The sequence below is a fragment of the Perognathus longimembris genome, unplaced genomic scaffold (assembly GCF_023159225.1).
Source record: "Perognathus longimembris pacificus isolate PPM17 unplaced genomic scaffold, ASM2315922v1 HiC_scaffold_5536, whole genome shotgun sequence".
Taxonomy (NCBI): Eukaryota; Metazoa; Chordata; class Mammalia; order Rodentia; family Heteromyidae; genus Perognathus; species Perognathus longimembris.
Genome location: NW_025960974.1, coordinates 57,456 through 316,803, shown reverse-complemented (window position 1 = coordinate 316,803; position 259,348 = coordinate 57,456). Strand labels below are relative to the sequence as shown.

Genomic DNA, 259,348 nt, shown 5'->3' with positions numbered 1-259,348 from the left:
AGCAAGCAGGAATAGGTACACATGTATTAGGCCTCAAGTCCAAACTGCAATAGTAGATATACATATTTGTGGTAGAGATCAGTTCAGCTAGAGCCTATAATGTAACAAATGTAAATCCAGCCACTCTTTTTTTTTTTGGCCAGTCCTGGGCCTTGGACTCAGGGCCTGAGCACTGTCCCTGGCTTCTTCCCGCTCAAGGCTAGCACTCTGCCACCTGAGCCACAGCGCCCCTTCTGGCCGTTTTCCATATATGTGGTGCTGGGGAATTGAACCGAGAGCTTCATGTGTAGGAGGCAAGCACTCTTGCCACTAGGCCATACTCCCAGCCCCCGACCACTCTTAAATGTAAAGCAGATATTATTGTATCTGTAACGAGATACAGAGTGAATGTAATAATCATGCAAAAATTTGAAGTATATTTTTTATGATGTTTATGTGTCCAAAGGAGTTGCCATTTAACAAAGTAATTTATAAGTACAATTTCTCATGGTGTCACCCTATCAACATTCTCCCTCACCCCTCCAAGTGGTGAGTTGGCCAGAACAAGTCTGTCAAGCCTTTGATTTAGGTTTAGGAAGATGCCTGTGTCCTGTTTGTTACCACTGCTGGAAACAGATGGAGTCTGTCCTGTAGGCTGGTGTTGCTACAGGAAAGCTGTGAGGGGCAAGCTGTGAGGCATGGCAGTGGCTAGGACCCCATGTCACAAGGTCGAGTGACAGCTTGTGGCTTTGGTGCCAGGAAGGTGCAAACCCACAGTCACGTGGAGGCCTAACTTTGTCTGCCACGTGTGCAGCACATAGATTTCTGTAGTGGTAAAGAATCAACTGACATTGACGTGATGAAAAGGGGAACTCATGTGGGAAGGCAGCAACCTGTGCTCTGTGGAAGTGGTGAAGTCGGAGGAAACTTCACAGAGGGCCGGGGTGCTGGGCCTCAGATGTGTTGGAAAATACGACGGCTGTGTGTGACAAGTGGGGTCACTGTGTCCTGGGTGAGGCTCATGAGTGTCACAATGTAGTTTTTAAAAATATGTTTCCTAACCTGAAGAAAAGCTCAAATACTGCCCCTCCAGTCCCAACCATGGAGCCTCTGTCCTCAGGCCAAACCATGTCTTACGTTCCCTCCCACTGCATGGAAATCTGTGGATGGGGCTCTGAACCCAGGGAAAAGTCAGGAACTAGCCACCCAGGGACAGCCAAAGGGCAGCTGTGATCACTCAGGAGGACTTCTCCCCATGAGCTGTCCCAGACCTACCTTAGGACAAGGGCTAACCTATCCCTCCTCTAGTCTACAGGATCCAGGACTATTTTCCTGTCTTCCCGGTCAATTTTCCCTCCACCATTCATTTATTCACCCACTTATCCATGAGTTCTTCATTCACTCATGTGCTCACCCTGCTGGCTGGGGTGTGGGGTGTGTGTTTTGCTCTCTCCTGGCCTTTGATCCAGTGAAGGAAGCAGATGGACAATGACATAAGACGTAGGATTAGGATGATTGGTGGTCAGAAGATGGGCCTTGCAAAGGGTGTTTGTGAACAGGAGTTTCTGACTCTGAGAGCTGTGTGTGGAGGCACGGGGTGTGGGCAAAGTCCTACATTGCTAGAGTAGCCTGGGTTTCAGCGGGTCCAGGCCACAGGATGTCTAATTTCTTAACAGGCTTAGTGGACAGACTACAGATGAAGGTTTCAGAAGGACCATCCTGGCCTTGCGTGGGGCAGGGGCCTTGCCTGTGATGGACCCACAAAGGAAGGATGTGCAATTTGGGGACAGGGCAGATTTTGAGGATGGAGTCAGCAGGACCTGCTGATATGGGTGATTGGGACTGTGGCCATGACTCAGGAGTCCTTGGGGATTTGGCTGGAAACACGAGAAGTGTGAGCAGGGCAGCGTGGCCAGGCATGCAGAAAGTGTGAGGGGGGGCGGCCTGGCCCAAGGCAGCGGAAGTGTGAGCGGCGTGGCCTGGCTGGGGACATGGAAGTGTGAGCGGCGTGGCCTGGCTGGAGACATGGGAAGTGTGAGCGGCGTGGCCTGGCTGGGGACATGGGAAGTGTGAGCGGTGTGGCCTGGTTGGGGACATGGGAAGTGTGAGCGGTGTGGCCTGGTTGGGGACATGGGAAGTGTGAGCGGCGTGGCCTGGCTGGGGACATGGGAAGTGTGAGCGGCGTGGCCTGGCTGGGGACATGGGAAGTGTGAGCGGTGTGGCCTGGCTGGGGACATGGGAAGTGTGAGCGGCGTGGCCTGGTTGGGGCTGCTGGAAGTGTGAGCGGCGTGGCCTGGCTGGGGACATGGGAAGTGTGAGCGGTGTGTGGCCTGGCTGGGGACATGGGAAGTGTGAGCGGTGTGGCCTGGCTGGGGACATGGGAAGTGTGAGCGGTGCGTGGCCTGGCTGGGGACATGGGAAGGGTGAGCGGTGCGTGGCCTGGCTGGGGACATGGGAAGTGTGAGCGGCGTGGCCTGGTTGGGGACATGGAAGTGTGAGCGGCGTGGCCTGGCTGGGGACATGGGAAGTGTGAGCGGTGTGGCCTGGCTGGGGACATGGGAAGTGTGAGCGGTGCGTGGCCTGGCTGGGGACATGGGAAGGGTGAGCGGTGCGTGGCCTGGCTGGGGACATGGGAAGTGTGAGCGGCGTGGCCTGGTTGGGGACATGGAAGTGTGAGCGGCGTGGCCTGGTTGGGGCTGCTGGAAGTGTGAGCGGGTGGCCTGGCTGGGGACATGGAAGTGTGAGCGGCGTGGCCTGGTTGGGGACATGGGAAGTGTGAGTGGCGTGGCCTGGTTGGGGACATGGAAGTGTGAGCGGTGTGGCCTGGTTGGGGCTGCTGGAAGTGTGAGCGGCGTGGCCTGGTTGGGGACATGGAAGTGTGAGCGGCGTGGCCTGGTTGGGGACATGGAAGTGTGAGCGGCGTGGCCTGGTTGGGGCTGCTGGAAGTGTGAGTGGCGTGGCCTGGCTGGGGACATGGAAGTGTGAGCGGCGTGGCCTGGTTGGGGACATGGGAAGTGTGAGCGGCGTGGCCTGGTTGGGGCTGCTGGAAGTGTGAGCGTTGCGTGGCCTGGTTGGGGACATGGAAGTGTGAGCGGCGTGGCCTGGTTGGGGACATGGAAGTGTGAGCGGCGTGGCCTGGCTGGGGACATGGAAGTGTGAGCGGCGTGGCCTGGTTGGGGACATGGAAGTGTGAGCGGCGTGGCTTGGTTGGGGCTGCTGGAAGTGTGAGCGGCGTGGCCTGGTTGGGGCTGCTGGAAGTGTGAGTGGCGTGGCCTGGTTGGGGACATGGGAAGTGTGAGCGGCGTGGCCTGGTTGGGGCTGCTGGAAGTGTGAGCGGCGTGGCCTGGTTGGGGCTGCTGGAAGTGTGAGCGGCGTGGCCTGGTTGGGGCTGCTGGAAGAGTGAGTGGTGTGGTCTGGCCTGAGGCAGCAGAAATGCCAGTGGTCGGCCAGAAGCAGCCTGCCGCAGAGGGAAGGTCAGTGCACCCATTATCTCGGCTGCGTATGAGAACCACAGACTCGCAGCAGACCTCTGCCCTCTTTTGGTGCTGGAGGTGAAGTCTGAGGCTGCCTCAGGGGATCAGAGTGAAGATCTGGCACCCCACAGCTCATTCTAGCCTGTGTGGGATCCATCCCTGCCCTTCCTGCAGTCCATCTCTGTAGCTACTGCCTCTGGCTTCAGTGTCACATCACCTGTGTGTCATGAGTACTTCCATCTTCCTCTCGAAAGGACACATGTAGGACCCCCTGCGCATCTATCTCAGAGTCCTTCATTATATCTGCTCCTGGTGTGATGTCTGCTCACGGGTGCATGTGTGTGAATAGATGCACATCCTTGCATGCCTGTTTGTGTCTGTATGCACTACTATGTGTTGGAGGGTGAGTAGTAAGTTGCATGTGAAAGTGCATAAGCTGTACATGAGTGCACATATATGTTTGTGTACCTTATGTGTGTGTGTAAATGCTAGTACATGCTGGAAGTAGGAGGAAGATCTCACCCCACTAACTCCACAGCAGTTTTCCTCAGTGTATCAGTTGACATTTTTGCCCTCTAGAGAGTGCTCAGCCTCTGTGAGCTTTGATTTGATATAGTTGAGACTTCAGAGACAGAGACGCAGGGGACAAGTGAAATGAACCAAAGTATGTTTATGGGGAGGGAGGGAGGAAGGGGAACAACAGCTAGAATGGCTCTCAAGGGAGCAGGGGACAGTGCAAGTCAAAGCCAGGCCAGCAGGACACCCTGCTTGCCTGCAGCTGAGAAAGCCCACCGGATTTGCCTGTGAGGCTAGGTGGACAGAAGGTAGCTGGGAGGTAGGGCTGGGGTATCTCCATGTGTGGAGGGCATCCAGGACAGGCTGTCTCTGTGGACCTCTTCTCAAATCCAATTGCAGGAAATTCTTCTGTTTGGGGGTTACTTCACCTGCATAGAAGGCTGGGGTCAAATGGGCCACACCCAGAGGAGTAGGAGGAAGGGAGCAGGACCCTGCAGATAGGCAGTGTCCACTGTCTAGTGATGTCCTGGAGCATTTCCCCAGGCTCCCCTCAGCCCTGCCCTTGCCCATCCAGAATTTCTGACATGGATCCAGACCTCTACCAGGATTAGCATCTCATGCAAGCAGCATGCACACATGGAGGGTTACCAAACCCAGGGTCCCTCACCTTGATGAAGGTGACAAAGCCACTGTAGAGCAATGTGAGGAGGAACAGAGCCACAAAGGTGCACAGAGTGGTCCACAGGCCGCCCTCCTCCTCCAGGTCTGTGTAGTCATCACTGTTCTCATCTCGGGTCTGTGGGGCCAGTGGTGTGGTGGTGACCAGGTCTGGAAAGGAGCCAGCACTTGGTGAGAAGGTCCCTATGTGGTGGGAGGCTGCCCCTCGCCCAGCCACACCCAGGTGGTGCTGACTGACGGCATAGCTCCCTTCCCGGGCTATCTTCTTGCCATGATCACCTGCAGCAGACACCCACTAGCCATCGTTCTCACCTATCTGCACTGGGCCCAGGGGGCTCAAGGGCAAACAGACCTGAGCCTGACTTGATGGACATAAGTCTACACTGTGCTGCAGAGAAGAGCAAGGTTGTGGGGGTGCTCACACAGACCGAGGCACAGGGCGGTCCCAGGCAGGCCTGCCTAGGAGGTGACTGTGGAGCGGCAGCATGAAAAACAAGAGCCTGTTAACCAGGTAGAGGGGAGGAACAGCAATCTGAGAGAAGGACAGCATGCTGTGTGGCCTTACTTGAAGGGAGAATGGCAACGAGAGGACAGAGGGGAGGCCACCAGCTTATGGTAGGTCCCGGGGAGACATGACAGTGTCCAGGGCATGGTAGCTTTACCATAACATCAATGGGGATGCACAGTGAGATTTTAAGGAAGTGTGAGTCATAAACAAAAGTGTACATTAAAAATCTAGCTGGAGATAAGACTTGAAGGTAGCTGTTGTCCAGGCCCATTCCAACACACTTCCACAGAAAGCACATGCCAGCCTGTGGTGGGAGAGCCTACGGGCCTTCGGGGAGCGTGGAGACACGGCACTGCCCGCTGCCCGTGCCACAAGTGCTTTGCAAGGTTGCCCCACCTGCCCCGTTGGTGGCACTGCAGGTGGCACAGGTGGGGGGGGCTGGTCCAGGACCCTTTCACAGGGGATGGGCAGTAGGTGCAGAAACTGGGGGAGTGTCAGAAACATTTATAGCGTCTAGTGGATCGAATAACAACATAAAAAAAAAAACCACCAATCAGTAGGCTGCTGGGCACCAATGGCTCATGCCTATATTCCTAGGTACTCAGGAGGCGGAGATCTGAGGACTGCAGTTTGAAGCCAGCATGGTCAGGAAAGTTTATGAGACTTGAGACTCTGATTAACCACTTGGAAGTTCAAGGTGCCCTCTGGCAAGGGTGACCTTCCTGTTCACTCTGTGGAGGAAATACAGTCATGGTCGGGAGGCCCTATTTGTGGTGGGGAGACTGGGCGCAAAGGACGGGTTCCTGGTTGGATGGGTGGTCAGGAGTGGACTGAAGCATCAGGGTATACCCTGAGATAGAGGGGCCTGAATTGTGGCTGCTCTTTAAAGGCACCTTTGCAGGGCAAGGAGGAGTAGCTGCCCACTAGGATAACTTCTGAGCCACCTAGGCAAGCCACCTGGAGCCAGGCACAGCCTATGTCCTGCCCCTTGTTGTTGAGGTGTCTTCCTGATTCCTCTGTGTCCAGACCCCAGGTCTGTCTCACACCCGGGTGCTCTTCTGGCAGTTTTCTTGTCCAGGACTCTGGGTACAGAGGGCACACACTCGGTGTTTCCTCAGTCACCCTGCGGCTCTGCCGGTAGCAGTAAAGGCCATGTCTGGGTATCATCCTGACCAGACACCGAAATTTCCTGTGAGGTCCGCTCCCATTGTCAGAGAGGAGGGCATGCCTACACCCTGGCTGCGTGACCCAAAGGCTGGGTGCCTCGACCTCTCTCTGGCCCCTCTGAGCAGTGTACCATGGCACACACAGATGCGAAGTCACTCCCATCACTGAGCCCGGTGCCTCACTCCTGGCTGCCTCTGCAGACTCTCCTGATCTGGGGTCCTGGAAGGCGAGACGCCATCTCTGGGGGCTGGAGGGGCAGTTTTCAGTAGAGACCACACCCACATTTACCCGGACACCAAGCAACAGGGTCATCTGACTAGGCTTGTTGGGAATTGTCCAGGGACAAGGCCCACTTGGTGCTGGCCACTCCAGGCAAGCATACAGCATGCTGGCATGGAGGGGAGCTAGGTCAGGACAGGTTCCAGGACACTGAAGTTCAGGAATTTTGGAAAGGCTGTTTTCAGAGGAGTGTGGAAAATAGCACTGGGAACAGCTGTGCTCCATGGGGAGTGGGGCCGTCACCTGTAGCAGCCCAGGGCCCTGCACCACAGACAGAGCTAAGGGCCCCTGTGGCCTGGCCTCCCAGACCTGTGCCTGCCCAGCCCTCCCTGCCCCAGGATTACTCACCACCGGTGTTCAGGCTCCTGCTGGCGTTGAGTATGGTCCGGGAGGCCTCGTGCCCCACCACGCACGTGTAAGTGGCCGGAGAAGGGCTGGAGGTGGCCGGGATGTGCAGGACGCTCCAGGTTTGGAATGTCATGTTGCCAGATTGAGGCATAGGACTTGCAGAGGTAAGCCAGGCAGAGTCCACCTCCTTCTGGTCCTCCAGCCACATCAGGAGGATGTGTGTGGGGGAGAAGCCAGACACCATGCACAGGAGCCATGAAGCTGTCTCCATAGAGACTGGAATGGTGAGCAGGATGACAGAGAGGCTGCTGGGAGCCTGGGCTCCTGCGGAGAAATGTGAGGTGAAGCTTGTCATACTGGGCAGGTGGTATCAAGAGAGAAGCCAGGGAGCTTGACTGACAGTAGATACTCTGGCTTTGGAGCTGACTGGGCCCTGCTGGGGGCCAGTTTCCCTTGGGTGGGACAGGGGTGAGGAGGCCTCAGGGTAGGAGTGGGGGTGGGTGGGACCCTGGGCATTCCTTCCTGGGTGCTGCCTTACCGTGCTCCTTCATTGATGTCAACACTTTTGGGGACTGTAGGCTGGCATGGCTCAGGGTGCAGGTGACGGGGGTCCCCTTGTCCCACGTGGACCTAGGCAGGGCCAGGTGACTGCTCTGACTCTGGGATCCATTGGCCAGCCGATCCAGAAGCCCCTCCTTCACACCACTGGTGGGGGGCTTTCCATCTACCTCCCAGGAGAGGTGGGCCTCCTGTAGGTCATTCCCCACCATGAGGCAGGTGAAGGTGGCATTCTCTCGGAACCACAGGTCCTGAAGCGGAGGGGGCAGCAGGTAGACTTGGGGAGGTTGGTGGTGGCTTGGACATTCTGAAAGGAGAGGGCAGTCGGGAAAGTGTTATGGCCACATACTTAGGAGCTGTGCAGAGCTGCTGTCTCCTGGGGTTTGGAGAGTGAAGATGTGGTCAGTGCTGCCCTTGTCATTGCCTGCCCTCCAGGACTGCCTAGTGTCTCCGGACACACCCAGATCCCAGCTTTCCTGTCAGTTGGGTTAGGGACTCATTGCATTCCAGGTTTTCTCTGGAGCCCTCTTCTAGTCTCACTGTTTCTCCATCTGTCCTGAGGCATTGAACAGTTTCCTGAGAGTTCTATCTTCCTGGTTTCCTGAGAGTTCTATCCTCTGGCTTCCTGAGAGTTCCATCCTCCTAGTTTCCTGAGAATTCTATCCTCCTAGTTTCCTGAGAGTTCCATCCTCCTGGTTTCTTGAGAGTTCCCTCTTCTGAGTTTCCTGAGAATTCTATCTTCCTGGTTTCCTGAGAGTTCCATCCTCTGGTTTCCTGAGAATTCCACCCTCCTGGTTTCCTGAGAGTTCCATCCTCCTGGTTTCTGGCTAGGAGTGGCCAGGAGATACTGCAGGGGGAAGTGGAGTGGTGAGACAGGGTGTGGTCTTTGGTGTGGTCATGGTGGGGCACCTGTTGTCAGGCTGTGTCCTGCCTGGAGGTGTGGAGGCTGCTCTGGCCTCTTCGTGGAGCCCTGGATCTGCCCTCAATCTCGGAAAGTAAGGGTACCCATGTTCTCGGCTGAATGTGCTCCCGCCCCCCCTCTCAGAGCCCCTCATTGCCTTTAACATGCTCTTTTTGAAATCCTGGTTCTAACAGGACCCTGATTGGCCCCTTGGAAGCTCTTAGAGGTCAAAGGTTCTCAATATTCAAGGGAATTCATATCCTATTCACTTCTATACTTTAGGAAACAGACAGCTCACATGTTACTGTGCCATAGATCTCTATAGATCTCTATGGCACAGTAGTCTATGGTCTTTGCTTTCTGAACCTCCTCTTCCTTCTTCTCTTCCCTTTTAAAACATTTAAGTGACAAAAAATTTGTATGTCTTTACCATATGTAACAGGTTGGGTTTTCTTTGTTTCCATTTTCATTTGTCTTGAAGTTTTGAATTTCAGTTTCTTGACTAGCTTATGTATTATTCAGGATTAGGCTAATTTCACCTTGTAAAATTCCTGAAGAGCCTTTTGATATAGTCTTATATTGCCATTCTAGTCTAGTCTTATATTGCCATTTCAGTCTTCTTAAGTTTGCTAAAACCATCAATGGTCAAACATATAGATAAATACTGGAAAAAATTACAGGTGTTGTGAGGAGAAAGTACTTTCTACAGATGTTGGATGAAAGGTTCAATAATGTCTGTCTGTCCACTTAGTCTAGATTGCAGTTTAAGTCCAGTGAATCTTTGCTGATTTTCAGACTGAATGACCAGTCCATTGCTATAAGTGAGTGTTGAAATCTCCTGTTACTATTGCATTGCAGTTTATCTTTACTTATAGATTGAATAGTACCTGGTTTATATATTTACATTAGTATCTTTGCATTTGCAATCATTGCATTCTTTTCTAAATTGATAGTTTTTTGGAGGAAATAACCATTTTAATCTTCTTTTGCAGTTTGAACTTGAGGCCTATTTCATGTAATACAAGTGTATCTATTTCTGCTTGCTTTTGGTTGTTGGCATGAAGTATCTCTTCCGTTCCCTCGTTCTCAGTCTCTGCGTCCTTACAGGAGAGGGGAGTATTCTGTAGGCAGCCTGCATTGGGGCCACTTTCCCTCACCCCATCAGTGACTCTACATCTTGTAACTGGACAGTTCAAACCAGTTTCTTTCAGGCTTACTGGTGGGGAGGAAGGCCATTCTTCCTTCATGGTGTTTGTTGTTCTCTGGTTGTCCTGTACACGGTGGCTGCCTTTTTCCCCTCCTTACTTACATGGTGGACTGGTGGCTTACTGTCCCGATGAACTTTGAGTCCCTTCTCTTTCTGGTTTGAATAATTGCTGCATGTCTTGCTGGTTACCACAGACTGACATGAAGATTCTTGGACATGTACAAATACTTTGAAATTTATCTCCCCCTCACAACTTACGTTTTTGGCACCTTAATTTACATGTTTGTGTATCCTGTGTTCTTAACAAGTAATTCTACCTGCAGTTACTTAGACCACTTTGAATTTTAACCTTCATCCTAGTGATTTGAGAGAACTATATGGCATGGTATGGTACTAGCAAATAATGAGCTTGACTATAAATCGGTATATAAATAGTAAATTTCCCCACAAGAGTGAGTTTTACAGCTTCATATGCTTTTCTGATACAATGATTGTCCTTTTGCCTACAGAGGTGACGCGTGCTTAAGCATCTAGTAAGGATAGTGTCATGGGGATAAATTTCCTCAGCTTCTGCTTGTTAGGGAAAGACTTTACCTTTCCTTCGTTTTGGTAGCATAACTGGGCTCAGAATAGTCTTCATGATTGGCAGAGATTGTTTTCCTTTCAGCACTTTGAATGTATCATCATCCTTTCCCTTCCTGTTCTAGGAGATTTGACCTGAGAAATCTCATGGCAGGACTTCTCTTTGTCTACTGCCCACACTTTGATTGTGCATGCCGTGGGGAGACCCCTTGTGTTGAGTCTATCTGGGAAGTTTCTATATCTGGATGTCCTTATTTCTCCCAACACTTGGAAACTTTCCATTCTAATTGCATCAAGCCAGCTTTCTGTCACTTCCTCCAGCTGTTCTCCCTCTGGAATTCCCACAGTGTGGCTATCTGTTTGCTTAATGGTGTCCTATAGGTCCTGTGAGCTTCCTAGTTCTTCCTGATGCCCATTTCTTTTTTCTCTTGTGGCATTTCAAAGGGTCTGCTTTTAAGTTCAAAATTATTTATTCTGCTTGATCCTGTCTCTCATTGAAGCTCTCCATTGTTATTATGTTCCATTCACTGATTGCTTCAGCTTCAATATTTTTGTGTTCTTGTATGTACGCCTACCCTGGAGATTGCTGTCCCTTAGCTTTTCTGCTCAATGCTAGCACTGTATCACTTGAGCCAGAGCTCCACTTCCAGAGTTTTAATTGAAGATAAGAGTCTCATGAACTTTCCTGCCTGGGCTGGCTTCAAGCCAGGATCCACAAATCTCAGATATCTGAGTAGCTACAGGCACGAACCCTTGACACCACACAATATTCTGTTACATTTCACTATTCCTTAAGATAATTATTTTGAATTTCTTTTAGAGTATTTTATAATTGGAATTGTTTGCATTCTTTTGGAGGTTCCGAAGAATCTTGTTTCTTAATGTTTCTACTGTGACTATACGCGTATGGCAAAACCATTACATCTGTAGTAAGCAAATACATTCTCTTGTGGATGGAATTTGAGAATTAGGTTGGTCAAGAGTGTGGGCTTGGGTTTGGCCAGGTTGCATAGAGGAGCCCCTGTAAGGTGACCTTCACTGTCGGTCCAGTCAGCCATGTCAGAGCGTTCTCCGGTGGCCCAGGCTGTGAGATTAGTGGCAGCAGTGGACAGAGGGTACTGAGCTGCTTTTCTGATGGAAGAACTGTCAGTGCTCTAGGCTGGCTGACCACAGAGGCAGCTCGGGTTGAACAGAGTCATAACTGTGAACTCTACATACAGAGCTCCTGCTCAGAACCCTGTTCTGGAGGCAACACACAGGGAACAGGTGGCTCCAGGGCCAGCCCAACCAGGGGGCTTGCAGACAATGGAGGGAGCAGGAGGGAGCAGGCAGCACCAAGGCTCCTCTGCTGTCCTGCAGAGTGGGGGCCATGGCGCTAGTCTCTCAAATGAGGTCTTCCACTTCTTAATGGTCTCAGAGCCACATTTTGCTCTCTCATCAGCCATATGCTTCCCTGGGCAGTCTTGAAGAGCTCCTGACACAGCTCAGAAATGCAAAGCTGGGCCTGGTGGGCCAGGAGAGTCCCAGTGCTGCTTCCTGCTCTGTGTTCTGTGATGTGAGGGCACCCTTCACTCAGGAAGGGCTGAGCATGGCCTCTTCTGTGGCCCACACAGGGCCTGGCTTGCACCAGGTGGAGCATAGGCATCAGTTCAGTGCCTGTTCCTCATCTTGACTCTGGGTTAGACACTGAGCTGAGCAGTCAGGGGAGCAGCCTAGAGGATTCAGCCTGGGGGGTGAGACATGAGTACAAGAGAGGCTTGCTGAGAGGGCAAATGCTCACCTGTATTCCTGGTGGTGGCTCTCATGGTCTCAGTGGAGCCCTTCTCTCCTGGAGGAGGAACAGTGGATTTGGGGAGGATCTGAGCCTTCCCAGAGGCTGAAATCAAAGAAGGAGTGGGCAGATGAGGGTGAGAACACAGAGAGGACTGAGGATCCCAGGGCTTGGTGTGGACCACTGGCAACTAGTGGAAGGAGGATAAGCAGGCTGGGTCACGGCACATAGCAGTATGGAGAAGGGATGTGTGTGGAGAGGGTCCGCTCTCAGCTGTTGCCTTGGCTGGGCCAGCTACTTCCTTGCTCATTTGGGAAAGCATCTCTGAGACAAGCATGGAAGCAATGGACAGATTGGCAGCTGAAAGGGGGTGAGGAAAGTCCAGAAGGAACAGTGAGGGGGAGGGCAGGGGAGCACCACAGAGATAGCCTGAATGGGAGGGCCAGGCAGAGGGGGCAGACGCAAAGACTAGAAGAGAGGGGCTGGGAAGGGGGGCGCGTCATTAGAAGAAGATGATAGGAGAGCCCTGGCAGAGGGAAAGGAGAGAAGGAAGGGCTGCAGTGGACAGACAGAGCAGAGAAGGAGGGGTTCCGGGACTAGAGCTAGAGGGAAGGACCAAAGTGCTCACCACAGAGGGTGGTTAGATGGGGAAGGTCAAAGGACCTGAGAGCAGTGGCAGTGGGGTAGAGCCAGAGGGCACCCAGCAAGAAAGGCCCTCCTGGGTGGTCCAGGACTACCCACCTGGCTTCTGGAAAGTCTTTTCTATGTTGCTCTTGGTCCACTCGTGGTAGACACTGCATTTGTGTGGGCCCAGTTTCCACTGTGAGGCAGGAAAGGAGAATTGGCTGGTCACGGTGTAGAATGTGCCATTCCACGTGGAGGGGAAGGTCTTCTCACCCTTTCTCTCTGCCTTTGAGTCCCAGGTGACCCTCACTGGCTCGGGATTGTACCCAGTCACCAAGCACGCCAGGTTCACGTTTTCACTTGGAACTTTGCACCCTGAGGCCATGGGGAACACACTCGGAGCCATGGTGGTTTCTGCAAGACAGACAGTGGGGTGAGATGGCAGAGAGCTGTGGCAGGGGAGGAGCTCTGAATGAATGGGAAGAGGTGAATGAATGGGTGGAAATGAGCTTGGAGAGAATGGGACTGGATATGTGTCCTGGGCCTTCTGACTTCCAGCCCCACAGGTGTGAGTGACTCAGGTCCCATGCCTCCTCAGTTGGTAGAGACATCTTTGTTTGCTGATGATGTGATGCCAGAATGGGGCCTTTCATCCCTTTGCTACCCGCAGGCCTTTTGTGATGTATTGTCTTTGCCTGAGAGTAGGAGGGATACCCTAGTTTAACGTGAGGCTGGGCACTTCAGCCCTGGCCAGTGCAGACAGTGTCCTGTCCATTCTCAAGGTGCTTTCTCCTTCTGCATTCTCCCCTAACTCCCCACTATCTCTGTGCATGTGCAGTACTCTTCTTCCAGGAACTGCTCCACTAGTCTCACATTCCACATTTCTTTCTGACTCCCTCTGGCCTAGCTCACAAGCACCTGAATAGATCAGTCTCCACATCACATCTTAAGTGTCTCTGGATTATTCTTTCTAAAAGTGTCTTTTAGCAGTTGCACAAAGAGTTTTTTCCTCGCTGGGTAGGTTCATGAGTACAATGCACCTTAACCAATATTCCCCATTTGGTTGTCCCACCCCCCCCCCCCATCTCTCTCAACCCTACCCATCCCCATCAAGTTACCAGCTTCCAAGTTCACACATGTGCATGGACTATTATGACCACATTCACCACCCTCCTTCCTCTCTTCATTCATCTACCTCCTTGCCTCTTGGTCTCCCACACTGCTACAACAACACATTCTTCTGCTTATGGGTGTGTGTGTGTGTGTGTGTGTGTGTGTGTGTGTGTGTGTGTGTGTGTTAGTCCTGGGCCTTGAATTCGGGCATGAGAGCTGTCAGAGAGCTCTTTTTGCTGAAGGCTAGCACTCTACCACTTTAATCCACAGCATCACCTCTGGTTTTCTGGTAGTTAATTGGAGATAACAGTCTCCTGGACTTTTGTACCATGGCTGGCTTTGAACTGGGATCCTCAGATCTCAGCCTCCTGAGTAGCTAGTATTATAGGCACTAGCCTATGGTGCTTGGCATTTCCTGGAACTGTTATTGTTAAACGCAAAGTTCACAGAAGACACTCTATTGAAATCTTCCTCTGCAGATACCACATTTATTATGTTTCTGCATATATGCATAAGACCCTGCATGTTTTCATATATCTTTGTAATTTAAATCTAACTTCCAGATATGAGAGGAAACATGTACCCTTTTTTCCCACTGAGCCTGATTTACTTTACTTCACATAATTTTATTACAGGTCCATCCATTTCTCTGCAAATGACATAATATTTTTCCTGATGCATGAGTAAAATTCAATTGTATGAACATATATACAAATATATCTCACACATTCATATTACATCTAGCACACACATACTCACAGATTGATAGGTGATCGACAGGCAAACAACATTTACTGACCCATTCATCTGTTGTGGCACATCTGGGCTATAACTTGGCCATCCGTAGTGCAGCAATGAACATGGGTGTGCAAGTTTGATTACTATTTTCTGACTTGTCATGTTTGGGTACATGATTCTTGGCCATTCTTGACTATACTGGGATTTTGGATGTTTTCCTTGCCTGATTACCAACCCTACATCACCGGGAAGGAGATGTTGGGCCATGGCTGTGATTACAGAGTGTGGTTATATTGCTGAAATGGCCCCGGAATGGGAACCAAGCTGGGGTAGACTCATATTGGCTCTGTCCTGGCACCTAATCCAATAGGACTGGGGTCCCTGTAAAGGGCCAGTTGGGGATTTGGACACACGCCTGAGCAGGCCAGGAAGAGGAGGCTGCCTGTAGGCACTGCTTCAGCTGGCCAAGGGACAGCATCCTGAGTGTCACAGAATGAGGAAGGAGGCCTGGGACAGCGTCTCCCCATGACAAAGGCCCTGCCCTGTGACCCCAGCTCTGGCCTCAGAGCTGGAAAGAACCAAGCCCTGAGGCTCCAGCCAACTGTCTGTGGTGCTTTCAACCTGCACAGGTTTGGGTCCCAGGTATAGTGTGCAGGTGTAACAGACACCTGAATGTGTGTAAGAGGATTTGGAATTGCTTACTGGGGCCTGCACATCCCCAGTTCTGTAGGCCCAAGATGTGCTTAGCTGCTCTCTGCATGCTCAAGGGGCCCCTTCTGAGTCCTGGCTCTTGACCTTGACCCTTCTAATGGCACCGTCCTAGATACTTCTGTTCTGATCCCTCTTCACACTCTGCATCCCCAGGGTAGGCTGCTCTTTCCCATGGCTTGGTGTTTACTCTAGCTGTCAACACCATGAACAAGGAGTGTCCCACCGCCTTCCATCCTGTTTTTTCAGGGCTCCCATCTCTGGGTGGTGGGTGGGGGTCCCACCATGAGCAGCCCTCTGAGGAATCCCCTTCCCTCTTGTGTGCTGTGGCCCGGCCACCACTTCCTTTCTATTCCCAGTGCTGCCGGACCCTTTCTCCTCTTCCTATGCCTCCTGGTCCCACAAGATTTCAGCAATTACTTTAAGTCTAAGTGTTCCTGACCACTCCCAGGGTGATGCTCTGAATTCCAGCCTGGGGAGGGGGGAGGGAGGTGATGAGGACACCATGGGATTTGCGCTTGGAAGAGAGAGACTCCACAGGGACCCCCACCCCTTCTGAGGCCTAAATGAGAAGGTGCCACCGCGGCACCAGGAAGTTGACTTCCCCACACAGGAATCTGCTGAAGCCTTCATCTCAGACCTCCAGCCTCAAAACCTTGAGAAATACATGCCTCTATCTTAGGTCATCACTGTGGGACATTTTGTTATGGCAGCCCAAATGCCCTGAAACACTGGTTCACCCAGAACTCCCACACTCCTGGCTGCAGTTCACCAACAGGCACACATGGAAGGTAATTCTTGCACACTATGGGAGGGACATGCCCAGAGTGCTTAGCCTGCTAGTCTTGTATCCTGATGGCACAGGCCTCACAAGCCACAAAGGTTTGGAACAAGACCCAAAGTGTCGCAGCTTGCTAGAAATCCCGCACAAGAGAGATGGTGGCGGTGCTGGACTTCCACTGTGTCTGAGAGACCAGTTCTGGAATTCTCCCAACTGAACAAGCCTGGCCTGGCTGGCCACATGTGTTGTGGTCTCCAATGCTGAGCGCTCCGGATGGCTCTCTTCCCTTCCTCACAGCTCCCTTTGGACTTAGGTCATCCCTCCAGATGCCTACGTGGAAAGTTTGTAAAAGAAACAATCCTTCACGAGAAAGTGGTTTCACAGGAGAAAGTATCTGTTTATTTTGGTCCACATATGCGCACAGCACAGAAGTAAGCAGGCAGACCCACAGACGGGCTCCACTGGCCTTGGTGGCCAGTCTATTTCAAAGCTCAAAGCTGAAGGGTGACATGCGGGAGAGTTGGGTACAAGTCTGTCTGCCACACAGATTGAGCCTGCCAAGCTCAGAGGTGGTCCCTTGTGGCTCAGCCCTTAGATCTCCAGTGTGCTTCCCTAGGCAAGTCACTTCACCTGCAGGCATCAAAGAAAGCGAGTGTGAGCCACGGTCCCCTATTATGAGTGGATGTCAGGGAAAGTGAGCCCAGGGTGGACCCCAGAAACTTCTGTCCAGCCCAGGCTGCTGCTCCGAGTCAGCTCCCAGCACCCTCTCAGCCCCAGCCAGTCTACCTTGAACAGGGTGACTGTGGTGCTGTAGAAGAGGCTCAGGAGGAAGAGGACGATGAAGGTGGAGGCCGTGGTCCAGAGGTTCTCGAAGCCCTCCTCCTCGGCATTCACCTCCCCCTCTGTGAGGGAAGACACAGAAGGAGAGGGGGTCAGTGTGCGGTGGGTGCTGGAGGTACAATAATGTCTAATGCTGCCTGGGCACCTGCCTGATACCTGCTGTTGGGCTGGGAGCATCCAGGCTGGGTCTGGAGGAGACCTTGCCAGCACAGGATGGGTTCCTTGACAGTGCTGGCTAGACAGAGGACCAGCATAGCCAAGCAGAAGCAGGCAGTGACCCAGCACCCTGCCCTGAGCCCTGGGGCGGCAGACAGAGCAAGTCAGATACAGTATGTGGACATGGGTGCAGGGAAAGAGGAAAGACAGTGTCTGGTGTGTCCTGGACTCTCTGTGCAGGTGCCAGATCCTAGGCTACCTGGCCACTTGTCTTCTGAAAAGCTGAAGAGGAGCTCCCTGTCCCTGTGCTTCACGACAGAGCAGTGGGAGATGGAGTCTGAGGTGGCCCTGTCCTTTTTTTTTTTTTTTAAACAGTCCTTGGGCTTGAACTCAGGGCCTGAGCACTGTCCCTGGCTTCTTTTTGCTCAAGGAGAGCATTCTATGATGTGAGCCACAGCACCACTTCTGGCTTTCTCTATGTATGTGGTGCTGAGGAATGGAACCCAGGGCTTCATGCATGCTAGGCAAGCACTCTACCACTAGGCAACATCCCCAGCCCTGCTCTGTTCTTATTTCTGGGCAGGACTCTGACAGCTGGTCCCACCCCGGAGCAGAGTCCCTATGGGTAATTGTCCTTCCTCTCCCAGCACTGATGGCTCTTGGGTCCTGAGGACAGACACAGAGGGAGACAGGGGGATGAGAGCACTCAGCAAGGCCTCTGCCTGGGAACACAGGCTACTGGCAGCAGCTGCAGCTCAGGTCATAAGGGGCTGAGAGCCCTGGGAGTGTCTAGGGTCTGCCCCAGCCAGGCAGTGTCTGGTGGGCATGTAGTTCTCACCAGGGCTTTGTCTTCCCGGCCTGCCTCTCCTGGGTAGCTGGCTTCTGCAGGCCAGCCTGGCAAGCAGGGTGGGTATATGGGGGACAGGTTCACTAGACTGATCTCCTGTGGCTTCCTACTAAAAGGGAGCATCCAAGAGCAGGCCTAGATGCCACTCTCTCTGTCAGGATGTTTCTCCAAACCCCGGGGCTGGAGTTACCTACTGCCTTCACCTCAAACCTAGACAGGCAGGCACACTCTGTCCTTGGGCACAGAGTTGGTTCTCCTGGAAGCTGTGGTGGCTCAGCCCAGGGCTTTGAGCCCTGGGCTTGGACCGAGGGATGGTGAGCCTGGTCAGAATCCAGGCTGGGCTGGGCTTGGAAGTATGTCCATAAAGACAGAGACAAACAGAGCTGTGGGAGAGAAGCCCTGGAGACAATACCTGCAGCATAGTGCCCCTACTGGCATCTGTGAACCTTGTCTGTGCCTATGTGTCCCTGTGTTGATGTGTGCAGGTGTGTGCTATGTCCGTATCTTTGTACACAGGCATGTTTGTGCTCTCATGTCTTTGGTCTGTGTGTGTTTACCTTTGCCCCTTCTGTGTTTGTGTGCATACATGTGTATAGGTGTGCATGTGTCCATGTGTATCAGAGCCTGCAATGTTTCTCTGTGTGGCCACACGTGTTGATGCCTGATTGTGCTTCTCTTCCTGCTTGTGTGCATCATGTTTGTTGCATGCACGAGTCCATGTGTGTCCACGTGTGTGCCTATGTACCAGTGCAGCTCTCCGCTTATGAATGCGTGTTTGCATGTATGCACACATTCACATCCATGTTCATGTCGCTGGCTCTATTTCCTTGTGCGGCAGGTATTTCCATGTGTGCTCATGTGTGCGTGTGTATTTCCACATGTGTCTGTGTCATTTAGTGCTCTGTGTGTGCATTCTGTGGGTTGCGCAGATCCTTCCTGGGGTCACACAGAGGCAGGCAGTGCAGAGGTAGAGCATAGGCCAAGAGGGAGGGACTCTGCAGGGTGTGGGCGGGGTGGACACAGCCCAGCCATGCTTGCAGCAGGCAAGAGCATCGCACACTCAAGACCAGCATCTTTTGAAAGGATCTTTTTATTTCTACTTTTATAAAATGCACTATTTCATCCCCCTGACATGCTTAGTTTGCACACACCACATACACACACTCACACATACAGAGCCCCTGGGTCTCAGAGCCTGGCTGGTGGGGGCCATGGTCAGTAGCAGGTATTGGCTGTGTCGGACATGATCAGGGACACGTTGTACAGAGTGGGTTTACCAGTGGACTTGTCCACGTTCCTCTCTGTCACCATGAATGGCAGGGCCTGGTGAGCCACGACGCATGTGAAGATCTCCCCGGAGTTCCAGTCCTCCTCGGGCACCGTCAGGAGGCTGTGGGTGAAGTAGAGGCCTGGGGCCTGGGGCTCAGGAACCGGGGGGCTGGTCACATACTTGTCCGAGGACAAGGGCTTCCCCCCCTGGAGCCACCGCACAAAGACATCGGGGGGAGAGAAGGCCTTCACCAGGCAGCTGATTGTGGCTGACTCCCGCAGGACCAGCTGTTCCCGGGCTGGGGGCAGCAGGTACACGGCGGGTGGGTGCTTGGCCACATCTGTGAGCAAAGAGACAGTGGTGAGTGCAGGGCGAGCAGCGGGCAGTTACCTCCCGGGGGCCATGGAGAGGCGGGAGTGGGAGCCTGGCCTACCTCTGGGCTTGGAGATGGTCTGCTTCACCGGTGAGGGAAGGTCTGTGTGGGTCACGGTGCACGTGAACCTCTCCCCAGACTCCCAGTCCTCCACACAGACGCTCGCCTCCCCACGTCTGCTGAAGGTGCCATTCGGGTGGCTGTTGACGTTAGTTAGGTTGGTTGGCAGTGCCTCACCATTCTGGCGTGTCCAAGAGATGTTTAGGGTTTCACTGGTGGCCATGTCTGTGACCAGGCAGGACAGCTTGGCTGACTTGGTGAGGAAGATATCGGCAAAGGAGGGGGGTGTGGCGAAGACTTGGATGTCTGTGGATGGACCTGTGGTCAAGAGAACACTGCTCTCAGCACTGGATCTGAAGTCCAGGAAGGGTTTCATTTCCTCCACAAGAGTAGCAGCTGACTTCTGAGTCCTCCCTGTCCTGTTGCAGGGGGACACTTGTCCCTCGCTGGACCTCCCACCCTGCTGCCCCTGCCCCTGCCCTTGCACTTGGCAACTGTGGGAAGCCAAGGCTCAGGGAGCAGAGGGACATATGTGATAGAGTCTGCCACGCTTGGGTGGACGTGTGTGTGTGTGTGTGTGTGTGTGTGTGCGCGCACATGTGTGTACTCTGACCTGGGACGTTGGGCAGTGTTCTCAGGGAAAGCCACTCACCAACATTGCATGTGGATGACACGTTCTTCATGAAAGTGAGTCCTTTGTGATCCACGCGACAGGTGAACACGCTCTGCCCCAGCCACTCAAACTGGGTGATGGTCAGTTGGCTAACGATGCTGAAGGTTCGGGGCCCGGATTCTTGGATCTCTGCCCTCACCTCTTCAGTGGTAAAGCCAGACATCACAGGCTTTCCATCTCGTAGCCAAGACACTGTGATCTGCTTGGGGCTGAAGCCTGTGGCCTGGCAGATAAGACTGGACTTGCTTGTGCCAAAGAAGGCATCTCGAGGGGGCATGAACACGGTCACAGTGGGAGGCTGCTCTCGGACCTCTGCAGTGGAGGCAAGAGGCATTAGTGGGGTCTGATCTAAGCCCTGCCCACTGGTCCCCCCATCCCAATCTTTCCGCCTACAGTGGGGAGTAGTTGGCTCTCACCTGGAAGATGCACATGTAGGTCTTTGTTGTGGTCACCATGCTTGACTTTGCACACCAGGTAGTCATCTGTGCCTTCCACGATATCCCTTGAGGGCAGGAGCACCTGCGAGGTGGCTACATACTTGCCCCCCTTCTGCTGGGTGGGGAAGGTGGTGATGCCCTGGCTGACCTCAGATCTGTTCTTGTAATTCCAGGAGAAGGAGATGGAGCTGGGCAGGAAGTCCTGTGCCAGGCAGCCCACGGCCACCTGGTTCTCATCGGACAGGGGGCTCTCGCAGGAGACGAGGGGGAAGACACTTGGGGGAGATGGGCTTGCTGGGGACCCAAAAGGGACAGAAGAGAAAGGAGGGGTGAGAAGTGTCTTCCCATGCCTGTAGGCCAGGGACTCGCTGTCTACTCCCTATCCCACTGCAGCTGCCGGCTCAGGACCAAGTCTGTCTACAGCCCTCCCAGAGCAGGCAGGGCTCCCGCTGGCAGAAGGCATGGTGCTTCCTGGTGTACTGACACCAGGCTGGTGGGGGAGTGAGAGGACCTCCATGGCCCCCTGCTCCTACCCAGTTTGGAGCCTGGCCTGAGGGAGATGCGTGTGTGTTAGAACTGGGGATCTGGCTGTCACCAGCCAGCACCATGCAACACCAACACTGTGCTCAGGCTCAGGCTGCATTTTGTACCTCTGCTTCCTCTGCGCATCAGTCCAAGGTGCCAGGTCCCACACCCAGAACCGGAGGAGCCACAGGGGCCTCAGCCTCAGGCAGCACCTGGCCCAGTCACGCTGGAAGTCACTATAAAGCCTCTGTAGGCTTGTGGTGAGGGTCCTGTGTGGTAGGGGTGAGGTGAGATCTGATGGGAGAGCAGGTGTAGAACCAACTTGATCTTCTACCTAGATACAAAATCATAAACACCTGCCCAGACCCCAGGACCAGTAGCTCAGCACAGCTACATCTGGCTTTGGACAAAGTCAGCTCAGTCAGCTCAGACCAGCTCAGGCCAGCGTAGCCTAGCACAGCCCAGCTCAGGCTAGCTCAGGCCAGCTGAGCCTACCTAGCACAGTCCAACTCAGACCAGCTCAGGCCAGCTCAAGCCAACTCAGACCAGCTCAGGCCAGCTCAAGCCGACTCAGACCAGCTCAGGCCAGCTCAGGCCAACTCAGACCAGCTCAGGCCAGCTCAGGCAAGCTTAGCCAACTCAGACTAGCTCAGGCCAGCTCAAGCCAACTTAGGCCAGCTCAGCCTAGCACAGCTCAGCTCAGTCCAGCTCAGTCCAACTCAAGCCAGCTCAGTCCAGCACAGGCCAACTCAGGCCACCACTGCTCATTCACCACGGCTCTCCTAGCTAATCAACTTGGAACAGCTAAGTTGATACCCTGACTCAAACCAGCTTCAGAGGTGCTCCTCAGAGCCCAATTCAGGGGAAGCCACCCCAGCTGCTTCTAGAAAGGTTTACTCCAGCCCAGTTCACCCTAGCCTATCTCACCTTATCCCAGTTCAACTCACCTTAGCCCAGCTAGCCACAGCCCTGCTCACTCCAGCCCCGCTCACCCCAGCCCAGTATACCCTAGGTCAGCTAATCCCAACTCAGCTCACCCCAGCAAGGATCACCATAGCTCAGCTAACTCAGCTAACCCAGGCTCAGTTCAGCTCAGCTCAGCTCAGCTCAGCTGAACTCACCCCAGCTCAGTTCACCCCAGATCAGCCCAGCTCCCCCCAGCTCAGCCCAGCCAAGCCCAGCTCAGCTCAACTCAGCTCACCCCAGCTCAGCTCACCCCAGCTCAGCTCAGCTCACCAAAACTCAGCACACCGCAGCTCACCCAGGCCCAGCTCACCCCAGCTCAGCCCAGCTCAGCTCAGCCCAGCTCAGCTCAGCCCAGCTCATCTCAGCTCAGCTCACCCAAGCTCAGCACAGCCCAGCCCAGCTCAGCTCAACTCAGCTCACCCCAGCTCAGCTCAGCTCAGCTCACCCCAGCTCAGCTCAGCTCACCCCAGCTCAGCTCAGCTCACCCCAGCTCACCCCAGCACAGCTCAGCCCAGCTCAGCTCAGCTCACCCCAGCTCAGCTCACCCCAGCTCAGCTTAGCTCACCCCAGCACAGCTCAGCTCACCCCAGCTCAGCTCAGCTCACCCCAGCTCAGCCCAGCTCAGCTCACCCCAGCCCAGCTCAGCTCACCCCAGCACAGCTCAGCTCACCCCAGCTCAGCTCACCCCAGCCCAGCTCAGCTCACCCCAGCACAGCTCAGCTTACCCCAGCTCAGCTCAGCTCACCCCAGCCCAGCTCAGCTCACCCCAGCACAGCTCAGCTCACCCCAGCTCAGCTCAGCTCACCCCAGCTCAGCCCAGCTCAGCTCACCCCAGCCCAGCTCAGCTCACCCCAGCCCAGCTCAGCTCACCCCAGCACAGCCCAGCTCACCCCAGCTCAGCTCAGCTCACCCCAGCACAGCTCAGCTCACCCCAGCTCAGCTCAGCTCACCCCAGCTCAGCTCAGCTCACCCCAGCCCAGCTCAGCTCACCCCAGCCCAGCTCAGCTCACCCCAGCCCAGCTCAGCTCACCCCAGCTCAGCTCAGCTCACCCCAGCTCAGCTCAGCTCACCCCAGCTCAGCTCAGCTCACCCCAGCTCAGCTCAGCTCACCCCAGCTCAGCTCAGCTCACCCCAGCACAGCTCAGCTCACCCAAACTCAGCTCACCCCAGCTCAGCCCAGCTCACCCCAGCTCAGCTCACCCCAGCTCAGCTCAGCCCAGCTCAGCTCACCCCAGCTCAGCTCAGCCCAGCTCAGCTCAGCTCAGCTCACCCCAGCACAGCTCAGCTCACCCCAGCTCAGCTCAGCTCACCCCAGCACAGCTCAGCTCACCCAAACTCAGCTCACCGCAGCTCACCCAGGCCCAGCTCACCCCAGCTCAGCCCAGCTCACCCCAGCTCAGCTCAGCTCAGCTCAGCTCAGCCCAGCTCAGCTCAGCCCAGCTCACCCCAGCTCAGCTCAGCTCACCCCAGCACAGCTCAGCTCACCCCAGCTCAGCTCAGCTCACCCCAGCTCAGCTCAGCTCAGCTCAGCCCAGCTCAGCTCAGCTCACCCCAGCTCAGCTCAGCTCAGCTCACCCCAGCTCAGCCCAGCTCAGCTCAGCTCAGTTCACCCCAACTCAGCTCACCGCAGCTCATCCAGTCCCAGCTCAGCTCAGTTCACCCCAGCTCAGCTCAGCTCACCCCAACTCAGCTCACCCCAGCTCATCCAGTCCCAGCTCACCCCAGCTCAGCCCAGACCAGCCCAGCTCAGCTCAGCTTACCCCAGCCCAGCTAAGCTCAGCTCACCCCATCTCAGCTCAGCTCACTCCAGCTCAGCTCACCCCAACTCAGCTCACTGCAGCTCACCCAGGCCAGCTCACCCCAGCTCACCTCAGCTCAGCCCAGCCCAGCTCAGCCCAGCTCACCGCAGCTCAGCTCACCCCAGCTCACTCCAGCTCAGCTCACCCCAACTCAGCTCACTGCAGCTCACCCAGGCCAGCTCACCCCAGCTCACCTCAGCTCAGCCCAGCCCAGCTCAGCCCAGCTCACCGCAGCTCAGCTCACCCCAGCTCACTGCAGCTCAGCTCACCCAATCTCACCTCAGCTCAGCCCAGCTCAGCTCACCCCAGTTCAGCTCAGCTCACCCCAGCTCAGTTCAGCTCACCCCAGCCCAGCTCACCCCAGCTCAGCTCAGCCCATCCCAACTCAGCTCAGCTCAGCACAGCACAGCCCAGCTCAGCTCACCCCAGCTCAGTTCAGCTTACCCCAGCTAAGCTCGGCTCACCCCAGCTCAGCTCACTCCAACTCAGCTCACCACAGCTCATCCAGGCCCAGCTCACCCCAGCCCGCGCCAGCCCAGCCCAGCTCAGCTCACCCCAGCTCAGCTCAGCTCATCCAGTCCCAGCTCACCCCAGCTCAGCTCAGCTCATCCCAGCTCAGCTCAGCCTAGCCCAGCTCAGCTCACCCCAGTTCACCCCAGCCTAGTTCAGCTCAGCTCAGCTCACCCCAGTTCACCCCAGCCTAGTTCAGCCCAGCTCACCCCAGCTCAGCCCAGCTCAGCTCACCGCAGCTCATCCAGGCCCAGCTCACCCCAGCCCGCGCCAGCCCAGCCCAGCTCAGCTCACGCCAGCTCACCCCAGCCTAGTTCAGCCCAGCTCACCCCAGCTCAGCCCAGCTCAGCTCAGCTCAGCTCAGCTCACCCCAGCTCAGCCCAGCTCAGCCCAGCTCAGCTCAGCTCACCCCAGCTCACCCCAGCCTAGTTCAGCCCAGTTCAGCTCACCCCAGCTCACCCTAGCCTAGTTCAGCCCAGCTCAACTCACCCCAGCTCACCCCAGCTCACCCCAGCTCAGCCCAGCTCACCTCAGCTCAGCTCAGCTCACCCCAACTGAACCTACCGCAGCTCACCCAGGCCCAGCTCACCCCAGCTCAGCCCAGCTCAGCCCAGCTCACCCCAGCTCAGCTCAGTTCAGCTCAGCCCAGCTCAGCCCAGCTCACCCCAGCTCAGCTCAGTTCAGCTCAGCCCAGCTCAGCCCAGCTCAGCCCAGCTCACCCCAGCTCAGCCCAGCTCAGCCCAGCTCAGCTCAGCTCACCCCAGCTTACCCCAGCTCAGCCCAGCTCAGCCCAGCTCAGCTCAGTTCAGCTCACCCCAGCTCAGCTCACCCCAGCTCAGCTCAGCTCACCCCAACTCAGCTCACCGCAGCTCATCCAGGCCCAGCGCACCCCAGCCCAGCCCAGCCCAGCTCAGCTTACCCCAGCTCAGCCCAGCCCAGCTCAGCTCACCCCAGCTCAGTTCAGCTCACCCCAGCTCAGCTGAGCTCACCCCAGCTCAGCTCAGCTCACGCCAGCCCAGCTCACCCCAGCTCAGCTGAGCTCATCCCAGCTCAGCTCAGCTCAGCCCAGCTCAGCCCAGCTCAGCTCAGTTCAACTCACCCCAGCTCAGCCCAGCTCACCCCAGCTCAGCCCAGCTCAGCCCAGCTCAGATCAGTTCAGCTCAGCCCAGCTCAGCCCAGCTCAGTGCAGCTCACCCCAGCTCACCCCAGCTCAGCCCAGCTCAGCCCAGCTCAGCCCAGCTCACCCCAGCTCAGCTCAGTTCAGCTCACCCCAGCTCAGCTCACTCCAGCTCAGCCCAGCTCAGCCCAGCTCACCCCAGCTCAGCTCAGTTCAGCTCACCCCAGCTCAGCTCACTCCAGCTCAGCTCAGCTCACCCCAGCTCAGCTCAGCTCAGCCCAGCTCACCCCAGCTCAGCTCAGTTCAGCTCACCCCAGCTCAGCTCACTCCAGCTCAGCTCAGCTCACCCCAGCTCAGCTCACTCCAGCTCAGCTCAGCTCACCCCAGCTCAGCCCAGCTCACCCCAGCTCAGCTCAGTTCAGCTCACCCCAGCTCAGCTCACTCCAGCTCAGCTTACCCCAGCTCACCCCAGCTCAGCTCAGCTCACCCCAGCTCAGCTCAGCTCACCCCAACCCAGCTCACCCCAGCTCAGCTGAGCTCACCCCAGCTCAGCTCAGCTGAGCTCAGCTTGCCCCAGCTCAACCCTCTCCAGCCCAGTTCACCCTAGCTCAGTTCAGTTCAGCTCACCCCAGTTCAGCCCAACTCAGGCCAGCCCTGTCCATATCATTAGCTCAGGCAGGTCGGCCAGCCTGGGTCTTCTCTACCCCTCTGAATAACGATAGAAGTTGCTCCTGAAGAGCAAGGCCAATGCACCTTCTCAGCAAAAGCTTTATTCTTCCCACCTCTGCCTATGGCTCTCCACCCATCACTGCTTCTGTGTTTAAGGCTTCCAAGCAGTCTTGTTCACCTCATCCTTTAATAACTGGGAGGAGTGTTTCCTGGAAACTTTAAAACTTACTAAAAAGTCTTGGGATTTAGATTAAAAATATATAAGGTCTTTTCCAAAGAAAAGTTGCTTCTCCTCCATTGTGAACAACTTTGTCTGTGCCTAGGGGCTGGGGAGTACCCAGAGGATCCTCCATCAGAGCCTTTGCCTCCCTGAGCACCCCTTTATCCAGAATCTCTCCTTTCTGAGTGTAACGCTAGCTTCCTACCCTAATGTCACTCTAGATTAAAACCATCATCAGCAACAACCAAGATATTTATTTTGTCAAAATTTGCCACTTAAAAATTCTTCTGTTGGCCATAAAAGCTCCTTAGAAGTCATAAGAAAGATATAAAACTCAAAGCTGCAGCTAGAACATAAAGTGGAGACCGTACTAGTGGTCTTTTGTATTTTTTAAAGCATTATAAGCATCATAATCAATAGTTGATATGCAACAGAGCATTCCACTTCTCCTTGACAAGTCAATTATGGAAAGTTAAACGACTCAGGCAATAGTCACTCAAAGAAGTCATGAATCAATCTTCCCTACCTGAGACAATGATTGAAGACCGATTCCCCTTCAATTAGAAAGACACTTGCAGAGCAGCGTCTGCAGCATGAGCTGCCTTCTGCTTACCGTGCAGGGCGCCTGGTCACTGGGAGGTCTGGGGTCTTGGCATGGAATGGCTCCTCCAGGCCCATTAGAAATGGCTGATTCATGAATAGCCAGATGGGCTGATAGCAGAAGCCACAACTGCACGTTTGTCTGTCTGAGTTGTCCCCAGTAGGCCTGGCCTGGTCCAGCAGCAACCCACTTCCAGCTCCTGCACACGTACCCCTTCAACAAGAGGCCAGTCCGGTGGCCACTCAAAACAGAACTTGTTTTTCCACAGAGGTACAATTTCCTTTCTTTTTCTCTCTGGCTGGGTTCCTTCTTAATTCACCAACTAATATATGTAACTGAAATAATCCAAATTCTAACCATTTAAACTAAAATTTATCATCTCAAAAAGTGGTCTTGGAAGGTACTTATGAAGGTATCTTTATCAAAGTATTTCTTCTTAATCATAAAGAGAAAATTGACAAGACTATAGTCATGTAAAAATATGGCTTAAGATATTGGGGAAAAGGTTGAGATTAATTATCAGAGAGCAACAGCAAAGTAATTTAAAAAACTTTCCTAAAAACATTAATGATAAAAGATAAACTTCCCCAGGCAATTCAATTTCATATGCTGTTGACCCTTACTTGAAAGTGAATATAATTTAGAAGTTGATAAGCTAGGTTTCAGCAAATTAGACATTAGTAAACTTAGATTGAAAAATTGAATGCACAAGGTTAAAAGAGGATCTTTCCAGTTTCGGTCAGTATCCTCACTCTATTTTAGAAATGCAAATTATCCAGGTGTTGTTTTGCTCAGAGGGAACTTTCAGATCTGTGGTGCTGGGCAAAACACTTCAAAACCACATTTCCACAACTAATGCTATAAATTCACCTGTGGTGTTTTTCTTGGTTCCTAAAATAGACTCTTGACATGACTTGCTTCCAGCCACCTGCAGCAGGTGTCCTGGTCCCAGGAGGCCATCTTGACTCTAACTCAGCAACTACTCCTGGCATCACTCAATCAATTAAAAAAATAAGCTTGCTTTATTATGATCACATCTCAGTTCTGAACCAAGGGAAACCTTGGCTAGACTGTCAGAATGCCAATTCCAAATGACACACAATTGCTGAGAAGTAAAGGTTTTAAATACTTAGACATTAAAAAATTGAATGTAGTTGAAAACCTCTCGTGTTTCTAAGTCAAACTTTGCTTTCATAGGAGCCACTTATCTTCTAACACTTAGCAGGCACTCTTGCCAGCATTTTAACCCAGACGCACTCCCCTGGCCTTCCCCAGTCTCTGGGCAGTGGCTGCCCTTTCTCTCAAGACAAAGGCACATCTATCAAAAGACAATTGTCAGATTTACTTATCCAGACTATTTGCTTTCCAACCAATATAGAATTCAAGACACAATGCCGCTCAGAGCATTACTTGCAGTGTTAAAGAAAACATTCCACTTTGGACTTTACGCCTGGTTATCTTGCTGCTCTACAAATGCAGTTGCCAGCACAGTGACTCCCAAGCGGAGCTCCCCCAGCATGGTCACAGTGATCCTCCAGTCACCGGGACAGTTTTAGCATCATGTCTGTCCCCAGACCCCTCTTTGAGAGCCCCAGCCACACCGTCAGAGGTGTCTGTCCTTATTCCAGCTTTCCAAAAGCAGCAGAAAACCCAAGGAGGCTCTCAGAGCCCCCAGACACTCCAGTCCCTGGCCTTCCCTGGCCAGCCTGCCCTGTCACCTCAGGGACATGCCCCAAGGACCACTCTGCGATGCTCAGCAAACCCCACAGGCAAGAGCAGAAAATGAAGGCCCCAGAGAGGCAGTTCTTACCTGAGGAGACGGTGACATGGGTCCCTGGACCCCAGGTATCTAAGGCGTAGTATTCACAATGGTGGAGTCCCCATCTGTATCCCACATAAACCGTGGTGCCTTTCTGCCATGGCCCCTGCCACCCGAACTCCACGCTGGTCCCAGACACCCATCAGAACTGACAATTCAAGTTTCTATCCTAGATTGTCCTTGCTGCATTCCCACTGGGCCAGACACTGGGGAGCCCTCTGTATCTGCCAGGCACTCAAAATTCTAAGTCTAGACTCTCAGAAGCCAAACTGCCAGTGGCCTGGAGAGTTTCTCAGATCACATAGGAATCTAATCTACCCTGGTCGGGAAAGTGGGGTCACAGAACAGGTAGAGCCAGGTCACAACAGTCCCAGTATCTCTGATGTTGCTCCACAGAGGAGGGAGCCATCACCCATATCAGCCAGTGAAGAAGCCTGTCCTGAGCTCCCATGGCCCAACTTGGGGACCAGGGTGCCTGGATGTGCAGCTCCCATTTGTGGGGACCCTCTCATTGGCTCCCTTTCTGATTCCTCAAATGATCTGAGCCTCAAGTGCAGTTAAAGTAAGTAAAGGTCAGAATTCATTAGAGGAAAAGGTGACCAGGGCCTCTGTCCCTGGGCAATCAACCATAGTAGGACACTCAACAAGAACAGGTACCTTACCGGGTCCTCTGGACAAGAGCCCTGCAAGGACCAGGACAGCAGGACCAAGGGACCTGGTGGCCAAGGGTGGCCTGGATCCTTGATGGTCTCCTGGCTGCAGAGTCTACAAGTTGAAGGTGTCTGTCTGTGAGAGTCAAGGCCCTCAAAGACCCCCCTTCCTGGCCCCCAGGCGGCCTTGGTCCTTCCTGGCCTGAGATCCAGAGATACTCGCTTTTGTCCCCCAAGTATTGCAAAATTCTCCAAAGTAAGTAGAGGAGAGAGGCTGTAAGGACTCACCTGAGGAGACGGTGACCAGTGTTCCGGAGCCCCAGTACTCAAAGTAGTCACACTGCCTCAGACGCCCTTAGGGCATCTACAAAAACCTGATTCCCCACCTGCGCCTGCTTCCCATGGTCATCACAGTCCTAGTGAGGCCCATAGCTCTTCCCAGCCTTCACCCTGAGCCAAGGGTCCCTATCTCCTCAGAAAAGCCATCTGCAGGGCACAGAACCCATAGTCCAAGAGACCCCTGTGAGCCCGAGAAAGCTCCACACAAAACAACAGACTTGTGAAAATCTCTTTCCCAGTTCCAGACAGAGGATACTGGCTCTGATTAGGAGGCAGAGAGGAAATCAGCTTACCTGAGGAGACGGTGACCTGGGTGCCCTGGCCCCAGACATCAAAGTACCAGTATCACAGTATTAGCTTTCCTGCTGTCCCTGCTCATAAACTTATCACCCGCCCGTTTCATAACACTGTTGGTCTCAGATGCAGGACTCACCTGAGGAGACGGTGACCAGTGTTCCGGAGCCCCAGTACGCAAAGTAGTCACACTGCTTCAGACACCCTTAGGGCATCTACAAAAACCTAATTCCCCACCTGAGTCTGACCGGCCTGCTTCCCATGGTCATCACAGTCCTAATGAGGCCCATAGCTCTTCCCATCCTTCACCCTGAGCCAAGGGTCCCTATCTCCTCAGAAAAACCATCTGCAGGGCACAGAGCCCATGGTTCAAGAGACCCCTGTGAGCCCGAGAAAGCTCTACACAAAACAACAGACTTGTGAAAATCTCTTTCCCAGTTCCAGACAGAGGATACTGGCTCTGATCAGGAGGCAGAGAGGAAATCAGCTTACCTGAGGAGACGGTGACCTGGGTGCCCTGGCCCCAGACATCAAAAGCATTGACACAGTGAGCTAGCCCTGTACTTAAGGCCACAGAATACCAAGGCCATGATCTCCAAGACCCCAGAGAACCTGTTTTCTGCTTGAAAACATGGCCACACCCACCCACAGCCCTAGCAAACTTCATCTGCCTCAGATCCTGATGTCTGTTGTGGGCTACAGGGCCCCTGCCCAGTCCTTCTGATACTGGTGTCCACTCACCCACTCCTAATTTCAGTGCTCCAGGCCCTTCCCATTCCACTCTCTTCTGGCCTGACTCCTGTCCCCAGGAAAGGTCCTCTCACCCTCAGAGATGGCCAAAATCTCTTCTGCTCTAGCTTCCTTCAGATCTCTACTGCTGTGGGGCTCTGCAGGCTGCCCTAGGAAAGCTTCAGAGCTGGGTTTTTGTAGAATTGTCAATCACCGTGGTCCCAGTTAGCACAGTGGTTCCTTGCTCAGCCAAAACCTCTCAGCCACACAGCCCATGGCTCCTCCTGTCCCAGTTGTCACTGAGTCAGGAGCCAACCACATCCCTAGTGATGATCATGCATGCAGGAAGTTGCCTTGGATCTCTTGCTTTTAGAGCAGATTGGAGGTAGGCTCCACCTCCTGTCTTTCACTTACCTGGAATGTCAGCTGGAGAGAAAGTCATTCCCTGGTGGGCAGTGCCTTTACCTAGGTGGCAGTGGACCCCTGGGCACCCAGAGCTGGGCATCTCTGGAGTGTGCCCTGGGTGTTCCAAGTACTCTTCCTGTTTAGTATCCCCCATTTATGCAGATGGGCAGCTTCCTTGGTGCTGGGGCACCTGCTTCCATGGTTGGCTGTGTCTTTATCTGTCTCTGTTGGAGTTTCTAGGCCTTAGTGAAAGGTCTCAGCTCTGCTTTGGATGGGTGAAAGTGGAGGGTAAGGTGGTCAGACCTGTACAGTCTGTCCTCACCTGACTTTGTGTGGTCCTAAGGGAGAGAGAAGTCTCCATTCACTACCTATAAGACTTTGGGTCACAAAGAAACATGGACTCTATGGTCTCCCTTATTGGGAATAATTAGTAACAGGTTTAGGCAAGTCACAGCAGAGGATCACAAGAGCCCAATAGCTATACCCTTATGAACACATAAGATGATGCTAAGTGAAATGAACTCCATGTTATGGAGACAATTGTTATATCACAGTTGTAACTACTTTCAACGTCCCATGTGTATCTGTAGCTTCTATTATTGATGATGTTCTTGTATCACCTTCCTGTGGTTGTATCTACACTATGTCTGTAATCTTATCTGAGTATATTGGAAACCATGTATACTGGTATTAGAACTAGGAAATTGAAAGGGAATACCAAAATTGAGAGACACAGGGTAAAAAAAGAAAAACAACTACAAAAGCAATACTTGTAAAACTGTTTGGTGTAAGTGAACTGAACATCTCATGGGGGGGAAAGGGAAAGGGGGAGGGGGAGGGGGAGGGGGATATGAGGGACGAGGTAACAAACAGTACAAGTAATGTATCCAATGCCTAACATAAGAAACTGTAACCTCTCTGTACATCAGTTTGATAATAAAAATTGGAAAAAAAAAGACTTTGGGTCAGGCTAGGCCCCTTAGGTGAAGCAGGAGTAGACCTTTAGGGAGTTAGGGAGGCATATGGGTCAGGTGTAAGCATTGCAGGTGAACTCATGCATATAGGTCACTGTGGGAGGAGGCAGGGCAGCTGCAGATGGGAGGGTGCTCCCGGAAGGCCTGCTCAGGGAGGTGATGGGGGGTGACATTTTGAAATGTCTATGGGTGAGGGGAAGTAAATTCTAGGCAATGGAACAGCCAAAGCAAAACCCAGAAGCTGGAACCTGTATCTGGTGATATGGTTGGTTTACAGGTGGCTAAGAGCCCATCCAGTGGGCAGAAAGGTGTGGGGGCTTGTTTGGCATTCCAAGAGTGGGGAATATCCAGGCAACAGGCCATAAAAGCCTGCAGCATCATTTGGTCCATGTCAGGACATAGATGCTTTTTCTTGGCTGCTCCTGAATGTCTGCCTGTACTGAAAATTTTGCATGGCCTGTGGATGATGTAAATATTCATTGAACCCTGGAAGAAGGTTTCTCACTGCTGCACAGCTCTCTTGCATCCATTTGGCTTAGGGCGGGGCTCCTGGGGAGGGAAGGCTGGATGCAGAGTTGGGGCTCCCACTGTGGTGTGGGCAGGGTGGGAGTAGATTGTGGGATCCTTAAAAGGAGTCTGGACATGAGAGGTGATGTTGAGTAGTGGCTATTATCCAGATGTGGCTGGATGTCTTTGCTCCTGTGATATCAAGGATAAGGACAATGGGAGAGCCTTAGCCAAGCCACAAGGGGCTGGGAACCCTTTTGTTTAAGGATGGGTGGGACCAATAGCCCAAGAAGGGGCTGTGGAGATTGATTGAGACCAGAGCGGACTGTGTTCTGGGAACCTGGGGGTACTGGGGGTCTGAGTGAGCAGAGAAATGATTCTGGCTGGGGGTCCACAAGGCAATGACGGGGTGGAGGTGGAAGGTGTGTAAGAGTAGACTGTGGGCTTGAGGCTTCAGGTCCTCAGTCCTGAACATCTGAGACACTGGGGTAGGTGACAGAGTAGGAACTGGTCATCTTTCTCCTCTTGGCTGAGGCTCAGTTTTGGAGGAGCACTGGAGCCCTATCCTGAGGCTCTGGAGGACCACTGGAGCCTGCGGCTCTGGAGCAGCGCTGGAGACCTATCCTGAGCATTGTAGGAGCACTGGAGTGCTATCCCGAGGCTCTGGAGGAGCACTGGAGGCCTATCCTGAGCATTGTAGGAACATTGGAGTGCTATCCCAAGGCTCTGGAGGAGCACTGGAGGTCTATCCTGAGCATTGTAGGAGCACTGGAGTGCTATCTTGAGGCTCTGGAGCAGCGCTGGAGCCCTATCCTGAGGCTCTGTAGGAACACTGGAGTGCTATCCCGAGGCTCTGGAGGAGCACTGGAGCCCTATCCTGAGGCTCTGTAGGAACACTGGAGCCTGAGGCTCTGGAGGAGCACTGGAGCCCTATCCTGAGGCTTTGTAGGAACACTGGAGCCTGAGGCTCTGGAGGAGCACTGGAGCCCTAACCTGAGGCTCTGTAGTAACACTGGAGCCTGAGTCTCTGGAGTAGCACTGGAGCCCTATCCTGAGGCTCTGGAGGAACATTGGAGTGCTATCCTGAGGCTCTGGAGGAGCACTGGAGCCCTATCCTGAGGCTCTGTAGGAACACTGGAGCCTGAGGCTCTGGAGGAGCACTGGAGCCCTATCCTGAGGCTCTGTAGGAATACTGGAGCCTGAGTCTCTGGAGTAGCACTGGAGCCCTATCCTGAGGCTCTGGAGGAACATTGGAGTGCTATCCTGAGGCTCTGGAGGAACACTGGAGCCTGAGGCTCTGGAGGAGCACTGGAGCCCTATCCTGAGGCTCTGGAGGAGCACTGGCGCCTGAGGCTCTGGAGGAGCACTGGAGCCCTATCCTGAGGCTCTGTAGGAACACTGGAGCCTGAGGCTCTGGAGGAGCACTGGAGGCCTATCCTGAGGCTCTGGAGGAACATTGGAGTGCTATCCTGAGGCTCTGTAGGAACACTGGAGCCTGAGGCTCTGGAGGAACATTGGAGCCTGAGGCTCTGGAGGAGCACTGGAGCCTGAGGCTCTGGAGGAGCACTGGTGCCCTATCCTGAGGCTCTGGAGGAACACTGGAGCCTGAGGCTCTGGAGGAGCACTGGAGGCCTATCCTGAGGCTCTGGAGGAACATTGGAGTGCTATCCCAAGGCTCTGGAGGAACACTGGAGGCCTATCCTGAGCCTTGTAGGAGCACTGGAGTGCTATCCCAAGGCTCTGGAGCAGTGCTGGAGACCTATCCTGAGGCTCTGGAGGAACACTGGAGTGCTATCCCGAGGCTCTGGAGGAGCACTGGAGGCCTATCCTGAGCATTGTAGGAGCACTGGAGTGCTATCCCGAGGCTCTGGAGCAGCGCTGGAGACCTATCCTGAGGCTCTGGAGGAACATTGGAGTGCTATCTTTCCCTTTAAAACTCATTTTTATTGGGTGGGGGCCAAAAGAGCCCTTTCAGTCTCTTTTTCCTGTCTTGTTTTTGTTCTCAGTCCTTTTTATAAATGTAGGAAATGAGGGGGTAGCGCTGCCTTGGCCCTTCAGGAAGCACCTGCTTCTGCAGTTTAGTGCCTCAGTTCCTGATGGGACAGTGTAAGCCTTGCCCAGTCCCCAACCTTGACTCATTGGTCCTGCCTCTTCACAAGCTTCCTAGGGACCACCAAGCTGCAGACACCATCTGCCGTCTGAGGTCCTGGTCCTCTCTTGAAGTGACGCATGCCCTATTTTTCAATTTTGAGGGGGCTCTGATTTTCCAGAGGGTCTTCTGATGGGTACCTTCTCTCCCCATTTCCTTCTGCAATGCTGTGAAGAATTGCCAAAGATGAGAGGTCAGGGTCCCCACCATGTCATAGCAACTCCCCACCATGCCCCACCATGTCTTCTGAAGCAGGTATGACCCTGTTGGAAGCACATTCTTATCCTACTCACTACTGTCACATGCCAGAAAGCATATGCACATTACAGGCATCTGGCTTAAAAGGCCTGGCACTGCAGCAGACCAGATGGAACAGCAAGCTGTGGGAACACCAGAGGCGCTCCTCAGGGGAGAATGCATTGTCTGATATCTGACTTATGATGTTCTTGACTCTGGGGGAGGTAAGTCTCCATGCTCCCATACCACCTTGCTCCATAAATAGGTCCTGCTGCATTTCTTGGGTCAGAAGCAACACGAAGTGATATGGCCACTGAATTTTGGAATCCAACAGGTGTAACAAGCTGAAAGAAAAAAGAGAATCAAACAAGAAGAAGCAGATTGCCTGTACTTTGACACCCAGAAGCAGAGGGAAACAAGAGTAAAAATGAGAAGCAAAGTAGTGGGAAGAGGGCAAAGCTCATGCTGTCAGTTCCACAAGGTGACTGTTACAGAACATGATATCTAAGAGACCTTGCTCATACATATTAAGAAAATGGAGGAGAACAGAAAAGGAATAGACTGGACTAGATCCTCAACAGGTGAGGACTATTTATTGAGGACTAGCAAGGGGCACAGACCTTCTCCTGGGTTTGGAGGTTGTGCTGCTGACTGGATTTTGGGCTTAACAAGGAAATAGAAAACGGGTTATGGTCCCAGGGTGATGTCCTCGACCAGCCCCACAGTGGAATGTTCCACCTGGGGTGAGGAGCTATTGTCCCTTGGGGACCAAGGGTGGTGTCCTTGGCCCAGCCCAGATTGGAACTGCCTGAGGACCAGCATGGGGTCAAGCTTGTTATCTTGCTTGATCTTGGGGAATAAGGTAGGAATCAATCCTTCAATACCCATACCCTACACAGCTCAGAGCAAGCCACCAAAGATAAATGTAGACTGCCTGACTCCATTAGGGCAATGTACTTAACCCTGGCTGTAAACATTCCATCTTGGGCCCAGCTGAAAAGCCCCCCACCTCCCTTGACCTAATGGCTTTTTCATTAACCTCTGCATCCTTTCTCAGACCTCATAAAAACCCAGCTCCTTTTCCAGGTCTACACAGTCTGGGCCTGTGGGAAGACTGTGTCACTTGCTACTCTATCTCAATAAACAGTCCTCCCTTGTGGAAGATTGAGTCCAACCTATTTCCTTCCTTTCTCTTCCATTTTCCTAAAGCATACTACCATGTTCAACAGGCAAATTCATACCACCATGTTTGTTGCTGCAATGCAAACACTGTAAATTTGTAGAATGCCCTCCAGTTCAGGCATAAGATCTGCCCTTGGCAATGTGATTCTGCCTTTGATGTTGGTACCTGAGGGACAGGTGGGGCAGCTCTCACTCTAGTCCCTTGAGAGTCCCCCTGAGAGACAGTTGGGCACCATTTTCCTTACTCCTTTATGGGAATTTGGCCCTGTCAGCTCTTCTGGCAATAAACTCTTGTTTTACGTGGTCTTCTGGGATAATTTCCTTTCAGACACATTGTTCCTTCTTGGTCCTGTTTTACCAAAGATGAGCATCATGTAATTATGTCTCCTCCAAAGAGTGACCAACACTGAAATATGGATACTGGATCTAAGTAATGTCATCTTGTCCTCACCACCATCTTGATGTCTTAACAGATGATGGGGACTTTTCACCCAGTTCTAAGAACTCTAGATGTGATATAGGTTATTCTGTGAGCTGTAGCGGTGTGAAGGGCTGTTAAGTACTATAGAGGTAATATAGGGCATTCTGTGAATTGCAGAGGTGTCATGTGTTGTTTAGCTCTAGGAATGTCTTGCTTCAAGGGATTCTTGCCCTAAGTCCCTGATAAGCCCCTAATTATTCCCCCTAGTTTGATTTGCTTTTTTCTGTAAATACACTTTTGCTAGATTTAGTTCCCCATACCAATCATGTGATTTTTGCCTTTACAAGCTTTGTATTAACTGCATTCCAGGCTTTGAGTTCTTAATAAGACTCCCAATTCCACCTCTCAAAGTGTGGCTGGTCTGTATCCTACTGATCAAATGCCTGTATAACACCACTAAACAGCAGTCCCACAGGATTTATTGTTTAGTGTTGCTGCTGCCATCTTAATTTGCATAAGCATACTTGTACAATAACAAAATCACCTCAAGGGAAAGACCTCCCTAAGAGAACCCCTGCAAACCAGGAGGGGAGGAGGGAAAGCTAACAGGCAGTAGCTCTCAGCCCAGTAGGGCTGCATCTTCTCTATTTCTTCTCTGCCCTGGAGCAGAGGGGAGTCCTCCACGCCTGCTCTTGCTGTCTGAGCCCTTGCAATTAGGGCTGGGCTTGGGGCCTAGGTGTAAGGTCCTTTCTCCCTGGAGAGGAGGTAGATGAGTGACACCTGAGGAGAGCTGCAGAGTCTCTTGGGGCTGGCTGGGGGTAAGATGTCAGGTGGGTGGGCAGATTGATGACCAAGCGTGGGGTGGAGTGTTGCCAAGAGGCTAGATCCTGCCTGCTGTGTGACTGAAGCCCCAGGAGAACACATGGGGTGGGCTGTGTCAAATGGGGTGACCTGTGTCAGTCATATGAGGTGACCTCTGTCAGTCAGATGGGGTGACCTGTGTTAGATGAGGTTGGCTGTGTCAGGTGGGGTGAACTGTGTTGAATGAGATGACCTGTGTCAATCAAGTTAGGTGGGCTGTGTCAGATAAGGTGACCTGTGTCAGTCAGATGAGGTGACCTGTGCCAGATGAAGTGACCTGGGTCAGATTGGGCATTTTTTTTTTTTGCCAGTCCTGGGCCTTGGACTCAGGGCCTGAGCACTGTCCCTGGCTTCTTTTTGTTTGAGGGTAGCACTCTGCCACTTGAGCCACACTGCCACTTCTGGCTGTTTTCTATATATGTGTTACTGAGGAATCAAACCCAGGACTTCATGTATGGGAGGCAAGCACTCTTGCCACCAGGCCATATTCCCAGCCCCAACCTGGGTCAGATTGGGTGACCTGTGTCAGATGAGATGACCTGTGTCAGTCAAGTGAGGTGGGCTGTGTCAGATGAGGTGACCTGTGACAGTCAGATGGTCTGATCTGTGTCAGATGGAGTGACCTGGGTCAGATTGGGTGACCTGGATCAGATGAGATGACCTGTGTCAGTCAAGTGAGGTGGGCTGTGTCAGATGAGGTGACCTGTGAGAGTCAGATGGTCTGATCTGTGTCAGATGGAGTGACCTGGGTCAGATTGGGTGACCTGGATCAGATGAGATGACCTGTGTCAGTCAAGTGAGGTGGGCTGTGTCAGATGAGGTGACCTGTGAGAGTCAGATGGTCTGATCTGTGTCAGATGGAGTGACCTGGGTCAGATTGGGTGACCTGGATCAGATGAGATGACCTGTGTCAGTCAAGTGAGGTGGGCTGTGTCAGATGAGGTGACCTGTGACAGTCAGATGGTCTGATCTGTGTCAGATGGAGTGACCTGGGTCAGATGGAGTGACCTGGGTCAGATTGGGTGACCTGGATCAGATGAGATGACCTGTGTCAGTCAAGTGAGGTGGGCTACGTCATGGGCCTGTGGGAGACCTTGCCATGGACTGCCTCCCTCATCTTGGGGAGGGAAGTAGGCTGAGCTGTAAATCATAAGAGGAGTGGTCTCTAGAGGTCTTTGCAGTGACTAGGCCTGGGTTCTGTGCCAGGTTTGTGATCTGGTTGGGCTTGGGCCCCTATGGAACCCTCACATCTGTGAGCTTCTCTATCTTCCATGAATGGGGGACAGAGATGCAGTTCGTGTGTGTGTGTGTGTGTGTGTGTGTGTGTGTGTGTGCATATGTGCATATTTGTGTGCATGCATGTGTATGTCTTTGGTTTTGGAGTACAGCAGACAAAGATAAGTGTGTAGTGGGGTTGGAGTCCTCCAGGGGTTTTGGGTTTCTGTGCTCCTGGTATTCTTTCTGGATATCATGGGAGTCATGCTTGGGGTCTGGCCTGTAGTGATGGTGGTAGGAACCAGCTACTCCTGTCTGTCTGACACCACTCCTCTGAAGGGTCAGCTCCGCCCAGGAGTGCCAGGTTAAGATAGAACAAGGATGGCCCACCCTGTGGTCCCCACTAAGGAATGGGGGTTCTAAGAAGCATCCTGGTGGTTGGGGCTATGCATGTCTCTGGGCAGGGGCCTGGCCTGGAGGGTTGCTGTAGCTAGAGTTTTGGGCACTGTGTTTGCTAGCACTGTAACACACTGTGATCCGGTGCTGCTCAGAATCTGTTCCAGCCTTGAGGCCTTCTTGGTGAACAGTTGGCGGGACTGCTTGCCTCAGGGCAGGGCTGGTGTCTTAGCCAGGGCTCTGGGTGGCCTTGGGGAAAGTTTTATGTGTGGGGTGAAGCACTGTGCGTCCCAGCTGCTATAGTAAACACTGTGATAGAGGCCCATACAAATTCCCCTTCACTGGGTCCTAGTCCAGACTCCTTCACTGCAGACTGCAGTTAGACCCTTCCCTGAGGGCCTCCTAGGATGAAGTCGAGATTCCTCAGCCCTCGGCTCCTGGGAGGGTTTCCTGGGCGAGGGAGTCTGCTGTGCCTTCCTCCTGGCTGTGACATGGTGAGGACAGAGGGTGGATCAGGACACCCCCTCAGGTTGCACCTGTCCTCCCAGAACACAGAGCAGGGTGAGGAGCCCTTACCGCAAGTGAGGTACGTGCAACAGGGATGGTGGAAACTGCATTCAAATCCCCAAGGGCTTTTCCAGGGGTGGGGCTGCCCTCTGGGGTTTTAGGCTGATGGAGAGTCACTGTGGTACCAGGTACTCCCAGCACAATGATACAGACTGCAGCAGAAACCTCCAGGCCCCAGAAACCAACTCCCCTCCCCCCGCTGCCTGTCCCCAGTGTGTAGGGAAAGGAGGATTTCCTGAGCCTTGGGGCTTTCTCTCTGGAGCTTTGATGGTTTCCTTTCTAGTGCAGGTGGCTCCTTCAGGGCTTTTGGCTCTCAGTCTGTTTGTGCCTGTGTGGGTGGGGGTTCGTCAGAGGCCAGCTCTCCTCTAGCTCCCCCTGCTTTCCGTACGGCTCCGGCCATCCAGGTCAGAGTTGAGATGCCAGCCAAGACCTGGGTGCCCTCTGTCCTGCCCAGCTGGCTCTCAGAACTTCTGGCTCATGGTACCCTGGGGCATTGGTCTATCCCGTCTGAGAGGGTTTGGTGTCTGGCTGTTTACTGCAATCAAGGACCAGGCTCATCATGGGCTTTTTGGAGGGGCCGAAACCACTGTGGGGGTATACCACTGTGAGAGAGGTCTTTGCAGAATCTCTGCACTGCTGCGTGGGGTGGAGTCTGTGGGTCCCAGAGTGAGGATAGGGAGGGGTGAGAGGGGGGGCCTCTTCATCTGAGCGTGACTGCTCCTTGCATGTGTTTTCTGCCGACCCCTGCCCTACGGATGTGTGCTCTAGAGGAGATTGAAAGGGTGAGATGGATGTGGCCAGCTGAGCCTGACTAGCCAAGGGCAGGGGGAGAGGTGGTCTGGTTCATGGGTTTTAGGGTCTCGGTTCAGTGAGGACTCTGGATGCAATAGTATTTTGTCTGCTGATGGTAAAAAAATTGGGGGGGGGGGAAATACAGCTGTTAAATGAATAGCTAACACTTGTTCATAGTCTCCTGTGATATAGCTTGGACCAAATCCCAAAGCGGTCCTATGTTTGCACTTGCTGTTTCTGTAGTTTTTCAGAGGAAGAGGGGAGAACAGAATGGGAGGAGGAGGAGTTAGCCCTGGGCTGCAGGAAGGGGCTGCTCAGGGGACTGGTCCCTGGAGAGAAGCCTGGGGCTCATGCAGACCCTCCAGGTGACCACTCTTCACGTCTTTGCCCTGAGGGCACCAGGGGAAGCCATTGTATGGAGAAGCTGTATGGGCCTCCCACCATCTTCTGTGGGCTCAGGGCCGGCAGTGAGGACTGGGGGCCTCCGCAGGGCGTGGGGCAGGTCAGGGCAGGCCCTCTGGGTGTGGGACATCAGGCTGGGCATCTCCGAATTCACAGCCTTTCCTGCCCAGGTTACTCGACTTGCCACTGGCCGGGCACAGCCCAGTCTGCAGCACCTTGGGATCTGCCCTGGTGGTGGCACCGGTGTAGGGCTGTACCGGAGCCAGCAGCCTCTGGGGGCAGGGCAGAGGGCAGCAGGGCTCAGTAGCGGTTGTCGAGTTTTGAACACAGTCCATACCACTGTGGTAGTTACTCCATACACAGTGATAGAGACCTCGACAATATGTCCACCCATCCCCCCTGGGGGCTCCTCAGGGGGCCGAGCTGAGCTGTTGGTGGAACTGAGAGGAGCCGGAGGAGAGGTGCAGCGACGGCTTGATGGAAGTGGTCTGCAGGTGGGGTGCGGGATCTGCAGGTGGGGCGCGGGGCCCGCAGGTGGGGTGCGGAATCTGCAGGTGGGGCGCGGGGCCCTCGGTGGGGTGCGGGATCCACAAGTGGGGCACGGGATACACAGGTGGGGCTCGGGGTCCACGGGTGAGGCTCGGGGTCCACGGGTGGGGTGCGGGATCTGCAGGTGGGGCGCGGGGCCCTCGGTGGGGTGCGGGATCCACAAGTGGGGCTCGGGGTCCACGGGTGAGGCTCGGGGTCCACGGGTGGGGTGCGGGATCCGCAAGTGGGAGGCGGGATCTGCAGGTGGGGTGCGGGATCTGCAGGTGGGAGGCGGGATCTGCAGGTGGGGCGCGGGGCCCGCAGGTGGGGTGCGGGATCTGCAGGTGGGGTGCGGGATCCGCGGGTGGGCGCGTGGCCCGCAGGGGGGGCACGGGCGCGGGGAGGCTTGACGGACGTGGTCCGGAGCACCCCTTGGCTCCTGACCCCAGAGAGTGGGGGCTTCCTCTGCAGGCTGATGATTCAGTGTCCTGGGGCTCCAGGATGGACTCAAGGCCTCGTAAAAGGAGGTCCCAGACTCCTCCATGAGTGGCCAAGCCTCAGTTTCCCCACTGTGGAAGGGTACAGATGAAGCTTGTAGGAGAGCTGATAGGAGGAGCTTATGAGGCCCTCAGAGCCTAAAGTGGGACTCGGAGCCCCGGCGTCCGGGAGACTGGGCCCTGGGACTCGGTTCCTTCCCCTTGGGCACTGCGCTCTCTGTGGCTGCACCGGATTCACAACTAAGCTCTCCACCTCGGCCCTTCCTCAGGCTGGTGGTTCAGACTGCTAGAGGGGTTTTTGCTGTTGAGTCCATCACTGTGGTAGCTACCGTAGTTACACAGTAGAAAAGACCCTTACAAAAAGCTGGGCTCACCAAGTCTAAGCATCCAGCCAGACCCCGGAACCTTCCACTGGCCATCACAGATGTGGCCCAACCCATCCTCCCAGGAAGGACCTTCGTGGTGGGCAGGTGCAGGGCCCAGGGCTTCCCCAGAGGGCGTCCAGGCCCCATCCACTCTCCCTGACAGGCCTGTGAGGATCCTGAGGATTTCCTTGAGTGTAGAGCAGGGTCCTGGACTGCCGTCTGCTGGTGAGGGCCTGGTGAGGTCAGGTCCTGGACTGCCGTCTGCTGGTGAGGGCCTGGTGAGGTCAGGTCCTGGACTGCCGTCTGCTGGTGAGGGCCTGGTGAGGTCAGGTCCTGGACTGCCGTCTGCTGGTGCGGGCCTGGTGAGGTCAGGTCCTGGACTGGCGTCTGCTGGTGAGTTCCTGGTGAGGTCAGGTCCTGGACTGCCGTCTGCTGGTGAGGACCAGGAGCTGGTAAGCCTCAGAACTGTTGGGCACATGGATGGAATGCTTAGCTCCAGTCTGCCCTAGGAAAGTATTTTTTTCCTGGAATGGCCCCGGAACATTCATATGGTGTCAGGGCCCACCTGGCTGGGGGCCTTGGGTCTAGGGCCACCAGTTTTTCCTCATCTGTCATTCTCAGTTCCATGTCCTGGCCACAGCCAGAGCTCAGAGCACAGCAGCCAGTAAGTCTCTGCCAAGAAGCCTCCCCAAAAGACTGTTGGTGTGCCCCGTGGAAGAATTATTTCTATACCCAAGTTCACCAGCTGGTCCTAAGGGGATGAGACCCTGACTCACTGATGGGGACTGGAGTGCCACCCCCTCTCGGAGGTGGAGGATGCACGTGGCTTGCGTTGTGTAGAGTGCAGTGTGCAGGAAAGGTGCTGCATTGCATGTTGCAGGCTGTGGTGTGATATGGGTTTGTGCTGGGGATGGTATATTGATGGTGCTTGGTGTGGATGGGGAAAATACGGTGTTTGGGAGAAAACATATTTGTCCTTCTAATTCTGGCTTTTCCACTTATGTTCTCCGGTTCCATCTACTTTCTTGCAAGTGATATAATTTTATTTTATTTTTTCTGTGACAGCAAAAATTTAGTTTAAAAATTTTGAAGTCTACATCCGTTCATTAATAAATGGGTCAGACAATTTACCAAAAGCAATGACATATTAATGCCAGATTTTGCAGAATTAAAGATCACTGAAAATCAGGCTTATGTTAAATAGCTGCACATTATTCCTCTACCCAGATCCCTCTTTGAATCTTTTAATATGTGCAGATGCTTTTAGAATAGGATCTGAATGAACTTTTCCAATACTCAAAGAATGAAGTCTTATAACACTTCTAAGTAGTTGCTGGTTTGTTGCCAACCACATTATCAAAAGCACTGATTACTAAGTAAAAAATGTTTTTAAGACTAAATTACAGTAAATATGAAAGCTCCACAGTTTAAACCCAATACAAATCAACCATATCCAATTATCAAATTAAAACAAGATATATTAACTCCTGAAAGCTGAACACAAGATTTTTTTTTCAAAAAAAAATCACTGAGTACTTCAGACTTTTGCCATTTTTAAAATGTAGTTTTGTTTTTTGCATTTGTGTTTATTTTTTATTTGTTGTCAGGGACTCTTGCTTTCAACTTAAACAGAAGTTCAAGTCTGTAACAGGTTGCAGCTCAGGTAAAATACCATGCACAGCATTTGATTACTTCAAAACAGCAGGAACACACAGGCTGAAGTGAGTGGTGAAATAGGGCTTGCTGTTCTCAAAAATTAGGTATAATGGCAAAAGCATTACCATCGATATCTAAAGTTCTCCAACCCTGGCTTCTGAGGCAGATAATAAACACATCAATTACTGGCAGATGAAGTACAGTTTTTTTTTTAAACTTATCTGTTTAATCAATAACCAAGTTTCTTGTTTTTAAGTTACTTTTTTGTGTGTCAGTTCCAGCAATGAAAAGCATTTGGCTTGTAATTTAAAATCTATTCTTCCACATAAAGAATATGAAAATATGTTTGTGGAGGACAATGATGGAGGCTCAGATCACACTGCACCTCTTTAGTCTTCCAGCGTGAATATGCATCATACCAAAGTGTCTTGATCCACAGTGCACCATTTTCCAAAGGAATATCAGTGGGCAGCTGACATGCCACCACTATGGAATATTCTAAACTGGAGCCTGCAGTTGTCAGCAGGTGGCACCAGGGAAGGGGGAAAATAGGATAGTAGAGATTGTTAAGGAGAATTCTAAAACAGTTCAGGAAATCATGCATATGCATTTACAGTCCATGTGAGAGTGACTTTTGGCAACTGCAAAGTGACTGAGACATGGCTTGCTTTAGAAGCATTGAAACGAAGAGGCATGTGTGTTGGGAGCCTTTTGTTGCTGTTGGTCGTGGAGTTAGATGGAATCTCATTTTTCCCCCACTGGTACTGGGGCTTGAACTCAGGCCCTAGGTGCTGTCCTTGATCTTTTTGTGCTCAAGGCTGGCACTCTACCACTTGAGTTACAGCTCCACTTATGGATTTTTTGTGGTAAATTGAGATAACAGTTTCACAGACTTTGCTGCCTGGGCTGGCTTTAGACTGTCATCCTCAAATCTCAGCCTCCCGAGAAGTTAGGATTACAGTGTATTCACCAGTGCCTAGTGTTAATGCATTTTTGGCTTGCATTTTACTGATGTATAAGGATGTTGAGCTATTTATGCTTCTTCCTTTGGAATATATTTGTTAAGACCCATTGCTCATTTATTGTTAGCTTTTTCAATGCAGAGGCTTTTTAATTTGGTGCAACCTAATTTGTCACTTCCTGCTCTTCTTTCTTGAGCTGTTGGTGTCTGGTTCAGAAAGGCATTGCCAAAGCAAGGAGTTTATTTTTTTTTAGGTTGGTATTATAACATTTTAAAAATAATGCTATGGATTAATAGAAACAGCAAAGAACCAAAGAATTAAAATGCAAGCTATGTAAAATCCTAACTAAAACCCAGAAGTGTCTAATGTATTTATTCATTAGCTAACTAAAAGCCCAAGAAAGACAAGACAGCCAATATAATAAAGTATAGCAAAACAATTGGCAATTTTCATTTATCAAAATTGTGGATTTTGCATTTGTATCCTTTTCTCAATCAAGAAAAAAAATCTTTTTGAATGTTATATAACATACATATAAAACAAGATAGAAAAATACATTATAAACTTGTAACAATGGCTGTAAATACATTATCTTACATGTTTCTCATAGGCAATAGGTTGGTTATGGTACATACATAGCATGAAACTACTAAGACAATAAAGAACAGACAAAAAATACATGTCAGCTGTACGATAACATACAAGTGACACGCCCATCTATCCATACTAAAAAATTATATAATACTGTCAGAAAAGTCTTAAAACTACATACTTCAATAAGAAATAAATTCAATAAAGAATTATAATATCGAGATTTCAAAAGTCATGCTTTTTTTCAGTTGATCCAAAATCTTGTCAACTAAGTTTTCAAAAGTTTGTTCAGAGCCAACATTACTCATAAATGCCATACATTTATTGTTTCATACATTTACTTTCTTCCCCATAAAAGATCTTAGATAAACATCTAAAATGTCCAAGTATAACACAGTTGAGATGAAACTGAATCAAATACTGGTATTTTTTTTTTTACTATCACCTCAAGTATTTGAGTGTTGCAAATTTATTTAACCAACCAACCAAAATAAAAATCAAAATGGCACAGCATATATTGCAAATAAATCAAAACAACTGTATGTGTAACAGAAAGGCAAAGCAGTGGCACATTAAACCAAAGCTAGCTGAGTAGGAAGCAATGTCTATTGCATAGTAAATAAATGGAAAAGGGTTCCAAGTGAGACAAGATGATAGAGGTCACCTTGAAGGTGCCCCCTGAGCTTCCTGCTGACCTTGACTGTGGAGCTGAGAAGGTATGGAAGAGGGCCTGAGTTGATGAGCTGGGGATCCACCATCACTTGAGATTTGCCACATCTGGTACTGAGCAGTTAATGGTATTCACTCAAGTGTTTAGATGCAGGCTTCGCACACAAGTCACTTAAACTACAAAATGGTTTGAACTTCGCGAGAAACTGCAAGCTCAAACTGAAATGCAGTTCCATATTTATATGCACAATGATGCTAGTTTTTCACATTCTTTTAAAGTTTAAAAAATAGGGGTGAGGGATAAAAAATGTGTGCCTATAGGGGCGACTACTAAAGCCAGCAGAGATGGACTGCACAAGTTATCTGGTATGAGGTAAAGAAGTCTGATTAAATGTGGGTCACTTAAAAACACTTTTTCAGAATGAAAATCACAAAGGATCATTTCTACGAAAAAGTTTAAAAGCGAGGAGTTTTGATGGATGCCGTGACACTGTAGAAGTAGCAACTGGACCCAGAGCAGTAGTAAATGCCACAGTGATGCAGCCCTATCCGCAACTCCACTGCTGGATCAGGGGGCTGAGCAGTGAGGCTGAGCAGTGAGGCTGGCATGCGGAGAGCTGTGCAGGGAGTGAGGCAAAGCCCCAAGGGCAGTGCCTAGTGAGTGTCCCGTGAGGAGCCTCTGAGGTTGGCCTTTCCCCAAGTGCCCAGGGATCTCCTCAGTGTGGCCTGGGCTCCAGTTCAGGGATATGTCTGTCCCTGTTGTGGTACCATTCCAGTTGATAAATGGCCCCCAACAAGGGTCTGGGTCACTCCAGGACCTAACTGCCTCCATCCAGGAAAGCCGAGGTGGGAAGAGGTCCTGAGTTATTTCTGCAGAAGCTGATCAGGACTCTAGACACACATGGTGCTCCTTGTTCCCTGAGGGGGCTCTCTTGGAGCATGGACATGATATAATTTATCCTACTGTGGAGGGACATTTTGTCTGTGTCTGTTTGAGGGCTGTGTGTATTTGTGCATAGAGAAGTGTACAAGGGGTTGGGAGTATGCACGAGTTCTGCTTTGCTACGTGATGTGTTTTCCCATGTGTGCCCAGCAACACGTGGAAGTTCCCATTGAATCATGTCCTTGACGTCATAGCAGGAAACTGCTTGCTTCTCTATTCCATGTTCTGGACAATTTCTGCAAATCTGCCAAGCTTAGGGTGGGTTGGAGACAGACTCCTGCTGAGTCCTCAGCATCTTCTCAGGACGGCTTGGGGCTTTTCTTGGCAAACTTTCTATTATTTTGTAACAAAAGCATGTGCTATAGTAACTGAAAAAAATGAAACCAAACTAGAAATCAATGCCAATGAGTTCAGAACTACCAATCTTGTTTTGTCTCTGTCTAGGTTGCGGTCATCTCCTGGTGCCCGGTCATCTTCTGACCTGCATCTTCATCATCTCATGATGCATTGCTTTTGTGGCCACCAAAGCCACCCGGGCTGCTGTGTTCTCTGAGTACTTCCCTGCAGAGTTGCACCGAACGTCCACACACTGCTGTGAGACCTGGAGCAGGTCCTATGGGGGCGTCCAGTTTCTTGTCAGTTCAAAACTTGACTTGTGAAGCCATTGGGGCCTATTACTACTTGTTGAGGGTTATTGCTTCAACTGTGATTTCTATTCTCAAGGCAGGTTATTTTATTTCATTTTGTGCTAGAAAAGGGAAATCCTAATTGCTTTTATCCCTGTCACTGCTTTGTGCCTAACAGCGGCATTCTGTGTCTGCTCTGTTCTTCCCAGTACAGGAGCCCACAGTGGTCAGACCTGGCAGGGACCACAGAACAGAGAGCTCCGTGCTGACGTGTGGCAGCAGGTGGCTGGGGGGATGCAGTGCACAGGACCTCCAGTGCCACGAAGGGATACTTCCCCTGGAGGTGGACCGGTGGGCCTTCAGCAGTCCCTCATGGAGCCTTTTCCCCAGCAGCTCTCAGGGTTTGCAGTGAGCAGTGGGAGGGATATAGCATCTCTGGTTTACAGAGGAGGAACTGCTCCTTGGTGCAGGGATTGGGGAAGAATACTGGCTTCAACTTCTTGGCTCTTGGTTCAATGGAGTGAGTGGGGGGTCTTTGCACAGCAGTGAAGCTGTTGGCCTCAGGCACGTAGCAAGTGCAGCAGACTGGATGGCCTGGAGGGGACCAGGGTGGCTGGTGTTCATTTAAGCAGAACAGTACAGGAGACGGACAACTCAGCCAGTGCTGGCACCACACCCAGCCCCGATGTGTGCCATTCAGCGCTTACTGCTAATCCAAGGGAGCCATCACTATCATCATCACGATTGTCGTCAACTTTTCCCTCTGGGCAGCTAGAGGGGCTGAGCACAGAGCGGTGACTGCTGAGAGTGCCCAGTGAGTAGACAGGCCAGGCCTCCGAGGCAGGAATGTTGGTATGCTCGGGTATGGTGGGGAGATGGTGGGAGAAGGTGAAAAGGACGATGGCCTTGGCTAGTCCTGGAACAGGGCTGTGTCCAGGCTGCTTCTCAGGGACTGGTGGCTGACAACCGGCAAGACTCCCTGTTGAGCCCACCTCAGGGCCTTTGCAAAGCTGACTTCTCTCTTCTCCTTTCCTCTAGGTCACTTCCAGACTCACAAGAAAGTACTGGCAGCTCCTGGCAGAGAGTGGCGCCAACTCCAGGAATTTCACCGGGCCTGGCTGGTGCCCCAGGAAAGCCAGCCCCTGTGTAAGCAGAGTCCCACTCACCTTCAGAGGGCCCCATGCTCCAAGGGTCCAATAGAAGGAGAAGTCCACCCTGAGAAGGCTCTGGAGGCTGCCGGCCCCCCTGTGGGTTCTGTGTGGCATCAGGCACTGGAGGGGACCACCCAGTCCTGTGGAGTGGATGTTGGAAGGCTTGCAGGCTCTGTGGAGTGGTGGATTGAATTCCTGCAGGATCAACCCTGCCTTCATCGGCCTCCACTGCTGTGGTCCTGCCCCGTGGTCCTACGCCATGACCTGCCCCGTCCTCTCTTCGACCTGTGCTCTCTGCTTCCATCTTCTCCTATGCCAGGCCTTGTTTTGCCCTCCTCCTATACAGCCACTGCTCGCTTTGATAGGACAGCCTATTTAATCCAGCATCACCTCCCCACCTTATGCTCTGTAACAAATTACTTCTTCAAAGACCCACCTTTCACAGGAAAGCACTCAGTTCCAGTCCCCAGGGATAAGAATCTGAGTGACCTTACAGGTCCTCTCTGTCCTGCAGAGCTAAATGAGACCACTGTGAGATAGGCCTGGCTCTGTGTCCCGAGGTGGCTACTGGGTTCTGGCACTTTCTGCTGCTTAGGTTTCAGAACTTGTGCACTGGGGCCATCTAGTATGTGTCACAGAGGCAGAGAGGTGAGGGTATTGCAACCTGTGCTTGATGGCCAGTGTTAGGAAACTGAGTCACTAGTGTTAGGAAAGATCAAGAGGACAAAGGCGAGAAAGAAGGTAGAGCAGACCAAAACAGGCTTTAGTCATGGCTGCAGAGGGATTCCATGTAACACCGAGCAGGGTTGGTGAAGCAAGGAGAGAGTAGTGGGGGGGGGGCGGTTTAGTGTTTTTATACATTCAAGTATGGGCGTTTCTTTTGTCTTCATAGTTGTAGGAGGCTATGTAATGTTCTTGCAGCTGTGTCAGATGGCACACTTTCAATAAGGTCAGGGGTGAAGTTTTGCTGAGAAGAACTCAAAGACAGGGCTAGGATTCCTGGGAGGAGATTTTCAGGTGGGGTCCCCAGGGCGAGCCATCAGTGGGCCATGGGAGCAACATGGAGTTACAAGAACAAAGCATATTCCCATCACTTGAGACCCTGAAGGGGTATAAAAAGTTGAGGGGTGTAATGGTCTTTCCTGGCCACTTCCTGCGGACACAGGGGCACCAAGGGGCCACTGGGGTTGGGGTCTTCAGGGCCAGGGTCTGTGTTGGGCAGGCCAGTGTGGGGCATGCCGGATGCCTTGCATCAGAAAGAGGAAGTCCCAGCTCTGGGGCCACGTGTGGCTGTTACGCCACAACCCGGAAAGGCGGTCCTAGTTGGTTCCGCCTGTCTTCCTGCCCCGGGGTCACATGTGGCTATTACGCGGAACCCGGAAAGGTGGTTCTAGCTGGCCCCGCCTCCCAGCCTTGGGACCACGTGTGGCCAAGATGGCGCCTGGTGGTGAAACCGTAGGCGGTCCTGTGGGCTGTGATGTAGAGTTAGGCCGCCTCTTAGGATTGGTCCCTTGGCCCTCCACCCTTGACGGACAGCTCAGGCCTCCCTTCACAGTCCCTAGATAGGTACGAATACACCCCTCCCCTTCCTGCTGCTCTCTGACCTATTTAAGAGCAGAGCTTATTTCAATAAAGCAAGATGTGCGTGAGACATTCTCCTGGGACGTCTGATTGTCCTCCGGTGAGGGGGGGCTGGGTGCGGGCGGTCTGTCGACCCTTCTCCTTTCTTGGCCCACCCTGGTCCATCTCTCCCGCAGGTCAGGAGAGTGCTGGGGGCCAAAGACCCCAACAGGCCAGTGTAAGCAACCTCAGGTTTCCTGCAGTTGTAGGATGGCTTTGACTTGCTCCCAGATGATGGCTGGTGTGATTGCTGTTATGTGACTAATGAAGAATTTCTGAAAAAAAGATCTTTTTAAAATAAAAAATAAGGTACAAAGGCTAAGATAAGAATGCTCACTAGAGATGGAGTTATCAGTGGTAGAATCCTAGAGGTCCAACTCTAGATGCTACGCCTCTGACTCCCGGAGTTTATTTAGTAGAAGACAGGTGAGGAAAACAGATTGACAAGTGCAGTTACAGTCAGGCCACAGTCCAGGTGGAGGTTTGTGCAGCTTCCTTAAAAAGTAGGGGCTCTTTGCTTTGAGTTCTTGACTTCATTAAGAAAATGTGCCAGACAGCTAAAGACATAGCCACCATATGGAAAAGGATCTTCACCAGCACAGCAACAGACAAAGGCCTACTATCTGTCATCTACAGAGAACTCACCCCCTTCAAACCCAGAAAACCAATTATTAAATGGGCAAAGGAGCTAAAGAGAGACTTCACAGGAGAAAAGATAAAAATGGCAAAGAAACATATGAGGAAATGTTCAACATCCCTGGCAGTAAAGGAAATGCAAATAAAAACAACCCTGAGATACCACCTCACTCCAGTTAGAATGGCCTATACTCTGAACTCAGCCAACAACAAATGCTGGAGGGGGTGTGGGGGAAAGAGGAACCCTTCTCCACTGTTGGTGGGAGTGCAAATTAGTACAACCACTTTGGAGAACAGTATGGAGGTTCCTCAAAAAGCTCAGCATAGACATACCCCATGACCCAGCCATACCACTCCTAGGCATCTATCCTGAACAACAGGTCTCAGGATACCAAAAAGACATCTGCACATCCATGTTTATCACTGCACAATTCACGATAGCCAAAATATGGAAACAACCCAGATGCCCCACTACAAATGAATGATCCAAAAAATGTGGTGCCTATACACAGTGGAATACTACATAGCGATTAGAAATGATAAAATATTGGTATTCTCAGGGAAATGGTCAGAATTTGACAAATAATGTTGAGCGAGACAAACCTAGAACACAGAGAACAAAGGGGCATGGTCTCCTTGATATATGACTGTTAGGGTGGCGGGGGGTACAGTAGAGACCAGGTCTGCGAAACAAAAAACTTCTTTTCAAATGGTATTTCCACAGGTTTGGGTCAGTGACCTTACATTATGTATTTAAAACCAAACAACTACTAAACATACCCTGGCTTCTTTTTGCTCAAGGCTAGCGCTCCGCCACTTGAGCCACAGCGGCGCCACTTCTGGCCATTTTTTTTTTTTCTCAAATTTTTATTATCAAACTGACGTACAGAGAGGTTACAGTATCATACGTTGGGCATTGGATACATTTCTTGTACTGTTTGTTGCCTTGTCCCTCATGCCCCCCTCCCTCCCCCCCCTTTCCCTCCCCCCCCGAGTTGTTCAGTTCACTTACACCAAAGAGTTTTGCAAGTATTGCTTTTGTAGTTATTTATCTTTTTTTACCCTGTGTCTCTCGAATTTGGTATTCCCTTTGAATTTCTTACTTCCAATACCAGTAAACACGGTTTCCAATATACTCAGATAAGATTACAGAGATAGTGTAGGTACAAACATAGGAAGGTGATACAAAACATTATCAATAATAGAAACTACACATACACATAGGACGTTGAAAGTAGTTACAACTGTGATATATCACTTGTTTCCATAACATGGAGTTCATTTCAATTAGCATCATCTTATGTGTTTCTAAGGGTATAGCTATTGGGCCTTGTGATGCTCTGCTATGGCTTGCCTAAACCTGTACTAATTATTCCCAATAAGGGAGCTGGCCATTTTCTATATATGTGGTGCTGGGGAATTGAACCCAGGGCTTCATGTATACAAGGCAAGCTCTCTTGCCACTAGGCCATATTCCCAGCCTAGAATAGACCTATCAGTGGATCACAATAGCTCAACAGCTATGTACATATGATATATAAGATGAGGATAAGCAAAAACAACTCCAAGAGAAGGACACAGGAGGAGTCTATTGTTGACATTACATTTAAAGTTCTAGGTGAATTTCCTTTGGTGTATGCTACATGGTTACTGTATATGATTTTGGTACACTGGGTGTTGTATATATGCCTACCTGATCTAGGGAAGGTGTTGGGGATTATTATGGCCTTGGGGGAAGGCTGCCTTTCCACCAGCCTTGGGACAATGGAAGTCCCTCCCACCTTCTGGCCTCCGCCCCTGGGGAGGTGAACACCTGCGTGCCACCATGATGGGGTTGTCCCTCCCACAAAGGAAGTTTCGTGATGTCACTTGATGGACATGGTCCTTAGCCTATGACTGGCCCTTTGGCCAGCCCCCTTTCTTTCCCGCCATTACTTCTATATAAGTGCCTTTCCATATTAAAGTCTTTGAGACGCTTCCCACCACCGCAGCGTGTCCCTGATGCCTTCCTTTTCGCCCCCGCTCTTGGTAACATGGGAGGGGACTGGGGGGAGGGGAGGCTTCAGCAACCTTTCCTCAACTTAGCGCAGGTCCATGTGAGTGCGCCTTTGGCCTTCCGCTGGCGGAGGGCAAGGCTGAGTGCTCTTTCATAGTTTTTCGGGGTTCACCATTCTCCCCGTGGGGTTGGGGAGAAGGGGATCGTTCAGATCCCGACATCCGACAGGAAGGGAAAGAAAAATGAGGGTGTAAGACATCACAAGAAATGTAGTCACTGCCGTATTATATAATTGTACCCCTTTTGTACAACACCTTGTCAACGAAATTTAATTAATTAAAAAAAAAAGAAAATGTGCCAGAGCCCGAGTGAGTCACAAGCAGGCAAACAGAGAAGAAGACAGGCAGGGTCATCGAGAGAAAGAATGCATCCTGCCACATGTGTCCATTCTTTAAGCACTTTGTGCCAGGAAAAGCCATGGTTCTAAGTTTTTGCTTTGCCGGGACACATGACCTCCCCCCTCCCCCTTTTGGATGTATGTTTTGAGTTTTTAGAGCACATTCATTGTTTGTGGCCAGCAGGAAAAGTAGCATTAATATGGGTGTGCATATTATGAAGGACTGAGGCAACATCATCTGAGTTTCTGCAATATATAAAAAAAGTTTAACTTTCATAATAGGTCTATTAGGTCCAAATGGCCAGGTGTCCTTATCTTGAGCATCTAGAAGAGTGCTTTGATTTACTGCCAATTAGAGCCTTGAGCAGATACTGGGGGCTGTGCGCTCTGTTACTTTAAATTATCTCCACTATACAAGCTTATCATTTCTACTATTAATTAGAAGATAGACAGGCATGCTTATTATGAACTATTTTCTTTTGACCCCCTGACTTTAGTTAGTTTTGAAAGGACAATCGACTCCATTTAGGATTGATTGGCCACCAACCCCTGTCATTTGAGCAGTCCTTTCCACCTGCCTCTTGTGGTCCCTTGTCGCCAGGGTCAGCTCTGTCCTGGTGGCTATCTTCTTATTGCTGGGATAATGTCCCAGTAGGTGTTTTTGCTCATTGCTGGGATGAGGTGTCTCACTTGGCTGAATCCCGTGTGTGTGTGTGTGTGTGTGTGTGTGTGTGTGTGTGTGTGTGTATGTATAGGACTGACAGGTCAGGTGAGCATCTGAGCCCAAAACCCTTTTAGTTCCAGTTTAAGAAATTGCTTTTAAGCAGGGCTTACCCAGAACTTATTAACAATCAAAGTTAAATATGACACAAATTTGTAAGAGTCATCTGTCCCTCTATGGCTCTGCCTGTAATTGCCACAGAAGATCAACTCTGTAAAGGCAAAACTTATGAGTAGTCTTGATAAAACAATCTAGTTTTACCTAAACATTTAAATAAACTTTGGTTAAAAACTTCACAAGCTTAATAGTACACAGCAATTACTTTGATAAATGGACAGAGTGGGATACTGGTTTTACATCAGTATTCATCTTGACCTTAGGAAAAAAAATCTCTATATTATTTCTTAAATAATAGCCAATGTAATATTTTGAATGAGCTCTTAGAAAACGTTTAAACTTCAAGTGACATAGTTTATCTTAATGTAATTTGATAACTCTTAGATACATTTGTTAAAACCCAAATCTGATGACCTACTTTGTGTTTTGAGTTTAAAACTACCCATCTTTCCTTTTGGCCTGTGGAGCCAGTTAACTCTCAGTGAATAAATAAACAAACAAACACACAAGAGATACCGAGTTCCTCAAGGCAATTCTGCACAAATGAGTGCAATAATATTACTCTACCCAGAGTTAGACAGGCATACCTGGCAGAGCAGTTTGCTAGGTTTTTGTCCCAGTCCAAACTAGCCCTTTCCCTTGTCAAGGAGTTAGGCTGACATTCTAAGTAAAATTGATTACCAATCAGTTTTTTTTTTTTTTAAGGTTTGCAATTTTCTCCATCACAGCTGCTGGGAGCGGGACTGGGAACAAGGTGGCTGGCAGACACAGTTGGAGGAGTTGATGAGGTCACTAGGAGGTTTCCTTCCTTTCAACTCCACTGATGAAGATTTCTCCTGACAAGCAGTACACTTGACAGTTGCTACTCCTCTGACAAAAATTTGTCTCCCTATCTTGGCTAGCTGGTCACAAGTAGCATACCTGGCAATTACAACTTATTCTCTTAACTCCTTCAACACATGGTTACATGGTTTACATGGTTACTTGTCACAAGTAGTACAGATAATAGTTAAAAAGCAAATAATTTCAGGAACTATCAATAAAAAAAGTCAAGACAGAAAGACAGAAAAGAAAAATCAAGACAGAAAAGACTACTTTCACACCATGATGACAGTTCTTATGGATTAAAATGAGATTATTTTGAACATGTTCAATATACACACACTTGTGCATAAAGTTTTAAGCCACTCTAGATTAAAAAAAATAAAAAAAGAAAATTTGCCATAAGTTTTCTGGAATATCCAGTGGCAAAATGATATGTTTGCCCTTGCATCATAGAACCACATGGTCAATACTAGAAAAAGAGACAACACTGTAATATGGAGGTCAGATCTGGCCAGCACCATCACTGGCTGTTGAGGGGTGTCAGATTGACTTCATCTTAGATTAGTTAAAGAGAGCAGAAGCTGACTCCATCTTCACTAAGATCTCCTCTGCCCTATCCAGGGAAGTTCCCCTTCGCTGTGATAAGATTGTGTGAACTTCTTGACCACCTGAGGTGTGGAAGGTTCAAGGAATGTTCAAGGTTATACCTGTGCCCTCCCATGAGTAGGCATATCCACCTGCATCATGTGAGCCCCACCAAATCCATGAGAATGATATGTTGGTTCAAAAAGATATTGTGAGACAGATTGTAACTCCATTGGCCACCTGCGTGTGGCAGGTTTGACTATGTGATGTTTGCCTTTATAACCAGGCCTGGAAGGCTGTACGTGGTTGCAGTTTCAGCTCCCGAGTCTGGGCTGCCACCCTGGCCTGTCGGTTAGCTTTTTACTTCTCCAATAAATCCATCCTTTTATCATCTTTTTGCTGGAGACTGAGTGGTGGACTCTAGGAGGAACCAGGAATCCCCTCCCTTTGGTGTGTGTGGGGGGGGGGGCGGTGACTCCATTACAAACACCAAGCTGAACACAAGACAAAACACAAAATTTTTGTCAACAACAAAGACTTTAATGGAATCACTGCTTAAACAAACATGGATTACCAAGATAAATTTTGTTAATGGGGAACATTAGCATATGAATTGACCTTTGAATGCTTCCTGGGTGGGTTTCTGTCTCTGTCTTGGGCCTGCAGAGGGAATTGGGGGAGGAAGTGTAAGGGCTGACCTGAAAACTGGAATAACTAAATATAAGTTTTAGTGTTAAAATTATAACGGCTTCTAAACCCTGGTAATGACTCCATGCTAGAGGGCTGCACCCCCACCGTGAGACTAGTTTCTTATAGTTTGACATTTAAAAATGTAGGGAGCACTTGTTCACCTCCATACCTGGGTAGCAACCATGGTAACGGACAGTAAAAAATGATCATAGTCATAGACTATAGAAATAACCATAATAGTAGTAGAAATGCCATGGTAACTGTCAGGTTGGTTTACTTATGATTGAGTACTGGATTGTTTTAGCCCGCTCAAGCTGGATTAGTGGTAATGGGGAAACATGGTCACAATTGTTAAAATAAAGTTGGTACTAGGTCAGCCTGACCGCAATATTCTGCTTCTGTAGACGGCTTGCTTAACCCATTTGTGACTTGCTCTATCCCCTCCCCCCGTGCACTAACCCCCTGCATCAGTGCTATGTGACCACCTGTTGTCAATTCCTGATATCGAGGCCAGTTCCTGATATCAAAGTCAAAATAGATAACTGAAAGGGTAGAGAGCCAATAGTAATAGGACAAAACTTGCTTGCTAAATGCCATTCAATCAAGTATCTGCCAAGTTGGAAATACCCTGCCCCTGTTGTAATCACAATAAAAACCCTGCCTATCTGAGGGTCGGGGCTCTCAATCCAGATCTGCTGGTTGGGAGTCCAGGCTCCAGCTTGCAATAAAGACTCTCATGCATTTGCATATCGGCTCCTTAGTGGTCTTTGGGGACCGGAAATCTAGGCATAACAGAAGAACCTCTCCTAACTTCCTACAATAAATCAGACATTTTGAATCTGTTGACAAAATTCCTTTTTGTTAACTGGATGCACTTTAAGGAAGGGACCTAAACTCTGTTTTCTACCCATTTTTAAACATATCATTTTTTTTTCTCAGAATGAAAATACAGAAAGAAAAGCTTAGAGAGGGAATGTTTGAGCAATGGCTTCAACTAGGGAAGAGACAAGAGGGAGGAATTCCTCTAGGGGGCCTTTTGCAGCCTCTTAGAGGAGTATTGCCTGAAAGGAGAAAAAGGGACAAATTAAGAATCCAGATCCTGAAGTGAGTAGACTGAGGAGAGAGAAAAGTACTCATTCTAGTTGAGGGAGGAGGAACTCAGTCTGGCTGAACAAGGGAGGGAGGGCTTTGTTTCTGAGGATAGTCCATCTTCCAGGGTCCCCATGCACCATAAGGTGGGGAAGCTTAAAGGGGGACTATGGGTTGGAGCAAGCTTTTGCTTGCTGCATTGGAAGCAGCCACTAGGAGGAGCAGATGAGCCTTACATTTAGTAGGATTTTCTGAAGAGCTGTCAAGTATCTCCTCAATTTGTGCCCTAGAGAGTAGAATATGACTATGTAGTGCCCTCCTCTCCTGCCACCTCATGGAGGAAGATATAATGTTGGCAGTTTGGGGTGAGGGACTTTAGTAGTTTGAAATTGAATGTGAGGGGAGAAAGAGAAAGGGAGGAGGGGGAAGGTTTGATAGAGGAGGAGGGTTTGAGGGGACAGTTTTGGCTAAAAGAACTTGGATTGTGGAACAAGAACAGTGTAGGGATGGCGGGGGGTGGAGGTGGAAAAAGCCTTGGAATCTCTGGCCATTTGCCATTCCATTGGAGAAAATTATTCATATCTTGCAATACTGTGGGGTCAAAAGTCCCAGACTCAGGCCATTGCTTGAGCTTGTCCAATTGATACTGAGGCCAAATTTCTACACAAAAGCAGGTAAGTTTCTCTGACTTTAGATCAGTTTTGACTGAAAATGGCTAGATTTCTTAGGAGACAAGTCAAAGGGCTGTCAGCTGGAATGGACTGTTGTGATCCCATGTAGAGGAAAAGAATGACAACTAAGAACCTGTGTTAGGGTTAGGAATACTAGGTTAAGGCCAATGTGACTCTTCATTGAGTGGCCAGGAGTCCTCAACTGATCATCCAGAGGTGGTCTGTGGGACCTAGAAAAACAGCAGGTTCCATGATCAAGGGCCCTTCAAGAGGGAAACTGGAATCCTTACCTCATAGTGCCCAGAGAGAGGTACTCATGGGAAAAGTGGGCATAGGTGATCAAATGGCAAATGATTTATGGTATGGAGGTTTGTTTTTTTTTTTTGTGTGTGTGTGTGTGTGTGAGAGAGAGAGAGAGAGAGAGAGAGAGAGAGAGAGAGAGAGAGAGAGAGAGAGGAAGGGAGAGAGATTTCCAGTGGTCTTACTGTTAGAAAAATAGAGGAGAAAGGAAGGAAATAGACCAGATTCAATCCTTCACAAGTGAGCACTGTTTATTGAGATACAGCAGCAAGGGGCACAGCCTTCCGCAGGCTTGGAGACTGTGCAAAGAGATGAGAAAAGAGTTGGGTTTTTATGAGGTCTAGGCAAGGAAACAAAGGTTAGTGAAAAATCTATTCAGTCTAGGGAGGTGGGGGCCCAGCCCCTATGCACCACGACTCGCGTGCACAGTGACTGTCCTCATCTCATGATGGAGCCCAAGGACCTGGCCACCATCCCCAGAGGTTCCATCCACAGCACTCGCACAGCCGTCACTGATGGAGGAAACCCCAGGACAGACAGGACACAGCAAGGGCAGTCTACACACACAAGGTATGTGTCCTGTTCAGTCACACCCCAGACTCCTAGTGTCCACTTCTAAATCCCCCTGGAGGAGAGCAAGAGGTCCTGCTCAGTGGAGACTAGAATCCCCAACAGCTTTTCCCAGGGCCCCATAGGCTGAGCTCTACGTGTGTGGTTGATCCTTGTGCTTTATATCTTGAGGGTTCCAAATTACATTTGTTTGTTGGACAAAGAAAAAATAAAGGTTGTGATAACAAGGATCACTGAGTAAGAAAATGAAATATTTTCAATAATTCTCTTGGGTAAATTCTGAATCATTGTGTACTTTTTAATAGACATAGGAGGAGGGAGAGAGTTGAGTTAGGTTTCATGGATCAGTGAGCTGTTCTTTCTCTTTCTCTTTCCTCCTCTGTTTCTGTCTTGGTACTATTTTGAAGTCAGGCCCTCCTTCATTAGGTACACAACTGCCACTTTAGCCATTGTACAAAGTTGTCTGATTTCATTTATTCTTTCTGGTATTGTGTTGTGTTTTTGCCTGAGCTCAGTTCCAGAGAGCGATTCTACACTTGTCTCCTATGCAGCTGGATTCACAGGAAACAGCCACCACATCCAGCTTCTTGATTGAGATAGGTTCTCAGGAGGATTTTACCCCATCTGGCCACCACAAATAATCATTTTGCTCTCCTCCGCCACAGTAGCTAGGATTACAGGCATGAGTCACCATGGCAGGCCTTTCCCTCTGGTTCACAGAGTGAATTCCAAAGTCTGTGAATCCTGGAATCTTTGCTCTGAGTCTCATGAATCACCAGGGCCCTCAGATTCTTTTTAGGATCCAATACTGGTTACCATGGCAGTGCCAATTTTGCTTCCAAAGTTATCTCTGTTTCATTTTTAAAAGTCATAGCAAAAGATTAGAGACATCACGGAGGAGTGCAGGTCATAAACTCAGGGAGGAATCCTGTCAAAGCTGCTGAACACTGAACTAGCTCAGACACCAGGAGACCAGCCCTGGGCTCCTGTCTGCAGCTGCTCCCCAGGCTGACCCGGCTGCAAGCTGTGCCGCGCGCCCCCTGCTGGTCCTGAGCGGCCCTGCAGGGAGGTTCGTGTCTGGGCCCACACTGGATTTCCTGCACTGTGTCTCTGGCACAGTAATAGAGGGCCGTGTCCTCCTCTCTCAGGCTGTTCATCTGCAGGTAAACTGTGCTCTTGCTGTTGTCTCTGGAGGTGGTGAAACGGCCCTTCACAGAGTCTGCGTAGTATATGCTACCACCACTACTACTGATGGATGAGAGCCACTCAGGCCTCTTCCCTGGAGCCTGGCGGATCCAGTTCATCCAGTAACCACTGATGCTGAATCCGGAGGCTGCACAGGAGAGCCTCAGGGACCCCCCAGGCTGTACCAAGCCTCCCCCAGACTCCACCAGCTGCACCTCACACTGGACACCTGCAAACACAAGGAATCCTGGTCAGAAAACTTCCCACTTATCCACTGTTCCTCTCATTCCTATCCATTTGCACACTTGGTATCTGTGGTTCCTCACAAATTACCTTTTAAAAGAGCAGCAAGGAAAACCCAGCACAGCGCCAACTCCATGGTGAGTGGTCTGTGTCAATCACTGGGTGGAATCCAGCTCACTGGGCTTCAGGTCAGGGCTGGTCTGGTTTTCATGAGCAGTGGGGCGTCCCATTTGCATGTCCTCAGGTATAAAGCAAACTTGGGGCAGAAGTCTCAGAGACTGAGCTCCCAGAGCAGATGTGACTGTGCTGGCAGAGTTTGGTGACAATGGCCACCTGAGAGAAAACATTCTGTATTGGCCACTTGTGGTACACCCCCTAACTGTAGTTTTGGGAGCTTGAGGCAGGCTTGTTGGAATTTTGAGACCTGTTTAGGGTGCAGAGAGGGTGAACAAGTCCTCTCACTGTGTCTTTGTGGCTTTGCGAGAATTCTGTTCAACATTTCTTAGTATATAGAAACGCTGAAGTACAAGAAGAATGTTAGGTCCTTTGAATACATAAGCGATTCTGCGGCCCCAGGGCTGCAGAAGAGGAGGGCTCGCTAGGACGCCTCTTAAAGCTGCAAGCCCGTGCCCCACGTACAACTCATGGGGGGTAGAATGGAGGGAGAAACCTGGAGAAATGTATTGTTATCTAACTCATGCACCTGTAAACTGCAGATTACATTTATAATAATAAAACTTGTAAAATGCTACAAACTTAAATACAGGTAAGATTAAATAGTATTTTTTGATTAATATAGGTGGAAAAAAGTTCCATTCTGAAGAAATTTTGAAAAATGTTTTCAGAAAACCAAAGTTAGCCCAAATATCAGAGGTAGTCACACTTGTCCTGAGATTATCCTCCCCTCTCTCCATTACCCATGATGCATAGTGAAGGTCCATAACCTGGACTCCGTGGTCTAACATACCTTACCTGTCTGCCCACAGACATTAGTGGAGCCTCACACAAGGTAATTGTATGTGTCCTAATTTATTTGTTTACCAATTAGTTAATTTAGTTATTCAATATAATCCATACATGTGAACAAGGTGCTTTGTAATATTCAAAACTCATATGCAAGGCAAATATTTAGTAGGCTAAGTAACATTATGTTCTAAATTATTAATGATTGTTTTAGTATAAATTGTCGCATTCCTTTCTTCATTTTTTACCATGATGAACACAGAAGTGTCCTGTACAGTGACCAGCCTGTGCTATGGGAACCACAGCCTCCTAAGCAGGAGTTTTCTCCTTCAACTGAGGTCACATGTGTCTCTGCATGGACACAGGATGGATGTCTCCTAATGAGGTGAGTGATTGCTCTTGTTATTCACAAAATTTGCCCTGGAAAAATCTCAAAACTTGGAAGTTATCTTCCTGAAGTCTGTATAGTTTACTCCTGAGACTGACCTTGAATTCAGTGTGATGCACGCACCCTGCTGGTCCTCAGCGGCCCTGCAGGGAGGTTCGTGTCTGGGCCCACACTGGATTTCCTGCACTGTGTCTCTGGCACAGTAATAGAGGGCCGTGTCCTCCTCTCTCAGGCTGTTCATCTGCAGGTAAACTGTATTCTTGCTGTTCTCTGTTGAGGTGGTGAAGCGGCCCTTCACGGAGTCTGCATAGTGTATGTTACTACTATAGATGGATGAAATCCATTCCAGCCCTTTCCCTGGAGCCTGGCGGATCCAGCTCATGCCATAGCTACTGAAGGTGAATCCTGAGGCTGCACAGGAGAGTCTCAGGGACCCCCCAGGCTGCACCAAGCCTCCCCCAGACTCCACCAGCTGCACCTCACACTGGACACCTGCAAACACAAGGAATCCTGGTCAGAAAACTTCCCATTTATCCACTGTTCCTCTCATTCCTGTCCATGTGCACACTTGGCATCTGTTGTTCCTCACAAATTACCTTTTAAAAGAGCAGCAAGGAAAACCCAGCACAGCCCCAGCTCCATGGTGAGTGGTCTGTGTCAATCACTGGGTGGAATCCAGCTCACTGGGCTTCAGGTCAGGGATGGTCTGGTTTTCACGAGCAGTGGGGCTTCCCATTTGCATGTCCTCAGGTATAAAGCAAACTTGGGGCAGAAGTCTCAGAGACTGAGCTCCCAGAGCAGATGTGACTGTGCTGGCAGAGTTTGGTGACAATGGCCACCTGCGAGAAAACATTCTGTCTTGGCCACTTGTACACCCTCTAACTGTAGTTTTGGGAGCTTGAGGCAGGCATGTTGGAATTTTGAGAACTGTTTAGGGTGCAGAGAGGATGAAGAAGTCCTCCCACTGTGTCTTTGTGGCTTTGTGAGAATTCGGTTCAACATTTCTTAGTATATAGAAACGCTGAAGTACAAGAAGAATGTTACATCCTTTGACCACATGAGCAATGGTAAAGCAATTACACATACTTTTCCATGCTTGCAGGCTCTCACATGCTCTAACATTCATCCCGATTTCTAGGTGTGCACACCCCAAGGTGAAGGCCGACAGTTCCCTGATGTAGTTCCAGGATAATGGTGATTCCCAGGCTAGATTTACCTCCCTGGTGTGGGGATGCTAAGCTTACTCCCTTATCAGTGCTCCCCTTTTTACCCTCTCCCCTGGGCAACTGACTAGCAGGCAGCCAAGGTGGAGTGAAGGGACACGGGCTAGCCTAAGGTGCACGCAACCATACGAGATCCCTTTTCCTCCCTCCTTACCCACGAAGGACCCAGGCACACGGAGTCTCGGAGATAGCTTCAAGAGCAAATCTGATTTAATAAGGCAGTGGCTAACAGTTGATATAGTAGGGGTGACAAGAAAAGGGGTGATAGACCAGGAGCTGGTGATAGGCTGGCGAGCTTGTCATAAGACCCCCTCATGGGCTAACGTGACCAGCATAGCACCACCCCATGGGCAAAGCCCGCGAGAATGGGGAACACATGGACTTGCAAGAAAGTTGGGGGGCTGGTCGCAAAGCCAGTTCTTCTGGTTCCGGACCCAGAGAATTGTGGCCTGCTTTCGCATTCCCCCAGGGCTGGAGGAAGGGTCACATCTCGGGAGTGCTCTCCTCTGCCCTTCCCCCTCAAGCCAAAGCTGAACCCCAATATCTGCCCCTTTTACTTTTATTTTTTTATTTTTTCTTTGAACAGCAGGAGGCGCCCTACTCGAGGGCGCGCCATGTCTTAGGTTGACCCCCCCCATGGGGAGTCGTACCCGTCCTGGGCTAACGCCCTTGCACTTCAGGCTAACCTGCCTGCTGGGCTGACCAGCCCGGTGAGAGGACTCGGGGGAGTGGGATTGGCAATTGAAAGAAAGCCCTGATAATTTTTCTCTCATGCCAGCTGACCTCAGAGGTCCTAATGGTCGAGTGACGAGCCTCATGGGGTTCCTAGATGGGTAAAAGGCCAAAGGCCACTTGTTATCTAGACAGCTCTGGCCTATCGCTTACAATATAAGAGACCCATGTGTCTAGCGCAGGGCAATGTAAACATAATGTAAATGGGAGCATAAAGCAGACATGATCATAAGCAATCGTAATACAAGGCAAATGCAAACATGAGCAACTGTAACACATGAGCAATTACAACACAGGCACAAAGCAATGGAGGGTCTCTTATCTGGCTTAGTCCATAGGAAATAGAGGAATCCTGGTCCATTCTGGTGTCACTCAAGGTAGTGCAGATGGCTCTCCCTTTCCTCGATGGTGAGGTAGAGGGAGGTTCAGGCCCTGGCGATTTGGCAGCCAGGGTGCTGGTAACTTAACGGTTGAGATTAGTAAGCACTTTATAGTAAACATTGCAGCAAGGTGCCAGTCCCTGGCTTAGTGTAAACATTTATCATAAAACATTAAGGTGTCCAAATCCCTTAGCTCCTATTTCCCTCCAATGGGGCCCCTAAGATAAGCAGCAAAGGGGGGAGCGAAGGGAGGAACAACAGTGTGTTAAATTTCCCTTTGGTTCTTGTGCAACGCTGTGGGCCACGCTGCCACAGCAAACATTACTCCAAAGGGCTCCAGGCAAGGTCCAGGGAAGAAACAGGGCCGACACTGGGTCCATCGCCGGTACAGGCAGCCTTTCCCATTTCTCCATAGAGAAATCCACCATGGTCTTTGCTTTCCTGAGAGGAAACAAGGGGAGACATCCCTCAAGGGCAGGTGCCCTTGGGTGGTCATTCTGATGAGCAATAGTTTAAGTCTCTAGCTGGTATCCAGATTGGATTCGGTTCCCCAGTAGGGAAAACGCATGCGAAGCCCCTTCCTGCACTGTTAAGTGGGTCTGGGCCTCGCCATGCCCCTGTGAGGGGGTCCTTCCATCGGACTTCCACCTTTAAGTAGGGTGTTTGGCATGACCAGTGTCTCTGGAAAGCCGACAGAGGTTGGTCCTTAGAGAAATTTAAAATATTTAATGTAAACATCGCTGTCCTTAGCTGGTCATGGGGGCTTCCCCCCTTTTTGTTTTAATAGTTGATCCTTCAGAGTCTTATTATGCCTCTCAATTATGGCCTGACCCTTTGGGTTGTATGGTATTCCAGTGGTATGTTTAATATTCCACATTTGGAAAAAGGCCTGTAAAGGCTTACTGGTGAAGCAAGGTCCATTATCTGTCTTCACCTGTAAAGGAAGCCCTAGGAGAGCAAAACATTGTAAGAAGTGGCTTTCAGCATGCCGTGTTCTTTCTCCTGAATGGGCCGTGGCCCAGCAGGCATGAGAATGTGTATCAATAGACATAAATATGTATTTTAGCCTTCCAAAAGGAGCGTAGTGGGTTACATCAGTCTGCCAGATAACATTGGGCTTTAGGCTTCTGGGGTTAACCCCAGGAGATTGCAGGGGAGGGACTTGCAGGAAGGGCATACATGATTTGCAAGTCCTTATAATCTTTTTTAAGTTTTTTTATAGGAATTAAAGGAAATCTCTGCTGTAACCCTCTCCAATTTAAGTGAGTACGCTCATGGAGTCCTTGGGCCATTTGAAGGTTTTGAGGTTGTACAATGGCCATAGCTATAATGGGCCCATTAGTGGCCAGCTGGTCTGCCATATGATTACCTTGTGCCAGGTCCCCAGGCAATCCTTGGTGTCCACGAAGGTCCTGTAAAATTATAGGCTCAGCCTGCTCTTTTAACAGAGACCTGACTTGGATCATCAGAGTGGTGATTGGGTTTTCATTTAATTTAATGTATGAGAATACCAGGTTGGGTAGCAAATTAACCACAAAGAGACTATCAGAAAACAAGTTCATTGGCTGTTTGACATGGGTCAGTGCCAGGGCGACTGCATACAGTTCCTTAAACTGTGCAGATCCAGTAACTGCTTCAAAGTAATGGGTGTTTTCTTTCCCACCGGCAGGGGGCGAGGCGGAGCGTACCATTACGGCAGCCTTGACAAGAGGCCTGGTGGAGAAAAGTACAGGAGGTGTCCATTGTAGCCTGGAAAATGAGGTCACCCACCTTGAGGTGCCATAGTGGCAATCTACCTTTCCCATAAAGCCCTCCAGGGCACTGGACACACATGCATTATTCCTTCTGACCCATTCAAAATCCAACAGCCGGTAGGGAATGGTTAGCACATCGGGATCCCTCCCGTAATGTCTCAGGGAAGTATCCCTGCCCTTAATTACCAAGTCAGCTAGCTGGTCTAGCTGGGAATAAACTCTGGGAGCTCCCCCCACTGAGGCGTGCACCCACTGAAGGGGCTCGCCTGATTGGGTAATAGCAGCTGAGGAGAGTTCGGATCCAGGGAGGATCCAAAGGCAAAGAGGACATTCAGGCTTGTAGCATGCCAGCTGTGCCATATTTAGGGCCATTTGGATTTTCTGGAAGGCTGTGTGAAGTGATGGAGTTATTGTAATAACATCAGTGGGCACTTTGCCCTTCAAAGAGTCATGGAGCGGAATCAGCTCCTCTGTAGGAAGGTGAAGCCAGGGTCTTAACCAGTTTATCTCCCCCAACAGTCTTTGCATCTCCACCAGAGTATAAGATGACTGGAAGGATAACTGGGGCTTAAGGGGCACACAGAGTCTAGTTTAAGTTCTGCCCCCAAGATCTTAAAGGGGTGTACTTTCTGAACCTTGTTGCTGGCTATATGCAGTCCTCCTATTTGTAGGAGTGTTTATAGCTTGCTATAGGCAACGTCTAGCACTTGGACATCTGCTGCTCCAATAATGATGTCATCCATATAGACATATAAAATAATATCTGACTGGCTCCTAAGAGGTTGAAGAACTTGTGACACATAATGTTGGCAGAAGGCAGGGCTATTAACCATGCCCTGAAGTAAGACTACCCACTCATACCTCTGGTCTGGCCCCTGGTAGTTAACCGAGGGCACAGAGAAAGCAAACTTTTCACAGTCCTGGGGGTCAAGGGGAATGGAACAAAAACAGTCCTTGATGTCAATTTTAATGAAATTAAGATCCCGAGGAATAGAGGGGATCCATGGCAGCCCCCGTAAAGGAGTGCCAGTGGGGATTATCCACTCATTAATCTTTCTTAGGTCCTGTACCATTCTCCATTTACCTGAGGCCTTTTGTACAACAAATACAGGGCTGTTCCAAGGGCTCATTGAAGGTCTAATATGCCCGAGGGACGGTTGTTCTGATATTATTTCCTTTGATCTTTCTAGCTTTTTTGAGGGAAGTGGCCACTGTTCCACCCACACCGGGGGACCTGGAAGCCATCGAATGGCAGGGACGGTAGGAACGGTGGCCCTTAGAATTGGGGGTGAGGCCCTGTAGAAGAAACAGGAGCCTTCTGCCCTGAGGCCTTGGAGGGAGGTGCTCTCTGGCAGCCACTAGGGCCACCTGACAGGCCCTGGCCTGTGATGATCGAGGCCTCAACTTTCCCCAAGATATCCCGTCCTAGCAGGTTATCTGGTAAGCCTGTCATTATCAGGGGATGCACTATACCCTTACCACCGTTCATGTCATCCCAGGGAAGCTAGTCCCTGGTTGTCTCACTCTCAGCTGTGCCTCCCACCCCCGATGTCTGGGGTCCGGGGATTAAGTCCCACCACGGAGGTACCCCTCCTTCTTTAATATAGTCCAATCTGCTCCTGTATCGATTAAGACTCGGAACCTCTTTCCAGTTATAATAATTTCTGTCTTTGGCCTCATTTCAGGGACCATTGGGACTGCCCAGAGGGCCTCAGGCTGTATATTGTCTTGGTCGGTGTAGAATCAGTTAGTCAGGCCGTAAAGCAGATGCTCCACCCAGGGTGTGTTCGGCCCGCCTCTCTCAAGGACCACCCTCCTGAACTCACGGAAATCTTTAGTTTCCTGCAACTCCCACGAAGTGGTAAAGGCTACGAGTTTAAAACCGGCAGGGCCGTTTGCGCTCGGTGGTGGAGCATCACTGCTGCCGCCGCCGCCACGGCCGTGAAGCGGCTGCTCAGCGGGGCTCCCGGAATCTGCATACTGCGGAGCCAAGCGTCTGGTGGGGGAGGGGTGGTGAGACAGCATCGATGCGCGCCTTTTGGCTGCCGCAGAAGCGGCGTCTGGATTGGGGTCCCGGGGATCAAGCTCGCACTCATCCCTGGGCCTCTCGGAGCGGGGCGTCGGATTCTCCCCTGGGTCCGAGGAGAAGCAAGCCTTGAGGGTCTTAATAGCTTGCAGGGCCACAAGTGGGAGTTCTTCTCCCCATTCCGTCTCCTCTAGCTCGTGTTCTAGCCGGTCCCAAGTTTCCCACGAAAGTGGTTTGGCTCCAATTAGCCACGGGACCCTGAGATTTAGCTCCTGCCAAATAAGCATGGCACAGGGTTCTGAGATATTCGTCACCGCGTTTCGGAGGGTTAACATCAGGATTTCAAGGGGCGAATTACTTCGCCTACTTTGACCTTGTCCCATCATCTTTGATGACCCGGATGGGAGGACCACGCATCCCGGAGACTGTGCTCCAATTCCCTTAGGGCGTGCCGGTAGCTGCCGGACTCCCTTCTGCGGGTTCAAGCCCCAAGTTCGGGCCGCCAATTGCTGGGCTAGACTTACCTCCCCCGGTGCGGGGATGCTAAGCTTACTCCCTTATCAGTGCTCCCCTTTTCACCCTCTCCTCTGGGCACCTGACCAGCAGGCTGCCAAGGTGGAGTGAAGGGACATGGGCTAGCCTAAGGTGCACGCGACCGTACGAGATTCCTTTTCCTCCCTCCTTACCCACGAAGGAAGCCAGGCACACGGAGTCTCGGAGACAGCTTCAAGAGCAAATCTGATTTAATAAGGGAGTGGCTAACAGTTGATATAGTAGGGGTGACGAGAAAAGGGGTGATAGACCAGGAGCTGGCGATAGGCTGGCGAGCTTGTCATAAGACCCCCTCATGAGCTAACGTCACCTGCATAGCACCACCCCATGGGCAAAGCCTGCGAGAATGGGGAGCACATGGGCTGGTGAGAAAGTTGGGGGGCTGGTCACAAAGCCAGTTCTTCTGGTTCCAGACCCAGAGAATTGTGGCCTGCTTCTGCATTCCCCCAGGGCTGGGGAAGGGCGGCGTCTCAGGAGTGCTCTCCTCTGCCCTTCCCCCTCAAGACCAAAGCTGAACCCCAACAGGTGATCATCTGGTGAGGTTGTAGAGCCTCCTGCTTGGGGTGAGATCAGGTGTGGCTTGGCTGCCCTTTCCTTCATTCTGACAATAGACCAAGCAGGCCAGTGTTCAGCAGATGCACGACAGTGAGTCTCTGGTGTGTCATTTATTACAGTCTAGCTGTCTTGATTGCTTTTCTCCATTCATGTGTGCTGGGTATCTCTAGCGATATCACATGTATGGTGTATTTGTGACAGCCTCACTGAGCCACCACAGGTAACATGAAGTGCCTGTAGGTGAGTGGTGATTTGGTAAGTGTTGACAGGTAGGAATGCTCTCCCACTCCCAGCACAGCCAAGCAGTGAACCCATTGCTTCCTGACCTGCTTCCTGTCGGGCTCTGTAACCCTTCCTCGACTTTTACCTCCTTCTGTCCTCCCTCCAGACAGCCCGTGAGCTTCCTGTGGTATTTAATTGGTTTTCATTTCTCAGAATGTGTACAAATGCAACATTCATTGCGATTATTTATTTATTTATTTTTTTTGGCCAGTCCTGGGGCTTGGACTCAGGGCCTGAGCACTGTCCCTGGCTTCTTTTTTGTTCAAGGCGAGCACTCTACCTCTTGAGCCACAGCGCCACTTCTGGCCGTTTTCTGTACCTGTGGTGCTGGGGAATCGAACCCAGGGCCTCGTGTACATGAGGCAAGCACTCTTGCCACTAGGCCATATCCCCAGCCCCTCTTGGTGATTATTTAATCGTCGCTCTGAAAGCACCCATCCCAGAAGACAACCGGGACAAAGTCACGAAAAGAAAAGTAGTTTATTGGCAACAGAAGCCACCTTCCTGGGTCCACTCAATTGGGGGTGTCATATTTAATTTTTAACCCCTTTTCTGATTCTATGACAAAACACCTCACCAGGTGACTTTCCGTTTATGGAAAATTGTTTCCATTGTCTGAGAAATCCATACACAGGCAGTAGCACAGAACTTCTTCCTGCTTTGGCTAGCCTTGAACCTATACTGCAGTCTTTCTCCAAACGCCTCTCCCCTTCCTCCTTTGTACTTGATACCAGTGTTCTGTCTTCTGCTGCCTCTCACAATCCAGTATTCCACATATGAGTCTATTAGGCACCATGTTTCTTCTCTCAACTGGGTTAGTTTCTTAACATGTGAGGACAAGTCCATCCACGTTGCTATAAATGACATTTTTATGTTGGAACGGCTTTCCATGTGACTGCAAATGGCAGACTGCATCCCCTCTTGTGGCTGAACTGTGTTCCAGTGTGAGTACAAATAGCTGTACTGTGTCTATTTTCATGGCTGACCAGCCTCCCACTGTGAGTGTGCTCCTTGATTTTCTCATCCATTTCCTGGGGTAGGAACTCATCACTGAGGCCATCGTCTTCTCTTCTGTAGTTGCTGTCACAGGAGACGGGGAGTGCAGGTGTCTCTGGGATGCAGGCATGTCACTTACCTGGAGTGTGTGCTCGTTGTGGAGATGGATGGGTGAAAATGGTTCTAGTTCTGATATTATGCTCCAGTCATGTAGTTTTCTTAAGTATTTTTAAAAATTATAATTACAAAGTTCATGTGTAGAGTGTATAGAGTTACACAAGTCAGGTGGTGAGTACATTTCTTGTTGGACAATGTCACCCCTTGCATAGTTCTCTCCCGGTTTTCCTCTCTGTTATCACGCACAAGGTATATAGTTCATTTTCAACATCGAGTCAAGTGAGTACCACTGCTGTCTTTGTTCACCCTTTGACCCTCCATTTCTGTGTCCCTCAATAAATCACCCCAAAGCAGGCTGACAAACAAATGAGAAAAGGTATCATAAACAACAATGAAGTCATAACCTCTTATTCCCATTTTCTGGATTTCATTTTGATAAACACTATTTTATACAATCAGAGGCACATATTCATTGTGCCTCTCTGTTCTTTCCCTATGAATACCCTCCTCTGGTCTCACTGCATGGGAGTGCAGTGTTTGCAGATCATTTATTGTAATGGCTACAGAACACATCTGCTTGTCAGCACAGGGCCCGTCCTCCATGACTGATCCCACAGCAGCCTCAGGACAAGCCTCCGACATTCAGAAGGCTGACATGATTTCTTTTCCCCACCTGCATGGTGGTGTCCAAGTCTCAGAACTGCAGAAAACATCATCTCTCCACCAACTAAATCGTATTCAAATCTCAGAACCCCAGAAGACACCATCTCTCCACCAACACGGAGGAGTCCATGTGAGGTGGAGCTCTGTGAGTTAGCTTCGTATAGACAATGGTCTCACAGAACTGTGCACATTAAAACACGGTGCTGCACAAAAGTGGGAGGACAAAGGGTGAACAAATGCAGCAGTGTTACTCACTAGACGCTATGTTTACAAAGACATGTACAACTTATAGGGAAGAATGAGGTGGAGAGAACTTTAGAGAGTTAGGAAAGGGTTGACATTGTCCTAAAAGAATTGTATTCTTATCTAGCTTATGCAACTGCAATCTGTCTATACATTGCGTTTATAATAATAAAAGTTGTAACATGCTACAAATTTAAACATATATATATATAATTAAACATTAAGGTTTAATCAATATAGGTCGGAAAATGTTTCATTCTGAAGAAATTTTGAAAAATGTTTTCAGGAAACCAAAGTTACTCAAAATATCAGAAGTAGTCACACTTGTCCTGAGATTATCCTCCCCTGTCTCCATTACACATGGTGCACAGTGTGGGGCCCTTACCTGGACTCTGTGGTCCTAAGACAACCTACTGGCATCCCTGCAGGTGTCAGTGAAGTCTCACACAGGTTTATTGTATGTTTCCCAAGTTATTTGTCTACCAATATATTTATTTATTCATTATTGTGCCTTCCCATGAATAAGGTACTTTATAATATTCAATAGACATATGCACCATTGAATGTTTAGTAGAGTAAGTAGATTTATGTTCTCAACCATTGATGATTTCCTTTTGGTAAAAATCCTCCCATTCCCTTACCATGATTAACACAGAAGTGTCATCTACACCACCACCCTGTGCTATGGGAACCACAGCCTCCTAAGTAGGAGTTTTACTCCTTCAAGGTCACATCTGTCTCTGTGTGGACACAGGATGGATGTCTCCTAGTGACATGAATGATTTGTCTCGTTATCCACAAGAAATGAGGACACCTCAAAACCTGGAAGTTGGCTTCCTAAGTTCTATATAGTTTACATGTTAGTTCTTGTTCAGTAAATGAAACTTGCTCTTTTCTGATCATGATGTAATGAGAGAAATGCACAGGACTTGTTTGGGAGCAGGTGAGGGGAAGTCAGTGACATAGAGGAGGACGGTCATGTCACTTTGAAGGTCACCTGGGCCCAGCCCCTATGCACCACGACTCGCGTGCACAGTGACTGTCCTCATCTCATGATGGAGCCCAAGGACCTGGCCACCATCCCCAGAGGTTCCATCCACAGCACTCGCACAGCCGTCACTGATGGAGGAAACCCCAGGACAGACGGGGCACAGCAAGGGCAGTCTACACACACAGGGTATGTGTCCTGTTCAGTCACACCCCAGACTCCTAGTGTCCACTTCTAAATCCCCCTGGAGGAGAGCAAGAGGTCCTGCTCAATAGAGACTGAGAATCCCCAACAGCTTTTCCCAGGGCTCCATGGACTGAGCTCTACGTGTGTGGTTGATCCTTGTGCTTTATATCTTGAGGGTTCCGAATTACGTTTGTTGGACAAAGAAAAAAATAAGGTTGTGATAACAAGGATCACTGAGTAAGAAAATGAAATACTTTCAGTAATTCTCTTGGGTAAATTCTGAATCCTTGTGTACTTTTTAAAAAAAGACTTTTTTTTTTTGGCCAGTCCTGGGGCTTGGACTCAGGGCCTGAGCACTGTCCCTGGCTTCTTTTTGCTCAAGGCTAGCACTCTGCCACTTGAGCCACAGCGCCCCTTCTGGCCATTTTCTGTATATGTGATGCTGGGGAATCGAACCCAGGGCCTCATGTATATGAGGCAGGCACTCTTGCCACTAGGCCATATCCCCAGCCCCCCTTGTGTACTTTTTAATAGACATAGGAGGAGGGAAAGATTTGAGTTAGGTTTCATGGGTCAGTGAGCTGTTCTTTCTCTTTCTCTTTCCTCCTCTGTTTTTGCCTTGGTAATGTTTTGAAGTCAGGCCCTCCTTCATTAGGTACACAACTGCCACTTTAGCCATTGTACAAACTTGTCTGATTTCATTTATTCTTTCTGGTATTGTGTTGTGTTTTTGCCTGAGCTCAGTTCTAGAGAGCGATGTACACTTGTCTCCTATGGAGCTGGATTCACAGGAAACAGTCACCACATCCAGCTTCTTGAATGAGATAGGTTCTCAGGAGGGTTTTACCCCATCTGGCCTCCACAAACAATCATTTTGCTCTCCTCTGCCACAGTAGCTAGGATTACAGGCATGAGTCACCATGGCAGGCCTTTCCCTCTGGTTCACAGAGTGAATTCCAAAGTCTGTGAATCCTGGAATCTTTGCTCTGAGTCTCGTGAATCACCAGGGTCCTCAGATTCTTTTTAGGATCCAATACTGGTTACCACCGCAGTGCCACTTTTGCTTCCAAAGTGATCTCTGTTTCATTTTTAATAGTCATAGCAAAAGATTAGAGACATCACGGAGGAGTGCAGGTCATAAATTCAGGGAGCAATCCTGTCAAAGCTGCTGGGCACAGAGGCAGCTCAGACACCAGGAGACCAGCCCTGGGCTCCTGTCTGCAGCTGCTCCCCAGGCTGACCCGGCTGCAAGCTGTGCCGCGCGCCCCCTGCTGGTCCTGAGCGGCCCTGCAGGGAGGTTCGTGTCTGGGCCCACACTGGATTTCCTGCACTGTGTCTCTGGCACAGTAATAGAGGGCCGTGTCCTCCTCTCTCAGGCTGTTCATCTGCAGGTAAACTGTGTTCTTGCTGTTATCTGTTGAGGTGGTGAAGCGGCCCTTCACGGAGTCTGCATAGTTTATGCTACTACCATAGATGGATGAAATCCATTCCAGCCTCTTCCCTGTAGGCTGGCGGATCCAGTGCATCCGGTAACCACTGATGCTGAATCCGGAGGCTGCACAGGAGAGTCTCAGGGACCCCCCAGGCTGCACCAAGCCTCCCCCAGACTCCACCAGCTGCACCTCACACTGGACACCTGTAAACAAAAGAAATCCTGGTCAGAAAACATCACACATATCCACTGTTCCTCTCACTCCTATCCATTTGCACACTTGGTATCTGTGGTTCCTCACAAATTACCTTTTAAAAGAGCAGCAAGGAAAACCCAGCACAGCCCCAGCTCCATGGTGAGTGGTCTGTGTCAATCACTGGGTGGAATCCAGCTCACTGGGCTTCAGGTCAGGGATGGTCTGGTTTTCATGAGCAGTGGGGCGTCCCATTTGCATGTCCTCAGGTATAAAGCAAACTTGGGGCAGAAGTCTCAGAGACTGAGCTCCCACAGCAGATGTGACTGTGCTGGCAGAGTTTGGCGACAATGGCCACCTGAGAGAAAACATTCTGTACTGGCCACTTGTGGTACACCCTCTAACTGTAGTTTTGGGAGCTTGAGGCAGGCGTGTTGGAATTTTGAGACCTGTTTAGGGTGCAGAGAGGGTGAACAAGTCCTCCCACTGTGTCTTTGTGGCTTTGTGAGAATTCTGTTCAACATTTCTGAGTATACAGAAACCCTGAAGTACAAGAAGAATGTTAGGTCGTTTGAGCACATAAGCGATCGTAAACAATTACGCATACTTTTCTATGCTTGCAGACTCTCACGTGCTCTAACATTCATCCCGAATTCTAGGCGTGCACACCCCAAGGTGAAGGCCAACAGTTCCCTGATGTAGTTCCAGGGTAATGACGATCATCTGGTGAGGTTGTAGAGCCTCCTGCTTGGGGTGAGATCAGGTGTGGCTTGGCTGCCCTTTCCTTCATTCTGACAATAGACCAAGCAGGCCAGTGTTCAGCAGATGCACGACAGTGAGTCTCTGGTGTATCATTTATCACAGTCTAGCTGTCTTGATCGCTCTTCTCCATTCATGTGTGTTGGGTATCTCTAGCAATATCACATATATGGTGTATTTGTGACAGCCTCCCTGAGCCACCACAGGTAACATGAAGTCCTGTAGGTGAGTGGTGATTTGGTAAGTGTAGACAGGTAGGAATGCTCTCCCACCCCCAGCACAGCCAAGCAGTGAACCCAGTGCTCCCTGGCCTGCTTCCTGTCATGCTCTGTAACCCTTCCTCGACTTTTACCTCCTTCTGTCCTCCCTCCAGACAGCCTGTGAGCTTTATGTGGCATTCAATTGATTTTCATTTCTCAGAATGTGTACAAATGCAACATTCAGTGTGAGTGTTTAATGTTTGGTATGAAAGCACCCATCCCAGAATACAACCGGGACAGCTGGAGGGATCACTGTCATGACCACATCCAGCTCGGTTACACTGGGTCTGTGGGGCTGACTGCAGTTGGTCCTGACAATGTCCCCTACTGAGGAGGTGGAGCCACCCATCTGGCCTGTTTGTCCTTTTTGAACTATGGAAATGCACTTATTTTATTTGTTGCAAACTTATTAAGGTTTAAAATACAAAGCACATCCATAAAAATTTCATTAGCACCACAGTACCGGGAAATCTGCTTAACCAGCTTCAAAGTCAGGAAGTAGTGCATGCTTTCATCTGGAACAAGGCCTTGGCTTCCACACCACATGTGTGGATTCCTGAAGGCTGTGTGCTCCCTGGTGCAAATATGCTAATGTGAAATCTTGAGGTTGTCATTTTATATTTACTTTTCATCGAGTTTTATTTTTATTAACTGGTTTTGAAATCACAGCCTTGTGTTTGTTCAGCAAGCTCTCTCCTATGTCTTCAGCTCCTTTATTAGGTTGATTCTCACTTAGGGTCACATGATTTTTGTGTAAGGCTGGCCTCTGGCTAGTATCTTTCTATTGATGCCCTAATATATGGGATTACAGGTGTATTCCCCATGCGTGACTTTTGTTAACATAAAGTCTCATCAGCTTTTTGCCCAGGCTAGCCTCAAGCTATAGTTTTCTTAGTATCTTCTTCTGCATAGCTGGAATTATAGGTGTGAGTAAACATGTTCAGCTCAGTGGTATCTTAGTCCATTCTTTTTTTTTTTTTTTTGGCCAGTCCTGGGCCTTGGACTCAGGGCCTGAGCACTGTCCCTGGCTTCTTCCCGCTCAAGGCTAGCACTCTGCCACTTGAGCCACAGCGCCGCTTCTGGCCGTTTTCTGTATATGTGGTGCTGGGGAATCAAACCTAGGGCCTCGTGTATCCGAGGCAGGCACTCTTGCCACTAGGCTATATCCCCAGCCCAGTCCATTCTTAATGGTATAAAAATATCCCAGACTGGGGGAGTTATAAAGGGTGGAGATTTGTTTCTTCTAGTCTGGGGGCCAAAGTGCTCAAGGTCAAGCACTTTGCTGTCTGGTTTGGACTGGTTTTCTGCTTACTTAGATGTATACATCCTGTGTCCTCATGTAGCAGAAGAGACACATGAGTTCTTCCCTTGCAGGATGGGGAAGGAAAGATCCACTCACTGCCTCAAGCCAGATAGGTGGACAGTAAACCACCCATGAGGTCAGACCACTTTCCTGCAAGAGTTCAGTTCCAGGTCATGAATGTTGGGGAGCCAAGGCATTCAAACCATAGCATACCACCTTTGCCCTGAACAACTTTCAGGCTTTTAACTCCCAAATGTATTTATCCTATACCAATGGCACCAAAGTGCTAATGCCCTCCATTGATGATTTTACATTCAGATAGATTATAGTGATTTCCTTATATCTCCTGAGTCCCATAGTGTTGAGTCCCAATTGAAGTATGTACTAAATTCAATGGTGAGACTGGAACAGGATAAACATTGACATTCCAAAAAGGATGATAGGAAAGAATAAATAAACATATTTTCCAACAAAATCCAAACATCAACTGGGAGGACATGAATCCTGAAAGTACAGGGGATTTAGTTGACTTGACATCGGCTGTGCATTTGAACACCTGAGGTCTCACCGCCCCCTCCCTTCCCCCACCACTGTACTGGGTCTAGCAGAGCAAAGAGCCCCGTTCCTGGGAGTTGTGTGTCTGCAGCTCTCCCAGGCTGGATTTTCATGGGGGCTCAGTCCACCTGTAGTACTGAGGACAGGGTGCCCTCTGGGGTGGCCCTAACCCATAGTTCTGATGGCACGGAGTGGTCTTTCTTCACTATCTCAGTTTTTCTAGATGTCTCCCCTTGAAATCTAGATGGGGGCTTCCATGCATCTCTTGGATTCTGTGGTCCTGAAGAGAGAGAACCCGATTCACTGCACCGAGGCCTGTGCTCCTTGCAGGGTCACCACTGAGGCCCACACAGGCCTGGACACACGAATCACACCTAGGAAGACTGAGGTGGGGCCCCAGCAGCACGCATGGGGCAGAACCTGAGGTGGTCCTGTTGAGGGAACCCTGTGCTGGGCAGGTGCCCTGCACCATTCATGCCACTGCCTGTCCTCTGTCCCTGTGCCCTGGGTCTGTGATGGAATCACAGCCTCCAATACTCCTAACAGCCCTATTCTAGGTGAGCAGGACTTGGCTCTCCTTTCCATCACAATCTCTTCATCAGAGATCCCCAGACCCACCCTCCAGTGTTCATGCTGAAGCTCACATTTCTGTTCCTTCACCTGTTGTTTATTTTCATCTTGTAGCTAGTCCTGGACCTGGAACTCTGTCCCTGGGCCCTGTCCCTAAGCTCCTTTTGCTCAAGGGTAGCACTCTACCATGGGAGCTACAGCACCACTTCTGGCTTTTTCTGTGATGAATTGGAGATAAGAGTCTCAGGGACTTTCCTGCCCAGGTTGATTTTGAACTGTGATCCTCAGATCTTAACCTCCTGATAGTCAGGATTACCGCTGTGAGCCAGCAGTGTCCTGCCATTTTTCCTATTTTAAGTAACTTTATTGTGTAGAGTAATGGATTTCCTCACAACATTTCCAAATGAGTGTATGAATTCACTTTGGTCATCACCTTTGCGTGCCCTTTACCTATCTTGCTGGCTGCCCCATATTATTGCCATTTCAATTTTAGATTCATGTTTTTGTTCTTGTTATGCTCTTCATTCCTCATATGAGACAAAAATGCAGTATTACTCCTTTGGAGTCTGACTTATTTTCATCAACGTACTGTTCTCTAGTTTTTCAATTTCCTGCCAGTGATGAAATTTCATTCTTTTTTATAGGTTCATAGTTCCACTATGTGCACACAGCATAATTTTGGTCTTGATTCACCCACTGATGGGCACCTGTCTGATTCCCATAACTTTCCTGTTGTGGACAGTGCCAAGACAAACACAAATGTGCAGTAACCCTATCACAGACTGACCCAGACACCTTGGGGTGTGTGCAGGTGTGAGGAGAAGGAGCATTGGCTGTTCTACCTTTAGTTGGTTGAGGGTTTTCTATTTGGAATCCCATTGTGCACTAGCTTATAGACTGAGTGGCACCATGGAAGGCTTTCTTTCCTGCCTCTTTGCCAGTACTTGTTTGTTTTCTTGATGATTCCCTGGGGTAAAGTAGAAATTCACTGCAATCATGATGTGCAACTCATTTATGGATGAGGATATTGAATATCCTTTATCTGTTATTGGTTGTATGCGATGATTATTTTGAGATCTGACCAGTTCCTCTGCATATTTATTAATTGAATCATTTGTACCAATGTATGGTTATTTGAGGGCTTCATATACCCTGGAAATTAATCGTCTGTCAGATGCATGTATGGCAAAATTTCTTCCCCTTCTGCATATGGTCTTTTTTACTATAGGAATTGAGTCCTATTCTCTCCTCAGTGGGAAATGTGAATTAACATTTTGTCCTACTTCTAGCATTACTCCTTTTGCTCAAGGTCTTTGCTGCTTCCGTGTGACACTTAGTATCCATTTATTTTCTATTTCTGGAATGAAGGTCATTGGACTTTTGAGGGGAATTGATCAAGTCTTTAGACCACTTTTGTTACTACGGCCATTTTCACAATGTCTGTTCTGTGAATTCCTCTAGTGGAAGGTCCTTCCATTCCCTTGAATGATATGAGTGTCTCCTTCAAGTCCTTTCATCAGTGTTTTAGAGTTGTCATTGCAGAAGCCTTTTACCTCCCTGGTTATACTTATCACCAGGAATTTTATTTGTTTTCTGAGGCTATTGTGACTGGCTATTTTCTTGATTTCTTTCTCAGTATGTTACTGGTACATGAGAAGAAGCTGATTTTAATGCTGATTTACTTTGTTGTACTTTGCAGCATGTACTTATCATATCCAACGGTTTTGTTGGGATCTTGGTGGTCTTTCAATACAGCACCCCCTTCAGCAATGAAGGTATTTTAACATCACCTATCCCATCTGCACTTCTTTCATTTACTTCTCTTACCCTATTGCTTTGGCTAAGAATTCAATCACTTGATGAAGGGAGCAAAGACTGGATTCTCTTTTTTCCTTTCTGAAACCAGACTTTCCTGCCTTTCTCTTCCCATGCGTGGGGCCCTCTCTGGATTCCCTGTGTGCCTAGTGCCCCCTGCTGGTGCTCAATGCCTCTACACGAAGTTCTATGTGATCTCAAGCAGAAGCTCCTCATGGCACTCAGCTGCAGGGAAACCTGGTCTGGACAACTCTCTGGAAATGGTGTCTCAGGTTTGTGAGACCTGCAGTGGGAAGTACCATCTGGATAATATGTGTTCCTCAACCAACCCAGCCCCTTTTCTGGGGGCTGGCAAAGATATTACCAACCTAAGTTCTACACATGTGAGCAACCTGACACTTTCATTTGGCACACTGTTATATTTTCCATAACACGATGATCTCCAGTTCCACTGTTTTCCTGCAAATGACACCATTGCATTCTCCTTTATGGCTTAGTACTCCACCAGGTATGCATCATTCTTTGTCATCCTTTGCTTGGCACATAGGCAGATTGCAGAATACTGTCACTGGGTCCAGTACCTTGAAAAGTATGAGTATAAAGGTATTGAGGTAGTCAGAGGGGTTGGTCTTTGTCTTTATACCCAGAGGGGTGTAGTGGAATCTTGTGGTAGTTCCATTTTTAATATATCAAGAAGCACTGTACTATTTTCCATAGTTCATAGACTAATATGTATAGTCACCTCTACTGTACATGAGGCATTGTGGCCTCTCCTCTGTCTTCCCACCAATATGCATTGCATTTCTTTTTGTTCTCCTTTGTGCAACATAGCCATTGAGGTGGGGGCAAAATGGGATGCCCATGTAGTTTCAAATTACAATATTTGATGGATACAGATCTTGAGGGTTAGTCTTATACATTCCTTTATTCATGTGTGTTTCTTTATTATAAGTGCCTATTAAGTTTACTGGATAACATTGTTTATATTAATTTTTATTTTGTTTAATATTTATCTCTTTAAACATCCTGGATAGTAATCCCTTGTTGTTTGGTAACATACCAAAATTTTTCCATTTATCACATCTGTTTCTTCCCATGCAGATTTTACTTTCATATAATCCTATTTGAAAATTCATGCTATTATTTCTGGGGCTACCTGTGTCTTATAATTCTCCTTCCCTGTGCACAGCCCTTGCATGATTCTCTGCCTCTCCTCCCACCAGGTCCACTGCCCAGTGACAAATCTGGGGAAATCAGCATCATCTCTGTTAGCATTTCCCCTGCTTTAGGTCCTCAGCTCCTCCCATTAGCCCCCAGATCCACCCATACCTAAACTCCCTGCCCTAGAACTATAACGGGCCACTCCTACTCACCATTAAGACCTGCCTACTTCCCCTTTAGCCCCAGAGAGAAGCTGCCACCTGGATAAGGTACAGCTGCCATGTTGCTCCCTATCCCGTGGAAGATATGGCCCAACTAATAAATCTCCTTATGAACCTGTTAGGTTTTTTAAAGTAGGTAGCCGGTAAAGGAGAACGCCACGCGGTATTCAGGCAGGAGAGAAAGTTTATTACCGAACTGCTGGCCTGTGGCCGAGATGATCCATGGCCAGAGAGAAGGGAGAGAGGGAGAGAGGGAGAGAGGGAGAGAGAGGGAGGGAGGGAGAGAGAGAGAGAGAGAGAGAGAGAGAGAGAGAGAGAGAGAGAGAGAGAGAGAGAGAGAGAGAGAGAGAGAGAGGAGAGAGAGAGAGAGAGAGAGAGAGAGAGAGAGAGAACAACCCCCACCCAGACCTGCCTTATATGAAAGGCAGGGGCAAGGGATGTGGCCAGGTGGATTAGGATGTGATCTCAGGGAAAGGGGAGGTAATTGCCTCCAGGTCTGCAGGTTACCCAGGTAACTGGGTGGAGACTTAATGAGGTGGGGGCATCAGCATGGAGCCCTCAGGGCGAGGACCTAACAGAACCTTTTTCTCCTGTCTGTGACTATCTCCACATGGTCCCCTGGGATGGCTGGGACATATCCTTTCAAATTCCCTTTTCTATCTCCTCATCAACATGACTAGATAAGGACAAAATGTGAGAGCCTAAAACCCAATCAGTATTGAAAATATATGAAGAAAGATATTTCTAGTAGCATATTCTTCACCTGGAAAACAGCACAAACATAAAGCAGTGACTCTTAAGGATCACAACTGGAAACTGTCAGGTCCTCTCCCAGAGGAGAGGCCTGTGCAGATGCCCTCCACCTGATTGTCTCCACCGGTTACTTAGGTAACCTGCTTACCTGGAGGCAGCTGCCTTGCCCTTCCCTGAGGTCACATCCTGGACACACCTCCCCATCCCTGCCCTACATAAGCCATCATCTCCAATGGCCATTCTGGTGTGACATTTCCCAGCACTGCCATTTTCTCATTCTGCATACTCTGTGTCCAGCTGAAGCCTTTAGACCACATTGCTGCTGTCTTCATGGAAAGCATGCAGGGGAATCAGTGTGCCAGCTCCTGAGGGAGGATTCATTCAGTATAGACTCTGCTGTGTCTTTATTCTGAGAGCAATGTTTACTCCTCAAAAATTAGTGCTTGCTGCAGTCTATTTCTCTCCCATTCAAGGACTAGACCTGTCAACATTCCCTTGAAAATACCGTGAAGATGAGCAAAAGTCCCTTTCCTACCTTTCCCACTCTAAATTTATACCCCACAGCCCCAGGCGGCCTGCAGCTAGCACTCCTGTCTAGTGCAGCAGAACCAGCTTCTCTGTAAGAGTTTCTGACACCTTCCGGATGTGGTTTCCACACTGTGCCTTGCACAATAATACACAGCCGTGTCCTCGACCTTCAGGCTGCTCATCTGCAGATATGCTGTGCTGACAGAGGCGTCCAGGGAGAAGACAGCCCGTCCTTTGAAGCCCTCAGCATATGTTGGATTTCCATTGTTAGTGTTGATCCATCCCATCCACTGCAGGCCACTTCTTGGCTCCTGCCTTATCCAGTGCATAGGATAGCTAGTAAAAGTGTATCCAGAAGCCTTGCAGGAGACCCTCACGACCTCTCCAGGCTTCTTTAGCTCAGGTCCAGATTGTACCAGCTGCACCTGGGAGAAGGAACCTGTGGAGGAGACATGAGGAAGTTAGTGGCCCAGAAGCTGCCTCCGTGTCCTCTGCAGCCCTTGCCTCTAGGTCCTTACCTGTGGCAGCTGCCAGCAGGAAAAGGAGCCTCCATGTCCACTCCATGGTGTGGGGATTTGGGCTGAGTGTCTCTGTGAGACAGCTGGGCAGTCCCTTGCTGTGTGTGTCAGAGGAGCCTCAGCTTTCTGCTCTGTGGTCCCTTGGAGATTTGCATATGGCTCTTCCCCTAAACTCCTGCTGTGCTAATCTAGTCCATGGATATCCTGATGCCTTCGACCCCTGCTCCTGATCCCATCCCAGCAGAAATGCAAATGGCTTCTCTGGTGTGTATAAGTTCCAGGTGTTCTCATGAGTTTCAGTGTGCCCTGCCTGATGCCAGCTGTATGAACCTGACGGTAGGACCCAGTCATCCCCAGAATCACTGCCACCCAGAACTCTCAGCACACCTGGGCCCCCATTGATGGCTTTCCACAAGTCATGAGTGGAGGAGTGAGAGCATGAGAGTCAGAACAGATGAAGGTCATTCCATTCTTGAGAGAACTTACAATTTTCCCCTTGGCGAGTGATGTGCACTCTATATTTCAGATGAATCTGTGCTGTCAGTGTCAGGAAATAATACCGAGAAGCACTGTAAGGTCCCTCAGTATAGGCAGTATCATTTTAATCCAGTGTAGGTATGGGTACCCTCCTCTGCCTCCTTCTTCTCTGTCACTTGTGTTTCTTTGTCATGAGAGCCACCATGTTGGAAGTGACACCATGCACAGTGAGCAGAGGCCAGCAGGAGGTGCTGGTGATAGGGAGGGAGGAAGCTGTCACCTTTTCAAAGACCAGGACTCCAAACGTGAGCTTCCCCTGAGCTCCTGGTAAAGGCCCTGTGTCCTCAGAATAATGTTGACCAAAAAGAAGAAGAAGAGTAAGTTGTGTGAATATATCATTACTATTTTTAGTAGTAATTGAACAGAGAAGCTAATTTTACCAGACAATATGTCCACCCTGGAGCCATGCTTGGGACTCTGGTTATTAATGTTTGTTAATGAGTAGTTATCATAGAGAGAGGTTTTGTTGTAATATTTTCACAGAATCCTATAGTCTGCCTTCATCATACTTACCTATTATCCTTCCTTGTTTGCCCCTTCCTCTCTTTCACCCCCTATTAATTGGTTGCACTATTCTATTTTTATTCATACATACTGTAACTTCCATCCCCGGAAGGCTCCATGTAGAAGCCCCCACCTCATTAAGTCTCCACCCAGTTACCTGGGTAACCTGCAGACCTGGAGGCAGTTACCTCCCCGTTCCCTGTGGTCACATCCTAATCCACCTGGCCACACCACTGCCCCTGCCCTAGATTAGGCAGGGCTGGGTGGGGTTGGGTCCTTCTTGCCCTTCTCTCCGGCCATGGATCATCTAGGCCACAGGCCAGCAGTTTGGTAATCTTTCTCCCCTGCCCGAATACCACGTGGCGTTCTCCTTTACCAGCTACCTACTTTGAAAAACGGAACCTAACACATATAATGTATTTTCCCTTTTCCTGTTGATTCCTTGGGCTTTGCGCTCGCATCTGGGGCTGTTCTTGAGCTTGAGCTTCAGTCGAGTGCTCTATCTCTTGAGAGACGGCTTCCTTTCTGATCTTTGGTGGTGAGTCAGATAAGATTCTCATTGCGTTTCCTTCTCCAGCTAGCTCTGGGCCGCAGTACTCGGATCTCAGCCTCCTGAATACCTAGGACTCCAGGTGCGATCCACTGGCCCTTTCTGTCGAATTTCCAACATTGGGTGAGTCTTAAAGGGACATACGTTTCAGTGCCAGAGCAAGAGACCCCCGGGTCAGAAGAGCGCCTGCGCGGCTGCCCTCGTGGGAGGCGGAGGTCGGGGCGGAACCCCGGCCTGCACTGCTCTTTGGCTCTGACCTCGGTCCTGGGAACTCTGTGCCCCCAGGGAACCCCACGACCTTCCAACCCCACAGCAGCCTCCTCTTCTGCTCCCCCGGAGACACTCGGCTCTTAGGGAAGGGGAATGAAGGCTTTTAGGACCCCCGGCATGAACCGGGGCTGTTCTCTCAGCGGTCAGAGGCTCGCAGGGGACGCCACACGCACAGGTGTTTCCTAGAGCAGCGGTTACAGGCAGGGGAAGCCGAGGCCGCCCCGAGGAGGCCCGCGGGTCCATGCCCTGAGCATGCGCAGACGCCCTGCCCTGCCCTGCCGCAGTGTGTCCGTGCGCCGCCTGCTGGTGGTCGGCGGCCCTGCGGGTGTGGAAGCCCAGGGGCTCCCCATGGACAAGCACCCAGTGCCCTCTGCTGCCATGGAGCTCTGCGGTGTGGACACCTGGGCCCTGCCGTCTCTCCGAGACGCCAGTGTGGCTTTGGAAGTCTGGATTGCATTTTGTGACTTCAGTGTCTCCTGTCCAGTGCAGCCCCTTCCCGGGAGTCAGTGAAGCAAATGCCAGGGGCACCACTGGTTCTGATGGCGCCCGAGGCCCTACAAGGAGAATGGAATCTTCTAGGCTTTCACAGACTCGATCCTCACTCTGCAGCCACACCCGGGACCGGACACCCACGGACAAGGAGAATCACGTCTGTGGGTCACCTGCAGTCACAGTCTCCCCCGAGGCACCCGTGTGGCCCTGGGCAGCTGCCAGCAGGCCCAGAGCACCCAGCAGACCCCCTCCTAGACCTCACCTTGCCTTCCCAGGAGTTCTCGGTGTGTGACGGGACTGCGAGCGCCCACGGGGCGAGATGGACATTTTATCTTAGAGGTGGAAGGCACATTTACACGCGAGTCCTGTCGGTAGAGGAGCAGAGGCACCGAGCTTCGTCTCTCTCCCACAAGGCCTGCTGGGACTCGCTTCTCCTCAACGCTCATCGGGTGCAATTCTGGCGTGCAGCAGCCTTTCACCCTCAAAACACTGAATGGTTTACTTATTACATTGCACCAGTTTTAAAGAAGCTGTATGTCTAAACAGATTCTTAAGAAAAAATACTACCGTGCATGATAATGTTCCCTTCATGTAATATGAAAATAATAAGCATACTTTTTCTATTTTGAATCCAACAATAAGAAGATTATTTTTACTTTCAGGAAATATTGTGGTTTACACCCTTGGGTGGGTGGATCACTTCACAGATAAAGGCTTGTTTGCTTTTCTGGGTAGGAGGAAGAGGAAAGGCATTCACAGCTGAAGTGAGCCAAACAATTGGAAACCTCTCCGCAGGTCCCATGCAGGTGCTTTAGGCTGTCAGGTGCGTGCAAGCCATTCCCAGCTTCTCCTCTGGGAAATATAATTAAGTTCATCCAAACATACGGATAGGCACTTCCATTTATCTGGAGAGCTGTCTTCAATTCATATTCTAGGTTCACATCGTTCCCCACTCTCCAGGAAAAGGAAGACATTAGGCTATCTTAACTTGAGGCACTTGAAAATGTATATTTAATACAAACTAATATTTCAGCACTTGTCCAGTATGAAACTAGATGGTGGATGTAAAGTTTGCAATAAGACTTTCTAAGAATGATGCCTTTCAGACGAATTGGGCAACATTCTTATTTGTCCCAAGAAGGAATCCATCTTGTCCTACACAAACTCAGTCACTATGGACATAATGGAACTTCACATGACATGAAATCACAGACTCTCAAGTGCAACAAGTTTCCACGACCATCAGTTTCACTCATTTTCCTCAGACAAGCCCAGCACCATGACCCCAGATCAGGTCACAGGGACTGTGGGAGATGGTGGTACGTTGATGTGGGTCCATGTATTGTAAAACATTCAGGACAGGGGGAACGACAGGGGGACTGTGGGAGGTAGTCATACATAGATGTCAGCCTGTGAACTGTAACACATTTGTGACACACATAGGATAACGGGGACTGTGGGAAGTAGTGGTATAAAGATGTCAGTCCATGAACTGTAACATATTTACCAAGTCTGTGAAAGTTGGTGGTACATGGATGTAGGTCCATGAATCTTACACATTCGGGACACAGGTAAGGTTACCAGGACTGTTAGGGGATTGTGGGAAGTTGGGGTACATTCATGTAAGTCCATTTACTGTAACTCATCTATGAATCATCTATGATAAGGTCATGGGGACTGTGGCAGGTTGGGGAACATGGATGTTGGTCCATGAACCATAACATATTTATGACACTGGTAAGGTCAGTGTCTTGGTACATCAATGATGTTCCAGGAACTGTAACTCCTTTATGACCCCAGACAAGGTCACAGGGACTATGGGAGCTTGGGGTACATCCATGTAGGTCCATATACTCTAATACTTGTATGACCCCACAGCAGGCTCTTGGTACTTGGAAAAGCTTTGCATGGGTAAGCATGGAATTCTGGTTGAATCTCTGACATAGCCTCTGGATGATGTCAAGAACATCAACTGGTGTGTAAATCCTGCTAAATAAAAGTGACATGGACTTTGAGCTTATTTCACAAGAATTACACATAGACTCAATATGAGATGAATGTTCCATGTTCTTTCAGTGTAGGTTCTCTAATGGTAGAAATATTTCAAAGAGTGAGGATGGACCTGAATTGAAACAACAACAAAATCTACTTAAACTCATGGACATGAAATTACACACTATTGAATTTTTGACTGGGTCATAGAAAATATAAGAGAGGCAATTTGTGAACTGAACATCTCATGGGGGGAAAGGGAAAGGGGGAGGAGGGAGGGGAGTATGAGGGGCGAGGTAACAAACAATACAAGAAATGTATCCAATGCCTAACGTATGAAGCTGTATCCTCTCTGTACATCAGTTTGATAATAAAAATTTGAAAAAAAAGAGAGGGAATTAAGGTGTTCCAAGAATCTAACGAAAATGTAAAGCAAACATACTAGAACCTCTGGGATATGTCAAATGTAGTTTTAAGAGGAAAATTCTTAGCTGTGAACATAAATCACCTCCAAACTGAAATATTTCAAATTTATGCCTTAAAGATTCAAGTCCTTGAGAAACAAGAGCAAGTTAAATTAGACCAATAGGGAGGATGAAATGTAAAGACTAGGGCAGAACTGAATGAATTAGCTACTGAAGAATCTCCACACGAAACAAATCAGTAAAACAAAAACTTTGCTTCTTTGAAAAGATAGGTAAAAATTGATTAGTCCTTAACCATTATGACTAAATGGAGAAAGAAAGCAGCTAAAAAAAATCAGAGGTTAAAATGGAGAAGTCATGACAAACACAAAGAAAATCCAGAAGATTGAGGAAATATTTCCCATCCTTTTCTCAAATAAACTAGAAAAATCTAATGGAAATGGATGCATTCATAAATAACTTTAACCACCATACTTGAGCAAAAGTATATAAAAGATTTAATATCTATATAACAAGCAATAAAATGGAGATACTATTTAAGGACCTCCCTACAAAATGGAGCCCAGAATCCGAGGGAATGTGTGGATTTGGATTTCACATGTCAAGTTTACAAGATCTTGAAGACATCAATATTCATCAATATATTCCATGGAAGAGAAAGGGAAGAGACACTACTGAATGTGTTCTATGAAGCTGGCATTACACTCATCCCCAAACTGGAGAGACAACAAAATAAGAGAATTGTAGACCAATCTTTCTGATGAACATCAATACAAAAATCCTCAATAAAATACTTGCTAAGAGAATTCAAAACTAATCAAAAGGATTGTATGTAAACTGTGATTAAATGGATTTCGTTCCAGATATACAAGTCTGGATCAAGACAGGAAAATAAATAAATGGAATGCACTACATAAAAATAATCAAGAAAAAAAAAGATCATTTTGATGCAGAAAAATCCCTCAACAAACTCCAGCCTCCTTTTAGGCTAAAAGCACTGAAGACTCAGGCTCAGCTGACTGGAAAACATGTTCACATGACTATTAGGTGGGAAGTGTTTGCACTGACTGTATAGCTGGAAACTCCCGTTGCTCTCTGCATTTTCTGAGGATGGTGACTGGGAGTGGAAGCCTTCCCATACACTCAGAGTGGACTCAGGATTGCAGCTCCTTTGTTCTATTAATTATCTGCATTTTCTGTCAGGAGATCAGGGGAATCGTCCTTCTCCTCACAGCTCTGAGGTGGCTGCCTTCCCCTCAGGGTTCCTGACACACTCAGGATGTGGGTGTGCACACTGTGCCTCGCACAGTAATACACGGCCGAGTCGTCAGCTGTCAGGCTGCTCAGCTCCATGTAGGCAGTGCTGGAGGAGGTGTCTGCAGTCAGGGCGGCCTTGCCCTCAAACTTTGGAGCATATTTGGTCCCACCATCCTCAGGGTCAATCCGTCCAATCCACTCAAGCCCCTGTCCTGACTTCTGCCTCACCCAGTGCATGTAGTAGTTGGTAAAGGTGTATCCAGAAGCCCTGCAGGACAACTTGGCCGAGTCTCCAGGCCTCCTCACTTCAGCCCCAGGCTGCTCCAGCTGCACCTGGGAGTGGACACCTGGGGACAAGATGGACTGCATGAATTCTCCAGTTAGGGTCTGGACCCTCCGAACCTGGTCCTGGGCAGCCACGTACCTGTAGCTGCTGCCACCAAGATGAGGAAGCTCCAGTTCAGGTCCATGGTGGGCTCTGTGAGCCGGGTGTGCGTGTTCAGGAGAGGAGATTGTAGGCTTCTCTGGGAAGAGGCCTGTCTATATTGACCCCAGCAGACACTGCTTATTTTCATATTCATGAAGCAGGGTACTTGTTAGATCAAGACTTGAACCAGGTTGAGAGAGGAGAGGGAGGTGAGTCTCTGATACGCAGGCCTGTGTGTGACCAAACTGAAGATGGGAATCCAGGGGAACTGTTTGTTGATGGACTCAGGCTTTCTACAGCCTCGCTCAGGAATTTGTGCTTAAATATGGTTGAATCTCATTCACATTTCACAAAACAGGATTTTGTACGTTATTCAGAGACTCCATATTTGTGCATAGGGCTCCAGGTTTCCCATTGATTCTGGTTGATCTGCTCAATATACCTACTACAGTCTGAGCACCACTCTCTGCCTCGCACTCAGCCCAGGCCTCTGACAAAGGTCCAGGCTTTGCAGCTGAGCTGGGTGGGTCCTGACCCCCTGGAGTCCAGCCTGCCCTGCAGGGAAGCCCCTGTGTCTGCTCACAGGGCATTTCCTCAGAATCCCCAACCCAGTTGCAGTGGCTTTACCCTGCCCATAGCCAGCTCTTTCAGAGAGGCCGCAGCTACTCACTGCTTCTCTGGGAGCAGCGAATTGCTCTCACTAACCAAACTGTTGTGCATGGAGACACCAAACAAAGAATGTCTTCAAAAGAGAGCCTCCCCTTGAGTCTGCCAGGGCTTCCAGAGAAGCTGGTAGAGCAGAGGAGGTGGTGAGGGACACTCTTGTCTCCTTTAGGCTCGTCAGGATGAGGATCCCAGCAGACAGCTGTGGCTCAAACCTGCTCACCTCCACCTTTCATGAACTGTGGATAGATGCAGGGTGAGGCTGCTGATTTCTCCTCGTCCTGCACCTGTACTTTACAGGGCCCCTCACTTGCCCTCCCTGAACGGTGACTTGTTTGGTCAGAAGAACAGAGGTAAATGTGATGCACACAGGGACCTGGGCAGGGCCTGCACTGGGTGTTCTGTTCTTACAGGACCTAGGAACCCTGTGGGTTCCATGCAGGATTAGGCCTTCCTGCTTTGCCTCTCAATGCAACAGGCCGCTGCAGCCTGTACCAAGGCCTTAAGCATGGAAGGTTCTGAGGAACCCACAAACGAGCCAGGTGATGGTTTCACAGGGCTGAGCTGAAGCAGGGCTCAGATGTGAGTTCCTTCACAGGGTTCCCAGGTGATGGATTGAGCACAGGTTCTTCATAGAATCTGGGGATGATTGTATTGGTTGTGGCTCAGTCCAGGCTGCTTATGGAAGGTTCTCCTTGGGGAAGGAAGCTGTACTTCACATGTGCAGGTGGCTCCGCTGCAGGACTGACTTATTTTCAGTTCTCCAGACTCCACCACAGAAAAGTTTCAGGAAATCAGGTGGAGTCCAGGACACAGATCAGCATCCCCATGAGAAAGACTGAGACTGCCCTCTGCAGCTGGGCTTCAAGTCAGCTGAATAGAACCTGGGCACAAGAGCAAGGCCAGCATCCTCCACTCTGCTAGAGTCCTTGCTATTCAATCCCCTGCACCCCCTCCCTCACGAGAGTGAATGTGGTCCCACATGAAGGACAGCAGAGGGAATAAGGAAGCCTCCCTTTCCAGCCCAGTGATCACAGTGTGTGTGTGTGGTGACATGTATAAATATATATATATATTCCCTTCTATCCCAGTGAATAAAGTGTGTGTGCATTGTGAATTTGAATATATATATATATATGCACAGTCACAAACAATATTAATACAAGCTTCTGCTTTATATTTAGATGCAATTATATAAATAATAAACTTTAGTATATACACATATTTGTACACGCATACATATATGCACCAATATACACACATAATATGGACATGCATTTGTGCATACATAAACTAATATGTGTAAATATATGCACATTTGTGTGTATATACATGTATATCACAATATTGACTGAAATCTGTTATTTTTCTTTGATCATTTTCCAATTTGAATATTCTGCCATTTTGAGGCACTGTCTTTGTGTTGTTATGTCACTTAGTGAAGAGTAAAATGACTTTGGTAGAAAATCTTTCTTGAATTCTAAGCGTCCTGAGTGACTAATGTTTCATGTTTGGGTTTGTACCGTGTTACTAGGTAGGAATTTTTGTTCATTGTTGGGAAAATGGAGGAGAATGGAAAAGGAATAGGCCAGACTGCATCATCAACAGGTGAGGACTGTTTCTTGCCAGAGAGAGGCACAGACCTTCCCACAGGTTTGGAGTTTGTGGGAGGGGGTGAATTTGGGATCAGGCTTATACGAGGTCTGAGCAAGGAGGCAGAGGTTAATGCAAAAGCTTCTAGGTCTACGAAGCTTGGGGCTTTTCCACTGGGCCCTCAAAGGACTGTTTACAGCTGGGCTTAGGTGAATTACCCTGCCTGCATCTCAAAGCAGGTCAGTGTATACCTGGGATTATGCCAGGCGCCTGTATGGACCTGGGACAATAGGGTCGGGTCAATCCTTCATATATGACACCCCAGTTTGTTCACATAGACTCAGGGCCTCACAACATGTATGCTTGTCAAGCAGGAGCTCTGTAGCACTGAGCCATGAGTCAAGCTCTGTTTGTACTGGTTGTTGTGCGATGGGTTTTGGACTTTTCCCAGGCACGCATCTGTACTGTGGTCATCTTATCTGAATCTTCCCACCATAGCTGGTGACAGGTGTCATAGAGACCCCACGCTCCGCTTCTTTCTCTGAGAAGGAGTCTCGAGAACTTTCTGCCTGAGCTGGCCTGGACGGCAGAGCTCCCAAACTTAGCATCCCATAATCCCAACCTTAACTCTGGTTGAGAAGACATCTTGTGAGTTATGTTTGGCTGGGCAGGTCTGCAACTATGATCCTTGCAATCTCTGCCTCAAGAGTAGCTATTGTTATAGATGTGAGCTACTGGCACAGGGCCCTAGCATTTGAAAGTCCCAGTTCATGCATTTCCTGAAGAAATCTGAGATTTTGTAAAAACAAGCTGTGTCCCCAGACCTAGTATGGGAGAAAATGTTGAACTTGAAACTTTGCAGAGCTGGAGGGAGACTCCTAGTGAACGAAAGCCCTGAACGGAGTGGACCAGTGATTAGCTTTCAGGTTCACTCAGCTGCGTTCTCAGAGGTCTTAATTCTTTTCACTATTAGAATGAGTTAGATTTATAAAATCATTTTTTACTGCCTTGGTGCAAAGCCTCTCATGAGACTTGGCAGTGAAGTTTCACACAGGATGATTTTCAAAGCAACATTCCTACTTGGAACCCAGGAATTCTTCTTGCTTTAAAATTGTGTTGTTTTAAAGATCCACCAGATAACTCCTGCTCTGACAGCCCAGCTGCTGGATCCTGGGATTGGGGCTGAGCTGCTGTGAGGGGTGGAGGAGCAGAGCGCAGCTCCATCCCCACAGTATAGCTCAGCAATATGGATACCTTCTGGGATCTCTGTTCTAAAGAGCAAAACCTTGAGGGTCCAGCACGACTCTGTATGACTTTTAGAGCAGAGAACTACTCGATTCCCACATTGTGACCATTGCTACATGGTCCTCCTTTTTCCACATTGAAGCCAGGGAACACCTGTGTGAACGCATCTCCAACTACACACAGACACCTCTGTGACATGTCACACTTGAGAATGTGGGGGATCAAAGACTCAGTCCTCCTGCCACTGACACCTTTGGACAAAGCAATCCCAGCAAATCCATGTGTGAGAGCACTGTTAATCTTGTTATCTATACTCTGTGCTCTGACTGAAGAGCAATTGTCACTCACATTAAAACCTTGTTTTTATATATTTTCCCCCTAAATTTTTTAAGAAACACTTTCAGTTTCTTATATGTCACATACAGCCAAAGGTGGTTTTATTCTTCTTTTTCTAGTTGTCGAAGTAATGTACAAAGGGATTAAGTTTCAAATTTAAGGCAGTGAGTACATTTCTTATCAAACTTGTTATCTCCTCCCTTGTTTTTCTTCTACCTTCCTCCACCCCCAATTCCCATCATCCCATGTTACACATTTGGATTGTAGCATATTGTCTTGTAAGTAAGCTGTTGCATTGGTTAGCCTTTTACCCTTTGTTTCTCCATTTTGATGTTCCCCTTCCCTTCCCTAGTTCTGACAACCACACATTCAATACCCAGAGCACGAAAATCAGTTACAGTGGCATTAAGGGTAGACCTATGGGGAAGAAAGACAAAAGAAAAAGGCACAATTTAACATGGTAAGTTGAAAACAAAAACAGAGATAAAACCACTTATTTTTGAAACTTAGATTTTATTTTGCTTAGCATCATCTTATATGTTCACATGCACATGGCTATTGAGCTATTGTGGTATTCTACTAGGTCTATCCTATTCATGTACTAATTTTTACCAATGAGAGAAACCATAGAGTCTATGCTTCTTTGGGTATGGCTTAGTATGCTTCTTTGGGTCTTCACTTAGTATGATTTTTTCCAAGTCTTTCCATTTCCTTATGAATGGGGCAATGTCATTCTTTCTGATAGAAGCATAGAATTCCATTGTGTATATGTACCACATTTTCTCGATTCATTCATTTACTGAGGGGGTATCTGGGCTGGTAACTTTAGTGTGATCTTGCTTGTAATCCTTTGGATAAATACCCAAAGCGGTATTGATGGGTCATAGGGGAGCTCTATGGTTAGCCCTTTGAAGAACCTCCACACTGCTTTCCAGAGTGGTGGAAAAAATTTACACTCCTGCCTACAGTGTAGTAGGGCTCCCTTTTGGCCACAGCCTGAATACCTAGGATCACATGTATGAGCCATGAACACCTGTCTACAATGATCGAAAATATGAAAACCTGATGTGCGTTCTTGACTAATATTCAGCATCGATATTTTAGCACTTGGTAGGCAATGAAAATGAGATTCTGCGTACTTGTGATTTTAATATTTATATCAAGTCAGCTAGACACACAGGAGGTGACTCAAGCCACACCTTCCAAATAGCCCTGTGTCTTGGAGAAGGGAGTCAGCTCACATCCTGATGAAGTCAGTGCTGGCCTCTGCACAGACTGTTCCAGTTATCAAGACAAGACACACAGAGCAGACTGCTAGGTTTCAACGTCTGTGCAGAGCCTGCCTGGTGTCTTCACTCTGTCTCTATGGCAACAACAACTATTGTAGACCCATGCACAGGTGCCAGTGGCCACACACAAAGTAGTCCTGAAGGGGAAGTGGTCAAATGATCATTGGACGCAGTGTGTGTGTGTGTGTGTGTGTGTGTGTGTGTGTGTGTGTGTGTGCGCACGCATGTGTGTGTGTGTAATTGTTTCAAGCCACATTACTGATGTATAGCTTCAATATATAAAATTACTGTGAAGAGGCACATCTTCATGAATGTTGACTAGTTTTAGGATTTGTATCAGATTCTCACTCTCGGCTTTATTGGCATCGGATGATCCTGTGCTGAGGTCCTGTAATGACGTAGGAAGCTGGCAACAGTGATGGCCTCTGAAATCTAGATCCAGGAAACAAACCCCTTCTGCACTGTGACAGTGAGAATATCAACACAGTGTCAGATGTCCCCCGAAGAGGGAAGGGCTGGGGTGTATGACCCCAACGTCAACAGAGCATACACAGGCCAGTCCCCAAGACACTGCTGAGTGAACTAAGACTAGAAGAGAGGCCAGGGAGTGGAGGTTGGAGAGATGCATCCATTCCATCACATGCGTATAAGTGTGATATTCTATGTCATTATATGGGAAACATAATTGAAAACTCAGCCATCATTATTATGATGAAAGAACCTATTCAGAGAGGGGAAAGGGCAGCCAACCTTGACTTAAGAAGAGAAAAGCAATGTGATGCAAAGGCAGTAATGATCTCTGGAATCACTGCTCATGGAGGGGATGGGGGTAATGACCCACATTTCAGGGAGTGAAGTTCTCACACTGCCCAGCACCCTGGCCTGGGAGGCCCTCTGCTTTCCGTGTCTCCAGCTCCCCCTGCTGGAGCTGAGCACCCCAGAGTTTGGGTCTGTGTCTCACTGAATTTCACTCCCAGTCACCCATGGCTGTGTCCTGCTCTTCCAGGCTGCTCAGTCACAAAAACACCTGGGTCTTGCAGGTGTTGCTGCTGCTGATATCTCCTTTACCTGAAGTTGACAAGTGCCATTTTCTGGTCCAACTGCCACTTTTACAAATCTTCCCATTCGTTTCATTGCTCAATTTCTCACTATATATCTGGCTAAAAGTAGCCAGTAAATACACAGTCCGTTTTCTGAGTGGTGTGTTTCCTCAGATAAGATAAACTAGTCCATCGTCTTTCAATTCAGCCTCACACAGCATCTAAGTGCAGTGGCAACACAGAGACAGGTTCTTTCTCACAATGGAGCTGTGGTGACCTCCAGACCAATTCCCCGATAATCACCACTGCTATGAGAACCCTTCATCATAGTCTTACTCCCCACCTTCCTATCAATGTCATGGTCTTCTAAAACTGTGGAGGAGTCACCACTAACCTCTGCTCACACATCTAAAATTTCCCCTGGTCTACTTCTCAAAACTTAGAACCAGTCACCAGGTAAAGCCCCAGTCCCAGTTTTCCCATGTTTGTTATCTTTCTACATTGTCATAGTGACCTTTAAGAGCTCCTTATCGCAAGCAAGTTCTGCCCTCATGGATTCTTGTGAAGGAAATTTGGACTCTATTCTCATAATATTTACAAAACCTGAACTTGAAATATATGAGTGACTTAGATACAAGAGTTGAATTAATAAAACTAATAGAGCAAAACACAGTGGACGTGATCTAGAGAGTATTTGAGGCAAGAAATTCAGTTCCAGAACTCCAAAGGCGCAAGGAAGAAAGCCAGATTACACAAATGAGAGTGATTCAACTCACAAATTGCATAGCTAAGATGAGAATGAATGAAGTGAAGAGACACCACACAGATTCAGAGACAGCATTTGCAAATCATGAGTCTGGTTAGGAGGATATATCCAGATATAGAAGGAACTCAACTCAATCTAAAGAAAACAAAACAAAAATGGCCAGAGAACATCAATAGATATTTCCCAAAGAACACAGGTGGCTAAATGATATATGGCAATGCTCCAGCTCTTTATCAGCGGTATGAATTAAATCAATAACAAGAAGCCAAGTGCAGTGGTCCGTGTCTGTAAACTTAGATAGATACTCATGAAGCTTAAGTCTGGAGGATTAAAGTTTATGATCAGCCCAGGCATAAAATTTTGCTAGACTCCACTTCTATAATAACCAGGAAATCACAGAACTGAAGGTGTGTCTCTAGATTTTTGGTGCCAGCTCAACACAAGCAAGGTAACAAAATTTAAAATCTAGTCTAACAAAAAAACTTTAAAAAAGACCAATTAGAATAGCTATTATAGCAAAAACAAGAGATGACAAGTGATGGTGAGGATGTGCAGAAGGGTAACTCGTATTCGCTGTTGGACAGAGTAGAAATAAGAACAGTCATCGTGGAATCCTGTATGGAGAATCCTGAAGAAACAGAAATTTCAGTAATCAGAAATGCCACCAACACCAGTGGAGTCGAGGTAGTTATAACCAAAGTGCTCAAGTAGGAAGACACGTATAAGGTGGCGTGGTTCATTCATACCATGGAATATTTAGATGACCTTGAATATAAAGAAATGATGCTCTTTGAAACAACATGGATAACACTCAGGACATTAGCTACATGGGACAACCCAGAGCTGGTAAAGTTCTGCATTGTTTCCTTACATGTGGAATGTGGAAAAGTGTGCATTCTAGAAGTAGAAAGTAGACTAGGGGTGTATAGAGGCTATGGGCAAAATGAGAGATGTTAATTTAAAAAGAGTGCTAATTCTTATTTTCACAGGATGACCTGCTGTACAGAAAACTGGCCACAGTCAGAAATGATGTAGTTCAGATGGAAAATTTGTTTAATCAGTAGATATTAGATGATCAAAGTGAATAGTAATAAAGGAATTGAGATAGACTTGGTACTAACTAGCTTGATGCATTCATCCCTAAAGGGGTACATAAATGATTGATTTCATGATATACAAACACTGTATTAGTTGCCATTTAACTTTTTTGAAATATTAAATGTGAAATACTGACCATATTCTGAAGAGAAAATTCAATGTGGACCTGGATTGCACCTGTTTGTGACTGATCTTCAAGATGATAAATCAACACAGTCATGTTAGTTATGTTAACATATTTGTGAAGCTTTGAGATTATTGCCATACTAGAAGAAATAAGAGTTTTCCAGAAGATCCTGCAAGAGCAACTGGTTCCTGAATACTGCCATATTCCTGTACATCTCTTTCACTGTGGTGCATTTCCATAGTGTGATAGCCCTTTCCTGTCTCATAAGGGTTTGAGGTAGGCAGCTCCCCAGCCAACTTGTGTATTACTAAGCAGGACAAAGCATCAAGCATCACACTGGGTATAGAAGACATGTTTAATGCACCAACCTTGATCTACGCTCCCTAGCATGGAGAATTCAGGCAGTGACCACCCATTCCCTATTTTTCCAGACAGGATGACCAGTTCTGCTTTTAACTTGTCAATACTTGTCTTACAATGTTAAGTACCCCATCCTCTTGTCTCTGCAGGGTTACATAGAGCTTCTGGCACAGTGAGAGGAGTTCAATAGAGCTCCCTGCACACTAAGAAGAGTTCCACAGAGCTGGGATGAGAATCTCTATAGAATTTGTACCAGTGAAATATCCATGTTAGCTCATTATTTACCTATATATATAATATATTGTATATTGTGTAAATAATATATACACATGAATACACACAACTATCTATATGTGTCTATATAATTGAACCTTGTAAGATGATGATTCATATACGTTATATAGCTTATTAGCTTTAGTTTATATTCATTAGCTTCACTTTGGCAATTGCCTCACAATGTTGATATGTTTACTGAAACATTGTTCTGTAATGCTAAACATACAATATTTTAAATTTAAGTTTATTTTATTAAGGTAAACTTTAAGCCAGCATTAGAACTATAGAAACTTGTTGGAGAGCATCTCTACAAACCTCCAAGTAAATCAAACATTTCTATGAAGCAGTGGCCATGGCTGCCCCTCTTGCCTCTGTCAACATCGTGCTCAGTGTGGCTCCAGCATCCTGGACCCTGCAGTCAAAACCCATCCAATCTGCAGGGCCTTCAGAAGACAGAAGAGCCTCACACATCGTTCCTAAAGAGTTTCCTGGTGGAAATGAGAACTGCATCTTCTCTTCAAATAGACAGGAGAGTCATCAAGAATGGAAAAGTCTCCATGGGTTGAGCATTTGCTTCATTTACCAGAGAATCCATGACAATACAATGATGGATCTGGCATGGGGAGAGGGAGAAGACCTGTTGAGGCAAGTGTGATGTACATGCAAATGTGTGCAAGGCATAAAACACTTTACTTTTTATACTAATGAGATGAGGATGGAAGTAAGTAGGAATTCAAACATTTAGAGAAGGGAGGAGACGGTGGCAGAGAGCCATCCGTAGTGAGAGAAGAGAGGACCTGGGGCTCTGGGACAGAGGGTCACCTGGGTAATGACCTTCATGTACCAGGACTCATTTTCAGGGTGATTCACCATGATGCATCCTCAAGGACATGGCTCACAGTCACCTGGCCACTCTCCACAGACTTGACAGCACAAGGATGTGGCCCATCTTCCTGCTGGGTGACTCCATGGCAGTCTGTGCATAGCAAGGTCAGCTCTCACTCCACTTCACATTCTGTCCTGTCAGTCTTACCGACAAGTCCATAATGTCCATTTTCATTTCCTAACCCATCCTTGAAGGAGGGCAACTGGAGGTTGTGTACAATGGAGCCCAAGCAGACGCATCAACTTTCTCCAGATGATGAGCCACACTTGATCTCAGGAAGATGTGTCAGGTAGTGTGCTTTAGTCCACAGGGACACAAGCAGCATTTTCTGGTTGAACACACGTGAAACACACATGAACACACATGAGGTGTGAACATTAGTATTATCCAGCAAGAAGAGAAATCTGCTGCTAGGACAGGAGTGGATCAGGCCTGAGTCTGAGGTCCTGGTCCCTGTGGAAGAGCAGGGTGGCCTGGGACCTGTCACGTTCTATGCATCCCTGAGTCTCCTCTGCCCTGCTCCTTCTCACAGCACGAATCCCAAAGTCTGTCCTCATCAGGAAAACCCTCTGAGTCTCTGTCCTGAACGTGCTGGGAGAGAACCCACTGAAGAACCCTGAGCTCTCTCAGGTCCTGGTTGTGGTGACTGTGGCAGAGTCATTTCTGCCCTGAACGTGACCCTGTGCTTTACTCCTATTGTAAGGTATCCTATCTATCTTCTCAAAGAAGGCAAGCCCAGCCTTTTGCATTCAGTGGCATCCTGGTTCAGCAGAGACATAAGTCTAGAGGCTCCTGGGACCACTATGAGATGGGGAGGGAGCCAGGCACCAGGAGACATCTCCTTCCTCTGCCCTGCAGCTGACCCAGGGCCCAGCGCCCCCTGCTGGCCCAGAGTCCCTGCTGAGAGGTTTGTGTCTGGGCTCACACTGAGCTCCTTGCACTGTGTCTCTTGCACAGTAATACACAGCGGTGTCCTCGGTTCTCAGGCTGTTCATTTGCAGATTCAGCATGTTTTTATTGTTGTCTCTGGAGATGGTGAATCTTCCCTTCACAGACTCTGTGTAGTATGTGCTACCACCATTTGGATCAATTCGTGCAATCCACTCCAGTCCTTTCCCTGGAGCTTGTCGGATCCAGTGCATCCAGTAACTACTGAAGGTGAATCCAGAGGCTGCACAGGAGAGTTTCAGGGACCCTCCAGGCTGCACCAAGCCTCCCCCAGACTCCACCAGCTGCACCTCACACTGGACACCTGCAAACACAAGGAATCCTGGTCAGAAATGGCCAAACGCTCTTGCTCCCACTCGTGTCTATTTTCACATGGAGTATCTTTTGTTCCCCATTAATTACCTTTTAAAAGAGCAACAAGGAAAACCCAGTGCAGTCCCAGCTCCATGGTGAATGGCCTGTGTTCAGCCTGATCACTGAATGGGTTCACCTGGAATCCAGGACTGACGCCTCTCTCAGACCTTCAGGCTCAGGGCTGGCTGGTTTTACTGAGGAGAACAAGGCCCTATTTGCATGTCTTCTACTATATAGCAAGACCTGGGCTGGAAGTTTCAGCATTGGTAGTGCCAAGGTCAGATGTGAGAGTCCTGAGGGACATTGCTGCAAAGATGATCTCCCAGAAAATATATATCTAATTGCATCCATGTGCCTTGTTATACAGAGTCATCCTACTTTGATCTATATATTACAATTACCTCCCTTCTGTAGATGTGAATGTGTAAGAAGATTCCCACATATTAGCATGAGCTGGATAGAAGATTTCATGTTTTATTGTTTATTACTCTATCACAGTGCCCTTAGTTTCATATCTTGTGTAGAGTGAACCTGGCTGTTGCTGTGTCCAGGACCCCCTTCCTCTAATGGGAGCAGGCGAGGTGTGACCCACTGCAGTGTTTGCTGAGAGAAGACATAGAGAATCCAAGTTCATGCCGACACATGCTGACACGTCTGCATTTCTCATGTCATTATATACATGCCTGTCACTTCCTCTAATCAGCTCTACTGCTCATTGTTAACAATACTTAACTGATACAATACTTAACTGATAAATACTTAACTGAGTACAAATACTTAAGATGTACCTCACAGTTACAAAGTGTGCATTTGGCGTGCATTAATATGTGGAAAATTACACAATGTCTGTACAAGTCTTTTCCCAATTCATCAGTGGATTTTCCAACAGGTGAGTGTTGAGGATTCCTCTCACATTCTGGATACACAAATGTAGTTGGGTATGTGATTTCCCAATATTTCTTCTATTTGAAAGCTGGTCACTTACTTATTTGATTGTCACTTGAGCAGAAAATAAAATGTCAAAATTTGATGAGTTCCAACTTACATCTTTAATTGATCCTGATACAAGATCGAAATTATTGGTTGACTATTCCATGTGCTCCAAGGTCCACATAGAAGTCACCATTTTCCTGTGCCTTCACAGAAGACCTGATCTGTCACTGGTGTATATGAGTGTAGACGCAGGGTAGACACAGAGAGGAAACACAGAGAGGAGAACTGGTAGAGGAGGAGCAGAGGCAGGGTGGACACAGAGGAGCACAGGTGGAAGTAACCCTCTGGTCCAGTTCCTGGGACTGAGCCTGAGCCCTGTATGTCCTGATCGCCCCCTGCAGGCCGGAACACATTTGCAGGCAGGTTTGTGTCTGGTCTGGCACTGAAGTCCATTCACTGTGTCTTGCACAGTAATACACGGCGGTGTCCTCTGCTTTCAGGCTGCTCATTTGCAGGTACAGCATGTTCTTGGAGTTGTCTCTGGAGATGGTGAAGCGGCCCTTCACAGACTCTGCATATTTTTGTTGACTTCCATCATACCATATAACTGCCACCCACTCCAGCCCCTTCCCTGGAGCCTGGCGGATCCAGTGCATGCCATAGCTACTGAAGGTGAATCCGGAGGCTGCACAGGAGAGTCTCAGGGACCCCCCAGGCGGCACCAAGCCTCCCCCAGACTCCACCAGCTGCACCTCACACAGGACACCTGCAAACACAAGGAATCCTGGTCAGAAAACTTCACATGTATTCACTATTTCTCCTATTCATGTCCATTTGCACACTCGGTATCTCTTATTCCCGATAAATTACCTTTAAAGAGAGCAACAAGGAAAACCCAGCACAGACCCAGCTCCATGTTGAGTTGTCTGTGGCAGTTACTGGATGGGATCCAGCTCGCAGAGCTTCATGTCAGGGATGGGCTGGTTTTCATGAGCAGAGGGACTTCCTATTTGCATGTCCTTGGCTATAAAGCAAGGTCTCAGGTTGAAATCTTAGGAGGGCAGTGTACACAGAGATGCAAGTGGAAAACAGAGGTTTTTTTTACACAAGTAGTTAAACTATGAAACATACAAGGTTAGCATACTGTGTCAGTAAAGAATTGGCTTCAAGACTAACCACTGATTGCATAGAAACTTCTTTAAGGCCGGCACCTAGTAACTCACCTACCTTTAGTCAAGATTGCTAAACTGTTTGGTTTCTAAAAAATATTTTTTTTATTATTTTTAACTATCTTTGTAGCACTACAAAGGAGTTGCCATTTAATAAAGCTGTTTAACAAATACATTGAGGCTTCATCAATGTCACACCTTTTAACATTTTTATCCACCCTTCCAAAACCACCCCTTCCCTAACTTTTCTTAATTTTTAGGATATGTATTATTTTGTTTTCCATTTAACAAAGCAGTTTATGTATATAGTGTGTGTTGATCTGTGTCATCCCTTCAACATCTTTACTTCCCTTTGACCCATCCCTCACCATATTTTTCTCAATTTTGTGATATTCAGTGTATTCTTGCCTGAGTTCTCCCACTTTTCCCCTTCATTCTTCTAACATTGTCACTTCCCCTCACTTGTAGGTGCCCATTTCCTGGTACTTATTTTGCTGGTGTTTGACTTAGTCTTTGTAAAGAATTACACTACTTGATCTCTCCATAGAATCTATCATATATGTTTTTCCTCTCTTAGTGTGTACCTCCCTTCTCCTTTTCAACCTCCAACTTTTCCTCATCCAGATCCTGAGAGTTTGTCTGTATAGAGAGAAAGGCCGTTCTCACGTCATGCCTGGTCTTCCACGGAGAATGAATCTTCGCTGTAGTCTAGTATTCTCAGTGAAATGTAGAATTTACTCTTCTCCTGCCGACTTCTGACCCCCCAGAAATCTCCTTTTCAGCTCTACTCCTTACCTGGAGGTTCTCCTTAATGGAAGAGGACCATGGCCCAAGAGGGGACATTGCTGTGGACAGAAACAAGCTTGGTTCATGCATGGGGAGGACCCTGCAAGTGTGTTGTGTTTAGCAGAGCACAAGACCAAATGAAAAGAATATTGTAGTTTCACTGACAAAAACAATATTTCTAGATACATGCCACTGGAATGTGAGATAATAATATTAAAAAAGGAGCAGGTGGTAAAAGTGAGCATGAAATCAGTTTTGAGACACAGATGCTTGGTGTAGTATGTGAGGGTATTTTCTTACTATGAAAAGTAACTGAGATTATCAAAGCTTTATTTGGGCTCCTGGATTCATAGTTAGCTCTGTATGACCAAGCAGACTCATGGCTTTAATCCTTCAGTGTTGTGTCTAATGTCAAAAACAGGAAACACATGGTGTAGAAATACCCCTCCCCTTCATAGTTAGAGAGCAAAAGAAAAGGAGAAACACACAGGGACACACACACACACACACACACACACACACACACACACACACAGACAGCGAGAGGTCAATTGAATGGCACAAGCCAGTGACATGAGACTATTAGCTGGGCCACACCTTTAAAAGTTTCACAATCTGTGCTGGGGATATGGCCTAGTGGCAAGAGGGCTTGCCTCATATACTTGAAGCCCTGGGTTCGATTCCCCAGCACCACATATACAGAAAATGGCCAGAAGTGGCGCTGTGACTCAAGTGGCAGAGTGCTAGCCTTGAGCAAAGAGAAGCCAGGGACAGTGCTCAGGCCCTGAGTCCAAGGCCCAGGACTGGCCAAAAAAAAAAAAAAAAAAAAAAAAAAAAAAATCACAATCTTGACACAAATTGGGGACAGCTCTTCTAGAGCTTCGGGATTGCCCACTGGTGTCTCTGCAGCATGGGGTGGACTATTAGTGTCATTTTTCTGGGAAGCAGAGATAACCTGAGCATTGTCCTCTTATTGCACATGGTGGGTCTGCTCTTATTCCACTCACATTGTGAGAAACCTGTAAGTCAGGAAGGTCACCCACCGTGGACTCCAGTTCCCCACTACCACTTTGACCCATCTTCCCCAATTGGTCTCTGAAGAGCCATTTTCTCCAGGTCTTTTCCTGAAGTCAGACTTGCCATTGAGCTGGTGCAGCCTGGCTTTTTAATGGCACAGAACAGGAAATAGCCCCCAGAAGAACCATGTGGTATATTAAAAGCTAAACATTAAATAATGCGGGAAGGAGGCTTAGTCACCCATTAAAATAACTTACCTGTAAGTCCCTTGCCCTTAATCCAAGGCTACTTAGAAAAAGGCTCAGTTGGCCGACCTCCCATGTGACAGAGGAGGGCAAGACATGGAAGTGGAATCTGGAGGCAGGAGAGGGTGTGAGTGTTTTCAGAAACAGCTTTAAGTGCTTTCCAATGAATATTAGTTAAATTTGTTATTGAAGTTTTCTTCATTGGTCTGAATATGGGTTGGAAGGCAGTTTAAACATCAAATGAGGTTATTTCCTCACACTGAGTTATCTCATTATGTTTTTGCCCCATCTGATCACCACAAATGATGATTTTGCTCTCCTCCTCCCAAGTAGCTCGGGTTCCAGGCATGAGTCACCATACCAGGCCTTTTTGCTTTTGTCCACAGAATGAATTCCAACTCTGTGAGTCCTGTAATCTGTGCCCCAAGTGTCATGGAATCACCAAGGTCCCCGGAGTTTCTTCAGGATCCAGTATTGGTTACCATTGCAGAGCCATTGTTGCTTCCCAAGTGATCTTTGTTTCATTTTGAACAATCATAGCAAAAGATCAGAGACCTCACGGAGGACACACCGGAGTATGCCAGGGGCTGTGTCTGCTCTCTCACATGGTGCACTTCGGAGTTGCGCTATTTTGTCTTACTGTGTACTGGCTTCCAAGGCTGTAGGATTCTACAGTTTGGCCTTCTCAGGTGCAGGTCATAAACTCAGGGAGGAATCCTGTCAAAGCTGCTGGACACTGAACTAGCACAGACACCAGGAGACCAGCCCTGGGCTCCTGTCTGCAGCTGCTCCCCAGGCTGACCCGGCTGCAAGCTGTGCCGCGCGCCCCCTGCTGGTCCTGAGCGGCCCTGCAGGGAGGTTCGTGTCTGGGCCCACACTGGATTTCCTGCACTGTGTCTCTAGCACAGTAATAGAGGGCCGTGTCCTCCTCTCTCAGGCTGTTCATCTGCAGGTAAACTGTGTTCTTGCTGTTCTCTGTTGAGGTGGTGAAGCGGCCCTTCACGGAGTCTGCGTAGTGTATGTTACTACTATAGATGGATGAAATCCATTCCAGCCCCTTCCCTGGAGCCTGGCGAACCCAGCTCATCCAGTAACCACTGATGCTGAATCCGGAGGCTGCACAGGAGAGTCTCAGGGACCCCCCAGGCTGCACCAAGCCTCCCCCAGACTCCACCAGCTGCACCTCACACTGGACACCTGCAAACACAAGGAATCCTGGTCAGAAAACTTCCACATATCCACTGTTCCTCTCATTCCTTGCACACTTGATATGTTTTCCTCACAATTACCTTTTAAAAGAGCAGCAAGGAAAAGCCAGCACAGCCCCAACTCCATGGTGAGTGGTCTGTGTCAATCACTGGGTGGAATCCAGCTCACTGGGCTTCAGGTCAGGGATGGTCTGGTTTTCATGAGCAGTGGGGCATCCCATTTGCATATCCTCAGGTATAAGGCAAACTTGGGGCAGAAGTCTCAGAGACTGAGCTCCCAGAGCAGATGTGACTGTGCTGGCAGAGTTTGGCGACAATGGCCACCTGGGAGAAAACATTCTGTATTGGCCCCTTGTGGTACACCCTCTAACTGTACTTTTGGGAGCCTGAGGCAGGCATGTTGGAATCTTGAGACCTGTTTAGGGTGCAGAGAGGGTGAACAAGTTCTCCCACTGTGTCTTTGTGGCTTTGTGAGAATTCTGTTCAACATTTCTGAATATACAGATATGCTGAAGTACAAGAAGAATGTTACGTCCTTTGAACACATGCAAAATTGTAAAACAATTACACATACTTTTCCATGCTTGAAGACTCTCACATGCTCTAACATTCATCCTGAATTCTAGGCGTGCACACCCCAAGGTGAAGGCCGACAGTTCCCCGATGTAGTTCCAGGGTAATGGTGATCATCTGGTGAGGTTGTAGAGCCTCCTGCTTGGGGTGAGATCAGGTGTGGCTTAGCTGCCCTTTCCTTCATTCTGACAATAGACCAAGCAGGCCAGTGTTCAGCAGATGCACGACAGTGAGTCTCTGGTGTGTCATTTATCACAGTCTAGCTGTCTTGATTGCTTTTCTCCATTCATGTGTGTTGGGTATCTCTAGCGATATCACATGCATGGTGTATTTGTGACAGCCTCCCTGAACCACCACAGGTAACATGAAGTCCTGTAGGTGAGTGGTGATTTGGTAAGTGTAGACAGGTAGGAATGCTCTCCCACTCCCAGCACAGCCAAGCAGTGAACCCAGTGCTTCCTGACCTGCTTCCTGTCGTGCTCTGTAACCCTTCCTCAACTTTTACCTCCTTCTGTCCTCCCTCCAGACAGCCTGTGAGCGTCCTGTGGCATTTAATTGGTTTTCATTTTTCAGAATGTGTACAAATGCAACATTCAGTGTGATTATTTAATCGTCGCTCTGAAAGCACTCATCCCAGAAGACAACCGGGACAAAGTCACGAAAAGAAAAGTAGTTTATTGCCAGCAGAAGCCACTTTCCTGGGTCCACTCCCTTGGAGGTATCTTATTTAATTTTTAACCCCTTCCCTGCTTCAGTCGGGAGCCAAACTAGCAGCTAAATTCTTCTTGACCTCTGGCTGTGTGTTCAAGGACGTGCAAGGACATGGCTTAATTTAAAATCGGAAATGCTTTACTGTGTCTGCCATGAGTCCATTTTTATGTTAACCAACCTCATCCTGTCTTAGCTATCGTCGGGTATTGCTAACCCCAAGCCTTTTAGTGTTCTGGAATTTTAAGCCTATGCTGTTTCCTGGTTTTCAAACTGCATATAAGCTCTAAGTTAAGAATAAACATGGCTGCAGTCTTGAGTTTCAACCTTACGGCTGCAGACCTCCCGTACCCCATCTTTGTCTCTTGTCTTTTTTCTCTTGCCTTATTTTTCCTTTTCCTTAAGCCTCGCCGCCCCTCAGTCAGGATTCCCGTTTCACTGCCAGCTGGCTCGGCAGGTGCTTCTATGACAAAACACCTCACCAGGTGACTTTCCATTTAAGGAAAATTGTTTCCATTGTCTGAGAAATCCATACACAGGCAGTAGCACAGAACTTCTTCCTGCTTTGGCTGGCTTTGAACCTATGCAGCAGTCTTTCTCCAATCCCCCCTCCCCTTCCTCCTTTGTACTTGATACCAGTGTTCTGTCTTCTGCTCCCTCTCACAATCCAGTACTCCACATATGAGTATATTAGGCACCATGTTTCTTCTCTCAACTGGATTAGTTTCTTAACATGTGAGGACAAGTCCATCCACCTTGCTGTAAATGACATTTTTATGTTGGAACAGGTTTCCATGTGACTGTAAATGGCAGACTGCATCCCCTCTTGTGGTTGAACTGTGTTCCAATGTGAATACAAATAGCTGTACTGTGTCTATTTTCATGGCTGACCAGCCTCCCACTGTGAGTGTGCTCCTTGGTTTTCTCATCCATTTCCTGGGGTAGGAACTCATCACTGAGGCCATCGTCTTCTCTTCTGTAGTTGCTGTCACAGGAGACGGGGAGTGCAGGTGTCTCTGGGATGCAGGCATGTCACTTGCTTGAAGGATGTGCTCCATGTGGAGATGGGTGGCTGAAAATGGTTCTGCCTCTGATATTATGCTCCAGTCATGTAGTTTTCTTAAGTATTTTTTAAAATTGTTGTTATAAAGTTCATGTGTAGAGTGTTTAGAGTTACACAAGTCAGATGGTGAGTACATTTCTTGTTGGACAATGTCACCCTTTGCATAGTTCTCTCCCGGTTTTCCTGTCTGTTCCCACCCACAAGGTGTATAGTTCATTTTCAACATCGAGTGAAGTGAGTACCACTGCTGTCTTTATTCACCCTTTGACCCTCCATTTCTGTGTCTCCCACCATTAGCCACCCCCTAACAATCAAACAAATAAGTGAGAAATGGAAACAAAAACAACAATGATGTCAAATCCTCTTATTCCCATTTTCTGGATTTCATTTTGATAAACACTATTTTATACAATCAGAGGCACATATTCATTGTGCCTCTGTCTTCTTTCCCTATGAATACTCTCCTCTGGTCTCACTGCATGGGAATATAGTGTTTGCAGATTATTTATTGTAATGCCTACAGAACACATCTGCTTGTCAGCGCAGGGCCCGTCCTCCATGACTGATCCCACAGCAGCCTCAGGACAAGCCTCAGAAATTCAGAAGGCTGAAATGATGTCTTTTCCCCACCTGCGTGGTGGTGTCCAAGTCTCAGAACTGCAGAAAACATCATCTCTCCACCAACAAAATCGTGTTCAAATCTCAGAACCCCAGAAGATACCATCTCTCCACCAACACCGAGGAGTCCATGTGAGGTGGAGCTCTGTGAGTTAGCTTCATATACACAATGGTCTCACAGAACTGTGCACATTGAAACACGGTGCTGTAGAAAGTGGAAGGACAAAGGTGAACAAATGCAGCAGTGTTACTTACTAGACACTATGTTGACAATGACACGTACAACTTATAGGGAAGAATGAGGTGGAGAGACCTTGAGAGAGTTAAGAAAGGGTTGATATTGTCCTAAAAGAATTGTATTCTTATCTAGCTTATGCAACTGCAATCTGTCTGTCCATTGCATTTATAATAATAAAACTTGTAAAATGCTACAAATTTAAACATATATATGTAATTAAACATTAATGTTTATTCAATATAGGTCGGGAAATGTTTCATTCTGAAGAAATTTTGAAAAATGTTTTCAGGAAACCAAAGTTACCCCAAATATCAGAAGTAGGCACACTTGTCCTGAGATTATCATCCTCTGTCTCCATTACCCATGGTGCACAGTGTGGGGCCCTTACCTGCAGTCTGTGGTCTAAAGACACCCTACTGGCATGCCTGCAGGTGTCAGTGCAGTCTCACACAGGTTTATTGTATGTTTACCAAGTTATTTCTCTACCAATATATTTATTTATTCATTATTGTACATTCCCATGAGCAAGCTACTTTATAATATTCAATAGACATATGCACCATTGAATGTTTAGTAGAGTAAGTAGATTTATGTTCTCAACCATTGATGATTTCCTTTTGGTAAAAATCCTCCCATTCCCTTACCATGACTAACACAGAAGTGTCATCTACACCACCACCCTGTGCTATGGGAACCACAGCCTCCCAAGCAGGAGTTTTTCTCCTTCAAATGAGGTCACATCTGTCTCTGCATGGACACAGGATGCATGTCTCCTAGTGACAAGAATGATTTGTCTCGTTATCCACAAGACATTGTCCATGAGGACACCTCAAAACCTGGAAGTTGGCTTCCTAAATTCTATATAGTTTACATGTTAGTTCTTGTTCAGTAAATGAAACTTGCTCTTTTCTGATCATGATGTCATGAGAGAAATGCACAGGACTTGTTTGGGAGCAGGTGAGGGGAAGTCAGTGACATAGAGGAGGACGGTCAGGTCACTTTGAGGGTCACCTGGGCCCAGCCCCCATGCACCACGACTGGCATGCACAGTGACTGTCCTCATCTCATGATGGAGCCCAAGGACCTGGCCACCATCCCCAGAGGTTCCATCCACAGCACTCGCACAGCCGTCACTGATGGAGGAAACCCCAGGACAGACGGGGCACAGCAAGGGCAGTCTACACACACAGGGTATGTGTCCTGTTCAGTCACACCCCAGACCCCTAGTGTCCACTTCTAAATCCCCATGGAGGACAGCAAGAGGTCCTGCTCAGTGGAGACTGAGAATCCCTAACAGCTTTTCCCAGGGCTCCATGGACTGAGCTCTACGTGTGTGGTTGATCCTTGTGGTTTATATCTTGAGGGTTCCAAATTACATTTGTTTGTTGGACAAAGAAAAAAATAAGGTTGTGATAACAAGGATCACTAAGTAAGAAAATGAAATATTGGCAATAATTCTCTTGGGTAAATTCTGAATCCCTGTGTACTTTTTAATAGACATAGGAGGAGGGAAAGATTTGAGTTAGGTTTCATGGGTCAGTGAGCTTTTCTTTCTCTTTCTCTTTCCTCCTCTGTTTCTGTCTTGGTAATGTTTTGAAGTCAGGCCCTCCTTCATTAGGTACACAACTGCCACTTTAGCCATTGTACAAACTTGTCTGATTTCATTTATTCTTTCTGGTATTGTGTTGTGTTTTTGCCTGAGCTCAGTTCTAGAGAGGGAGTCTACACTTGTCTCCTATGGAGCTGGATTCAGGGGAAACAGTCACCACATCCAGCTTCTTGATTAAGATAGGTTCTCAGGAGGGTTTTAACCCATCTGGCCTCCACAAACAATCATTTTGCTCTCCTTCGCCACAGTAGTTAAGATTACAGGCATGAGTCACCATGGCAGGCCTTTCCCTCTGGTTCACAGAGTGAATTCCAAAGTCTGTGAATCCTGGAATCTTTGCTCTGAGTCTCATGAATCACCAGGGTCCTCAGATTCTTGTTAGGATCCAATACTGGTTACCACAGCAGTGCCAATTTTGCTTCCAATGTGATCTCTGTTTCATTTTTAATAGTCATAGCAAAAGATTAGAGACCTCACGGAGGAGTGCAGGTCATAAACTCAGGGAGGAATCCTGTCAATTCAGGGAGGAATCCTGTCAAAGCTGCTGGGCACAGAGGCAGCTCAGACACCAGGAGACCAGCCCTGGGCTCCTGTCTGCAGCTGCTCCCCAGGCTGACCCGGTTGCAAGCTGTGCCGCGCGCCCCCTGCTGGTCCTGAGCGGCCCTGCAGGGAGGTTCGTGTCTGGGCCCACACTGGATTTCCTGCACTGTGTCTCTGGCACAGTAATAGAGGGCCGTGTCCTCCTCTCTCAGGCTGTTCATCTGCAGGTAAAGTGTGTTCTTGCTGTTGTCTCTGGAGATGGTGAAGCGGCCCTTCACGGAGCCTGCATAGTTTATGTCACTACTACTGCCACTGATGTATGAGAGCCACTCAGGCCTCTTCCCTGGAGGCTGGCTGATCCAGCTCATGTAGTAATCACTGAAGGTGAATCCGGAGGCTGCACAGGAGAGTCTCAGGGACCCCCCAGGCTGCACCAAGCCTCCCCCAGACTCCACCAGCTGCACCTCACACTGGACACCTGCAAACACAAGGAATCCTGGTCAGAAAACTTCCACTTATCCACTGTTCCTCTCATTCCTGTCCATATGCACACTTGGCATCTGTTGTTCCTCACAAATTACCTTTTAAAAGAGCAGCAAGGAAAACCCAGCACAGCCCCAGCTCCATGGTGAGTGGTCTGTGTCAATCACTGGGTGAAATCCAGCTCACTGGGCTTCAGGTCAGGGATGGTCTGGTTTTCATGAGCAGTGGGGCTTCCCATTTGCATATCCTCAGGTATAAAGCAAACTTGGGGCAGAAGTCTCAGAGACTGAGCTCCCAGAGCAGATGTGACTGTGCTGGCAGAGTTTGGCGACAATGGCCACCTGAGAGAAAACATTCTGTATTGGCCCCTTGTGGTACACGCTCTAACTGTAGTTTTGGGAGGTTGAGGCAGGCTTGTTGGAATTTTGAGAAATGTTTAGGGTGCAGAGAGGATGAAGAAGTCCTCCCACTGTGTCTTTCTGGCTTGTGAGAATTCTGTTCAACATTTCTGAGTATACAGAAACCCTGAAGTACAAGAAGAATGTTAGGTCCTTTGAGCACATAAGCAATTGTAAAACAATTACCCATGATTTTACATGCTTGCAGACTCTCATATGCTCTAACATTCATCCCAAATTCTAGGCGTGCACACCCCAAGGTGAAGGCCGACAGTTCCCTGATGTAGTTCCAGGGTAATGGTGATCATCTGGTGAGGTTGTAGAGCCTCCTGCTTGGGGTGAGATCAGGTGTGGCTTGGCTGCCCTTTCCTTCATTCTGACAATAGACCAACCAGGCCAGTGTTCAGCAGATGCACGACAGGGAGTCTCTGGTGTGTCATTTATCACAGTCTAGCTCTCTTGATTGCTTTTCTCCATTCATGTGTGTTGTGTATCTCTAGCAATATCACATGCATGGTGTATTTGTGACAGCCTCCCTGAGCCACCACAGGTAACATGAAGTCCTGTATGTGAGTGGTGTTTTGGTAAGTGTAGACAGGTAGGCATGCTCTCTCACTCCCAACACAGCCAAGCAGTGAACCCATTGCTTCCTGGCCTGTTTCCTGTCGTGCTCTGTAACCCTTCCTCGACTTTTACCTCCTTCTGTCCTCCCTGGAGACAGCCTGTGAGCTTCCTGTGGCATTTAATTGGTTTTCATTTCTCAGAATGTGTACAAATGCAACATTCAGTGTGAGTGTCTAATCTTTGGTATGAAAGCACCCATCCCAGAATACAACCAGGACAAAGTCATGAACAAGAAGCTTATTGCCAGCAGAGGATGACAAGGCCACCTTCCTGACCAGAGGGTGAAATGGTGCCTACCCCTACACAGGGGGCATCCTTATTCCATAGGGGCTTGAGGGGATCGAGCATTTGAGGGGAGGTGTAGCTCTGCATGTGCAGGTCACTGAAAGTAGCCCATGGTAGGATGGAGTTCAGGTCCGACTGAGAGCTGGAATGGAACCTATCCCAAGAAACTGGAGAAATTGGTGGGAGCTTGAAGAGTTCTCTTTCCTTTGTGAGGGGCAGGATGGAGGCCATGTCTGGGTGGAGATGATCTGCTGATGGATCTGGAGGCTAGAGATGCATGCTACCAACATGGTTGTCTTGGTTCTGAAATTTTATTCAAAATGCTTCCTCGTTCTTGCATGAATCAGGCATTTGTGGATTTATAATGACTCATTTTCCAGTGGATGAAAATATTTCAAATTAATTTTTCAATTTGTTTTTTCTATTTTTTAAAAAGTGGGGTTCCAAATCAGGGCTTCCATTGATAGGGAAGCACTGTACCAATAAGATCCTCATCTAGCTTTTTTTTCCCCCCCCAAGACTGGTTTCTCTGAAATGAGTCTTGATTTTGGTGGTGTTATTGCTTGCTCTCATGACTAGATTATGATCCTCATATGTTATGGTTGCTCAGATAACTGGGATCACAGACCTGAACCAAGTGCAGTGTCTACCATTGAGAGGGAGTCTCTCAGATATTTTTTCCTGAGCAGGCTTTGACCTCTGGTCATGTTAATCTCAACCCCCTTCTTGGCTGGGTGACAGGTGCATGACAGTGAATACTTTGGATGAGAAGCATTTGTTTTAATTTTTTCCCCATCTGTCCTGGAGTCACCATCCTCCCAACTTCAGCCTCTCAAGTAGCTGTGATTAGAGCTGTGAGCCACTGTGTCCACTGTTTAAAAGCTTTTTTATAGAATTGAAAGTGTTCTATATTAGTTATTATTCCAAAGTAAGCTGATAGGTTGCAGATCTAGACATATAGCAAAGGTTTTTGTGTTGTTTGTCATGGGGCTTGAACTCAGGGACTAACTGCTGTCCCTCTGCTCTTTTGTTTAACTTTGAGCTACAGCAGTACTTCCAACGTTTTCTGTTTATGTGGTGCTGAGGGATTGGACCCAGGGCTTCATGCCTACTGGGCAAGCACTCTACCATCAAGCCACATTCCCTGCCACACTTCCAGTTTTTGATTAGGTACTGGAGCTATGACTCTCACAGGGACTTCTCTTCCCAAGCTGGCTTTGAACCATGATCCTCAGATCTCAGTCTCCTGCATAGCTAGAATGAGCCACTGGCTCCTGGCCAAAGATTCTATTCTAAACCGTTGCAAATGTAATAATAACACAATTCTAGTAAGCCGAGATTGAATTAAAACATTCATTCCAGCCCCACAGAGTGGAATTGACAAGAGAACCAGAAACTACAGACTCTAGAGCATCCCTGTCTTCCAGGGAAGTCTATACACTTGTTAAGATCACTGAGTAAAAGTTACCATAGAGTATATGACTGAGAAAAAAAAGAAAACTGGGTGCTACTTGTGGAAATCGAGGGGCAAGCTGGTAGAAGCATTGGTTTATGTGTATTTCTGGGTTCACTTACTTGAGGGTGTCATATTTAATTTTTAACCCCTTTCCTGCTTCTATGACAAAACACCTCGCCAGATGACTTTCCAATTATGGAAAATTGTTTCAGGAGTCTGAGAAAACCATACACAGGCAGTGGCACAGAACTTCTTCCTGCTTTGGCTGGCTTTGAACCTATGCAGCAGTCTTTCTCCAATCCCCCCTCCCCTTCCTCCTTTGTACTTGATACCAGTGTTGTGTCTTCTGCTGCCTCTCACAATCCAGTGTTCCACATATGAGTCTATTAGGCACCATGTTTCTTCACTCAGCTGGGTTAGTTTCTTAACATGTAGGACAAGTCCATCCATGTTGCTATAAATGACATTTTTATGTTGGAACGGCTTTCCATGTGACTGTAAATGGCAGACTGCATCCCCTCTTGTGGCTGAACTGTGTTCCAGTGTGAGTACAAATAGCTGTACTGTGTCTATTTTCATGGCTGAACAGCCTCCCACTGTGAGTGTGCTCCTTGGTTTTCTCATCCATTTCCTGGGGTAGGAACTCATCACTGAGGCCATCGTCTTCTCTTCTGAAGTTGCTGTCACAGGAGACAGGGAGTGCAGGTGTCTCTGGGATGCAGGCATGTCACTTACTTGGAGTGTGGGCTCGTTGTGGAGATGGATGGCTGAAAAATGGTTCTACTTCTGATATTTTGCTCCAGTCACGTACTTTTCTTAAATATTTTTTTTAATTTTTATTATAAAGTTTATGTGTAAAGGGTTCAGAGTTACACCAGTGAGGTGGTGAGTACATTTCTTGTTGGACAATGTTACCACCTGCATAGTTCTCTCCCGGGTTTCTTCTCTGTTCCCACCCACAAGTTGTATAGTTCATTTTCAACATTGAGTCAAGTGAGTACCACTGCTGTCTTTGTTCACCCTTTAACCCTCCATTTCCATGTCTCCTGCCATTAACCACCCCCAAACAATCAAAGAAACAAGTGAGAAAAGGAAACAAAAACAACTATGACGTCAAATCCTCTTATTCCCATTTTCTGGATTTCATTTTGATAAACACTATTTTATATGCCCAAAGGCAGATACTCATCATCCCTCTGTCTTCTTTTCCTAAAAACACCCTCCTCTGGTCTCACTGCATGGGAATGCAGTGTTTGCAGATTATTGTAATGGCTACAGAACACATCTGCTTGTCAGCACAGGGCCCGTCCTCCATGACTGATCCCACAGCAGCCTCAGGACAAGCCTCAGACATTCAGAAGGCTGAAATGATTTCTTTTCCCCACCAGCAAGGTGGTGTCCAAGTCTCAGAACTGCAGAAAACATCATGTCTCCACCAACAAAATCGTTTTCAAGTTTCTGAACCCCAGAAGATACCATCTCCACACCAACACGGAGGACTCCATGTAAGGTGGTGGTGTGTGAATTAGCTCATATAGACAATGGTCTCACAGAACTGTGCACATTGAAACACGGTGCTGTGCAAAGGTGGTAGGACAAAGGGTGAGCAAATGCGGCAGTGTTACTAGACACTATGTTGACAATGACATGTACAACTTATGGGGGGGCGAATGGGAGGGAGAAAACTGGAGAAATGTATTGTTATCTAACTCATGCAACTGTAAACTGTAGATTACACTTATAATAATGAAACATAAAATGCTACAAATTTAAATACATATAAGATTAAATAGTATTTTTTGATTAATATAGGTGGAAAAAAGTTCCATTCTGAAGAAATTTTGATAAATGTTTTCAGAAAACCAAAGTTAGCACAAAGATCAGAAGTAGTTACATTGTTCTGAGTTTATTCTCCCCTGTCTCCATTACCCATAATGCACAGTGAGGGGCCATTACCTTGACTCTGTGGTCTAACATACCTTACCTGTCTGCCTACAGACATTAGTGGAGCCTCACACAAGATAATTGTATGTGTCCTAATTTATTTGTTTAACAATTAATTAATTTAATTATTCAGTATAATCCAAACATGTGAACAAGGTGCTTTATAATATTAAAAACTCTTATGCAAGGCTAATATTGAATAGGGTAAGTAGTTTTATGTTCTAAATTATTAATGATTACTTTTTGGTATAAATTGTCCCATTCCTATCTTCTTTTTTTACCATGATTAACACAAAAGTATCATCTATATCCTGCTGAGCCAGCCGGCAGCGAAAAGGAATCCTGAAAGAGGGGGGTGAGGATTAAAGAAAAGGAAAAATACAAGACAAGAGAAAAAAGACAAGAGGCAAAGATGGGGTATGGGAGGTCTGCATCTCAAGATTGAAACTCAAGACTGCAGCCCCGTTTATTCTCAACTCCCAGCTTATATGCAGTTTTGGAACCAGGGAATACTATAGGGTTGTTAAAATTCCAGAACACCAAGAGGCTTAGAAGTTTGCAACATTTGATTACAGTAAACACAAGGTAACAAAGCAATTCCAGATAGTGGCTGTGGACAAATGTCTTTGCATTTAGCACTTCCTGGTGATAATAGCACAGCCAGAGGTGATAATGAACCTAGCTGCAGGTTTGGCTCCCTACATCAGCACAGCCAGAGGTCAGGATGAGCTTAGCTGCTAGCTTGGCTCCCAACACTATATCACCACCCTGTGCTCTGGGAACCACAGCCTTTTAAGCAAGAGTTTTCTCCTTCAAATGAGGTCACATCGGTCTCTGCATGGATACAGGATGGATGTAACCTAATGGGGTGAGTGATTGGTCTTGTTACTCACAAAATTTGTACATGGCAAAATCTGAAAACTTGGAAGTTGTTTTCCTAAAGTCTATATAGTTTACTCCTGTGACTGACCTTGAATTCAGTGTGATCCACACCCCCTCCTGGTCCTGAGCGGCCCTGCAGGGAGGTTCCTGTCTGGGCCCACACTGGATTTCCTGCACTGTGTCTCTAGCACAGTAATAGAGGGCCGTGTCCTCCTCTCTCAGGCTGTTCATCTGCAGGTAAAGTGTGTTCTTGCTGTTGTCTCTGGAGATGGTGAAGCGGCCCTTCACAGAGTCTGCGTAGTTTATGCTACTACCACTACTACTGATGTATGAGAGTCACTCAGGCCTCTTCCCTGGAGGCTGGCGGATCCAGTGCATGTAGTAATTACTGAAGGTGAATCCTGAGGCTGCACAGGAGAGTCTCAGGGACCCCCCAGGCTGCACCAAGCCTCCCCCAGACTCCACCAGCTGCACCTCACACAGGACACCTGCAAACACAAGGAATCCTGGTCAGAAAACATCACACATCTCCCCATCCTTCCCACTTGTGCCCATTTGAATACTCAATATCTGCTGCTCCACATAAATTACCTTTTAAAAGAGCAGCAAGGAAAACCCAGCACAGCCCCAGCTCCATGGTGAGTGGTCTGTGTCAATCACTGGGTGGAATCCAGCTCACTGGGCTTCAGGTCAGGGATGGTCTGGTTTTCATGAGCAGTGGGGCGTCCCATTTGCATATCCTCAGGTATAAAGCAAACTTGGGCAGAAGTCTCAGAGACTGAGCTCCCAGAGCAGATGTGACTGTGCTGGCAGAGTTTGGTGACAATGGCCACCTGCGAGAAAACATTCTGTATTGGTCACTTGTGGTGCACCCTGTAACTGTAGCTTTTTGGGAGCCTGAGGCAGACGTGCACACCCCAAGGTGAAGGCCGACAGTTCCCTGATGTAGTTCCAGGGTAATGGTGATCATCTGGTGAGGTTGTAGAGCCTCCTGCTTGGGGTGAGATCAGGTGTGGCTTGGCTGCCCTTTCCTTCATTCTGACAATAGACCAAGCAGGCCAGTGTTCAGCAGATGCACAGCAGTGAGTCTCTGGTGTATCATTTATCACAGTCTAGCTGTCTTGATTGCTTTTCTCCATTCATGTGTGCTGGGTATCGCTAGCGATATCACATGTATGGTGTATTTGTGACAGCCTCTCTGAGCCACCACAGGTAACATGAAGTCCTGTAGGTGAGTGGTGATTTGGTAAGTGTAGACAGGTAGGAATGCTCTCCCCGTCCCAGCACAGCCAAGCAGTGAACCCATTGCTTCCTGACCTGCTTCCTGTCGTGTTCTGTAACCATTCCTCAACTTTTACCTCCTTCTGTCCTCCCTCCAAACAGCCCGTGAGCTTCATGTGGCATTTAATTGGCTTTCATTTCTCAGAATGTGTACAAATGCAACATTCATTGTGATTATTTATTTATTTATTTATTTGGCTAGTCCTGGGGCTTGGACTCAGGGCCTGAGCACTGTCCCTGGCTTCTTTTTTGCTCAAGGCGAGCACTCTGTCACTTGAGCCACATCGCCACTTCTGGCCGTTTTCTGTACCTGTGGTGCTGGGGAATTGAACCCAGGGCCTCGTGTACACGAGGCAAGCACTCTTGCCACTAGGCCATATCCCCAGCCCCTCATGGTGATTATTTAATTGTCGATCTGAAAGAACTCATCCCAGAAGACAACCAGGACAAAGTCACGAAAAGAAAAGTAGTTTACTGCCAGCAGAAGCCACCTTCCTGGGTCCACTCAATTGGGGGTATCTTATTTAATTTTGAACCCCTTCTCTGATTCTATGACAAAACACCTTACCAGGTGACTTTCCGTTTATGGAAAATTGTTTCCATTGTCTGAGAAATCCATACACAGCCAGTAGCACAGAACTTCTTCCTGCTTTGGCTGGCTTTGAACAGCAGCAGTCTTTCTCCAAACGCCTCTCCCCTTCCTCCTTTGTACTTGATACCAGTGTTCTGTCTTCTGCTGCCTCTCACAATCCAGTACTCCACATATGAGTATATTAGGCACTCAACTGGGTTAGAGGACAAGTCCATCCACGTTGCTATAAATGACATTTTTATGTTGGAACGGCTTTCCATGTGACTGTAAATGGCAGGCTGCATCCCCTCTTGTGGCTGAACTGTGTTCCAATGTGAATACAGATAGCTGTACTGTGTCTATTTTCATGGCTGACCAGCCTCCCACTGTGAGTGTGCTCCTTGGTTTTCTCATCCATTTCCTGGGGTAGGAACTCATCATTGAGGCCGCCGTCTTCTCTTCTGTAGTTGCTGTCACAGGAGACAGGGAGTGCAGGTGTCTCTGGGATGCAGGCATGTCACTTACTTGAAGGATGTGCTCGTTGTGGAGAAGGTGGCTGAAAATGGTTCTACCTCTGATATTATGCTCCAGTCATGTAGTTTTCTTAAGTATTTTTTAAAATTGTTGTTATAAAGTTTATGTGTAGAGGATTTAGAGTTACACAAGTCAGATGGTGAGTACATTTCTTATTGGACAATGTCACCCCTTGCATAATTCTCTCCCGATTTTCTTCTCTGTTTCCACCCACAAGTTGTATAGTTCATTTTCAACACTGAGTCAAGTGAGTTCCACTGCTGTCTTTGTTCACCCTTTGACCCTCCATTTCTGTGTCCCCCCAGAAATCACCTCAAAGCAGGCTGACAAACAAATGAGAAAAGGAAACACGAACAACAATGATGTCAAATCATCTTATTCCCATTTTCTGGATTTCATTTTGATAAATACTATTTTATACAATCAGAGGTACATATTCAGTGTGCCTCTGGGTTCTTTTCCTATGAATACCCTCCTCTGGTCTCACTGTATGGGATTGCAGCGTTTGCAGAGCATTTATTGTATTGGCTACAGAACACATCTGCTTGTCAGCACAGGGCCTGTCCTCCACCACTGATCGATCCTACAGCAGCCTCAGGACAAGCCTCAGAAATCCGGAAGGCAGAAGTGATGTCTTCTCTCCACCAACATGGTGGTGTCCAAGTCTCAGAACCCCAGAAACATCATCTTCCTGTTGCAGACCTTGAGGTGCCAAAAGCCTCTACCTGCATTGACTCCAACTCTCAGGGCTGCAAGTACTTGCCCTTTTGTGCAGACCCTGAGGTGCCTGGAGCTGGTAAAGGTGTGAGCAAAGACTCCACCCCTTCTCTCCAGACCTCGGGGCTGCATATATTTGCCCTTTGGGTAAGTGCTTCTTTCAGCTTCTGGTCCTGGGGGCTTATCACTGTGTGGGAGTGGGGGCAAGGTAGAGAAGGATTGATTGAAATAGACTGAGGAAGGATGCCTGCTGTCTGCACTTTTCCCAGCATTGGGTCCTAGGACAGCATTATGCAAACTTGTGACAAATATAGAAGGTGTATATAGCTAAAGGCTTTTGCTGAAATAAACAGAGTTGTGCCATCAGCCTTCTCTATGTCTCCTGCATCATCAATCCCGTTGTCCCTCAGAATCCTGGCTCATGCTGAGGCTGGCCCGTGGTATCTCCCCACCAGCAAAACAGCGTCGATGTCTCAGAACCCCAGAAGATACCATCTCTCCACCAACAACGAGGAGTCCATGTGAGGGGGTGCTCTGTGAATTAGCTTCATGTAGACAACAGTTTCACAGAACTGTGCACATTGGAACACGGTGCTCCACAAAAGTGGAAGGACAAAGGGTGAACAAATGCAGCAGTGTTACTAACTAGACACTATGTTGACAATGACTTATACAACTTATCTGGGGAATGGGAGGGAAAAAACTGGAGAAATGTATTCTTATCTAACTCATGCAACTGTAAACTGTACATTACATGTATAACAATAAAAATTGTGAAATGCTACAAATTTAAATACATATAAGATTAAATAGTAATTTTTGATGAATGTAGGTGGAAAAAAGTTCCCTTCTGGGGCTGGGGATATAGCCTAGTGGCAAGAGTGCCTGCCTCGGATACACGAGGCCCTAGGTTCGATTCCCCAGCACCACATATACAGAAAACGGCGAGAAGTGGCGCTGTGGCTCAAGTGGCAGAGTGCTAGCCTTGAGCGGGAAGAAGCCAGCGACAGTGCTCAGGCCCTGAGTCCAAGGCCCAGGACTGGCCAAAAAAAAAAAAAGTTCCCTTCTGAGGAAATTTGGAAAAATGTTTTCAGGAAACCAAGTTAGCCCAAATATCAGAAGTAGTCACACTTATGCTGAGATTATCCTCCCCTATCTCCATTACCCATGATGCACAGTGTGGGGCCATTACCTGGACTCTGTGGTCTAACATACCTTACCTGTCTGCCCACAGACATTAGTGGAGCCTCACACAAGGTAATTGTATGTGTCCCTATTTACTTGTTTGCCAAGTAATTAATTAATTTATTGAATATAATCCATACACATGAACAAGCTGCATTATAATATTCAAAACTAATATGCAAGGCTAATATTGAGTAGGGTAAGTAACTTTATGTTCTAAATTATTAAACATTTCTTTTTGGTATAAATTGTCCCATTCCTATCTACTTTTTGTTACCATGATGAACACAGAAGTGTCCTGTACAGTGACCACCCTGTGCTATGGGAACCACAGCCTCCTAAGCAGGAGTTTTCTCCTTCAGTGAGGTCACATGTGTCTCTGCATGGACACAGGATGGATGTCTCCTAATGAGGTGAGTGATTGGTCTTGTTACTCACAAAATTTGCCCTGGGAAAATCTCAAAACTTGGAAGTTGTCTTCCTAAAGTCTGTGTAGTTTACTCCTGTGACTGACCTTGAATTCAGTGTGATCCACACCCCCTGCTGGTCCTGAGCAGCCCTGCAGGGAGGTTCCTGTCTGGGCCCACACTGGATTTCCTGCACTGTGTCTCTGGCACAGTAATAGAGGGCCGTGTCCTCCTCTCTCAGGCTGTTCATCTGCAGGTAAACTGTGTTCTTGCTGTTATCTGTTGAGGTGGTGAAGCGGCCCTTCACGGAGTCTGCATAGTTTATGCTACTACCATAGATGTATGATATCCATTCCAGCCCTTTCCCTGTAGGCTGGCGGATCCAGTGCATAACATAGCTATTTATGCTGAATCCGGAGGCTGCACAGGAGAGTCTCAGGGACCCCCCAGGCTGCACCAAGCCTCCCCCAGACTCCACCAGCTGCACCTCACACTGGACACCTGCAAACACAGAGAATCCTGGTCAGAACACTTCACACACATCCACTGTTCCTCTCACTCTTATCCATTTGCACACTTGGTATCTGTGGTTCCTCACAAATTACCTTTTAAAAGAGCAGCAAGGAAAACCCAGCACAGCCCCAGCTCCATGGTGAGTGGTCTGTGTCAATCACTGGGTGGAATCCAGCTCACTGGGCTTCAGGTCAGGGATGGTCTGGTTTTCATGAGCAGTGGGGCGTCCCATTTGCATGTCCTCAGGTATAAAGCAAACGTGGGGCAGAAGTCTCAGAGACTGAGCTTCCAGAGCAGATGTGACTGTGCTGGCAGAGTTTGGTGACAGTGGCCACCTGCGAGAAAACATTCTGTATTGGCCCCTTGTGGTACACTCTCTAACTGTAGTTTTGGGAGCTTGAGGCAGGCATGTTGGAAATTTGAGACCTGTTTAGGGTGCAGAGAGGATGAACACGTCCTCCCACTGTGTCGTTGTGGATTTGTGAGAATTCTGTTCAACATTTCTGAATATACAGAAATGCTCGGGGCTGAGGATATGGCCTAATGGCAAGAGTGCCTGCCTCATATACACGAGGCCCTGGGTTCGATTCCCCAGCACCACATATACAGAAAACGGCCAGAAGTGGCGCTGTGACTCAAGTGGCAGAGTGCTAGCTTTGAGCAAAAAGAAACCAGGGACAGTGCTCAGGCCCTGAGTCCAAGCCCCAAGACTGGCCAAAAAAAACAAAAAAACAAAAACAGAAATGCTGAAGTACAAGAAGAACGTTAGGTCCTTTGAACACATAGCGATTGTAAAACAATTACACATACTTTTCCATGCTTGCAGACTCTCACATGCTCTGACTTTCATCCCGAATTCTAGGCGTGCACACCCAAGGTGAAGGCCGACCGTTCCCTGATGTAGTTCCAGGGTAATGGTGATCATCTGGTGAGGTTGTAGAGCCTCCTGCTTGGGGTGAGATCAGGTGTGGCTTGGCTGCCCTTTCCTTCATTCTGACAATAGACCAAGCAGGCCAGTGTTCAGCAGATGCACGACAGGGAGTCTCTGGTGTGTCATTTATCACAGTCTAGCTGTCTTGATTGCTTTTCTCCATTCATGTGTGTTGGGTATCTCTAGCGATATCACATGTACGGTGTATTTGTGACAGCCTCCCTGAGCCACCACAGGTAACATGAAGTCCTGTAGGTGAGTGGTGATTTGGTAAGTGTAGACAGGTAGGAATGCTCTCCCACTCCCAGCACAGCCAAGCAGTGAACCCATTGCTTCCTGGCCTGTTTCCTGTCGTGCTCTGTAACCCTTCCTCAACTTTTACCTCCTTCTGTCCTCCTTCGAGACAGCCCGTGAGTTTCCTGTGGCATTTAATTGGTTTTCATTTCTCAGAATGTGCACAAATATTACATTCAGTGTGAATGTTTAATCTTTGGTATGAAAGCACCCATCCCAGAAGACAACCGGGACAAAGTCACGAACAAGAAAAGGAGTTTATTGCCAGAAGCGGCTGACAAGGCCACCTTCCTGACGAGAGGGAGAAATGGTGCCTGCCCCTACACAGGGGGCATCCTTATTCCATAAAGTGTTGGAGAATTAAAGTCTCCGACCAGTGGAAAAACTTAGCCCCAGCACGGTTACTCTGATGCCTCATTAGCACACTCATAGGCCCTTGGGAACACATTCCCAGTAAGGAGTTCCTTTGTGTTTGCCGGCCAAAGGAAGCCACCTTTTGTTGTGAGAATCTCCCTTCCCCCCTGCATAGCAAGTCTCCCTGAGGAGACTTGCCTTTAGTGTTAGATTCTCACTGTAGATAGGGAAGTCTCCTCCCAAGTCTCTTCACAAGTCTTTGGAGAAGTCAAGATCAAAGTTGTCTAGCCTTGAGGAGATAGTAGCTAGGAGATAATTATAGTTCTACCTCGATTGGATACAGTTCCTTGTTTTGATATCAACAATCTTTGTAGTCACTACCTCCTGTAATAGGAAAAGCATTTGTATCAAGTTCCTGCCCTTACAGTAGTAACTTCCTCCACTTTTGTATTTGAGACAAATGTCATGCTGTATTGATCTTTTACCCTGTAGTTGTAAAATTGATTTCTAACCCTATATAAACCCTGGTCCTCTTGTAATAAAGTATGCATTGGTTCACTCGCCTTGCATCCCGTGTCCTGACTATGGCTGCAGTTACCCAGGCCCAACAATAGAGGCTTGAGGCGAGTTTGGGGGTTGGGCATTTGGGGGGAGGTGTAGCTCTTCCTGTGCAGGTCACTGAAAGTAGCCCATGGTAGGATGGAGGTGATGTCTGAGCTGAAAGCTGGAATGGAGACCTATCCCCAAGAAACTAGAGAAACTGGTGGGAGCTTGGGAGAGTTCTCTTTCCTTTGGATGGGGCAGGATGGAGGCCATGTCTGGGTGGAGATGTTCTGCTGATGCATCTGGGGCTAGAGATGCATGCTACCAACATGGTTGTCTTCGTTCTGAAACTTTATTCAAAATGATCCTTGTTCATGCATGAATCAGGCATTTGTGGATTTATACTGACTCATTTTCCAGTGGATGAAAATATTTCAAATTACTTTTTCATTTTGCTTTTTTTTTTAAAGTGGGGTTCAAAATCAGGGCTTCCATTGATAGGCAGGCACTCTACCAATATGATCCTCATCTAGCTTTTCTTTCCCAACACTGCTTTCTCTGAAATGAGTCTTTTTTTTGTGTGTAGGTATTATTGCTTGCTCTCATGACTAGATTATGATCCTCATATGTTATGGTTGCTCAAATAACTAGGATCACAGACCTGAACCAAGTCCAGTGTCTACCATTGAGAGGGAGTCTCTCAGATATTTTTTCCTGAGCAGGGTTTGATGTCTGGTCATGTTAATCTCAGCCCCCTGCTTGGCTGGGTGACAGGTGCACTAGAGTGAATACTTTGGATGAGAAGCATTTGTTTGAATTATTTCCCCATCTGTCCTGGAGTCACCATCCTCCCAACTGCAGCCCCTCAAGTAGCTGTGACTAGAGCTGTGAGCCATGGTGGCCATTGTTTAAAAGCTTTTTTATAGAATTGAAAGTGTTCTATATTAGTTATTATCCCAAAGTAAGCTGATAGATTGCAGATGTAGATATGTAACAAAGGTTTTTGTGTTGTTTGTCATGGGGCTTGAACTCAGGGACTGACTGCTGTCCCTCTGCTATTTTGTTTAACTTTGAGCTACAGCAGCACTTCCAACCTTTTCTGTGTATGTGGTGCTGAGGCATTGGACCCAGGGCTTCATGCCTACTGGGCAAGCACTCTGCCATCAAGCCACATTCCCTGCCCCACTGCCAGCTTTTGATTGTGTAACTGTATCTATAAATCTCACAGGGACATTTCTTCCCAGGCTATCTTTAACCACGATCCTCAGATCTCAGTCTCCTGCATAGCTAGACTTACAGGAATGAGCCACTGGCTCCTGTCCAAAGATTTTATTCTAAACCGTTGCAAATCTAATAATAACCCAATTCTGGTAAGCACAGATTAAATTAAAACATTCATTCCAGCTCCACAGAGTGTAATTGACAAGAGAACCAGAAACTACAGACTCTAGAGCATCCCTGTCTTCCCGGGAAGTCTATACACTTGTTAAGATCACTGAGTCAAAGGTTACCAGAGAGCACATGACTGAGAAAAAAAGGAAACTGGGTCCTCTTTGTGGGTATCCTAGGCCCAGCTGGCAGAAGCATCGGTTTATGTGTATTTCTGGGTCCATTCACTTGGGGGTGTCTTATTTAATTTTTAATCCCTTCCTTGCTTCTATGACAAAACACCTCACCAGGTGACTTTCCAATTATGGAAAATTGTTTTAGGCATCTGAGAAGTCCATACACAGGCAGTGGCACAGAACTTCTTCCTGCTATGGCTGGCTTTGAACTTATGCAGCAGTCTTTCTCCAAGCCCCCCTCTCCTTCCTCCTTTGTACTTGATACTGTTATGCCTAGTTTTCTGGTCCCCAAAGACTACCAAGGAGCCAATCCCCATGCAAATTCATGAGAGTCTTGATTGCAAGCTCGAGCCCGGATTCTCAACCGTCACCAACACAGCGGATCTGGATTGAGGGTCCCAATCCTCAGATAAGCAGGGTTTTTATTGCAATTACAACAGGGGCAGAGTATTTCCAACTTGGCAGATACTTGACTGGATGGCATTTAGCAAGCAAGTCTTGACCTATTACTATTGGCTATCTACCCTTTCAGTTATCTATTTTGGCTTTGATTTTGGGAAGTGGTCTGGATATCAGGAACTGACATCAGGTGTTCACCTAGCACTCATGCAGGGGGTTAATGCAGGGTGGGGGGGGGTAGAGCAAGTCACAAATGGGTTAAGCAAGCCGTCTACAGAAGCAGAATATTGCAGTCAGGCTGACCTAGTACCAACTTTATTTTAACAATTGCTACCATGTTTTCCCATTACCACTAAGCAAACTTGAGCGGGCTAAAACAATCCAGTATTCAATCATAAGTAAACCAACCCAACAGTTACCATGGCATTTCTACTACTACTATGGTTATTTCTATAGTCTATGACTATGATCATTTTTTACTGTCCGTTACCATGGTTGCTACCTAGGTACAGAGGGAAACAAGTGCTCCCTATATTTTTAAATATCAAACTACAAGAAACTAGTCTCACGGGGGGAGGGTGGTGCAGCCCTCTTGCATGGAGCCATCACCAGGGTTTAGAAGCTGTTATCATTTTAACACTAAAACTTATATTTAGTTACTAATGTTCTCAGGTCAGCCCTAACAATACCAGTGTTCTGTCTTCTGCTCCCTCTCACAATCCAGCATTCCACATACGAGTAAACCAGGCACCATGTTTCTTCCTGCAACTGGGTTATTTTCCTAACATGTGAGGACACGTCCATCCACGCTGCTGTAAATGACATTTTTATGTTGGAACGGCTTTCCATGTGACTGCAAATGGCAGACTGCATCCCCTCTTGTGGCTGAACTGTGATCCAGTGTGAGTACAAATAGCTGTACTGTGTCTATTTTCATGGCTGACCAGCCTCCCACTGTGAGTGTGCTCCTTGGTTTTCTCATCCATTTCCTGGGGTAGGAACTCATCACTGAGGCCATCGTCTTCTCTTCTGTAGTTGCTGTCACAGGAGACAGGGAGTGCAGGTGTCTCTGGGATGCAGGCATGTCACTTACTTGGAGTATGTGCTCCATGTGGAGAAGGTGGCTGAAAATGGTTCTACCTGTGATATTATGCTCCAGTCACATAGTTTTCTTAAGTATTTTTAAAAACTGTTATTATAAAGTTCATGTGCAGAGGATTTAGAGTTACACAAGTCAGGTGGTGAGTACATTTCTTGTTGGACAATGTCACCCCTTGCATAGTTCTCTCCCGGTTTTCCTCTCTGTTAACACGCACAAGTTGAATAGATCATTTTGAACATTGAGTCAAGTGAGTACCACTGCTGTCTTTGTTCACCCTTTGACCCTCCATTTCTGTGTCCCCCCCCATAAATCACCCCAAAGCAGGCTGACAAATAAATGAGAAAAGGAAACAAGAACAACAATGATGTCAAATCCTCTTATTCCCATTTTCTGGATTTCATTTTGATAAATACTATTTTATACAATCAGAGGTACATATTCATTGTGCCTCTGTGTTCTTTCCCTATGAATACCCTCCTCTGGTCTCACTGTATGGGATTGCAGTGTTTGCAGATCATTTATTGTAATGGCTACAGAACACATCTCCTTGTCAGCACAGGGCCTGTCCTCCATGACTGATCCTATAGCAGCCTCAGGACAAGCCTCAGAAATTCAGAAGGCTGAAGTGATGTCTTCTCTCCACCAGCATGGTCGTGTCCAAGTCTCAGAAAACATGATCTTCCTGTTGCAGACCCTGAGGTGCCAAAAGCCTCTACCTGCATTGACTCCAACTCTCAGGGCTGCAAGTACTTGCCCTTTTGTGCAGACCCTGAGGTGCCTGGAGCTGGAAAGGTGTGAGCAAAGACTCCACCCCTTTTCTCCAGACCTCGGGGCTGCATATGTTTGCCCTTTGGGTAAGTGCTTCTTTCAGCTTCTGGTCCTGGGGGCTTATGTGTGTATATGGGGGGGCATGGTAGAGAAGGATTGATTGAAATAGAATGAGGAAGGATGCCTGCTGTCTGCACTTTTCCCAGCAGTGGGTCCTAGGACAGCATTATGCAAACTTGTGACAAATATAGAAGGTGTATATAGCTAAAGGTTTTTGCTTAAATAAACAGAGTTGTGCCATCAGCCTTCTCCAAGTCTCCTTCATCATCAATCCTGTTGCGCCTCAGAATCCTGGCTCATGCTGAGGCTGGCCCGCGGTATCTCCCCACCAACAAAACAGCGTCGATGTCTCAGAACCCCAGAAAATACCATCTCTCCACCAACACCGAGGAGTCCATGTGAGGGGGTGCTCTGTGAATTAGCTTCATGTAGACAACGATTTCACTGAACTGTGCACATTGGAACATGGTGCTCCACAAAAGTGGAAGGACAAAGGGTGAACAAATGCAGCAGTGTTACTAACTAGACGCTATGTTGACAATGACATGTACAACTTATGGGGGGGTAGAATGGAGGGAGAAAACTGGAGACATGTATTGTTATCTAACTCATGCAACTGTAAACTGTACATTACGTTTATAACAATAAAAATTGTAAAATGAAACAAATTTAAATACATATAAGATTAAATATTAATTTTTAATCAATATAGGTGGAAAAAGTTCCCTTCTGAGGAAATTTTGAAAAACGTTTTCAGGAAACCAAGTTAGCCCAAATATCAGAAGTAGTCACACTTGTCCTGAGATTATCCTCCCCTGTCTCCATTACCCAAGATGCACAGTGTGGGGCCATAATCTGGACTCCGTGGCCTAACATACCTTATCTGTCTGCCCACAGACATTAGTGGAGCCTCACACAAGATAATTGTATATGTCCCAAATTATTTGTTTACCAATTAATTAATTGATTTATTGAATATAATCTATACATGTAAACAAGGTGCTTTATAATATTCAAAACTAATATGCAAGGCTAATATTTTATGTTCTAAATTATTAATGATTTTTTGGTATAAATCGTCCCATTCCTTTCTTCATTTTTTACCATGATGAACACAGAAGTGTCCTGTACAGTCACCACCCTGTGCTATGGGAACCACAGCCTCCTAAGCAGGAGTTTTTCTCCTTCAGATGAGGTCACATCTGTCTCTGTGTGGACACAGGATGGATGTCTCCTAGTGACATGAATGATTTGTCTCGTTATCCACAAGAAATGAGGACACCTCAAAACCTGGAAGTTGGCTTCCTAAATTCTATATAGTTTACATGTTAGTTCTTGTTCAGTAAATGAAACTTGCTCTTTTCTGATCATGATGTCATGAGAGAAATGTACAGGACTTGTTTGGGAGCAGGTGAGGGGAAGTCAGTGACATAGAGGAGGACGGTCAGGTCACTTTGAGGGTCACCTGGGCCCAGCCCCCATGCACCACGACTCGCGTGCACAGTGACTGTCCTCATCTCATGATGGAGCCCAAGGACCTGGCCACCATCCCCAGAGGTTCCATCCACAGCACTCGCACAGCCGTCACTGATGGAGGAAACCCCAGGACAGACGGGGCACAGCAAGGGCAGTCTACACACACAGGGTATGTGTCCTGGTCAGTCACACCCCAGACCCCTAGTGTCCCCTCTAAATCCCCCTGGAGGAGAGCAAGAGGTCCTGCTCAGTGGAGACTGAGAATCCCCAACAGCTTTTCCCAGGGCCCCATAGGCTGAGCTCTACGTGTGTGGTTGATCCTTGTGCTTTATATCTTGAGGGTTCCAAATTACGTTTGTTGGACAAAGAAAAAAATAAGGTTGTGATAACAAGGATCACTAAGTAAGAAAATGAAATATTGGCAATAATTCTCTTGGGTAAATTCTGAAACCCTGTGTACTTTTTAATAGACATAGGAGGAGGGAAAGATTTGAGTTAGGTTTCATGGGTCAGTGAGCTGTTCTTTCTCTTTCTCTTTCCTCCTCTGTTTCTGTCTTGGTAATGTTTTGAAGTCAGGCCCTCCTTCATTAGGTACACAACGGCCACTTTAGCCAATGTACAAAGTTCTCTGATTTCATTTATTCTTTCTGGTATTGTGTTGTGCTTTTGCCTGAGCTCAGTTCTAGAGAGCGATTCTACACTTGTTTCCTATGCAGCTGGATTCACAGGAAACAGCCACCACATCCAGCTTCTTGATTAAGATAGGTTCTCAGTAGGGTTCTACCCCATCTGGCCACCACAAATAATCATTTTGCTCTCCTCCGCCACAGTAGCTGGGATTACAGGCATGAGTCACCATGGCAGGCCTTTCCCTCTGGTTCACAGAGTGAATTCCAAAGTCTGTGAATCCTGGAATCTTTGCTCTGAGTCTCGTGAATCACCAGGGTCCTCATTCTTTTTAGGATCCAATACTGGTTACTACCGCAGTGCCAATTTTGCTTCCAAAGTGATCTCTGTTTCATTTTTAAAAGTCATAGCAAAAGATTAGAGACATCACGGAGGAGTGCAGGTCATAAACTCAGGGAGGAATCCTGTCAAAGCTGCTGGACACTGAACTAGCTCAGACACCAGGAGACCAGCCCTGGGCTCCTGTCTGCAGCTGCTCCCCAGGCTGACCCGGTTGCAAGCTGTGCCGCGCGCCCCCTGCTGGTCCTGAGCGGCCCTGCAGGGAGGTTCGTGTCTGGGCCCACGCTGGATTTCCTGCACTGTGTCTCTGGCACAGTAATAGAGGGCCGTGTCCTCCTCTCTCAGGCTGTTCATCTGCAGGTGAAGTGTGTTCTTGCTGTTGTCTCTGGAGATGGTGAAGCGGCCCTTCACGGAGTCTGCGTAGTATGTGCTAACACCACCATCACTGATGGATGAGAGCCACTCAGGCCTCTTCCCTGGAGCCTGGCTGATCCAGCTCATGTAGTAATCACTGAAGGTGAATCCGGAGGCTGCACAGGAGAGTCTCAGGGACCCTCCAGGCTGCACCAAGCCTCCCCCAGACTCCACCAGCTGCACCTCACACTGGACACCTGCAAACACAAGGAATCCTGGTCAGAAAACTTCCCACTTATCCACTGTTCCTCTCATTCCTGTCCAAATGCACACTTGGCATCTGTGGTTCCTCACAAATTACCTTTTAAAAGAGCAGCAAGGAAAACCCAGCACAGCCCCAGCTCCATGGTGAGTGGTCTGTGTCAATCACTGGGTGGAATCCAGCTCACTGGGCTTCAGGTCAGGGATGGTCTGGTTTTCATGAGCAGTGGGGCGTCCCATTTGCATATCCTCAGGTATAAAGCAAACTTAGGGCAGAAGTCTCAGAGACTGAGCTCCTAGAGCAGATGTGACTGTGCTGGCAGAGTTTGGTGACAATGGCCACCTGGGAGAAAACATTCTGTATTGGCCCCTTGTGGTACACCCTCTAACTGTAGTTTTGGGAGCTTGAGGCAGGCTTGTTGGAATTTTGAGAACTGTTTAGGGTGCAGAGAGGATGAAGAAGTCCTCCCACTGTGTCTTTGTGGCTTGTGAAAATTCTGTTCAACATTTCTGAGTATACAGAAACCCTGAAGTACAAGAAGAATGTTAGGTCCTTTGAGCACATAAGCAATTGTAAAACAATTACCCATGATTTTACATGCTTGCAGACTCTCATATGCTCTAACATTCATCCCAAATTCTAGGCGTGCACACCCCAAGGTGAAGGCCGACAGTTCCCTGATGTAGTTCCAGAGTAATGGTGATCATCTGGTGAGGTTGTAGAGCCTCCTGCTTGGGGTGAGATCAGGTGTGGCTTGGCTGCCCTTTCCTTCATTCTGACAATAGACCAAGCAGGCCAGTGTTCAGCAGATGCACGACAGGGAGTCTCTGGTGTGTCATTTATCACAGTCTAGCTGTCTTGATTGCTTTTCTCCATTCATGTGTGTTGGGTATCTCTAGCAATATCACATGCATGGTGTATTGTGACAGCCTCCCTGAGCCACCACAGGTAACATGAAGTGCCTGTAGGTGAGTGGTGATTTGGTAAGTGTAGACAGGTAGGCATGCTCTCAAACTCCCAACACAGCCAAGCAGTGAATCCATTGCTTCCTGTCGTGCTCTGTAACCCTTCCTCAACTTTTACCTCCTTCTGTCCTCCCTGGAGACAGCCTGTGAGCTTCCTGTGGCATTTAATTGGTTTTCATTTCTCAGAATGTGTACAAATGCAACATTCAGTGTGAATGTTTAATCTTTGGTATGAAAGCACCCATCCCAGAATACAACCAGTACAAAGTCATGAACAAGAAGCTTATTGCCAGCAGAGGATGACAAGGCCACCTTCCTGACGAGAGGGTGAAATGGTGCCTGCCCCTACACAGGGGGCATCCTTATTCCATAGGGGCTTGAGGGGATCGTGCATTTGAGGGGAGGTGTAGCTCTGCATGTGGAGGTCACTGAAAGTAGCCCATGGTAGGATGGAGTTCAGGTCTGACTGAGAGCTGGAATGGAACCTATCCCAAGAAACTGGAGAAATTGGTGGGAGCTTGAAGAGTTCTCTTTCCTTTGTGAGGGGCAGGATGGAGGCCATGTCTGGGTGGAGATGATCTGCTGATGGATCTGGAGGCTAGAGATGCATGCTACCAACATGGTTGTCTTGGTTCTGAAATTTTATTCAAAATGCTTCCTCGTTCTTGCATGAATCAGGCATTTGTGGATTTATAATGACTCATTTTCCAGTGGATGAAAATATTTCAAATTAATTTTTCAATTTGTTTTTTCTATTTTTTAAAAAGTGGGGTTCCAAATCAGGGCTTCCATTGATAGGGAAGCACTGTACCAATAAGATCCTCATCTAGCTTTTTTTTTCCCCCCCAAGACTGGTTTCTCTGAAATGAGTCTTGATTTTGGTGGTGTTATTGCTTGCTCTCATGATGAGATTATGATCCTCATATGTTTGGTTGCTCAAATAACTGGGATCACAGACCTGAACCAAGTCCAGTGTCTACCATTGAGAGGGAGTCTCTCAGATACTTTTTCCTGAGCAGGCTTTGACCTCTGGTCATGTTAATCTCAACCCCCTTCTTGGCTGGGTGACAGTTGCATGACAGTGAATACTTTGGATGAGAAGCATTTGTTTTAATTTTTTCCCCATCTGTCCTGGAGTCACCATCCTCCCAACTTCAGCCTCTCAAGTAGCTGTGATTAGAGCTGTGAGCCACTGTGTCCACTGTTTAAAAGCTTTTTTATAGAATTGAAAGTGTTCTATATTAGTTATTATTCCAAAGTAAGCTGATAGGTTGCAGATATAGACATATAGCAAAGGTTTTTGTGTTGTTTGTCATGGGGCTTGAACTCAGGGACTAACTGCTGTCCCTCTGCTCTTTTGTTTAACTTTGAGCTACAGCAGTACTTCCAACGTTTTCTGTTTATGTGGTGCTGAGGGATTGGACCCAGGGCTTCATGCCTACTGGGCAAGCACTCTACCATCAAGCCACATTCCCTGCCACACTTCCAGTTTTTGATTAGGTACTGGAGCTATGACTCTCACAGGGACTTCTCTTCCCAAGCTGGCTTTGAACCATGATCCTCAGATCTCAGTCTCCTGCATAGCTAGAATGAGCCGCTGGCTCCTGGCCAAAGATTCTATTCTAAACCGTTGCAAATGTAATAATAACACAATTCTAGTAAGCCGAGATTGAATTAAAACATTCATTCCAGCCCCACAGAGTGGAATTGACAAGAGAACCAGAAACTACAGACTCTAGAGCATCCCTGTCTTCCAGGGAAGTCTATACACTTGTTAAGATCACTGAGTAAAAGTTACCATAGAGTATATGACTGAGAAAAAAAAGAAAACTGGGTGCTACTTGTGGAAATCGAGGGGCAAGCTGGTAGAAGCATCGGTTTATGTGTATTTCTGGGTCCACTTACTTGAGGGTGTCATATTTAATTTTTAACCCCTTTCCTGCTTCTATGACAAAACACCTTGCCAGGTGACTTTCCAATTATGGAAAATTGTTTCAGGAGTCTGAGAAAACCATACACAGGCAGTGGCACAGAACTTCTTCCTGCTTTGGCTGGCTTTGAACCTATGCAGCAGTCTTTCTCCAATCCCCCCTCCCCTTCCTCCTTTGTACTTGATACCAGTGTTCTGTCTTCTGCTGCCTCTCACAATCCAGTGTTCCACATATGAGTATAGTAGGCACCATGTTTCTTCTCTCAACTGGGTTAGTTTCTTAACATGTAGGACAAGACCATCCACGTTGGTATAAATGACATTTTTATGTTGGAATGGCTTTCCGTGTGACTGCAAATGGCAGACTGCATCCCCTCTTGTGGCTGAACTGTGTTCCAGTGTGAGTACAAATAGCTGTACTGTGTCTATTTTCATGGCTGAACAGCCTCCCACTGTGAGTGTGCTCCTTGGTTTTCTCATCCATTTCCTGGGGTAGGAACTCATCACTGAGGCCATCGTCTTCTCTTCTGAAGTTGCTGTCACAGGAGACAGGGAGTGCAGGTGTCTCTGGGATGCAGGCATGTCACTTACTTGGAGTGTGGGCTCGTTGTGGAGATGGATGGCTGAAAAATGGTTCTACTTCTGATATTTTGCTCCAGTCACGTACTTTTCTTAAATATTTTTTTTAATTTTTATTATAAAGTTTATGTGTAAAGGGTTCAGAGTTACACCAGTGAGGTGGTGAGTACATTTCTTGTTGGACAATGTTACCCCCTGCATAGTTCTCTCCCGGGTTTCTTCTCTGTTCCCACCCACAAGGTGTATAGTTCATTTTCAACATTGAGTCAAGTGAGTACCACTGCTGTCTTTGTTCACCCTTTGACCCTTCATTTCCATGTCTCCTGCCATTAACCACCCCCAAACAATCAAAGAAACAAGTGAGAAAAGGAAACAAAAACAACTATGACGTCAAATCCTCTTATTCCCATTTTCTGGATTTCATTTTGATAAACACTATTTTATATGCCCAAAGGCAGATACTCATCATCCCTCTGTCTTCTTTTCCTAAAAACACCCTCCTCTGGTCTCACTGCATGGGAGTGCAGTGTTTGCAGATCATTTATTGTAATGGCTGCAGAACACATCTGCTTGTCAGCACAGGGCCCGTCCTCCATGACTGATCCCACAGCAGCCTCAGGACAAGCCTCCGACATTCAGAAGGCTGAAATGATTTCTTTTCCCCACCAGCAAGGTGGTGTCCAAGTCTCAGAACTGCAGAAAACATCATGTCTCCACCAACAAAATCGTTTTCAAGTTTCTGAACCCCAGAAGATACCATCTCCACACCAACACGGAGGAGTCCATGGAAGGTGGTGGTGTGTGAATTAGCTCATATAAACAATGGTCTCACAGAACTGTGCACATTGAAACACGGTGCTGTGCAAAGGTGGTAGGACAAAGGGTGAACAAATGCGGCAGTGTTACTCACTAGACACTATGTTGACAATGACATGTACAACTTATGGGGGGGCGAATGGGAGGGAGAAAACTGGAGAAATGTATTGTTATCTAACTCAGGCAACTGTAAACTGTAGATTACACTTATAATAATGAAACATAAAATGCTACAAATTTAAATACATATAAGATTAAATAGTATTTTTTGATTAATATAGGTGGAAAAAAGTTCCATTCTGAAGAAATTTTGATAAATGTTTTCAGAAAACCAGTTAGCACAAAGATCAGAAGTAGTTACATTGTTCTGAGTTTATTCTCCCCTGTCTCCATTACCCATGATGCACAGTGTGGGGCCATTACCTTGACTCTGTGGTCTAACATACCTTACCTGTCTGCCTACAGACACTAGTGGAGCCTCACACAAGATAATTGTATGTGTCCTAATTTATTTGTTTAACAATTAATTAATTTAATTTTCAATAAAATCCAAACATGTGAACAAGGTGCTTTATAATATTAAAAACTCTTATGCAAGGCTAATATTGAATAGGGTAAGTAGTTTTATGTTCTAAATTATTAATGATTACTTTTTGGTATAAATTGTCCCATTCCTATCTTCTTTTTTTTACCATGATTAACACAAAAGTATCATCTATATCCTGCTGAGCCAGCCGGCAGCGAAAAGGAATCCTGAAAGAGGGGGGTGAGGATTAAAGAAAAGGAAAAATACAAGACAAGAGAAAAAAGACAAGAGGCAAAGATGGGGTATGGGAGGTCTGCATCTCAAGATTGAAACTCAAGACTGCAGCCCCGTTTATTCTCAACTCCCAGCTTATATGCAGTTTTGGAACCAGGGAATACTATAGGGTTGTTAAAATTCCAGAACACCAAGAGGCTTAGAAGTTTGCAACATTTGATTACAGTAAACACAAGGTAACAAAGCAATTCCAGATAGTGGCTGTGGACAAATGTCTTTGCATTTAGCACTTCCTGGTGATAATAGCACAGCCAGAGGTGATAATGAACCTAGCTGCAAGTTTGGCTCCCGACATCTGCACAGCCAGAGGTCAGGATGAGCTTAGCTGCTAGCTTGGCTCCCAACACTATATCACCACCCTGTGCTCTGGGAACCACAGCCTTTTAAGCAAGAGTTTTCTCCTTCAAATGAGGTCACATTGGTCTCTGCATGGACACAGGATGGATGTCACCTAATGAGGTGAGTGATTGGTCTTGTTACTCACAAAATTTGTATATGGCAAAATCTCAAAATTTGGAAGTTGTTTTCCTAAAGTCTATATAGTTTACTCCTGTGACTGACCTTGAATTCAGTGTGATGCACGCCCCCTGCTGGTCCTGAGCGGCCCTGCAGGGAGGTTCCTGTCTGGGCCCACACTGGATTTCCTGCACTGTGTCTCTAGCACAGTAATAGAGGGCCGTGTCCTCCTCTCTCAGGCTGTTCATCTGCAGGTAAAGTGTGTTCTTGCTGTTGTCTCTGGAGATGGTGAAGCGGCCCTTCACAGAGTCTGCGTAGTTTATGCTACTACCACTACTACTGATGTATGAGAGCCACTCAGGCCTCTTCCCTGTAGGCTGTCGGATCCAGTGCATGCCATAGTCACTGAAGGTGAATCCGGAGGCTGCACAGGAGAGTCTCAGGGACCCTCCAGGCTGCACCAAGCCTTCCCCAGACTCCACCAGCTGCACCTCACACTGGACACCTGCAAACACAAGGAATCCTGGTCAGAAAACATCACACATCTCCCCATCCTTCCCACTTGTGCCCATTTGAATACTCAATATCTGCTGCTCCACATAAATTACCTTTTAAAATAGCAACAAAGAAAACCCAGCACAGCCCCAGCTCCATGGTGAGTGGTCTGTGTCAATCACTGGGTGGAATCCAGCTCACTGGGCTTCAGGTCAGGGATGGTCTGGTTTTCATGAGCAGTGGGGCGTCCCATTTGCATATCCTCAGGTATAAAGCAAACTTGGGGCAGAAGTCTCAGAGACTGAGCTCCCAGAGCAGATGTGACTGTGCTGGCAGAGTTTGGTGACAATGGCCACCTGCGAGAAAACATTCTGTATTGGTCACTTGTGGTACACCCTGTAACTGTAGCTTTTTGGGAGCCTGAGGCAGGCGTGCACACCCCAAGGTGAAGGCCGACAGTTCCCTGATGTAGTTCCAGGGTAATGGTGATCATCTGGTGAGGTTGTAGAGCCTCCTGCTTGGGGTGAGATCAGATGTGGCTTGGCTGCCCTTTCCTTCATTCTGACAATAGACCAAGCAGGCCAGTGTTCAGCAGATGCACGACAGTGAGTCTCTGGTGTATCATTTATCACAGTCTAGCTGTCTTGATTGCTTTTCTCCATTCATGTGTGCTGGGTATCTCTAGCAATATCACATGCATGGTGTATTTGTGACAGCCTCACTGAGCCACCACAGGTAACATGAAGTCCTGTAGGTGAGTGGTGATTTGGTAAGTGTTGACAGGTAGGAATGCTCTCCCACTCCCAGCACAGCCAAGCAGTGAACCCATTGCTTCCTGGGCTGCTTCCTGTCGTGCTCTGTAACCCTTCCTCGACTTTTACCTCCTCCTGTCCTCCCTCCAGACAGCCCGTGAGCTTCATGTGGCATTTAATTGGTTTTCATTCCTCAGAATGTGTACAAATGCAACATTCATTGTGATTATTTATTTATTTATTTATTTGGGCAGTCCTGGGGCTTGGACTCAGGGCTTGAGCACTGTCCCTGGCTTCTTTTTTGCTCAAGGCGAGCACTCTGTCACTTGAGCCACATCGCCACTTCTGGCCGTTTCTGTATATGTGGTGCTGGGGAATTGAACCCAGGGCCTCGTGTACACGAGGCAAGCACTCTTGCCACTAGGCCATATCCCCAGCCCCTCATGGTGATTATTTAATTGTCGATCTGAAAGAACTCATCCCAGAAGACAACCAGGACAAAGTCACGAAAAGAAAAGTAGTTTACTGCCAGCAGAAGCCACCTTCCTGGGTCCACTCAATTGGGGGTATCTTATTTAATTTTGAACCCCTTCTCTGATTCTATGACAAAACACCTTACCAGGTGACTTTCCGTTTGTGGAAAATTGTTTCCATTGTCTGAGAAATCCATACACAGCCAGTAGCACAGAACTTCTTCCTGCTTTGGCTGGCTTTGAACCTATGCAGCAGTCTTTCTCCAAACGCCTCTCCCCTTCCTCCTTTGTACTTGATACCAGTGTTCTGTCTTCTGCTGCCTCTCACAATCCAGTGTTCCACATATGAGTATATTAGGCACTCAACTGGGTTAGAGGACAAGTCCATCCACGTTGCTATAAATGACATTTTATGTTGGAACGGCTTTCCATGTGACTGCAAATGGCAGACTGCATCCCCTCTTGTGGCTGAACTGTGTTCCAGTGTGAGTACAAATAGCTGTGCTGTGTCTATTTTCATGGCTGACCAGCTTCCCACTGTGAGTGTGCTCCTTGGTTTTCTCATCCATTTCCTGGGGTAGGAACTCATCACTGAGGCCATCGTCTTCTCTTCTGTAGTTGCTGTCACAGAAGACGGGGAGTGCAGGTGTCTCTGGGATGCAGGCATGTCACTTGCTTGGAGGATGTGCTCCACGTGGAGATGGGTGGCTGAAAATGGTTCTGCCTCTGATATTATGCTCCAGTCACATAGTTTTCTTAAGTATTTTTTAAAATTGTTATTATAAAGTTCATGTGTAGAGGGTTTAGAGTTACAAAAGTGAGGTGGTGAGTATATTTCTTGTTGGACAATGTCACCCTTTGCATAGTTCTCTCCTGATTTTCTTCTCTGTTCCCACCCACAAGGTGTATAGTTCATTTTCAACATTGAGTCAAGTGAGTACCACTGCTGTCTTTATTCACCCTTTGACCCTCCATTTCTGTGTCCCCCCGGCATTAGCCACCCCCAATCAAACAAACAAGTGAGAAGTGCAAACATAAACAACAATGATGTCAAATCCTCTTATTCCCATTTTCTGGATTTCATTTTGATAAACACTATTTTTTATGCCCAAAGGCAGATACTCATCGTCCCTCTGCATTCTTTTCCTAAAAATACCCTCCTCTGGTCTCACTGCATGGGAGTGCAGTGTTTGCAGATTATTGTAATGGCTACAGAACACATCTGCTTGTCAGCACAGGGCCCGTCCTCCATGACTGATCCCACAGCAGCCTCAGGACAAGCCTCAGACATTCAGAAGGCTGAAATGATGTCTTTTCCCCACCTGCATGGTGGTGTCCAAGTCTCAGAACTGCAGAAAACATCATCTCTCCACCAACAAAATCGTATTCAAATCTCAGAACCCCAGAAGACACCATCTCTCCACCAACACCGAGGAGTCCATGTGTGGTGGTGCTCTATGAGTTAGCTTCATATAGACAATGGTCTCACAGAACTGTGCACATTGAAACATGGTGCTGCACAAAAGTGGGAGGACAAAGGGTGAACAAATGCAGCAGTGTTACTCACTAGACACTATGTTTACAATGACATGTACAACTTATAGGGAAGAATAGGGTGGAGAGAACTTTAGAGAGTTAGGAAAGGGTTGACATTGTCCTAAAAGATTTGTATTCTTATCTAGCTTATGCAACTGCAATCTGTCTGTACATTGCATTTATAATAATAAAAGTTGTAACATGCTACAAATTTAAATATATGTATATAATTAAACATTAAGGTTTAATCAATATAGGTCGGAAAATGTTTCATTCTGAAGAAAATTTGAAAAATGTTTTCAGGAAACCAAAGTTACCCAAAATATCAGAAGTAGTCACACTTGTCCTGAGATTATCCTCCCCTGTCTCCATTACACATGGTGCACAGTGTGGGGCCCTTACCTGGACTCTGTGGTCCTAAGACAACCTACTGGCACCCCTGCAGGTGTCAGTGAAGTCTCACACAGGTTTATTGTATGTTTCCCAAGTTATTTGTCTACCAATATATTTATTTATTCATTATTGTGCCTTCCCATGAATAAGGTACTTTATAATATGCAATAGACATATGCACCATTGAATGTTTAGTAGAGTAAGTAGATTTATGTTCTCAACCATTGATGATTTCCTTTTGGTAAAAATCCTCCCATTCCCTTACCATGATTAACACAGAAGTGTCATCTACACCACCACCCTGTGCTATGGGAACCACAGCCTCCTAAGCAGGAGTTTTTCTCCTTCAAATGAGGTCACATCTGTCTCTGTGTGGACACAGGATGGATGTCTCCTAGTGACATGAATGATTTGTCTCGTTATCCACAAGAAATGAGGACACCTCAAAACCTGGAAGTTGGCTTCCTCAAGTCTATATAGTTTACATGTTAGTTCTTGTTCAGTAAATGAAACTTGCTCTTTTCTGATCATGATGTAATGAGAGAAATGCACAGGACTTGTTTGGGAGCAGGTGAGGGGAAGTCAGTGACATGGAGGAAGACGGTCAGGTCACTTTGAAGGTCACCTGGGCCCAGCCCCCATGCACCACGACTCGCGTGCACAGTGACTGTCCTCATCTCATGATGGAGCCCAAGGACCTGGCCACCATCCCCAGAGGTTCCATCCACAGCACTCGCACAGCCGTCACTGATGGAGGAAACCCCAGGACAGACGGGGCACAGCAAGGGCAGTCTACACACACAGGGTATGTGTCCTGTTCAGTCACACCCCAGACTCCTAGTGTCCACTTCTAAATCCCCCTGGAGGACAGCAAGAGGTCCTGCTCAGTGGAGACTGAGAATCCCCAACAGCTTTTCCCAGGGCCCCATAGGCTGAGCTCTACGTGTGTGGTTGATCCTTGTGGTTTATAACTTGAGGGTTCCAAATGTATTTATAACTTGAGGGTCCGAAATTACACTTGTTTGTTGGACAAAGAAAATGGAGGTTGTAATAACAAGGATCACTGAGTAAGAAAATGAAATATTGGCAATAATTCTCTTGGGTCAATTCTGAACCTCTGTGTGACTATGCTAGTCAGGGGAGGAAGGAAAGATTTGCTAAGATCTGTTAAGTTTCATGGGCCAGGGAGCTACTTGCTTTCTCTGTCTCTCTCCGTCTGTCTGTCTGTCTCTGTACTGTTTTTAGTTTAGAGTCTCCTCCTTGTTGAGCACGCACATCCCACTTTAGCCATGCCTTCACCTTTTCTGATTTATTTATTTGTCTGGTAATGTGTTGTGTTTTTGCCTGGGGCAGGTTCCAGACAGTGATTTTGACACTTGTCTGCTATGCAGCTGGAATCACAGGAAACAGCCACCACATCCAGCTTGGTGATTGAGACAGGGTTCTCATTAAGGTTTGGCCCCATCTGGCCTCCATCATGGAGTCTGCATAGTTCATGTAACCACTATTATAACTAATGATTGAAATCCACTCCAGCCTCTTCCCTGTAGGCTGGTGGATCCAGTGCATGCCATAGCTACTGAAGGTGAATCCGGAGGCCGCACAGGAGAGTCTCAGGGACCCCCCCACCCTCAGGCTGCACCAAGCCTCCCCAGACTCCACCAGCTGCACCTCACACTGGACACCTGCAAACACAAGGAATCCTGGTCAAGAAACGTCACACACATCTACTATTTCTCCTACTCAGCTCCACTCTCACACTCAGTGTCTCTTGTTCTCCCCAAACTACCTTTTAAAACAACGACAAGGAAAACCCAGATCAGAACCCCCGTCATGGTGGTGGTCTATGTTCTGTACTGATCGTGGGATGGAGTCCCTGGATATCCAGCCTGACCTCCAGAGCTGCAGGGTTTTCATGAGCAGAGGGAGGCCCTATTTGCATGTCCTCTTGCGATATAGCCATCTATGGGGTGGAAGTCTGAGGAAAGGCACTGCAGAGAGGGCCTGAGAATCAGGAAGTCAGCAGTGACACTGAGTACACAGAAGACAAGTTGGACCTCATCCTGCCACAGTGCCAGTGTTTTAGAGGACCTCATCTTGGTTCACTTTTCACAGTACAGACCCAAGCAGGTCTCATATTTGATGTGACACTATTCGTGTATGTGTTACATTGTTTTGGTGGCATGAATTGGTAGACTAAGGGTCACTTGATTACTAGGTCTACCCACTACTACTTCAGCTGTGTGTCCATCCACGTTTCTTTATTTTGCTTTAGTTATTTTGGTGATATATCCATGCATTTTTTTCCTGGTGACATGGGCTGTGTTCTCCTGTCTGTGCGTTCTGTGCAGCTGGAGGGATCACTGTCATGACCACATCCAGCTCGGTTACACTGGGTCTGTGGGGCTGACTGCAGTTGGTCCTGACAATGTCCCCTACTGAGGAGGTGGAGCCACCCATCTGCCCTGGTTGTCCTTCTTGAACTATGGAAATGCACTTATTTTATTTGTTGCAAACTTATTAAGGTTTCAAATACAAAGCACATCCATAAAAATTTCATTAGCACCACAGTACCAGGAAATCTCCTTAACCAGCATCAAAGTCAGCAAGTGGAGCATGCTTTCATCTGGAACAAGGCCTTGGCTTCCACACCACATGTGTGGATTCCTGAAGGCTGTGTGCTCCCTGGTGCGAATATGCTAATGTGAAATCTTGAGGTTGTCATTTTATATTTACTTTTCATCGATTTTTATTTTTATTAACTGGTTTTGAAATCACAGCCTTGTGTTTGTTCAGCAAGCTCTCTCCTATGCCTTCAGCTCCTTTTAGTAGGTTGATTCTCACTTAGGGTCACATGATTTTTGCATAAGGCTGGCCTCAGGCTAGTATCTTTCTAGTATCTCTCTATTGATGCCCTAATATGTGGGATTACAGGTGTATTCCCCATGTGTGACTTTTGTTAACATAAAGTCTCATCAACTTTTTGCCCAGGCTAGCCTCAAACTATAGTTTTCTTAATATCTTCCTCTACATAGCTGGAATTATAGGTGTGAGTAAACATGTTCAGCTCAGTGGTATCTTAGTCCATTCTTAATGGTATAAAAATATCCCAGACTGGGGGAGTTATAAAGGGTGGAGATTTGTTTCTTCTAGTCTGGGGGCCAAAGTGTTCAAGGTCAAGCACTTTGCTGTCTGGTTTGGGCCGGTTTTCTGCTTCCTGAGTTGTCTACCTCCTGTGTCCTCATGTGGCAGAAGAGACACATGAGTTCTTCCCTTGCAGGATGGGGAAGGAAAGATCCACTCACTGCCTCAAGCCAGATAGGTGGACAGTAAACCACCCATGAGGTCAGACCACTTTCCTGCAAGAGTTCAGTTCCAGGTCATGAATGTTGGGGACCCAAGGCATTCAAACCATAGCACACCACCTTTGCCCTGAACAACTTTCAGGCTTTTAACTCACAAATGTATTTATATCTATATACCTATATACCTATATAAATGTATTTATACCTATACCAATGGCACCAAAGTGCTAATGCCCTCCAGTGATAATTTTACATTCAGATAGATTATAGTGATTTCCTTATGTCTCCTGAGTCCCATAGTGTTGAGTCCCAAATGAAGTATGTACTAAATTCAGTGGTGAGACTGGAACAGGATACACATTGACATTCCAAAAAGGATGATAGGAAAGAATCAATGAACATATTTTCCAACAAAATCCAAACATCAACTAGGAGGACATGAATCCTGAAAGTACAGGGGATTTAGTTGACTTGACATCGGCTGTGCATTTGAACACCTGAGGTCTCACCGCCCCCTCCCTTCCCCCACCACTGTACTGGGTCTAGCAGAGCAAAGAGCCCAGTTCCTGGGAGTTGGGTGTCTGCAGCTCTCCCAGGCTGGATATTCATGGGGGTTCAGTCCACCTGTAGTACTGAGGACAGGGTGCCCTATGTGGTGGCCCTAACCCATAGTTCTGACGGCACTGAGTGGTCTTTCTTCACTATGTCAATTTTCTAGTTGTCTCCCCTTGAAAACTCTATGTGGGCTTCCATGCATCTCTTGGATTCTGTGGTCCTGAAGAGAGAGAACCCGATGGACCGCACCGAGGCCTGTGCTCCTTGCAGGGTCAGCACTGAGGCCCACACAGGCCTGGACACACGAGTCACACCTAGGAAGACTGAGGTGGGGCCCCATCAGCACACATGGGGCAGAACCTGAGGTGGTCCTGTTTGAGGGAGCCCTGTGCTGGTCAGGTGCCCTGCACCATTCATGCCACTGCCTGCCCTCTGTCCCTGTGCCCCGTGTCTGTGATGGAATCGCTGCCTCCAATACTCCTTTTAGCCCTATTCTAGGCGATTAGGACTTGGCTCTTCTTTCCATCACAATCTCTTTATCAGAGTTCCCCAGACACACCCTCCATGTTCATGCTGAAGCTCACATTTATGCTCCTCCACTTTTTGTTTATTTTCATTTTGTAGCTAGTCCTGGACCTGGCACTCTGTCCGTGGGCACTGTCCCTAAGCTCCTTTTGCTCAAGGGTAGCACTCTACCATGGGAGCTACAGCACCACTTCTGGCTTTTTCTGTGATGAATTGGAGATAAGAGTCTCAGGGACTTTCCTGCCCAGGTTGATTTTGAACTGTGATCCTCATATCTTAACCTCCTGATAGTCAGGATTACCGCTGTGAGCCAGCAGTGTCCTGCCATTTTTCCTATTTTAAGGTAACTTTATTGGTAGAGTAATGAATTTCCTCACAACATTTCCAAATGAGTGTATAAATTCACGTTGGTCATCACCTTTGCGTGCCCTTTACCCATCATGCTGGCTGCCCCATATTATTGCCATTTCAATTTTAGATTCATGTTTTTGCTCTTGTTATGCTATTCATTCCTCATATGCGACAAAAATGCAGTATTACTCCTTTGGAGTCTGACTTATTCTCATCAACGTACTGTTCTCTACTTTTTCAATTTCCTGCCAGTGATGAAATTTCATTCTTTTTTATAGGTTCATAGTTCCACTATGTGCACACAGCATAATTTTGGTCTTGATTCACCCACTGATGGGCACCAGTCTGATTCTCATAACTTTCCTGTTGTGGACAGTGCCAAGACAAACACAACTGTGCAGTAACTCTATCACAGACTGACCCAGACACCTTGGGGTGTGCACAGGCATGCGGAGAAGGAGCATTGGTGGTTCTACCTTTAGTTGGTTGAGGGTTTTCTATTTGGAATCCCATTGTGCACTAGCTTACAGACTGAGTGGCACCACGGAAATCTTTCTTTCCTGCCTCTTTGCCAGCACTTGTTTGTTTTCTTGATGATTCCCTGGGGTAAAGTAGAAATTCACTGCAGTCATGATGTGCAACTCATTTATGGATGAGGATATTGAATATCCTTTATCTGTTATCGGTCATATGCGATGATTATTTTGAGATCTGACCAGTTCCTCTGCATATTTATTAATTGAATCATTTGTACCAATGTATGGTTATTTGAGGGCTTCATATATCCTGGAAATTAATCGTCTGTCAGATGCACATATGGAAAAATTTCTTCCCCTTCTGCATATTGTCATTTTACTATAGGAATTGAGTCCTATTCTCTTCTCAGTGGAAAATGGGAATTAACATTTTGTCCTACTTCTAGCACTACTCCTTTTGCTCAAGGTCTTTGGTGTTTCCGTGTGACACTTAGTATCCCTTTTATTTTCTATTTCTGGAATGAAGGTCATTGGACTTTGGAGGGAGATTGATCAAGTCTTTAGACCACCTTTGGTAATATGGCTATTTTCACAATGTTCTGTGAATTCCTCTAATGGAAGGTCCTTCCATTCCCTTGAATGATATGAGTGTCTCCTTCAACTCCTTTCATCAGTGTTTTAGAGTTGTCATTGCAGAAGCCTTTTACCTCCCTGGTTATACTTATCACCAGGAATTTTATTTGTTTTCTGAGGCTATTGTGACTGGCTATTTTCTTGATTTCTTTCTCAGCATGTTACTGGTACATCAGAAGAAGCTGATTTTAATGCTGATTTACTTTGTTGTACTTTGCAGCAAGTTCTTATCATATCCAAAGGTTTTGTTGGAATCTTTATGGTCTTTCAATAGTGTGCCCTCGTCAGCAATGAAGGTATTTTAACATTACCTATCCCATCTGCACTTCTTTCATTTACTTCTCTTACCTTATTGCTTTGGCTAAGAGTTCAATCACTTGATGAAGGGAGGAGAGACTGGACACTCTATTCCTTCCTGAAACCAGACTTTCCACATGGGTGGGGACCTCCTTGGATTCCATGTGTGCCTAGTGCCCCTGCTGCCTAGTGCACCCCTGCCTAGTGCACCCCAGTTAGAATGGCCTATACTCTGAACTCAGGCAACAACAAATGCTGGAGGGGGTGTGGGGAAAGAGGAACCCTTCTCCGTTGTTGGTGGGAGTGCAAATTAGTACAACCACTTTGGAGATCAGTATGAAGGTTTCTCAAAAAGCTCAATATAGACCTACCCTATGACCCAGCCATACCACTCCTAGGCATCTATCCTAAACAGCAAACCCCAAGATATCAAAAAGACATTTGTACTTCCATGTTTATCGCGGCACAATTCACAATAGCCAAAATATGGAAACAACCCAGATGCCCCTCCACAGACGAATGGATCCAAAAAATATGGTACCTATACACAATGGAATACTACATAGAGATTAGGAATGGTGAAATATTGTTATTCACAGGGAAATGGTCAGAACTCGAACAAATAATGTTGAGCGAGACAAGCCTAGAACACAGAAAACAAAGGGGCATGATCTTCCTGATATATGACTGTTAAGAAAGGGAGACAGAGAGACACAGTAGAGACCAAGTCTGTGAAACCCAAAAACTGCTTGTCAAATAGTATTTCCCACAGGATTGGGGCAGCGACCCAACAGTATGTAACTAAAACCAATTACTCAACACATAAAGGTCAAAAATTGACCTCTCAGGGGAATACAATAGCTCAAAAGCTATGTATGTACGTTCATATAACACTACTGTCAACGTACTGTCTAATATCAACAGTGCACTTAAAGCCTTAGGCGAACTTTCTTGGGCGCGGCCACGTGGCTACTGTATATGTTCTTGGTACATTGTGTATTGTATATATGTCTACCTGACCTAGAGAAGGGAAAGAAAAACAGGGCGTAAGATATCACAAGAAATGTACACACTCCCCTACTATGTAACTGTACCCTTTTTGCACAACACCCTGTCCAAAATATTTGTGTTCAATTAGTAAATAAATTAAATTAAAAAAAGAAAACAGAAAGGAAACACATTATCTGGATTTTTTTCAAAACTGATGAAATTCAAAACTTTATTTATGGACACCACAATTTCAATTCTGTATAGTTTTCAGGTGTGATAAAAATATTCTCATTTAGAGGGAGGGTTTTTTTCCCCCCAACCATTTTCACAATTGTGAAAGTTATATTTAGCACACCGGCTGTAAAAAAAAATTAATAGACAATTGAGACACTATGTTAACCAATGAATGCAGTATAATGTGGATTTGTAAATAACAACTCTGATGCTCCTCTTCCTTCACCACCACCATCACTATCAACACCATTAACATAACAGATCCACTGCACTGGACTCTGGCGCCCCAAACCTTCTATCCCAGCTCTAGAATTGAAATAGCAAAAAGAAATCAACACACTTGGACCAAATTCTCAATTTGTAAACGCACCTCGGCTGTTAAGAATTGGACCTTATGAATTCAATGTCTCTGAAACATTCCCACCCATCGCCCCAGTAATCTGAAAATAAAAAGGACCTGAAAGTCTGGAATAAAAAAAAGAATTCAATCATTTGATGAAGAGAGGATAGACTGGACACTCTATTCCTTCCTGAAACCAGACTTTCCTGCCTCTCTCTCCACATGCATGGGGCCCTCCCTGGATTCCCTGTGTGCCTAGTGCCCCCTGCTGGTGCTGAATGCCTCTACAGGAAGGTCTGTGTGATCTCAAGCAGAAGCTCCTCATGGCACTCAGCTGCAGGGAAACCTGGTCTGGACAACTCTCTGGAAATGGTGTCTCAGGTTTGTGAGACCTGCAGTGGGAAGTACCATCTGGATAACGTGTTCCTCAACCAACCCAGCCCCTTTTCTGGAGGCTGGCAAAGATATTACCAACCTAAGTTCTACACATGTGAGCAACCTGACACTTTCATTTGGCACACTGTTATATTTTCCATAACACGATGATCTCCAGTTCCACTGTTTTCCTGCAAATGACACCGTTGCATTCTCCTTTATGGCTTAGTACTCCACCAGGCATGCATCATTTTTTGTCATCCTTTGCTTGGCACATAGGCAGATTGCAGAATACTGTCACTGGGGCCAGAACCTTGAAAAGTATGAGTATAAAGGTATTGAGGTAGTCAGAGGGCTTGGTCTTTGTCTTTATACCCAGAGGGGTGTAGTGGAATCTTGTGGTAGTTCCATTTTTAATATATCAAGAAGCACTGTACTATTTTCCATAGTTCATAGACTAATATGTATAGTCACCTCTACTGTACCTGAGGCATTGTGGCCCCTCCTCTGTCTTCCCACCAATATGCATTGCCTTTCTTTTTGTTCTCCTTTGTTTGTGCAACATAGCCATTGTGGTGGGGGCAAAATGGGATGCCCATGTAGTTTTGAATTACATTATTTGATGGATACAGATCTTGAGGATTAGTCTCATACATTCCTTTATTCGTGTGTGTTTCTACATTATAAGTGCCTATTAAGTTTACTGGATAACATTGTTTGTATTACATTTCATGGTGTTTAATATTTATCTCTTTAAATATCCTGGATAGTAATCCCTTGTTGGTTGGATAGATACCAAAATTTTTCCATTTATCACATCTGTTTCTTCCCATGCAGATTTTACTTTGATATAATCCCATTTGACAATTCATGCTATTCTTTCTGGGGCTATCTGTGTCCTACAATTTTCCTTGCGTGTGCACAGCCCTTGTATGATTCTCTGCCTCTCCTCCCACCGAGTTCACTGCCCAGTGACAAATCTGGGGAAATCAGCATCATCTCTGTTAGTATTTCCCCTGCTTTATGTCCTCAGCTCCTCCCATTAGCCCCCAGATCCACCCATACCTAAACTCCCTGCCCTAGAATTATAATGGGCCACTCCTACTCACCATTGAGACCTGCCTACTTCCCCTTTAGCCCCAGAGAGAAGCTGCCACCTGGATAAGGTGCAGCCGCCATGTTGCTCCCTCTCCCGTGGGAGATATGGCCCCACTAATAAACCTCCTTATGAACCTTCTTCCTCTGTCTGTGACTATCTCCACATGGTCCCCTGGGATGGCTGGGACATATCCTTTCAATCTCCCTTTTCTATCTCCTCATCAGCATGACTGCATCAGGACAAACTGTGAGAGCCTAAAAACAAATCTTTATTGAAAATATATGAAGAAAGCTATTTCTAGTAGCATATTCTTCACCTGGAAATCAGCACAAATATAGAGCAGTGACTCTTAAGGATCACAACTGGAAACTGTAAGGTCCTCTGCCAGAGGAGAGGCCTGTGCAGATGCCCTCCACCTGATTGTCTCCACCAGTTACCTAGGTAACCTGCTTACCTGGAGGCAGCTGCCTTGCCCTTCCCTGAGGTCACAGCCTGGCCACACCTCCCCATCCCTGCCCTACATAAGCCATCCCCCTGGGGTGACTTGCTCTCTTGCCCACCTCCTGCACCTTGAACTTGGGAGCAGGTCAGCAGAATAAACATTTCCCTCCTGCCTGAAGACTGCGTGGTGCTCTCGGTTACCAACTACCTATCTTAAAAACCTAACAGAAACATGTCCTCAGGGAGAAGCTACTGTCTGGCTGTAAGTCTTATGGTATTGTGGCCTCAGAGAGAAATGTCAGATATATGAAGTTATTGAACTATAATTCATGCTAGAGACTCAAATTTATATTTTACTATGCTCTGGTGCTTTGCTTACATTTTATTTTATTTAAAATTATTTCCCCTGATGATGATCCCTTCAGCATTTCTGGAAACATTCAGTACTTTCCAGATGCATCAATGCAGCATGCAGAGACACCAACATTCACATGGTCACACCTGTGTTCACTTATGTTCACACATGGCTATGGGTGACCATCATCTCCAATGGCCATTCTGGTGTGACATTTCCCAGCACTGCCATTTTCTCAATCTCCATACTCTGTGTCCAGCTGAAGCCTTTAGACCACATTGCTGCTGTCTTCTTGGAAAGCATGCAGGGGAATCAGCGTGCCAGCTCCTGAGGGAGGATTCATTCAGTATAGACTCTGCTGTGTCTTTATTCTGAGAGCAATGTTTACTCCTCAAAAATTAGCGCTTGCTGCAGTCTATTTCTCTCCCATTCAAGGACTTGACCTGTCAACATTTCCTTGAAAATACTGTGAAGATGAGCAAAAATCCCTTTCCTACCTTCCCCACACTAAATTTATACCCCACAGCCCCAGGCGGCCTGCAGCTAGCACTCCTGTCTAGTGCAGCAGAACCAGCTTCTCTGTAAGAGTTTCTGACACCTTCCGGATGTGGTTTCCACACTGTGCCTTGCACAATAATACACAGCCGTGTCCTCGACCTTCAGGCTGCTCATCTGCAGATATGCTGTGCTGACAGAGGCGTCCAGGGAGAAGACAGCCCGTCCTTTGAAGCCCTCAGCATATGTTGGATTTCCATTGTTAGTGTTGATCCATCCCATCCACTGCAGGCCACTTCCTGGCTCCTGCCTTATCCAGTGCATAGCATAGCTAGTAAAAGTGTATCCAGAAGCCTTGCAGGAGACCCTCACAACCTCTCCAGGCTTCTTTAGCTCAGGTCCAGATTGCACCAGCTGCACCTGGGAGAAGGAACCTGTAGAGAAGACACAAGGAAGTTAGGGGCCCAGGAGCTGCCTCAGTGTCCTCTGCAGCCCTTGCCTCTGGGTCCTTACCTGTGGCAGCTGCCAGCAGGAAAAGGAGCCTCCATGTCCACTCCATGGTGTGGGGATTTGGTCTGAGTGTCTCTGTGAGACAGCTGGGCAGGCCCTTGCTGTGTGTGTCAGAGGAGCCTCAGCTTTCTGCTCCGTGGTCCCTTGGAGATTTGCATATGGCTCTGCCCCTAAACACCTGCTGTGCTAATCTAGTCCATGGATATCCTGATGCCTTCCACCCCTGCTCCTGATCCCATCCCAGCAGAAATGCAAATGGCTTCTCTGGTGTGTATAAGTTCCAGGTGTTCTGATGAGTTCCAGTGTGTCCTGCCTGATGCCAGCTGTATGAACCTGATGGTAGGACCCAGTCATCCCCAGAATCACCGTCACCCAGAACTCTCAGCACACCAGGGCCCCCATTGATGGCTTTCCACAAGTCATGAGTGGAGGAGTGAGAGCATGAGAGTCAGAACAGATGAAGGTCATTCCATTCTTGAGAAAACTTACAATTTTCCCCTTGGCGAGTAATGTGCACTCTATATTTCAGATGAATCTGTGCTGTCAGTGTTAGGAAAAAATACTGAGAAGCACTGTAAGGTCCCTTAGTTTAGGCAGTATCATTTTAATCTACTGTGGGTGTGGGTACCCTCCTCTGCATCCTTCTCTGTCACTTGTGTTTCTTTGTCATGAGAGCCACCATGTGGGAAGTGACACCATGCACAGTGAGCAGACGCCAGCAGGAGGTGCTGGTGATAGGGAGGGAGGAAGCTGTCACCTTTTCAAAGACCAGGACTACAAACATGAGCTTCCCCTGAGCTCCTGGTAAAGGCTCTGTGTCCTCAGAATCATGTGGACCAAAAAGAAGAAGAAGAGTAAGTTGTGTGAATATATCATTACTATTTTTAGTAGTAATTGAACAGAGAAGCTAATTTTACCAGACAATATGTCCACCCTGGAGCTATGCTTGGGACTCTGGTTATTAATGTTTGTTAATGAGTAGTTATCATACAAAGAGGTTTTGTTGTAATATTTTCACAGAATCCTATAGTCTGCCTTCATCATACTTACCTATTATCCTTCCTTGTTTGCCCCTTCCTCTCTTCCACTCCCTATTAATTGGTTGCACTATTCTATTTTTATTCATACATATTGTAAGGTGCATCCCTGGAAGGCTCCATGTAGAAGCCCCCACCTCATTAAGTCTCCACCCAGTTACCTGGGTAACCAGCAGACCTGGAGGCAGTTACCTCCCCTTTCCCTGTGGTCACATCCTAATCCACCTGGCCACACCCCGTGCCCCTGCCCTAGATTAGGCAGGGCTGGGTGGGGTTGGGTCCTTCTTGCCCTTCTCTCTGGCCATGGATCATCTTGGCCACAGGCCAGCAGTTTGGTAATCTTTCTCCCCTGCCCGAATACCACGTGGCGTTCTCCTTTACCAGCTACCTACTTTGGAAAACGGAACCTAACACATATAATGTATTTTTCCTTTTTAGTTGACAGTCCTTGGGCTTTGCATCTGCATCTGGGGCTGTTCTTGAGCTTGAGCTTCAGTCGAGAGCTCTATCTCTTGAGAGACGGCTTCCTTTCTGATCTTTGGTGGTGAGTCAGATAAGATTCTCATTGCGTTTCCTTCTCCAGCTAGCTCTGGGCCGCAGTCCTCGGATCTCAGCCTCCTGAATACCTAGGACTCCAGGTGCGATCCACTGGCCCTTTCTGTCGAATTTCCAACATTGGGTGAGTCTTAAAGGGACATACGTTTCAGTGCCAGAGCAAGAGACCCCCGGGTCAGAAGAGCGCCTGCGCGGCTGCCCTCGTGGGAGGCGGAGGTCGGGGCGGAACCCCGGCCTGCACTGCTCTTTGGCTCTGACCTCGGTCCTGGGAACTCTGTGCCCCCAGGGAACCCCACGACCTTCCCACCCCACAGCAGCCTCCTCTTCTGCTCCCCCGGAGACACTCGGCTCTTAGGGAAGGGGAATGAAGGCTTTTAGGACCCCCGGCATGAACCGGGGCTGTTCTCTCAGCGGTCAGAGGCTCGCAGGGGACGCCACACGCACAGGTGTTTCCTAGAGCAGCGGTTACAGGCCGGGGAAGCCGAGGCCGCCCCGAGGAGGCCCGCGGGTCCATGCCCTGAGCATGCGCAGCCGCCCTGCCCTGCCCTGCCGCAGTGTGTCCGTGCGCCGCCTGCTGGTGGTCGGCGGCCCTGCGGGTGTTGAAGCCCAGGGGCTCCCCATGGACAAGCACCCAGTGCCCCCCGCTGCCATGGAGCTCTGCGGTGTGGACACCTGGGCCCTGCCGCCTCTCCGAGAGGCCAGTGTGGCTTTGGAAGTCTGGATTGCATTTTGTGACTTCAGTGTCTCCTGTCCAGTGCAGCCCCTTCCCGGGAGTCAGTGACGCAAATGCCAGGGGCACCACTGGTTCTGATGGAGCGCCCGAGGCCCTACAAGGAGAATGGAATCTTCTAGGCTTTCACAGACTCGATGCTGACTCTGCAGCCACACCCGGGACCGGACACCCACGGACAAGGAGAATCACGTCTGTGGGTCACCTGCAGTCACAGTCTCCCCCGAGGCACCCGTGTGGCCCTGGGCAGCTGCCAGCAGGCCCAGAGCACCCAGCAGACCCCCTCCTAGACCTCACCTTGCCTTTCCAGGAGTTCTCGGTGTGTGACGGGACTGCGAGCGCCCACGGGGCGAGATGGACATTTTATCTTAGAGGTGGAAGGCACATTTACACGCGAGTCCTGTCGGTAGAGGTGCAGAGGCACCGAGCTTCGCCTCTCTCCCACAAGGCCTGCTGGGACTCGCTTCTCCTCAACTCCCATCGGGTGCAATTCTGGCGTGCAGCAGCGTTTCACCCTCAAAACACTGAATGGTTTATTTATTACAATGCACCAGTTTTAAAGAATCTGTATGTCTTAACATATTCCTAAGAAAAAATACTACCGTGCATGATAATGTTCCCTTCATGTAATATGAAAATAATAAGCATACTTTTTCTATTTTGAATCCAACAATAAGAAGATTATTTTTACTTTCAGGAAATATTGTGGTTTATTTACACCCTTGGGTGGGTGGATCACGTCCCAGATAAAGGCTTGTTTGCTTTTCTGGGTAGGAGGAAGAGGAAAGGCATTCACAGCTGAAGTGAGCCAAACAATTGGAAACCTCTCCGCAGGTCCCATGCAGGTGCTCTAGGCTGTCAGGTGCGTGCAGGCCATTCCCAGCTTCTCCTCTGGGAAATGTAATTAAGTTCATCCAAACATACGGATAGGCACTTCCATTTATCTGGAGAGCTGTCTTCAATTCATAGTCTAGGTTCACATCGTTCCCCACTCTCCAGGAAAAGGAAGGAAGACATTAGGCTATCTTAGCTTGAGGCACTTGAAAATGTATATTTAATACAAACTAATATTTCAGCACTTGTCCAGTATGGAACTGGATGGTGGATATAAAGTTTGCCATAAGACTTTCTAAGAATGATGCCTTTCAGACGAATTGGGCAACATTCTTATTTGTCCCTAGAAGGAATCCATCTTGTCCTACACAAACTCAGTCACTATGGAGATAATGGGACTTCACATGATATGAAATCACAGACTGTCAAGTGCAACAAGTTTCCATGACCATCAGTTTCACTCATTTTCCTCAGACAAGCCCAGCACAGCACCATGACCCCAGATAGGGTCACAGGGACTGTGGGAGATGGTGGTACGTTGATGTGGGTCCAATTACTGTAAATCATTAATGACACAGGGAAGGCCAGGGGGACTGTGGGAGGTGGTCGTACATAGATGTCAGCCTGTGAACTGTAACACATTCGTGACAGACATAGGATGACGAAGACTGTGGGAAGTAGTGGTATACAGATGTCAGTCCATGAACTGTAACATACTTACCAAGTCTGTGGAAGTTGGTGGTACATGGATGTAGGTCCATGACTCTTACACATTCACAACACAGGTAAGGTTACCGGGACTGTTAGGGGATTGTGGGAAGTTGGGGTACATTCATGTACGTCCATGTACTGTAACTCATCTATGACCCCAGTCATGGGGACTGTGGCAGGTTGGGGTACATGGATGTTGGTCCATGAACCATACCATATTTATGACACTGGTAAGGTCAGTGTCTTGGCACATCAGTGGTGGTCCAGGAACTGTAACTCCTTTATGACCCCAGACAAGGTCACGGGGACTGTGGGAGCTTGGAGTACATCCATGTAGGTCCATATACTCTAATACATGTATATACATGAATATATATAATAGTAGGTCCATATAATACATGTATAACCCCACAGCAGCCTCTTGGAACTTGGAAAACGCTATGCATGGGTAAGCATGGGATTCTGGTTGAATCTCTGACATAGCCTCTGGATGCTGTCATGAACATCAACTGGTGTGTAAATCCTGCTAAATAAAAGTGACATGGACTTTGAACTTATTTCACAAGAATTACACTTAGACTCAATATGAGATGGATGTTCCATGTGCTTTCAGTGTAGGTTCTCTAATGGTAGAAATATTTCAAAGAGTGAGGATGGACCTGAATTGAAACAACAAAATCTACTTAAACTCATGGAGATGGAATTACACACTATTGAATTTTTGACTGGGTCATAGAAAATGTAAGAGAGGGAATTAAGATGTCCCAAGAATCTAACAAAAATGTAGAGCAAACATACTAGAACCTCTGGGATACGTCAAATGTAGTTTTAAGAGGAAAATTCTTAGCTATGAACATAAATCAACTCCAAACTGAAATATTTCAAATTTATGCCTTAAAGATTCAAGTCCTTGAGAAACAAGAGCAACTTAAATTAGACCAATAGGGAGGATGAAATGTAAGGACTACGGCAGAACTGAATGAATTAGCTACTGAAGAATCTCCACACGAAACAGATCAGTAAAACAAAAACATTGCTTCTTTGAAAAGACAGGTAAAAATTGATTAGTCCTTAACCATTAGGACTAAATGGAGAAAGAAAGCAGCTCAAAAAAAAATCAGAGGTTAAAATGGACAAGTCATGACAAACACAAAGAAAATCCAGAAGATTGAGGAAATATTTCCCATTCTTTTCTCAAATAAACTAGAAAAATCTAATGGAAATGGATGCATTCATAAACAACTTCAACCACCATACTTCAGCAAAAGTATATAAAAAATTTAATATCTCTATAACAAGCAATAAAATGGAGCTGCTATTTAAGGACCTCCCCACAAAATGGAGCCCAGAATCCGAGGGAATGTGTGGATTTGGATTTCACATGTCAAGTTTACAAGATCTTGAAGACACCAATATTCATCAAAATTTTCCATGAAAGAGAAAGGGAAGAGACACTACCGAATGTGTTCTATGAGGCTGGCATTACACTCATTCCCAAACTGGAGAGACTACAAAATAAGAGAATTGTAGACCAATCTTTCTGATGAACATCAATACAAAAATCCTCAATAAAATACTTGCTAACAGAATTCAAAACTAATCAAAAGGATTGTATGTAAACCGTGATTAAATGGGTTTCGTTCCAGATATACAAGTCAGGATCAAGACAGGAAAATAAATAAATGGAATGCACTACATAAAATAATCAAGAAAAAAAATTCATGATCATTTTGATGCAGAAAAATCCCTCAACAAACTCCAGCCTCCTTTTATGCTAAAAGCACTGAAGACTCAGGATCAGCTGACTGGGAAACATGTTCACATGACTATTAGGTGGGAAATGTTTGCACTGACTGTATAGCTGGAAACTCCCGTTGCTCTCTGCATTTTCTGAGGATGGTGACTGGGAGTGGAAGCCTTCCCATACACTCAGAGTGGACTCAGGTTTGCAGCTCCTTTGTCCTATTAATTATCTGCATTTTCTGTCAGGAGATCGGGGGAATCGTCCTTCTCCTCACAGCCCTGAGGTGGCTGCCTTCCTCTCAGGGTTCCTGACACACTCAGGATGTGGGTGTGCACACTGTGCCTCGCACAGTAATACACGGCCGAGTCGTCAGCTGTCAGGCTGCTCAGCTCCATGTAGGCAGTGCTGGAGGAGGTGTCTGCAGTCAGGGAGGCCTTGCCCTCGAACTTTGGAGCATATTCGGTCCCACCATCCTCAGGGTCAATCCGTCCAATCCACTCAAGCCCCTGTCCTGACTTCTGCCTCACCCAGTGCATGTAGTCGCTGGTAAAGGTGTATCCAGAGGCCCTGCAGGACAACTTGGCCGAGTCTCCAGGCCTCCTCACTTCAGCCCCAGGCTGCTCCAGCTGCACCTGGGAGTGGACACCTGGGGACAAGATGGACTGCATGAATTCTCCAGTTAGGGTCTGGACCCTCCGAACCTGGTCCTGGGCAGCCACGTACCTGTAGCTGCTGCCACCAAGATGAGGAAGCTCCAGTTCAGGTCCATGGTGGGCTCTGTGAGCCGGGTGTGCATGTTCAGGAGAGGAGATTGTAGGCTTCTATGGGAAGAGCCCTGTCTATATTGACCCCAGCAGACACTGCTTATTTTCATATTCATGAAGCAGGGTACTTGTTAGCTCAAGACTTGAACCAGGTTGAGAGGGGAGAGGGAGGTGAGGCTCTGATACGCAGGCCTTGTGTGACCAAACTGGAGATGGGAATCCAGGGGAACTGTTTGTTGATGAACTCAGGCTTTCTACAGCCTCTCTCAGGAATTTGTGCTTAAATATGGTTGAACCTCATTCACATTTCACAAAACAGGATTTTGTACGTTATTCAGAGACTCCGTATTTGTGCATAGGGCTCCATGTTTCCCATTGATTCTGGTTGATCTGCTCAATATACCTACTACAGTCTGAGCACCACCCTCTGCCTCGCACTCAGCCCAGGCCTCTGACAAAGGTCCAGGCTTTGCAGCTGAGCTGGGTGGGTCCTGACCCCCTGGAGTCCAGCCTGCCCTGCAGGGAAGCCCCTGTGTCTGCTCACAGGGCATTTCCTCAGAATCCCCAACCCAATTGCAGTGGCTTTACCCTGCCCATAGCCAGCTCCTTCAGAGAGGCCGCAGCTACTCACTGCATCTCTGGGAGCAGCGATTTGCTCTCACTAACCAAACTGTTGTGCAGGGAGACACCAAACAAAGAATGTCTTCACAAGGGAGCCTCCCCTTGAGTCTGCCAGGGCTTCCAGAGAAGCTGGTAGAGCAGAGGAGGTGGTGAGGGACACTCTTGTCTCCTTTAGGCTCCTCAGGATGAGGATCACAGCAGACAGCTGTGTGTACATGCAGCTGTGGCTCAAGCCTGCTCACCTCCACCTTTCATGAACTGTGGATAGATGCAGGGTGAGGCCGCTGATTTCTCCTCATCCTGCATCTGTACTTTACAGGGCCCCTCACTTGCCCTCCCTGAACGGTGACTTGTTTGGTCAGATGAACAGAGGTAAATGTGATGCACACAGGGACCTGGGCAGGGCTTGCACTGGGTGTTCTGTTCTTACAGGACCTAGGAACCCTGTGGGTTCCATGCAGGATTAGGCCTTCCTGCTTTGCCTCTCAATGCAACAGGCCGCTGCAGCCTGTACCAAGGCCTTAAGCATGGAAGGTTCTGAGGAACCCACAAACTAGCCAGGTGATGGTTTCACAAGGCTGAGCTGAAGCAGGGCTCAGATGTGAGTTCCTTCACAGGGTTCCCAGGTGATGGATTGAGCACAGGTTCTTCACAGAATCTGGGGATCAGTGTATTGGTTGTGGCTCAGTCCAGGCTGCTTATGGAAGTTTCTCCTTGGGGAAGGAAGCTGTACTTCACATGTGCAGGTGGCTCCGCTGCAGGACTGACTTATTTTCAGTACTCCAGACTCCACCACAGAAAACTTTCAGGAAATCAGGTGGAGTCCAGGACACAGGTCAGCATCCCCATGAGAAAGACTGAGACTGCCCTCTGCAGCTGGGCTTCAAGTCAGCTGAATAGAACCTGGGCACAGGAGCAAGGCCAGCATCCTCCACTCTGCTAGAGTCCTTGCTATTCAATCCCCTGCACCCCCTCCCTCAGGAGAGTGAATGTGGTCCCACATAAAGGACAGCAGAGGGAATATGGAAGCCTCCCTTTCCAGCCCAGTGATCACAGTGTGTGTGTGTGGTGACATGTATAAATATATATATTCCCTTCTATCCCAGTGATAAAAGTGTGTGTGCATTGTGAATTTGAACATATATGCACAAACAACATCAATACAAGCTTCTGTTTTATAATTAGATGCAATTATATAAATAATAAACTTTAGATTAGTATTTACACATGTATGTACATACATACATATATGCACCAATATACACACATAATATGGACATGCGTTTGTGCATACATAAACTAATATGTGTAAATATATGCACATTTGTGTGTATATACATGTATATCACAATAGTGACTGAAATCTGTTATTATTCGTTGATCATTTTCCAATTTGAATATTCTGCCATTTTGAGGCACTGTCTTTGTGTTGTTATGTCACTTAGTAAAGAGTAAAATGACTTTGGTAGAAAATCTTTCTTGAATTCTAAGTGTCCTGAGTGACTAATGTTTCATGTTTGGGTTTGTACCATGTTACTAGGTAGGAATTTTTGTTCATTGTTAGGAAAATGGAGGAGAATGGAAAAGGAATAGGCCAGACTGCATCATCAACAGGTGAGGACTGTTTCTTGCCAGAGAGAGGCACAGACCTTCCCACAGGTTTGGAGTTTGTGGGAGGGAGTGAATTTGGGATCAGGCTTATAGGAGGTCTGAGCAAGGAGGCAGAAGTTAATGAAAAAGCTTCTAGGTCTAAGTAGTTTGGGGCTTTTCCACTGGGCCCTCAAAGGACTGTTTACAGCTGGGCTTAGGTGAATTACCCTGCCTGCATCTCAAAGCAGGTCAGTGTATACCTGGGATTATGGCAGGCGCCTGTATGGACCTGGGACAATAGGGTCGGGTTAATCCTTCATATATGACACCCCAGTTTGTTCACATAGACTCAGGGCCTCACAACATGTATGCTTGTCAAGCAGGAGCTCTGTAGCACTGAGCCATGAGTCAAGCTCTGTTTGTACTGGTTGTTTTGCGATGGGTTTTGGACTTTTCCCAGGCACGCATCTGAACTGTGGTCATCTTATCTGAATCTTCCCACCATAGCTGGTGACAGGTGTCATAGAGACCCCATGCTCTGCTTCTTCCTCTGAGATGGAGTCTCACGAACTTTCTGCCTGAGCTGGCCTGGACGGCAGAGCTCCCAAACTTAGCATCCCATAATCCCAACCTTAACTCTGGTTGAGAAGACATCTTGTGAGTTATGTTTGGCTGGGCAGGTCTGCAACTATGATCCTTGCAATCTCTGCCTCAAGAGTAGCTATTGTTATAGATGTGAGCTACTGGCACAGGGCCCTAGCATTTGAAAGTCCCAGTTCATGCATTTCCTGTAGAAATCTGAGATTTTGTAAAAACAAGCTGTGTCCCCAGACTTAGTATGGGAGAAAACGTTGAACTTGAAACTTTGCAGAGCTGGAGGGAGACTCCTAGTGAACGAAAGCCCTGAACGGAGTGGACCAGTGATTAGCTTCCAGGTTCACTCAGCTGCGTTCTCAGAGGTCTTAATTCTTTTCACTATTAGAATGAGTTAGATTTATAAAATCATTTTTTACTGCCTTGGTGCAAAGCCTCTCATGAGACTTGGCAGTGAAGTTTCACACAGGATGATTTTCAAGGCAACATTCCTACTTGGAACCCAGGAATTCTTCTTGCTTTAAAATTGTGTTGTTTTAAAGATCCACCAGATAACTCCTGCTCTGACAGCCCAGCTGCTGGATCCTGGGATTGGGGCTGAGCTGCTGTGAGGGGTGGAGGAGCAGAGAGCAGCTCCATCCCCACAGTATAGCTTGCAGTATGGACACCTCCTGTGATCTCTGTTCCAAAGAGCAAAACCTTGAGGGTCCAGCACGACTCTGTATGACTTTTAGAGCAGAGAACTACTCGATTCCCACATTGTGACCATTGCTACATGGTCCTCCTTTTTCCACATTGAAGCCAGGGAACACCTGTGTGAACGCATCTCCAACTACACACAGACACCTCTGTGACATGTCACACTTGAGAATGTGGGGGATCAAAGACTCAGTCCTCCTGCCACTGACACCTTTGGACAAAGCAATCCCAGCAAATCCATGTGTGAGAGCACTGTTAATCTTGTTATCTATACTCTGTGCTCTGACCGAAGAGCAATTGCTGCTCACATTCCATTGTTATTTCTGTATATTTTCCCCCTCAATTTTTTAAAAAACACTTTCAGTTTGTTATATGTCACTTATACAGCCAAAGGTGGTTTTATTCTTCTTTTTCTAGTTTTTGAAGTAATGTACAAAGGGGTTAAGTTTCATATGTAAGGCAGTGAGTACATTTCTTATCAAACTTGTTATCTCCTCCCTTGTTTTTCTTCTACCTTCCTCCACCCCCAATTCCCATCATCCCATGTTACACATTTGGATTATAGCATATTGTCTTGTAAGTAAGCTGTTGCATTGGTTAGCCTTTTACCCTTTGTTTCTCCATTTTGATGTTCCCCTTCCCTTCCCTAGTTCTGACAACCACACATTCAATACCCAGAGCACGAAAATCAGTTACAGTGGCATTAAGGGTAGAACTATGGAGAAGAAAGACAAAAGAAAAAGGCACAATTTAACATGGTAAGTTGAAAACTAAAACAGAGATAAAACCACTTATTTTCAAAACTTGGATTTTATTTTGCTTAGCATCATCTTATATGTTCACATGCACATGGCTATTGAGCTATTGTGGTATTCTACTAGGCGTATCCTAGGCATGTACTAATTTTTACCAATGAGAGAAACCATAGAGTCTATGCTTCTTTGGGTATGGCTTAGTATGCTTCTTTGGGTCTTCACTTAGTATGATTTTTTCCAAGTCTTTCCATTTCCTTATGAATGGGGCAATGTCATTCTTTCTGATAGAAGCATAGAATTCCATTGTGTATATATACCACGTTTTCTCGATTCATAGATTTACTGAGGGGGTATCTGGGCTGGTAACTTTAGTGTGATCTTGCTTGTAATCCTTTGGACAAATGCCCAAATCGGTATTGATGGGTCATAGGAGAGCTCTATGTTTAGCCCTTTGAAGAACCTCCACACTGCTTTCCAGAGTGGTGGAAAAAATTTACACTCCTATCTACAGTGTAGTAGGGCTCCCTTTTGGCCACAGCCTGAATACCTAGAATCACATGTAAGAGCCATGAACACCTGTCTACAATGATCGAAAATATGAAAACCTGATGTGCATTCTTGACTAATATTCAGCATCGATATTTTAGCACTTGGTAGGCAATGAAAATGAGATTCTGCGTACTTGTGATTTTAATATTTATATCAAGTCAGCTAGACACACAGGAGATGACTCAAGCCACACCTTCCAAATAGTCCTGTGTCTTGGGGAATGGAGTCAGCTCACATCCAGAAGAAGTCAGTGCTGCCCTCTGCACAGACTGTGTTCCAGTCATCGAGACAAGACACACAGAGCCGACTGCTAGGTTTCAACGTCTGTGCAGAGCCTGCCTGGTGTCTTCACTCTGTCTCTATGGCAACAGCAGCTAGTGTAGACCCATGCACAGGTGCCAGTGGCCACACACAAAATAGTCCTGAAGGGGAAGTGGTCAAATGATCATTGGATGCAGTGTGTGTGTGTGTGTGTGTGTGTGTGTGTGTGTGTGTGTGTGTGTCTGCACGCATGTGTGTAATTGTTTCAAGCCACATTACTGATGTATAGCTTTAATATATAAAACTACTGTGAAGAGGCACATCTTCATGAATGTTGACTAGTTTTAGGATTTGAATCAGATTCTCAGTCTCGGCTTTAAAGGCATCGGATGATCCTGTGCTGAGGTCCTGTAATGACGTAGGAAGCTGTCAACAGTGATGGCCTCTCTAATCTAGATCCAGGAAGAAAACACCTTCTGCACTGTGACAGTGAGAATATCAACGCAGTGTCAGATGTCCCCCGAAGAGGGAAGGGCTGGGGTGTATGACCCCAACGTCAACAGAGCATACACAGGCCAGTCCACAAGACGGTGCTGAGTGAACTAAGACTAGAAGAGAGGACAGGGAGTGGAGGTTGGAGAGATGCATCCATTCCATCACATGCGTATAAGTGTGATATTCTATGTCATTATATGGGAAGCATAATTGAAAACTCAGCCATCATTATTATGATGAAAGAACCTATTCTGAGAGGGGAAAAGGCAGCCAACCTTGATTTACAAAGAGAAAAGCAATGTGATGCAAAGGCAGGAATGATCTCTGGAATAACTGCTCATGGAGGGGATGGGGGTAATGACCCACAGTTCAGAGAGTGAGGTTCCCACACTGCCCAGCACCCTGGCCTGGGAGGCCCTCTGCTTTCCGTGTCTCCAGCTCCCCCTGCTGGAGCTGAGCACCCCAGAGTTTGGGTCTGTGTCTCACTGAATTTCACTCCCAGTCACCCATGGCTGTGTCCTCCTCTTCCAGGCTGCTCAGTCACAAAAACACCTGGGTCTTGCAGGTGTTGCTGCTGCTGATATCTCCTTTACCTGAAGTTGACAAGTGCCGTTTTCTGGTCCAACTGCCACTTTTACAAATCTTCCCATTCGTTTCATTGCTCAATTTCTCACTATAAATCTGGCTAAAAGTAGCCAGTAAATACACAGCCCGTTTTCTGAGTGGTGTGTTTCCTCAGATAAGATAAACTAGTCCATCATCTTTCAATTCAGCCTCACACAACATCTAAGTGCACTGGCAACACAGAGACAGGTTCTTTCTGACAATGGAGCTGTGGTGACCTCCAGACCAATTTCCCCTGGAATCACCACTGCTATGAGACCCTTTCATCAAAGTCTTGCTCCTCACCTTCCTATCAATGTCATGGTCTTCTAAAACTGTGGAGGAGTCACCACTAACCTCTGCTCACACATCTAAAATTTCCCCTGGTCTACTTCTCAAAACTTAGAACCCAGTCACCAGGTAAAGCCCCAGTCCCAGTTTTCCCATGTTTGTTATCTTTCTACCTTGTCACAGTGACCTTTAAGAGCTCCTTATCTCAAGCAAGTTCTGCCCTCATGGATTCTTGTGAAGGAAATTTGGACTCTATTCTCATAATATTTACAAAACCTGAACTTGAAATATATGAGTGACTTAGATACAAGAGTTGAATTAATAAAACTAATAGAGCAAAACACAGTGGACGTGATCTAGAGAGTATTTGAGGCAAGAAATTCAGTTCCAGAACTCCAAAGGGGCAAGGAAGAAAGCCAGATTACACAAATGAGAGTGATTCAACTCACAAATTGCATAGCTAAGATGAGAATGAATGAAGTGAAGAGACACCACACAGATTCAGAGACAGCATTTACAAATCATGAGTCTGGTTAGGAGGATATATCCAGATATAGAAGGAACTCAATTCAATCTAAAGAAAACAAAACAAAAATAGCCAGAGAACATCAATAGATATTTCCCAAAGAACACAGGTGGCTAAATGATATATGGACAATGCTCCAGCTCTTTATCAGCGGTATAAATTAAATCAATAACAAGAAGCCAAGTGCAGTGGTTCGTGTCTGAAATCTTAGATAGATACTCATGAAGCTTAAGTCTGGAGGATTAAAGTTTATGATCAGCCCAGGCATAAAATTTTGCTAGACTCCACTTCTATACTAACCAGGAAATCACAGAACTGAAGGTGTGTCTCTAGATTTATGGTGCCAGCTCAACACAAGCAAGGTAACAAAATTTAAAATCTAGTCTAACAAAAAAACTTTAAAAAAGACCAATTAGAATAGCTATTATAGCAAAAACAAGAGATGACAAGTGATGGTGAGGATGTGCAGAAGGGTAACTCGTGTTCGCTGTTGGTCAGAGTAGAAATAAGAACATCTTCGTGGAATGCTGTGTATGGAGAATCCTGAAGAAACAGAAATTTCAGTAATCAGAAATGCCACCAACACCAGTGGAGTCGAGGTAGTTATAACCAAAGTGCTCATGTAGGAAGACACGTATAAGGTGGCGTGGTTCATTCATACAATGGAATATTTAGATGACCTTGAATATAAAGAAATGATGCTCTTTGCAACAACATGGATGACACTCAGGACATTAGCTACATGGGACAACCCATAGCTGGTAAAGGTCTGCATTGTTTACTTACATGTGGAATGTGGAAAAGTGTGCATTCTAGAGGTAGAAAGTAGACTGGGTGTATATAAAGGCTACGGGGAAAACGAGAGATGTTAATTTAAAAAGAGTACTGACTCTTATTTTCACAGGATGACCTGCTGTACAGAAAACTTGCCACAGTCAGAAATGATGTAGTTCAGATGGAAAATTTGTTTAATCAATAGATATTTAATGATCAAAGTGAAATAGTAATAAAGGAATTGAGATAGACTTGGCACTAACTAGCTTGATGCATTCAACCCTAAAGGTGTACATAAATGATTGATTTCATGATATACAAACACTGTATTAATTGCCATTTAACTTATTTGAAATATTAAATGTGAAATAATGACTATATTCTGAAGAGAAAATTCAATGTGGACCTGGATTGCACCTGTTTGTGACTGAACTTCAAGATGATAAATCAACACAGTCATGTTAGTTATGTTAACATATTCGTGTGGCTTTGAGATCATTGCCATACTAGAAGAAATAAGAGTTTTCCAGAGGAGCAACTGGTTCCTGAATACTGCCGTATTCCTGTACATCTCTTTCACTGTGGTGCATCTCCATAGTGTGATAGCCCTTTCCTGTCATAATGGTCTGAGGTAGGCAGCTCCCCAGCTGACTTGTGTATTACTAAGCAGGACAAAGCATCAAGCATCACATTGGGTATAGAAGATATGTTTCATGCACCAACCTTGATCTACACTCCCTAGCATGGAGAATTCAGGCAGTGACCACCCATTCCCTATTTTTCCAGACAGGATGACCAGTTCTGCTTTTAACTTGTCAATGCTTGTCTTACAATGTTAAGTACCCCATCCTCTCATCTCTGCAGGGTTACATGAGCTTCTGGCACAGTGAGAGGAGTTCAACAGAGCTCGCTGCACACTGAGAGGAGTTCCACAGAGCCAGATGAGAATCTCTGTAGAATTTCTACCAGTGAAATGTTTTTCACTTCAAAGATAAAGTTCCAGATAACCAGTGTCTTCCATGATTGTTTACATCACAGTCATGAATTGTGTCTATTTTTCCAAATCAGCAAATCTCAGGTGATCTGAAACCAACAATGAAATATCCATGTTAGCTCATTATTTACCTACATATATAATATATTGTATATTATGTAAATAATATATGCATGAATACACACAACTCTCTATATATAATTGAACCTTGTAACATGATGATTCATATACGTTATATAACTTATTAGCTTTAGTTTATATTCATTAGCTTTATTTTGGCAATTGCCTCACAATGTTGATATGTTTACTGAAACATTGTTCTGTAATGCTAAACATACAATATTTTAACTTTAAGTTTATTTTATTAAGGTAAAAAATTAAGCCAGCATTGGAACTACAGAAACTTGTAGGAGAGCATCTCTACAAACCTCCAAGTAAATCAAACATTTCTATGAAGCAGTGGCCATGGCTGCCCCTCTTGCCTCTGTCAACATCATGCTCAGTGCAGCGCCAGCATCCTGGACCATGTAGTCAAAAACCCATCCAATCTGCAGGGCCTTCAGAAGACAGAAGAGCCTCACACATCGTTCCTAAAGAGTTTCCTGCTAGAAATGAGGACTGAATCTTCTCTTCAAATAGACAGGAGAGGCATCAAGAATGGAAAAGTCTCCATGGGTTGAGCATTTGCTTCATTTACCAGAGAATCCTTGACAATACAATGATGGATCTGGGGTGGGGTGAGGGAGAAGACCTGTTGAGTCAAATGTGATGAACATGAAAATGTGTGCATGGCAGGAAACACTTACTAATGAGATGAGGATGGAAGTAAGTAGGAATTCTAACTTTTAGAGAAGGGAGGAGAGGGTGGCAGAGAACCATCAGTAGTGAGAGAAGAGAGGACCTGGGGCTCTGGGACAGAGGGTCACCTGGGTAACGAACTTCGTGTACCCAGACTCATTTTCAGGGTGATTCACCATGATGCATCCTCAAGGACAAGGCTCACAGTCACCTGGCCACTCTCCACAGACTTGACAGCACAAAGATGTGGCCCATCTTCCCGCTGGGTGACTCCATGGCAGTCTGTGCAGAGCAAGGTCACCTCTCACTCCACTTCACATTCTGTCCTGTCAATCTTATTCACAAGTCCATAACATCCATTTTTATTTCCTAACCCATCCTTGCAGGAGGGCACCTGGAGGCTGTGTACAATGGAGCCCAAGCAGACGCATCAACTTTCTCCAGATGATGAGCCACACTTGATCCTCAGGAAGATGTGTCAGGTAGTGTGCTTTAGTCCACAGGGACACAAGCAGCATTTTCTGGTTGAACACACATGAAACACACATGAACACACATGAGGTGTGAACATTAGTATTATCCAGCAAGAAGAGAAATCTGCTGCTAGGACAGGAGTGGATCAGGCCTGAGTCTGAGGTCCTGGTCCCTGTGGAAGAGCAGGGTGGCCTGGGACCTGTCAGCTTCTATGCATCCCTGAGTCTGGTCTCCCCTGTTACTTCTCACAGCATGAATCCCAAAGTCTGTCCTCATCAGGAAAACCCTCTGAGTCTCTGTCCTGAACGTGCTGGGAGAGAACCCACTGAAGAACCCTGAGCTCTCTCAGGTCCTGATTGTGGTGACTGTGGCAGAGTCATTTCTGCCCTGAACGTGACCCTGTGTTTTACTCCTATGGTAAGGTATCTTATCTATCTTTTCAAAGCAGGAAAGCCCAGCCTTTTGCATTCAGTGGCATCCTGGGTCAGTGGAGACACAAGTCTAGAGGCTCCTGGGAACACTATGAGATGGGAAGGGAGCCAGGCACCAGGAAACATCTCCTTCCTCTGCCCTGCAGCTGACCCAGGGCCCAGTGCCCCCTGCTGGCCTGGAGTCCCTGCTTAGAGGTTTGTGTCTGGGCTCACACTGAGCTCCTTGCACTGTGTCTCTTGCACAGTAATACACAGCGGTGTCCTCAGTTCTCAGGCTGTTCATTTGCAGGTTTAGCATGTTTTTATTGTTGTCTCTGGAGATGGTGAATCTTCCCTTCACAGACTCTGTGTAGTATGTGCTATCACCATTTGGATTAATTTGTGCAATCCATTCCAGCCCTTTTCCTGGAGCTTGTCGGATCCAGTGCATCCAGTAACTACTGAAGGTGAATCCAGAGGCTGCACAGGAGAGTTTCAGGGACCGCCCAGGCTGCACCAAGCCTCCCCCAGACTCCACCAGCTGCACCTCACACTGGACACCTGCAAACATAAAGAATCCTGGTCAGAAATGGCCAATCGCTCTTCCTCCCACTCGTGTCTATTTTTACATGCAAATTCTTTTGTTCCCCATTAATTACCTTTTAAAAGAGCAACAAGGAAAACCCAGTGCAGTCCCAGCTCCATGGTGAATGGCCTGTGTTCAGCCTGATCACTGAAGGGTTCACCTGGAATCCAGGGCTGACGACTCTCTCAGACCTTCAGGCTCAGGGCTGGCTGGTTTTACTGAGTAGAACAAGACCCTATTTGCATGTCTTCTACTATATAGTAAGACCTGGGCTGGAAGTTTCAGCATGGGTAGTGCCAAGAGCAGATGTGAGAGTCCTGAGGGACATTGCTGCAAAGATAATCTCCCAGAAAATATATATCTAATTGCATCCATGTGCCTTGTTATACAGAGTCCTCCTACTTTGATCTATATATTATAATTACTCCGCTTCTGTAGATGTGAATGTGTAAGAAGATTCCCACACATTAGCATGACCTGGATAGAAGATTTCATGTTTTATCAGTCATCGTTGTTCCTCTCTCACAGTGCCCTCAGTTTCATATCTTGTGCAGAGTGAACCTGGCTGTTGCTGTGTCCAGGACCCCCTTCCTCTAATAGGAGCAGGCGAGGTGTGACCCACTGCAGTGTTTCCTGAGAGAAGACATAGAGAATCCAGGTTCACACCGACACATGCTGACACGTCTGCATTTCTCATGTCATTATCTACATGCCTGTCACTTCCTCTAATCAGCTTTACTGCTCATTGCTAACAAGGAGGATAAATACTTAACTGAGGACAAATACTTAAGATGTACCTCACAGTTACAAAGTGTGCATTTGGTGTATATTAGTATATGGAAAATTACACAATGTCTGTACAAGTCTTTGCCCAATTCATCAGTGGATTTTCCAACAGGTGAGTGTTGAGGATTCCTCTCACATTCTGGATACACAAATGTAGTTGGGTATGTGATTTGCCAATATTTCTTCTATTTGAAAGCTGGTCACTTACTTATTTGATTGTCACTTGAGCAGAAAATAAAATGTCAAAATTTGATGAGTTCCAACTTACATCTTTAATTGATCCTGATACAAGATCGAAATTATTGGTTGACTATTCCATGTGCTCCAAGGTCCAGATAGAAGTCACCATTTTCCTGTGACTTCACAGAAGACCTGATCTGTCACTGGTGTATATGAGTGTAGATGCAGGGTAGACACAGAGAGGAAACACAGAGAGGAGAACTGGTAGAGGAGGAGCAGAGGCAGGGTGGACACAGAGGAGCACAGCTGGAAGTAACCCTCTGCTCCAGTTCCTGGGACTGAGCCTGAGCTCTGTATGTCCTGATCACCCCCTGCAGGCCGGAACACATTTACAGGCAGGTTTGTGTCTGGGCTGGCACTGAAGTCCATTCACTGTGTCTTGCACAGTACTACATGGCTGTGTCCTCTGCTTTCAGGCTGCTCATTTGCAGGTACAGCATGTTCTTGGAGTTGTCTCTGGAGATGGTGAAGCGGCCCTTCACAGACTCTGCGTATTTTTGTTGACTTCCATCATACCATATAACTGCCACCCACTCCAGCCCCTTCCCTGGAGCCTGGCGGATCCAGCTCATGCCATCGCTACTGAAGGTGAATCCGGAGGCTGCACAGGAGAGTCTCAGGGACCCCTAGGCTGCACCAAGCCGCCCCCAGACTCCACCAGCTGCACCTCACATTGGACACCTGCAAACACAGAGAATTCTAGTCAGAAAATGTCACATGTATTCACTATTTCTCCTACTCATGTCGATTTGCACACTCGGTATCTCTTATTCCTGATAAATTACCTTTTAAGAGAGCAACAAGGAAAACCCAGCACAGACCCAGCTCCATGTTGAGTTGTCTGTGGCAGTTACTGGATGGGATCCAGCTCGCAGAGCTTCATGTCAGGGATGGGCTGGTTTTCATGAGCAGAGGGACTTCCTATTTGCATGTCCTTGGCTATAAAGCAAGGTCTCAGGTTGAAATCTTAGGAGGGCAGTGTGCAAAGAGATGCAATTGGAAAACAGAGTTGTTTTTTAACACGAGTAGATAAACTATGAAACATACAATAAACTATGAAATATACAAGGTTAGCATACTGTGTCGCTAATGAATTGACTGCATAGAAACTTCTTTAAGGCTGGAACCTAGTAACTCACCTACCTTTAGTCAAGATTGCTGAACTGTTTGGTTTCCAAAAATATTTTTTTAATATTTTTAAACTATCTTTGTAGCGCTACAAAGGAGTTGCCATTTAATAAAGCTGTTTAACAAATACATTGAGGCTTCATCAATGTCACACCTTTTAACATTTTTATCCACCCTTCCAAAACCACCCCTTCCCTCACTTTTCTTAATTTTTAGGATATGTATTATTTTGTTTTCCATTTAACAAAGCAGTTTATGTATATAGTGCATGTTGACCCATGTCATCCCTTCAACATCTTTACTTCCCTTTGACCCATCCCTCACCATATTTTTCTCAATTTTGTGATATTCAGTGTATTCTTGCCTGAGTTCTCCCACTTTTCCCCTTCATTCTTCTAACATTGTCACTTCCCCTTACTTGTAGGTGCCCATTTCCTGGTACTTATTTTGCTGGTGTTTGACTTAGTCTATGTAAAGAATTATACTACTTGATCTCTCCATAGAATCTATCATATATGTTTTTCCTCTCTTAGTGTGTACCTCCCTTCTCCTTTTCAAACTCCAACTTTTCCTCATCCAGATCCTGAGAGTTTGTTTGTATAATGAGAAAGGCTGTAGCTTTCTCACGTCATGCCTGGTCTTCCACAGAGAATGAATCTTCCCTGTAGTCTAATATTCTCAGTGAAATGTAGAATTTACTCTTCTCCTGCCAACTTCTTACCCCCCAGAAATCTCCTTTTCAGCTCTACTCCTTGCCTGGAGGTTCTCCTCAATGGAAGAGGACCATGGCCCAAGGGGGACATTGCTGTGGACAGAAACAAGCTTGGTTCATGCATGGGGAGGACCCTGCAAGTGTGTTGTGTCTAGCAGAGCACAAGACCAAATGAAGAGAATATTGTAGTTTCACTCAAAAACAATATTTCTAGATACATGCCACTGGAATGTGAGATAATAATATTAAAAAAGGAGCAGGTGGTAAAAGTGAGCATGAAATCAGTTTTGAGACACAGATGTTCGGTGTAGTATGTTAGGTATTTTATTACTATGAAAATTAACTGAGATAATCAAAGCTTAATTTGGGCTCCTGGATTCATAGTCAGCTCTGCATGACCAAGCAGACTCATGGCCTTAATCCTTCAGTGTTGTGTCTAATGCTAAAAACAGGAAACACTTGGTGTAAAAATACCCCTCCCCTTCATAGTTAGAGAGCAAAAGAAAAGGAGAAACACACAGGGCACACACACACACACACACACACACACACACACACACACACATGTCAATTGAATGGCACAAGCCAGTGACATGAGACTATTAGCTGAGCCACAACTTTAAAAGTTTCACAATCTTCACACAAATTGGAGACAGTTCTTCTAAGACATGTTACTTTGAGGAACATTTATGGTATATACGTGGCATATGCACACATATGTGCACACATTCCCATACATACATACACTTGCATATACTCACACAGGCCCACATATTTACACATGCACACACACAGATATACACACTTACACACAAATCACATATACAAATATGTGTATCCTTTGTTCATCAAGGGCTTCAAGATTGCCCACTGGTGTCTCTGCAGCATGGGGTGGACTATTAGTGCCATTTTTCTAGGAAGCAGAGATAACCTGAGCATTGTACTCTTATTGTACATGGTGGGTCTGCTCTTATTCCATTCACACTGTGAGAAACCTGTAAGTCAGGAAGGTCACCCACCGTAGATTCCAGTTCCCCACTTCCACTTTGACCCATCTTCCCCAATTTGTCTCTGAAGAGCCATTTTCTCCAGGTCTTTTCTTGAAGTCAGACTTGCCATTGAGCTGGTGCAGTCTGGTTTTTTAATGGCACAGAACAGTAAATAGCCCCTAGAAGAACCATGTGGTATATTAAAAGCTAAACATTAACTAATGTTGGAAGGAGGCTTAGTCACCCATTAAAATAACTTACCTGTAAGTCCCTTGCTCTTAATCCAAGGCTACTTAGAAAAAGGCCCAGTTGGCCAACCTCCCATGTGACAGAGGAGGGCAAGACATGGAAGTGGAATCTGGAGGCAGGAGAGTATGTGAGTGTTTTCAGAAACAGCTTTAAGTGCTTTCCAATGAATATTAGTTAAATTTCTTATTAAAGTTTTCTTCATTGCTCTGAATATGGGTTGGAAGGCAGTTTAAACATCAAATGAGGTTATTTCCTCACACTGAGTTACCTCATTATGTTTTTGCCCCATCTGATCACCACAAATGATGATTTTTCTCTCCTCCTCCCAAGTAGCTCGGGTTCCAGGCATGAGGCACCATACCAGGCCTTTTTGCTTTTGTCCACAGAATGAATTCCAACTCTATGAGTCCTGTAATCTTTGTCCCGAGTCTCATGGAATCACCAAGGTCCCCGGAGTTTCTTCAGGATCCAGTATGGGTTACCATTGCAGAGCCATTGTTGCTTCCCAAGTGATCTGTGTCTCATTTTGAACAATCATAGCAAAAGATCAGAGACCTCACGGAGGACGCACCTGAGTATGCCAGGGGCTGTGTCTGCTCTCTCACATAGTGCACTTCGGAGTTGCGCTACTTTGTCTTACTGTGTACTGGCTTCCAAGGCTGTAGGATTCTACACTTTGGCCTTCTCAGGTGCAGGTCATAAACTCAGGGAGGAATCCTGTCAAAGCTGCTGGACACTGAACTAGCACAGACACCAGGAGACCAGCCCTGGGCTCCTGTCTGCAGCTGCTCCCCAGGCTGACCCGGCTGCAAGCTGTGCCGCGCGCCCCCTGCTGGTCCTGAGCGGCCCTGCAGGGAGGTTCGTGTCTGGGCCCACACTGGATTTCCTGCACTGTGTCTCTGGCACAGTAATAGAGGGCCGTGTCCTCCTCTCTCAGGCTGTTCATCTGCAGGTAAAGTGTGTTCTTGCTGTTGTCTCTGGAGATGGTGAAGCGGCCCTTCACGGAGTCTGCGTAGTTTATGGTACTACCACTACTACTGATGTATGAGAGCCACTCAGGCCTCTTCCCTGGAGGCTGGCGGATCCAGCTCATGTAGTAATCACTGAAGGTGAATACAGAGGCTGCACAGGAGAGTCTTAGGGACCCCCCACCAGGCTGCACCAAGCCTTCCCCAGAATCTACCAGCTGCACCTCACACAGGACACCTGTGAACACAGAGAATTCTCGTCAATACATTTCACACATATCCACTGTTACTTTCAGTCATGTCCATTTGCACACTCAATTTCTCTTGTCCCCTGTAAATTACCTTTTACAAGAGCAACAAGGAAAACACAGAACAGCCCCAGTTCCAACGTGAGTGGTCTCTGTTCAGTCACTGGAGGGAATCCAGCTTGCAGAGCTTCAGGTCAGGAATGGGCTGGTTTTCATGAGCAGAATGACATCCTATTTGCATGTCCTCGGCTATAAAGGAAGCTCTGAGGCAGAAGTCTTAGAGATTGAGCCTCCAGAGCAGATGTGACTGCTCTGGAAGCTGGAAGAGCTTGATGACAATGTTCACCTTGGAGAAAACATGATGTATGGAGTATGTGTTTAGGATACACAACTCTAACAGTAACTTTTGGGAAGCTTGAGGCAGGAGTGTTAGAACTTTGAGACCTGTCTGAGGTGCAGAGGTGACAAACATGTCCCCTTACTGTGCCATTGTCCTGGGGTGACCATTCTGCTTAACATTTCTGATTATACACAAAGCATGAAGTATAACACGAATGTTACCTCCTTGTACACATGCAAAAGTGTAAAACAATGATGAATGATATTCCTCACTTGCAGGTTTTCACATACTATAAAATTCATCCCAAATTCTAAGCCTGCACACCCTTAAGGCAGGGGCCAACAGTTCCCAGATGTAGTTCCAGGAGAATGGTGCTCATCAGGTGAGGTTGCAGAGCCTTCTTCCTGTGGTGAGATCAGGTGTGAGTTTGCTACAATTTACTTCATTCTGACAACAAATCAAGCAAGCCAGAATTCAGGCAGACACTTGATAGTGTGTCTTTGGCATATCATTTATTACAGTCTATCTTTCTTATTCATATATATTGTTTCTTTGTAGCAATATCATATTGTGTATTTGTAATAACCTTGCCAAGTCACAACACATAACATAAAGTTCTCATGGGTAAATGGTGAGTTCATAAGTATCCATAAATTTTTTGTGTCTTCTTCAAATTGCTTCATCAACACTTTAACATTTTCCTAGAATCTGTCTTTCAACTCACTGATTATAGTTATTCCTAGCCAGTTCTGGACAAGATGTTGAGCTGAAGGTTAACAACATTTTTCCCATGAGCAAAAATCCACTGACACAACAGTGAGTGGATTCTGAGGAAATGAAGACAGGAGAAACCAGAGGAGTTCGTGGAGAGCCAGGAAATCACAGAGATGAAATCAGGGCTGGAATAATTGTGCCACTGAATTCTGACCCGGTGTGCAGCTCTCCCTGCTGAAGAAGAAGAACTGAGAAGTCAGCAGGTGACATCAGATGTTCTCACAGAGGGATGGACAGGCTCCACTGTGGGACAAACAAGCTGAGGAGTTCGCTATCACCCCAGGACTTGGGAGATGGAGACTGGTCTGCTGTGAGGAGCTCAACTTCAAGAACTGCAACTATGGCACAGAGTGGGTTGTTCTACGTCCCTCGGGTTCTAAGAATTGGCTGAGCTGTCATCTTGAGAGGGCTTGTATGGGAGCAGTAAGAATCTGGTAGTTTACAATACACCTGCCGTAGACCTTGTGTTTAAATAAGTTAGAAGCAGCTTGGGAAGGAAGGTCAAGTTTCTTGCAGGAATAATGGGAAGCCAGGCTGGAGGTTGAAAGCTGGAGGCACTGGTGGGCAGCTGTCCTGGGAGACTGTGGCTGGTCATGCCTGCCAAGCTGGGATAAGATGCACCAGGGTGTCAGCTGAGGGTCCCACCATGGGAAGTGCACCAGAAAGGCAGCCACATGTATGAGATGCACAGCCAAGCTGTGGTTGCTGAAAGAAAGTCTATCAGAGTTCACCACTAGATAAAGGAAAGCTCTCCATGCCTGGCAGGCAATGAACAAAGGAATTCCCTACTGAGTTAACAAGAGAGGCGTCAGTCATTGGTCCTCAGCTACAGCTCTGAAGCCCTTCCTCATGTAAGGTCTTCTGAGTGAAGCAAAGCTGCCACACTTGACTTAAAACTATTTGCACAGAATTCTACATAAATGTGCAGTTAAGAAAACCAAATATTCATAATTGCTCTTGTATAAGTTGTTTTTATTTTTCTCAGTATTCTAGTTGTTTTCAAGTATGAGATGAGAAAACACATGATCTAAGTAGTAAGACATTGGGAATATTTAAGAGCTGATCCCTCCTTCCTGAGCCCAATTCTTTCTCTGTGTTTTCCTATGATCTTCATTCCTCATCTACTCAGGCTCTGCTTCTTCAGGGCTGATTCCATCTAGCTCCTCCTTTCACTCTCTGTTCCCTTTTTGTAACAATTTTTTATTGTTACTAAATATAGTATAATGAGCAGTCACAGTTCTGTGGGAAAGCCTTCCTTCCCTCCTCACATTCCTCCCTCCCTCCCTCCCTCCCTCCCCCCTCTCTCCCTCCTTCCTTCCTTTCTTCCTTCCTTTCTCTTTCTTTTTCTGTCTCTCTCTTTTGGCAGTCATAGGACTTGAGCACAGCCTGGGCACTCTCCCTGAGCTTTTGTGCTCAAGTCTAGCACTCTACCACTTTGAGTCACCGCCCCATTTCCAGTTATCTTGTGGCTAATTGAAGATGAGCCTCAAGAACTTCCTGCCTGAGGTAGCTTCAAATTTGGATCCTCAGATCTCAGCCTTGTGAGCAGCTAGGATTATTGGCATGAGACACTACCCGCTGGTCAAAAGTACATTTCTTTTTGGACAGTGCCACCCCTTCCTCTACTCTCTTTTTCTCTCCTATCCCCATTCTCTGTTCCCTTTCTTGAAATGTGATTAATTGGTAACTCTAGAGCTTGCTCCCTTATAACTTTGTGCTGCTGAACTAAGATGCAAGTGTACTAGAACCCAAGGAGAGAGAACACTGTGTAAACAGGTGCATGAGTTTCAGTTTCTGCATATGTGTGTGTATGTATCTGACATGAGTAGTTCATGGATAAACAACCAGTCATCCTGAGGAGACAGAGTAACCTTAGATGTAGGTATAAAGCTAGCCCCTTTAGAACTTGGGGATTCCAAATTGCATTTGGTGTTTGAACCAAAAAAAAGAAAGAAGGCTGTGAGAAAAAGAGTCAGTGAGTAAGAAAATTAATTAATAGGAGCAATTCTGTTGTGTCATTTCTGAATCTCTGTGCACTGTGCTACAGGCAGAGGGATGATGGCAAGATTTGAGATCTGTTAAGTTTCATGTGTCAGTGAGCTTCTCTCTCTCTCTGTCTTTGCACTGTTTTGAATTCAGAGTCTCCTTGTTAGGCGCACACCTCATACCTGAAACTTTCTCTGTTCCTTCATCTTTTCTGATTTTTATTTCCTTTTCTGGTGTTGTGTTGTGTTTTTGCCTGGGGTAGGTTATAGAGAGTGATTTTACACTTGCCTCCTATGTAGCTGGAATCACAGGAAGTGGTACCACATCCAGCTTATTGATTTAGGGTTATCAGTAAGGTTTGGCCCTGTCTGGCCTCCACAAAATCATTTTGCACTCCTCTTCCCCAGTAGCGAGGACTTTCCCTCTTCTTCCCACAATTAATTCCAACTCTGTGAATCCTGGAATCTTTGACCTAAGTCTGATGGAATGACCAGGGGCTCCTGGGTTTCATCAGGATCCAATACTGGTTACCACTGCAGAGCCATTATGGCTACCAAAGTGATACTCTGCCTTTTAATAGTCATAGCAAAAGATTAGAGACATCACGGAGGAGGGCAGGTCATAAACTCAGGGAGGAATCCTGTCAAAGCTGCTGGGCACAGAGGCAGCTCAGACACCAGGAGACCAGCCCTGGGCTCCTGTCTGCAGCTGCTCCCCAGGCTGACCCGGCTGCAAGCTGTGTCGCGCGCCCCCTGCTGGTCCTGAGCAGCCCTGCAGGGAGGTTCCTGTCTGGGCCCACACTGGATTTCCTGCACTGTGTCTCTAGCACAGTAATAGAGGGCCGTGTCCTCCTCTCTCAGGCTGTTCATCTGCAGGTAAAGTGTGTTCTTGCTGTTGTCTCTGGAGATGGTGAAGCGGCCCTTCACGGAGCCTGCATAGTTTATGTCACTACTACTGCCACTGATGTATGAGAGCCACTCCGGCCTCTTCCCTGGAGGCTGGCGGATCCAGCTCATGTAGTAATCACTGAAGGTGAATCCGGAGGCGGCACAGGAGAGTCTCAGGGACCCCCCAGGCTGCACCAAGCCTCCCCCAGACTCCACCAGCTGCACCTCACACTGGACACCTGTGAACACAGAGAATCCTGTCAGGAAATGTCACACATATCCACTGTTCCGCCCACTCAGCTCCACTCACACACTCATTATCTGTTCCTCCTCATAAATTACCTTTTAGAAAAGCAACAAGGAAAACCCAGCACAGCCCCAGCTCCATGGTGAGTGGTCTGTTTTCAGTCAGTGGATGGGATCCAGCTCACAGAGCTTCAGGTCAGGGGTGGTCTGGTTTTCATGAGCAGAGGGATGTCCTATTTGCATGTCGTTGGTTATAAAGCAAGCTGTGGGGTGGAAGTCTTCTGAGTGAAGCAAAGCTGCCATACTTGGCCTGAAACTATTGCTATTTGCACAGAAGTCTACATAAATGTACAGATAAGAAAACCAAATATTCAGAATTGCTCTGTATTAGTTGTTTTACCCCCTCTGCATTCTAGTTGTGTTCAGGTATGAGGTGAGAGAACACATGTTCTCAGCAGTGAGATGTTGGAAATATTTAAGAGGTTGATCCCTCCTTCCCAAGCCCAATCCTTTCTCTGCGTTGTGTTCCCACAATCTTCATTCCTCATCCAATCAGGTTTTGGATTTGCTTCCTCAGGGCTGCTTTCAGCTAGCTCCCCCTTTCTCCCTCTGTTCCCTCTTTATAACATCTTTTTATTGTTAGTAAACATGATATACAGAGGGGTCACCGTTATTTGTCAGTAAAGTCTTCCTTCCTTCATTCTTTCCTGTCTGTCTGCCTTTCTTTTCTTACTTCCTTCTTCCCACTTCCTTTGTTTCTTTGTTTCCTTTGTTTCATTATTTCTTTCTTTCTTTTTCCTTTTCCTTTCCTTCTCTTTCTCTTTGTGTCTTTCTTTCCTTCTCTTTTTTCTTTCTTTCCTTCTTTCCCTTTTCCTTATCTCTTTTTCTTTCTTCCCCTCTTCCTTTCTTCCTCACTTCCTTCTTCCCTGCCTCCATTTCTTTATTGCCTTTCTTCTTCCTTCCTTCTTTCCTCTCTCTCTTTCTTCTTTCTTTTCTTTCTTCCTTCTTTCCTCCCTCCTTCTTTTTTCCCTCCCTCCATCCCTCCCTCCCTCCCATTCTTCTTTCTTTCCTTTTTTGTTTCTTTCTCTCTTTTGGCAGTCATAGGACTTGACCACAGCCTGGGCACTCTCCCTGAGCTTTTGTGCTCAAGTCTAGCACTCTGCCACTTTGAGTCACAGCTCCATTTCCAGTTTTCTGGTGGCTAATTGAAGATAAGAGTCTCAAGAACTTCCTGCCTGAGATAGCTTCAAACTTAGGTCCTCATATCTCAGCCTCTTGGGCAGTTAGGATTATAGACATGAGACATCAGCTCCTGGCCAAAAGTACATCTCTTTTTGGACAGTGTTACCCCGTCCCTTGATCTCTCTGTTTTTCTCTCCTATCCCTATTCTCTGTTCCCTGTCATGAAATGTGATTACTTGGTAACCCTAGAGTTTGCTCCCCTATAACTTTTTGCTGCTGCACTAAGGTGCAACGGTGCTAGAACCAACAGGGAAGGGGCTCCATGTGAACAGGTGCATGAGTTTCAGTTTCTGCACATGTGTCTGTATGTATCTGACATGAGTAGTTCATAGATAAATAACCAGTCATCCTAAGGAGACAGCCTATTCCTCTGACCTCTCACTCCTCTGTCTATGACAAGGTAGATTTGGGATGTGATCAGAGGTATAAGTGGTAGATAGCAAGAGTGTGGGGATTTCCTTCACAACAACAGATAAAACAATATGAATTGGATAGTTTTACAGAAAGAAAAGGATATTGTAATATTTATAAGCAGAAAATTCTGGACTCTTTGATTTTATGGAACATACTCACTTTCAAGCAAAAGCAGCTTCATCTGCATGCATCTTATCTGACTTTCAAACTGTACCATGTCAAGAAACAAATATTCTATCAAGTTGTGCTACCATCAAAATAACCTATGCTTTTTCTTCTTCAAATATCCTAGCTTTAGCATAAATCTCACTGAGAAAGTCTGAAAAGTTCACCACTCTTTTCAAAAGCCAGGTCTTTTCATGAGCGTGTACTTTTCTTTAATACAATTTCCTTCCAGGTGGTGGCTCATGTCTATAATCCTTACTACTCAGGATTCTGAGATCCCAGAATTGGAATTTGAAACCACACCAGGCAGAAAATCCTGTGAGACTCTTATCTCCAATATACTAACTACTCAATATAGTACTGTCTCTGTGCCTAATGTGGTAGAGTGCTAGCCTTGAGAGCAAAGAGACTCAGGAACAGTGCCTAAAACCGATGAACTGGTTAAAAAACTTCTTCCAATTCCTTATTTAGTCCATCTCTGAATTCTTTCTGACAGAGACAAAAACCTGGAAACATTGGGTAGATATCCCCCTCTTTCTTTCTCTCTAAGTTTCTCCAGCAGCTACCTGCTTTCCTGTCTTCACTTTTTTTTGGTGGGGTTTGACTTTCTGTCCTGTCTTAATATATGAATATTACTATTATTTAATAGTGTTGAGAGGGGAACACCAAATGTAACACCAAATGCTCTTACAAAAGGGAGATTCCAGCCCTCTTTCTGTCATGTAGTGATGTCACAGGAAACATTTACTAGAGGCGGCTTCTTGACCTTCTGCCTTCATTCTGGAGAAGCACGAGTCAGCATGCTGTTGCTTGTTATATAACAAGCTGTTGTTCATTCTGGGTGCAGATGAAGTACGTGAGCTAAAACTGAATGTGATAGATGATTATGTTTTTATTTTTGGTCCAGGCCAACCTGGGTGCTGTCTCTGAGCTTTTGTGCTCAAGGCTCGGCTCTCCCACTTGAGTCACACTTCTTTCCTAGCACTTTGGTAGTTAATTAGAGATTAGAGTCTTATGGACTTTCCTGCCCAGGCTAGCTTAGAACTGTGATCCTCAGATGTTATCCCCCTGAGGTATGAAGATTACAAGCATTATGGACAGGTACCCAGCTAGGAGACTACATTTTAAAGGATCTAACATGTGTTTGCTGAACATTTAATGTAAAGGCTACAGAACACATCTTGTCAACACTGGGCCCGTCCTCCATGATTGATCCTACAGCAGCCTCAGGACAAGCCTCAGAAATTCAGAAGGCTGAAATGATATCATCTCTCCATCAGCATGGTCCGTGTGAGGTGGTGCTCTGTGAATTAGCTTGGTGTAGATGATGGTTTCACAGAACTATACACAAGGAAACATGGTGCTACACAAAAGTGGAAGGACAAAGGGTGAACAAATGCGGCAGTGTTACTCACTAAACACTATGTTGACAATAACACATACAACTTATGGCTGGGGATGAAAGGGAGAAACTGGAGGGAGCTAGGGAAGGGTTGACATTGTCCAAAAAGAAAAGTACTCCTATCTAACTTATACAACTGTAATCCCTCTGTACATGACAATTATAATAAGAATAAAAATTTGGAAATGCTGCAAATCTAAACACATATAAATTTAATTATTAATTTTGCATCAGAAGAGGAGGAAAACATGTTTGATTCTGAAGAAATTTTGAAAAATGTTTTCAGGAAACCAAAGTCAGCACAAATATCAGAATATCACTTGTCCTAAGATTATCCTTCCCTGTCCCCCTTACCCATGATGCACAGTGTGGCACCATTACCTGAACTCTGCGGTCTAAACATACCTTACCTGCAGGTATATGTCTTAACTTATTTGTTTACCAATTAAATAATTTGGTAATTCATTCATTATAATGGATATATATCAACAGGGTAGTATAGAATACTCAATGCACATATACATTGCTAAATGTTTAGTAGGGTAAGTAGATTTATATTCTAAACTGTTGATGATTTCTTTTTGGTAAAAATCTTCCCATTCCTTTCTTCATTCTTTTACCATGATTAACACAGAAGTGCCATCTACATCACTACCCTGTGCTACAGAAACCAGAGCCTCCTGAGCAGGAGTTTTCTCCTTCAAATGAGGACACAGGATGGATATCTCCTAGTGAGGTGATTGATTTGTCTCATTATCCATCAATATTGTCTATGGGAAAATCTCAAAACCTGGAAGTTGTCTTCCTAAAGTCTATATAGTTTATATACTAGTTCTTGTTCAGTAAATGAAACTTGTTCTTTTCTATCATGATGTAATAAGAGAAATATACAAGGACTAGTTTGGGAACAAATGAGGGGAAGTCAGTGATTCAGGGGAGGATGCCAGATTGCGTGGAGCACCACCCGGACCCAGCCCCTCATGCACCATGATTCTCTTGCACAGTGACTGTCCTCATGATGGATCCCCAAGGACCTGGCCATCATCCCCAGAGGTTCCATCTGCAGGCCTCCCACAGCTGTCACTGATAGAGGAAATTCCAGGACAGAGGGCACAGCGAGATCAGTCCTAAGTGCACAGTGTATGTGGCAGTCATGCTCCAGACTCCTAGTGTCCACTTCTATATCCCCATGGAGGACAGCAAGAGGTCCTGCTCAATAGAGACTGACAAGTCCCAACAACGTTCCCAAGGTGCCATACTCTGAGTTCTTGGTGTATGTCTGACCCTCGTGTTTTATAATTTGTGGGTCCCAAATTACATTTTGTGATTGGACAAACAAAAAGGGAGTTTATGAGAATGAGAGCCACTGAGTAAGGAAACGAATTGACGTAAATTCATGGCAATAATTCTGCTAGGTCAATTCTGAACCCCTGTGTGCTCTCGGTCTCTCTATCTCTCTGTCTCTCTCTGTCTCCGTCTCTGTATCTCTCTCTGTACTGTTTTGCACTGAGGGCCTTTTTTGTTAGGCACACACCTGCTACTTTAGCCATTCCTTCACCTCTTCTGATTTATTTATTTTTCTGGTAATGTGCTGCGTTTTTACCTGGGGCAGGTTCCAGACAGTGATTTTACACTTGTCTCCTATGCAGCTGGAATCACAGGAAACAGCCACCACATCCAACTTCCTGATTGAGATAGGTTCTCATTAGGGTTTTACCCCATCTGGCCTCCACAAACAATCATTTTGCTCTCTTCCTCTCCAGTAGCTAGGATAACAGGCATGAGTCACCATGGCAGGCCTTTCCCTCTGGTTCACAGAGTGAATTCCAAAGTCTGTGAATCCTGGAATCTTTGCTCTGAGTCTCATGAATCACCAGGGTCCTCAGATTCTTTTTAGGATCCAATACTGGTTACCACCGCAGTGCCAATTTTGCTTCCAAAGTGATCTCTGTTTCATTTTTAATAGTCATAGCAAAAGATTAGAGACCTCACGGAGGAGGGCAGGTCATAAACTCAGGGAGGAATCCTGTCAAAGCTGCTGGGCACAGAGGCAGCTCAGACACCAGGAGACCAGCCCTGGGCTCCTGTCTGCAGCTGCTCCCCAGGCTGACCCGGCTGCAAGCTGTGCCGCGCGCCCCCTGCTGGTCCTGAGCGGCCCTGCAGGGAGGTTCGTGTCTGGGCCCACACTGGATTTCCTGCACTGTGTCTCTGGCACAGTAATAGAGGGCCGTGTCCTCCTCTCTCAGGCTGTTCATCTGCAGGTAAAGTGTGTTCTTGCTGTTGTCTCTGGAGATGGTGAAGCGGCCCTTCACGGAGCCTGCATAGTTTATGTCACTACTACTGCCACTGATGTATGAGAGCCACTCCGGCCTCTTCCCTGGAGGCTGGCGGATCCAGCTCATGTAGTAATCACTGAAGGTGAATCCGGAGGCGGCACAGGAGAGTCTCAGGGACCCCCCAGGCTGCACCAAGCCTCCCCCAGACTCCACCAGCTGCACCTCACACTGGACACCTGCAAACACAAGGAATCCTGGTCAGAAAACATCACACATATCCCCATCCTTCCCACTTGTGCCCATTTGAATACTCAATATCTGCTGCTCCACATAAATTACCTTTTAAAATAGCAACCAGGAAAACCCAGCACAGCCCCAGCTCCATGGTGAGTGGTCTGTGTCAATCACTGGATGGGATCCAGCTCACAGAGCTTCAGGGTAGGGATGGTCTGGTTTTCATGAGCAGAGGGACGTCGGATTTGCATGTCCTCTGCTATAAAGCTCAGAGATTGAGCTCCCAGAGCAGATGTAACTGTGCTGGAGGAGTTTGGTGACAATAGTCATCTTCAAGAAAAAGACCTTTTTTCTGGTATTTCCCCACCCACAAGTTGCATATTACATTTTCAATATGGTGTCTAGCAAGTACCACTGCTACCTTTGTTTGCCATTTGTCCCTTCCTGTGCCTTCCTTATACTTCCAAAGACTGTATAAACAGAAAACAGAAAACATAAACAACAATGAACAAAAACCTCTTGCTTCCATTTGCTCAAATTATTTTAATAAATATTGTTATATGATCAGAGGCACAGGCATTGTGCCTTTCCATTCCTCTTCTAAGAATATCCTCCTTTGGACTCACTGTGTGTGAATGCCTAGAGTGCTGTACAACTTATCATGTCCCACTGTATTTTAGATCTAACTTCTACAAACATCTTCCATTTGTCTCTCCGAGCTTGGCTTACCTCATTTAATATGAGTTGTTCTGGGTCCATCCATTTCTCTACAAATGTCATAACTGTATTCTTTCTAATGTCTCTGTAAAATTCATTGTGTAAAGGCACAACGTTTTTTGGATCCACTCATCCATTGTAAGGCATCTGGGCTGTTTCCACAAATTGGTTATTGTGGATAGTGCAGCAATGAACATGGAGGTAAACATGTCTTTATGGTATCCTGGTTTGTGTTGTTCTGGGTAGATGTCTAGGAGTTGTATGGCTGTGTTGTAGGTAAGGTCTATGTTTAGTTTTTTGAAGAACTTGCAGACTGCTGTCCAGTGTGGCTGCACTAGTTTACATCCCCACCAGCATCTTTTCCCTCACATCCTTTTCCCTCACATCCCCACCAGCATCTGTTGTTTGAATTCACAATGTTGGCCAGTCTAACTAAGGTGAGATGGAATCTCAGAGTTGATTTAATTTGCATTTCCTTTAAGGCCTGGAAAGTCACACAGTTTTCTTTGGGGGTTTTACTAATACCATCACCAGCCAGGTCTAAGGGGTCACCTCTATCACATCCTCACCAGCATTTATCAGCTTTTTATAGTGTTTACAGCTGCCATTCCCAGTGGTGTGACTTGTTATCTTCCCATGGTTAGAAGTTCCATTTCTCTGATAATGAACTATGTTGAAGACTTTCAGTGTTCTTGTTGCCTTTAGTGTATCATTTTGAGGAAAGAAAATGCATATTCAGTTTTAATTCTTTTAAAAATCGGATTATTTATTCTTTTGTTCTGAGCCTATTGAAATTTCTTATATACTGTGGATATTAGTCTGTTTGTGAAAATATTATCCTGGCATATACTTTTCTTATGTACCTTGTCCATTATTTCTGTGCAGATTTTATTATGCAGATTTTAATTTATTATCCTACATTCCTATTTTTATTTTGCTTACTTTATCTTTACATTGCCTTTCCTAAAAACTTCTGCATACAGGGGCTGGGAATATGGCCTAGTGGCAAGAGAGCTCTCCTCATATACATGAAACCCTGGGTTCGATTCTCCAGCACCACATATACAGAAAATGGCCAGAAGTGGCGCTGTGGCTCAAGTGGCAGAGTGCTAGCCTTGAGCAAAAAGAAGCCAGGGACAGTGCTCAGGCCCTGAGTCCAAGCCCCAGGACTGGCAAAAAAAAACCAACAAAAAAAAAAACAAAAAAAAACTTCTGCATACAAAAATAGCATGGATCATTGTCCTTCTGTTTTCTGCTAGTAGTTGATAGCTTTTGGCTTTCCTTTGTTTCTTTAATCTGTTTTTGCCTGAGTTTTCAAAATGGCAACGAATTGAGGTCTAGAGACATACTTCCATATGTGAGCATCCTGCTTCCCTAGCAACACTTTTTTGAAGAGGGTCATTGTATAAATGGGAGTTCTTTTCTCCCTCGTTTAATATATCCGCCTTGAAGTGAGTGGATTTACTCTCAGGATCTCTATTCTGTACCGTGGCTATACCTATATATATATGTTATTGGCCTGCTGTATGGTATAGATATTGGAACTCTGTGAAACATTTTGTGTGTGAGTGATGGTTCACCTAAAGTTTTCCTCTTTTGACCAAGACTGGTTTGATATTTAGGGATCTGTTCTGTTTCCACACAAATGTAGTCATTTTTTATTTTAGTAAAAATGATTTTCTCATTATTATAGGAGCAAAATGAGTGTGTAGATTGCTCTGGTGTGCATGGAAAGGATTTCAGTAATATTTATTATTATTCTTGAACACAGTGTATCTGAGAAATTACTTGTGTCTTCTTCAGGGCTGGAGAAATTGTGACGCTGAATTATAATCTGGTGTGCAGCTCTCCCTGCTGTGGAAAAAGAACTGAGAAGTCAGCAGGTGACCTCAGATGTTCTCACAAACAAGCTGAGGACCTCTCTGTCACCCCAGGGACTTGGGAGGCTGAGACTGATCTCCTGTGAGAACCTCAACTTTGGGAGCTGGAACTATGGCACTATGTGCTGTGATGATTTAACACTGATTAGATGGATATGCTACTTGCCTGGATTTTGTCATTCCACATTAAGTGAGCATATCAAATTACTATCATCTCTCTCCTAAATGAGATGTGTCCATTAGAAAGTAAATTCATGCAGCTTTGTTGTAGAGCATCTACTCAACATTACTGAGATTTGTGTTCAGTTCCTAAGAGGAATGAAAATTGAAGTGGAATGGGTGAAAATGTTGAAAAGTGTGACATTGATCAAGACATGTTGATTACACCTTTTTCTTGAATGAGAACTTCCTTCTACACGTACTTAAAAATAATATTAAAACAAAATTATAAATCTTAAAACATTGGAATTGTGACCTGTGTGTACCTCAGGAAATGTGCCAAAATTCTAAGGAATGTTGATGATGCAAATTCAATTTCACACACAAAAAATGATCTTCTGCAGAATCAGACCCGCAGCACTATTTTTATGTTGTTTATTTTTGAGAGAGTATTTGTTTTTTTGCAGAGGCAGATACCTGGATGGTGATGCAGAAGAGAGTGCAGAAAGCTGGCCAGTGGGATTCACTATTCACATGGATTCTCCCCCCTTGGAAGCTGAGGGTCCCATCTTAGGACAGGGTCACAGGACTGCTTTCAGATGCACACCAGAACTCTGCCCAGCAGGATGTGAGGGTGTTAATCTCTGCACTTGCGTTTCTGCCTCCCTCATGGGGATGGAGAGCTGGGGATTGCTCCATCATCCTCCATCCTGAGGGATGAACAGAGAGGGGAAACGCCAGCCATCAAGAGCGCCACGTGCTTGTCAAGCAGGGGGGTCCACAGAGTTGGGCAGCATTGCCACTGAGGGAAGAGAGTGGGGGTCACAGGTGATGACCTATGGAGGAAGGACACACAAAGAGGCAGTAAGCTCTGGACTAAGCTGATGACTGATCTCATCTCACCCATAAATAGAGAAAGTCATTTCTTCCCATACTGCCACAGTGAAGATGTGAGGAGGAGGAAACAAAATGAAGGGAGAGATGTCCAGAGGGATCAATGTGGTACTTAGGAGTTGTCCAGAGGGACCAATGGGGTACTGGGCTGTTGTCCCTTGGGGAGGAGAGAACATCAAGGAACCAGACAGGAAGTCTCTGGTGGCTCCTCCCACCCCTGAAGCTCAGGCCTCCTGTGTCTGGCAGGGAGGTTTGTGTCTGGGCTCACACTGACATCCCTCACTGTGGCTCTTGTACAGTAATACACAGCTGGGTCTTCAGTGGCCACAGAGCTCAGCTTCATGGAAATCTGGTTCTGGGACACATACATGGACTGTGACTCAACTCTTGAGAGGTGGGCTGTAGTTGGTCTCTCCATCACTACTGAAGATTTGTCCTTTCCATTCCAGAGGCCTCCCTGGGGTTATCAGATCCATTTCCACCAGTAATCATGGATGGCATCACCAGACACGCTGCAGGTGAGGGACAGAGACTGTGAGGGCTTCATCAGGCCAGCCCTGACTCCTGCAGCTGCTGAGACAGGACATCTGGGGATGGAGAACAGCCAGGGATGGAGAAGCACGGGAGTCTTGAGCTAGGGTGCAGCACCCCACATTGTCCTGACTGCACCCTGATGTCCTCACATGTGGGAACTGCCAGCAAGGAAATGAAGACACACACACAGACACCATGGCCCTCAGGATGAAGTCTGTGAATCGCAGGAAGTATTTCCAGGGTGTAGAAGAAGCTGAGTGTAAGCAAATGTGCAGCTTAATCTGGCTGTGTAATTGGGAGTTAGCATGTGGGAGGCACCTGCATGTGAGTGCATAAGAGGGAGCTGAGGACTCTGTCACAGGGCTTCTCTCAGAGGAGGTTGCTGGCTGATCTCACAGAGACCCCGGCCCTCTTTCTCCTGTCAGTTCTACCATCTCAGTTCCCTGAACTGGAGTTGATCATGGTTTGATTACACACAGACATACACTTAAACATGCACATGCCCACAAAGAGCTAACCATGAACATTTGTGTAATTATACAATAAATGCACATATAGATAAAGCTATACATACATACTAGCATGTAAACACACACATACACACACACACACACACACATCCTGAACCATAGATTTATGATATGAAGGAGGGTTGTCCTGGCCCCCAGGTTGTCAACTAACCTGGAGAGAGACTGACACAAATTCATCCTCACGGAACAGAACATGAGGCCTGAATGTACATGGTCATGAGGACGTGCATTGGTTTCTTGTGAGTCTCACCTCCAAAAGAGAGAAATGGATTCCTAGAGGTAATAAGAGATCATGATATATGTGGATATTGTTTATATTTTGAAGTCTGAAGATGTTACCATGCTATGACCAGCTGAGAATCTCCTGCATTCTGCAGACACTGAGGAAAAATGTGACACAAAGGAAGTATAAGGATTTGCTGTAGCAGGTCATATGTGAGACAAGTTAACACAGCTCAGAGGATATTCTCATCTACTCTGGTAAACATTGATTTGGCTTTCAAAAATATAATCACTACAGAATATAAATGTGTATTTTGTGCTTTAAAATTTTTAAAGAACAGAACACTTCAAAGTATCTACTTCACTGAGCTAACTTTCTTTGTTAAAAAGCACTCATGTCAACAAAGGATTTCTGAAGAACTTTGGTTAAATTTCTCACAAAAGTTATTCCCATGGATAAAAAACTGGTTGAAGTGTTCATTGCAGCGCAATTTGTCATAGCGAGAATCTGGAACCAACCCAGATGCCCCTCCGTAGACGAATGGATCAGGAAAATGTGGTACATATACACAATGGAATTTTATGCCTCTATCAGAAAGAATGACATTGCCCCATTTGTAAGGAAATGGAAGGACTTGGAAAAAATTATACTAAGTGAAGTGAGCCAGACCCAAAGAAACATGGACTCTATGGTCTCCCTTATTGGGAATAATTAGCACAGGATTAGGCAAGCCACAGCAGAGGATCACAAGAGCCCAATAGCTATACCCTTATGATCACATAAGATGATGCTAAGTGAAATGAACTCCATTTTATGGAAATGATTGTTATATCACAGTTGTAACTACTTTCAACATCCCATGTGTATCTGTAGTTTATACTGTTGAGGATGTTCTTGTATCACCTTCTTGGATTGTACCTACACTATCTCTGTAATCTTATCTGAGTATATTGGAAACCGTGTATACTGGTATTAGAATTAGGAAATTGAGAGGGAATACCAAAATTGAGAGACAAAGGGTAAATTAAGAGAAACAACAACAAAAGCAATACTTACAAAACTGTATGGTGTAAGCGAACTGAACACCTCAGGGGGGAAAGGGGGAGGGGGGAGGGGGTTTGAGGGACAAGGTAACAAACAGTACAAGAAATGTATCCAATGCCTAATGTATGAAACTGTAACCTCTCTGTACATCAGTTTTATAATAAAAAATTTTAAAAAAACTGGTTGAGAAGAAGCTTTAATATCAGACAAGATTGTTTCTTCACACCATCTTACCAGAAACCTGCATCACTCAACAACAATTGTAAAGGTAAGACTGCAGTAGAATCATGCCTCTAGTAAACTGCACACTGAGGTGAGCTGATCTCACCTCCCACTCTCCATGGACCCACATTTGTGTCACTTGTTATCTGTCTATGTCTCAATGTCTAGAAATCTTTCCTTAGCAAAGGACTGCAGTCCTTCCTTGTGATGAAGAGCTGCTTGATTTAATCTTTCCACTGTGGGTAACTTGGGTCTAATTAACCTCATGCCTTCCTCCATCATTACAGCATCCTTGTCTCAGCCTGACACTCCCACCTTCCCCCATTATTACAGCATCTTTGTCTCTGCCTGAGACCTACACTTTCCTCCATCATTACATCTTCCTTTTCTCTGCCAGAGCCTCACCATTTCCCCCATCATTACAGCATCAGTGTCTCTGCTGGAGCCTCATATTTACAGCTACAGGGAAGTTCCACTCCCTCCAGGACCCAAGGCTGTCATACTAGGACTGGGGACTGGAGGAATCTATTGTAATTCTGCACTTGGCTCCTCTCAATAGCATTCAGATGAGACAAGATACAGGCAAGGCTTCCTGCATTGTGCAAACTCCTTCATATAGATCAAGGCTGTCTTTCAAATAAATGAGTTTACAGCTTCTTGTGATCCTGTTGAGAAATGTTGTATTGGTGAATAGAAAGGACCAAAAAATCACTCTTGAACCTCTTGAGAATCTTAACAAGATAGAAGATCTATCAGGTACTTTGTGGTGTGTGTGTGTGTGTGTGCAGTGTAGTGTGATTGACTGACAGAGCATCCTTTAGAAGTTTCAATGACACACTCATAGGCCTTGATAACTTACTGGCATTCAAGACAGAAATAAGTAATTGCACACAACTATGTCACTTTGCACATGTGAGAATACTTTTCTATCATAGACCTGCTCACACGTCTCTTAATTCAGACAGAATCTCAATACTGTACTCCTGCCCACAGCTGCCTGGTGTGGAGACAAGGCCCTGGGAGATGTTGCTGAGCTTGGAGAAAAGTCTCTTCAGCCACACCCATGCAACTAGGCTCCAAGCTGGGATAGCACCACTGGGAAGAAGACGCTTGATTCCATTTCTCCTGGAGCAAAGAGGCAGCTGAGAGGAGGGACAATGTTGCCCACAGAGCAGTAAACTTACAACTCTGAGAGGAGGGACAATGTTGCTCACACAGCAGTAAACTCATAACTCCGAGGGTGCAGAGAGGAACATATTTTATTTTCTCCTGCAGATGCAGAACCCAGTGCTGCTGAGGGGTTTTGAGAAGATTGCAAAAGGGTGTATGAAAGGTCTAATGTCTGCTCAGAATAAGAGGTTTCATGGATAGCAGAAGAACTAAATTCACAGCCCAATATTCTCCAAATGGGAAAGGACAGAATGAAAGTCAGGTGCCATATAGTAACCAGTCAGTTTAGTGATGATTCATACCTTGTTTATCCAATCTAAATTTGAACAATATTAGTGTTGTTTCCAGTTTCAGAAAACCCTGGACTAGCTGGGCCCTAGTGGCTCACACCTGTAATCCAAACTACACAGGAGGCTGAGATCTGAGGCTGAGATCTGAAGGCAGCCCAAGCAGGAAAGTCCCCACAAGACTCTGATCTCTAATTAACTGTGAAAACCAAGGAAAAATGTAGCCCCCATGAGCTCCTAGAAGCAATAGGGCTTGTGAAATTTCACTGTCTTAGAGTTTACTCTTAGCTTCTATAACTCCATGCTAGAGGGCTGCACCCCTACCTGTGAGACTAGTTCCTTGTAATTTGACATTTAAAAATATATGTAGCCGTGTTCCTCTTTGTATCTAGGTAGCAACCATAGTAATGGATTGTAAAAATGATCATAGTAATAGATTATAAAAATGCCATGGCGACTGTCAGGTTGGTCCACTTATGCTTGAGTACTAGATTGTTTTAGCCCGCTCATGGTTGCTTAGTTGATATTAGGGGAACGATTTTAACAATTGTTAAAATAAAGTTGACATTAGATCAGCCTGACCACAAAATTCTGCTTCTGTGACCCGCTTGCTTAACCTGTTTGTGACTTGCTCTGACCCCCTGCCTTGACCCCCACCTGCTGTAGAATGCATAGCTTCTACCTTTAAAAGCCCATCCCTGCGGTGGCTCATTGCTACTCTTCTTCACCATCCTGAGGGTGGAGAGCAGATGCTGTGCACAGATAAATAAAGCCTCCTAGCCCAATTGCCTGAGTGCAAGTGATTTGATTGTCATGAGTTTGAGTCCTTGGTGACCAAGATACAACATTAACCACCAGAAAATCAGAAGTAGCACTGTGGTTCAAATGGGAGAGTGTTCGCCTTGAGCAACATAGCTCAGGAACAGTGTCTAGGCCCTGAGTTCAAGCTCCACAACCAACAACCACAAACATTAAAAATACAAATCACTGCAGTGTATACTTTGTGCATGATTGTATTGTGGAATCACAAATCTCTTCCTTTTGACTTAGTAATCAGGATCAAGACTTCAAGTCCTATGTCAGGTGCATGTGTAATTTCACAGTAAGTAGTACCTGGTCATTCAGAGCAGCAGTTTCAATTCACATTCCCAGCAGCTCACCAACATTGATTGGTCAGTTTTTCATTTTGCCTACTGACAGACAGGTGAGTTTGGGTGTGTGTTTGTGTGGTGATTTGTCATTTGCTTATGCTGTTTATTGGAATATATGCACAATGGTTGTCCAACTCTGAGGCTTCTTATTATATGAACAGGCCTGTGTTGGTGGTTACATGATTTCCGTATGTTTGTCCTATACTGAAACTTGTCATTTATTTCAGAATAACTTCATTTGAACATAGTTTCTAAATTTTAAAGAATTGTAGCATCTATTTTTAAATTTTGTCATGTATTTTCTGTTTATGTTAGTTGTATAAAATAATTTCATTGTTTACTCTGTATATGCCTAAAGTATAAGCAGAGCAAATCTATCTCCTTTATCACTCTCTCTCATTCTGCCTCCATGTCTTTATGTGTTTGGTTAATGCACGATGAATGACTACTTCATCTAGACTGTGTTTGCTTTCCGTGAAGGAAAATTCAGGTCTGTGTCTTGCCAAGGCTACAGGCTAGGATCACCAATGCCTATGCTGAGATTGTCAGTTTTTCTGTCTTTCTAGTTTGGTGGCTATGTCCTTAGCTGTGCAGAAACTTTTTGTTTTGTAGTAGTCCCATGTGTCGAGTCTCTCCCCTATTTGTTGTGCCCCAGGTGCGGGTTGGCTCCCACAGACTGCACCTCCGCTGCAAGGGGGGCATGTGATCGGGCCCAGGTGTCCCTGCTGGGCTGGTATTGCCCACCAGCATGCCTGTGACTTTTGTTCAAAAAGTCCGCGAGGTCCAGGCACCTCAGGAGGGCCTTCCAATGTCTACCGGTCCCCGGGCCTCTGTTGGGAAGGGGGCGGAGCCAGTGCGGCCAGTTCAGGCTTCTCTGCTGCCTTGGGGCTGCTCCGCTCCTGCTAGCTCCTGTGTCCTCCCAGAGTCTGAAGGGACCTTTTGCTGCCTGATTTGGGGTTTCTTTGTTCCCTTGGGGTGGGGAGGGGGAGAGAGGGAGCTCTAGCTTCTTTGTAGGGTTTGGGTCGCTGATAGCTGGTCTCCTGTTGGGGGAGGGGGTAAGGGGAACTTACTGGTCTTGGATTGTGTGTGTGTCCGCGCTGCTGTTGGCCCTTCAGGGGTGGTGTACTGGGGTGTGGCGATCGGTCGTTTGGTGGTGTTGGCCCCGGCTCTCCCCTTCTGCATCGCCCGGTTTCCCCACCGCTCACGTCTGATCCCGGCCGTGCGGTCCCATGCTTCCCATTGCCGCTGTCGGTCTCGATCAGTCCGCTTTCCCCCTAGGGTACGTGGAGCTCTTGCTGTCTGAACTCTGCGCTCCTGGCGTGACTTTTCGGCTGTTAGTTTGTTGGCGCCGCATCCCCTTTCCCAGCCTGGCCCTGTTCAGGTTCCAGTTCTGATCAATGGCATCCCACATATGTCATCAGCAAGTGGAAAGGGGACAGTGGGATCAAAGCCGGGCCGGACTTGCCTGCTTTGTGTGAGCAGGAATGGTGGGATTGCAAATCATCAGATGTCATGCATTCTTTGGCTTTAGCCAAACACCACTATTGTCCCCAACCTGAGATTTAAAGACTGACCTAATCAGGGAGTCCCACTGAGTCCCTCCCTGAGTCTGAGAGGAAATGACTGAGCAGGGTCCTTGACCTTCCTCAGATTTAAACTTAGTGATCTCAGCAGAGTCACACCTACCTATGTATTGTGCACGGTGTCTTGTCCATTCAAGAATGCATCGTAGGGGCTGGGAATATGGCCTAGTGGTAAAGTGCTCGTTTAATATACATGAAGCCCTGGGTTTGGTTCCTCAGCACCACGTACATAGAAAAAGCTGGAAGTGTCGCTGTGGATCAAGTGGCAGAGTGCTAGCCTTGAGCAAAAAGAAGCCAGGGACAGTGCTCAGGCCCTGAGTTCAAGCCCCTGGACTGGCAAACAAACAAAACCAAACAAAAAGAATACATCATAAACTAAAACAAATACATAGCCATGAAAGGAAGAAAGATTTATATTCTGAGAGACTGAAGAACAGTAAGGGTAATACTCTAGATATATCTCTGGGGAGATTATGTCATGTAGAGAGGCAGGGCACTCACAGAGGAGTCCAGCCCTGACTATTTTTCTGTACCTGCACCTGTGACTGATGCCAAAATCAGTGTGTTACACGTGCCCCCTGCTGGTCCTGAGCAGCCCTGCAGGGAGGTTCCTGTCTGGGCCCACACTGGATTTCCTGCACTGTGTCTCTGGCACAGTAATAACAGAGGACCGTGTCCTCCTCTCTCAGGCTGTTCATCTGCAGGTAAAGTGTGTTCTTGCTGTTGTCTCTGGAGATGGTGAAGCGGCCCTTCACAGAGTCTGCATACTGTATGTTACTACTACCACTATTGATGTATGAGAGCCACTCAGGCCTCTTCCCTGGAGGCTGGAGGATCCAGCTCATCCAGGAACCACTGAAGATGAATCCAGAGGCTGCACAGGAGAGTCTCAAGGATCCCCCAGGCTGAACCAAGCCTCCCCCAGACTCCACCAGCTGCACCTCATACTGGACACCTGAAAACACAAGGAATCCTGGTCAGGAAAGGTCACACACATCTACTATTTTTCCCACTCAGCTCCACTCACACACTCAGTGTCTCTTGTTCTCCACATATTACCTCTTAAAACAGTGACAAGGAAAACCCAGATCAGCGCCCCTGCGTGGTGCTGGTCTGTGTTCTGTATTGGTTGAGGACTGGAATCCTTGGTTATCCAGCCTCACTTCCAGAGCTGCAGGGTTTTCATGAGTAGAGGGAGGCCCTATTTGCATGTCCTCTTGCTATATAGCCATCTATGGGGTGGAAGTCTGAGCAAAGGCACTGCAGAGAGGGCCTGAGAATCAGGAAGTCAGCAGTGACACTGAGTACACAGAAGAGAACTTGGACCACATCCTGCAACAGTGCTAATGTTTTAGAGGATTACTGGGTCATAGGGAAGCTCTATGTTTAGTCTTTTGAGAATCCTCCATACTGCTTTCCAGAGTGGTTGAACAAGTTTACACTCACACCAACAGTGTAATAGCGTTCCCTTTTGGCTGCATCCCTGCCAACATCTGTTATTATCTGTTATTATTTTTTTTAAATAGCCATTGTAACTGGGATGTAGTGGAATCTCAGTGTAGTCTTGATATGCATTTCTTTTATGGCCAGAGATGCTGAGCACTTCATCCATCAGGAGGATGCTGGGTAATGGAGACTGAGAAATCCTATCATCTTTCCCAGAGACTTATAGGACTCACAATCTGCACCACCTTTGACCTCCAGATAGATAGATGAACTCTGGGATTTAGGACATAAGCCTTAATAGTTTCACACAGTATTCTGGTGAGCAAAGAGAAAAGGAAGCTATAAGAATAAGTGTCATTCAGTAAAAAAAAAAAAGTTAGTTAAAAATAAAAGTGGATCTGATTTTTATCTGAAATTTATGACTCTAAGAAGATAAGGGGAGATTTGAGGCCTGCAAGTTTTTATGGGAATGACAGATGAGACCTGGGTGGGCTAAGTACTTTACAGTCACAACATGAATTCCAAAGTCTGTCCTCACCAGGGACTTCATGTAGACCTGCCAGTGGCCTTCTGAAAAAATAATCACCAGGGTTCCCTGAGCTTCCTCCAATTCTGATCCTGGGTACCACAGGAAGTCAGCTCTGCCCCTCCCTGAAAGCTACATTCTTCATTTTATTTCTGTGAGATGTGTCATATATGTAATTACAAAAGCCAGATTATAACTTTTATGTTCAGAGACATCACAGATTAGAAAAGACCACAGCAATCAGTAGAGAATCCCTGGGAAAACAGTTGGATGGAGATGGGGCTCAGACCAGGAGACCAGCTCCTGACTCCTGTAGCATCTGCTCACAGCTGATTCTCTGCTCAGTGTGCTCTGGCCGCCCCCTGCAGGTCCTAATGGCTCCTGAGGGGAGGTTTGTGTCAGGGCTCACACTGGAGTTTCTTCACTGTGTCTGTAGTACAATAATACATGGCTGTGTCCTCAGCCCTTAGGCTAGTCATCTGCAGATAAAGCATGCTCTGGCCATCATCTCGGGAGATGGTGAATCTTCCTTTCACAGATGCAGCATATTCTGTTGTGTAACTATTAGGTTTGTGTCTAATTAAGCCAACCCACTCCAGTGCCTTTCCTGGAGCCTGGCGGACCCAGTGCATCCAGTAATCACTGAAGGTGAATCCAGAGGCTGTACAAGAGAGTCTCAGGGACTCCCCAGGTTTCACCAAGCCGCCCCCAGATTCCACCAGCTGCACCTCACACAGAACACCTGCAAACACAGAGAATCCTGGTTAGAAAGCTGTTACAACATCTACTGTGTCAGTCTTACCCATTCATGCAACTCCTATGTCACAAACTACCTTTAAAAATAGCAAGAAGGAAAAGCCAGCTCAACCCTAACTCCATGGTGAGTGGTCTCTGTTCAGTTCTGATCACAAACTACTGGGAATCCAAGGCCAGGCTCCTCTCAGAGCTACATGTTCAAGACTAGAGGCTGGTTTTCAAGGGCAGCGGTAGGCCTGATTTGCATGCCTTCCTGCTATATAGAAAGCTCACACAGAGTGCTTTGTGCCAAGCAGATGAGAGAGATGAGACAGAGCTATTAGGTGGTAAAGACAATATAGAATTATTATTAGTTATATGATTGGGACTAAGGCTCTGCATCCATTTTTATTAGTTTTTAATTAATTAATTTATTGTCAAAGTGATGTACAGAGGGATTACATTTTCACCCATAAGGCAGTGAGTACATTTCTTATCAAACTTGTTACCACCTCCCTCATTTTTTTCCCTCCTTCCCACTCCTCATTTCTCTCCCGCCCCCCCATGAGTTGTACAGTTGGATTATGGCATATAGTTTTGTAAGGATTGCTGTTGCATTGGTTTTCCTTTTACCCTTTGTCTCTCCATTTTGATGATCCCATTTCTTCCCCTAGTTCCAATAAACATATATATATATATATATATATATATATATATATATATATATCTCAGAGAACCAAAATCAGTAACAGTGACATCAGGGGTAAAACCCTGGGGAAGAAAGACAAAAGAAAATGGCACAATTTCACAAGTACTTTAAACATATCAGCAACAATGATAAACCACTATTTCCATAACTTGGAGTTCATCTTATGTGTTCTTACATACATAGCTATTAATCTATGTACATCATCTTATGTGTTCTTATGTACATATCTATTGAACTATTGTGATCCTCTGCTAGGACTATCCTAGATGTGTACTAATTATTACCAATGAGGGAAAGCATAGAGTCTATGTTTCTTTGTGTCTGGCTCACTTCATTTAGTATAATTTTTTCCAAGTCTTTGCATTTCCTTGTGAATGGAGCAGTGCTTTATATATACACACCCATGTGCTCATCTTACCTGCTTCACACACAGAAAATGATAACTCATAATGATAATTTTATTTTCATGAAATTTTATTCATACAAAAATGATATACCTATATAATATCTTTAGTTTATTTCTCTTTTTTTTTTTTTTTGGCCAGTCCTGGGGCTTGGACTCAGGGCCTGAGCACTGTCCCTGGCTTCTTTTTTGCTCAAGGCTAGCACTGTGCCACTTGAGCCACAGCACCACTTCTGGCCGTTTTCTGTATATGTAGTGCTTGGGAATCGAACCCAGGGCCTCATTTATACGAGGCAAGCACTCTTGCCACTATGCCATATCCCCAGCCCTTTAGTTTATTTCTCAACATAATAATACAAAGATACAGAATAATGGGTACATACATTGAAATCAAAATACAAATGTGCTGAAAAATATTTAACTCAATCTGCAGTGGAGTAAAACAAGTAGAGAAGGTGTATCCGTGGTTTTGTGTATGTATATGATAACCTTCTTCTTGGGCATTAAATCATCAAGTATTTCAATGTCCTTTCTGTGCTTGACATTGGATGGAGAGAATACTCTGGCAACTGGTCATCGAGAATGTGACACAGTGTCCTCTGTCTTTTCTGTTCCAGGACTTGTGTGTTCTATGTTAGGGTTTGCACACTGGGTTTTGGGACTGAGAATGATGAAGTGGCCTGAGTGAGAGATAGTGTTTGGACCTAAATTTTCAATTGGTGAATTTGTCTTTACCATGATTTTTCCCGCAGTCCTGGGGCTTGAACTCAGGGCCTGTGCACTATCCCTGAGCTTCCTTGGCTCAAGGCTAGCACTCAACTTCTTTTTTTTTTTTTTTTTTGGCCAGTCCTGGGCCTTGGACTCAGGGCCTGAGCACTGTCCCTGGCTTCTTCTTGCTCAAGGCTAGCACTCTGCCACTTGAGCCACAGCGCCGCTTCTGGCCGTTTTCTGTATATGTGGTGCTGGGGAATCGAACCCAGGGCCTCGTGTATCCGAGGCAGGCACTCTTGCCACTAGGCCATATCCCCAGCCCAGCACTCAACTTCTTGAGCCACAATGTTACTTACAGCTTTCTTTTGTTTATGTGGAACTGAGGAATTGAACTCAGAGCTTCATGTATGCTAGGCAAGCACTCTCACTAAGCCACATTCCTAGCCCTACCATGATTGATAAGTACTCTCATGGTGATTAAGATGGCACATAACCTATGAGATTAGCAGTACTGTGAATGGAAAATGACTAACATTCAATAAATTAATTGCAATCACTTATATAAACCATACAGGGTGTGGTCTCCTGGGGCACTGAAGATTTAGGCAAAAGAAACCTTCACACACTGCTGGTGGGAATGTAAATAAGTGCAACCAGTAAGGAAATCAATACACATTTCCTTAGAAAACAAAATAGACCTGTCTATGACTCCCTCGCATGGCACTGTTGAACGTATACACAGAGTGTGTCTATGTTAGTGCAGCACTGTTCACAAAAGCCAAAGTATGGACTCGACATAGATACTCAAGTAGAGGGAAATTTTATGTGCACACACACTTATACCATAGAATATATTAAATAACCACAAAGAAAACTGAAATCTTATCATTTTCAGGAAAATGAATAGAACTTGAGCAAGATATGCCAGGCACAAAAGACCAAACACAGCATATTTTTGCTCAGTGTGGAAGTCTAACAAAAAAATTCCATACATTTCCACAAGCATGTACATAACTATTGACATATAAATATGTATATGTACATATAGAGATCTTACATGTACATAAATGTAGACATAAAAACATAAAGATACAGAGATCATAATTCTAACTATGGCATTAATTAGGGGTATTAACCAGAGGGAGTAGAAGACAAAAGAAAGATGGAGGGTGAATAATACTGAAACACATTGCAGCTATGTATGAAGATATCAGTGGAGGCTGTTGATCAATTATGAATGGAGGGAAGTGGATACAGAAAACAAGAGAGATTATTATTAGGATGAAGTTGGGGACTGGAAATATGGCCTAGTGGCAAGAGTGCTTGACTCGTATATATGAAGCCCTGGGTTCGATTCCCCAGCACCACATATATAGAAAATGGCGAGAAGTGGCACTGTGGCTCAAGTGGCAGAGTGCTAGCCTTGAGCAAAAAGGAAGCCAGGGACAGTGCTCAGGCCCTGAGTCCAAGGCTCAGGACTGGCAAAAAAAAAATAGGATGAAGTTGCAATATATGAGCAACTGAAATATCAGAGTGAACTCCCTTGCAGCAATAAACACAGACAAAAATATGAAATATTTGACAGGAAATTAAGGTAGACTCTGTTGTGGGGCTATCAGTCAGAGTAATGAGGGTGAGGGTGTACAGAAGTTTAATAAGGGTGAATATGGTCAAAGTACTTTATTTGAATATTAGAAAGCAGAACAATGAAACCTGTTGAAGTCGTTTTGAAAAAGGGAAGGAGTTTGAAAGTAATGACAGAGGGGAAGGATTTGATCAGAACACATTATGTGCATAAATACAAATGTCACAAGAAAACCTCATCTGTTTACACTAATTTAGTTTAACAAAAAATCCCCAAAATGAAATAAAAGTGTTAAGTTATTTTATAATATGCTCTCTGAAAAGATAAAGGAGATGACATTTAGAACGGTAGCAAGCACTTCCCAAATGCTGAATGTATTTTATTAACTATGTGACGTCACTAGCTCACTCAAAACCTCTGAATTACAGGCTCCTTCATCTTCTCCAGAGACCTGGGGACATAGAGGCCAGGCCACAGTGAATATATTGTTGCCTCTTCAGTGACTGAACCAAGAGAGATGTCAAGATACCAAAAATGAATTATCTGTTTGAAAACACTTGTGTGTGGCTGTAATATTTCACTGACAAGAAGCTGATAACCTTGATGACAGGCTTACTCAGAAGTCTCACATGCACCTGCATGTTGTTGGCTGGGTACACTGTGCAAGTTTGAAAAGCTCATGGGTTTGAAGTCAGGTAAAACTGAGAAGTCAGATATTTGGCTGTAACCGAGAGTTCAACCCCATCTCTATGATAAGGAGGACATCTAGTCATTGGGGACTTTGGTGGAACTGGGAATTACCAATGGAGGCATCCATTCATTGACCACTGTCTTAACCCAGCATGTGGTGGTCCTGTCTACCAGGGAGCTCTGCAGCTGGACCCATTGTCTCTACTCCAACTTTAGGTATGTGAGCCACATGGGAGGAGCCTTGATGTCAGCAGTTGGCTGGCCTCCACCTGATGTAGGCCTGCCATTCATTGGAGGTTGTGTGGCAGGAATCATGTGTATGCATGGCACATGGGCTCTGCGGGGCATGAGCTCCATGCCTGGCATGTCTATGGTAGTATAAACACCTGAGGTGAATCTGGGAATTGATAGGGGAATGGTACAGTGATAGCCAAAATTTCTGTGAATGCCTTTGTGTGCCTGGAGATGAGAGGAAGAAGAGAGAAGAGTGCTTGTCCCATAAATTCATAGCTCAAGGTCATATTTAGTCTGTAGAAAACAGAAGATGATCCTATGAGATACTTAAGACAGGAGCAAATGTACAGGAAACAAAGATCCATCATCTGGTTCTAATTATCCATAAGAATTCCCATGTGAGCTAGAGAGACTCATCTTAGGACACAGAATCCAGGGTGCTCTCTGGGCTGTACCCACAATACACTCAGTAGGGGTTTGAGGGTTTTCCTGTCTTACTTGTTCTTTTGCTTTCTTCATGGGGAAATAGAGATATGTGTGCTCAGCCCACTCAGAATCCTTCTTTTTCCGGCAACATAAGGGATGAATAGAGAAGGGGAAACCCAGGCCAACAAGGCCTCCTATGTGCATGTGGAACAAGAGATTCAACTGCACTCTGGAACACAGATATCTAAGAGGGAGCGATGGAGAGGGATGACCCTTCCAACCAGAGACAGGTATGTACCTGTGAAAGAGTTCCAGGTAGGACTGGTGTGCTACTGGACTGAGCGATTTGCACAGAAATTTTCTTGGTTACATTTAATGCTCAGACTGAAAACAGGACATCACATTCTGGGTGGCTTGACAGAATGGGTTTTGCACAGTTCTGGAGTCTGGAATCCAAGGTCAAAGTGGCAGATTTTGTTTCCTAGTCACCCTCTTTTCAAGGCTTGATGAGAGGCAGGTGACAAACTACCGATGAAGTTTCCACATGAAATTTTCTATGGGTTGCTATGGAAGGAGAGAGAAAGAAAGCTTTCATGCTAGAGCCTCTTTTCCATATGGGGTTACAGGTCTGTGGTGGTGGGTCCAGTCCTTAAACACCACAGTTACCTGTAACTACCTTCTTAAATACCACCCTGAAAATGACCATAATGTAATTTGGGGCTTTACCCTGTGAATTTTTAGGAATGCAAGTTAGCTCTAAACATCAGTGTGAAGGTAATAAAAATCATTGGCATATTTTATCAAGTATAAAATTAATTTATTTGAAAATCTTCCTTAAGGAGAGTCGGTTTCTGGAGATATCTGCTATCATGGTAATCTTGACAAATGAGTTGTATTTGCTGTTTTCCTTTCTGAAAATTTCCTAATGGATGATGTGTCCAACTTCTGGCAGTAAACACTGGCAATAAAGTAATGAGAGACAGAGGAAGCAAGGGGTATGATCCATCATGGCTTTAGCAGTCCACATCCGTAGGTAGCTGGGCCAAGACACTTGGGCACAGATAACCAATCTCGAGCTCATCACAGCATCCCCACATAATCCTACCTGAATCCTTGAGATATTCATACCTGTTCACACCAGCAGGAGAACATATCCCTACTGTGCTTTCTGATCATGTGATCAGAGACCATGAGCCACACAAAATGTTTCCAAGATGTAGAAGAAAATGAATTAAATAAACGTGAAGCTTCTCGCCTGATTGTGTAATTGGGGATTTGCATGGGAGTGCATACCACAGGAGAATTCATAACAGGGAGAATACAGGTCCCAATTTACTGAGTACCACAGGGAGAATGCTGCTGCCTGGTCTCCCAGAGATCTCAGCTCCATCTCCCCTGTCATCATCACCACCCCAGATCTCTGATCTGTCAGAGTTGTGGTGAAGGAACTGACCACAGTGCCAGATGTGCACACACACACACACATGCATATACACATAGAAGACATGCATGTGCTACATTTTGATTCACTCAAGTCCCTCTGGTTTGTCTACTGTCTGCCTATCAATGTAGCAGTTAGCTGATTATAAGTGAAACAGAAATGATATGCCCATTTACCTCAGATTGCTCCGGAAACAACTGCTCTATCTGCTAACAGCCTCTCATACCTGCTAGACTGAGTAGGTCACCCCCCTTGGAACAGTGTCATCACCATAACGTTGGCTCAACTTCACCCAGCTATCTCTGAGAAAACATTTTCTCCATGTCATTATGTGAACACAACAAAGACATTGATGTATTTCAGCCTGACTCTTTAAGAATATTCATTGAGTGCAATAAATGATGAATAATCTGCCTCTGTGAGTAAAGGAAATAGGCATCTATAGAGGAAGTTGAGATAGGAAGAAGACAAGAGAAGAAAGGTAAGACAGAAGCATTATTTTGGAAAGATGCTTACATTTCCTTAAATATTGATCTTAAAACACAGCACAGGGGCTGGGGATATAGCCTAGTGGCAAGAGTGCCTGCCTTGGATACACGAGGCCCTAGGTTCGATTCCCCAGCACCACATATACAGAAAACGGCCAGAAGCGGCGCTGTGGCTCAAGTGGCAGAGTGCTAGCCTTGAGCGGGAAGAAGCCAGGGACAGTGCTCAGGCCCTGAGTCCAAGGCCCAGGACTGGCCAAAAAAAAACCAAAAAAAAAAACACAGCACAGATTGGTCCTCTGCTCAGAACCTTAGATGAACAGGCTGATGTGATGTGGGATAGTGGACAGGAAAATACAGAGCCAACATCCATGAACAGAAGAGTTATTGATCAGGTATTTCTGGGACCAGGAATTAATCAGATGAAGAGGAGTCTGTCCTGGCCCTCAGGGACTGAAGAACTTGGAAAGATAATGGTATATACTCTTACTGATGGAGAACATATTCCAGTTACTTATCCATCACTGTGAATTTTCAAGTTTGTATTTTCTCTAGTGGGAGCACCAAACCTCCTCTCATAGTCATATTTCTATGTATATACATATATATCACATTATTGTTAGCCCTAAACCCTTTATTATACACCCTTATTATACCCCTTATTATAGAACACAAGAACATATACCTCTTATGTGCTTGCATTTTTCTACACATTGACAAATCTCCTACTCCCCCATTCTCTACAACCTTATCCATTCTCTGGTAATAGTTATTCTCCTTTCTCCTTCTATGTAATCAACTTGATTTTTACTTCACCTAAGAGTGACATCATGTGGAACTTGTCTTATTTCCCTCAGACTAAGCTCCTCCAGGTTCATCCACATAGTCACAAATGATATCTTTCTTCCTTTTTGTGCTAAACAGCATTTCCCTGTTTGCATTCCTTTACTTAGTCCTCTGTTGTTTGGTATTAAGTTGATTTCAGACTCTGGCTATTTGAATGATCAGGAAATATAATGGAGTGCATCCTTTCACTAAGAGAACTCCTCCTCTTGCCACCTATCCTTACCAGCATTTGTTGTTTTCAGTCTTCTGTATACAGGGATGCCAACTTATGTGAGGTGATATATCATTGTGTGCTTGATTTGCATTTTGATTATGATTGGCAGTATTGAGCATAATCATTGACCTCTGCTAAAGAAGTACTGCTGTGTGACTGTGTATGTTTGTATGTGTGTGTGCAATCATTTTTGCACTTGTGCACTGTCATTTATATGGCACAATTTACCTGAAATGGTTGATAATTTAGTTTTCACAATCAACCTTTAACTGAACATATTGTAAGAAACGTGTTTCTCAATTCCAATTTTTATGCCTAGAGTGTCAGATTTTAAAGGCTTTGTCAGTAGCTGGCATTATGGGGGGATAGTGGAACTTTTAGAGGTGATATTTATTGGAGGTAACTCAGGCTATTGTGGGAAAAGAATTAATGTGGGCAATGACACTCACTCCATATCTCTTCCCTGTCTTTCTCTCCCAGGTTATGAGGTACATGTTTTGCTCTTCTGATCCTGCTATTTATGCAGACGATAATGTGTCTTCCTATTGAAACCTATGTTTTATTAGTACACAGTTATTATACAGAATAATGGGGTTTGCTGTGGGGTTTTTACTTATAAAATATAATTTGACCAAATTGAGTCCCCCAATCACTGCTGTGTTCGCCTTCCCTTTCTTTTTTCCCTTTGTTCCCTTCCTTTTCTCTGGAAGTCTTTTTTCTACTCTCACTTGCTCTTTATTTAAACAAAATTTTCATAAATTCCATTTTTGAGAGTAACAGGCTTTTTTCCCCTGAAACTGACTTATTTCTCTTAACATGAAGATTTTTTTAAAAATAGCTTTTCTAGCTGGGTGCCTGTGGCTCACACCTGTAACCCTAGCTTCTCAAGAGTGTGAGGTCTGAGGATCATAGTTTGAATCCATCCCTGGGCAGACAAATCCAAGAACCTAATCTCCTCTTAACTAGCCAAAAGCCAAGCCTGAGTTATGACTAAAATGGTAGAGTGCCAGGCTTGAGTTAAAAATGTAAGGAACAGCACTCAGCTCCAGTTTTGTAACAAACAAAAAAGCAAATGAATCCCTTTCTAATAAAGAGACATCCACAGCAAGGACAAACACAGGACATGAGAAGCTCCCATGGGAAAATGTTACACAGAGAGGAAGCCCCAGATGCTGACAGGAAGCCAGGGCTTAACCTCCTTCTGCACCTGCAGACCCTGAAAATCAGTGTGTCCTGAGCACCCCCTGGTGGCTCTTATTGTCCCCTGCTGCTGTGAGGGCTCTTGCTGGTCTTGAGCAGCCATCTGGGAGGTTTCTGTCTGGGCTCACACTGAGGTCCCCTTACTGAGTCTGCACAGTAGTACACAGCTGTGTCCTCTGTTCTCAGGTTGTCCATCTGCAGATACAGTGTGCTCCTTGAATTGTCTCTGGAGATGGTAAATCGTCCTTTCACAGAGTTGGCATAGTTTTTGTTACTGCTACCACCACTCATATCTGAGAGCCACTCTGGCCTCTTCCCCGGAGGCTGTGGGGTCCAGCTCATGTAGTAATTACTGAAGGTGAATCCAGAGGCTGCACAGGAGAGTCTCAGGGACCCCCCAGGCTGCAATCCTAGTCAGCAATGGTCACACATATTCATTGTCTCCTCACTCACACCCAGTCCCGTATTCAAGATCTCTTAGTTTTCCTAAATCACCTTGTAATACCTCCATAAGGAAAGCCCACTTCAGTACACACTCTATGGTTATTTGTGAGATATCAGTCCTGAACAGCAAATGGAGTGAGCTGGGCATTCGGTACTGGGCTCCTCTCCCAGAGCTGCTGGGTCATAGCTGGGCTGGTGTTTATCAGAAGAACAAGGTGCCATTTTCATGACCTCCCACTATATAGCAAGCTCTTGAGTGGAAGTCTCAGAGAGGACAGTGCCCAGAACAGATGAACATGTGCTGAGGGAGTCTGGCAGCTTACAGATCTGTGACCACAGGAGCAATGGGGTGTTTTACACTGTTTACAAGAAGCTGCTTTGGGGAAGATTCATCCCTCTATAAGCCCTGCATCTTTCACCAGTAGGATCCAGTGCTGTCCTGATTACAGCTTAGAAAGACCCAGAATGCCTGCTGGGGCTTGTAATTCTTTTCTTATAAAGCAAACATTGTGTTTAGCCTTATTCCATCCTTCATCTAAAAAAGAGTCATCTAGCCCACATCTTCCCAACTGCTATGTTTTTTAGGACTTCTAATTTTCTGAATCCTCTCAAGGCAGATGTTCAGTTGGGACAGTTGTAGTTACATATTACCTTCATGACCCTGCGGTCAGCCACAGCAGAAAATACTTCTAGTACCTTCAGAGCCCCATCATCCTGGGTCTTTCCTAAGTCTGACCATACTCCCCTGTTACAACCTCAGGGGCCCCTGTGCGCATACCAAGATACATGTGCACATAAACTGAGCTACTCTGTCTTTTGAAGATTTCGTGTTGTATTTGTGCAAGTCTGTATATAAACTACATTATGGAGAATAGCATATCTATATCAAATAAATTCCAAATATACTCATTACTGTGGATTATGACCAGTTTCAATGGCTTTATGTCAGATTTTCTCAACATCAAGGTTCATCTAATTTTGAACAGCATTTATGTTCTCTAAGAATTATATACTAATAGTACAGTCCCCTTCTTATCCGGATAAAGAGAATTATCTAGATTGGTCAAAGTTACTCAGGAGGAAAGATCTGGTGACAAGTATGTACAGGTGTCAACATGTACAACATTTCCCAGGTCAATATAAGAGAAGGGTTCTGAAAGTACTAAGGGTGACAGCATACTGGGGAGGAAAGGCATGAAATCCATCTCATGCTGACAAATGTTTACAAAGACTGGAAACAATATACAATGAACCTGAGTGAAAAAGGCTTCAATCAAACATTATAGAGTTAGATTTAAGTAAGGGAATGGCACTTTTGAACATGTGAGTGATCTGACGCAATAGTTGAGTTAGCATCTATGAAGATGTCAGAGAATGTGCTGTCTGGGCAAGAAATGACAGCTTCTGAGAATTGTTAAGCCTCCTTGGTCCCTGCTGCTGAAACTGGCAACTTATTCATTGTGTCCTGTGCCCCCTGGTGGCTCCTGAGTGACCCTGCAGAAAGGTTTGTGCCTGGGCCTCTCACTGAAACTCCCCATTGTGTCTCTTGCACAGTAATACATGGCTGAATCTTCCATGGTCACAGACTTCAACTGCAGGGAGTACTGGTTCTTGGATGTGTCTCTGGAGATGGAGATGCGGCTCTTGAGGGATGAGCTGTAGCCAGTGTTACCATTATAACAAATGTATCCCATCCACTCCAGCCCCTTCTCTGGAAGCTGGCGGATCCAGTGCCAGCAGTAACCACTGTCTGTGATGGAGAATCCAGTGACAGTGCAGGAAAGGGAAAGGGTCTGTGAGGGCTTCACCAGGCCAGGCCCGGACTCCTGAAGTTGCACCTGGGACAGGACACCTGGGATAAAGAAAATGAGTTTCCATCAGTCCTCTGCAGTCATAAAGGTCCCATTGACCAATATAGGATTTGAGACACTCACCTTCAGGAGCTGTCACCAAGCACAGGAGAAGACCCAAAAGTCTCATCTTCTAGATCAAACTCTGCTTTCCCCAGGGACCTGAGTTCTCTGTTAAGTGAGCTGTGTACTCTCACAATCCAGAATAGGAATTTAACCTAGATATTGAATGATAATTTGCATGTGAAGAATCCTCTTCTTATATATGCATGGGGAGGGACCAAGATCATATTTTCCTGGACTTTCTCTGCCTTGTCAAGTATCTCTGTTCTAGAACTCAAGTAGAATTTTGAGCTTGTAGTAAAATAACATGGGGTCTAGGAGTAAGTTGGTATTGTTTAAAAGGATAAATGCTCTTCTGCCTGAGCAAGAACTATTTTCTCTAAACATTTCACCTTACCTTGTCCCTTGCCTCATGCTCAGCAACCACTCAGGCTCAAGATGTTACTCCCTCAGTCTGATTCTACACTGCTCCTGCTTGCTCTCAGTGTTTCCTCTCAGTAGAGGAGAGTGGTATCCCAAAGCCCTAGCTTTCATCCAGATGTGCAGAAGACACATCACCTGGCAAGTCACAGCTCTTGACTGAGTCCAGAGGTGGTACTGGCACAGAACTGGAATATGGCCTTTAAGAAAAGTCTTAAACACTTTGTCCTTGTAGCCACAAGAGCACTATGTTAGGATCATTTCCCCCAAATCGCAGTCCCTCAGTAATTTTTCTTATATGAGAGTTTTCTAAAACATACGTTAAGTAACACTAATCCACCCTGAAGGCCTTCTTCATCACTGTTGTTGATTAAATGAATCAGGTTGTATATAAACACACTATACAATCAACAATGTATAATGATTCACCTTAAGTAGTAACTTCTGGAGCTACAGGCTCCAGTGATTCCTTGTGATACTAATAATGTATTGTAATGAAGGCATTTTGTAAGTAATATTAAAGTTGGTGGTCAGAACTTCACTTTAGGTCTGGGAGATAGACCTAGATAAATTGGGTAGACAAAAAGCACTTAGAACAGATCTGAAATAATTGCAGCTCATAGTGGATATAACTTCAGGCCTTGCTCACCACATCAGGACTGCTTGCTCTGGTGTGAACAAAACATGCCATGATATAATAGCTGGTTGTGGGACCCTTTCACTCTCGCACGTGTTCCACCCCATCCCGCAGGTGGAATAGATGGAGTGCGGTCTCATGTGCAAGCCTTGGGTGTGTGTGGTCGCGAGACACCCCTTCCCCCCTCACACTTAAGAATAAGGACGCAGGACACGCGGGCTTCTCGGGGAAGACTTCTTGGAATTCCGGTTCCCTCAAGGAAAAACAGCCACATTTATAGCAGTAATGGCGGCAGGAAGGGGAGTGATTAGGATTGGCTAACTAGGCACGGCGATAGGCTGAGCTGTCCATCACAGTGACATCACAGGACTTCCTCTATGGTCAGTCATCACATCCCACAGTACCGCCCCCTGGGCCTGGCCCGGCGCCATTTTGACACACACATGTGGCAGAGGTGGAAGGCGGGGCTGGTCAGAACCGTCTTTCTGGTTCCGGACCCGGGAAAAAGGTAGGAGTGGCTAACAGCCACGCAGCCCCACGGCGGGAGAAGAGGCAGGTTTCTCGGGACTGCCCCTTAAAGGTATAGCCAGAGCCCCACATCTCCCCCTTCTGTTTTTTTTTTTTCAAATAGCAGTGGGCACTGTAAACATAAGGCATATGTAGACATGAAGCAAATATGGATGTAAGGCATATGTGGGGCCTCTCCCACAAGGGGGAGCAGGTGGAGGGGCCACCCATTTGGCTCAGTCCGCGGATAATTGGAGATCTTAGTCCATTTCTGCGCCACTCAAGATAATGCCCACAGCATTCCCCTCTTCTGGCGGTGAGTTAGAAGCAGGCTCAAGCTTTGGCGACTCTGGTGGTCCACAGCAGCCAAGGTGCTGGTAACTTAACACATGTGGTTAGTAAAACATTTCATCATAAACATTGAGGCAATGTACTAAACCCTCAGCTCCTATTTCCCTCCAACTGGAATCCCTAAGTTTAGCAGCAGGGGAGAGACAAAAGGGAAACGACAAGGTAATAATACTCCATTCCAGTTTTTTGCAAGGCTGCAGGCAATATTGCCACAGCAAAACATTGTGCCAGAAAGATGCCAAGGCACAGTCCAGGAAGCAAGCAGGGCCGGCGCTGGTCCAGCGCTGATGTACACAGGCAGGTTTCCTGTATTTCCATGGAAGAGCAGGAAGAAATCCACCACAGTCTCTGTTTTCCTAGAGAGAACAAGGAGAAGACATTTCTCCAGAGCGAGTGCTCTGGGCTTAGTTCCCCAATCAGGGAAGGCGCATACAAGGCTCCTTCCTGCACTTATTTGGGGAGATTTAAAATTTCTTTTTTTGTGTAAATTTAAGATATTTAATGTAAGCATAGCTGTCCTTAACTGCTCATGGGGGCTGTTCCCCCCCCCCTTTTTGTTTTAATTAATGACAGAGGAGGGCACCAGGATGGGAGTATAGGCGGAGGTCATCTCTTCTGGATCTACTTTCTGCTGAAAGGGGGCGAAGTAGTCAGGGGCCCCTGATTTGTCATATGGCCTGTTACCATCCAGTTTGGTTGGTAAGAGTCCTCATCATTACTACGAGAATGGTTGTTAGGGCCAGAGGGTGTCATGGTCTCCTCTGGCCAGCTCCTGTAGCTTGGGCACATCAGGAAGTCCCTAGGGCTGGGGCCTCCAGGGTCCAGATCTGCATTGGGCACGTCAGTGTAGAAAGATGATGGCCTTGAACTGCAAGTTCCCAGGTGGTGACCTCAGTGAGGGATGTTATCCTGTTAAAAGAGACTTTTGAAAAGGTCAGGCAAAAGGCTGACAAGTTCACAAGGCTAGTTAACATGAATGACATAGAGCATACCCTGGGCATAAGCCAAAAAAGTTCCATTTGGAACATAAATCCAATTGTGGTCAATTACAAGGAAGGAGGGATAGCTGAAGGAAGTGTTTAGTGCTGGTGGGCCGGTTTGGAGTAGCCAGTCAGAGGCTAAAATAAATATATACATACATATATACAACTAGCAGGAAGAGGAAGATGGATAGGTATGGGCATTAAGTGGGTACAACTGTTCCTCCTAATCTCCAGGCTCTGATTAGTTTCGAAAGGGAGAGACAAGGTGACTCCATTTAGGATGTGACATCATTCTCCTCTTACTCCTCTCCATATCCCTGTTTCCTGGACTGGCTGAGTCCCAGGAGTCCAAGTGCTTGTTACTGGGATGGCATGCTCCCATCGGCATTCACAGGGTCTAAACTCAGGGCCTGGGCACTGTCCCTGAGTACTTCTGCTTGAGGCTAGTGCTCTACAACTTGAGCCACGGTGCCGCTTTCAGCATTTCTCTGGTTCTCATGAGCCAAGCTTCCAGCCTGGCTCTTTGCCTGTTAATTGGGAGGTGGAGTTTTAGAGAGATTTTCTGCCCATGCTGGCTTCGAACTGCGATCCGAGGAGTTCTAGCCATAAAAGCCCTTTTTATATCCAATTAAAGCAACAGGAGAACAATAGGAACAGAGCCCACCTGTAACTTGTTGAGAATTGACCAACAACTGCTTGTCATAACACTTAGAGAACAGCAGACTGAATTAGATCTATGTGCCATTGATTTAAATAATTTAACCTTACTGGAAAGTGGAAGAGAACACAAATGACAATCAAGGGCAAAGTGTTAAAACAATGTAAAAGTCTCAGCTTCAGCAGTGGCTGTGTCTTCCATCCTGGATCAGCAGGCTTCATTAGCCATGTGTGGTGTGGGCAGGCAGGAGAGATGGGTTGGATCTGGGCGAAGGTGTAGTAGCATCTCTGAGAGTCCTCTGGACAGGCTGTCACATCTCCTGCAAGATTCTACACAGACTGTTTAAAGACATTTGAAATCCTCCAGTATTTCCTGGTTGGTTGCTCTGAGTACTCTGGCTGCTCAAATCCTTTATCTAGAAATGTATTTTAAACCTTTAAAGGTAGAGGCTTTTACATCTTTGCCTCAGCCTTATTTGCATCCGAAAAAACTCTAGAACCCAGGGGGCATCTAGCCTCCTGGCTGCCTGTTTTTTCCAGTCCCGGCTACTGCACGACCTTTGAACTCAAATGACAATTTTTCCTTAATGCAAGAATCACAATTACAAAATTAGAAATACTTATCCATTCAGCTTCCCAATAAATTAGTGAGAAATGTTAGCCCCATTTTGCCATTTCTTCCTACGTAGAGAGTTAATGAGAGTTTACTTTTATCCCCATTAGTTTAATATATATACTTTACAATACTTGCCTGATTATATGTAACTTAAGGTAGTTAGGAGTCTTACTTATTACAACACAGTATACATGTAGAATTAGTACCTGAATCATTAAACTGATATCCAAAACAATTGTATCAAAAGTACTTTCAACAGTGTTCACCAGAATTACAAACACAAGAAATCCAGTCTCAGCATCTTTGCTTTTTCAACACATCCAAATTGTAAAAATAGCACCGGAATCAAAATCCATCAGATAAATAAACATTTTAACCATTTGAAAAAAACTTCCAATTCTCAGTATCTCTCAAGGGGCAGTTTTAGAGATTCCAGTCAGATCATTTATTTTTACCACCAGGTTTTCAAAGTTCGCCTGAAAACAAGAGACAAAAGAAAGGCCTCCGTTGGCCTGTCTTACCTAACAGCCTATCTCCATCCTAGTCCTCAGAGCTTGATGAACTGTCTTGGTGCCAGCTCGTCCTCTTTCACCATGAATGGACACCCCCCTTATGGCTGTCCCACCACATGAATTCCCTCCAGGGCCTGTGCCACCACATGGGCTGGCTAAGCTGCACCTTTGCCGGATCACCCCTCATTTCTTAGGATAGGCACACAGGCCCGTCCTTGATTTTTTTCCTGTCCTATTGGTCTTTGACTGAGAAACCCAAGCAGTTTGGGAACAGACTGTGGAGGCTTCCTGCCACAATCCACGCAGCTAGCACATATGTTGACCTGTATCCTATGAATCAAAATGTTACTCTCCCTCTCCCTCCCTCTGGGCCTGAGCACTGTCCCTGGCTTCTTTTTGCTCAAGGCTAGTACTCTGCCACTTGAGCCACAGTGCCACTTCTGGCCATTTTCTGTATATGTGGTGCTGGGGAATTGAACCCAGGGCCTCATGTATACGAGGCAAGCACTCTTGCCACTAGGCCATATCCCCAGCCCTATTCTAGGTGTTAGTAAGGAAACTGCACAGTATTTCTGAGTTCATCTACCATTTCTCCATTCTAAACTACATTTTAGGGTTGGCTATTGAATCCTGGCCACTCACACGTGCTAGCCAAGTCTTCTTGAATGACTTTTACATTTAGTTCATTTCCAAATTCTCAGTCCAAAACTTGGGAAGCCATTGTAGAATTAAAATAGATATCTTATGCTGTGACCCATTTGTTCTACCTTTAGGTATTTCCCCAATAGTTGGACTCTGCTCTGTGCTCAGTGATTCCCTCAGTGCTTCAATGAGAAGGCACCCAAGAGAATATCAGTAGGAACCTGTGGAAATTGTCCATACAGAGTCAGAGTGGGGCTCTATGGTGCTGTCCCAAATGCTAGGGCGCCCTCTGCTGTTCACCTGAGAAATGACAGGTGTGACATGTGAACATGTGTGGAACAGTGGTTTTTTTTCTTAATTCCGTACGTGGGTGCTGTTGATAGGGATTGAATTTAGGACTTGGCTGCTGTTCTTTATCTGTTCCACTTAAGGTTGTGCTGCACTGCTTGAGCTAATGAGAAGGTACCCAAGAGAATATCAGTAGGAAACTGTGGAAATTGTCCATACAGAGTCAGAGTGGGGCTCTATGGAGCTGTCCCAAGTGCTAGGGCACCCTCTGCTGTGTACTTGGGAAATGACAGGTGTGACATGTAAAACATGTGTAGAACACTTTATTTCCCCTTAATTTTGTGGGTGTGTGCTGTTAGTAGGGATTGGATTTAGGACTTTGGTGCTGTTCCATAGCTTTTCCACGTAAGATTGTGCTGCACTGCTTGAGGCACAGCCTGTCTTCTTGCTTCATTTTGTCTGTGTGTGTGTGTGTGTGTGTGTGTGTGTGTGTGTGTGTGTGTGTTTTGTATTTTGGGTTTTTTTTTTTTTTGGCCAGTCCTGGGCCTTGGACTCAGGGCCTGAGCACTGTCCCTGGCTTCTTCCCGCTCAAGGCTAGCACTCCGCCACTTGAGCCACAGCGCCGCTTCTGGCCGTTTTTCTGTATATGTGGTGCTGGGGAATCGAACCTAGGGCCTCGTGTATCCGAGGCAGGCACTCTTGCCACTAGGCTATCTCCCCAGCCCCGTGTTTTGTATTTTGTCTCTTTGTTTTCCAGCACTAATTTCATCTTTAAAGATCTCCTTACTGTGTTTCTAGAGTATTATTTGAGCAAGCATGGATGAGGTCAGAGTGAGGGAAGGAAGGAGGCACGGAGGGAGAGGAAGAGGGAAAGTCCAGGTTTTTCATTCATTTTTGTAGTTTATGAGGGAGCATGAAGGTCCAAATAAACTAATCTTGGATGGAAGCTGTTTGTGAAGAGAGTGCTTGTTGTCTATGAATTCCTGGATGTTGTTTTCCATGACTGCTTGCCTCCTTGTTTTAAATTTTTGAAAGAAATATTGGTTGATGAAGTCAGGAGAAGATTGAATGTTTTAATTTAAATTCATCCTTCACCAAGTAGATTACTGTAAAGGTCTAACAGAGACCCATGTGATAACAAAGGTATTTCCCCCTTCTACCTGCAAAATGGAATAATCATTAAACATCAACAAAAACCCAGCCAGTTTATTCTTTTGTTTTGCTCTCTGGTCTGTTCTGTCCTCCTCCCTGTTCTCCCTCCCCTCGGCCCCTCATCTGCCAAGCCTGAGGGTGACAGTAATCTGGGATGCATGGAAGTGGCCATGTGATGCCCCTAGCCACCATCCCTAAAAAGTGTCCGCCGAAGCTCCAAGTCTGCTTGTGCCTGTGGCTTTGACAGTTCTTGGGGCAGCAGAGCCCCTTAGAGCCTTCATAAAATAATCCATTTCTTAAGTGGTAATTACAATAAGACTAAAATGTTTAGACTGGCATATAGTCATCTTTTCTATTTTTTACTACACAAATGAGCCACCATCTTCTGAAGTCCATATGTTTCACTTAGCTCAAAAGAGACATAGGTCCTCATTTCCACAGATTATAATATACTCTCAGGGAAACAATAGAATTCAGACATAAAATATACCAGAGATAAGACATAAATATTAACCATCTGTAGCAGATTCAAGAGATATTTAATAGCAACAGAAGCCAGGGATGAGCAATAAACTGTGCCACAGGAGGTTGCGTTCATTTAAACCTTTAACCCACATGGAAAAAACTTCATAAAATGCAGTTTCATTAAACTCTAGTTAATAGTGCTTTAATTATAAACACAGAACTAGTACTTTATGAACTATGTAGTATGACAACTACAATTTTTTAAAAATTGTGAATAAATGACTTTGTAAAACAGCAAAATATCATTTTAAAACTACAATTTTAAGCCAGGTGCCAGTGCCTCATGCTTGTAATCTTAGCTTCCTAGGAAGCTGAGATCTGAGTATCCTGGTTCAAAGTCAGCCAGAACAGGAAAATCTGTGAGTTTATCTCTAAGAAACTATCAAAAAGCTGGATGTAGAGCTTTGATTCAGGTGATAGAATACTAGCCTTGAGCACAAAAGGTCAAGGATAGTTGATCAGGGCCTGGGATCAAGTCCCAGAACTGGTAACAGTTCAAGTGCAGTTACAAAAAAAAAAAAGAAAAATAGAGAAAGAAAAACTGGAATCAGTGTCAAATCAAATAATTTAACAATCATAGCCACTGTGCTTGTTAATCCTTAAGAGCAATGAATTCCCCAGAAAGAGGATCAGAGTGACTAATGTCTAATTAAAGAGTGAGCTAGTTTCATCAGCTGTAACCAGAAATAATAATCTCTCTGTTCACTGTACAGGGCTGCTAAAATTCAAATGCAATTACTCTTGTATGTAGTACCTTATACTGCACTTACAGTGTAAGTCTAGTGCTGGTGGCTCATGCCTGTAATCTTGGTTCCTCAATAGGCTGAGATCTGAGGGTCTTCTTGGGAAGCCAGCTTGGTGAAGAATATCCCCTGATATTCTTATCTCCCAAGAGCAGGCTGCTGTTGTCAGAGTGGGTCCAAGCATGCTGTCTGAACCCTTACCTGCACCCTGTCATCTGCTTCAGGCCTGGGAAGGGGCCAATAGAGCCTCTCTACAGCCTACCAGGGACACCTGGCCAAGAACCTGGGAGGCCATCACACTGCTTACCTATAGCCAGTGCACCCCTGGCAGTCCTTGGGCCTGGATGCAGAGGAAGGCACTGGGCCTGCCCACCCAGGGGTTCCTGAGCTCAGAGGATAATGTGTTGATAGCAGAGGGCAGGTATGGGTTGGTGCGGGGGAGGTGGGAAGCTCCCTGTCTGCGTGCCCCAGTAGGACTGGATCCTTTCTCCCACCAGGCTGGCTCCTCCAGAGTCAGAGGGAGGCAGCAGTGACTACTGCATTTTAGGGTGCGGTGGTGAGTTTCATCTGTCTGTGTTCCACATGGAGAACCCCAGGCTCATTCCAGGCCTGTGCTCTTTCCTATATTCAGCAGAGCCCAGACACCCAGCAAAGGGCTACTTGTGAGGAAGCTGGCCACAGAGGTGTAGACTGCTTGAGGACTCAAAAGGCATTTTGCTCTCTCCCATTCTGGGCAGGCAGCAGGCTCTCCTGAAGGTTCCAGAACTCTGACCTGGGCAGCTGCTTCATGTCCACATCGAGGAAGGTGGATTAATGCACCTGTTGCTGAGTGTTGGTGGGCCTGGGCCTCCTGAGAAAGGTCACTTGTACACTGTACAGAAGCCCTTATTATGTTGATGGAGTAGGAGCCCCTCATCAATCCTCAGTTCCATGGGGAAGAGTCCTTACCCCTAACATCCTGACACCCAGCCTCTTTTCCTCCCTTTCCCCCTTCTGATTTTGCTCCAGGCCTCTCTGAGGAGAGTGTAGATACACATCCTGTTCTATGTTCCCCCCTTTAAAGGTCCAGCCCAGGCTGGGTGGACACAGGTGAGATGCCATGACCAGGTGGAACAGCCTCTTCATGCATCTTCCTGAGTCAACATTCCCAACTGAGTTTACAAGGAATGTCTTGGCTCTTCCAAAGTCTAGATGACCAAGCTCTGGGTCCTGCTGACACAGCATCATCAGAGTAGAGGATCACCAGATTCAGAAAGTTATACCTCTTACTTGTCTTAATTTTCCCACTGGTCCCTGAGATTGAGAGCTGTGGCCAGGGATGGCAGACAGACTGAAATGACCCCCTGGCAGTATCCATGGCCTGTGAAGGGCCCTGCTTCCCACAAAACCATATTGGGTGATCTTGAGGGAGGCACCCATGGTCTGGAGAGAGTGTATTAAGAACAAGACATTTCTGTGTTACTTCCCTAGGGTTGCTATGACAAGACACTACACACTGGGAACTCTGGAGATCTTTCACAGCTCTGCTCTGAAGTCCAGCAGTGTGGAAGCAAGATGTATTATAGGCCACACTCCCTTGTGAAGTGCAAGGGCATGGTGTGTTCCAGGTCTTGTCCTGGTTTCTAAACCTGTGAGGGAATAGTGTAGTTTCTAGAGTAACTCCCCTGTGTGCACTTCTGTGACTGAGTTTCCAGTCCGGCCTTGAACTCAGAGCCTGAGCACTGTCCCTGGCTTCTTTTGGCTCAAGGCTAGCACTCTGCCACTTGAGCCACAGTGCCATTTCTGGCCGTTTTCTATATATGTGATGGCGAGGAATCAAACTCAGGGCTTCATGTATATGAGGCAAGCACTGTTGCCACTAGGTAATACTCCCAGCCCCAGTTTCCACCTTTATCATTTATTTATTTATGTATTTATGTATGTATATATGTATGTATTTATTTATTTATGCCTGTCCTGGGCCTTGGATTCAGGGCCTGAGCACTGTCCCTGGATTCTTTTTGCTCAAGGGTAGCACTCTGCCACTTGAGACACAATGCCCCTTCTGGCCATTTTCTATATATGTGGTGCTGGGGAACTGAACCCAGAGCTTCATGTATACATGGCAAGCACTCTTGCCACTAGGCAATATTCCCAGCCCAGTGTCCACCTTTTAAGGGGCACAATAATAGTTCTTTAGAGAGTGGGAGTGAGGGAACAGAAGACACTGTAAACAAGAAAGAACAAAAAAAGTAGCTTTAGGATGACCCTAACAACACCTGCCAAGAGCCCATTTCTGCATATGGTCATATTCATAGGTACTCAGTGGTGAGAACTTCCACATATGAATTTAGGGGACACACCTATTACAATGCCACAGCTGGTGGTCCCTACTTCTCTTTCCCTAGGCAGATCCCTGCTGACCCTGACTACTGGACTTTGGATCATACAGTGATAATTCAGTGATTACTGGGGACACTAAAGTTTGGAGCAGGATCAGACAGAGCCTAGTCTGTTTCTGGGCAGAGACATTGGGATACCTTCTTGGGGCTTCAAGTTTCCCTGTGACCTTGGCAGAAAGTAGTTGCAGCAACAGGCTTCCTAAGGCCAAAGCCTTTCCTAGCTGGGGTAGGCATTGCTCTTTTGATCTGCAGAGACAACAGAGTTTCCTGGTGAACCTCAGTGGCCAGATCCTCGTCAGTGGGAGCAGGACATGCCCAGGTCTTTAGCATCGAGTGGGAGAGGTATGGGCAGAAGAGACAAGCAGGCATCTTCATGTGTAACCAAGTGTAAAACACCAGTGTGGATCCACTTCCTGGGCCCAGGCTCTGGGAGCCTCTGGCTAGTGAGGCTCCTGATTCTTCACATAGAATATGTGCCACTTCAGGGCCAACACATCTGCCCTCTCACAGCTGGAGTGCCCCCACCCACCCCATGTGGGCTGGGCATATGTTCACTCGACTGTTAGATGCCCTGAGTAGTTATTGGGGTTCTGACCCTGGGTGGGAATCTGAGTGTGAAGCACTAAGAGGCTATGCAACTACAGGATCAGGGGTCACTTCACCTGTACTTAATCTTCCCTTCTACAGGTGGGATTAAACACATGCCCCGGCCCACAGGGTTTTGTCAACAGGAGCCCGAGGGGGAATTGACCTGAATGAGAGACAAACCTGACACAAGGAGGGAGACCAAGACAGGGTTCTGATCAAGGTCTCAAATTTTATTTTTGCATGGCAGCTTATATAGTAATCAGCAAAGGATAACTCATGTAGACAGGGTCATTAGGTTGCTAGGTTACAGAACCATGGGATGCTCTTTCTCAGGACAGGGACTGGGTAAGTTCACAAGGTTGTTAATTAAAGCTAGACAAGATGTTAGGCTTAACAGGCAAGGTTGTAAAAGCATCAAGTGTTCTTATCAGTTAAGTTTTATAGTTTCCTTATGTTACAACATGACAGCCAGACCCAGATGTCCTTATCAGTTAAGTTTTATGGTTTCGATATGTTATAATATGACAGCCAGCACCAGAGTCCTTATCAGTTAAGTTTTATAATTTCTTTATGTTATATCATGACAGCTTCTTTGTTCCCGGCAAACATACATAGCAGGTTGTTGTGAGGTTTTTATTTTTTTGAGCAGGACACTTGCCCATGGTTGGTGGTGAGAGAACACTGATTTCCATTTATTGAGAGATGACAACCATCAGAAACCATTCTGAAGTTGGCATCACTGTAGGTCAGGGACACTGAGCATGAAGAGCGTAGAGAATAAAATTGTGACCATTATGCCCCTAACAGCTATTTTGCTTCTGCACCTTTGCTTGCTAACCCATGGGGAAGTGGATAGCTACTCTGTAACCACACACCCCCACCCCAACACACACACCCCTTCTGTGAACTCTGTACTACCTGACTGGGCATTATCTGGCCCCCGGAGCCCACTCAAAGTTGGACATAAGTAAGTGTCAGCTCTCAGACCCCAGCCTGGACCTGGACAAAGGAGATAGGAACCGCCTGGCTCCAGGAATGTGGCTACGTGGCCACTCCTGGAGGCCCACCCCCAGGGTTAAGGCCATCTGACCCATGTTTTGGCGGGAAGACCCAGGCCAATCCTGAGACAACCTGTAGAGACAAACTGTAAACTAGGGCAAATGTCAACCAATCATGTACTTGTAACCAGGGGTCTTCCTCATCTTCCCTGTACTTGTCTATAAAAGCTGTGCTGGAATTGTGCTCGGGGCGTCTCAGCGTCACTGACAATGAGTTCGCATGGGGGACCGGGTTCGAACTCGTAATAAACGACCCTTGCGGTTTGGCTTTGACTCTGGACTCTGATGGCTGTCTTTGGGGGCCTTAAAATCTGGGCATTACAAGCACTATAATCACAGTTATCTGAGGAGGCATCAGGGAGAATGTGGCAAGGACCTGGTATGAAAAGATGGTCACTGGGTTTGGGTTAGGAGCTGAGTAAACAAGGTGTCTGGGACACAGAAATGCAGACTCTGGCTGGCCATGCTCCAGGTATCACTGGGCTATGGAGGGACTTGGAAGCTATGCTGAGGAGGCATCATGTTGTGACCAGGGAAATGACTTCTTAACCTCCAGGAGTTATCATGTGTTAGCCAGTGCTCTGTTTCAGACAAGATCCCTATCTAGGCAGCCACACCAATACCTGTGGCCTCCACACATTTTAGCCATAAAGGATGCCATGTGGACTGGCTGTTTACTCATTTCCTGAAAAAAGTTACAAATGATCCTACTCAGTTAAAATATCTCTTTTGACCTTAGTCTTAAAAGGACCCCATCTCTTAGATGAGAAACGGGGCTGTTTCTCCCACAGATTTTCCTTATTTTCTGGCTGAAGTATAAACTCTCCTGTTGGAGAATTAATGTCTCTAACCAGTGGAAAACAGCCTCGGCACAGTTACTCTGATGCCTCATTAGCGCACTAATAGGCCCTTGGGAACACGTTCCCAGAAGCCACCTTTTGTTATGAGAATCTCCCTTCCCCCCTGCTTAGAGTCTCTTTGAGGAGACTTGCTTGACCAGCTGCCTTTAGTGTTAGATTCTCACTGTAGATAGGGAAGTCTCCTCACAAGTCAATGGGGAAGTCAAGATCAAAGTTATTTAGCCTTGAGTAGATAGTAGGTAGGAGATAATTATAGTTCTGCCTCGACTGGTTTTATTCCCTTGTTTTGATATCAACAGTCTTTGCAGTAACTACCTCCTTTAATAGAAAAAGCTTTTGTATTAAGTTCCTTCCCTCACAGTAGCAACTTCCTCCACTTTTGTATTTGAGACAGATATCATGCTGTATTAATTTTTACCCTTGTAGTTGTGAAATTGATTTTTTTTTTTTTTGGCCAGTCCTGGGCCTTGGACTCAGGGCCTGAGCACTGTCCCTGGCTTCTTCCAGGTCAAGGCTAGCACTCTGCCACCTGAGCCACAGCACCCCTGTTGGCTGTTTTCCATATATGTGGTGCTTGGTGTTAGGTTTTTAAAGTAGGTAGCCGGTAAAGGAGAACACCACGCGGTATTCAGGCAGGAGAGAACGTTTATTACTGAACTGCTGGCCTGTGGCCAAGATGATCCATGGCCGGAGAGAAGGGAGAGAGAGAGAGAGAGAGAGAGAGAGAGAGAGAGAGAGAGAGAGAGAGAGAGAGAGAAGGGAGCGACACCCCCTCCAGCCCTGCCTTATATCTAGGGCTTGGGCAAGGAGTGTGGCCAGGTGGATTAGGATGTGACCTCAGGGAAAGGGGAGGTAACTGCCTCCAGGGCTGCAGGTTACCCAGGTAACTGGGTGGAGACTTAATGAGGTGGGGGCATCTACATGGAGCCCTCAGGGAGAGGACCTAACATTCCAGCCTTTTAATAGTTATGAAAAAGGGCGAAGACTTTCTCTGGCTGCTTCCTGCTGGCAAGGGGCGTCGGCATTACAGGTAAAAGGCAGAAATGTGGCCCCTCCTGTTGAAGGCGAGCAGCAGGGTCCCTTGGTGGTAGATGCCAGTCCTTGAATGAAGCCTGGAAGAAGTCTCATGAGGCAGGGGCTGGACAAAAACAATATTAAGGCAAAAGGAAGGGTTTAGGGCACAAAATTAAAAATTGGATGACTTGGCTAGTTCTTATACTCAGGTATGGACATTAGATGGACAAGCTACTATCTCTTGCTCCCCTGGCTCTGATTAATTTTGAAAGGGCAAGACAGTGACTCCATTTAGGATGTGACATCATTCTCCTCTTACTCCTCTCTATTCTCCTTGTTCCCTGAACTGGCTTAGTCCCAGGGGTCTAGGTGCTGGTTGCTGGGATGGCTTGTCCCCGACGGCATTCACAGGATTTGAACTCAGGGCCTGGGCCCTGTCCCTGAGCACTTCTGCTCGAGGCTAGTACTCTACCACTTGAGCCACAGCTCCACTTCCAGCATTTGGCTGGTAAGAGATAAGTCTCTTAAGCCATGCTTCCAGCATTGCTCTTTGCTGGTTAGTTGGGAGATGGAGTTTGAGGGAGATTTTCTGCGCTGGCTGCCTTCGAACTGCAATCCAAGGAGTCTTTGCCACAAAAGCCCTTTAAGAGGAAAATGATCGTATCCAAAATGGATACGATCACCAAAATGGATCACTCTGTCTCACCCTTTCAAAATTAATCAGACAATTTATCTTTAATGCAAGAATTACAATTAGAAATACTTATCCATTCAGCTTTCCAATATATTAGTGAGAAACATCGGCCCATTTTGCCATTTCTTCCTACATACATAGTTAATGAGAGTTTACTTCTATCCCCATTAGTTTAATATAGATCCTTTTAAATCCAAATTTCTGACACTTAGCTCTGATTTTTTTTTTAACTATAGTTCCTCTTAAATGCAATGCAAGAATCCTTTAAAGCATTTGGTAATGCCCAAACTTGATGACCATTTGAATTTAAACTTTTACATCATACTAACAGTCTTGATTTGTTTTGTTTTGTTTTGCCAGTCCTGGGCCTTGGACTCAGGGCCTGAGCACTCTCCCTGACTTATTTGTGCTCAAGGCTAGCACTCTGCCACTTGAGCCACAGCGCCATTTCTGGACATTTTCTATATATGTGGTGCTTGGGAATCGAACCCAGGGCTTCATGTATACGAGGCAAGCACTCTTGCCACTAGGCCATATTCCCAGCCCGATACTAACAGTCTTGAACATGTTAACACTCACACATTCACACACACATACATATTCAAAAGATCTTAAAGTGCGCATAATAAGCATCGGTACATTTTTAGACAAAAACCTTTAACAAATGATTTTAACATTCTCCAGCCTCATTTTCCAGGGCTTGATAGTCTTAGTAAACATTTTAGCACACCAAATAATTTTCTGCTTAAGAAGGCTGGGTGGGGGCCCCCCATAGTTGTTCTTGCGGACACTCACACTCTGTGAGCTGTCACCTGTACATCTTTCCAGTGAGCTAAAGTCAAGTCCAGGGGAGTGGAAGGAACGTTCCCCATCATCCGTTTGTCAGTCAGGCACAGCGCAAGAAAGAAACACACAAAAATAATCACAGGCACAAAGACCAGACAACACTTACAGACAGACTTAGGGAGCCGCGGCTTACAGGTTCGACTGTGTCTCTCCTGCCCCTGTGAGGGGGCAGACCACACAGTCTTGAGGCTCTCTCTCTCCCGTTCCTGTGTAGGAACGGACCAGACAACCCCGAATATAGAGTGGACTGGACGGGCACCCATTAGAAGGGCCTCCCGGTCCAGTCCTTCAGGTTCAGGGTGGTAGTGGGAAGCCTGAGCCCCCTGTGGAGGGCTTGAGGCGTCCCCCAAGTCCTCCAGAACTGCCCATACAAGTGCATCCACTCCGCTGGTCCTTCACTACCTACAGGTTCAGATTCAGGCGGCCGGTCAAAACAGAAAACAAAACTACAAATCACACAGACACAGACACACTGAATGAACAGCGCTGATCCTTACCTTCGGGGTCTGGGGTCTCGGGGGTCCTTGGGTCATGCCAGACAAAACCCTAAATGTTGTGCCAAGTTGCGAAACCACCATCAAGAAGACCACCGAGACTCAGATATTCCGAAATGCAATAGCAAGGCAAGACTTTATTTAAGCGGGACCGTGGCCCGGGCCTTGTCCTCCCCACCGACACAGCGGAGGTTAGAAGGCAGCCCCCAGCTGCGATTACACAGGGTTTATAAAGGCAAAAAACAAAGTTACAACAATCAGGTGTTCAAACAAGCAAGATTACGACACAGGTACAAATCTGATTGGCTCAGGGTTCGAGGTATTCTAGGGGTGGTCAGAGTTAAGCATTCCCAGTGGTTAGAGTTCTAGACCGACTGGGTCCTAATGAGCTTGTCCTGGATTTGCTCACAGGGCCTGCTTATCTCAGGTTCGCGTGGTAAAGTGGGGTTCGCGTGGTAAAGTGTGGCCTGACTTCAAAGTCTGGCACTTCAACAGGACTCCTGCTAGTTGCTAAAATAAGGGAGTCACCCCACTTTGGAGTGAGCTGCCAAAATAGCATCAACATTAGCCTGGGTAGCAAGGAAAGAAGGCAAAAAGAAAATTATAACAATATTCAGTCTAACTATCTTTTCTTGAGGCAAAGGGGAAGCGGCTGAGTCGGGTGCTTGGAGATCTCTCATGTTCAACCACGGTAGTCGTCGTCCAGGGCAAAGGGGCCAGCTGGCCTAGCATGGGAGCAATGGACCCAAGTGGTGATGCCGTCTACCTTGAGGGCAGTGGGAGTAGTCAGTATCATTTTAAAACTACAATTTTAAGCCTGGTGCCAGTGCCTCATTCCTGTGGTCGTAGCTTCCTAGTGAAGTGCCAGACACGTGAACCCCATTTTGGAATTAAACCCTGAGCCAATCAGATTTGTACCTGTGTCCTAATCTTGCTTGCACACCTGATTGTTGTAACCTTGTTCTTTGCCTTTATAAGCCCTGTGTAATCACAGCTTGGGGCTCCCTCCTAACCTCCGCTGTGTCGGTGGGTAGGACGAGGCCCGAGTTGCAGCTTGCTTAAATAAAGCCTTGCCTTGCTTTTGCATTTCGGAATGTCTGAGTCTCAGTGGTCTTCTTGGTGGTGGTCTTGCGACTTGGCACAACATTTGGGGTTTCGTCCGGGATGGCTCCAGAGACCCCCGAGACCCCAGACTCCGAAGGTAAGAAAATAGGGCAGTTCATTCTGTGTGTCTGTGTCTGTGTGATTTGTAGTTTTGTTTTCTGTTTAGGCCAGCCACTTGAATCTGAACCTGTAGGTAGTGGAGGACGAGCCGGAGTGGACATGCTCAGATGGGCAGTCCTGGGGGACTTAGGGGACACCTCAAGCCCTCCACAGGGGGCTCAGGCTTCCCACTACCACCCTGAACCTGAAGGACTGGACCAAGAGGCCCTTCTAATGGGTGTCTGTCTAGTCCACTCTATATTTGGGGTTGTCTGGTCCACTCCTACACAGGAATGGGAGAGAGAGAGCCTCAAGACTGTGTGGTCTGCCCCCTCACAGGGGCAGGAGAGACACAGTGAGACTGTGTGGTCTGCCCCCTCATGTGGGCAGGAGAGGCACAGTGAGATTGTGTGGTCTGCCTCCTCACAGGGGCAGGAGAGACAGTCATACCTGTAAGCCGCGCCTCCCTAAGTCAGTCTGTAAGTGTTGTCTGGTCTTTGTGCCTGTGATTATTTTTGTGTTTCTTTCTTGCGCTGTGCCTGACTGACAAACGGATGATGGAGAACGTTCCTTCCACTCCCCTGGACTTGACTTTAGCTCACTGGAAAGATGTACAGGTGACAGCCCACAATCAATCAGTGAGAATGTCCACAAAAAAAAGAACTCTAGGGGGACCCCCACCCAGTCTTCTTAAGCAGAAAATTGTTTGGTGCACTAAAATGTTTTACTAAAACTATCAAGCCCTGGAAAATGAGGCTGGAGAATGCTAAAATCATTTGTTAAAGGTTTTTGTCTTAAAATGTACAGTCCATGCTTATTCTGCGCGCTTTAAGATCTTTTGAAAATGTATGTGTGTGTGCATGTGTGAGTGTGAACATGTTCAAGACTGCAGTATGATGCAAAACTAAGTTTAAGGAAAAATTCAAAGGTCTTCATGCCATGCAGTAACTGGGACTGAAGAAAAAAAAGAGGCTCTTTTGAAACAAGCAGCCCGTAAGCAAAGGGCGGCACCTGGTTTCAGATTGCCTGTGAGCTTGTTTTTCCGATGCAGATAAAAGCTAAAGTGTTAGTGTTAAAAAGGCTTTGGAAATCAAGAATACATTTCTAGATAAGAAATTTGGAAGTAAAATTGTCCTAAATAATTATTGCAAAGTGAGAAAAGGAGAATTATGGCTACCAAAATGTTTAATTGCCATTCCAGCTTCTTTGTAGGTTTTTTGTAACAGTTTCCAGCAGGCCCACAGAGAAGCACAGGTGATTGCTCTAAGTTTGTCAAGATCTAATACTGACCCTTAATAAGTTCCAGGTAAGAGAGCATGCTTAAAAACTACTGTGTGGACCACCTTGTTGCTTATAATTGGAGTAAAGTGGCCCCTTATAAGACTCATTGATCTGAATCTGCGGTTCGAAGCCAGCCCGGGCAAAGAAAGGTCCCTGTGAGAGACTTGTTTCTAATCAGCCAGCAGACTGCTGGGAAGGGAGTGGTGTGGTGCTCAAAAGTGGTATGGTGCTAGTCTTGAGCTGGAGAGCTGAGGGACAGCACTCAGGCCCTGAGTCCAAGTCCAGTGGAAAGTCACTCCTCCTGGGACAAAAGTGATGGAGCATCCAGAGGCAGTAAGCCACTGCTTGGATGGCAGAGATGGTGTCAGATCCTAGAGTCACTACTGTTTGGCCTTTCAAAAGTTAATCAAAGCCGGGAAGTCCTAGAAGAATAGTTCATAAGCATGCCTTTCCAATGCCCATGTCTGTCTACTGGGCAGGAACTTGCCAGTCATCTGTGATAGTGGTTAGTAAGGGTAAGTTTGTCAAATGAGAGGATAGATTAAAATCTCACCCCCCGCATTTACTCAAAGCTCTGACTGGCAGTGAGAATTTTAAGCTGATACATCTGTTTAGTAAAGAAAGCTTGTAGACCTGAGATTGTGTTCTTATTGAGATCTGTTAAAGGCCTGCAAAGGTATATTGTTAAAAATTGCAAGACCTGTCAGCTTGCCAATGCCCCCAATCAACAGATTACTAAAGGAGCTCGCCTCTGTCGGAATAGGCCAGGCGTGTATTGGGAAGTAGATTTCACAGAAATTACAAATATTTGCTAGTTTTTTAGACACCTTTTCAGGATGGGTTGAAGCCTATCCAACAAAGCATGAGACTGCGAATGTAGTGGCTAAGAAGATCCTGGAAGAAATCCTACCCAGGTATGGCTTCCCATCCACCATTGGGTCAGACAACGCACGGGCTTTTGTCTCAAAAGTAAGTCAGGGAATAGCCGCTGCACTGGGGACGGATTGGAAATTGCATTGTGCTTATAGACCCCAGAGTTCAGGACAGGTAGAGAGAATGAATCGGACTCTAAAAGAGACCTTAACTAAATAGGCCTTAGAGACTGGCGCAGACTGGGTGTCACTCCTTCCTTTTGCTCTGCTTAGAGTAAGAAATTCTCCCTATCAGCTTGGCTTTACTCCTTTTGAAATAATGTACGGGAACCCCCCGCCCATTATCCCTAGCCTTCAGACTGAATTGCTTGCTGATTTGGATAATGCTGAATTTTTGTGTAAACTCGATTATTTGCAGCTCGTGTACAAGAATGTGACCCCAACTTAAGGCATTATATGATTCTGCTTCTGTCCCTACCCCCCATTTATTCAGACCAGGGGACTGAAATCCTTAGAACCACGGTGGAAGGGACCCTAGACGGCATCGCCACTTGGGTTCATTGCTTCCACACCACGCCAGCTGACCCCTTTGCCCTGGATGACAACTACCGTGATGGAACATGGGAGGTCTCCAAGCACCCAACTCAGCCGCTTCGCCTTCGCCTCAAGAAAGTTAGACTGAATATTGTTATAATTTTCTTTTTGCCTTCTTTCCTTACTACCCTGGCTAGTGTTAATGTTATTTTGGCAGCTCACTCCAAAGTGAGGTGACCCCCTTATTTTAGGTAGTTTTGGGCTTGCTCAGGAATACGGGTATAGCCACCCGACCCTTAGAGCACAGTTGAGAAGTTCATGTATTATTTTGTTGCTTACATTTGGATACTAAACACTATACAGCTAATGGTAAGTCTGTATAGCTGAAAGTTAATTTTCAGTTGGCAGTAATCCTGCAGTCCCTTGGTAAAGTAGACTAAGGTTATAGGTTCCTGGCTAGGTAAGGTCAACGCCCCTGAGTCAGCCTGAAGAAGTTACCGAAGATGGATGATCTTCACCCATCAGCCCCCCTTTAAAACCGAGGGATCAGAGTTGTTTTTGGGAAGCTGAGGGCAGGATAAAGTAGAGGCATGCAAAACAGAGGTACAGAGACTGTACTTGTAAGAAATTGTGACAAGCCCTTTGGTTACTACGTTGGGCCCTACTGGCCCATGCCTTACCTCTATGTCATCCCCTAGACATGCAAGCCATTGAAATGGACAGAATGGAGCCATGATTGGCTCCCAAGGTACCAAAAAGAAAAAGGGGGAAATGAAGTGCCAGACACGTGAACCCCATTTTAGAATTAAACCCTGAGCCAATCAGATTTGTACCTGTGTCCTAATCTTGCTTGCACACCTGATTGTTGTAACCTTGTTCTTTGCCTTTATAAGCCCTGTGTAATCACAGCTCGGGGCTCCCTCCTAACCTCCGCTGTGTCGGTGGGTAGGACGAGGCCCGAGTTGCAGCTTGCTTAAATAAAGCCTTGCCTTGCTTTTGCATTTCGGAATGTCTGAGTCTCGGTGGTCTTCTTGGTGGTGGTCTTGCGACTTGGCACAACACTAGGAAGCTGAGATTTGAGTTTCTTGGTTCAAAGTCATCCAGAACAGGAAATTTTGTGAGCCTTTAACTACCAAATAAACTACCAAAAAGCTGGATATAGAGCTGTGATTCAGGTGATAGGATACTAGCCTTGAGTACAAAAGGTCAAGGACAGTTGATCAGGGCCTGGGATCAAGTCCCAGAACTGGTATCACACACACACTCGCACACACAAAACCTGCAACTTTTTAAAAATGTTATTTGTTGAACCTGGGTAACTGCAGTGGAAATCAGGACACGGGGGATGCAAGGCGAGTGAACCAATGCATACTTTATTCCAAGAGGGCCAGGGTTTATATAGGGTTAGAAACCAATTTTGCAATTACAGGGTAAAAGATCAATACAGCATGACATTTGTCTCAAATACAGAAGTGGAGGAAATTTCCTACTGTGAGGGCAGGAACTTGATACAATGCCTTTCTAATTACAGGAGGTAGTGACTACAAAGATTGTTGATATCAAAACAAGGAACTGTATACAACCGAGGTAGAACTATAATTATCTCCTAGCTACTATCTCCTTAAGGCTAGATAACATCAATCTTGACTTCTCCAAATACTTGTGAAATAACAGTGAGGAGACTTTCCTGTTTACAGTGAGAATCTAGTGAGGAGACTTTCCTGTTTACAGAGAGAATCTAACACTAAAGGCAGCTGGTCTAGCAAGTCTCCTCAGGGAGACTTGCTAAGTAGGGGGAAAAAGGAGATTCTCACAACAACTGGTGGCTTCCTTTGGCCCACAAACACCAGAAATTCCTTACTGGGAATGTGTTCCCAAGAGCCTATTAGTGTGCTAATGAGGCATCAGAGTAACCGTGCCGGGGCTAAATTTTTCCACTGGTTGGAGACTTTAATTCTCCAACAGTTATTTATTTATTTATTGCCTGTTGTGGGCCTTGGACTCAAGGCCTGAGCACTGTCCCTGGCTTCTTTTTGCTCAAGGCTAGCTCTCTGCCACTTGATCCACAGCGCCACCTCTGGCCGTTTCCTATATATGTGGTGGTGAGGAAACGAGCCCAGGGCTTCATGTATATGAGGCAAGCACTCTTGCCACTAGGCCATATTCCCAGCCCTACACATCACTTTTATAATAACAATAAAAATACAGTTTCCATTGGTACATATAGCATAAGGGAGCAGTTATTTGTAGCTTTTCATTGTAATACTAAGTGTCCTCTCAGTGTAAGCATTCTTTTGCACTGGTTTATTCTGGTAGGTTTGTGTTTTGGTTCTGAAACCTTGTACTGCTTATCAAGTTTGAATATTTTTGACATTAGACATTTAAAACATTAAAAATACGAATAAATTGTTGCAGCAGGGTCTTGATAATTTAAAGGAAAGATCCTTCCCGGCTTTACCACAGTTGTTCTGTGAATGAATTTCTAGTACTGCTTCTTGTAATTTTCCTGAAACAGAATCTCTCAGTGCAAGAGGATTGACCTTGGGAATGTAGTTGTGTGCCTGGTGATATGTTATTTTATGTAGTAGTAGCTGTCTTGAAGGGTATGGAGTTGGGTAAACAACTGTAAAACAAAACAAAAACAACTGTAGAAAACTGCAAGGCTCAGCTGACAGCTCTTAAACAGAAGTAACCTAATTGTCTTTCCTTCTTATACACATTACCAATGAGAAAGGATTTCTACAGCTCAGATGGTTTTGTGGAAAGACTTGAAAAGATCATTTGAAACCATTAACAGTTCGAGAATTAACACGCACACCTCGCCCTAAGATTTCCCACCACAAATGTACTGAGCAGCATGGAGAGACGCTGTGGATGTTTCTAAACTAGAAATGTCTTCTGAAGGCCAAGCCTTCCTATAGTTAGAAGGGCAATGCCTGCCCCACGCTTTCTCGGCTGGCACTGAACATGGAAAGAGACTTTGCTCCATGGGAATTCTTATTTCTTTTTCTGTTACAAACCCATCTTCTTCACCCGAGAATTAATATTTGTTTTCACCTGTTTTGCATAAAAGGTAGGATGAAGGTACTGTGGGGTAATCAATGCACAGTTCACAGCTGTAAGGTCTTTCCCGGGAGGGCTACGTGCTGTTAGAAGCCCCTCCTGGCTGTCTCCGCCCGGTTACCTAGGTGACCCGCATACCTGGGGGCGGTTGCCTCCCCGCCCCCAGGTCACATCCGGGCCCCACCTCCCCATCCGGGCCCTACGGAAGGCCTCGCTCGGGGGCGGCTCGCTCTCAGTCCCTCCGCGTGCACCGTGAGCGTGGGCGCCGGTCAGCGGAAGGAGCTCTCTTCTCTGGCCCGAGACCGCATGGCGTCCTCCTTTCCCGGCTCCTGCTCCACACACCCAGCAGCCATCAGGTAAGGAGTGCGCCGTGACGGAAGGCGGAGGTTCTCATCCTCCTTAGAGGGGTCTGGAACTTTCGGTGGTTCGTGTCTGGGGGAGGTGGAGTGAACTTAGTTTAACCCAGGCTCTCAACTCCAGGTGGGAAGTCCACACGGAGTCGCCCCGGCTTCTCCCGCGGAGTCCACGGGTGTTCACCGGCAGCCTCGCCGGCCTGGCTTCTTTTGCACTGCGGGCGCCGCCGGGTGGGGCGCGGGGACCCGGGTCTGGAGAGGGCGGCCCCCGCCCCCATCCCCACCCGAACCCGGGGAGATCTGCCCTCCCCTCGCCGAGCTTCCAGCCCCCGCTCCCGGCCGCCGGCACGGACCTGTGGGACGGCGCGCGCCGCACCGAGTCCGGGTCCTCTCGGTTCCGGGGCGCAGGCTCGGGGGTGCTGGCCCTGACCTCCCGAAACGCCCGCCTGAGAGTCGGGCAGCGGGAGCGGACGGTGCCGACCCCGCTCTGGGACTGGCGGCCCCGGGACTGGAGGCCTCTGGGCGCCGGGCGCCGCCCCTCCCCGCCCTGGGCCCCGCAGGTGCAGCGCGCGCCTCTTCCATCCGCCCAGCTCTCCCGGAGCCGAGTCCAGGGCCGGCGCAGCCCGGAGCCGCGCTTCTCGGTCTCGAGCTCCGGCTGTGGCACTTCTCCCTTCTTCCCGCACAGCCGGCGCCCTGGCCTGGTTGGGGTCCCGGCGCCGACGCGAAGGCAGCACCGCTGAACCACGCGCCGCGCCAGGGAGGAGCGGAGGCGCCCGAAGGACTCCAGGCCCTCTGTGTGCTCGGAAGATGGAAAAGGCGAGGGAAGGGGGGAACTGGACGTCTGCTTTTGGTGAGTCAACAGGCTGCCTAGAACCACATGCTGCTGAAAATGACCTTTGTCAAGATAGGCGATATTTGGGTTACGCTTCAGGCGTAGGGCTGGGTGTTAACGGTAGGATTAACATTTGATTATGGTAACCAAACCCTAATACATACCCTAAGACCCCCAGGAATCCTATTCCTTACTTTAAACTTTTCATTAAACCCACATAATAACTGTGCCCAACACAGCAACCCTAACCCAGTCCTCAAAGCTGGGAGAGAGAGAATTGGTTTGCTGGTATGGTTTTTGTTCTTTCCTCCCTCTCTGGCCTGTTTCCCGACAGTGTTGAGGGTCTGTGTGGGCTGCAGGCCTGTGTAACAGCTGGCTGCCTGCAGACTGTTAATGCTCTGATAAACACTTCAAGATTCCGTCCTTCAGTATGTGGCTTCTCAGATAATTTACACATATCTAACAGTATGACTGGGGTTAGGGGTCAGTTGTTGATGTCAATAAGGACTTGTGGTAGTAGGGCTACTCAGAGTGGTCGTTAGCATAAAGATGTAGTTATGGTTTGGAAATAGATTAGGCAGGTGTTGGGTTTTCCATTAACCTTACATAGCAGGGACTAAGTTAGGGTTAGGCTCACTATTACAGAAAGGTAGTAAATGATGGTTGAGGAATGGGTCAGGCTTAGGGAGTGGGTTAGGGAAGGGGATAGGGAATGTGGTAGACAAAGGATGAGGTTGGGGAGCCTGTTAGGGAAGATTTTAGGATCATAGTTGAGGGTTAGGGAATGGGTGAGAATTAATTTTGTGGAATGAGTTTGAGTTAGGAGATGTGTTATGGAGTGGTTTACAAAACAAGTTATGGGGGCTGGGGATATAGCCTAGTGGCAAGAGTGCCTGCCTCGGATACACGAGGCCCTAGGTTCGATTCCCCAGCACCACATATACAGAAAACGGCCAGAAGCGGCGCTGTGGCTCAAGTGGCAGAGTGCTAGCCTTGAGCTGGAAGAAGCCAGGGACAGTGCTCAGGCCCTGAGTCCAAGGCCCAGGACTGGCCAAAAAAAAAAAAAACAAAAAACAAGTTATGGAACAGGTAAGGATTAAGAATGTTAATGAAGGGGCTAGGGTAAGAAGCAATGTGTTCAATATGAACGTGTTAGGTACACAATTGTATGGATTTTGGCTAGTGAATGGCTTAGGGTGAGGCATATGGTTGGTGAGTAGCTTAAGGTGTGTGTTTTGGTTGGAGCACTTTAGGGTGTGAGTACTGGCTAGTTAGTGTGCAAGATGGGCATCCATGTTAGGGTATGGGGTAGGGTGAGGGTTGGGTTGAAGTTGTATTACAGTTAGGGTATGTGAGTGTAGGGTTATGGTTATGGTTAGGACATGTGTTTTGGTATGGGTTAGGAGACAGGGTAGGGGTTAGATTCTGTGAGTGGCCTCAAGATCCTCCCCAGGTTCTTGGTTTACTAGCTCTGCTCTTTCCCATGCCCTCCTTTCTGGTGTCCCAGGGTTTATCTTCCCTTTGTATTTGCCTTCATATTGTGTCTCCTACTTATTATGCAAAAAAGTCCATTTCCTTTCACTGGAAGGCCTACTTTTGTGTAAGCATACAAGTTAAAGCTTAAGACTAGGGTCCTAGCTTTGAACAAAGCCCATCTGTACTCTCAGAAATACCTCTGAAGAACCTAGATAGGTGAGGATGAAGCTGTGAGGATAGGTTGTGGTTTCCCCTGGACTGTGTCATCCTGTTTAAAGGCCCTGTACTCTTCCCTATGCTAATATGGCACCTGCCAGGGTGACCCAGACCCTTGGTGGTCTGGTTCTGTATGGTTCACCTCTCACGAACAGTACAGTGATGGAGGGTTCAGTCTATGGAGAACATTTGGTGGAGTTGCTGGTACTCCAAGGTACCAGTTTCCTTTTTTTGTGGTGTTATGCCCAGATTTCGGGTCCCCAAAGACCACCAAGGAGCCGATTCCGATGCAAATGCAACTCAAAGCAAGTTGGAGCCTGGACTCTAAACCGCCACCCACACAGCAGATCTGCATTGAGACCCCACTCCCCCCCCCCCCCCCCCCAGATAAGCAGAGTTTTTATTGTGATTACTACAGGGGCAGGGTATTTCCAACTTGGCAGATACTTTATTGGATGGCATTTAGCAAGCAAGTCTTGTCCTATTTCTATTGGCTATCTACCCTTTCTGTTATCTATTTTGGCTTTGATAATGCAAACTGGCCTTGATATCAGGAACTGACATCAGGTGGTCACATAGCAGGGTTAATGCATGGGGTAGAGCAAGTCACAAATGGGTTATGCAAGTCGTTTACAGAAACAGAATTCTGTGGTCAGGCTGTCCTAGTACCAACTTTATTTTAACAATTGCTATCATGTTTTCCCATTACCACTAAGCAAGCTTGAGTGGGCTAAAACAATCCAGTACTCAATCATAAGTAAACTAACCCAACAGTTACCATGGCATTTCTACTACTATTATGGTTATTTCTATAGTCTATGACTCTGATCATTTTTTACTGTCTTTTACCATGGTTGCTACCTAGGTACAGAGGGGAACAAAAGCTCCCTATATTTTTAAATGTCAACTACAAAATACTAGTCTCATGGGTGGGGGTCTAGCCCTCTAGCATGGAGTCATCACCAGAGTTTAGAAGCTGTTATAATTTTAACACTAAAACTTATATTTAGTCATTCAGGTTCTCAGATTAGCCCTTACAGTGGCAGGACCTCATGTGCCTCCATAGAAGTATCCTGACTATTTCCTGTCCCGTGTGTATACTGGGATAGGTATCCACTTTCTGTTGCTGCTTAGAAGGCCGAGGGCAGTTCTTCATCCGAGGTCTTCCATGTCTTTGGTACCTGTAAACGTTTGCACCCAGCTACAGACTACTGAGCTAGGGCTAGGGAGCAGAGAGGGACTTGAAGGGACTCCAGTTCCTTGACTGAGAACAGGCTGATATCTTCTGAGGGATATAGAGTCTTGTGTGTATTGGTGACACTTCAGCAGTGGATTTGGACATGGAAAGAGCTTCCTAGAGAAGAGCAGGCTGCTGTTGTCAGAGTGGGTCCCAGCATGCTGCCTGAATCCTTACCTGCATCCTGTCATCTGCTTCAGGCCTGGGCAGGGGCTGATAGAGCCTCTCTACAGCCTGCCAGGAACTCCTGGCCAGGAACATGGGAGGCCATCACACTGCTTACCTATAGCCAGTGCACCCCTGGCCTTCCTTGAGCCTGGATGAAGAGGAAGACACTAGGCTTGCCCACCCGGGGTTCCTTAGCTCCGAGGATTATGTGTTGGCAGCAGAGAGCAGGTATGGGGGGGCAGGGAGGTGGGAAGCTCTCTGTCTGCCTGCCCCAGGATGACTGGATCCTTTCTGCCACCAGGCTGGCTCCTCCAGAGTCAGAGGGAGGCAGCAGTGACTACTGCACTTTAGGCTGCTGTGGTGAGTTCCATCTGTCTTTGTTCCACATGGAGAAACCCAGGCCCATTCCAGGCCTGTGGTCTTTCCTATATCCAACAGAGCCCAGATACCCAGCAAAGGGCTACTTGTAAGGAAGCTGCCCACAGTCAGAGGTGCAGACTGCTTGAGGACTCAAACCACATTTTGGTCTCTCCCATTCTGGGCAGGCAGCAGGTTCTCTCAGACCTCTCCAGCCACATTGATGAAAGTGAATTAATGCCCCTGTTGCTGAGTGTTGGTGGACCTTTGCCTCCTGAGAATGTCACTTGCACACTGTACAGAAGCCCTTCATCAATCCTCAGTTCTGTGGGGAAAGGTCCCTACCCATAACATCCTGATACCCAGCCTCTTTCCTCCCTTTCCCCCTTCTGGTTTTGCCTCAGGCCTCTCTGAGAAGGGTGTAAAGGCCCAGCCTGGGCTCGGTGGAAACAGGTGAGATGCCATGACCAGGTGGAACAGCCTTTTCATGCATATTCCTGAGTCACATTTCAAACTGAGTTTACAAGGGATGTCTTTGCTCTTCCCAAAGTGTAGATGACCAAGCTCTGGGTCCTGCTGACGCAGCATCATTAGGGTAGAGGCCCACCAGATTCAGAAAGTTATACCTCTTACTTGTCTTAATTTTCCCACTGGTCCCTGAGATTGAGAGCTGAGGCCAGGGATGGCGGACAGACTGAAACGACCCCCTGACAGTAGCCATGGCCTGTGAAGGGCCCTGCTTCCTATAAAACCGTATTGGGTGACCTTGAGGGAGGCACCCATGGTCTGGAGAGAGTGTAGACCAAACATTTATGTGTTATTTCCCTAGGGTTGCTATGACAAGGCACTGCACACTGGGAGCTATGGAGATCTTCTTTCACAGCTCTGAAGTCCAACAGGTAGAACAAGGTCCAACAGTGAAAGCAAGGTGTATTATAGGCCACATTCCCTTGATAGGTGCAAGGGCATGGTGTGTTCCAGGTCTTGTCCTGGTTTCTAAACCTGTGAGGGAATAGCGCATTTCTGTGACTGGGTTTCCACCTTTTTTTTTTTTTTTTCTAGTCTTATGCCTTGAACTCAGAGCCAGAGCACTGTCCCTGGCTTCTTTTTGCTCAAGGCTAGCACTCTGCCAGTTGATCCACAGTGTCACTTCTGGCCGTATTCTGTATATGTGGTGCTGAGGATTTGAACTCAGGGTTTCATGTATATGAGGCAAACACTCTTACTACTAGGCCATACTCCCAGCCCAAGTTTCCACCTTTTAAGGGCACTAAGGTTTGGAGCAGGATCAGACAGAGCCTAGTCTGTGTCTGGGCACTAAGACATTGGGATACCTCCTTGGGGCTTCAAGTTTCCCTGTGACCTAAGCAGAAAGTAGTTGCAGCTACAGGCTCCCTAAGGCTCAAGCCTTTCCTAGCTGAGGTAGGAATTGCTCTTGTGATCTGCAGAGAAGACAGAGTTTCCTGGTGAACCTTGGTGGCTAGATCCTGGTCAGTGGGAGCAAGGCATGCCCAGAATAGGTCTTTAGCATCCGGAGTGGGAGAGGTATGGTCAGAAGAGAGGAGCAGGCATCTTCATGTGTAACCAAGTGTAAGACACCAGTGTGGATCCACTTCCAGGGCCCAGCCTCTGGGAGACTGGCTAGTGAGGCTCCTTATGGTTCACATAGAATCTGTGCCACTTCAGGGCCAGACACACGTGCCCCCCCACAGCTGGAGTGCCCCCACCCACCCATGTGGCCTGGGCTTATGTTCAGTGGACTGTTAGATGCCCTGAGTGGTTCTTAGGGTTCTTACCCTGGGTGGGAATCTGAGTGTTAAGCACTAAGAGGCTGTGCAATTACAGGATCAGGGGTCACTTCATCTGGACTTCATCTTCCTTTCTACACGTGGGATTAAACAGATATAGTTGGTTGTTGGTGAGGCTTTCATTATTTTGAGCAGGACACTTGCCCATGGTTGGTGCTGAGAGACCACTGATTGCCATTTATTGAGAGATGACAACCATCAGAAACCATTCTGAAGTTGGCATCACTGTAGGTCAGGGACACTGAGCACTGTAATCACAGTCATCTGAGGAGGTATCAGGGAGAAGATGACAAGGACCTGGCATGAAAAGATGGTCACTGGGTTTATGTTAGGAGCTGAGTAAACAAGGTGTCTGGGACACAAAAATGCAGACTCTGGCTGGCCATGCTGCAGGTAGCACTGGGCTGTGGAGGGACTTGGAAGCTATGCTTAGGAGGAACCATGGTGTCATCAGGCAAATGACTTCTTAACTTCCAGGAGTTATCATGTGTTAGCCAGTGCTCTGTTTCTGACAAGATCCCCACCTAGGCAGCCACACAGACAACTGTGGCCTCCTTTGCTCCCATGAAGCAGGATGCAGGAGATGTGGCAACACACATTTTAGCCATAAAGGATGCCACGTGGACTGGCTGTTTACTCATTTCCTGAAAAAAGTTATGAATGATCCTACTCAGTTAAAATGTCTCTTTTGACCTTAGTCTTAAAAGGACCCATTTCTTAGATGAGAAATGGGGGCTCTGTTTCTATCACAGATTTTTCCTATTTTCTGGCTGAAGTATAAATTCTCCATCTCTTGCTTTTGTTATTGGTTCCATAATTTGTAGAAGGAGAAAGAATCTCATTTGTGTCAGGTATGAGTAACAATGGGAAGCGAATTCATCCTAAGAGTATTTTGGGAATGCAATCTTTTTAAAGATTGAAGTAAAGTTCACTTGATACAGAAGGACTTGAACACTTTAGTGATGCACACTGCCCATGTTGTGTGTCTATTTGTCCTAGATACTTGGCTTGTTTCCATCGCATTGCTGTTGTGCATAATGCTGCTACACATTTATCTATTCACACATTTCAGTGTGAATGTTTTCACTTGTGTCAGTATTTGAAGGAATAGAATTGTTGGATCCTATGGAAATTCAAGTGTTAGCTTTTGTTTCACATGTCTCAAACTGTTTTCCGCAGCTGCTGCACAATTTCGCATTTCTATGAACAATGTCCACTTCTTTATTTTTTTGTCACCAATATTTGATCATTTTTACATGTTTTTTCTGTTTCTGAAGTGTTGTCTTGTGGTTTTGATTTTATTTCCCTCCTGGGTAATGAGGGTAGTGGATGTTGAACAAGTTCTTTCTTTTGGTTTTTGGGGGAAGGGTTTCACTGTGTGGCCTTTAACTCATGATCTTCAAGGCACACCAGATGGCTGCAACCAACCAACAGAGCATGGGGCAACTTGATTGTGGGGTCCTGCTCACCTGTGGGGTTGCTAGGGTATATGAAGGCATGTGTGAAGCCACTGATGTTGGAGGGCAACTGACTCTGTGCAGAGAGGTTCACCCTGTCCATCCCAGGAGACATGGAGGTGCAGGCTCACAGTATCTGGCTCTAAGGAGATGCTGTCCATCTGGAGCACACCTGCACAAGGGCATCCATGAGCGTCTAGCCTCTACCGGTATCTACTGAGCACTGAAGCTTCAGAGGCTAAACAGAAGATGTCAGGAAAGGTCGCTGTGATGTTTGGGTTGGACAAAGCTGAAGCCTGGAGATGAGTAGGTGCTATGGTGGGTGACAGAAAATCCACTAGCCATCAAAAAAAAGTCCCATTAGTTGAACTGCTTTAGAGGAAATCAGTACAAACCTCCTAAGATTTCCAAGACAAGCTGCCAAAATCTCCAAAGCACCCAAGATAGGCTGCCAAACTCTCCAGAGACAAAGCACCCGTTAATTCCTAAGAATGTTGACCACTGAATGACCTGAGAGACACAATCCAAGGATGTGAACAAGGAAACAAATGTAACTGATTGTTGAATCTCCATAGTGTATTTTAGGCATTACTATGGAAACTGTACAGTAGTTCTGAGTTCATCTACCATTTCTACGTTCTAAACCACATTTTAGGGTTGGCTATTGAATCCTGGCCACTCACGTGCTAGCCAAGTCTTCTTGAATGACTTTTATATTTTGTTAATTTCCACATTCTCAGTGCAAATTTTGGGAAGCCATTGTAGAATTAAAACATATCATGCTGTGATCCATTCGTTCTGCCTTTCGGTATTTTCCCAATAGTTGGACTCTGCCCTGTGCTCAGTGACTCCCTCAGTGCTCCAATGAGAAGGCACCCAAGAGACTATCAGTTGTCACCTGTGCAAATTGTCCATACAGAGTCAGAGTGGGGCTCTCTGGGGCTGTCCCAAGTGCTAGGGCGCCCTCTGCTGTTCACTTGGGAAATGACAGGTGTGACATGTGTGGAACAGTGTTTTTTTTTTTTTTTTTCTCTTAATTCTCTGTGTGGGTGCTGTTGATAGGGATTGAATTATGACTTGGGTGCTGTTCTTTAGCTTTTTCACTTAAGATTGTGCTGCACTGCTTGTGGTAATGAGAAGGTACCCAAGAGAAGATATCAGTAGTAACCTTTGGAAATTGTCCATACAGAGTCAGTGGGGCTCTATGGCACTGTCCCAAGTGCTAGGACGCCCTCTGCTGTTTACTTGGGAAATGACAGGTGTGACATGTGAACGTGTGAAACTTTTTTTTTTTAAATTTCTGTGTGTGGGTGCTGTTAATAGGGATTGAATTTAGGTCTTGGGTGTTGTTCTTTAGCTTATCTACTTAAGATTGTGCTGCACTGCTTGAGCCACAGCCCGTCTTCTGGCTTCGTTTTGTCTAAGTGTGTGTGTGTGTTTGTGTATTTGTTATTTTGTCTCTGTGTTTTCCAGCATGAATTTCATCTTTAAAGATCTCTTTACTCTGTTTCTAGAGTATTATTTGGGCAAGCAGGGATGAGGTCAGAGTGAGGGAAGGAAGAAGGCGGGGAGGGAGAGGGAGAATCCAGGTTTTTAATTCATTTTTGTAGTTTATGAGGGATCATGAAGCTACAAATAAACTAATCTTGGATGGAAGCTTTTTGTGAAGATGGCACTTGTTGCCTATGAATTCCTGGCCGTTGTTTTCCATGGCTGTTTGCCTGTCTCTCTGTTTTAAATTTTTGAAAGAAATATTGGTTGATGAAGTCAGGAGAAGATTGAATGTTTTAATTTAAATTCATCCTTCACCAAGTAGATTGCTGTAAAGGTCTAACAGAGACCCATGTGATAAAAAAGGTATTTCCCCCTTCTACCTGGAAAATGGAATAATGAGTAAACATCAATAAAAACCCAGCCTGCTTATTCTTGTTTTGTTTTGCTCTCTGGTCTTGTCTGTCCTCTCTGTTCTCCCTCTCCTGGCCCCCTTATCTGCCAAGTATGATTGTGACAGTAATCTGGGATAAATGGAAGTGGCCATGTGATACCCCTAGCTGCTGTCCCTAGCAGGTGTCCCCTTAAGCCTGCTTGTGCCAGTGGGTTCGATAGTTCTAGGTGCAGGAGAGACCCTGAAGGCTTGTGGAGTGTCCTGCACCAGGCCCTGGGTTGGAGCAAAGGCCTTCTGCTAGGCAGGCAGGGCAGCAGGTCCGCGGGTGGGGACTCAGGAAGCTAGAGGTGCAGGGGCGAGGCTTATGGGGATTCAGAGCACAAGAGAGGCGGGGCAAGAGCCAGGAAGCTAGAGGTGCAGGCCTGGAGCTTATGGTGCATCACAGCTGGAGAGGGGGAGGGGCAAGGGCAAGGAAGCTAGAGGTGCAGGGGTGGGCCTTATGGGGCCTTACAGCACAAGAGGTGCAGAGAAAGCAGGAAGAAGTGAGAAGTCAAGGGGTGTGGCCTTGGCACTGGACTGGTATAGGTCGGTTCTGCCTGGGACTGGCTGTCCTGCCAGTAGCCCCCATCTTTGGGTTTGGGCCTACAAGCTGGTCAGGCTCACTGTGATTTGGTGGTGGATCTGGGCCTCTGTACACCCATCCCATCAGGCACCATCTGCTTGTCGTGTGGGGAAGCCTGGAGGAATGCTGACCCTGCCCAGATGCGGCTTGTGTGTAGAGAAGGCCTGACCCAGGTGCACCGAGCTGACTTTGAGGTAACTCCAGAAGACAAGCAGAGCTAAGCGGTGTTTCCTGGCAGGTGGGGCCCAGGGCATGGGTGTGGGGTGGCTGTGAAAGTGTGTGGAGAAGCATGGCCTGCCTCTCGTTTGCTTGTTTGTGCCCTTTCTGATGTGGCTTTGGTGAGGCTAGGCCTCCAACTAGGCCTCTGGAGCTGTCTTCGAGTCAGTGCAGAGCTTTTATCTGGCGCTTTTAGTCTTGTCATGCCCAGGCCACGGTTGTTGGGTGGGTGTGAGAGCATGTGGAGAATCGCCGCCTGCCCCTCCTGTTTGCTTGTTTGTGTCCTTCCTGAAGTGGCTTAGGTGGTGTGGCTAGGTCTCAAACCACGTCTCCAAAGCCGGCTTGCAGTCAGTGAAGAGCTGTTAGCTGGTGCTTTCAGTCTTGGCAGGCCCAGGCCATGGTTGTGGGGTAGCTTATGGTGTTGAGCTTATGGGGCGTCACAACAGGAGACAGGTGGGGCAAAAGCAAGGAAAGTGGAGGTGAAGGGGCACTGTTTGGGCTTTACTGCAGGAGGGGGCTGGGGCAAGGGCCAGGAAGTGAGCGGTGCAGGGGCGCGGCTATTGGGCATCACAGCAGGAGAGGGGAGTGGCAAGGGGAAGGAAGTGAGAGGTGTAGGGGCATGGCTTATGGGGCATCATGGCACTACAGTGGTGGGGCAAGAGGCAGGAAGCTAGTGGTACAGGGGTGGGGGTTATGGGGCATCACAGCATGAGAGGGGAGGGACAAGGGGGAGGAAATGAGAGGTGCAGGGGCGGGGCTTGTGGGTCATCACAGCAGGATAGGGGTGGGGAAAGCGGGAGGAAGTGAGAAGTCAAGGGGTGGGGCCCTGTCACTGGACTGGTTTAGATCAGTTCTGCCTGGGATTAGCAGTCCTGCCAGTAGCCACCATCTCTGTGTTTGGGCCTACAAAGCTGGTCAGGCTCAGCGTGGTTTGGTTGTGGGTCTGGGCTCCCATACACGCGTTCCATCTGGCACCATCCGCTTTTCTGTGTGTGGAAGTCTGGAGGAACGCTGCCCGTGTGCAAATGTGGCTTGTGTGTGGAGAAGGCTGGACCCAGGTGCCCCAAGCTGACTTTGAAGCAACTCCGGAAGACAAGCAGAGCTAAGCCGAGCTTCTTGGCAGGTGTGGCCCAGGGCTTGGGTGTAGGGTGGCTGTGAAAGTGTGTGGAGAAGCGCGGCTTGCCTCTCCCGTTTGCTTGTTTGTGCCCTTCCTGATGTGGCTTTGGTGAGGCTAGGCCTCTGGAGCCCGCTTCGAGTCAGTACAGAGCTTTTAGCTGGTGCTTTTAGTCTTGGCAGGCCCAGGACACGGTTGTTGGGTGTGAGAGTGTGTGGAGAATCGCGGCCTGCCCCTCCTGTTTGCTTGTTTGTGACTTTCCTGAAGTGGCTTAGGTGGTGTGGCTAGGCCTCAAACCACACCTCTAAAGCCGGCTTGCAGTCAGTGAAGAGCTGTTAGCTGGTGCTTTCAGTCTTGGCAGGCCCAGGCCATGGTTGTGGGGTGGCTTATGGTGTTGAGTTTATGGGGCATCACATCAGGAGACAGGTGGGGAAAAAGCAAGGAAAGTAGAGGTGAAGGGGCATGGCTTATTGTGTTTCAATGCCGGAGAGGGGAAGGGCAAGGACGAGGATGGTTTTTTTTTGGCCAGTCCTGGGCTTGGACTCTGGGCCTGAGCACTGTCCCTGGCTTCTTTTTGCTCAAGGCCAGCATTCTGCCACTTGAGCCACAGCGCCACTTCTGGCCATTTTCTGTATATGTGGTGCTGGGGAATCGAACCCAGGGCCTCATGTATATGAGGCAGGCACTCTTGCCACTAGGCCATATCCCCAGCCCAAGGACTAGGATGTGATAGGTACAGGGGCGGGGCATATTGGGCATCACAGCATGATAGGGGTGGGGAAACCAGGAGGAAGCGAGCAGTCAAGCATCATGGCCCTGGCACTATGTCAGTTCTGCCTGGGACAAGCTAGTCACTCAGCTCCTTTCTGTGAGGCCCCATCTTTGGGTTTTGGCCTACAAAGCTGGTCAAGCTCAGCGTGGTTTGGTGGTGGGTCTGGGCTTCCGTACACCCGTCCCATCAGGCAGCAGCCGCTTTTCTGTGTGGGGAAGCCTGGAGGAACGCTGACCATGCACAGATGCGGCCTGTTTGTGGAGAAGGCCGGACCCAGGTGCACCGAGCTGACCATGAGGCAACTCTGGAAGACAAGCAGAGCTAAGCCGAGCTTCCTGCCAGGTGGGGCCCAGGGCATGGGTGTGGGGTGCTTGTGAAAGTGTGTGTAGGAACGAGGCCCGCCTCTCGTGTTTGCTCGTTTGGGCCCTTCCTGAGCCTCCAGAGCTGGCTTCCAGTTACTGCTGAGCTTTTATCCGGTGCTTTCAGTCTCTGCAGGCCCGGGCCACACTTTTTGGGTGGCTGTGAAAGTGCGTGGAGGAGTGGTGCCTGAGATGCAGTGGTGGGGCTTTGCAGCATCACAGCATGAGAGAGGCGGGGCAAGAGTCTTGAAGCTATAGGTAAAGGGGCCAGGTTTTGGGCCTGGGTAACTGCAGCCGTAGTCAGGACACGGGGGATGCAAGGCGAGTGAAACAATGCATACTTTATTCCAAGAGGGCCAGGGTTTATATAGGGTTAGAAATCAATTTTACAACTACAGGGTAAAAGATCAATACAGTATGACATTTGTCTCAAATACAAAAGTGGAGGAAGATACTACTGTGAGGGCAGGAACTTGATACAAATGCCTTTCTAATTACAGGAGGTAGTGACTACAAAGATTGTTGATATCAAAACAAGGAACTATATCCAATCGATGTAGAACTATAATTATCTTCTAGCTACTATCTCCTCAAGGCTAGACAACTTTGATCTTGACTTCTCCAAAGACTTGTGAAGAGACTTGTGAGGAGACTTCCCTATCTACAGTGAGAACCTAACACTAAAGGCAGCTGGTCAAGCAAGTCTCCTCAGGGAGACTTGCTATGCAGGGGGGAAGGGAGATTCTCACAACAAAAGGTGGCTTCCTTACTGGGAATGTGTTCCCAAGGGTCTATTAGTGTGCTAATGAGGCATCAGAGTAACATTGCTGGGGCTAAGTTTTTCCACTGGTCGGGGACTTTAATTCTCCCACAGCCAGGCTCATGGGGTATCACAGCACGGAAAAGGAGGGGGTAAGGGGGTGGAAGTGAGAGCTGCAGGGGTGGGGCTTATGCGGCATCAACATGAAAGAGGTGGGTCAAGAGACAGGAAGTGAGGTGAAGGAGCAGGGCTTATGGGGCATCACAGAACAAGAGCAGAGGGGCAAGGGGAGGAAGTGAGAGGTCAAGGGGTGTGGCTTGGGTGCTGGACTGGTTTAGGTTGGTTCTGCCAGGAACAAGCAGATTTGCCACAAGGCTAGGAAGCAGCTCCTTTCTCTGAGGGTCCTCTAGTTGTATTCGGGCCTACAAAGCTGGTCAGGCTCACTGTGGTTTGGTGGTGGGCCTGGGCTTCCATATACTCATCCCATCAGGCAGCAGCTGCTTGGCTGTGTGGGGCAGCCTGGAGGAACGTTAACCATGCGCAGATGCAGCTTGTTTGTGGAGAAGGCTGGACCCAGGTGCACAGAGCTCACCTTGAGGCAACTCCAGAAGACATGCAGAGCTAAGCCGAGCCTCCTGGCAGGTGTGGCCCAGGGCATGGTTGTGGGGTGCTTGTGAATGTGTGTGGAGTAGCGTGGCCTGCCTCTCCTGTTTGCTCCTTTGGACACTTCGTGAAGTGGCTTTGGTGAGGCTAATGCCTCAAAAAAGTCCTCCAGAGCCGGCTTCCAGTCAGTGCTGAGCATTTAGCAGGCTTTCAGTTTTGGCAGGCCCAGGCCATGGTTGTGGAGTGTTTGTGAAAGTGTGTGGAGGAGTGTGGCCTGCCTCTTCTGTTTGCTCGTTTGTGTCCTTCCTGAAGTGGCTTCGTTGAAGCTAGGCCTCAACCCAGTCTTCCGGAGCTGGCTCCCAGTCAGTGCAGAGCTTGTAGCCGGTGCTTTCAGTCTTGGCAGGCCCATGGCATGGGTGTTGGTTTTTATTGCATGCCTGCCTGCCTCTCTGTGTTGGCTTGTGTCCTTCCTGAAGTGGCTTTGGTGATGCCAGTCCCCAAACCAGGCTTCTGGAGCTGGCTTTTAGTTGGCACTTTCAGTCTAGGCAGGCCCAGGGCATGGATACAGGTGAGGGATAGTGTGGAGAAATAAGGCCTGCTTCTCCTAAAGTGGCTTTGGCGAAGCAGGTCCCCAAACCAGGCCTCTAGAGCCAGCTCCCAGTCATTGTCAAGCTTTTAGCTGGCACTTTCAGTCTTTGCAGGCCCAGAAACATGGGTGTGGGGTGTTTGTGATTGTGTGTGAAGAAGTGCAGTCTTCCTCTCTTGTTTGTTCATTTGTGCCCTTCCTGTAGTGGCTTCAGGGTGGCTAAGCCCTGAAGTAAGGAGGTCAGGTCTCTCCGGTGCCATCTTGGCCACATGTTGAATTGTAGGGTCTGGCATCTTGTCTTCATGGTGGAGGGAGGGAGGGAATTCTGCCCCCCAGGTGATGGTTGTGTCTGAATTCCTGGAGACAGGTGTGAGCACTTCCGTTGTAGGTTACTGAACCTGTCAGCCCAGTGCTTGTGAATAGCAGCTTCCTATTACCCTGTCCCCTGACTTTACCATATTTAGGCCCATACAAGCACTGGTGCCATTACACAATGCCACACATCTCCGTGTTTGCATCCTTTGTCCTGTCTCTTGGCTTATCTCTGGTCAACATGGTGTCCCAAATCAGCTCTTGGAGCTGAATTGGTTTGTTAGTATAGTTTTTGTTTTTTCTTTCCTCTCTGGCCTGTTTCCTAACATTGATAAATATATTTTCGGCAGCAGCAGGCCATTGTAACAATTGGCTGCCTATAGACTGCTAGCATTCTAATAAAGACTCCAAGATTGGATCCTTCAAAATGTGGTTTCTCTGATAATTTACATTACAACAGTCCCAAACCAGGCTTCTGGATCCAGCTCCCAGTCACTGAAGATACTTGAGATGGTGCTTTCAGTCTAGGCAGACACAGGGCATGGTTGTGGGGGTATTTGTGGAAGTGTGTGGTGAAGTTCAGCCTGCCTCTCTTGTTTATTGCACATTTTACTTGGCATACCAGGGTATTTTTTCCAGTTTTTGGAGCATTCCTTGCCTGCCAGGCAAGCACCTTTATTCTGAGTCGTGTCCCATGGTGGTCTCAGTGGACCATCACTGCCCCCAGGCCTGGCCTGAGATCTGTCTCATTAGGAGCTGGATGGAGGTAGCAGAAGGCAGGAGCAGAAAGTGCCGAGCGGCCTAAGTGTTGAGCGTTGTAATGTAGGTGTTGGATCCAGGTGTCCAGTCCAATGTAGGATGGCCTCAGGGTACCCCAAGAAATCTTGGGTAGGAGAACATAGACCCCAATGTCGGTCTTGCATAGGTAGGGCACAGAGTTTAGGGTGGAGGGAATGTGTGGAAAATGTTTTTTTCAGATACCTGTAATCCTATGTACTCAGGAGGCCAAAATCTTTTGATTGCAGTTCGAATCCAGCCTGGTAGGAAAGTTCATGAGGCTCTTTATCATCAATCAACAACAACAACAACAACAACACCTCTAGTAGAAGCAGAGCTGTGCCTCAATTGGTGGAGTGCTCATGCCTGAGTTCAAGCCCCAGGACCAGCACAAAAAGTTTTTGGGGTGGAAATGTGGGTTAGGGGTAAGGTGCTCCCCTAGCATTCATGAAACCCTGTGTTTGTTTCCTCAGCACCACATACACAGAAAAAGCAGGAACTGGTGCTGTGGCTCAAGTGGTAGAATACTACCCTTGAGCAAAAGAAGCTCAAGGACAGTGCCTAGACCCTGAGTTCAAGCTCCAGGATTGGCAAAAAAGATTTTCATTTTTATCATATAGGTCTTACACACATTTATTTTTAAACTTTTATTTATTTAAATTTTTTTCTTTGCTGAATGTGGGGCGTGAACTCTGTGCCTGGGTTCTGTCCTCAAGGTCTTCAGCTGAAGACTAGTGCTCTACCACCTGATCCACAGAGCCACTTGTGGTTTTTTGGTGGGTCTGTGGAGATAACAGTCTTATTAACTTTTTTGCCTTAGCTGGCTTTGAACCTGTACCCTCTTGTCTCAGCCTCCTGAGTAGCTAGGATGACAGGAGTGAGCCACATTTTATTAGGCATGCAAAAGTATTTCACTTTCTTTTTTGTGAGTTCTAGTGGTTTTGTGTTCCAGGGCCTTCCACAAGCTAGGCAAGTACCTCAGCTCTTAGCCCTGGTTGTTTTTATGCCACCTTTAGTTTCCATGATTTCCAGCCTTTGTAGGCATTTTGAAGAGAAAATGCACAGAGTGCACAGAGTGTCAGAATAAAATGTGTAGAGCCTGGAAGCTTGGAATCCTGAATAGAGGTTCTGGCTCTATAGCTCAAGGTAGGACATAGTGGATGGCTCCCATTAGAACCTGCTCTGGTGAACTCATGCCTTGCCCAGGCCCCTGGCCTCTGTTCAAGTCTGTGTCAAGTTTTCATTTATACTTTCATGTCCATCCTGGGGCCTGGGTCTTGGGTCGGATTGGGTGGCAGGGAGGGTGGTGGGGTTGTGTTAGGGGTCAGGGCACTGCTGGCATGTTGCTGATGCACACGCCTCCTCCCCGCACGTGCCACCCGTGACGTCACCAGCCCCTTCTGTCACACACGCGGGAACACTGAACTCGTGCGGGTGGCAGCGAGCACTGGCTCGGGGTGGAGCGCGGCCTCGCACGCCGGAGCTCCGGGTCCTGTCCTTACCTTCCTGTGCATGCAAGCGCACTGTAGGCCTGAGAAGAGCTGTGGCTCAGCAGCGGGCCGGGACAGTGAAGGCCTGGTTTGAGCGCCAGGCCAGGCCTGAGGGCGAGGCCCCGCGTGGTGAGTGCTGGGCCCCGAGCATGCGGCCCTGAGGGCAATGGCGATGATCACGGCATGGTCAAGTGCATTTGCATTGGTCAAGGGTCCAAAGTCCTAACCCCAAACGGAGATCCCTGCACTGACAGTTGTCTCAGCCTTGCCCCACAGTGGCCGCACAGCCCCGCCCCACAGCCCCGCCCCACTCGTCTTCCTGGCCCTGCCCCTGGTGGCATCATGGCCCCTCCCCATGCCAACTCCACAGCCCCGCCCCTCATGGCGTCACAGCCCTGCCCTACTCCGTCGCAAGGTGGGGGGGGCCCTGCAGAGCATGGGAAGAGGCCCTGCCTCACGTGGAGGGGACGGGAACCTCCGCCTCCACCCTGGGAGGGCAGGACTTCCGGGGAAAGGGAGGAGAGGCGCAGGAAAGGGAGCAGAGGCGGGGGAAAGCAACAGCCAGGAGAGCCTCGTGCAGCTGAGCTGCCACAGGAGCGACCTGCAGGCCCGCGGGCAGGAGGAGAGCGAGTCCCCGGGCCTGAGGACGGAGGACAGGAGGTGAGCCGGGGCCTGCGGACAGAGGAGGCCCGAGCCCCGGGCCTGTGGAGAATGGAGGCCGGGCGGCCGAGCCACATGTGGGCGGGAGAAGAGCCGAGGTCTGCGGAGCCAAGGCCCCCGGGGAGAGCAGCCTGGGAGCACTGCGCCTGCCGACCTTGAGGCGACTCCAGGAGACGATCTGAGCGCAGCCAAGGAAGTGGAACCTCCTGTCAGGTGTGGCGCGGGTGTGGGGTAAGTGTGACAGTGTGTGGGGGAGCGAGGCCCGCCTCCCTGCTTGCTCGCTTGTGCCCTTCCTGTGGTGTCTTTAGGGTGCCCAAGCCCTGCAGGAAGGAGGTCAGGTCTGGCCGGCGCCATCTTGGTCACAGACATGTTTAATTTTAGGGCCTGGCATCTCATCTTCATGGTGGAGGGAAGGAAGTCCGACCCCCAGGTGATGGTTGTGCCTGAGTTCCTGGAGGCAGGTGTGAGCACTTTCCTTATAGGTGACTGAACCTGCCAGTCCAGGGCTTAGGAATAGCAGCTTCCTATTACCCTGCCCCCTGACTTTACCTTATTTAGGAAGGTAGAGTTGCAGGGCTTATTTGGGCATCACAGTACGAGAGGGTAGGGGTAAAATGGAGGAGGTCAAGGAGCTAAGCTTATGGGGGCATCCCAGCATGAGAGAGGCAGGGAAAGAGCCAGGAAGGTAGAGGTGCTTATGTGGCATCACAGCAAAAAAGGGAAGGGGCAAGGAGGAGGAGGAAGTTAGAAGTCAAGGGGTGTGGCCTGAGCACTGGTGTAGGTCACTTCTGGGGGGAACAAACAGGCCTGCCAGAAGCTCCTTTCTCTGGGAGTGCGGTCGTTGGCTTTGGGCGTACAAAGCTGGTCAGGCTTACTGTGGTCGGTGGTTGGGCTGGGCTTCCGTACACCCATCCCATTTTGTTGGGGTTCTGGACACCCCCTTTCTCCCCCCACTGGGAGAATGGTAACCACAAACTCTATGAAAGAGCACTCAGCCTGGCCCTCCGCCAGCGGAAGGCCAAAGGCGTGCTCACATGGGCAAACGCTAAGTTGAGGACGGGTTGCTGAAGCTTCCCCTCCCCCCAGTCCCCCCACATGTTACCGAGGGCGGAGGCGAAAAGGAAGGCATCAGGGACACGCTGCGGTGGTGGAATGCGTCTCAAAGACTTTAATATGGAAGGGCACTTATATAGAGGTAATGGCGGGAAAGAAAGGGGGCTGGCCAAAGGGTCAGTCATAGGCTAGGGAGCATGTCCATCAAGTGACATCACGAAACTTCCCTTTGTGGGCGGGACAACCCCATCATGGCGGCACGCACGTGTTCACCTCCCAAGGGGTGGAGGCCAGAAGGTGGGAGGGACTTCTATTGTCCCAAGGCTGGTGGAAGGGCAGCCTTTTCCCAGGCCATAATAATCCCCAACACCATTTGGCACCAGCAGCTTTTCTGTGTGGGGAAGCCTGGAGGAATGCTGATCGTGTGTAGATGCTGCTTGTGTGTGGATAAAGCCAGACCCAGGTGCACTGGGCTGATCTTGAGGCAACTCTGGAAGACAAGCAGAGCTAGCTAAGCTTCCTGCCAGGTGTGGCCCTGGGCATGATGGTGGGGTGTTGCTGAAAGTGTGTGGAGAAGCGTGGCCTGTCTCTCCTGTTTGCTTGTTTGTGGCTCTGGTGAGGCTAATCCTCAAACTAGGCCTCTGGATCCAGCTTCCAGTTAGTGCCCAGCCTTTAGCTGGGGCTTTCAGTCTTGGCAGGCCCAGGCCACAGTTGTTGGGTGTCTGTGAAAGTGTGGAGAAGCTTGGCCTGCCTCTCGTGTTTGCTCATTTGTGCCCTTTCTGAAGTGGCCTCGGTGAGCCTAAGGCCTCAAACCAGGCCTCCAGAGCCGGCTTCCAGTCAGTGCCGAGCATTTATCTGGCTTTCAGTCCTGGCAGGCCCAGACATGGTTGTGGGGTGTGTGAAGGAGCGCAGCCTGCCTCCCTGTTGGCTTCAGTGAGTCTAGGCCTCAAACCAGTCTTCTGGAGCTGGCTCCCAGTCAGTGCAGAGCTTTTAGCCAGTGCTATCAGTCTTGGCAGTCCCATGGCATGGGTGTTGGTTTTTATTGCATGCCTGACCTTCTGTGTTTGTTTGTGTCCTTCTTGAAGTGGCTTTGGTGAGGCCAGTCCCCAAACCAGGCTTCTGTAGGTGGCATTTAGCTGGCAATTTCAGTCTATGCAGGCCCAGGGCATGGATACAGGTGAGGGACAGTGTGGAGAAATACAGTCTGCTTCTCCTGAAGTGGCTTGGGTGAGGCCAGTCCCCAAACCAGGTCTCTGGAGCTGGCTCCCAGCCATTGTCAAGCTTTTAGCTGGCACTTTCAGTCTATGCAGGCCCAGAACATGGGTGTGGGGTGTTTGTGGTTGTGTATGGAGAAGTGTGGCCTTCCTCTCTTGTTTGTTCATTTGTGCCCTTCTTGTAGTGGCTTCAGGGTGCCTAAGCCCTGAAGTAAGGAGGTCAGGTCTGGCTGGCGCCATCTTGGCCACACACATGTTCAATTGTAGGGTTTGGCATCTCTTCTTCATGGTGGAGGGAGGGAATTCTGACCCCCTATTGATGGTTGTGTGTGAATTCCTGGAGACAGGTGTGAGCACTTCCCTTATAGGTTACTGAACCTGTCAGTCCAATGCTTGGTATTAGGAGTTTCCTATTACCCTGTCTCCTGTCTTTACCTTATTTAGGCCCAGACAAGCACTGGTGCCATTACACAATGCCACACATCTCCGTGTTTGCATCCTGTGTCCTGTCTCTTTGCTTATCTCTGGTCCACATGGTGTCCCAAATCAGCTCTTGGAGCTGAATTGGTTTGTTAGTATCGTTTTTGTTTTTCTTTCCTCTCTGGCCTGTTTCCTAACAGTGATAAGTATATTTGGGGGCAGCTGGCTCTTGTAACCATTGGCTGCCTATAGACTGCTAGCATTCTAATAAAGACTCCAAGATTTGATCCTTCAAAATGTGGTTTTTCTGATAATTTACATTATAACAGGCCCAAACCAGGTTTCTGGATCCAGCTCCCAGTCACTGCAGAGACTTTAGATGGTGATTCCAGTCTAGGCAGGCTCAGGGCATGGGTGTGGGGGTATTTGTGGAAGTGTGTGGTGAAGTTCAGCCTGCCTCTCTTGTTTATTGCACATTTTACTTGGCATACCAAGGTATTTTGTCTAGTTTTTGGAGCATGCTTTGCCAGCCAGGCAAGCACCTTTATACTGAGTCGTGTCCCGTGGTGGTCTCAGTGGGCCATCACTGCCTCCAGGCCTGGCGTGAGATCTGTCTCATTAGGAGCTGGATGGAGGTAGCAGAAGGCAGGAGCAGAAAGTGTGGTCTAAACGGCTTTTTCTTGTTTTTCCTTCTATCAGCCATGGCTCTGATCTCACTCAACAGAGGAGAGGCCTAAGTGCTGAGGATTGGAATGGTAGGTGTTGGATCTAGGTGTCCAGTCCAATGTAGGATGGCCTCACTGGACCCCAAGAAATCTTGGTTTGGAGAACATAGACCACAACCCAGGTGTTGCATAGGGCACAGAGGTTAGGGTGGAGGGAATGTGTGGAAAATGTTTTTTCCAGATGCCTGTAATCCTATGTACTCAGGATTCCAAAATCTGTTGATTGCAGTTTGAATCCAGCCTGGTAGGAAAGTTCATGAGGCTCTTTATCACCAATCAGCAACAACAACATACCTCTAGTAGAAGCAGAGCTGTGGCTCAAGTGGTAGAGTACCCATACAAGCCCCAGGACCAGCCCCAAAAGATTTTATGGGGCTGGGAATGTGGCTTAGTCTTCCTCTTATTTTGTGTTGTTTTGTAATTTGAGGCATGTTATAGCCCAGGCTGGCCTTGAACTTATGATCCTCCTGCCTCATCCTCCCTAGTGCTGGATTTACAGTCACCACCATTCCTTGCTTCTATCTTAAACATACAAGTGTGCTCTACGAGTAAACTGAGTTAAAACATTTCTGAGAGCAGAGGAGCTGCTATCAGTAGAGCTATTGTGACTCTATAAGAGCCCAGGTCAGCAAGGTACAAGGTAAGCAGGTGTACTGGGCAGTGCTAGTCATGCAACATGCCAAGTAGACCACACTGTCCAGGTCTTCTTGAGCTCAGGTCATTATTACTTCACAGGGTTGTATTTTGTCGTTTCCATAATAGGGATCTTCAGTCATGAGTTGTTTTTGTGGATCATAGCTCCCAAGTAGTTCAATTTTAGCTTTGCAGTTTCTAACTTGATTACTTATTCTTTTCAAATATCTCAGACTGCTTTCATCCATAGACAGCATGTATTCGAATGTAGCAAAGTCGTCTTTGGTGACCTGTCTTGCCTTATGGGCTGTGGTAATGTCATGAAATCTTAGGCAGCTCATAGCTCTTGGATCTGGGGCACGACCCACGTTCTAGTCGGAAACAACACCGCTGTCAATGGCCCAATTATCTGAAACATTTTGGTCAGCTACATGTTTTCTGAAAACTGCTTCTGTGATGGGTGACTGGCAAATGTTACGTAGACACACAAATAGTACGGATTTGGGACTCTGTACCGCTATCTGCCTGGGTGGTCGCTGGCGCCTGCACATTTATTTTTAAACTTTTATTTATTTAAAATTTTTTTCTTTGCCGAATGTGGGTTGTGAACTCTGTGCCTGGGTTCTGTCCTCAAGGTCTTCAGCTGAAGACTAGTCTGAGCCACAGCACCACTTCTGTTTTCTAGTGGGTCATTGGAGATAACAGTCTTATTAACTTTCCTGCCTGAGCCGGCTTTGAACCTGGATCCTTTGGTCTCAGCCTCCTGAGTAGCTAGGATGACAGGAGTGAGCCACATTTTATTAGGCATGCAAAAGTATTTCACTTTCTTTTTTGTGAGTTCCAGTGGTATTGTGTTCCAGGACCTTCCACAAGCTAGGCAAGTACCACAGCTCTTAGCCCTGGTTGTTTTTATGCCGCCTTTGGTTTCCATGATTTCCAGCCTTTGTAGGCATTTTGAAGAGAAAATGCACTGAGTGCACAGAGTGTCAGAATAAAATGTGTAGAGCCTGGAAGCTTGGAATTCTGAATAGAGGTTCTGGGTCTATAGCTCCAGGTAGGACATAGTGGATGGCTCCCATTAAAACCTGGTCTGGTGAACTCATGCCTTGCCCAGGCCCCTGGTCTATGTTCAAGTCTGCATAAAGTTTTCATTTATACTTTCATATCCATCCTGGGGCCTGGAGAAGGAGGTGAAGGCATGTGTGAGTAAGGGCAGCTTATCTTTTACTGCTTGGTAGGTTGGTGCTGATCAGAACAACTTTAGTGACCCTAGGCCTCTGCCCAAGCCTCTGAGTCTTTGCTATGCATTCAGTTCTGCTTTTGGTCATGTCCTGCTCTGTGATTGTGGGATAGGGGATGAGGGGCTGTGTGGAAAATATTTTTATTACATAGGTCTTACACACATTTTGTTCAGCATACCAAGGCATTTAAATTTTTTTTTTTTTTGGTGAATTTGAAATTTATTGTGTTTCAGGGCTTCCCACGACCTAGGCAAGCAACTCAACACTGAACCTCACCCCTTTAATATAACCCAGTCATTTCCTTAAGACTGGTTTTATTCAAGTTTTCTAGTAAGGAGCTTCTGTGTGACTTTGTTTTGTTCTTCCCCTGTCACCTGTATAGGATCCTGCTTCCCTGGGGAGTAGTTCCAGCATGGCCATCCTTTGGTGCCTGTTGATTTCTTCTGACTGTAATTACTTTGATGGTAAAATGTGTCTAGTATCTGAAGAAAACATGGAGAACATACACTTGGAATTTTGAGTGTAGTATCTGGAAGTATGGCCCAATGTAGAAAAGTAGCTTGAATGACATCCCCTCCCCTGAAGAAGTGACACCCATTCAAAAACATTCTGAAGTTGGTGTCACTGTAGGTCAACGTTCTAAGACCCTCTAATCATTGAATCACAATCATATGAGGAGGCATCAGGGAGAAGGTGACAAGGACCTGGTATGCAAAGATGGCCACTGGGTTTAATTTAGTAGCTCAGCAATCAGTGTCACTGGGACTGAAGCACCCAGACCCTGGCTGTCCGTGCTGCAAGGTAGTACTGGGCGATGGAGGGATTTGAAAACTATGCCGAAGTAGTGCCATGGTGTCACCAGGCAAATGGCCTCTCAAACCCTGGGAGCTATCCCTTATGCTCATTTGTGCACAGTTTCAGACATGAATTCCACCTAAGTAGCCACACAGATACTTGGGTCCTCTATTGCTGCTATGAGGCAGGATGCAGAATGAGACTTGGCAAAACACACATTTTAGCCATAAAGCATGCCATGTGGACTGGCTGTTTGCTCCTGGTACTTGAACTTGGCCTGAGAGCTGTCCCTGAGCTTCTTTTTGCTTAATGCCAGCACTCTACCACTTTAACGACAGCACCATTTCCGGGCTTTTCTGTTTATGTGGTACTGAGGAGCCGAACTCAAGGCATCATGCGTGCTAGGCAAGCACTCTACCACTAAGCCACATTCTCAGTCCAAGTCCGGGGTTTTGAGATGACACTTTAGGCACATCTGAGGATCAGACGCTGTCGCCTTTGAAGCAACAGAAGCATGGGCCTCCCTTGATCAACACGAGGGTTGTCTGATGGTAGAGAGTGGGGTGTCCCAGGCATGCACTGAGCACTGTAGACTCAGGCTGGAAAGGCCACCATGATGTTTCGGCTGGATAAGACTGAACCCTGGAGATTAGTAGGTGTTATCAGGGGTGACAGAAAATCCACAAGTCTTTAACAGAAAGTCTTGATAAATTGAAATCTTTTAAAGGAAATCAGTATCAACCTCCTAAGAATCCAAATCTAAGCTGCAAAAATTAATTTCTAAGAGTGTCAATAAATCAAGAATAGAGCCAGGCACCAGTGGCTCACACCAGTAATCCTTGCTACTCAGGAGGCTGAGATCTGAGGATCATGGCTCAAAGCCAGCGCAGGCAGGAATGTCCTTGAGTCCCTTATCTCCAATTAAATGCCAGAAAACCAGAAGTGGCACTGGCTCAAGGACAGCCCACGACGGACAACAGCAAAAGAACAGACCACTGAATAACCTGAGAGACACATGGTCCAAACATGTGAACATGGAAGGAGATGCAACTAACTGTTGAATGTCCATAAATTGTATGTCATTGATTGTTCAACAGTGGTACACGTTGACTGTTTATTCTTTTTCTGATTCATATGTTCAAATCCCTTGTGTTGATGGTGATTCTTAGGGACATTTTTAGTGGTTCATTATTTCTAGGATTGGCTTTATTTTAGTAAGTGTTGGAATGTTACCATGCAGAATACAGTTGATGTTGCATTTTTCTAGACCAGCCGCTTTTATGAATTAGTATGCTGAAGAAAACAGTGGCTTTCTCCTCTCCCCTTTCCCTCTCTTCTCTCCTCCCCTTCTCATTTTTCTTTCTCCAGATGTTGTATTGCTGCAATAGACCAGGCCGGTCTCGAACTTGTAGTCTTCGGCCTCAGCTTCCCAACTGTTGGGGTTAACTGCATTTTCCACCCTACCCGGCTCAAAAACAGATATCTTATGCTGTGACCCACTCGTTCTACCTTTAGGTATTTCTCTAATAGTTGGACTCTGCCCTATGCTCAATGACTCCCTCAGTGCTTCAGTGAGAAGGCACCCAAGAGAATATCAGTAGGAACCTGTGGAAATTGTCCGTACATAGTCAGAGTTGGGCTCTGTGGTGCTGTCCCAAGTGCTAGGGCGCCCTCTGCTGTTTACTTGGGAAATGACAGGTGCGACATGTATGTGTGTGGAACAGTGTTTTTTTCCTTAGTTGTGTGTGTGTGTGCGCGCGTGTGTGCGCTGTTAATAGGGATTGAATTTAGGACTTGGGTGCTGTTCTTTAGCTTTTCTACTGAAGATTGTGCTGCACTGTTTGAGTTTCAGCCCATATTCTGGCTTCATTTTGTCGTGTGTGTGTGTGTGTGTGTGTGTGTGTGTGTGTGTGTGTGTGTGTGTTATTTTGTCTCTGTGTTTTCCAGCATGAATTTCATCTTTAAAGATCTCTTTACTCTGTTTCTAGAGTATTATTTGGGCAAGCAGGGATGAGGTCAGAGTGAGGGAAGGAAGAAGGCAGGGAGGGAGAGGCTTGGAGTCCCTGAAGGCTTGTGGAGTGTCCTGCACCAGGCCCTGGGTTGGAGCAGAGGCCTTCTGCTAGGCAGGCAGGGCAGCAGGTGGGGCCTCAGGAAGCTAGAGGTGCAGGGTCAAGGCTTATGGGGTGTCAGAGCACAAGAGAGGCATGGCAAGAGCCAGGAAGCTAGAGGTGCCGGGCTGGAGCCTATGGCCATCACAGCTAGAGAGGGGAGGGGCAAGGGCAAGGAAGCTAGAGGTGCAGGGGCAGGACTTATGGGGCCTTACAGCACAAGAGGGGCAGAGAAAGCAGGAGGAAGTGAGAAGTAAGGGCCGTGGCCCTGGAAGTGGACTGGTTTATTTCGGTTCTGCCTGGGACTAGTAGTCCTGCCAGTAGCCCCCATCTTTGGGTTTGGGGCTATAAAGCTGTCAGGCTCACTGTGGTTTGGTGGTGGGTCTGGGCCTATGTACACCTGTCCTATCAGACACCATACCCTTGTTTGTGTGGGGAAACCTGGAGGAACACTGACCATTCACAGATGCGGCTTGTGTGTGGCGAAGGCCTGACCTAGGTGCACCAAGCTGACTTTGAGGCAACTCTGGAATACAAGTAGAGCTATGTGGCAGTGGGGCTCAGGGCATGGGTGTGGGGAGCTGTGAAAGTGTGTGGAGAAGCATGGCCTGCCTCTCCCGCTTGCTTGTTTGTGCCCTTCCTGATGTGGCTTTGGTGAGGCTATGCCTAAAACCAGGCCTCTGGAGCCGGCCTTGAGTCAGTCCCGAGCTTTTAGTTGGTGCTTTTAGTCTTTGCAGGCCCAGGCACGGTTGTTGGATGGGTGTGAGAGTGTGTGGAGAATCGTGGCCTGCCCCTCCTGTTTACTTGTTTGTGTCCTTCCTGAAGTGGCTTCGGTGAGGCTAGGCATCAAACCAGGCCTCCGGAGCCAGCTTGCAGTCAGTGTCTGCCTATCCTTTATCTGGTGGTTTCAGTCTTGGCAGGCCCAGGCTGTGGTTGTGTGGTGTTTGTGAAATTGTGTAGAGGAACACATCCTGCCTCTCCTGATTGCTCATTTGTGCCCTTCCTGAAGTGGCTTAGGTGAGGCTAGGCCTCAAACCAGGCCTCTGGAGCCGGCTTCGAGTCAGTGCAGAGATTTTAGCTGGTACTTTTAGTCTTGGCAGGCCCAGGCCACGGTTGTGGGGTGGGTGTGAAAGTGTGAGGAGGAGTGCGGCCTCTCCTTCCTGTTTGCTTGTTTGTGCCCTTCCTGAAGTGGCTTTGGTTGAGGCTAGGCCTCAAAGCAGGCCTCTGGAGCTGGCTTCTTCAGTGCCAATCCTTTTAGCTGTGGTTTTCTGTCTTGGCAGGCCCAGGCAATGGTTGAGGCTGGCTGTGAAAGTGGGTAGAGGAGTTGTGCCTGAGGTGCATGGGTGAGGCTTGTGGGTCATCACTGCAGGAGAGGGGAGGGGTGAGGGCAAGGAAATGAGAAGTGAAAGGACTGGGCTTATGGGGCAACATGGAAGGAGAAGGGAGAGGCAAGGGGAGGAAGTGAGAGGTCAAGGGGTGTGGCTTGGGCGCTGGATTGGTTTAGGTCCCTTCTGCCTGGAACAAACAGACATGCCAGGAGGCTAGGAAGAGCTCCTTTCTCTGGGGGTCCTCTAGTTGGGTCAGGCCTACAAAGCTGGTCAGGCTCACTGTGGTTTGCTGATGGGTTGGCCTTCGTACACCTGTCCTATCAGGCATCAGCCGCTTTTCTGTGTGGGGAAGCATGGAGGACTGCGTGTGCAGATGCCGCTTGTATGTGGAAA

The 259,348-nt window shown here is 47.2% G+C and overlaps 1 pseudogene and 13 gene segments (V, D, J or C); all 14 read right to left on the bottom strand.

Annotated features, from left to right (window-relative positions):
- Positions 1-4,132: 4,132 nt before the first annotated feature.
- On the bottom strand, positions 4,133-8,515 carry LOC125345349. The segment is given in 5 exon segments: positions 4,133-4,396; positions 4,636-4,796; positions 6,949-7,272; positions 7,487-7,813; positions 8,512-8,515. Coding segments are annotated over 5 exon segments (825 nt in total).
- A 7,789-nt stretch (positions 8,516-16,304) lies between these two features.
- LOC125345357 lies at positions 16,305-60,735 on the bottom strand. The segment is given in 9 exon segments: positions 16,305-16,561; positions 16,718-16,833; positions 19,052-19,384; positions 19,478-19,795; positions 20,130-20,462; positions 20,567-20,881; positions 30,589-30,634; positions 60,245-60,552; positions 60,657-60,735. Coding segments are annotated over 9 exon segments (1,824 nt in total).
- On the bottom strand, positions 56,455-74,463 carry LOC125345358. The segment is given in 4 exon segments: positions 56,455-56,465; positions 72,552-72,559; positions 73,946-74,250; positions 74,355-74,463. Coding segments are annotated over 3 exon segments (354 nt in total).
- Positions 60,942-62,598, bottom strand: LOC125345348. The segment is given in 3 exon segments: positions 60,942-60,990; positions 62,016-62,409; positions 62,514-62,598. Coding segments are annotated over 3 exon segments (489 nt in total).
- A 7,754-nt stretch (positions 74,464-82,217) lies between the features above and the next one.
- On the bottom strand, positions 82,218-82,757 carry LOC125345347. The segment is given in 2 exon segments: positions 82,218-82,603; positions 82,683-82,757. Coding segments are annotated over 2 exon segments (432 nt in total).
- Positions 82,758-84,300: 1,543 nt separating this feature from the next.
- Positions 84,301-105,608, bottom strand: LOC125345346. The segment is given in 4 exon segments: positions 84,301-84,319; positions 94,389-94,399; positions 105,160-105,464; positions 105,557-105,608. Coding segments are annotated over 4 exon segments (381 nt in total).
- A 233-nt stretch (positions 105,609-105,841) lies between these two features.
- LOC125345345 lies at positions 105,842-111,489 on the bottom strand. The segment is given in 4 exon segments: positions 105,842-105,890; positions 107,033-107,040; positions 110,992-111,302; positions 111,406-111,489. Coding segments are annotated over 4 exon segments (414 nt in total).
- Positions 111,471-117,572, bottom strand: LOC125345344 (annotated as a pseudogene).
- Positions 117,573-118,629: 1,057 nt separating this feature from the next.
- Positions 118,630-122,305, bottom strand: LOC125345343. The segment is given in 3 exon segments: positions 118,630-118,651; positions 121,774-122,092; positions 122,197-122,305. Coding segments are annotated over 3 exon segments (387 nt in total).
- A 6,797-nt stretch (positions 122,306-129,102) lies between these two features.
- Positions 129,103-131,362, bottom strand: LOC125345341. The segment is given in 5 exon segments: positions 129,103-129,139; positions 129,321-129,326; positions 130,425-130,429; positions 130,863-131,173; positions 131,278-131,362. Coding segments are annotated over 5 exon segments (405 nt in total).
- A 5,329-nt stretch (positions 131,363-136,691) lies between these two features.
- LOC125345340 lies at positions 136,692-142,299 on the bottom strand. The segment is given in 3 exon segments: positions 136,692-136,713; positions 136,850-137,249; positions 142,183-142,299. Coding segments are annotated over 3 exon segments (468 nt in total).
- A 5,838-nt stretch (positions 142,300-148,137) lies between these two features.
- Positions 148,138-157,793, bottom strand: LOC125345339. The segment is given in 4 exon segments: positions 148,138-148,199; positions 150,216-150,222; positions 157,321-157,631; positions 157,709-157,793. Coding segments are annotated over 4 exon segments (453 nt in total).
- Positions 157,794-166,950: 9,157 nt separating this feature from the next.
- Positions 166,951-168,900, bottom strand: LOC125345338. The segment is given in 3 exon segments: positions 166,951-167,058; positions 168,356-168,744; positions 168,843-168,900. Coding segments are annotated over 3 exon segments (543 nt in total).
- Positions 168,901-180,484: 11,584 nt separating this feature from the next.
- Positions 180,485-184,251, bottom strand: LOC125345337. The segment is given in 4 exon segments: positions 180,485-180,507; positions 183,053-183,059; positions 183,747-184,057; positions 184,161-184,251. Coding segments are annotated over 4 exon segments (387 nt in total).
- Between the last annotated feature and the right edge of the window lie 75,097 nt (positions 184,252-259,348).